Source organism: Passer domesticus, chromosome 3, assembly GCF_036417665.1.
Source record: "Passer domesticus isolate bPasDom1 chromosome 3, bPasDom1.hap1, whole genome shotgun sequence".
Classification (NCBI taxonomy): domain Eukaryota; kingdom Metazoa; phylum Chordata; class Aves; order Passeriformes; family Passeridae; genus Passer; species Passer domesticus.
This window is the reverse complement of record NC_087476.1, coordinates 109,336,220-109,539,364: the sequence shown is the minus strand read 5'-3', so window position 1 is coordinate 109,539,364 and position 203,145 is coordinate 109,336,220. Positions and strand designations below refer to the sequence as shown.

Genomic DNA, 203,145 nt, shown 5'->3' with positions numbered 1-203,145 from the left:
TTTTATTATTCTAATTATATTGCTATTTTTATAGCCATTTTATTATTATTAAACTTTTAAAAATGTAAAAGCAAATGATTGGCATGTTTCATACTGTGAGCTTTTTTGTGTGGCGAAACCATTTATCCTGTGTTGGGAGTTAGTGCTGTCACAGGAATGCCACACAACGTTGTCCCTCAATCTGCCATTTAAATTAAAGGACTATTTTCTGCTTATTCCTGCCCTGCAGATCTAGCTGTGGTTATAAGTAATTTGTGACATTCCACTGGGTGTTGTAGGCAAAAGTAATGTTAATATCAGATGCTGAGGTCTCTATGTTAGTGTTGCCAGCCTCAAGGAAAGAAATGTAGAGGGAAGCATGCAATAAAAAGAAATTGTAGCTGAAAGCACTCATTTTTAAGTGAAAAAGAAAGAGGAATTTCTCTGGGTGAGGAGCAGGGAGGGTTGGTGCAGAGTGATTTCCTTGTTAAACACAGATGTGAATTACTCTAATTACAAACCCTTGGTATTTAGGAAAACATTAGGAGCCATCACTTCTCCAGGTGTATTCACTACTGAGGGAGGAAAGAGGATAAAGAAACTTTAGAGAAAAGAGCATTTAGAAAAGCAATTGTCTTCTTGTTTTCCCTGTCTTAAAGATTTATTAGTTCAAGGAGTTTGTGGTAAAGCAGGGATAGAATTGAACATTTTCAATCATGGTTTGGTGTGTTAAACTTTCCAAAATTTTATGTCATGCCAGAAATATTATAAAATTGTACCATTTTTTTTTTTGTTAAAAACTAGGAACGTAACACTCGGTTTCATTCAGCCCTAGAGTTCATGTAAAAAGAAAAAGGACTTTTTGTCAAGCTAATATTGCATTTCATTCCCTAATTCACTGTAGCTAAAAATTACAATTTAGTCCCTTAATGGACTCAATAAATACTCATGTGTTCATTTTATTAAAGATGTGCATCAGTGTGGAGCAAGTAAGAAAAGGGTGGGATGGAAAATACTGTTTGATGTTGACTTAAGAAAAGTCTACATTTAATTAAAACTTGCCAGCACACTTTCTTTTTTCCACCCTAAGGAGTTGCTTCAATATGGTTGGGTCAGATAAACTCACACTTTGCCATGATGCAGCAGACAGGTCTCAGCCACTCTTTAAGAGAATATAAAACTGTGCAGCAATTAGAGCACGTGGATCAGTTTATAGAACTCTTATTAAGTGTCTGTTTAAAAATTAAGGTTGATGATATGCTTTCCTTTTTTATGTAGAAAAAGAATAAACAAGAGAAATGGGGTTTTAATTATAAAATCCTTATTGAATTGAGGTGCTGCTTGCAAAAGCCCCAAAGAGATCCAGAAATACAAGGTTACCAGATGTGTTTCCAGTGCCCAAACACAAATATTTAAACCCTGTGTGCACCTGTTGGAAAACAGGTTTTCATATTTAATAAAAATTTAACAAGGTGAATGAGAATAATGCGTGACCAGAGGGTAAAATGTTCTGTCTTTCTTCTGTCATGAAGTCCCTGAGCAGGAGTGAAAGAGCCAAAGGAAGATGCTGAAGGTTCGTGGGGAATCTGCCCTCTCACTGTTCCCTGCCATGACAACGTGGAATGGAGTTGTGTGCTGTAGGTGGAATATCAAAGCAGCCTTGAGGCTGCACTGGCTGGGATGTGGAGCCCAATGGGACTGCAATGATTTTTATAAATAATGAGACAAATACTTGCCCAAGTGTGGGAAATAAGTGGTTGAGGCCGATGTTTACAATGCACTGGCAAACCTGTACCAAAAAGGCACTAGGAAAGGCCTTCAGGGGTTTGTGTCTGTTTCTGTAGCCAATGGAATATTTTCTTCAGCTGCCAGAATTATAGATTCAACCTATAATCAAGCTTCATTGATACTACAAGTAGCTGTAAAGATTGTGAACATCAAATTACAGCTGTGCTTCCTCTTCCACAGCCTGCACTGAGTCCCAGTGATCTGGTTTTACTGACACCAGTGCTCACAGCTGATGAAAGCTGCACATACAGATTAATTTCACTCCTCATTTTACTGCACTTCATCTTTCTGCAGTTGTTCTGGGTCTGGTGGGTAATTGTGAATAAAAACAGCTGGTAAAACTGTGCAAATGAAGGCACAGCATTAGGCATGCAGGGTCAAATTGATGTTCTTTGGTCTTTTGTAGAATCACTTATAGCTGAAAATACACTTCTGACCTTTTCTCTGGCACTGAGAATATTGCTGTATCACTACCTAATGGGAAATCTGGACAGATTATAGGCACTAAAGAAAAGTGGTGCTAAGGGATTTGAAAAAATAGCAATAAAGAACCATGCTGTCAGCATGGCAAAAGCCTCTCAGTCTCATGGAGAAGGATAAGAAAGGAATATTAGAAAAAATGCTCCTTGTGCAATGGCATTTTTTTTTCTGTAATATTTACTGTAGTACAGAATAATGTATTTTTCTCTGTGGACAAGTCAGCAGTTTGTCATCAAAAGCAGGGTGGCCAGCAGGCTGAGGGAGGTGACGCTGCCCCTCTGCTCTGGTGGCACCCTACCTGCAGTGCTGTAGCCAGCTCTGGGGTCCCCAAAGGAAAAGGTGAAGTTCCTGTTGGAACAAGTCCAGAGAAGCCTTGAAGATGCTCAGAGGACTGGAGCACCTCTGCTGTGGAGACAGGATAAGGGAGCTGGAGCTACTCAGCCTGGAGAAAAGAAGGTTCCAAGGAGATTCTGGAGTCCCTTTCAGTCCTTTAGGGACTTCAGAGCCTCAAAAGAGGCTACAAGGATAGCTGGAGAGGGGTTTTTACAAGGGCCTTTTGTGATGGTGGAATGGTTTGAAACTGAAAGAGCGGAGATTCAGATTAAATGTTGGGAGGGAATGCTGTACCTGGAGGTTAGCAAGACACTGGATGCTGGGGGAAGTTGTGGGTGCCCTGTCCCTGGAAGGCTCATGGCCAAAACCATTCTATGACTGGGATATTGCTTTATGGATTGTTTAGGGGCTTTTCCCCCAGTTTTGAGTCTTCTTCTCTACCCTCTCTCTCATCCTCCCAGTCCCAATTTCTAAGTGGAAAGGAAGGCTAAGCCATTCTTCAGTGAGAATTAATGCTTTTGTCATACTCTCTAGAGCTTTGCAAGGTGGGCAATGAGAGAATCGCTAAAAATAAAGTAACAAAGTATCAAGTATAAAGTATCATAAATATAAAATGAAACCCTCTTATGGATACTATGAGCAATAATCAAATTTACATCAGGAAAGAGAAGAGTTTCTCTTTCTTCTATCAAAAATTCAGTCACTTTCAAACACTGTTAATTATTATGTATAATTTGGCACCAGTGATAGACAATGTTACAACAAATATTTTCCAAAAAAAAACCCCTACAAAATCCCAAGTGCCAATAGAATATTGCAGGCATTAAATTTTCATTTGAAATGAGACGAGCTATAATTTAGTTTTGAGGGTTCCAGCATTATTTGCTTCTTGATCTGAGCTGGTTTATAGTTTCTGAAATGAAACATATATAATTTGGGGGGTTTTGGTTTTGTGAATTTTTTTTTGTTTGATGTTGGATCTTTTTTGTTTGGTTGGTTTTGGTGGTGGTGGGTTTGTTTGTTTGTAAAACACTTGAAAGACTCAAGTACCACACAGTCACAGCACCACATTTAAACTGGCCAAAGTCAATTGCAAATGGGAAACTTTTTAGGTTTTAATACAACCAGAATAAATTCTATTCTCAAGGTCTTTGTATATAAGTATAAAACTGAGGCTATATCCTTAATAATAATACAAATATTTACATTAATTTGTAAATGTGATTGTCTATGTGGTTTCTGTGAACTCCTAGTTCTGTTTACGTGCCAATTACAAGCTGTTCTCTTGTGTTCTTCCACAAAATCCTCTTGTGTTACTATCTCCATCTTGTTATCTCTGGAATTGTACTCCTATGCTAGTTTTCCCAGCAGTACCCATTTTACTATGTAAGAAACAATTAAAATGGTCATAAAATGAAGAGCAGTTATGGAATATGGCACAGATAATGTTTTTGTTTATTCCTTTTTTTCTTTAATCACAAGAACGGGGAAGAAAACCTTAAGATAAGGAGAGACAGAGCTTCCTATGACAGCAGGAAAGTTTGACTCTGCTGTCATTTAAAATCCCATTCCAAAGGTCATGTTTGTGTTTTAAATGAAATGTGAGGCTGACCTTTATGCTCTGCCAGATAACAGTAGTAGTGATGTAAGTGCTTCCTTTGAATTCTGCAGGTAAGGAGTAACTGCAGCGTGGGGTTTGTGGTGTGGTGGTGCCCAGTGCTTGCCAGGGGAGAAGGACAATGGTGTTCTCAGTGACCTGTGTGAACACCAAAGACCCAACAGAGCCTGAAATTTGCTACTTTTTGTCCATTGGATCTCTGTACTTCCAGACTTAACATTTCTTGAAGTGTGCCTCTATTGAATGTACCAATATGGAGAAAGTAAATGGGACAAATCTAATTGGGGGAAAATGTTAGCTTTTCCTGTCCCCCATCTGCCACACATATGGCCTCATTTATTGACATGAAAGTCCTTAAAAGTAGACTGAAATGTCATCTTCCTTTTTATGGTTATTAAAGAGTATCAATTCCCATGTTTACTGCAACACCCAAGGTTACTGTGCTGTTGTTCCTGCAGCCACATCACAGAAACAGTTTCTTTCTTGGAAGCAAAGTTCAGCCTGAGGAGAAGTTGAGGGTGTCCCTGCCTTAAGCTGGCCCAACATCTGGCTGCAGCATTTTGGGTCTGCTACACCTCCTCCTGCACTCCTACCTGTCCTTTGTACTCTCCCTTGTCTAACCTGTCACTGAGCTAGGACAGTTCTCAGTCAGAAAGGGGGGGGTTTGCTTAGGGTTCTGTTCTGATGCAGGTTTTTAATGAGGTTAGCTCTGTGTTGAGCCAGTGGGCTGAAACAATTCAAATTCATGTTGGATGAATGTTTGAGCTGCCTTGGTTTAAGTGGGGACATCAGCGGGCAGAAGCTGAGTTGCCCTTAGTTTTTAGGGAACTGCTTGTGACAAAGAGCAGCTCAAGCAGATTTATCAATTTATGTTTAAAGGTGCTTACCAATTTTGTTAGCAATTGCCTTGGGCTCAGACTGTGTTGCAGAGAGAGGCTGCTCCAAAACAGCATCCACCTACTCCCAAGGTGAAATAGTATTTGTCTTTAAATTCTGATAGTATTGAATTATGGCCAGTTAGGCACTATATAAAAGGGTGAGCCACCTCAAAGTGGAATTCTGAGGGGAAATGTGAGTACATGTCACTTACTTTATGCTTACTCTGTACTCTTAGCTCTCTCTGTTGTGCTCAGCCAGTAACTCTTGTAAACAAAACATTCCTATTCTGCCCACAGCTTTGGAAATATCAAAAAACTAACCTTTTTTTTTAATTTTTAATAAGGTTAATAAAATACAAGCCAAGAAAACTTTTTGAATAATTCTGACTCTTATTTTCCTTGCTGAGAAGAACAAAGAACTCTCATTTTCAAACTTGAGGATAGATATGGGTATATGTAACTTAAAAGATGTCAGCATCCTTTGCTGAGTCTGACAGTTCTCCAGGTGAAGCTGTTCACAAGTTTGCCATTTACCTTTTAGTCAAAGCTTTAACAGTTAAGAGCAATCCCCAAGAAAATGCAAGATAAGTGATAAAAGACACATTGTAGAGCTGAACAATGCATAGCATTTGTGCGACAGCAAAAACTGGTTTATCAGGTTCACTGCAGACAAGTATAGATAAACTCTGGAAACACTGCAAAATCTATTGGAGTGTTCAATGGATATTCTCAAAAAAAAAAAAAGTACTAGGACCAAAAGCAGCAAAATAAGAGCTGCAAGGCCTAGGCTGTAACTGGTGTGAGGTAGTGAGAACTCAAAGGCAGCCTGTTGGTTGATGTGAACACTCTTTTATGTGGAAAAAAAGCCTCACAGAAAAGCACTGAAAATCCTGCCCAGCTGCTCTCAGCCATGGGAGCAAAAGACATCCAAGTGTGCTGGAGTACTGGCCTGGTCCCAAGCCTGTGTGCATGGGCAGCACAGATAAGGCACAGACAGGCCCCAGACAGATAAATGACTGATTAACTGAAGTGTGTGAGCCTCTGTCCTGGAGCTGCTGGCAGCCCTGCCAGTGAGATTGCAGCTGCAAAGCTCAGCTGCTGCTCACAGTCCAGGGAAACTCGTTTTCACTGGAAAAACTGCAGAAGGGCAAAACCTCTGTGCTGTATTGCAGCTCTTCCTCCAGGGACCTGACCCTGCTGAGGAGTTGGGTGAAATAATGATTAAAAGAGCCCGTGGGGAAGGCTCCTGGTGAGGAGGAGCAGTGCTGCAGTCCCGGGCTGAGGGGTCATCCTGAACCCAGAGCAGCACAGAGCACAGCAAGTTCCCTGGGGGTGCTACTGGCTGGAGAGACACAGTTTGAGGTGGCAGAGAGTATCTTTTTATTGCACCTTGCAGTTCTCTGGGCTGCAAAAAAAAAACCTTCTCTAGTTTGCAGGGTGGTGATCTGTGGTGCTCACCAGTTTTGTTAGCAATTGCCTTGGGCTCATGTTCTCTGGAGAGAGGCTGCTCCAGAAACAGCACCCACCTACTCCCAAGGTGGAAAAGTATTTGCCTTTAAATTCTGATAGTATTGAACTATGGCCAGTTAGGCACTATACAAAACTTTCACATTCCTAAAGAACAGATGAATGGGTAGCATTGAGGAGTAAAATGAGCACAGAAATGATCTCAGTGTTAATGGTATGCCTGTAGTGTTTTCCTGCTCTCTTCTACAACAGCTGTAATTATTTCTGCTGTTTTCATTCAAAGTATTGATCCACAAATAGTTACAACCCTCAAGAACTGAACCAGTTTTTAACATTATTAAACCAGAATTCCAGTATCCTGTGGGGTCCAAACATAATTTGTGTAAAAGGATAATAAGAAACTCAAAGGACTTTTTTTAGAGACTAAACATTCACCCTTGTTCACCAGAACTAGAATCACAGAATGGTTTGGGTTGGAAGGAAGCTTTAAAGGACACAGAATTATAGCATGGTTTGTATTGGAAAGGGCCTTTGAAGACCATTTTATCCTGCCATGGGCAGGGGCACCTTGCACTAGATCAGGGTTCTCAGAGCTCCATCCAATTTAGCCTTGAACCCTTCCAGGGATGGGGCATCCACAACTTCTCTGGGCAGCTTGCTCCAGTGCCTCACTAATTCTTGATGTCCAATCTACACCCACCCTCCTTCAGCTGAAAACCATTACCCTGTGCCCCGTTATTACAGGCCCTGGTAAAAGGTCTCTCTCCTTGTTTCTCACAAGCCTCCTTCAAGTACTGAAAGGCCACAATAAGGTCTTTCAGGCTAATGAACACTGAGAGTCCAAGAGCAGAAACCTCTTTTTCAGCAGATCTCAGGACTGTGTGCATGCAGCCAAAATCTGTGGAGATTCTTAGATGCTGCCTGAAATGAGGACTCCTCTGGGGAATGGGTGGATGAGATGCCTGGAAAATCCCAGAGATGGAATTACTGGGAGGATTTTGAATGGAGCAGGTTGATTCTGAGGCAGGAGACTGCCCTGCCTCAACAAACTGTTAGGTGAGCTTTCCAATGTCTCTCTCCCATGGATCTTCTGCAAAGGATCCTGAAGCACACCAAAGATCAGGCTGGATCAAATCAAAGTGATTGAAAAGGCAGTCAGTGAACCAGGGTTTGACATATTCTGAAGCGCAGTTTGTGACTTGTGCATAGGCATTGTCACACCCAGTGTGAAGTAGAAATAAAGTTTACTTGTTTTCAAACCCTCTAGAGGACCAAAGGGAATAATTCAATTACAGCAGGAAAGGAAAAAGAGTCACCAAAAAAAAGGCAGAAAGAGAAAATTCCTTGAAAAAAATACACATTGGGAAAGAGTACAACTTAAACCCAAAGCAAGGGGAACTGACCTTAAAATGTTGTGACTACTCGGTCACTTATTTCCTGTTTATTTCTCTTTGCTTTGTTTTGTAACATGCTCCAGACTTTTAGAACTTTCTAATATAAATAAAGAGATATGTTTTTTTGGTCAAATAACTTCCCACACAGCAGATGTTTCTACAAAAATAAGTATTCAGAAAATCCTTTTTGTTTCAACGAGGAAAGTATTTGTCAAACTACTGTAGAAATAAAACAAAGATATCTTGTTTTCCAATTGATGCTCTTGCACAAACGCCTTCACCACTCAGAGGTGGTTTTATATTTATCAACTGAGTTGCAGCACCTTTCACAAAATGTTTTAAAATTAAATATTACAGATTCTGGAGTAGAAAAGTTTTTGTCAGCATCTCTCTCCCACTTGTGTGTTTTAAAGACTAATTTTATGCAGCAGGTTTTCCCCCAGAAGTGGCACATGAGCTCTGCCTCTCTGTCCTGCCTGTGCATCCTCTGCCCAACGTGACCCAGATCCTGCTGTGCACCCCTGGGAGGGTAAGTGGGCGAGATGGTGCATGGCTCTTCCAGATCTCAATAAGAAAACCCCAAGAACAAGGGGCATAATAAAACAGGTATTGTAGTACAGTAGAATGAAAATAGGAATAAAGATGGACAGCAGATCCTGCATCCTTTCAGGTGCTGGGAATCTGGCTTGCAAATGACATGGGACATCTCGTGATGTATTTTCCCATGGCCTTGCCCCTTTGTCAGTATAGTCCAAAACCAGTGTACAGATTCAGAATGTATTGGAAAATAGGAAAATATAAACACATTGGCTAGATAAGTAAACCTTGACTTTTCTCAGAGTACTGGGCAAAAGAAATTAAGCATGTTAAAAACATAAATCAAAATTATCCCTAGCTGAGAGGATAGCAGAGAGAGTGACTTGAACAGAAAACACTGAGCTCCTGTCGAAACTTTATGCCCAGGGTGACATTGTCACCTCCAGTTGCCCAGTCACAGACAGGTCACAGCCTCAGCTTATGGACAGTAGCTATATTTAAAAATGGCACTCTGGCTTTGCACTGAGAACAGTTTTGCTGATAAGCTCAGGAAGAAGTGAAGCTTCGTGACTCATGGCCATTCTGTATTCATTAGGTGCCTATTAGTACACATTAATTAATAGCTTTAATAGCATACTTTGTTTACTCTGCATCTTATCTCAGGGTTTCATCCTGCTGTCCTTAACTGTAATTCCTGTGTTCAGTGGGACTGTTTGCACAATGGAGGATTATCCATGGGAATAAATTATTAGCTGGAAAGCATGTCCACAAGTCCCCTACACTCCACTCAGCTGTCTCCAACCCAATAAGTGATTTTTTATTTGCTAAAGGCCTGATCCAGCATCTGCATCCATCAATGATTTAGTGACTTATCCACTGAATGCCTCTCTAAAGGAGGGCAAGGGTTGAGAACATTGTAGAGACTGGTGTGAGGGAAGGAAAGCAACCAGTCCTCATTGCAGGTCAGCAAAGCCTACAGGGCCAATATAAGTGTGTAACCCTTCAAATTCAGAAGAGTTGAGATCTTAACTCTATTTTCTGATGTTTGGCTGCTTTATATTTCAGCGTGCACAACTACTTTATAAACAATAAACTACTGTGCATTACTTTATGAGCAGTACAAAGCCTCTTTACTGCAATTGGCAGAATTCAAAAGGCAAGAGGAAGTAATTGTCATTGTTTACATCAGACATTACCTTTCAACTGTTGTGTTAAGAGAAAAAAATTCTAGGATAAAGCAGTGTTTTACAAGTCTGCTTTTTCCTTCTGAAGTATGCAATCGTTGTATCTTCTTTATCTCATGGTGAGATTGCATCTTGCACAAACTGCACATAAACTTTAGATAGATGCAGATAAAATCTGGAAGACAAAATTGGAAGACAGGTTAAGAGTTCATGAGAGCTGAGGGTTTGGAAGTAGCCTAATTTGTCTTTTATCATACTCAGATTGCAAAGAATAGGCATGACTCTATTATTTTCCCAGACAAAATACTGCACCATACCTGGCACTTCTAAGAACAGCAGCATCTTGGATAGGGATAGCAAAGGAGCCATGGGGTATGAAGCCTGGCTTGAAAAAAGCTGCCAACAATTTTCCCTACAGAGAAGAAAGAACGTTGGCATTAGGGATTAATTATCAGTGGGAAAGGTTTTGCAAAGACAAAAATATAGGATTTGCTTGCAAGTTTGTGGCACTCAGTCTCAGAGGTGCTGCACAATGGCATATCCCTATGGATACTGCTGGTGTAATGTGAATAACTGAGAAAATTGTGCTTGGCTTTAGGACTAAAAGCTGTATTGCACAAAAACCTGTATTGTCATTGTAAAAGCTGTATTGTCAGCACAAAATGCACGGCTTCAAACACCAGGAGTTTTCTGGTGCAACACAGGCAAGTTCCTTCTGTTGCAGGGAAATTATTCTGGTGGCCAGCTAGGGGAGAACCTCTGTCCTTTTGACCCCTAGTTCAACCTATCTGTTTGCCATGGTCTCTCTGATTTTACTGCCTTGGCAATTATCTTGTTTGATCTCTTCAGCTATTCCTCATACATTCCAAGTATGAAATTGCATTTTTATAGTATAAATTCACCAGTCAGGATATAAGTGACATTTTATTGGCGTTGGATTCTCTTTTTAAAAACTGTGAGCATCAGGACTTTTTTGCCAGTTGAGCAGCACAGACCTATCCCAAAACAGGAATCAGATTCTTGTGTAAATATTGCTGCATCCCACTGCACACAGGCCAGGTGTGATGGATGGGAGTTACCTGATGTGATAATTCCCATCAAGGATAGGCATCTGGGGCACACCTGGGCAGGCACCTGCAGTGGGTGGCCAGCAAAGCTCATGAGAAACCCTGCCTGGCTTTCTGGAGGTTGCTCCAGGAATGGAAAGCCCAGCTGATTGCCAGCATGAAGTCAAACTTTTCCAAGGTCCTTGTAAGGTGCTCAGGGAGCCTGTTTCCAGCAAGAAGGCAGGAAGAAACAGCCTCTATTTTAAGGAGATTATCTTCAACAAAGATTTGTCAAGAGGAAGTACAGCAAAGGCTGAAGCCAAGGCACATGTTCCTGTGACCCAGTTACCTTCCAGAAACCCAGGCAGGACAGAAAGGACTCTGGCTTCTAGCTACAAGAGAGCTGCTGAGCATTAACACATAGTAACCTAATTAATTTGTTCCCCCAGTGGATAATTACTGGCTTTTTCTTTTTCTTGCTGCAAAGTAGCAGCCAAATAATGGTGCTGAGTTTAATTAACTAGCCAATGGGATGCTGGATGGGCTGAGGGGAGATTTCATACAAAAATTAATTAATGCTCTGACCTAGTTTAAAGTGTTGCTGAAGTGGAAATTGGGGGGAAGCTGACATCAATCAGTTATGGATCTTTTCACATCCTCTTTACCGGACAAGTAATGAGTCTTCCCATGTGACCCACAGCACTTCAACTGGCAACCTAAAAGAATTTAGTGAGCATGCCAGAAATAAGAATTCCCAAGCAAACATATATTCTTCTTTATTAACACACCTGAGTTAGAAGAGGAAAAGGTCCCTCTTTGTCAGACCAAGCCCCTGGTTTATTGCTGAGCTCAGCTCAGGGCATGTGATGGGTAACACAAGCTCTGCTGTTTTAACCAAACTGTAACTATCTCTGCGTTTCTTCCTTTTGTCTTCCCAAATTTGTTTTAATCCTACATGTCTCAGATTAATAACTCTCACTTTGTTTTATCTTACCATTACTGAAAATAAGGCACTTCAGGATTTTATTTAATCTTTCTGTTTCTTTGGGAAGTAAAAGATGATTTCACTTACTGATCATCCATAAATTCTTCCTATAAAAGCAGATTTTGCCTCATTTCTAAAAACCAGAGTTCTCTACAATTCTTGCCATGGCCCCACAGCAATTTATAACCACTAAATCCCTTTTGCAAACCGATGCCAAAAAAATGCATGACATTGATTATTGCTTTAGTATTCTTCCTGGGTTGTGCTTTGCTTTGCATTGTCCTCTCTTGAAAAGTTATCATCTGAACAGGCAGCACAACCACATAGGGGAAGAAATGAGGTTTTAGTTCCCTCCACTTTCACAAGCAGGAATACAAGGCATAAGGTCATGAAATTAATTTACCAGGATCACAGTAGTGCAGTCAAACCACCCCGTCCTTTGCCCATTTGTCAGCATTGTGACATCATCCTCTCAGTTGGCAAAGTGCAATTAGGATTATTGCAGTTAGAAGGTCACAGAAAGATACCATTTTTAAATCAGTGTATCAAGTCAACTCCAGTCTTGTAAGAATCTCTTCCTATCCATAAATTACTTCATCAGGGTGGTTGGGAGTCAGGTTCTGCACCCAAATATTGTGAAATGTTGACTCACAAAGCAAGCAGCTCTGTTTAAGTCACTGCAAATCAATGAATCACTGAAGCAAACTCTTATCTTGCAGCTGAGCATCACATCTCTGTTTAGGTACTCAGAGATAAGTCTAGCCTCACAGCCTTTTCTAGGTCACTTCACTAAAACCCCATAAAATTCACCCTCTGCAAATCACAATGTAAAGTTTTGATGGAAGCCTGAGATGTTTTCTGGGAGGCAGGAATTACACACCCTTGGGATCTGACTTCTCCATAAAATGCAACCCAATCCTGCGTGGGGAATATGTTTAAACCTTCCTGAATCCTATTAAAACCTCTTTTTGTCAAGAACACACCAAATACCTATTTTCCCCTTTTTCTGCAGGAACAAGTAAATAAGGATTTAAAGGAACATGAGGGCTGCAAAGGATTAATGAAGTGTGGCCCTGCCTCCAGCATCTGATTTGGGTGGGGAGGCAGTTTGTACATACAGGAGAGGGGAGAGCCAGGTACAGCTGTCATTAGGAACTGATCAGTGTTCATGTGTAGCTTTGGGCTTGGGGGAAGCTTTAGCTTCTTTTGCTGTGATTTTGTCCTAAATGAAGGACCAATGGCTTTCCAAGAGCCTAAAGGTCTTAGGTGCTGGCTTGTAGGGAACCTAGGCTGCCCGCCTTCAGTGATCTATTTTGTTCTTATTTTAAATATTGCTGAGGTTTCCTTTCCCCCTCTGTACTGAAAGTAGAATGTACTGGAATTGAGCTTTGCCACTAAAATTGGACAGCACTGAGTGATGGTGATTGTGCCCACACGGGCACTTCCTGAACACTGGACTGTGATGCTTGTTTGGACTTCGCTCCACAGCAATCTCCTTTGGCATGTCCTTGCACAAGATTTCTATGAATATGGCTGAGCCTTGTCCTGGAAATAAACATCTTTCAGTGATTCTTCTTGTCTTTTTTACATGTTTTGTATTTTTTGTTTACATGGTGGTGCTTGATGAATCTCTGAGCTCAAGGCAATACGATCTCCTGTCCCTCCCCTCCAGGAGGGATGCAGGGGGACTGAAGGAGCAGCTGCTCAGAGATTCCTGGCAGAGAATCTTGCCCTTGGCACTCTGACTCAAGGCACATGATTGTGTAACACACCCACTGGCGTGGATGTTACGTGGCTTGTTTGCAAATACTGGCAACTTCAGCTGAGAGGTGCCGAGAGTGCTCACAACCCTCCAGCAGGGTCCTCTTGGTGACTCCTTTGTGAAGTGTCACATCTTTAGCGCCAGCAACAAAGTACTGGCATGACCAGGAGTTAAATGTGACAGTAGCCACCAGCATCTTGAAGGGCAGCTGAAAAGATGGCAGAGCCAAACTCTCCTTGGTGGTGGGACAAAGATCACAAATTGTGGCTTGGGATGTTAGGAAAAACTTCATCATGGGGAAAATGTGCTCTAGATCATCAGAGGGACTGGGAGAACCTCAATCCTTGAAGGGGGTTCAAGTTTCTGCTGAACAAAACCACAGCAGACCTGATTTAACACTGGCAATCATCCAGGAGTATGGGATCAAGAGTGACTTCCAAAGGTCCCTTCCAGCTAAGTAGTCATGGGATGACAGTCTCCCTGCTGGCATTTGCTGTGGGAAGATTTAGGGCAGAGCCTGTGGATTTGTAACTGCGGGTCTGACCATGCAGTGGGAGGAAGGAAACCCAAATGGCAGCAGATGACCAGCTGGCTCCCAGGCAGCTCTCATGCTGTTCCACCACCAAGTGACCCCTCTGGCCCTTCTCCAGACACAGCTGCAAGGGCAGTTCTGTGGTGTGAAAACACTGCTTGCAGCAGGGGACCCACTAAAGATACAAGCAGACAGACATTTGCCCACTTCTAATGGGGTCATGGGGGGCAGGGGGAGGATGGAGCTGAAGAACCTTGTGGCTAGTGAGCCTGACTTTCTAGCTAGCTCAAAATCAGTGTGAAAGCCCAAGTGTTGATTAAAACCCATACGCCCCCTGTCCATCTCTTACCCAAGTCTGCCCAGAATATTTGCAGATGTACTTGCTTTAAGCTTGTTCACAGGTGTGACAATAAGTTCTACAGCTGCTCAAGGCTGCAGTAACTGAGAAGCTGTATTACTTCCAGAACTGGAATGCCATCCCTAGAGGCATGTAGCACAGTATTTAAGGACTATTTAAAAATGTATTTAAATATGTTTTTAGAAATATCGAATATATCAGCTTGCTGGCCTCTGGCATTCATTGTGATGAATCAGTGATCAGTTATTTCTTGGCAGGGAAGTAAAGATTACTGTCTTGAGAAATATTGAAAGAAAACAGCACGTACAACCTCAAAGCTAAATGAGCAAGAGAATGTGTAAAGAATATCTCAATTTTTTTGTGGGGTGGTGGGGAGCAGGGGAAGTGGAAAAAATTTAGTTTAAAGCGCGCTAGGCCTTTGAGGAAGAAATTGGAGCACTACAGAGACTACATGTGTTACAAGATGGCAGTTTTACTCTAGTCCTTGGTTTGGCAGATTGAACCTTATCTGTAATCTGTAATTGTAAAGGCACACACACACCACAAAAAAAAAAAAAGTGTTTTCAAGGGGATAATTCAGATTAATCCTTCATCTTGGCAACTGGATGGGTAATTGTTATTAGTGCTAATGTAAAAATTCATTGCACTTGACATGATTCAGGGGCACCCAAATGTACCATTAGCACTAAAAAGTGTCAAATTAATGAATCAGTATCCATGCATATCCTGAGTGAGGTAATGCTTTTCCTGCTCAGAGACAGTGACAGACAACAGGAACAAGGAGCAACCTTTGCATGGTGAATTTCTGTCCCCCTGATTGTACCCTAGGTGAAAAGGGCAAATTTGGGCTGCTAGGGGTATCAATGGACAGCCTTCAGTGCAAGGGGGTTGCTGGCAGTCCATCCTTTGCTCCCTTGTGGCCTCTGGAGCAGACACCAGTGCCAGCCTGCAGGAGCAGCTTGCCCTTCTTTGGCCTTGTCTGTGCTGTTTCATCCCGAGCCATTTTAGGGCAGAAGGGGCAGATTTGGCTGTGATCTGTTCCTTGTCCTACCTGTGACAGTTCAGCTCTGGACATCAGATCTAGTCTGGCATTTTTAGCTCAGTGTCTCGTAGGCTCTGGATGCTCTGCTCAGGACAGGATTTCTAAAGGGAATGTTTTCCCACTATCTCTCAGGGAGTTCCCAGTAGGGGTGTTCCAAGGATATTTTGCATTTTTGTGCTGCTTCATGTGTGGTTTGGTTGACTTTCAGTCCTCAGCAGTTCCTCGAGTTTGTGATTACAGTCTCATTTAACATCTTTTGCTATGGAAACTGGTACTAGTGCCAGGGAATTGCTAAGCAAATACCAGTGCAGAGTTTATGAGGGCGAGGGAAGCATCAATAGACACGATGTTTATGAGGGAATGTGGAATTCTTCTCATATAAACCCAAAGGAGGAGAAAATGCAGGAAGGGAAGATGCATCTAGTGCCAGAACAATGGTCTCACAAGGATCACGTAGCCGTTTTAATTTCTGTAACATGGAACATGCTGTACTTGAAAAAGACAAGATTTCATTCCAATCTACTTAGGGAACTTGCTATTTAGTAACTCCGTGTTCCCCATGATAGTAAGAGAGCAGCAGATTAGATCCAGTAATATATCCCACTGAAATATTAAATATACCATTGTTTTATTTTCTGATAAAGGAAGGAAGGAAGGAAGGAAGGAAGGAAGGAAGGAAGGAAGGAAGGAAGGAAGGAAGGAAGGAAGGAAGGAAGGAAGGAAGGAAGGAAGGAAGGAAGGAAGGAAGGAAGGAAGGAAGGAAGGAAGGAAGGAAGGAAGGAAGGAAGGAAGGAAGGAAGGAAGGAAGGAAGGAAGGAAGGAAGGAAGGAAGGAAGGAAGGAAGGAAGGAAGGAAGGAAGGAAGGAAGGAAGGAAGGAAGGAAGGAAGGAAGGAAGGAAGGAAGGAAGGAAGGGGCATGACCTCTAGCAAGAGGAAACAATGGTATGAAAGTAAAAATAGATATTGTATATAAATCATTTCAGTCCTTGTTTTTAGCATTAAAAAGAAAAAAAATCTCTATGCTGTTTACATACAATCTTTGGCAGTGGTTTGGAGGCCAAGTGCAGTTACTGGTTAGATCCTCACTGGTCTTCAAAAATACACTACAAATGTCTTGGCTCACTTGTCTGTACTGATGCTGCTGTTTGGAATGTGCTCCTGGCTTGAATCTTTCAGAGCTGCAGGAAAAATTGCTATGGGCAGCATCTGCTCTGTGATGCTGGGCCCTGAGTGACCTGGGTCAGAGGAACAGGACCAGCTGGAGCTTCTGAGCTATAATCAAACCTTTTCGGTTTTCTCTTTGGTGTAGTTGGGGAATGGGTATTTTTTTACAGAGATTCATTATTGATGCTGTGCTCATGCATCAGAAGCCCTCCTTGTGTACTGTTTTTCCTACAGATGATTAGCCAGAAGCTGCTAAGCTTACCTTTGTTAGGTTGAATATGTATGACTTGTACAGAGAAGTTCATTTACTCTAGTAGCCACTGAAAAGTGATACATTTTCCTCCAAAATGCCTGCATTCCAGGAATTCAATACTTCTTATCAGCTCAGTCATCATGTGACTTGGAAACATTTGACTTCGATCTTCTGGCTTTGGATCTGAAAGCCTTGCAGTGCAAAGCCACAGTGACTGAAAGTGTGGTTTGGTCTCTGTGTAACTTCCAGACAGGGCTGTGGTGCAGAATAGGCAGAAGGCTGCTGCTTTCTCTACTCAAAAGCAGATTTGAATGAATCTGAGCACAGTTGTCTCCATCAGGAGGAAAAATTGGTAGTAACAGCCTGAAAGGGTTTTGTGAGCACATGGATTTCTTTTGCTCAGGTAGCTGAGTAGCAGACAGATGTATCCTACTTCTCAGCTGTTTCTGATGCTTCTGCACACAAATACCCCCAATCCTCTATTTGTTGTTGGAGAGGAGTTGTGGTTTGACAGGTCCTGGACCTGCTATCCCTTGATTTTGAAGGCCTGATCAAAATCAGACACAGGCAGCTCAGGCTCCTCAGATTTCAAGCAATGCTTCATCCACCTCTTTGCTGCATGAGCTCGACCAGGTTGCACAAGAGATGTCCATGCAGAGGCAGGGCTGTGTGGAGCCAGGGAGCTCCTTCCAAGATCTTGTAGAGCCATCCACCTGAGCTGGGAGCAATGGGAATGGCAGTGGTGACAGGAAGGAAAGCCATTTAAGTGGCTTGTTGATGTTGGCACTGGGAGCTGAGGATGCTTGGCTAGTAGGTCATTGCAGTTGGTAGATGTCCATCAGCAAATTCATATTTCTTTTTCTAAGGGAATCAGGGTTCTCTCTGCTCCCCCCTCCCCTGCTTTTTAGGGGGAAAAGTTGAAAGTTTGAAGTCACAACTGAAAATACAAGAGGAGTATCCGTCAGTGTAACAGCCCTGAAATACATTGCCAAATTCTATGTATTACACCCTGGTTTGAAAAGTGCTGAGAGGTCAGGACTTGCAGATTGCATCACCCTTGGAAAAGAGGTCTCCACCCTGAGAATCTGCTGTATTCTCAGCGTAATGTGACCCAGTGACTGAGTCATTGCAGCTTTGATTTTTATTTTCTTTTTTTTTTTCTTTTAGTAACTTGGGTTTTTTAATTAGAGGTCTCTGTTCCCATGCCTGCCAAGGTCAAATTCTGTGATCCAGCCAGTAGATAAATAATTGGTGTGATGCAACTGCAAATAAAACAGCATTCAGTACTGAGAAATGTGAGCATCAAAAACCTCTAAGTAGGCAGTAAGCAATCTCTTAAAAATAGCTAATCTAAAAATAAAAGATTAGGGAGGGAGCACTTGAGAAGAGCAGTTAAGGAGCTTACATTGGAGACTAAGAACAGCTCTCTGTCTGTGAAGTGTCTTTGCCTTTAGGCAGTAAATAAGCCTTAGGCCAGAGGCTGGGTCTCTTCTGTTTCTGCTCACTTCAGGGTTTAAGGCAGTCTTAGTCTGATGCTTTCATCCAGGGAATTCAAGTCTGGCTTCAGCTGACTCAGGAACACAGTGCATGGAATCGTGCTCCAGCAGGGCAGAGGTCTCCTGGGGTTCCCCTGCCTCAGTGCAAGCCCAAGGCTTCTGTTTTCCTTCTCCTGAGCTGTGTGAGCACTGGGAATGGAGAAGCAGTCTGAGCTGTTCTGGAAGCTGCATGGCTCTTCCTGCTCCTAAAGGATGGACTCTCCATAATTGTGGGAGATCATGGATAAATTCAACTAAAAGGATACCAGCAACAACAGCCAAAAGCCAGCAACAAGGCTACAATCTTTTTAAACAAAAAACATTGTTGGTTTAACCTTCCAGTAGGAGTGGGGCTTTTGGAGCTGTGAAGAGTGAAGTGGGAGGCCAGAATTTTGCTGTTTGCTGTTCCTTCTGCGGTGCTCACATAGATTCATTACATAACAGCATGTTCTCAGTGTTGGTGACACTGGATCAGGGCAGCTTATGTGGATACTCAAAATCCAGTTGAAGGCTGACCAGGCTGAGGGGAAGATCAATTTATGCATTAGTACTTCACTCTGCCAAGTTTAGCTTTGCCTCCTTCTTGATCTCCAGCCTGGGGGACAATTTCCATTGTGCTTCTACTCTGCTGACAGCTCAGAAAAGGAAAGCCCAAACCGACTCTCTCACTGCTGATAGCCCCAAGCAGTAATGAGAAGCTTCTTTTTGTTCTGGTATTACTGCCAGGCCCTCCAGAGAAACCAGCAGGACTTTGTGAGCATTTCACAGCTCAGGAAAAAGCCCTGTCTTGCCCTGTCCTGCCCAGCTGTGCCCTGCCCTGCCCTGCCCAGGTGGATTTCTGGAGAACAGCTGGAAGCCAACATCTCCCTGAGCATAATCTCACCACTTTCCATGAGCAGTGTGTCTCTGCAGAGTTACAGCTCAGCAATGTCCCTCCCATGCAGGCACTGACACAAGCCTGACTTTTGGTGGGCTTTAGTCCTTTAGCTGTGACTCACACAGAAGGCAGAGGTTAGAGGTAGACACACCTTGAACAAATCTCACAGAGAGACAGACTTTATCCAGAAATTATAGGAAAATGTGTAACTAATCAAAAAAACCCCAAAATGCCCAACATATCCCCACCACAATATATGGGGCAGGTAGTAAGACTGAAATCAAGAAATCTTGAGTGGCATCAGAACGGAGCCTCCCTTTTAAGTTATAAAGATGCTCTCCTAGGACTGATGGGTGAAATTAACACCAAAGCCATTGTCAAGTCTATGTCCTATGAGTGGAAACTCAATTAAAGTAAAATTATGTGCTCACAACTGCAAAAACTACTCAGAAGTTCCCTGAATCAATAGTGCTGAGCTGTGTCAGAGCAGAGGATGATTTCCCTGGGCACTCTACAATCTCTGCCCTTCAGTTTCACTGTTCATCATCACCCATCTGCAGAACACCAGCCCTTTAGATGACAGACCTGACTCTACTTTGATCTGGCTTCTAGGAAAAACAGGGTCAACGTGGACATTCTTATCTCAGGTTACTTCTGAACTCTTGGATCCAATCTAACAGATTGTTAGGTAATGAGGTCAGAGCTCACCAGCTGGTGTGCTGCTGGTAACAAAAACCTGCTACTGGACAGGGGAGACACCCTAGCAGTGTAGAAAGTCAAAGAAGTGAGCTCAGCTCCTAAACACAGGAGGTCTTCCAGTGGAGAGAAGTGCACAATTACTGCAATTGACACTTCTTGTTGTACCTCCATGCTATATCAGGAGCTGGAAGATCCAGGCAAGCAGCCAGACTGTGACAGTTCTCCTGTGTCTGTTTACTTCAAGTGAAACTGGAAGGATCTTTTGGAAATTCCCTGAAGGCTCAACAGCACGAGAACATGACATATCCCTGATGAGTATTTATGTGTGTCTAGAGGGATGAAGGTCCAGCTGTAACAATTTCCATCCAGATCCCAGGAATACAAGAACTGGAAACTCAGACACATGCTTCCTGCCAGAAATAAAGAGTCCTGTTTCTGGCTGATGTGTACAGCAACTAAGAAGCTGAAGAGACTGTTGATCACTCATTTCAAGAGTGCAAGGGGATAAACAGCAGAGGGTAACCCAAGGGTTAAAGCGAGATTCTGCCCCAAAGGGAGACTGAGACACGAGCTTAGGAACTCCAAATGTTTCTGCTTTGCATGCATTGCATGGGCAGCAGCAGTGCCACAGCCAGGCAGAGCGATTGGGATGAACAGAACTCCTGGGCAGCAGGAATGCAACGATGTGAGTGTGGGGATTTAAACAGGAATGCAGTGCAAGAGGAGAAGTCTGGCAGAAGGAAACAGGATGCTGGTTAAGGGAGACCCACGTTGTGCTCTTCAGCATCATGAGAGATAAGTTACAGTGTGCTTCACGCCTACTCCTGAGTCACCTAATGCTTTTATTTTAGTCAATTGTGATGCAGAAGAGAGGAAATGAGGCCCCACAGAGCCTTACATCAGCATCCACAGATCTAAAATCTTGTACAGAACAAGAATAATGGTGTTAGGTCCTAAAAAGCTATCATTAAAAGTGGGTTCAAGCAGCAGCAGATGCCAAGGAGGTAGCCCAAAAAAGAGGGAAGGTATTATCACTCAGAGCACTGGAAGGTATGGTTCTGCACCCATTCTAGCAGGGGATCTCAAAGGAGAGAGGTGGGGTTTGGCACAGAACTGTATTTAAAAAAAATCCTGCTCCTGCTTGTACTGAAAGATCCCCAACATTCACATTGTCAAACCTTTGCCATAGTAAACTACTTTTTGAAGAGAAAACCATTTTCTCCTGGAATCACAGAATTCTAAGACATAGTATTTATACATAAACTGGCTACCATGATTTCATGTTTCATTTAGAAGTGACACCTTAAAAAGTAAGATACAAGAAAAAGCAGGTCACGGCAACAACAAGAGATTCATTAAAAAAAAAAAAAGTCCATTTACTGGCATGTGGTACAGCAGCAAATAACATTTGGTCTTTGAAACTTCCTGTACCCCAGGGTGTTGACTGCAGCATGCAAAAGGCTTAAACCTCCTGTTACTGAAGGAGGAAACAAAAAGCATTATTTGTCCTATGGCCAGGGAAGAGAAGGCCAAGAATGTTTTTGATTGCCTGGCTGACCCACTTTTTGTAATGCAGATGACTGCTTGCTGCTTATGAACTCCACCTGTCTTGAAGAGAAGTTACCAGAACAGAGTTTATGAGGTTGGGAGATGCCTGCTTGACTGTGGATGAGAAAGACAGGCAGATTAGCTTATAAATTAGAAAAACAGGTAAAATAGCTTACATGTTAACCCTAGAGTTAACCAGGAACCTGAGTCAACAATCAGTTCTCTGTGATAGCTCAGTGGAAACTCTGAAAGGCATGAGCCCTGCAGTTACCACAGCTTGGAGATACTAATGACCAGGAGGGGTATTTCAGTTTAAGTGGAACTGACGCTTCAGAGGGAGGTCTGCTGCTTTGAGTGATTGCCTTTGATGTGGCAGAACATGAAACACACAATGTCTGTTTATGTGGGCCTGAAAACATTGGCAAATTTGGAGGGACTGTAATACTCTTCATCTGATCAAGTAACACATATGGAGAAATCAATGAGTTTTAGGGTAGCCAACCTATTTTTTTTTCCCTGAAAGCAAGGATATTCCCAGAAGTATGCTAACCCTGGTCTGGCCTTGGTAGGAATCAGGATGGATAATAGAGCTGTTAATGTGTTTTGCCTCTGCAGCTGAGCTGCACTCTCAAAGCTGTACTGTGCACACAAAGGCTCTAGGTGAAGGAATGATGATCACGCAAAAAGTGACTTGAGAATGCCAGGTGTCTTACATTTTATGGGATAGTGGACTGGTGGAAAAGAGCTTTTCTTACAGCCTTCCTCTGCTTTTTGCTGCTTGCAGTGTTGTCAGCAAGCCTCACTGGTTTGGAAGGAGTGGAGATGAGCTGCCAGTTACTGTTTCTCATCTCGTGGGTTTGAAGAGCTGTTTCTCACTGACACTGGCCTGAAGCCTATAAACACTCATTCCTGGGGTAACCACAACAGGATTTTTCAGAGCAAAGGCCACTAAAACACTGTCTGCTGTGCTTGGGGAAAGCTCCAGAATGGAAACTGGGATCGAGCCTGATACTCCATCTGTTTTAGTAACAGCGTCTTGAGCTGAGAAGGAAAATGCATGCAATTAATAAATTTAAATATAAATATACTGGTATTTTTTCTTGCTTTTAGTTCTGAGAACAAAGGACTAGTTCATGGTGAGGAGTGAACCCAAAACACTGAAGTATAGGCCAAAAATTTTGGTGAAATAATTTCTCTTAATCAACAGCACAATCTTTTTAAATTCAACTGTGTAGGGATCAATCTTGTTCATGTCTCCTTAGCATCACTCAGCTCACTTCCTGGATTAGCTTCTATTAATCCAGCTCTTGCTCTGCTTTGAGGTACTAAATTAACTTCGAGCTATTGTGTAAGAAAGAAGGAAGTAGGCAGGCTCCCCTGTGGTGTGACAGTGGGAAAGAACTAAAAAGACATGAATGTGCAAGTTCTGCTGTTTGTGAAGACAGACTCTTTTTCTTCATGTTATGTACTAAGTATTTAAGATGGTAAGTTGGCAGGTACACATTATCTTCAATGATATGGATCTGTACAGCTTGTACCATCTGGCCCTGAGACTGTCAGCACTGAAAAATCTCATTGTGACAGAGCTGCAATAGTCAGAAAACGCATTTCCTTTTCCCCAGTTGACTCTCAGTAGTCTGATCTTTGGTAAATGTCAAGTGTGGGGTTTAGTTCTGAGTTTCCTGGCTCTCACGTACCTTCTATTTTAACGAGCTTCAGACATGACTGCTGGTAGAGTTTTATCGTGTGCTAGCAACAAGGCACTGATAAAGGGGAGCGTAGTACACACTCAGAGACTTGCCCTAAATACTACAGGCAAACTTAATCTTTTTGCTGATAATGCAGTTCATAGGGAATAAAGATTACAATGTGTAGACTACGATGGTGGCGGTGCCAGCACTGCAGGAGCTCCTCATTCTGGTGAGGGAGAGGAGGGAAATGAAGTTCAAAGATTTGGCTGCCCACCCAGTATGACAAATAGAAACTGGTAAGCTGTGCATGTTTGTTAATGAGTACTACAGCTTCCTTGGCAGTTCTGTTTGCTGCAGCTCCTTGCTTTTCCAGGAGCCAGTGGTGCTCCCCACTGCCAGAGCTCTCCTAGTGGCAGAGCCCTGGCATGATCCAGTGGGGTGAAATCACAGAGATGGCTGTTTTCTGGATGCTGTACTATTGCATGTGCTTCCAGAGCTACATAAAGCAGATCTGCTGGTGTTTTGAATTCCACAGCTCAGCTCCAATCCCTGCAAGGAAATGAAGGGCTGGGGTGCTGCCTTCCAGGTCACAGAACATCCCCAGAGAGGAAGGGGTAGTTCTTGGGCACGCAGACGACTGGCAAGAGGTAGCCTAGCATTAGGGCAGGGCCCAGGCTTAGCTACAGCTCAGGGTGTAGCTGGGTTTGCATCTCCACTTGGGCAGTGACCTCAAATGCCCAGGCCTGGCTCGAGAGACACTGTAAGGGCGAGGCAGAGTCACTGCTGTGCCTGAAACACAGATCCAAAGGCTCTCCCCGTGGAGACCTTTCCCAGCTCAAACCTGCGAGAAAAACAAAGCCCTCTTGGCAGTCACGGGACTTCAAATTGATTTCCCTCCTTTCAGTGACTTCCTCCTAAACACATCAGTTTGCCCTCAGTAACTCTGATGTCCAAAGGCTCTTGGAAAAAACTCCCAGCTCCTTCCCAGCCTCTCTCACAGCAGTGTGCCAAAGGGCCCAGGCAGCTCTCCCCTGGCAGCACTTCTTCCCGGCCGGCTGCTTTCGTCCCGCTGCCGGCCCAGACGGTGACAGGGCGGATCCCTGACCTCCGCCCCGGGCTGTCTGGCTGTGCGCTGCACTTCGTTCTCTGTGCTGGAGAAATACCCAGCGCTTGTCCGCGACACTCCCTGCTACAGAGACTCGGGATGTCCTTGTCACCACGCCTGTTGCGGCTGTGGCGGCACACACCGATCGCGCCAGGTGCCGAAGCGATGGATGCCCCAAATGAGCCTGGTTTGTATCCCGCTGCTCAGCGGGGTTTGCGAATCTTCCGCCTGCTGAAACTCCTGCCGGGAGCACACGGGCGGCCTCGGCGCACATCTCCGTGAGCTCCGCAGGCCCTCGGAGGAAGGCTGGCAGCTTATGTTCCGCGTGGAATCGCGTTGGTTTTTCCTCGGGCCGCGCTGTGGTGTTTGCACCCTGCAGCCCCGCGCTGCTCAGGGCCCGGCCAGGCTGCAGCGCTGTGCAACGACCGAGTCAGCACCGGTGTGCCAGGCACGGGGCAGCGCCACTGCCGAACCGCGCCAAAACCCCTCCCCCTGAATCCAGAGACATAAACCCGAGCTAAACGCCTTGCCAGGAAAACCTGGCTGGGAGCACTTTGAAATCCGCCCGCCCCTTCCACCCGCAGCCCCGCGGGGGCGGGCCGGGCCCTGCGCAGCCGCTCTGGGCGGCTCAGGGAGCGCCGCTGCCGCCGCTGCCCGGCTCCCCTTCAGCCCTCCTCATCCAAGAACGCCGTGCTCGGGGCCCTCCGGTCACGCCTGCCCCCAGCCGTGAGGCTTCTGCCCGCTTCCCCTCGCCCTCCGGCGGCCTCGGGGCGGGAGGGCCCTCGCTGGCCCGGCCGCAGCGCGGAGGGCCCGAGGCGCGGCTCTGCGAGCGCGGCCCGGCCCGCGGCAGCCGTGCCGCGATTTCACTGTCCCCGTGTTTCCGCTGCCCCCTGCCCCGAGCTCTGGCTGCTCTTGGGTGGCATTTCCCCTCAGGGGGTGGCGCGGCAGCCGTGGCCAGGCCGCGGGGTGCTCCGGGTTTGGCCCACGCCGCTCTCCTGGCTCGCACCGTGCCCTGTGTCACTCTTGGGCGCTTCACTGCCAAGGGAGTGGTTTGTGAAATAACGCGCGAATATTGCCTGGAGGAAAAGGGGAAAGAAAGGAGGCCGGGAGGAGGAGGAGAACCCCCTCACCTGCTGAGCAGGGCAGCTGGTAAGGGCAGTGCTTCACATCCTCCCGTATCCATCACATTCTGCAGCAATGCTGCCAGCCAGGCAAGCCTGTGCAGGACAATCCTTCGGGATGTTCCTGGTACCTGTGCAGTGCCACCGGGTGAGGGTGGCCCAGAAAACATCCAGTTTCTGCCTGAAAGTATGCCTGTCCTGGTAGCTCACTGAAAATAATCGAGGTAATGGCAAAGGAAACAGGATTTGTGTTCCGTAAGCCTTTGCTGGGTGGGTTTTGTGGCCCTCTTAAAACACCTTTCCTGGTTCAGGTTTGACAGAAAAGGTTGTTGACTTCAAGACGCCCCTAGATAAACCTGTTGGGGAAATACCTGCTTTCCACAGGAGGGAGGGAAGGTTGCCAGCTATTACTTGCTTCTTTGCTTGATGGGTTTTGAACAAACAGCCTATCTGGCAGCTTCTTGTAAGGTAAATCTTATCTTTACTTCTAGGATGTACCAGCCCCTTTCTGGATGTACCAGACTCATGGAGGTCTCCACTGCTGTCAAAATGTTCAAGGGCAAAACTAGATGTGCTCTCTCTGATTCCTAGAAGAAACTTTTCCTCTGTACCAGACCCAACAAACAGTGGCATATGTGATGACTGGCTGTTGACATTGGCTAGCATATGCACTTTGAAAGGTCACCCTGTCCCTCTGCCAAGATCAGCTGGCCCAAAGCATCTGACTGACCTGTTTGTTTCATTCCAGCAGTCTGGGGCTGACAAACCATGAAGGAAGAATAAGGGAGTCCTGAAGCAGCAACAGACTCTTTGCTCCTGGGCTTTGTCCAAAGGGACTGTTTGCACATCAGTGCTCTCTCTTACCAGGTATGGCACAGAGGAAATAGGGAGTCTCTTTCATTTGTCTGAAAGCCCAGGGCTGAGCCTTTTCCCACAGACACCACGAGTTGTGGTCTCACCATCAGCTTTGGGGGTAGGACTACAGGGAGCTAATCCAGAGGAAAGCAATTTGTTTTAAAGCTGGTTTGTTTTATCTAAGCCTGATCAAAACATGGTTGCACATGTTGTTAGTCCTGTTGTGGCAAGACAGAGAAGGGGAGCAGCACAGGCAGCTGGCAGAGACATCCAGGGCCACTGCAGCTGCCATCAGTGACAGCCTTTAGCTGCTGTGGTATCACACCAGCAGCTCCTATTGCTGTAATTTGCCATTTGCCCTTGGAGGGGTAGAATTCATTTGGCTTGTGGTGTGTGTTTTTGGGGATTTTCCAGACTAGTAAAGGGTATAGGGAGTTTAGTTCTTTAAAATGCCATTCTACTTTAAAGTAGCACACAACATAAACACAATATTTGAGGAAAGTTTTTCTTTCTCTGTATTCCTTATGTACGGATCATTTATATTTTGGTGCCTTAAGAGCAGTAGAGGAGAAGTTTCCTTCTGTTGGGGAAGATGGTGTACTTTGTTTTGTTTTAAACCCTCCACTGCCTTTTTCCTGGAATTCCTGTTTCTGTGAGTGCACAGACCTTTTCCCTCCAAGGCAAGGCAGCTGTTCTTCTCTGGTATCACAGCCATCACCTCCCCTCTCTTCATTACAGAGCTGGCCAGCATTTTGCAAAGGTCAGAGGTGTATCTCAGATAAAAGTCTACTCAGCACAGAAGCACCTAAGGAATTATGTTTTTTTTTTTTTAATCTGCCACTAATGCATTCTGGGGATTTCCTTTCCCACTGTGGCTGTCACATTCTTTACTGGTAATACCGCCAAAACCAGAATTTGTTGTCTTAATTTTGTAGAAAAGAAGATAAATGTAAGCCTGCAGGGCTACAGACCATTGCCTGACCACCAGATCTGGATCCTCTATCTTGTCACTCTTACCTCACCAAGTTTTACTTCACTGCTCTTCTGCCCCAGACTGTGACTGTGCTTGGAGCTGCTGGACTGGAATACTTTAGATCCATCCTCTCCAAAGGAGTTTCCCATTCACTGTCACCCTTGGTGTGGAGCTGGTGGCACCAGCCCTGTCTTGCTGTGTGTTCTTTCCCTCTGTGCTGGTGGACTGGTTGAGGAAGCTTGATAACAAGGTGTTGGGATGAGCTTCAACCAAAGCTTTCCAAAATGTTGAGCACTGATTATATAACACAGCTGCCCTGGTGTCTCCCTGCCAGGAAGTCTTTGCCATCCCTGTAAGATTGAGGCTGCCAAGTTGTAAGATGATTTTTCTTTCTGCTAGTGAACATAAGCCAGGAGGGATGGGTTTAACCTGAGACTTGTAGCAGCATCTGTGGAAAGGGGCCCTGTAGAACGTGTTTCCTTTTAAATGGCACACAGAGGATACCCTGAAGGGCATATGCTCCATGGCTTCCTAGTTTTGGGGCCTGAGGCTGTACTTCTGGGAAGCCTGTAGGAAAGCCAGATTTATTGTGGTCTCCTAGTTATCCAGCTTAAGGCTGAGGGCTGTTATCTATGGGGCTTGCTGTTGTTTCTTCTTTACATCTTTAAATTTGTTTTTATTTTCTTAATTGAGGTATGATTATACTAGAACAGCTCCTGTCATCTCATAAAGCAGTACAAAAATGCCAGATTATTTGTGTTGACTTCTGCTTAGATTCTCATGCTCCAAAAACCCAGCTGAGTCTCATTTCTGTCTGCAGTGGGACCATGGAAGAAGAGGAGACGTCACCGAGTCACACCTCAGAGAGCAGCATGGACCTTCCCTCTGTTTGTGACCTAGCAGAGCACTTTCTGCCCCCACACAGCTCTGAAAACAGCCAGGAGCTTTATCCTTCTGGGGATGTTTTTCCCTCTCCACCCACAGGTAACAGCTTCTCCTTCTCCACATGCTCTTTCTTTAGCCAGTGCTTCATCTGTGTAGGCAGTGTGTTGCTTGACTGAGTCACTGCAGTCTGATCTGGTGCACCTGCCTGTCATAAAGCACAATTTTACCAGAACTGCAGTCTGCTCCAGATGGACACCTGTGGGTTGGTGGGACACAGGAGAGGAGCTCAGAGGATGCTGTCAGCTGCTAATGTTCTGCAATACTCTTCATGGTTAATGTCTTCTCACAAGGACAGCTAATATGTCCTTCAGACATCAGGAGTAAACACTGTTAGAAATTGCCACAGGCAGTAGGAAGAGTTTTTAAACTTTTCCCTCTGTTTTTCATGTGCTCATCACATGCTCAGGATGTGGCCTCATTACTCCATTACTTTAATAATAATAATAACTGAGTCTTTGCTTGTGCTAATGACATTAGTGTGGTGAGGACTGCTTCAGTTCAACTCCTCAGTTGAAAGAGGAGTGGCTTCTGCAGAAGTAGCATTTTGGGTCAGCCACTACTCCAGATCTTAGAAGTAATGGTATAAATCATATATCTGGGAAGATAAGGGACAGCTGGCAAGAAATGTGAGATCAAAATGCGCTGGCCCAGTGGCACTTATTGCCATGTATGCATGCTGACTGGAATGAAGGTTCTAGTGATTAATATTGGGGGGAAAAATAAGTCCTGGTCAACAAATAATGTGTGGCAAGACACTTGAGCGGCTGGAATGTCACTGACAACATTTCTGGTTGCTTCAGAATCCTAAGTAGTGTAAAAGTGCTTTTCTTACTCTAAAGTGTTTTTCTGTGGCCTGCTTCCAAGAAATTAGCTTGAAATTCAACAGGTGAATTTCTTGCAGTGGGAATGTCACTGTTTTCGTGCTAGACAGGTAAGCAGTGGGATCTACTAACTGATCTCTCTCAGCTGATGGTGACTGGTTGTCTGTGCAGTTGCCTTCAGCTCTAGGTGTGAGACATCCAGAACTGTAATGGAATCTGCCAACAGTAGAGACCAAGCCTTGCTCTGGTTTTTCACCAGACCAGGAAGTCACATGTCTTATGTTAATAATGATGGGAATCTTCTGCTCTTAACCTCTGCTTTAAACCACAACACGTATCACATTCCATGATCCACGTTGCACTAGAGCAATAGCATGTCTGGTTTGAGGTTTTGCTTTGTTTTTGTGTCTAAGCATAGTGACCAGCACTGCAGGGAATGTCCTGAGCCAGCCTTTTCCACTGTCATGGGAGAGGAGGATGGAGAAACTGCTCTGATAGTGAGACAGGCTGGAAGGCATTTGTCTACTCAGGTTTCACAAGCCCTGTGTGGAAGGTATGAAGCAATCCTGGGAGCTGTGAGGTAGTTCCTGGGATGTGTTGCTCAATCACCATTTAGTGTGGCTCAGGGCAACTGGCCTTGATTGCTGTGTTGAATGGGACACATGGAATAACTGCATGACCACTTGGCAGTCCCAGGAATGTCTGAGGCTTAGTGGGAGCAACACATGCGGAAATGACAGTGCTGAGGAAGTGTTTGTGGGGCCTGTGAGGAGCAGGCAGCTGAAGCTCAACACCAAGGTGTGCTGAGAGGCCACATCCTTCCTGCTGGCTGTCCCCAACACCCCCTGGTGCCAGTGTGGGTTCCAGGTGTGCTGAGGAGGGCAGATGAGGCCCATGTGCCCTGCCCTTCATTGCTTTTTGTAGAGACTGCTCACCACTGAAACCACTTAGCAATAACTGTGGGATGCTCCCTGTGCTCCTAGGGTGAAATAATCCCAGTGTCACAGGATAACCAATTAATGCTCTGACTATCTTGGTTCTTTTCTCCTCACAAAGCAAACCAATACACATACCCACTTAAACTCTATCTTTTGATGCAACTTCAGCATTCCAGCCCATTGAGTTTGGCAGAAGAGACAGGAAGATGGCTTTAGAAACAGTCTGCACATGTCAGATATTCTAGAAAAAGCAAGTTCTGTCAAATGTATCCTGGGAAAGGAAGCTCCTTTGTTTGTTTTGTCAGGAGACATTGAGAACTGCTGCTGTGGCACCTGGTGAGAAGAGTGGGAGTGGCTGTGGGTTGCACCCCCACAGTATGACCAACAGATTGGGACTTGGGCAGGATGGATGAGTGTCTTCCTTAGAGATTCAAAAGCATTTCCAAAAGGCCCATGGGTCTCTGGGAATGTGGCAGCTTCCTTAGGAATGAAACAGACTGACAGGACAGGCTGTGTTTTCTGCCAAGTGTCACATGAACTGGACTGAGACTGGCTGAAGTACCACACCATCCCACTCAGGAGGTGGAAATGGTTTTGGGGTATTCCTACTGCCTGAGGCACCAGTAGCAGGTTTTATTAGTCTACAGAGGCTTCATCACGTCTAATAGCAGAAGACAGTACTCATTAGCCATGAATACAGGGCCTTCTGAAAGCAGGCATCCCCAGGCAAGAAAACAGTAGTCCTGTAGGAGTATTACTAAATCTCTTAAATGGTTTTTAAATTAGTGGTGTTATGATTGGTGTGGAAGTGAGGGTTCTGCTCTTGCAACAGGCATTCATACCTTTAGCTTAGTGTCACAGTGAGTTCAAGTGTCACAGTGCTGATAGAAAACTAAATGGGATCAATAAACATGTCAGTTTTCCTCATCTTTTTTAATCCTATACTGGAAGATAATTTTAAAAAATGTAATTGTTTATCATTTTTTTAATCTGCACCACTCAGTTGCTCAATACACCAGAAAGACCTAACCACTTCCTTTGGATTAAGAAAAGTTGCCAGCAAAAGTTCTTACTTGGCAGGCAGCACTCAAGTGTGTGTGTGGGAAAGCCTTAAATCAGGGCACTGAACCAGAGAGTACCAGGGACAGTGGAAAAATACTATTTACCTGGAAAAATTGCAACCTAAGGAAGTGTTAGAGAATAATCAACAGGTGTGCTCTACAGATTGGTAGAGCACACGGTTCTGGGCTCTATGGTCAGGCAGAACTGGATTTGCCAGTGCAGCCCTGGAAAAATTCTCCTAAATTTGGAATTTTTGAGAGTTCAGCTGTGGAATCATGGCTGGGAGACTTCCTGTGTGAAGCATGGGCAGAGCTCAGGCCCACCTCATTTCATGGCCCTTCCTGGGGCTTGTGATCTTGGGCAGATGGGTCTCCCTGTTTGTCCTGTAGCCTCTGCCTTCGTTGCTTTTTCTCTCTAATGAAAAGCTGTGTTCTAAAATGGATGGGTGGACAGGGTCACCCAGTGGAAGAAAATGGTGTGTCACAGGAACAGAGAAAATAAAAGAACGATGATCTTAGAAGAGCCAGGATGACATAGTTTCCTGTGGGCTTGAAAGGACCTGCAAATATCTAAAAGCTGGCTGGCTTTTTTTAAAAAAGCAAAATTAATTAAAACTATCTTGGGAGGCTAGAGGTGTTCAAGCTTTAGTTTCCTCTCCAAAGGCACTACTTTTGTTCCTCCAGTTTGTTTCAAGTTTGAGGCCTGGCTTACCTTTGGTTATTTTCCATGGGCTTCCCTGACCTCTGTAGTGCAAGGAGAGTCCCAGGCTGCTCCTGGCTGTGCTTATTATTCCTGGTTGATCCTTAGTGTTGGTACACAGTGGGAAGTCAGCTCAGGGAACTGGCCCAGCTTTCTGGGCAGCCATGTGAATATTTGTGTAGATGAAGTGAGAACAGCTCCTCTTCCTGGCAGCAGCACAGGTACAGCCAAGATCCAGTGCTCTGCAACGTGTCCTGGCTTTCACAGGGGTTACAGCCTTCCATGGATGGTGGTTTCTGAAAAATGTGGTGTTGGGCTATGAGTCTCTTCTCCCTTGCAGGTAGCCAGGCTGTAGGTTCTCTCTGATCAGTTGTGGGATGTTGTAGGCTTTCTTCAAACACCAGTCCGTTTGAAACAAGTCATGAGAGCTCGGGGGAAGTGGGACAGAACATTTCACGGGAGACTCTCTGGCTTCAGGCACATCCGTGATCCTGGGCCACGGCACTGCTACTGAACTTGCCACCCAGATCAAGGGGACATCTGGTCACAAGGTTACCCCAGTTAAAAGGTATGGAGTTTGGACTGTTCCAGTTGCTTTCTGGGTTTTCAGGCAACCAAGCAACTATGTTAAAACAAAGCAGGGATTTTCAACCTGTTAACACAGCTGTCAGTTTTACAGGCAATTTGGATTCCTCTGGAAAAAAAATGCTGCCTGTTCCCAGTGAATTTACATGTCCAGTTTGTGGTGGGTTGCTGTGTCTTTTATTAGCAACTGAGGAGTGGTGCTGATATTGGTGTGTGTGTTCTGCCTTGTCCTTAAATGCTCTCTACCTTAAATACTCTCTACCATGTCCTCTGGCCCGTCAGGTGTTACTTAATCTGTTTTGCAGAAGTGGGTTCGTGTTTACTGAAGAAGTCTAGCATGGCTTCTGCTTTTCCTGCCTGGATGTTGTTCACAAGTGTTGATGTAGAGGCTGAAAATGAAAGGAGTGTGTTTTGTCACATCAGCAGCAGTCTTTTAGGGCTGGTTCTTGGTGGGTGCTGGGAGGTTCAGTTCAGCCCAGAACTCAGTGCTCATTACTTGGTGTGGAAATTACAGCTTGGCTGTCTGAGCTGCCACTGCTGCCAAAAGTTGCCAAATTTCCAAAATGGCTTTTTTGTCTGGCTAAAGACTTCTGGCTAAACACTTCTATATATAGTTTCTTCAAGAGGTCTGTGTAACTTCATAAATCCAAAACATGCGTGATGTTTCAAATCACTTTCAGACTGAGCCAAAGCTGAGCTAGAAAGGGCCCATAAGTGCACTCCATGTTAGATACAGAAACTTCTGATAGTCTCCTTTGCCTAAGAGATACAGATCACACTGAGAATATTTTAGTATTTGGTTTGCTTGGAAGGTGAAGGGAGTGTTCACGGTGCTTTGTGATGTGAAGAGTTTTCTTCGACTGCAGGAAGTTAACATGCAAATCCACTTCAGTTTGAGCTGTGGTCCCAAACAACAGAGCTAATTATTATTAACCATAGAAGAATGGAATTTTTTTTTTTTACCAGTGTGTTGGTTCGAAATTGGTTAAGAACAGTGCTTACCTTGGCCGTGATGAAGAACATAGTCCCTGTTTTGGGAACTGGTGGATTTTACCGGTTTTGTTTTGTTTCCTGCTGCCCTCTAGTGCTCAGTGTTACCCATTTCTGATTTCATCAGCCTGGCAGGCTTAAAACTTGAGGGTTTTTAAAGTGATAATTTTAATCAAATGCGTTCTCAAATATGACCAAAATGCTAGATTTTTCTTAGACTCAAGTCTTATCAAAGGAAAAAAAAAGGCAAAATGTTCCAATGATGTTAATTTTGTATAGATGGTGTGGGGCAGTGGGCTTGAAGTTGTGCAGCTCCACTGAAGTTCTGGGCAGGCTCTTCAGTGGGTGACTCCTTGGCTCTGGTGAGTTTGGCATCATGAACCCTCCAGGCGTCTCTTTGTGACCCACTTGTGTTGAGTACTGGATGAAAAGGCAAGGTGGAGTTTATGCCAGCTGACATAAAAGGAATACAGGGAAACTGCACAGCACACAAAAGAAAGCACTGGGAACCACTGGGTCACTGTAGGTTTTAGATCTTGTGTGAATTAATTTTTCAGGGTTGTGCCACATAAAGCATCCAGCCAAAAGTAAATCCTAGTACAGAAAAAAGCTGTTTTATTCTTCACAGTCTGAGGAAGAAAACAGGTCCTTTTTGAGGAGAATTAGAGCACTATGCATACATCAGGGGAAAAACTGAGACATGTGCCTTACCTTTTAGACTTTAATGCTTCAGAGTACCTCTGTGTTCTATGGAAGTGAACAGTTTGTATTAAACCATTAATAATTAGAAATCAACTACGGAGAAAATGCTTCAGTAACAGAGACTGGGAGTTGTACTACTGCACTGAAGCTGTCTGATCAGATTCTGTATTTCTCTGCATGAAGGGGAGCTTGGGAGTTTGTCTCTTGGGAAGGAGAATTTGTTTTGCTTCTTATTACCCTGCTCTGATTTTCATTGGTAATGAATTAATCTAATTTCCCCTAGATGAATCTACCACAATGGTATTCAGTGAGTGAAGTCTCCCTGTCCTTATGTCAACTCATGAACCTTTTGCTGTATTTCTTCACCCCTGTCCAGTTGTGGAGGGAAGTGTGGCTCTGGGGGCATCCAGCCAGGGTCACACCACCACACCATCAGTGCCAGACAGCAGGACCTGTCAGGTGTGTAGAGCTCTGTCTGCCCTCTGGTGGCACTGGGAGCTTTTAATATCACCTTGTTCTGCCAGGGTGTCAGAGTCCCAGTGGGCCATTTCTTCCTTACCTTTATCTAAATTGTCATTCCAGCCTGGACTTTCAGTTCTCTCATCAGAGCTATCAGTGTTTGTCCTTTGCTGTGACCTAATCCAATTCAGACTGCAGTAATGTCATTATGGCAATTGTTCCTAAGGTAGCTGTGAGGCAGCTTTGTACATGTTTGTGCAAATGTTGTTTTATCTTACCAGGCCAGTGCTCTTTTATCTTACCTGTGAGCATTAATCATTTAAATGAGAAGGAATTAAATCCTATAAATAAATGTCAAGAATTTGTTCAATGGGTGAAAAAGGGCAAGAGTTTGTTAAATTCTTTATTAATCATTTTTCATCCTCTGAAGTGCAGATGTGGAGTCCTTTGAGATGGAAATTTATAATTGGGAACAGAAGCTGTTAAAATATGGGTTTTACAGGGAAATAATAAACAAATTCAGCCATCATTTGCAACTACTACAATGCCATTAAAGATTATGGGAACAATGAACAATTTCCAGGCTAGTAAAAGAAGACCTCAGGAGTTCTTCCTGACCAAGACACAGACTGATACCAGGCTGGGATGGGAGTTTTCTTTGGGAAGCCAGATGCTACTGGTTCTGTGAAGCTGCAAAATAACAGTGCAGATGTGTCTGAAAAGCTGCTCCTTGCTTGGGTTCCTCCTTTATGGGTGCTTCCCTGGGCTTCCCCATTCTGCAAATAATTATTTACCACATATGTAGTGCAAAGTTTCTCCTGTGCTTGAAGCTGCTTTTGCAGCCCTGCTCAGGCTTTTCAAAGCAATGATCTCTGTTCCTTGCCCCTGGAAGTCATCAGTGGAGGGGGGTGTATCCTGGAGCAGCTGCATGCTTGATGTTGGCACTCAGCTGAGGCTGCTGGAGGCAGCAGAGTGGTAACTGAATGGTCACCCTGTAAAACAAAGCTCCAGTCAGGCTGGCTGTCTCCACTGCACTGAGCTCCTGTCTGAAACATACTTGCCTGTAAATTGTCTCTAGTTGGGCCCCAGAATTTCCAAGGAAAGACTGTTAGCAGGTCTGTGTGGCATTAGGTGGCCAGCATGGGAGCCATGGCACAGGACAACATTCCAGCAAATGGAAAGCATTCCTTGTTAGTCCCTCAAGAGCTTGACTCCAGAGTGCACTGATGGCTGTGATTGCTGTTTCACACACTGGGCTTGGTGCTCTTCCATTTTTCTGTGTATGGCTGCAGGGGATACACTGAGTGCTGCAAGCCAGGGGGTCTGGCTTATTACAGGCAGGCACATCAGAGATTCTTATTCCCATGGGACAGTTATTGTAGTGCAAAGCTGTAGTGGAAAATCAAGTTTCATTCTTTTCTGAAACAGATAAATGCCTTGTTTAGACTCATGAGTACAATCTTGCCCAGGGACTGCTTTTATCACCTGCTTCTGCTCAGGTGCTGGCCTTGAGCCATTTCCTTCTCACAATCAGATTTGGAAGCACAGGCTGATCTTGTAGAGATCCTCCTGTGCTTCACTGCCCAGCTCAGCTCCCTTTAGCATTATTGTGGCTCCGTGCAAAGGTGCTGAAGTGCCAATAGAAAGGATATGGGCTGAATGAAAGTGCAGGGTTCAACAAAGGGAAAGAGGAAATTAAACTTTCAGGTTGAGGGAGAGATCAGAAATCCTGTGCAGAAGGGGTTACTTTGTTTAATCACTAGGTTTTGGTTAACTCTGTCATTATTTTGAAGCTCAGGAGCCGTGGAACAATGTAACTGTGGGGCTGTAAGGGTATGGGAGGATGGATAGCAGTGACATCTCCATTGATGCAGAGAATATTCTGCATGTGTGTGTGTGTGCTGATTACCCATCACCTTGGGGTGCCATGTTAACTTCAATATAATTCCTCTTTTTCAGGCAAGTGATGGTTTTATATGCTGAATTCCAAGATAACCTTCCATAGATGCTTCTTCCCATTGAGAAGTGACTATTGATAAGTGTATTTCTGTTGTGTTGGGTCCAGGTGTCCATAAAGTATTTCACCAAGCAGTGTGCTGAGTGCTGGGAGAATGTCCCCTGCTTTCCTGCTCTAGTGGTGAATTTGTGTGCACTTGTGTCTAAACAAGGGTGATATGAACTAGATTTCAATATATCTATGAACAGTCAGTGCTCAGTGTTTGAAACATTGGGAGACAAAGTTCATTTTACTACGATGGAGAAAAAGGGTTGGTTTCCTTTTTTTAAAACAAACAAACAAAAACCCTTTAGGATGTGTTTTTAGCTTTAAAACCATGCAAGAAGTTTGCATTACAAGATTGACAGACATAAGAGTTACACAAGGGACAAAGACCACAGAGGAGAATTGGAACACAGGGGTTGGACTGCTCCTGCAGACCTTCGTGTAGGGTGTCCAGGTTAGACTCATCCCATTTTTCTTTCTGCTTTTAGAAAGAGAAGCATATTTTGTATGAAACAATTTCAGTGAAACTCCCAATTTTCCTTAACAGCTGGAGGAAAGAAGCTGCAAAGCAAATCCTGAGGCCTGTAAGCCAAGGTAGTCATTTTTCTAACAAAGTGCTCCAATAATGCAGTAATAGCAGTTGTGAAATATTCTCATGTGTGCATGAATTGTTCTGTTTACTTTGGAGGGCAAGAACTTCTGTACTGCTGAAACACCTCCACAGAATGCTTTATTTTTTCCTAGGGAGAAAGGAAAGTACATGCCATGAATCCTTACTAATTGAAATAATTATGGAAAGTTGCAAAGGGTTGTAGCTGTTCCTGTTACTGGACACATGTTCATAGTATCTTTCTATGAATGTTAAATTTTGTGTGGGGCTCCCAAGATGTTGGCTCCTTTCTTGTATAATAGAGTTGCTCTCTGCAGTTTGGTATTATGGTTTTATTGTAGTGCAGGTGATGCAAGAATGACCCAAGATCATTGGGTGTCAGTGCTGAGCAGCCAGCAAGAGGCAAAACATGGAATGCCTGTGCCAGCATCATTGTGTAAAACCAGCATTGCCCTTCCCTGCTGTCTGCAGGACCTGCCTTGGTGTCTCAGCTCCATCACTTAGCTGTGGGTGGTAAAGATCTGTGAAAGTGCCTTAAAAATAGCAATTTAAATAATGGGGTATGTCAGGCTAGGGCAGAAGAAAAGGGCAAATTGGCTTGGAATGCCATGTGGACGCCAGCCTGTGCCAGCCCTCTGGGATATTTCTTTGGTACACAGTTCTGTGGGGTCACCCACGTTGGCATCAGTACCTGGGGAACAGAAGAACAGTTGCATTGGCCTGAAATGCAGCTGTACTTGAGGCAGAGAGCCCAGGTAAATGATGGTACAGAGCTTCCAACAAACTCAGCTTCACACATTTGTTCACATGCTCTGGGACATCTCACCTCCAGTCCACTTGTGAGTGGTGTTTGTGGTTTAGAGGGCAATGTGATGTTCTGCTTATACACAATGCATAAATAAGAAATATCACTCCTCAAATCTCTTTAAAACCTCTTTTTTTCCTTAACTCTATTAGTAAAATTTCTACTTTTTTTTTTTTTTTTCTGGTCTGATTTTAAGTGTAGGGGGTTTGTCTTGTAATTTATCAGATTCACCTGTCCTGATACACGAAACACCTTGGTGGACCCTAATTTTGGGCACCAGTGATCAAATATGCATGGTCTGACTTTTTCGTGTTTACTTGGAAGCTTTCCTTATGTTTAGCTCTTAGTTATTCAGATGTTTTTTCAGATGTAGCCTGTGACTGTGTGGTAGAAAAATATCTGGAGTTTATTGGACCCAAAAGGCCCTGCACTGGCAGTTGTTAAAATGCAGCAACAGAAAACAAGATACATCTGCCCTGATTGCTGTGGTCCCTTATTGCCTTGGATTTATTCCCTGAATTTGAAGCTTCTTTAGGAGCTGCTGTGAACTGGCAACAGAAAAACACAATTCAGGGAATCCTCTGTGCCTAGTGGCAGGGAGGAGAACAAAAAAAGTTATGCTGATGTTGTTTAAATGAGAAGCTGTGCTCCCAGGATGCTGCTTAGTGCAGAGGGCAGACTTGCTGCCGTGAAAGGATGCAGATTGTTCCTACCCAATTTTGCCATGGCAGGTTTGAGTGAGCTGAGCAGGAGGCTGTGGGCAGGATGCCTCTGTTCCATGTGCTGAGTAGAGCTCAGGGTGGATGCAGTGCCTGGAGTGCTGCAGAGGATGCTCCATAGCTGGGTTGAGGATGTGGGATTTAGCAGTGCTGCCTGCCATTACCCTCTTCTGGCTGCAGGGCCTTTCTCTCTGCAGTGACGTGGCTTGGATTAAAGCCAGGACTGTGGGCGTCATTGTGGTCCATTTTCCCTGGATTTCTGTGTGGTTATTTGGTCCCTGCCTTTACATTCGTGTGCTGCTCTCAGTGTTTCCTGGCTTCCCCTCTGTAACATCTGGCTTGTGCCACACCACATGGATTGAGCCCAGTTGAAGTGTTCCTAAAGCCTCACAGCTCAGACTCCTATCACCACTTACCTGTGGGGCATCTGGCACTGAATTTAAATTACATCTCTGTCTTAATTCAGGCTTCATTTTTCTTCTCTTTCTCTGGTTTACTTCACTGAGCTCACTGGTGTGCAACTGATGAGGCTGCAGCATAAAAAGTAGTGAGTCATAGCCCCTTAGTAGCAGACTGCAAGTATAAAATACAGCACACATCATCATCCACAATATTTTTTTAAACAAAACAACACAGGCCAGTGATTCAGCATCAGTGTGGGTTGCAGTACATGAAGGTTTGTCCTGGAGCCCTCCTGCATCTGATCTCTTCCTTCATTTCATGAGTTTAACAACCCCCCAAGCACTGCCCTCCCTTCTTTGTGTTGTGTGCTGTAGATTCCATATGGGGCCTCAATAGGCATGAACATCTCTGTGCCTGTGAGATCTCCTCCCAGACAGATGGGATGCTGTCAGGATGAGCAGTGCTGCTGCCTTTCCAGCAAGCCTCCATGCTAAGGGTTTCTCTGTGAAGGGTGGCAGGCAGCTGGTTATTTATTGCTGCAATAAGCACTGGCAAGCAAATGACAATATTTTGTGCTGTGTGCTGCTTGCTGTTCTTTTCAGCCTGCCCAGGGATTTTTGGCTATGCTCTGTTGTGTTCACTGTGGGTAGAGGTGAAAGCAGGGGAGGGCTTGAGTTTTGCAAGTTCACTGTGTTTTATAAATGTAGCACTGCCTGTATCAGAGACATTATCTTACTCCAAAAGTTATTTGGGTTTGTGAAGAAGGTAAACCCTTTGCATTCCTACCTTCCATGAGTGCCTGCCTACAGACTGCTTTATACAGCTCTAAGTAATGAAATTATGCATGTCAGTACTAAAGGAGGTCCCAGCTTTGTGCAGGCTGCAGTGCCTGACAGGAATAGTTTTGGGGTTTTATTTGTGTGTTTTTTGTGGTTGTTGGTTTTTTTTTTTTAGTTAGTTTGTTGGGTTTTTTGGTTTCTTAATCTGCAAATAGAAGACAAAAACAACCAGAAATACTAAGCCTAGTTAGACAAGTATACTGTAATGTCTTCTAGATGAATGGAGGCTTTGGTACTCTCAAAGTGGTCTGGTTTTGTGCGTGTATTTCTGTCTCAATGATGCATACATTTTCTTTTTTCTACTTTTAAAATTAAATTTAAACCAGTAATGATCTCAGGAGGAATCTGAATGTTGGTTGCGTCTGTTGGACAAAAAGGAAAGGCAGTAGAATCAAATTCAGTCACTTCTTAAACAGCAGGTAAAATTAGATTTTAAAACTCAGTGCAACAGGAAATCATTGAGGCAAAGAGTTCAGAAGAGAAAGAAGGGGACTATGCAGTGATTTGGGTAAAAACAGCAAGCTCAGTGAGTAGTTCTTGCTGATACAATGTTGCTGAGCTATTGAATGCATCTGATGGTGTTTCAAGGCTTTTTGTTAATCTCTGTCTAATTTCAAGTGTCAGGTCACACCCACAAATCCCCACCACGAAGTTGCCACCTAGAGCAGACCACAAATGGAGAGGACATACCAGACTAGAAACTGATCTGATCCTGCCTGGTACCTCCTTCCTTTCCCCTTTAGAAAAGAGTATTCCTGTTCTGCAGGTGGCAAAGCTGATACCAGTACTGTCATAGGTACAACTTTTGTCTTCACTAGACTGTACCTCTTAAGCACTGTTACCTGAAAATAAATCCTTGGATAAGATGCTCAGAATCAGGAGCAGAAGAGGATTGTTACACTAGAGAAGCAGGCAAGGCAGAGTTGAAGGAGGGGAAAAGTTTTTTTGGGGTCCACAGTGTAGGTTGTATTGTGTATGTATAAATTTTACAGTGGTGTTACTTTATTAATGAATAATCCACAGTAACTTGTAGAGACCTAAGGAATATTCATCCTTAGTATGCTGACCCAAAGCCTAGCCTGAGTCCTGTACTATTCATAATACAAACTTATTTTGAATTCAATTATTTAAGCAGTTATTGTCTACTAAGTTTGCAAATAAATGTATCATCTCTATTTCTGGTCATGGTGCAGCACAGGTGGGATCTGTTTCATGATATCTTGCCATTCAGTAGCAATTTCTTGAAAGGATGAGCATTCTGCTGAAGAGATGAATTGAAGCAGAATCTGATTTACAGAGCTACCATCTGCAATCCCAGCTGAATTTAACATTGTTCTACATTGCTGCTTCTCTAGATGTCTAATGAGGTTATTTCTAGGTTAATTTTTCTCCTGATGCAGTCTCAATTAAAATGTAAAGAAAGCAGCAGAAGTTCCAAAATAAAATAACTTGAGAAGATCTATTTTGTGCTGCACCAGTGCTTTGTGGCAGGATGTTTGTTACAGCTGCTAATTATTATTTTGTATGAGGCACTTGCCCACTAGTGTCTGTGTGTGTGAATCATCTGCAGAGCCTGTGACAGCATTCCAGAAGTGAAGTTAGCTCCAGTGGCTGAGACACTGAGTTTGTGCCAGTGAGTTTCATGCCTGGGTTGGATTGAATGGAAGGAAATATTAGGATTTTTAAGCCCAGAAATTTTGGAATATAAATGGAAATATGTTTGCAATGTTAAGAAATCACCTGTTGCTATTAGGTTTCAACAACCTGCTGCCAGTTAATGGAGAAAGTGATTTATTTCTGATGTAACTCTAGCTGGGATTCTTTTGATTTTGAAGAATCATTCTTTCACAGAAGGTTAAAGGAAAATGAGGTTGATAGTTGGATGTGATATTCAGAATTAAAGCATCATACTCCATAATTGTCAACTGTGAGCTGCAAACCTATCAGGGTGAGTTAGACCGTGTGGTGAAAGAGGGTGATGGTGTGCTCCTGACAAATGAGATTCTTCATGCAGAAAACAAAATGCTGGGTTTGCCCCTGCTATTCCCACACACTGCACAATATAGTCAATCATGTAAGTTCTTCAGGACTTCTCTTTTATTAACAATACCTGACAATGAAATATTTGTAGGTGAACCTTTGATTATGGATTAATTGACTGCTGTCTTTACAGCTGCTGAAGAGTTAGAATGAGGAGATATAAAACCTAGTGGTGTCTTTTAGGCAATAATTTGTCTTTAAAAATTGCATATGACTGGTTTAAATACTTCAGTCTAACAACCTGCTTTGTTACATCATGTGTTTGCCAAAATCTTTCTCCCCCTATCACAGAACAAAGCCACTGTGCTGTTTCTAGATGCCAGTGCCCAACTGGCATCTAGAAATTGTGTGGAAGCCTGTGCTTTCTGGGATCATACTGATGGTTTCCCCTCTCTTGATCCTCCTGTCAAGTAAACAAACAAACCAGTTTAACCACTTCTTAATACGATTTCAGAAGGAAATCCTTCAGAGAGGCTGTGCCAGGAGTCTCTCACCTATTGACTACAGCCAGAATTTGCCTTTCCAAAGTGGTGCTAAACGAAGTTGTAGGGATCAGTCTGAGCCAGATGCTCCTGCAGCAAAGCCATGAAGAGAAACATATAATTTCATGGCTGTACTATTGGAACTAGAGCCAAATTTGGCCTCCTTAGAAATACTGCAATTCTATGTGCCACAAAATCCTGCTCATCTCAGTTCCTGTGGGATCTTGGAACAAGTGTTAAGTCAAGAGTGATCCCAAAACAGTGGGGTGGTCAAATTGGAGGGAAGACAGGAGGCTTTCTTTGTTTTAGCAGCCTCAGCAAAGGCATTTACTTGAACCTTCCAAGCGTTTTGAAGCCCTGCCAGGCAATAGCTGGGCCCTCCCTTTCTCCTCACCTCTCAAACAGACCTCTGTAGCTTTTCTCAGCCAATAAGTTATTGGCTTGCTGCAGCAATCTGGTTCCCTCACTTGATTATTGCATGAGAAAACAATCAAGCTTTGCTGCTGTTTTGGAAGCTGTTACATCTGGTAATGTGTCTGGGGTTTTCCATTTGCAAAGCACTGTTGATTGCCAATTTGAAAACAGTTATTTCTGGGACCAATGTGTTCCTGTGGATTTTGCTTTTCTTCAGGACACCATAGTGTCCCTGATTGCTCTTGCTGTGGTGACAAATGAAGTGACAGAAGGGACTATGCTGATTTAACTCTTGGTTTGTCTTTTTCTATAACACTTTGCCCAAAACCATCCTTGTCCTTCCTCTGTGAGTGTTTGTGTGAACATCTCTGGTCTCATTAATATTCATGTGAGTATTCCCTAAAGCTCAGTGCATTCTTTAAAACATGTCACTGTCCAAGATGTGCTCTGGTGCACCTTAAGTCCTGCTTAAAGGCAAGACACTAAGACAAAGGCAGTGCAGTAAATCACCTGCTCCTCCTGTTACACCTTGTTACAAGGAGCTCTCTTGGGGGGAGCATGTGCATCCAAAGGAGCTGCAGTTTGTATGGCTTCTTACTGTCTGGATAGCTCCTGAAATCCTGCTGCTCAGGGCCCATCCACCTGATGTGGAGGGCATAGTTCATTCAGGGAATTAATTTGAAGAAATAAATCCTAAGGCACTTTTTCTATCTCTACAGAGCTCCAGCCACTAAGTGCCCTGCAGATGAGGGCTGGTGGAGGGGTGTGGGGATGGATGCTTGGAAGAGTTGAAGCCTTGCTCTAGTCAGCAGTGATCTGGGAAACTGCATTGGGAAAGTTAATATGGAGATGTTGGCATCTCTTCCTAAACACTTTTTCAAGTCTTTGGGTTTAGAGTATTTCAGAATATTGTTACCTAGATGTTCTGCTCTGGGAGTAATTTTGAAGAATGAAACAGCACATTAGCTGTAAGAGAGTATTTTATTAAAATACTTCTTAGCTTGTTTCCTGGCAAGAAACTTTTCAAATATTCTCCCTTTCATATGTGCTCAGTAATCTGTTCATCTTTTTTATAATATTTTTAATATTTTTACAAACTGGGCAGTGTTTGGGTTTTTTTTTAAAGGAAATTAAATTCTGTTTTCAGCTAGGGGCTTTTCATTAGACTCAGTCTGTAGCATGTGTCTGTAGCATCAGTTTCAGCCTGATACTGGGCTATAATTGACTTTTGCATTCTGTCTGAGCAGAGTTCACCTCAAAACCTAAGATCTAAGGGAAAAAGTAATTTGTGCAGATGGTCTTCATAAAACAAAGACAGATTAAATCTGGAGCTGTCACAGAATTGCTCTTACAGATGCATCTGCTGCAAAATAATTACCTCTCTTGAGCCCAGTAAGTTAATCAGTGTCTCTTGTTTGTGTCTGCAGTGAAAACAATTAAAAGCTCATTTCCTCGTTTTTAGGTAAACCTACAGATTCTCTGATTTTTAGGGGTAATTAGATTTATTTTGATGTGTATCAGTCCAAAGTGTTCCTGTTGGACAACTAGCTGTCTGTAACACAATTTACTTGTAGCCAGGATGTAATTTCTTTTCAGTTGCTTTTTTTCCTTGGGATGGTTTTTGCTAAAGAGTTCAAAATCCTTTTGTCTCCTCTCATGTAAATTGCACTTTGAAAGCTTAGGGCTCTGTACAATCATAAGAAATGCCATTATTTCTATTTGTTTCAAGCTTCCTTTAAATTAATTTTTTGCAATATGAGGAAAAATACTGTAGCTGAGAAGATAAACACTGATCACTCACAAGCAGTGAGATGTGTGCACCAAGTGCAGGTAGGTAGAGATGGGCAGTGGGTGTTAGAAAGCAGCCTCTGACACTGGCACCTGATTCCTCTCTGCAAGGCAGCAGATGATGCCTTTTTCCCTGTTTTGCACAGTGCCTGCTCCACCAGGACAGATCACTCCTTTGCTGTTTTCAGGTTTGCTCTGCTGCCTGTAATGTCTGTTTTGTTGACCATGAGCAGATTTAAACAACTTTTCTCGTGCCTTCTTTTCCTCACGGCTTGGCAGGAGCATGAAGTGTTGAGCCAAAGGCTGGGGGGAAAAAAAGCTCCAAAACCTCAAGGTGTTTTAAACTCTGTAAGACATGGTGGTGATGGTAGACTTAAAAAGAAGTGACAAGACAACACCCAACGATTAACCTTGCATGCATTTTTTAGGATGGCTTGACTTTGCTCTTTGTGCTCTGCTTGAGACTTAGCACTTGTGATCTAATGCCAAAATCTATGTCTAAAATATACCTTTTGTCTCCACCTCTATGTGAATACCTTAATCTCTGAACTGTGTCAAAGCTGTGCTGCAGCAGACTGGCCTCTATTTTTTTTGTTATAAAGAGTGACAGTAGCTGCAGAGAGGGCACTAAGCCTCTATGCAGGCAGGCAGATATATTTGTTTTATTTTAATTCTCAGTGGACCTTTATTTTATCCTGATTCAGTTGCTTACTCAAGGGCACGAATTTTTTTGTGTGTGTGTGCCCTTAATGCATTAAACATTTTTCCAGCTCAAGGAAGCATCAGATATATTTTCCATTATCTTAAGAGTCACGACTAAACTTCAGCAGTGACCGTGGCCAAGGGGAAGGGGAAGAATGTGGAATTGGGAAGTGGATTTGTGTGTAGAGTGGAGGAAATAAAAAACTCCTGTGCTATAAACATAGAGGTTTTAAAACCTCAAAGCTAAGGGATCTCCTGAATGTCAATTTTATTTTCTGACAGCTGTTCTTGACTTAGTTTAATTAATGGGAAATGCACATAGACACCTTTTTTGTAATTCAATAATGTTCAAGTCTAAATCACTTCTGAATATGAGCTTTTTTGACACACTCTTGTATGTGCAGCTACACCTTCTTTAAGAGGCTCAGGTGTCTATATTCTGTGCAGAAGTGTCCTCTTGCAAAAGTGCTGAGGCTTTCAGATGGCTTGTGAGGAAATGAAAGAGATTAAGGTAGCAGGTTGTCAAGGTAATGGAACACAAATTAACTACTTATGTCCTCACATTGCCCACATATGATCTAAAAAAACCCTTTTAAGTAGCCTTTAAATCCCAAAACTTGAGCTGAAAAGGTTCACTGAAGCCTTTCTTTCAGAATTCAATTTTATTTAGAAATAAAACAATGCATTTGCTACAACCACAGAATCCAATCTGTTTGAATGATTTACTCTTTAGGCCATTTAAAACAAAATTCTTGAGCTGATCATGAGCTTCTTGGGATTTAAAAGAACTTAAATGAAAATTACCCCAAGGTGTGATCTGCTAAATTATGTGGGCTGTCAAATCCCCACCAACCAGTGTCAAATAAGAACAAGAGCTTGTACTGGAACACAGCTGATAGGAGTATCAGTGGTAAATTGCTAAACTTTCCTTTTTGCTTGAGAAATGGAATCTACTTTCACTCTTAAGTATCTATTTTACATCATACACATATCATACTTATACAATTTTATCTTTGAAAAAAATGTTCATTTTCAGGCATACATTACGTTAAATATTTGCTTTTTCATTTGAATAGGTGCATGGCCATATTAATATGGTTAATACTATTAATTATGTTTGTATTGATGTTTACCAGGAGTGCTAATCACTATCATTAATTCACTGACATTTTTAAATGTGTTGCACTTGTGTTTTCATCCAGATGACAGAAGAGCAATGGGAATTGCTAAATGCCCCAATTACATTGGTTGCTTCACATTAAAAAAAAAAAAAGGAGCTGTGCAGTTTTGGGAGTCTGATCAATAAACTGCAAATTCTGAACTTGCTGGTGTTTCCTCATATCTGCTTCTGTAGTCTCTCTAGTCCCTACTCAGAGAACAAATTCTAAACAAACATGAGCATTATTCATCTCCCTGCTCTGTGAAAGTCATACAAAGACTCCCACATCACCTTGAAAAATAGTTACAGAATAGTTATTTACTATTTGTAAATGATCAAAATATTTATACCTGCAAGTATCAGACGGATTAAGTTCTTAAAAGTTTCCTTTCTTTCTCTACCTTGCTACTTGTATGATTATATTGGAATGAAGTTGGTATTTTCAGTTAGGCCATCTTAGGGTGTAAGGTGGGTGAAAAATGTTTCATTTAATTAAGGATCAGTGGAGTTGCCCTAACTTGCTCTGGTTTATCTGTCCTTTTATTCACTTTATTTTGCAGGAATTAATTAGTTTTTCTGTTCACAAGTATTTGATTGCAGTAACTATCACTAACCACAGCTGGTCAGTAGTTCAAGGAGTTGCTGAAAAGCTCTAAGCAAGTGCTTCACACACAGCCCCAGGCTCTTTCCTGATGTGTGTGCAGCCTCCTAGGAGAGCCATCCTGGTGCTGTGTGATAATAATATGGGATGGACAACGTAAGTTTATTTTGTTTGCTTTGTAAACAGGATTTTGGCTTTTACTTGCCTTCATAGTTTACCCAGAGCTGTATCCACAATTAATTCGGGTGAAATGTTTGATTTGGGGCAGAACTGAGAGGTTTGGATGCACCCAGATCTGCTCATGGCTAAGAAGTTTTCACAAAAAGCAGGACTAATAGGCTGTAGAGCCAGGTAAAAGGATGTAAACAAGTCTGGAGTGACTGAAACCTTTTGCTGTTTGCCCTTTGAGGGCCAAGCTGGGAAATGCCTGCACTGCCAAGCCTTCCTCGTGACTGGCTGAGAGGACAGAGTGAGAAGATGGGGATGGAGACTTGCTTGCTCAGGGTTTTTTCTTCTTTATAGCTTTTAAAGTCACGCTTCTTGTCAAGGACCTTCTCCCTCTTGCTCTGTACTCCAGGATTTTTCAGTCCATTCAGAAACACAGAGTTTCAACCATGGCATCACCTAGAAAAAGCTGGGCAGGTGTGTGCAGCCCTGGGGCCTGAGGATTCACTCCCAATATCCTTCTTAAGTTATAGCCATTTCCAATTTCAGTTTTCAGGTGCTTGGTTTATTAGCCACAGACAATTCCTGCAGAAAGCTGGTTGATTAAATGGCAAAACAATTATGTTCAAAGCCCAATTTTGTCTCAAGCTAGTTCTGATGGAAGAGATGTTCTGTAATTCCCAAAACAGCATGTAGGTAATTGAGCAAAAGCCCTGAAGCCTCCAGCATTTGTGAATGGTCTATAAATGTGCCTGTTGCTGTAGTCCAATTTCTGTTCATGACTTGATCTTTAGTAATACTGCAGCAAAACTAGATGGCTCAAATATTTATTTAATATATACCTTTAAAGTAGCAAGCCAGAATGTCACAGACTAGTGATGAGAAAATGTCTCCCAGGTTATTAAACTTGTATGTCTCGTTTGCTTTTCATTGTAGTCTGTACAGTTTGTTTTCTGTCTCTTGAAAATTTCATTGATGACTGTTTGATGTATCTGACACTGATTTTTTCAGTGTCAAGCTATTTAATTTATTAGCCTGTGGAAAGCTGATAGGTGGAGATTGGTATCTTGCTTCCATTCTTATTTTTGAGTCTGTTTTTTTCATTTTAATCGATGTCTGGTGCACAAGCTCCTACTGGCAATGCAGAAGAAGAAAGCCCCAGGCTGTGTGATCTCACAGCCCCCGTGGCTGGAGAGGATGTGGGTCTGCTCTTTTCTGTGCCAAGGCACCGGAGGCTGGCATGTCTCTGCACAGCCTGTTCAGTGCTCACAGCCACATCAGGCCTGCAGGGAAAATGCCTCATTCTGCCTTCAGATTTTCACCAGAATATCAGTAATTTTATTTACCCTTGTACCTGCTATTTTCCTGTGCTTTTTGAGGTAATTTCCTTGGTTTTATTTTTCTATTCCTGCTTCTAAAAGAAGAGCAAGCCTTTCTGTGTTTGTCTGATGTGCAGCATATTTTCAGGAGCGTGGCACAGACAAGAAGCATGGTTTCAAAGCCATCTTATTGCAAGTGAATTCAGGAAGCCATCTCTGCAAATGTTCCTCTGTTGTTCTTTGTGAAAGATCAATCCTGTCTGGAGGTAAAGACCTTTGATCTGAAGAGGTCCAGAGTGCACACATTCAGCTGTTTCACTCCCATCTAGAGGGAATCAGTCCATTTGTAAGCATTTCTTGCAGTATTCCCACATTTGTGCTTCTGGCCTTAGACAAAAATGAAAGATCAGGATCTTGAAATCTCATGACAGCAAGGTACCTTCTTGTTCTTTTGCTGTAGAACTTGCAGTGATTCTGCTCCTGAAGAATTAGTAAAGTTAAAGCTTGGATGGCATTGTTTTCCACAGGGCTAAAATATCTATTGCTTCCTTTAAATTTGGTAAGAGCATCTGTGTATTCAGCACTCCTGACAATCAATGCACCCATCTGAGATCTAAACTTAATTGTAAGTTGGTACAAGCTTGAACAAATTCACACAAGTGCACCTGGGAGACATATAGGTCTGTAGGTAGGAGGGGTAAAAAGTTGAGAGGAATCTGTATTTAACTGAGTTTCACCTTCCTCTGCCTTATTTGACTCAGTGTTCTACCTCTTTTCAATTTTGGAGCATTTTCCTTTCCCCACAGCAGCTGTTTTACAATAGATCATATGTGGTACCCAGGCATCAACTCCACATCAGGATCCAGGTCTCCCAGTGCAGGACTTCCCATGAAGTTTAGTAATGACAGTATTCCAGGTCATAACTCTTTTGTTCTCAAAAGTATTTACAAGTAGTATAATTTCACCTACAAGTCAAGAGGGATGCTTGAAAAAGACCTTGCTTTGAAGGATTTTCAGTCAAGAAACTGCATTTCTGCCTGTGATTCTCAAGTCACTGGTGTCCACAGGTGTGCAGAGCTGGTTGGAAGCAGGGCTGAAATGCCTGTGAGTCTCTTCAGTGTAACTTCTGTGGGTGTTGAGATTAATGAGTTGGACTTTCAAGTGCTATAACAGCAAGGGAGGGCAGAGTACACTGAACAGCCCCTCACCCCATCTCCTTTTCCAAGTTCACACAGTCTGTGAACAAAGCAAATATTTTGCTAAATTTTATATTAACATGTCAGTCTTCTAGTCTGTTCTTATTATTAAAGAGCACTGTCATGGTAAGCTCTTCCCCTTGTATTTTAGCTGTGTGAATAGCATCATTTCCTGTTTTTCCAGCCAAACTGTCCTAAACATCACTCTCCAAGGAGATGCAGAAGGTAGAATTTTTGTAAACTGATGTTGGGACTTGAGCAGTTTATCTCCAGTGAGAGCTGTCTGCTTATTCTTGCCAAAGGCATTAGCTGAAGATTATTGGTCCTCTTGATTGCTGAAAATGTGTAACTGAATGAGAGACCAAGTATTTCATATATAAAGAAAGGATATTGCTTTGGGTTTTCTTCTCAATAATTGCAACTAGAGCTATACTTCCTCAATAATGCTGGTTATCTGGGGCTGTTTCCTGTCATTGCCAGTGGCCATTACTGAATATTTCAGAATAAGTGGCAGTTTTCCTCTTTTTATGTCAGCCCCATCCTCAAAATGGTGTTTACAGCATTCACTGTACTGTCTGTTGGGCCCCATTCTTGCCTCTGTGAAAGGGTCTGTTAAAGCCCAGAAAAATGGGATTTAATAACTTCCAGATGTTGTTTTTGGAGTGGTTTTTTTGTTTGTTTGTTTTTATTTTGTTTTATTTTTTTGCTAGTCTTGTCTATGATCACTGATTCTCATCCAGATAGATTTTCAAGTCCAGTTTTAATTTCAGCTCACAACTTCATCAGTTCTGAATAACCACATCAGCAAAATGTCTAAAAGTTCAGTATCCTTCCTTGTGAGCCTTGCCAGAAATGGGAAGGATTTCTCCCTGCTTGTCTTTTACCTTAGAAACATAGAGAATGTTGTCTTCAGACCCTCTTCCTCTCTAGGATAGGTATCCTTGGATGACTCAGGGACCCAAGGGTCTTTCTCAGTTCTTGGCTGAAGAGGTGGGCATAGAAAATCCTTTTCTGAGTTCTGGAGTTGCATTACTCTTAGTAAAATAGGGTTCCTTAGGAGATGCTTCTTGGGTGAGAAAGCTAACAGTTCAGAAAGAGCTAACTCTACAGAATCAGCTGGGGGGAAAAAAGACAAGACTGGAATTGACAATTTCTAGGCTAGAAAAAATATAAACAGAAATAACTATCATTTGCTTCATCTGTGCAATGTAACTAGAGTGAGAAAGCTTCTTCAGTCACCATAGAACACAGATTTCCTCATAAAATTTTTACGGATCTTAAACAGTGAAAATCAGGTAGGCAGAATTGTTTCTCACCTGCTTCAAGCACCAGATTTTTATTCTGAAATAGGATGAGCTTAAAGACAAATGCGATCTGGGGCTAAATTAGAGCCTTTCATGTATTAGAAAACCAGTACTGCAAGTCACAGATCAAAAGAAGGAAAAAATCCATCATTTTACTAAAAAATCCTCCGGCTGGCAGAAAGACAGAAGTCAAATCTGATTCAAATGGTGAATCTTCCCTGTGGGCAGAGCAGTGCTGTGGTTGTGGTGGAAAAGGACTTGACATGGGTGAACAGCTCTGATTTTCACCATGAGAGAAGGCAGAGGCTTGGCTTGGGGATGCTTGTGTTGGATCCTGTCAGAGCTGGAAAGCCCATGGAGATGTTTGGGTGAGGAGAGGCTGCTCCAGCCCAGCATTGTCTGTGCACAGCTTGCACTCTGCTGTTCTTACAGTCACTTCCCTGAGCTCTCCTAATGCCTGGGTAGAAGCTGAGCAATTAGCTCAAGAAACCTTATCAGAGTTTCCTCTGCGAAATGGGTGCCTTTAGTGTTACACAGGCACGGTGAGTCAGGCTGAGTTCCCAAGACTTTGTATGTAACAGGAAAGCAGCAGATAATTGCAGTTTAATAAAGCCCCTTGATGCCCTTTTCTGCTGGATAATAACTTCAGTTGACAGTTCATGTTTTCAGCCATGTAAATTTTAAAAAATTATTATGTATGTTTCAAAGAAGGTTTACCCTAAATAATAGAATCTTTAACCTTAGATCTTAAGCAGTGCTTGAGACAAATAGGATGCTTTAGGGTTTTTTACTGGCTCAGGAATCATGTAAATTATACCACTCTAAGTATACCTATTTGAAGAGTTCTTAAATTTGCTGTTTGTATTTTTAGAATTATTATGGGCTTCAAGGGAAGATCTTCCTTGTGAAAATAAAATCTCAGGCAGCCCAATGTTATGTTGCTGCCCATCCTTTCAAAGACACCTGTGATCTTTGCAGTGACAGAAGTCCCTCTATGCTGTTGCACTTAGAGCAGCTGTTCACAGACACATCCAAAGCTTGGATGCAAAGTTATATCCAAAGCCCATTGCTCTGGGGCCTGGCTGAGGATGTGTCCTCCTCCTCAGGCTCTAAGTGATGGTGTTTATGAACTGCTTCTGCCCATACCTATTGCCCTGGCCTGTGGGGCCTGGTTGCTTAGGAACAGATCTGTGAGGTGGCAGGGGTGTTTATCTCCTGGCCTTCAGCAGATAAGGAGTGTTAATTTGTAGTTCATATTGTAGCTGACTTTCTCTGTGGTTTATTAAATCCAGTGTGTTTAAGCAGTGAAAGCTTTCATTGAGCTGAGTTTCCCAGCTGTATTAAAAGCTCGGCGCAGCAGGCGTCGGATGTGAGCTCTCAGAGCAGGGCAGGGTTTAATACCAGTGTGACATTTGGAAGAGTGTCTAGGGGAATGCACCGTGCCTGCGTATTGCATTTCAAGAGCACTTTACTATTTGCCAGCCTTTTTATTTTTCTTGAATTTCAGGTTCCTAAGGGGGTTAGACTGAAAGGGAAGAGTTTTTATGCTTCCCTAAAATAACTGCTTGCGTCTCATTCCACGCAAATTGAAGCCCCCCCCCCCCCAGCTTTTCACACCACAAATGTGCAGCAGAAAGAAGAAAAAAAGCAGAGAGCCTGACTCAGTACTGGGCCATACCCAGTGCTATTCCTCTGTCACTGTCACCCTTTCCTGCTTCAGTCCCCAAATTCCTCCCTTTGTGCTGCCTTTTGCCCACCTTCACTTTCTCCAGGTCTCCTGTCAGAGCAGCTGGCATTAGCAGAGTTCTTGGCCAGCACTCAGAGTCTGACACAGCCACATGTGCCACTCCTGTGGGCTGGGGGATGAAGAATATAGCTGGTTATGTCATGTGTAAAGCAGAGTCACAAATCCCATCTTGTGAGCTGCAGCCTACTGCAGATGACAACAGAAGAAAGCTGGTTTGTGTGGCACCAGGGAGACAACAAAGTAGCAAGGCTTATTACATTCTTATTTTCACTTTCAGTTCGCAATTTAAATACCCACAAGGAACAAATTTGCTTTGTCATAACAGTATTTTTGAATGATAATGCCATCAGAAATTGTATTTTCCCTTTGCCCAAGAAGACAACAGTTGTTTTCTGCAAGGCAGAGAAATTGTAATCTCTACAATTATTCAATACTGTACACCAAAGGCTTTAGGATCTGTCATTTACTCAATGTGATAAGTGTTTGTGCAGTATTTAGCAGATTGATACTTATTTTCTTGATACTTTTCTTTTTGGTGCTATTCCAATTTAAATGTGGTAATAAAAATCCTATAGTGCAAATATATTTCAGCTCATGTAAAGGAATGTGATCAGCAGCTCACACATGGGTTTTTAACTGTTGTGATCAGAGGAAATGTTCTTAATGCAAGCAAGGGCAATAGAATTTGATCCTCAAATGTCTAGATTTGCAATTTCTGAGTACTCAAGTGTGTGATTACTGGCAGGCTAAAGTGCTTTGTGAGATTGGAGTAGAAAGAGCTCCTGCCAAATTCTCCTAAAATTTCTTCTTTCTTCCCTGAGCAGAGGGGAATTACACTCCCATGGTGATACATGTACTCCCACTGGAAAGCAGCCAGGTGGAAAGAAAAAAAGAACAAAATATGCTTTTCTATGCATCAAGTGTCTCAAGTGCTCCATACTTGTAGGGAGTTCAGCTGCAGCATGGGACCTGTTCTCACGCTCTGTGCAGATGGATGCATCCCTGAACCCCTGAACTGGCACAGGTTTGGTGTCAGTTAGGAGCTCTGCTCTAATCCAAGTAGTATCACCTCCTCTCCAGCTTTCCCATGCCATATGGGCATGTCTGATGGAGGCACACAAAGGGATTTTCTGAGAGCAGGGTGAGGGCTGGAGAAACTCTCAGGGACAGCATCTGTGTGTACTTTTCTGTTGTTATTACACTACATGGCAACCACAGACCCTTTCTCGTGGATGATTGCAGTCACCCCAGGTAGATCCTGACAGGCTGGTGGGATAAGAGAAATAATGCAATCTGTGGGAACTTCACTGTACTTGAACACAGTTAAACTGAAACTCAAACAGCTACATTTTCTGTAAGTGCAACTAACAATATTGCTGCATTGTTGCCTCACTGAAAGTGGCCCAGGCTCAAAGCAGGATTTGGTTTTGTGCTTCAGGCAGTAGGGTTATGAGCTTGTACAGATGGAGCTTTTAAATTTTCATCAGCAGGTTTATAAACACAAGAGTATCTATCCTTTTGTCTGCCCCCAGCTCTTTTACTAATTAGTTACAAATGCTGAACTTCAATTAGCATGGAGTGGAGGAAGAGATGAAATAATATACATTCTTCCTCATGATTATCCATCATGTGAGAATGAAATAGACATTAATAATGACTGTTTCAGTTTTTCAGGGCTTTTCTATTGGTGCTTCCCCCCCCCCCCTTTAATTCTCAGTAGTATAAATGAGTGAAAATAACTAAAAATAATGAGCCAGATTATCTGGTGATGAAATTCTATTGCAGGTAAAGGGTGAGAGTTTTCAGCCTTGCTCATCTTTGCCTTGATGTAGGTGTACCCTACACCTACACCTTGACCCCTGTAGGTGTTGGGCCAAGCCAACACAAGGGTGTGTGACAGCTTGTTGTTAAGTTTGCCATGGAAGGATTTTACAAAGACATTTATAAAACTACATTTTTCCTGCTGCTGAGAGGTGGCCAGAGATGTCTAGGCTTTGAAGCAACACTGTTGTGTGTTATGAGAGAATCCCAGATTTTCTGAGGGGTGCATGTGCATGGAGAGGCAAAGGGATTGACGAGTTGAATGCTGTCTTTGCATTTAACAGCAGGTTTGCTGGCCTACAACATGTGCTTGTGTGCTCCAGCTGAGAAGCTCTTTCTGGGCCCTGCAGGCATCCTGCTGCTGTGCTTGTTCCCTGTGGTTTATAAATCATTCAGGAGATTTGCACCTTTCAACAGCAGTACCAGCTCTTTAGAGGGTATCAAGGAAGGATCTCTACCTTAACTGATAACTTTGAGGCAGGAAGAGGTTTGAGTGTACTTTCAAACATTGGTCTTGGCACACAGTTTGAGAATGTATTGGAAAATTGTCAGGAAAGCTGAGGAAAGGCAGCACTTTGTGAGGTATAGATTGATTCTGAGAATTCTGCATCCAACTTTTCATGTCACAGAATCATAGAATGCTGAGGGCTTGGAGTGGACCTTGAAATCCATGTAGTCCCAACCCCTGCCATGGATAGGGACACCTCCCTCTAGATCAGGTTGCTCAAGGCCTTATCCCAACCTGGCTTTGAACACTCCAGGGCTGGGGCATCCAACCCTGTTGGCTATCTTATCTTAGGAAGGCTTTGCTACTTTGCTACTTTTCCAATTACTTTGGAAAAGTAATCCACTAGGAGGATAGGGCCTGCTGTTGGGAAATAGAGATGCATAAATCTGAACCAGTAACTGAAAGAAAACTGTTCTCACAATAATAATAATAATAACAATGAAATATGTTCTGACTAATCACACCCCAGAATATAATACCCCTGAGACACTTACTGGTCACTTCTTTGGTGGTTGTACTTCAGCATAAGGATGTCAGCTTTACAGGCCATGCTGACCATGGAATAAAAAGCAGTAGAATCTCTGAAGTTGGAAAAGACCTTTATAATCATTGAGTCCAACCATAAACCTCACACTGCCAAGTCCACCACTGAGCCCTGTCCCCAAGTGCCACATCTACATGTTGTTTAAACACCTCCAGAGATGGTGACTCAGCCACTTCCCTGGGCAGCCTGTTCCAGTGCTTGGCAACCCTTTCTGTGAAGAAATCTTTCCTAATACCCAAACTCAGATGGTAGAAGAAAGGCAAAGCAGCACTGCTGAAGTCTCCCCTGACAACATGAAACCAACAGAATTTTTCTTTTCCCGAGTCACGCAGGCTTGGTGTGTGTAGCTGGAGGCAGCTGCTGCTCTGTCACAAAATGTGGCTCTGAGCAGGAGGTAGCAAAAAGCCAGCACGACCCAGGGGTCTGCAATTGCCACAGGAGTCTGAGTCCAAGTGCCACTTGATTGAATTATCAGAGATGCATGAGGCTTCAGTTCTAACTTACATAGGCTGAGGGGTTATTGAGCAAAAATGAACCCATTCTCTGATCTGCTATTCTGATGCCATAACTCACTGTTAAAAGAAGGCCACCAAGCTTTTCTTTGTACTGCACTGGAAATGGCACATTGCAAGGGGAGGGAAAGTTCTATTTAAAATTGCATAATCAGATGAAGTGCAATTGAGAAGAGAGATCAAAGAGAGGAAGTAGGGACAGGAAAAAAAGAGACGAGGTACAGTGTGTCTGCACAGACAGCTTAATTCCACGTTAATGAACCTCTGCTTAGGAAGGGAAGGGTGGCTCTCTGTACCAGGAGAGAAAAACAGCCTTCTGCCACCACATGAGACTCCCTTTGAACATGGTCTCCTACCAAAATGAAGGACTGCACTCTGCTTCACATTTCACAGAATTAGAAAAGACCAAGCTATTTTCTGACTGCCTGCATCCTGCTTATGTAACTTGCAGATGACGGCTGTGCAACCTCTGGCTGAGCCCTGGAAAATTTCCTTGTTGGTGACTCAGGTGCTTGGCAGACAGTCTGGTGCAGTGGGCTTGGAGATGAGATTGCAGTCAGAGGCACTACCTGGCTACCAGAGCCCAGTTCAAGGTCTCTTTGTGGAACTTCTTCCCCTAGAAGCTTGCTGATCGTCCTGGTCTTGTCACTGCCAAGTGTCCCTGTTGTGCTGTGTTAATTAGTGCAAAGCATCTCTCTTGATTGCTCTGAAGCAAGAGAAAACCACAGCCCTGACTGTTATCCAGAGATGTGGGTCAGCAAGGAAGGAAGAGAAGAGCTGGGCAAGAACAAGTCCTTGGCCTTTGCATTAATTTTATCCATAGAAATTCAGTCAGGGTGTGGAGAAAGCGTTTAGTGCAGCGGGGCTGCAAAAGTGGGATTTCATGGGGAAGCACAGAGTCCCCCTTTGCAGTTCTCATTCTGAAACTCCATGCAGTCCCCAGAGCAGTGTTAGTTTGGGGGCTGTGAATCTGGCTGAAAGCTGGAGGTCAGGAGTGCACATTGTGCTGGAGTAGAGTTGAGAACTATTAAAATTTACGGATTAGACCCAGGGATGAGAGAAAAAACTGAAACAGATGCAGAACTATCTCAGCTGCAAACTAGACTTCCTTGTGGGTCAGCTGTCATCTTCAGGAGCAGCAGATCCCAGTTTCTACCTCTTTGGAAGTGTAACTGAGAGATCTGTACCACCAAGGCTGGGACAAGTGTGAGGTCCCCAAATCAGCCCATCTTACACCAATCTGTGCAGGAGGGCCTGTGGCAGCCCAGCTGTGTTCAGAGCAGCACTTGGTTTGCTCATGCAAAGAACCTGTTTGCCAGAGTGCAGTGGGAGGGGGACAGAAAAAGGCTTTGCCACAGGGAGGACCTGGTGACTAATGAGTTTCATTGATCCTCTGCTTGCAGGAGAGAGCAATCCATCATCTGTGGCTCCTGCGGGCTGTTCTGCTGAAGGCTCTGAGGAAGCAAACGTGAGCTGTTACCCAAAAGCAGGGCTGTGTGAGCCCTCTGAACCTAATGATGCTGTGCTCTCATGGATGTGTGAACGTGATGGTGCAGAAGATCCCAGCATCAGGGACTCTCTGGATGGTTTCTACAAAACGTATTGCAGAAAGCAGCCAGAGAGAAAGGATCCGACCTACGAGGCTGCCTCACAGTGTCTGTCACAAAAGATTTCAGAGCTGGAGCAAAAGGACGGAACAAAATATGTGTCACGTTGTCTGCAAATGGCACAGTTGGTCTTGAACAGAGATGGATGTAATATCTTTCCAAACCACCCCCCTTCTGCTTGCTTTTCAAAGCCAGCTGAAGGAGAAGTCTTGTTGGAAAACAGGAGGAGGACACCTGGGCTCTCAGATGACATCCTGCAGTTCCTCTTAAAACAAACACAGGCAGAACGTAGCCCTGATGTGTCACATGAGAAGTGAGCAAGACACTGCTTTGTTTCTGTCATGGAAGCTTTGCTTTCACCCCAGAAAGAGGTGACTTTGCCAGACAGACATTGTTCTCCAAGCACCACCTTCAGCACCAGATGCTCCATGGAGGGGTTCACCCACACCAGACCTTGCACCTTGCTCTCTGAAGGGCAGCACTGCATAAGGAGCATCTGTGTAACTGCTTGGGCTGTGCTGACTGATTGGGAGGGGTCATGCAGTGTTTGTTGCTGGGACATCAAACATGACCTACCAGGCTTTTGAATTGGCCTGCATCCTTACCTCAGGTTAACAGTGGTCCAGCCCAAATTCAGCCCCTGGGTGGGCATTGCTGTCCAATGCTGGTGGCTAGAACAGAATGTTTGAATGACCTTGGCATGGTGTGCCCCAGCCCTGCAGAGGGAAAGTTAAGATTTTGTTCTGCACGTTTGCCTCCATGAGGTGCCTGTTAGCGCTGTGTTTTTCCTTCAGACATGTAGCTCCACAGTTCATGACTGCAATGCCAGGTGAGTTTTTCTGACAAAAAACGTGGATGTGTGCATGAGAAAGAAAATACAGCTCTGAGTGTGCTCTCTGACAGTGCTTCTGTCCTATTTACCTCCCCACCGTTACCCCCCCCAACAACCTTCAGTTCCTTTCTGACTTTCATGGTGTTGCTAATGAGATCCCTGGGGGAAAGTTCCCTTTAAAATGAAATGGATCTCTCTGAGCCCAAAGAGGCTGATGTCAGTCAGCAACAGAGCAATGAGCCCACACACAGACACTTAAGGTTTCTCTCTCAGAAGCCTCCCAGCTCGGTGGCTTCTTTGTTGCTTTACTGCCTCTGCCAGGCAGATAAATGTCTTTGTGCATGTTTTACACCCACTGGCCTGTGGGCTGAAAGAGCAGTTTGCTGCAGTGATGTTGTTTGCTGACTGGGGAGGCCATTCTCCAACGTGGGTGTGAGCAAGGAAGCACAGAGTGCCAGGGGAAGGGATGTGTTTAAGATGACAGCAGATGGGCAAAGGAGGAAGAAAGAAAGAAAGGGTGGCTGGGGTCTCAAAGGTCAACATCAGTGTGGTTGCTCCAGTACAGCCACAGTGCTCACACCGGTTTTGGTATTTGATGTCCAGTGTTTGCCAGCCAGCTGAAAACCTCTCATCCATTCCCTGTCCACACTGGCCAGATCTCAGAGTGGGTGTTTGTGTTCCTGCATGTCACATTCCCTGCTGCAGTCCCTCATGGGGCTGCTATTCCTGCCTTGCTGCCCCTGGCAGATTGGCACAGCTGCTGTGCTCTGCAGGTGTTTCCAGCAAAGACAATGGAAATTTGGCTGCTGCCTTCAGTCAGAGCAGGAGGGGGCCCAGCTGGCTGCAAGTTATGGCCAAAGTCTTAGGACTTGGTTTAATTTCTCTTTGCAAATAGATTTATATTGGAAGTGCCTGGGTTTAGTTTCCTGTCCTTGAGTCATCATGGAACCAATACATTTGGCTTTGTGGTGGTCCTGCTCTGTGTGTTGCTTGCTTGCTTGCTTTTATGGCAGAGGTGTTGTACATGTGCTGAAGGGCACACAGAATATTGGAGCAGACCTTCAGCTGCTCCCCCAGCATTACTCAAGTTAATGGTACTAAGGGGAAAAGAAGAGGTGAGGATGCAGCATCATTTCTGTAGTAGCAAACAAACCCACAGGTGCTTGTGTATCAAAATCCAGATGAAAGCATCCTGCTGGCAAAAACTATAGAGAATGGTAATATCAGCTAATTTAGCCACAGATACAGCTGGAAAAAGCAAGCATGCTCCTGAGTGTGCTGTCAGTAATTACAGTAACATCACTGGCCCCTCTGGCAGCTCACACTGCTTAACCCCACAGGTCTATCACAGCCACAGGAGCACTGCTATTGACACATGTAGGGAGATACTGCTGAGGATGTACAGGGAAGAAGGAAGGTCTTCATTGTGAATCAGACATTGTTGCTTTTAATCTTTGCCAGTTTATGCTGTTCCACACAGTTAAATTAGCTGCTGTGCAAAACCTCTTAACTGCCATTTTAAGGGAAGCAAACTCCCATGAAGAGAGAGATGGAGAAATCACAGGTCTGCGTCTGAATCCCTTCAGTTGCTGTGTTTGGTTTGTTGTTGAATTGGTCAGTGCTTTAGGTTAGCTTGAAAACCATCTGGTCTCCTACTCAAACTTTAAAAAAAATTACTTTAATTAAAAAAAAAGCCAAAGACGTTCAATTTCCACAAAAAAAGCTTGCAGAAAATAGGGAGTTCCTGCTCCTCAAGAGAGACCTGCTGCTGCTGATGTTTGAGACATCCCTACTGAGTTTTGATGGAAGAGAGAAGAAGCTTGGAATGACAAAACAGAGAAAAGGTGGCTGCTGGAAGACCATGAAGAGAGATACTGGCAGATGAGAGCATGAAACTGTTCAATTTTAAGGACCAACGTAGGCAGAACAGACTGGATGCAGCTGAAAAATTTAGATTATGACTCATATCTACAAATCTTGTCTGGCATCTTGCAGAGGACATGGTAATCTCTGTGCTGCTGAAACATGCAGTCTTTTGAGAAGTTTGCACCCCTCAGAATCAGGAGTACTGCAGCTCTGTGTGCTGCTCACTTCCAGTGGCTCATGGATATGACTATCCATGGCTTGCTCAAGGTCAAATGACAGTCTTTTTGCATGGCAAGTACCAAGAGTGGTATGAAGCCCTCACAGAAATGTCCCTTGTTCTGTCCATTCTCCCCCAGCCTGTGCACTAATCTGAGAAACTGAGTTTATTCCTGAGAGGTGAAGTGTGTTCCTCTCTCCCTGGCTTGCACTTGGCTTAGTTTTGACGCTTGTGTGGTTTCAGCTCACCCTGTCTCCCCAGTGCTGGTGTTTCTCACCTCTGCTGGCAAAGCCAGCTGCTGTCACCTCTCTTCATCCCCCTGTGTGTGGGGGCTGCTTTAGCAAAGGCATTTGTGGGTTTACACTGCAGAACAAATCCAAGGGTTTTTTTTTCCTTCTGTTTGTTCAAGGCTCACAGGCAAGGAACAGCTCTCTGAGCCTAACTTAGAGCAATACCTGAAAACCTACACCACCTTTCAGGGCTCTGCATATACAAGATCCCACAAGATTCTCAGGCAAAGTGTGTAAGTGAAGTAAAAGATGGGGCATCAGTCCCATAAGGTAGGACAAGCAAGGCCACAATTGATCCCCCATTGCCAAGTAGGACTAACACAGGACATGGAGAGGACTTGCCTTGGCCCAGGAGTTTCCCTGCTGCCTAGCCCAGATCCAAATGCCACCCAAGGTCTGTTAGGGCATGTGTACTGTGGGTTTGGCACCCCAGTGTCTCAGCGGGGTGAGGGTGCTGCTGAGCCCCTGCCCTTGCACTCCAGCCACTGGAGTGGCCTCGGGGCTCAGCCTAGGACCAGCTCTGGCAGGCTGAGAGAGCTGCCTCTACTCCCTTCCATAAATGCCTGGTCCAAGCTCTTTTGTCATCCTTGCTGAATCCTGCTGCTGTTCAGTCATTCCCTGGCTGGGAGCTGCTCCAGGATGGTTGGTATCAATGGCCTCTCTGCTGCTTACTCCGACAGCATTTTTATTTTCCCTCCCACACGGCTGCTGGTGGGAGGTGCTGATTCATGCCAGCGACCTACCCAGTCCTGGAGCCCAAAGGCAGCCAGGGAGAGCTGAGCTCCTGCCACAGGTGCTGAAGCAAGCCCTCAATGAAGTGAATGGAGCCAGGGCTGTTTACAGCACGGGGGATTTTTCCCCAGGAGTTTAAGGTATGCCTGGATGTATCAGGACATATGTTGCTAAAACTGCTATATGACAGGCAGTGTACATCCTATATAAATGTGCCTATTTCATTACTGAGCATTGGTGATTTTGTGTGGGGCATATGTTTTCCCACAACACAGAAGTTCATTTTAAAAATATACTGTTCTGTAGGCTTTCCCTAATGACTATTTTTCCCCCACACATCGATTAGGCAACAGCATATGCCAGCGTTTCTTCCTTAAAAGTAAAATCTGGCACAGAGCACACAGAGCATGAAATAATAAGATGTGATTAAAGCAATAGCTGGAGCTAACTAAAGCCAGAAAACTTGTGGCTGAAAGGTCAAACCTTTTTTTAAATTGCCTTTGCAATGTCCTGTTTGTTTGCAGATGCTGGGACTAGGGAGGGAAAATCTTGTAATGAAAGAACAACTCATAGAAAATTTCACCTTCAGTAGAAGCCAAACGAACTTTCATTTGCATTGGAAGGTAGGTTCTTGTAATGGGAAATGTCAGTCAGCCATGGGGCAGGTGTCACTTTCCAGTGTTACCTGCTCTGCTGTGAGAGATGAGCCAGGAATGGTGCTAAATGGGTGCTAAAATCAGCACCTCCCGGCCACAGAAGCAGGGTGATTCTGTAATTAAGGATACTGAGGTGGGGATGCTGTGCCCTGCAACACATTTTCAATGTGACTTCCACCAATTAGTTTTTTCTAAATTGCCAGCAGCTTGTTTTGGGTGTCTGAGAGCTTCAGAGAAAGAGTGAAAGGGCAGGGCATTTACACCCACGTCTCTAACAGCAATTCCTCTCAATCCCCTGCAATTAGAGGTTCAAACAATAATAGAGATTTTGCATCTGGGGTCCAGGCCCCCCTGTTTAAGAAGCAGCTCAGCACTCAGTGTTCTGTGAGGCCAGCTTGGTTTTGTTCCTTGTTTTTGCATCTTCCCCGGGTCTGACTGGTCCCTGGGACAAGTTGAGCACCACATGATAAACGTGTGAGTGCAGACAAGTGTCGTGGCTGGGTTCTGTCTCTGGGAGTGTTAATGCTGCTTATCTGGTGTTCAAAAATAGCCTGGTTGCACGTGAATTAGTAGGGAAAAAAGTTCTTCTGGCATGAGGAGACAGACTGCTGTTTTGAGGGCTGGGGGAGTCTTTCCAAAGGCAGCAGGCTGAAAATGCAGTGGTGTGCTGGATAATCATCAGACTGATGCCTGTGCCACTTCCTCCTATTCCCATGGGGTGCTTCTGCAGCTGATTTTTCCCCAAAAAAATCAGGCTCAGTGTGCTTCACCTGAGTGCTGGCAAAGCCACCCACTGTGGTTTGCTCTTTCTTATATCCAGGGTAGCAGAGTCTCTTTCAAGGTCTCTTTTTCCTGTTTGGATCACCTTCCCACCATCAGGATTAGCAGACAAATTTACACAGATGGAGCATGTTCTTGCTGTTTTCATTTCCCAAGGCTGCCTTTAAGCTTAAGCCTTTTTAAGGTTTTTTGATAAGCACACAGCATTTCGCACAAAGGGCCTAAAAGTCTTTAAAATCGGGTTATGCAAAAGGAAAAGGATATTCTAAGGGGAAAAGATGCTAGCAAAATATCCTCCTGCATTTTGTAGGTTTTGCTCTCTGTTTCCTAGGCTTTTTTTTGCGGTTGGGTTTTGTTCTTTGTGCCAGTGGCTATTCAAAAAAAGGTGATGGAAAATTTCTTGGGTGATTCCTTTGCTGTGTGAATACTGCTGTCATAAAATAGATCTCTCAACACTGTTTTCAGTCTGCAATTATGTGCTAGGACATAATTTGGTTATATTTTTCAGTACATACATTGTTCAGTAATAAAAACTTTATTCTGAAATCATTACAGTCTGTTGCAGAAATCTGTATGTTTTTATGCTACAAAATGGAAATTTGCCTCTGAAATTTCCATGACACTATCAACCACAGAACAGTATTGTTCTTACCAAACAGAACCCTTGCTGAGAGTCAAAGTGCTATAAATATTTAAAGAAATTAATTACTAAATAAGCCAGAGTAGTGCCCCAGTCTTTAAATATTAAATGGAACATGCACAGTTGACAAAAAGGAGGCAGAAACACTGAATGGGGCAATTTAATGGCCTAAATGTAATTATTTGCAGTGCAAAGGCAACTGTTAAAGTAATTTTTGCTTAATGACAAGCAGTACTCAAAATACGAGGGCTTAAGTGTCCGCGTTCTGCTTGCTGAAAGAAATTTCTATCCTGTTTTTTATTCTCCTACAGAGGCCCCAAAGTTCACCAAGGAGGTTAATTAACCACTGTGAGTAAAAAAAGGGTTTTCTTTGGGGCAGCACCTGGGTGTGCAGCTCAGCCGTGCCCAGCCTGCAGGGGGAGATGCTCCAGCAATCTCCAGCTGCTCTCTGGGCATCAGCTGCCTGGGAACTCCAGTCCTGCAGTGATGCTGATCCTCCAAAAGCCAGCCCAGAGAGATGTGGTGGCAGCTTCTGGGCACTGTTCATTGTCCAGGACTCCTGTCTGGTCAGGAGGGAGTTGGGTGCTCTTACTTCCCCCTGGTAGAGGAGGAGGTGCCAGGGCTGTGGAGGTTGTTTCTGTTGTCAGCAAGGCACTTTGGTGACAGCTGAGGCTGGGAGAAGGTTTAGTCATAGCCAAATTTGTAAAGCCATGAGTAATCATGTCAGGACTGCTTGTGCCCCTGCTCAAGATCCAAAAGCTGCATTTTAGCTTGATGGCAAATTTATCTGGAGTGGTCAGTTTTGACTTGGAGTCCAGCAGATCATTTTTGGACAGACAGTCAGGTGAGAAGTGGCAGCTCAGAAAAAATGAAGTCTTGTGACTAAAAATGCCAGTGGTGCCCACATTGTTAGGCAAATTCCAACTTTCTCTTCTAGGAGGAGATGTGCCTGTTGGTTCCCATCAGTATCATCTTTCCCATGGAGACATTTACCAGTGGAATTGCAGGAGCTAACTTGCATTTCCTGCCTGGAGCAAACAATGCCAGCGAGTTGCTACTAGGGAAGGACCTAGGAAGTGGCACTTCATGCTGACTGCAGCATAGAAAAATTGCCTCTAGGCTCCAAAGTATGCTGTTTATTTGTTTGTTTGTTTATCTATTTATTATTTTAAATATGTTTTTATATTGCAGCATAGTGCAGTTTTCTGCCATTTGAGCTAAGAAACTGAGAGAAGGGTGACTGGGGAGGAAGAGAGGTATGTGTGAGCAGTATATGGGAAAGTGTTCTGTTCACCCTGGGATGCTGGATAAATGATTGTGTTTGTACTTGGTCTTCCCTCTCTCACCTCTGTTTTGGGTTTGGCTTTGTTTTGAGTTTGGTGGTGTCTTTTCTTTCGTTCTGCAGCTTGTGAGTGTATCCAGAACCCCTGAGGATTTATATCAGGCAGCACAGGGTTTTTTCCAGAAGACCACAGCAGGGTCTGTGCATGTAGTTTTTATATCATTCAATAGTTATGACATCCCTTATTTTAAACCTCTTTTCAGTTAGGCCATATAATATTTGACCTCATTTCTGTGGAATAGATATATCACTGAAAAACAGGAGCTAGAAGGATCCTGCATGGAAGAAGGTTACAAGTGAAGAAAATTTGTTTTTTTAAGAAGACTGAGAAAGACAGTTTGGGAAGAGTTGGACTGAATTTTAAGATTCTCAAGCAAAAATATGCTGTAAATTCCTTGGATTTTTTAATGAAGAAAGTCTTTTTATGCTAAAGACTGGAAGTCAGTTTCTAGCAGCTGTTTCTGCACTGCCTAAGTGTATGTGGCGTGAATAAAACCCCACAGTGTGAGGTGCTATATAAATACAGAAAAGAAAAAAAATGTATTTTCCCATGCTGCAGAAATCACCCATCTGTACCACTCAGGGTCTCTCAGCTGCAGCTCAGTTTGCTGGGCACTGGTACCATGTGCCAAGGCCACAGGTGGTGACAGTCATGTGTCACTTTCGTGGAAGAAGGACCCAAAAATGTATCAGCTCTGCAGCTCCATCATCCCTTATGTTGCAATGAGTACTGCATATGGCAAGGTTTCTGAAAGGATTTGGTTCTGTTAGTGAAACTGCATAGATGGTGGCCTTCAGGGGCAATTGTCTTTCTCCAGACCCATCCTCTTAGCACCTCCTGAATGAAAGAGATGAGTTTGTTCATGAAATGTCCTGCAGTATTTTAATGCCTGTGCAAACTAATTGGCATGTAAGAATGAAGATAATCCCCACTAGCACACCTAATTAGAAGAGCAGTCCTCATTTTCCTCCTGCAGTCTCCTCTCAATTTAGAAGGAGCTCAGGCACAGAAATGTGCTTGTCATCCTTTGAAGTTCCAGCTTCTAACATGAGCCAAATGTGTGGTTTTTTAAAGCATTTGTATTTGAGAGAATCCCACAGGATAAATACTGGTTATTCATAGAGCAATAGATTGTCACAACATTGTGAGGCGTGGATGTCACTGCAATTGGAGTACTGACACATCTGAGAAAGGAGGTTGGGGTGTGCCACTCACAGCTGATCAAATGAAATGTGCCTTTGCCTGCAGTAATCCTGATTTAGTGCAGCCTCAGCTCTCTCCTGATCTGCAGAGAAACTCACCCCAGCTGATACCTGGCTGTAAAAGTCCATGTGAAATGACACTGCTTTGAAAACAGGATGACTTAATTAACTGTGGGCAAGATGCTTGGATGCTCTGGTTTTCCAGTGCTGACAGAAAAGTCTGTGGGATCCTGTTTTGGAATCCTACCCTGAAGACAAGAGTTGGATATACTCCAGCCAGTTCTGTCCCTACTCTTGTCAGAGGCCTCCTACAACATTTGCAAATCTTCGTAACCTCAAACCTGATCAAATCTGAAGGTGTGAAGATGCTCCCATGCAGACCCTGATGTAACTGATGGCAAAACATGCTATTTATATGCCTGCAGAAGCAGAGAACACATAAAAGGCAAATGTTTCACTTCAAATTCTTTCTGAAGAGGTTGAGGCCAGGCTGAATCACACAGGGGAGGATATGAGGGCCTTGGAGTCAGGGAAATATGTCAGTCTTTTGAAACAGGCTCTTGACTTCCCAAAGCCAAGACTGGAGATTCCCAAAGAAGCACCTGCCTGTGGAGATGGGGCTGGCATAGGCAGTGCAGAACAGCATGCAGGAGGGAGACTGGGAGATGTTGCAGGTGGTTTGTCTTCCATGGTGGCCAGGTGGCTGGCTTCTGTCACTTTGCAGAAATGGTAAACTGAATGCAAGGTGAACAGGGTGTCTGGCTCGGCCTCCTGGTGTCTCCTCTAGGCTGTCTCCTGGAGCAGGCTTCAAATGGAGCTGGAATTCCTGCTTCCTGCTGGTGAGTTGGATTGGAGCACTGTGTTGTGTCCTGTTTTCTGTCTTTAAAGGCTGTGTGTCTGTAGCAGCCTGCCATTGTCAATGGACAATAGAATGGCACACGGAATGATAACAGAGGGAGCTGCCAGCTCGGTGTATAGATCCATTGTGCTCCAGGAACACTGGCAGTCCGAGGGCCATCTGCTCGGCTCTGAAGACAAACAAAAAAGAAAACTGTAAATACACTTAAGATTGGAGATGGCCCTCTGAGGGTTAATGAAAACCAAAAGGAGTTCTGGTCTTTGCCTGGCTCTGAAGAGAACTGAGTGGAACATTCAGACTTCCTTGTTTTAACTTGTCATTTAAGCTTTTTATTCCACTACGGACTAATTGGGACAGCAGGGGCTGTTAAAGGAAACGATGTAAAACCTGATCTCTGTATGCTTCCTCTGGCTCCCTAGAGCATCATCACAGTAAACAAGAGGTTTGCCAGTGGAGAGGGAAGCTGAGAGCGGTGATTTCCCTGGTGGAACTCTTGGGGAATACTGCGTGCCATTCGCTCCCCAGGTGCCATAAGTACTGGGATTACTTCCCAGTCGTTCTCGGGGTCTGGCTGTACTGGATAGGAGGTGGGGGGAGGCCGTGAGAGAGGGAGCAATGAAGGGAGGGGAAGGGACAAAAGCCTCGCAGGAGGAAAAGGCTGCAGCAGCACCTGAAGAGGCTTTGATCGGAAAAGGGTGTGGAAGCGCGGCGGTGATTTCTTGTGGAAGCAGTTTCAGAGGGATGGGTTCCCGCACCTCCTCCCTTCGGTACAGGCTCGGCATCCCCTTCTTGGTGGGAAAGAACAAGGATGCTACCGCATCCTCTGGGCTGGAGAAAGAGCAGGGAAGCCTCGCGGGGCGGGAGGATGTACAGGGCTCTTGGAAGTGTTAGTCGGGGACGGGAAGGGCGGCTGCGGTAGTTGCCGAGGAAGGGGAGACGGGGGCTTGCCCAGCCTGCGAGGAGAAAGTTGCGCTGCCCGGGAGGGGAGGGAGGGAGGGGGCGGCGGGGCCGGCGCCGCCCCCGGGGGCTCGCAGTGACGCAGCTCCGCGGGCCCCCCGCCCCTCCGCCCCCGCTCCCCTTAAACCGCGCCGGAGCCGCCGAGCGCAGCCCAGCCCAGCCCAGCCCGGCCGAGATGGGGCCGCCGGCGCTGCTCGCCCTCCTGGCGGCCGCCGCCCTGGCAGGTGAGCGGGGCGAGGGCGCATCCCGCCGGGAAAGGCGGGGAACGGCCCGGGAGCAGCCCCAGCGGGCGCGGGGAGCGGTGGAGGGATGGACGGGCTCGCTCCGGGGTGGCGGCGGTGGGTGCGGGACCCGCAGCCCGGGGTCGCCCCTCGGGAGGGGCGGTGGGGATGGCGCTGGGCGAGAGCTCCCCGGCTGCTCCGCCTTTATTTTTATCCCAGCGCAGCGTCTTTGCACAAAGACTTCTCGGTGCCGCTTCGGTACAGCGGTGCTGCTGGGTGTTCGCCAGCCGGTGCTGGATGCTGGGAGGTGGTGGCAAAGTAGCGGCTCTGCGGGTTTAACTATCAAGATGTTTAATTTTTTTGCACGCGGCATTAAATACTAAAACCCCACGGTTTTAGTATTGAAATGAACCTTAAACACAATAGAATGAGGTGGTGGCTTGGCTCTATAGTGTTTTATGCATACTTACATCACTGGTTGAAAGACTCGGTGTCATTCTGGGTTGAGTATTTTGGCTTTAGGTCTGTTAGAAGTCTCCACGCTTCTGGGACTTGTACAGAGACTGTGAGGAAGTTGACTGCCTTCAAGTGCCTTTATTGAATTCAAAGAGGGAGGGTGGAATATGGAGGGGAAGAGACCCCACCAACACAGCGAAGCTCACCACACTTATACATAGATTCTATGGGGGTTTATTACCAAATATTTTTTTCTGTTTATGCCATCAAATAGATCAGGTACTTCTTTACATCCTTTGCATCCTTTGTGGCTGTCGTGCTTTCAAATGTTGAACTGGTTAAACATTAACTTCAAGAACTTTCTAGTTCTCCTGCAAATCAATATGCCTAAATTTCAGTGATCCTGCCTAGGAAGACACTGTGACATTTTGATGAGGAATGACACTGCACTGAGTCATCTGCGCTGATGAAACAAAGCCATGTGGGGATTTCATCAGGGACCCACCTGAAGATCTGTTCTAATCTTGGAGATGCAAGCAAAAACAGTGTGAATTTGTCCTGCATTTATCATTTCTTATGATATTCATCAACTCTCAGCACTTAGGCAAAATAAAATAATCTGATAGCGACTGCCTGGGCAGACTTGGTTCTGGAGGGCAAAGCAGAGCCAGGGCTCAGCTTTGCTTAGTGGGGCTGTGGTTTGTTTCTGGCTGTGTGTTCAGGTGCAAGGTTTCCATGCTGGCACGTGCTCTGGAACCCTGCCGTGCTCCCGTCTGCTGTGCTCCTGCAGGGCCATGGCTGGGTGCCCTGCTGCCTGAGCCTGCTGTCCTGTCAGGGTGATGGCCTCACCCCCCTGAGCACACGTGGAGAGGGAGGCAGCCGTGCTGGCCAGCACCTGCAGGTGGCAGGTGCCCCAAGGGAGCTCTTGCCAGCTGGCGTGGGCTGGCACTGCCAGCACCTGGGTAAAGTGGGGCATTGCTGGCTCCCCACTGCCTTCCTGGCTCAGCCCTGGCAGAGCAGCTGCCTCAGTGTGTTATTTCAGGCTCTGGCATGGATTGGAGGCTCATCCTGTTTCTCCAGACAGGTTAATATGACATTTGTCCAATACCATTTGGTTCTCCTGACATTGTTATGATGCTCCCTCTTTGTTCATGCTGACTTTCACTGTTAACCAAGCTCTTGGGAGCTTTTGAATGGCAGCAAAGACAGTGGGTACAACCTGACTTTGTCTTTTTGTGCCACTGACAGTGCTCAGGGGATGGCCTGAAGTGGGAAAAGATGCCCAGGAGTTTGTCTGCTCTGTACTTTATCCCATCACCTGGTGTCACTCATAGAGATGTGCTGTGGCTGCATCACTCAAAGGACAAAATCAGATGTTTGCCCTGGAGCCTGTCAGGTTTTCACAGGGGCTGGAGGAGCAGAGGAGCCTCCCCAAAAAGAGCCCGTGAAGGGGCTCATACTTTCAAGTGAGTGGAGCCTGGGAGCAGCTCCTGCTGCAAGAACAACATCCCCAACACCTGTGGGATCGAGCGAATGTCTTTTTAAGAATAACACTTGTTTTAGTGGGAGGGGCTTTGTCTCCTACCCCGCTTTATGTGCCTGCTGCTCCTCCTGCCTGCAGCAGCCTGGAAATCTGCTACAATCATTTACATACTGGGTTAGTCAAGGAGCCCGGGGCTGCCTCAGCCAGCTCTGAACGCCAGCGATGGGGGAGAGGGTTGGCTCTGAGCAGCACCATCTCCCCTCACACACCACCTGGCACTCCGGGGGAGGGATGCAGTGCTATTTTAGGGGAATCCCTTCTGTGCTCTCCTTGTGTGGGTTCCCTTCTCTGATGGCACTTGTATACGCAGGGAAGGGATGGGGGCTGGAGAAGCACATCCCTGCATATGTGTTTGGGGGAGAGCACAGAAATATCAGGAGTTATTAGTGTATGATGCTCAGCTATTACACTCTGAGTCAGTGCTCCAGGGGATGTCTGCTTCCTCTGCCAGCACAGAGAATAAAAAGGTTGTGTTGCTTTAAATAGTGTCAAGCAACGTGCTCCTGTCTTCCTTGGGGCAGTGCTCATTCTCCTGATGTTGAGAGGTAAAACTGACCTCCTTTATCTCCATGATGTGCTCATCTATTGTGCTTTATCTTCATGTGTGTTCATCTGTTTCAGGAGGTCTCTCACTGACCCAGCCAGAGAGGGTTCCCAGTTGTATTTAGGACCTTTGTAAGGACTTCAGAGCTGCACCTTTTAAGTGTGTGTGTGTGCTGTGATTCTGCCCCGTGTGGGAGGCTGCACAGCCAGGATTCACAGGCCCTGCTTCCACACACTGCTGTGGGCTGGCAGAGGTGCTTAACCTCACTCCTGGAAATCTCCAGGTGCATGGGAATTGACACAGTTTATTAACAACACACAGCAGCCAAGCTCATTAACCAGCTGGAGATATTGCAGCAGTGATGCAAAATCAGGCAGCACAGAGGTTTTATTGGCAGCACTTCTTTCCAAAAGCAAATTCCTTGGCCCAGGTACATTAGAACTGGTGTAAGGAGGTGTGAGTTATCCCACGTCCCCCGGGCAGAGAGAGTGAGGGATGGGTTGTACTGCTTCCTTCCAGAGTAGCTTTCCACTGAGGGGGATTTTCTTATTTCTTGGAATGATAATGGACCACTCGGTGAATGGAAATTTTTCTGTCTCTTCTGGCTCTGTCCATCCTTGCAGGAGCCACCTCCAAGTGAGACAACATTTCTCTAGCAGGACTGGGACAGTAGCTGCTTTAAAGTCTTAAAGAATGGTCTGCTGTTGGCAAGGGGTACACCTAGAGCTTTCCCAAGAAGCCAAAAGATTCTTGGTGTACAAACAGGCCTTGCTTGTTGGGTTTGATTTACTTTTTAACCATCACACAGGTGCAACTACATAAGGACTTGGTTTGAAATAAAGTTCCATTTTGGAATTTAAACGTGGCTTTCTTTGGTGTTGCATTTTTTGTGGGTGGGATTATTCTTGGTGTATATTGTTTTAGTGCTACAAGTGTTACCATGCCTCTTCTCTCCTGCTATGCCTCAATTTTACATGGCTTTTCCATCCAAATAACGAAAGATTTAACGTGGAATGGTTTAGCTGACTGCCAGCCCAAAACCCAAGCTGCCTCATCAGACCAATGTGACTGAGGACTTCTGTCAGTGATGCTTGTGTTAATTAATCTCTAATAATTGGTTTTTCTTCCAGGTGCCAGCACAGTTCCAGTGGAAAAAGACCGTACTGAAGAAATGGTGAGTAGCTGCTTGTCAAAACAACCTCAGAAAATACCAGTCAGATGTTCTCCATTTCTTTAAACTCTCAGGACAATGCTTCATTTTTTTTCCTAAGGGTAAATTTTCAGAAAGCTGATGGCTGGTGTGGAACTCAGAGTGCCTTCAGGTGTCAGGAGATGCCTGCCTGCACCTCAGTGTGTTTGGTGGAAATGGGAGCTGGCTCTTGTGTCAGTACTTGTGAAGCTCTGCATTGTACAGCTGCTTGAAAAGTGATCTGAAATATTGCACAGTACATGTTATTGTGCTGACAGCTTAGGGGAAAGATGAAATATCTACAGGTACCAACTGTGTAACAGACTTACTGATGTAGTCCTTCCTCTCCTCCTTTGGGAAGATATTTTACCCAGTGTGATTAAATAAATGCCATCAGCTGCTCCCAGAGCTGACACCAGACCCCCTGCACTGGTTGTTGCTGTGATCATTTAGATCAGCAAACACCTGGTAATAATCAGAAATAGTTAAAAGACAAATGCTTCTGTAAATGTTTCATTGTCTCCTCCCAGTCATCCCCACAGATTGTCAGCCTGGGGTTCTTGTACCCCCAGCAAACAGGAGCACTTGTTCTCACCATCGACTTCAGCACCTGAAAATCATTTTACACAGAGGAGATACTTTGGTAGTGCTTAGAATCAGAGCACATTGTGTGACTTTCCTAAATCAATCCATTTTCTCTGCTTCCAGACAACCCAGTTGAATGCTCAGTACTAAAAACCAGGCAGGACTCAAAGCACAGACACATGAAAAGGTGTGAAGTGTGTCCCTTACCGAGGACATGGAGCTCTTTTAGGTATTGCCAGTCCAAACTGCCTTTGCAGTATCCTCATTTGGACAGATCCTGCAGGATAATCCTCATCCTTTGAGTGTGTGTTGTGTCTGTTTATTTTATAGGGTGTGTTACCACATGTTGTTTGACTTTCCTTTGTACTGAGTAGGGTATTTAATATTTTTAAAGGTACAAAAGAAGCGCCTTATCTCTGCAAACAAAAGGGGAGATAAAAAGACCTGTCTGTTCTCTTCCTGTTGGTACAGGAGTGAGGGGCAGAGCCCAAATGTACAGGATTACTCAGAACTCATTAATAATAGCCTGAACTCTAATCTCCAACAGGCTTTTCTACCAGCTGGGTCAGAAGTAAAATTCCATTTTTGCCATGAGGATTTCCTCTCCTGTTTTGTCCCTTCCAGGTAACCCGGTGCATTGTGGAGGTTCTGTCCAACGCTCTCTCTAAGCCAAATGCACCCCCCATTAATCCTGAATGCAAAGAAATCCTGAAGAAGGGTAAGTACAACATTTTCTGAAGTTAGGAAAGGAATTTGGTGCATGGTTTCTCTCTGGTGTTGGAGCTGGTGAACTGTTACTTCAGCCTGTGTGAAACTGGTGCCTCCAAATTTCAGTGCCAGGATTCTGGTTTCCTTCTCTTCAGTGTGTCTCGCTTAGGGAACAAACAGCCTGACCTGGGAATTCTCAGGGATTCTTGCCTGACACTTGTGGCTCCCTTCTTGAGCCACCTGGACAGTCTGAGGACTTGACAAAGTCTTTAGGTAGCCTAAGAAGATGAAGCATAAATATTGCAAGGCATCAGATTTATTTGATTGGTTTTTTTCAGTCAATTAAAAAAAAAAAAACTTTTAAAATTTTCTAAAAAGAATCCCTGGTGGGTTTGGGTAGTTTGGAATAAATGGTTGTCTTTTTATTGTGAATAAGCATCTGTGATGGGCCTGGTCTGGCATTCAAAGAACTCAACACAGCTCCAGATCCTATTGATTTTTAATGGGAATGAGAGCTAGCTTGATTCAGTACTAAAAACGTGATCACAAAAAAGCCAAAGAAGGAAATCTATTCTGGAAATTCCAGGGGAACTTGTAAAATGCCTAATTAAGTGGAGTTAATTAGTTAGTTAATCCTTTTCCAGGCAAGCATACAAAACAGTGGCAAACTAATGATTTTTGAAAGCAGAATTAAGAAATCAGTTCTGTCCTAATTTCCTTGGTACTTTGGGAAGCCAGTCATCTCTTTGAAATAACACTTCAGTGGAGGGTTGGATTACTCCATGATGTTGCTTTTGTTATTGTAGGTGATAAAAATGACAGAGAGAGAAGCGAAAACGAACAGCCTGAAGTGAGGCATCCCAAAGACCCAGCAGAGGCTGAAAAACATCCTACTGGGAGCATGGAGAAAGAACAAAGGCAGGCAGAAGAGGAATCTAAAAAGTACATGGAAGGAGGTGATGAGGAGAAACTTGCTCATGAGGAAGGTAAAAGCAAGGAGGAGGAGGAGGCTGGACACCACACTCCTGCTCAGGATGAGACACTTCACACGGAAGAAAAAAAGCACTACCAGGAAATTGGGAGAGAGGAGGAGAGGAATTACCACAGTGAAGAGGAAAGCAAAGAGGGCAAGTGTTGTGAGAATGTAGAGGCTGCTGTTCTCACCAAGAAGTCCCACTCTGAGAGCATGAGCATGGATGAGTTCCATGGTGGGAATGATCAGAGCCCCAGGGGCCACTGGCACCTGGAGGAGGGAATGCAGAGCCCTTCCAAACAAATTCGGGAAGATGAAGAGGAAGAAAGGAGTGAGAAATTCCACCATGAGTCTCAGGAACGTGGTTTCTCCCACCAGCAGGAGCGTGAAGAATCTGAGGAGAGTGAAGAAAGGGAGGAGGGAAAGGAATCCTTCAAAGGCAAAGGTTACCATGGGAAGCACAGGGCGGGTGACTCCTATGAAGAGAAGAGGGGCCATGGTGGGGAGAGGGGGGAGCCAGCAGGGGGATCACACCAAGGGGAGGCCAATCTCTGGGAGCAGTGGAAGCACCGACAGAAACATCAGGAAGAGTCTGAGGAGAAGGGTGGCTCTCCTGGGAGGCATGGGCCCGAGGAGCTGCAGGGGGAGAGGCCTGCAGAGCAGGGCAGTGAGGAGCACAGGGACAGCTGGCAGCAGAGCCAGGAGAGCAGGGAAGAGGAGAACAAGAGGCACCACCACAGTGAGGAGAGCAGTGAGAAGTGGCATGAGGAGAGGAGGCAGCACGATGGATCCCGCCGTCCTGGGGGGAGGATGTACCTTGGTGATGGAAACGAGGAGGAGCTGGCCAGGTACGTCAGCGAGGAGAAGCAGCGCCGTGTGGGAGGGAGAGCCCGCGTGGGGAACAGGGAACAGGAGGGGTCCCAGAAGGCTCGAGAGCACAAGGGACAGGCCAGCAGGCACTACAGCACTGAGGACAGCCTGGAGGAGGAGGAGGAGGTGGAAAAGAAGCATCACAGCAGTGACCAGGTGGAAAACGAAGAGGAGGAAAGGTTTGCAGAGAGAGAAGAGTACAGAGGCCATCTCCCCGCCGAGAAAGAGAAGAGAACTGCAGCATCCTACAGGCCTTTCTACCCACTGCTGTGGTGGAAAAGCCGGCACTTGGACAAAAGGGACGGTGCAGGGGAGCAGCTTCTGGAGGGCAGGGAGGAAGGCAGGCCTGCCCTGAGTGAGAAGAGCCTTTTCCCTGAATACAATGACTACGAGTGGTGGTCAGAAAAGCAGATCCAGAATGCTCTGAAGCACAGGCGCAGCGAGAAGAGGAACCCTGGCAAAACGAACAGATACGATGTGGAAAGGCAGTACAAGAAGATGGATCAACTCGCACAACTTCTGAACTACAGGAAGAAGTCGGCTGAACTGCCAGGGCTGTACAGCTCTGGGGAAGACCTGAAGAAGCGTCACGTGGCTGGGAATGACAGAAGGAGCCTAAGCCAGAGGCCCCTGACGGAAGAGGAGGTAAGTGCTCAGCAGTTTGTCTGAAAAGGAAACACACTTCCCAATCCATTCCCAAGGCAGCTGGGAAACTGCATGGAAAAACACAAGACTAAGTCACAGTTAAGGTGTGAGTAGATCTTCAGTGATTTAAAAATCTGCTTTCTTTGAACAGTGGAACTTTGAGTTTGCTGAACTACCCCAGGGCACAGTTTGTGCCGTAAAGACACAGCTCCTGTCTGCTGCAAGGCAGGAAGGGAAAGATTTTGTTCCTCTTGGGTCCTGCCTCTCCCTTGAGGCTCTACGAACTGACACAGCAAAGGTTTTGCTGCCCCATTGCAGCAGGGGCAGAGAGGAAACTGGCAAGCACCACTTGGGCTGGTGGGTTGTTCAAAATACCAAGCTGAAAAGTGAGTTGGGTGTTCAGAGGGAAATCAGCTGCCCGTGACTTCCCAGGTGGAATTGCAGAGCGGAACCTGCATTGCACCTCTAAGTCCCGTTCCTGTGTGTAGTTCATACATAGTGAGTCCTCTTCTTTTTGCTGGACTTTGTTCTGCTCCAGGATCCAGGAAAACTGAGCCTACAGCCATCAGGTAGCTCCCACCAGCCAGGTCCTCCTGGTGTGTGTCTCTGTCTGTGCACTGCACAGAGCTGTGCTGGGAGCAGGGGAGGCTGGACACTGATTTATACAGCTGTTAATTGGTGTTTACAAGTCATCCTGGTACGGGCTTGGCTGGAAAGCCTCTCCTGCTCTCTGTGCCTGTGGAGCTGTGTCCTCACTGCACCCTCTGCTGGCTGTGGGACTCCCCAGGGACAGCACCTGCAGCTGTGACATGGCAGGAGGCCACCCAATGGAGGGTAATAACGGTGCTTTAAATATACAAAAATGAGGCTGTAATTATGGCCAGCTCTCACAATTAAAATTTTGATGCTTTCCCCAGCCTACGTTTGGTCCCAAGCAGGGAATTTCACCAATCTCCCAAGTCTTTGCTGTACTGCTGTTAACACCCACTCTGCTCAGGGACTGGGAAGTGGCAGGACAGAATCTGCCTCAGAAATGGCCTTTCCTCTCCCTTCCATGGAATAAAACATTTCCCAGAGTTAACAACGATGTGTGAAACGCTCTCTGTTTTCACAGGAAAAGCAGCTGGAAAACTTGGCCACCATGGATCTGGAGCTGCAGAACATAGCAGAGAAGATCAACAGCCTCAGGAGAGGCTGAAGGTGTCCTGTGGTAAAGTCACTGCCACTGGATTGTTGTTTGCCCTAAACCCAGGAGATTCTATTCACTGTCCACTCTTGTGTAGTGATTTACACAGCTGAAAGTGTCTTTAATTTGCTGTTATGCTCCTAAGACCTGAATGGCATGAATTTCAGTAACATAACCTATCATGTGGGCAGGTATTTTTAATATGCTTTTGGAGATAATTGTGTTAGTGTTCTTCAGGAATATATTTGTCTGAGTTTGCAATAATAAAAACCATTGATCTTGGACCAAACCTTCTCCTTGTTCATGTGGCTGAGGGGGTGATCGGAGTGAGCTGGATCAGGTGTAGATTGTGCACAGAACAGTGGTGCTGCACCACTCTCTTAAAAGTTACAAGGAGCCAATCTGTGCATTTTGTTTGCCACTTTGCATGAGCATGAGAGGGAAGAAGGAATCTGAAATCTCAATAGTCATTTATTTCTTGCTTCCTTCCTCATTTTCACGGCATTTTACAAGGATTTTGGCACATTTGAAAACTGGGCTTTGGTGTTGAGACTGTGTCAGTGTCACTGCTGGTGAAATGCAGCCAGTTTGGCTTTGATCCAAATTCACTCCTCATGTGTTCCAACATTGTTTATTTCTCAAACTGATCTATTATGCAAATATGTTTTTCCCATGTTATTGTTTTTTATTGTCACAGTATCTAATATAAGCAGCCATCTAGAATGAAGAGATGGTGAAATCTGCATCCTCTCCTTGTATGGGTTGTTCACATAGGGAGGAGAAGAAAAGAGAGAACTTCCCAAAAAGTAGAAAAACACTGGGAAGTTTATAAAAGTCAAATGTAGATAAAACCTGAAGATGTAGTGTACCTGTTCTCCCAAGAGGAAACTTAAAACTGCTTCTTTCCATGAAATACAACCCCTGTTTCCAGCTAAGGCTGCCCTAAAAGAGCATTACTCTCCTCAAAATACTGAATTTTACAGCTCTATCAAGTCTCAGCACTTGATCCCAAAGCTCCAGGTTCTGTCCAGTCAGTCCAGACACTGATGAGGGAGTTCCAGAGTGGAGGCCAAGCCCTCCAGGCCATACGAGCTCCCACTGAGTATTGTCCTCCTAAAGCCTATGCTGGACCTTTTTATTTCCAAAAAGAGGAAAAGGTAAGAAAAAAGATAAATCTCTTTAGGGAAAACACCCTGTAGTTTAATTGAAATGGCAAATGCAAAGTTAAAAAAAATAATAAAAAAAGCCCGACATCTGAAAGATCTAACAGTAGAATAAATAAATATACATACAGCAGTTTTCAAAATAGGAATATCTTAAAAACATACAGCAACTCTCAGAAAATGTCTTGGAAAATGACAGGCAATATTAATAGAGACATTGTTTAAATATTTAGTATTTTAATTTAAGAACATGCACTTTCTCCTCTGTATGTTTTTCAGAAAAATGTGGAGTCATGCTGTAAGCATGGGGTTGTCTCTATTATTAGATTTCTCTTTTTATTGTTCCTTTGGAAAACAAAAAGTATGATTTTTCCTGTTTGTTCTACTTTGTTAAATCACTGAACAGAGCTGAGCTCTGTGTCCAAGTGGGAGCAGATCACCACATGGAATCCTGAGGAGAAGCCTCTGGTGCCTTCTGGGAGAATGGAAAGCTAAGCTGGATGTGTTGATTCCAACTCAACCTTTTTAAAAACTACCTCATACTCAGATTTGGCAGCAAACAAACAGAATGCTTGCTCTGAGGCTTTGTCTTTTCTTGATCTTCTCTCCCTCTTGAAGTTGCTGTGAGTTCAGTGGGATGTTTGCTCCCAAGGGTTTTCCTTGACATTCAGATGATGTGAACTGCTCAGGAGCATGTGAGTCCTCCCTCTCCTGCAGTTCTGCTGCTTTCTCTGACAGATGCACGACAGGCACAGCCCTGTGCTGCCAACAGCACAGAAAGGACTTGTTATTTCACTAAAATCCTGAGATCTAAACCATGAGTCACTCTCCAAATGTTAACAAGGAAGGTCTTGAAGTTTGCATCTTTTAGATGACGGCTCTTCCATCTTCAGTGCTTCTGAGTTACTGGAATCAGATTTGCCCTTCTCCAAGACAACAGTGATGCCAGACAGGAGGTACCCTCCACCCCCACTCATGGTCAGCTTGGGATGGCTGCGATCTGGTAAAACCTTTAAAACAAACAAACAACAACAAATCACACCCCACAACCAGCACCTGTAAAAATCCACTCTGTGTGTGCACATCATGTTGAGTAATTTCAGCTTACAGGACAGGATCTAAATTTTTTTCCCAGTCACAACAACAAACAGGCATTTGGGAAGTGTATTTATCTTTAAAGTAGCTGCAGAGGAGAATCCAGTTGTAGAAATCCATAATAATAAACTGCTGCCTCACCCCTTACTTCTTCCTGGCATTGCCAGCAAAAAAAGATCTATATATAATAAATATCTATAGAAATAAATATAAATATATATTATAAAGCAAGGTTTGAGGACCATGACAGTGCCATGATGTGCTCAGAAGTGAGGTACTCTGCAAGAAGCTACAGCTGCTGCACAGAGCAGCCTGAAGGGATTCTGTGATTTCCAGTTCTGTCCCTGTCACCTTCCTGCAGCCACAGCACACCTTTGTGTAAGGACTGTGCCTCCTCCTTGCCTGACTGTCACTGCAGGTCTCAGAGGTTTTACCTGTGGCCAGGACACTGCACCTGCACACAGGACCCCTGGTCAGGCCCACCTTGTGTGGACATCTAGGAATTATTAACCCTGCCACTCTCCTACAAATATTTCAGCAAACGTTTAATAAAATGCAAGAAAGTAAAGTCTTTCCATTGGAAACGGTGACAGTGAAGCATTAAAGCTCTGCAGAACACTCTAGGGTAGAGCAAATGCCTGAGCTGAGACATTGTTTCAGTCAGTCCCACCTCCCCCCTGTTTTCAGGGAAGGTTCTGCTCCCCAGAATTCCCATGGTTTTGGCAGCTCCTACTGCCATCCTTACCTGGTAGTTCCGTAGCCATGTTTCAGACAGTTTCAGGTTGATGACTCCACCTCTTTCTCTCAGCTTGGTGTAACATTCTAATAATGGCTTAGAAAAACCAAAGAGGAGGTTACACAGCAGAATGGCACCAAGCTTGAACTGTAACAGCTGAAGTAACATCCCCATTTACCTCTTTATATTGGCAGTAGACAACAAAAGGCCTCGAAGGAGCAACAAATTCCAATAAAGAAAGTAGCAAGGGTGTGGGATGAAACTTGCTGGCTACAATTAAGCTGCAAAAAAAGTTTCATGCACATTAGTTTTCTGCTTCTGAAACCTGCTCACCTAGTGACATTTCCTCCTACTTAGCACAGCAATCAATTACAGCTTAGAAGTGTCTCATCAGCATGTTTTCATTGCTCTGACAACTCCCCAAATGTAAAAACAGATCATTACTTCCTACTGGTGTAATTAAAAGGCTGAAGCACTGCTCCCCAAAGTGCTGAATATTAAATGCATTGCAGGAGCACTCACTTCAGCTGTGTCGGGCTCCACAATAATTCTTACAGTCTAAGAAATTTCATGTTGCTTGCTCTGCCCCAAGACCATTTTCCAAATACAATTTCAGTTTTGTGACTGCCAGATGTTGCTTAGAATGTAACCTCAGTCGTGACTCTTTAGACTAAGTAGTCTTCTTTTAATAGTTTTATATAAAAACAATATGTAAAGCGAGAACAAATCCTTAAAAGGCACGACTAAAAACCTTTTAAAAAGGAACTATGTCCTTGACAATCTAAAGCCTTCATATTTTACTCTCCGTCTTCATTTTAACATCACACAATAACTTGGATCTACAAATGGTGGAGATTCTCTACCACTATCTCCAGTTTTAATCCAGAAAGTCACTGCTGAACTACACTGCAAGAAATGGTTGATAATAAGTTAATTAGCTATCAAGTTGTGCTTGTGCAGAAAGAAGGGGCTAATTAAACTCCTTCACAGTGTACAGAGACTGCTGAGATGCCCCATCAATAAACATTTGTTCTCCAGTGGAATGTGCAGCTCTGGAGCAGAGTTAAACTTGCCTGGCAAAAGGGAGGTAAGAACTGATGTTCAATTTTTTAAATACAACAGAGATAAGGAGATGAGACAATTCTTTTTCAATTGTTCCCACTTTGGTTGTTTGCCAGCCATGGCCTTGCAGACCATTTACTTCTAATGCAAACCTCAAAGGAATTGTGCTCCATCATGAACCAAGCAGACCACAAAGGCAAGACTCATCCTGTGCCGTGGAATGCTGCACTGGCACTGCCAGGGGCTCTGCCAGACTCCAGGAAGGGAGGTGAGGGCTGAGAGACAGGGCAAAATCAAATGCTGCTCTTTCATATGGCAGCACAGACTGGTGCCAGCAGGGAGCCTGGCCAGGCACAAAATGGATGCAGTGGGTGAGGGGGGAGCAGGAAGGGGCAGAGGGAGGGAGATGGTCTAATTCCAAACATTTGGCATGCCTATGAACAAATTTCTGCTTCCACGGTGTCAGGAAAATGGAATAGTCTATCTCTAAAGTCTTCTTTAAAAGAATTCCAAATACCCAATGAACATCTTCCTTTTTCCCCTCAGTGGCCTAACATCAGACCTGAACTCTCATCAAAGGAATTGAACCAACAGATCCAGGACAAACAGTGTTTGACCACACAGCAGCACAGAAGGTAGAAATTTAACTGGAATGGTGTCTTCTACATTCAGTAAAAAATACTGTTAAATTCAGATACCTGAATTTGGTACCCACCTTCATCTAATGAACAGCTTTTCTCTACTCTGCCAGAAAGACTGGGACTTTCTTCCCACCTCCAATGTTAAGCACCTTTTTCCCTATCCTTTCCCTGTTTCTCTCCTGCAAAAAATCCCTGAACCCTTATTCTCCCTGTCTGTTTCTAGTCTTTAATTTGAAGCATTTCCTTATTCCATGCCAAGTTTTCTGTGGTTCCTGAAAAGGCAGATGACTGAGGAAGGGGGATCAGCCCTCTGGGACAGTGCTCTCAGGCACCATAAATTCTGTTTACCCCCATCCTGCTGGAGCCTTCCTACAGCCAGGAATCACTCATCCCTTCAGGAATGTCATTTGTTACAGCTTTCATGCATTTCAGAGGACAAGAGGAGGATAAAAGTGATGGAAAACAAATAAACAAGAGACAAATACTAAATGGGCCTCCTTGAACTCAATCAGCAACTGAATGTGCTGTTTTACACGGAAGGAAATGACAAGTGAAGTCAAACATTAATTTTGCCTTTGCCAGATCATGCACAGACATTAATTACAGTGATGGTGCAGCACACAGCAGTGAAACCAGACCCAAACACTGCCACTATTCAGGCAGCTCAGTGGTCACAGGCACTGCCAGACAGACATGCAGAGCTTTTTACAACCCTCCTTGAGCACTTTACTGCTTCAAAGAACACAGAATTACCTGGTTCTGCATGTTTATAAATTCTACCACTTAAATATGCTACATGAGGTATATGAATGAGCATTAGTTAAAACATTTCATAGTAGTAAAACCCAAAAATTATATACAAGCATTGAAAAATAATCAGTAAATGTGCAGTAAAATTTATTCAAGCAGAACAGCTTCATTTCCAGTGAACCAATATTCTTTGGAGGAAAACAAATTAATATGTTATTAAATTAACTCAATTAATGTTACCTGGTTAACTTGAATCACTTCAGCATTTGCTAAGAGCACGGTGAAAAAGTCACAACCACCAAATGCTCTTACACTATTTTGGAGCTCAATTTCTAGGAATAGATTGTATTTGTTTTAAATTTATAATATTACATCTTTGTGCTAATTTGTTCCTCGGGAATAACTGATCCTGGCTAAAGCAGGTAAAATAAAGTTATGTTTTTTCCTGTGTAAAAAGGAAATTAGTTTCTAAAAACAAACTAACAAAAAAAAAAAAAAAAAACAGAACAACAAATTTAGTTCCACTTTAATGAACTTAAAAGCTCAGGTTCTACTTTGCCAATTAGAATCCTTTATGTTTTTGGTAGTAATTTTGAATTAGATTCTACCTGGGTTCTGGTTTTCTTTGGACACATTTTTTTCATTTTTAATATTTGCTCATATTCAGTTGTCTTTTAGATAATTTCAAGCCATTTAAATGAAAGAAAAAATCTCCACCGGTGCCTTTTGTGCCCCCAGTTCTCTGCTCCATCCCACAGCCCCCATGGTCCGGGATGTTTCAGTGGGAGCACTAAACTGGGAACACCATTCCCAAACTATGACAGCCCCAAGCAGACTCACCCATCAGCATTCTTCTCTCTCAGCAAAGCAGCAGCTTCTTTCAGCTTTTTCCTTCTCTCCCACTGTTTTATTTGCTTTTCCCGAACCTTTGAACAACAAAACAAACAGTTGGCACTTTAACTGGTAATTATTTATCAAATCATTATTGCCTAGACTGCATTTTGGGTTTTTGAATCTTAATGTAAGACAAAAGACAACCAGAGTTCCACCTAAACACCTGACTAAGCTGCATTTCAGCAGGGCTGAATCAGACAGCAGAATTTTATGTCCACAGATGTTGTGAAACCTGAACAGCCACAATAAATATTCTTACGTTTTCTTTATTTTCTTTTTCTTTGTTCTCTTTAAACTCTGCATCTTCAGCATTAATGTCCATTGTGTCTTGCTCTTCTGTTGGATTGATCTCCATAGGTGCTTCAGTAGCAGGTTCCTCCTCTGTTTCCTGCAGGGAAGTCTGTTTCTCCTCACTCAAGCCATTGCTTTCCTCTTCCACCAGTGCATTCTCCTCAGGCTCTGCAGGCAGAGTCTCTGTACTGAATGTCCCAGACAGGAGACTCTGCACCTTGCTGAGAGGAAATTCATGAAGATTATCAAAAAAAGGTTTGGGAAATCCAAAACAACTGGTGGCAGCTCTAACAGGTCCCCCTCCTGGGTACATCTGAATGATGGATCCATAGCCTGTGGGAGGGAAAGAATCAAAACACATTGGAAAGCCAGAATTCTTACAAATCTAAAATTCTTTCTAAAAAGTTTAAATGAAGGGTCCATTTAAGAAACAGGAAGTAAATTGCTTCTCTTAATCAAACCATCAAATTTAACAAGCTGTGGAAATATGCCTCAAGGTAGAAGACCTTTATTGAAAGCACAGTTACTGAAATGCAAAAGGACAAGGTAACTCATGGAATATTTGTGTATTAAACATGTACTTAGGATTAGCTCAGAAGCTAACATTAGCTGCTTTCTTCTAATATATGAGCCATTAGCTCACATAAGCAGTGACAAATTGCTAGAAAAAGCTAATTTAATAAATAATTAAAAGGCAAAATTGTACAGTTTCAGTTACTTCTTTATGGAGTTGCTTGGATAAAACCCAAAAGTTAATTTAAAGAGCCTCAAAGAATTTCTTCAGACCCTAAAGGGCCCAAAGAATATCCAGGCCCTAAAGGAAGAGCTGTGAGATGTTAAACACACAAAAAAGAACTTCTCAACTGTTAACTGAAATTGTATCTAATTTACTTCAAGAAGTAGTCCTATGGCCAAAAAACCAATCTGCCTGTGTGCTTCCCAGACAAAGACAGCACATCTGTGTGCACATCACATCACCTCCTGCCTTTCCAGGCTTCTGGAATATAACTGTCACCTCTACCTGGTGCTTAGAATAATGAAACTGGTAACTGAGTTTCAAAGACAAATCAGGAGTCAAACTTCTCCTAGAATATGCTGAAGGAAATGTCACACACTTTCAAAACACACACTAAATCTGATGCAGTGAACAAGAGGAGCTGCAGCATTTCCAGTGCTGTCAGAATTCCAGTGGCACTATTCCTGTTTTCTGCCATTCACTTTTCTGGACTTCCAGGTGTCTGGGAAGAATCTCTGTACAAGCTCTTTACAGCTTTTTCTGATCTATAATGCTAAGAGAGGAACTAAAACAAATCTACATACAAGGCTATAAATTTAATAAAAATTAAGTATATAAACAATTATATAAAATCTAATTCTCTTTTTAAAAATGTTTTTAAGTACTGAAAAAAAAATCCAACTGATGCAAAAACTTTCCCCACTGGAAAAACAAATTTTTCCTTGAATCCTGGTGGTGGTAAGACTAAATTTCCAAAGCTGAGGAAGCACTTGGGAGTGCTGCTCTCAGCAGTGTCCCACAGGTGTGTATTTCCATCCCTTGGTGCAGCTCACCCCCCATTCTCTCCATCACAGCCCCCAGCACCAGGCCTGCACACGTCTCCATGACAATCATCTTGTTGCCAGCGTGGATGTTTCCCAAGGTCAGCATCTGAGCCAGGGTGTCGTATCTCAGGTGGCTGGAAGACAAGAGGCATTTCACAAACATCAGTTTGCTCACAGATGCTGCCTACTAGCCCAGGAGCCTGCCAAAAATTTGGATTACAGGTAGATTCAAAAAAAGCATCAGTGATCTTCAGAGTCACCACACAAGAACTTTTAATTACACATCTGATAATGAAGAACTACAACTGGAGCCAACAAGAAATCAGCCAGGAAAAACAAAAGCAGGATATGCAGTGGGCTGCCCATAGCAAAGTGGACATCTTGTGCTGTGCCAGCCAGAGAAAATATTTTTTCAACCTTTTGTTTGTTTTTTTCTCTGGCATGTCAGCTTTGTAAAGAACAAACGGTATGGATGCATTTCCTGATCCAATAATGAATCCCTTGTGGTTTTCACCTGTTTTGCAGGAGCCAGCATCACCTGGAACCCAGGATCAAAACCCAGCACGTGCACTGAAGAGTGACAGCTACACAAATTACAACTAATCTTCAACGGAACAAAGCAGCCAAGTGCAGAAGTGTTGGAAGGAGAAGGAAAAAGGTTTGAGAAGCCTTAAATAACATGTATTCCAAGATTTTCAATCCCAGCATCTTAGATGTACTATTCCTTCATTTAAAAATGTATCAGTCCACTGTTACATTGTCACAGACAGTATCTCTTGAGTGAGGTGAGTGAAAATCAAACAGAGCCAGATCCCTGCAGTCATGGCCCCATCTGACTCTGACCCCAGTGCTACCCACAGGTTTTTAAACTCTGGAGATTTGAGGATTTTGAGTCCCTGACACGTTAAAGACAACAATTCTTGCCTGTGGTAAGTGGCTGGTTGTCTTGTTACTGAGCCAGAAAACTGAGATGTGTGGCCACCAGCCAAAGCAGGTAAAAGGTACCTTAGAAAATCAAGGAACTTCTGTCTGTGTGGGCAATTAGCAAGGTGGTGTTGACAGGGAAATGGTGAATTCTGGCTCTGCATGCAAAAGAGCTCTCCTGTTTGCTGCCATATTGATTCACTTTTGGTATCACATTATCTTTCATTAAGTCACAATCTTCATGTTCAAGGGAAAGAGAAGAAAGGTGAGTACTGCATACTTTGGTATAGTGCAGGTATTTGAAAAGTATTGAAGTATCTTTCTGTTGTCATTTGAAAAAAGAAACAAAATGAAAACTCACTTAATTTTTCCAGGTTCCCTTGCATAATACATGGTTGAAAGGATGCGAGTGGATGGTTTCACAATTGTAATAACTGCCTCATATCTGTAAAAAAAACATAGTAATGGTCTTATTTTAATCTCAACAATTTGGGGAATTACCAAGTATTTTTCACATTTTAAAATTCACTTACTTTTTTTTCTTCTTCTTTATGTATTTATCTTGAGCAAATTCTGTTTTGTCTCTGAATGTTGTACTGTTCTCTATTAACTGCTGAACTATTTCCTTGGAAGAGACAATTCATTTTTGTTATGGCTAGCATTTATTTCTCATTCATTTCATAGACAGTATTTTTTTAAACAAGCACTGAAAATATTTTCTTCCAGTAGAGGCATCTATATCATGAATATCTCCTGGCACTAATGGCAAAGTCAGTCTCTGTTAACCAACAGGATTACACTATGTGTAGGAATTTAATCACATAGTTTTGCATAAAAATCACAGAAATGAAAATGTTTATCCAGAATATTCAGTAATATTTCATTTAATCCAACTCCCTCTTTGGGTCTCTCTGATTCCAGTATCTCTGAGGGTACCTTTTTTCCCTGTTCCATGTAGTTCCTCCCCTCTGCTCTGGTTAATCATCAGACATGTCCCTCACTCCAATAATTTCTGCAGTCTCACAAATTTTGCCACACTACTGTACCAACTCCTTGCACAATGTCCAACTCCTTAGCATTTATTACTTCCTGCAATACTCCTCCTCATTTTTTTCCTTCTCTAGCTTGCAGGTCTACCCAGAATTCCAGTTTTTGGTTTCTTGGTCTCCCTGTTTTAATCCCCACCCTTTGCCAACCCAACTCTTTCTCATGCTTTCAGATTCCAGCTGGAGGGATCACTCCAGCAAAACCAAACCAATCCAACAGGACTCCCCTTGCTTGGCGTTTGTCTCCATGACAGCAACACAAGAACAAAAATGCTGCTATTTTGGGTTCTGTGATCCAAGTAGTTTAACTGCTAAAATTATGGGTTCTATGAAACATGGAGGGGACAAATGAAAAAAAAAAGGAGTATTTTCAATTTGGACACTGCAGCTCCCCTTGTGCTTTAAAAACCTGCTCAAATAACAGAGTGGTGCAAGTATTCCTCACTTCCTATTGTGCTTTTCAGGCCATTATTCCTTCAAACACTTAACATGTGTGATTAATTATTTGAAACAGAATCTCTTTGTTTTTTTGCTTTATTCTAGGAAAAAAATAAATTCAGTGCCTGGTTTATGTTGTTTTGTAGGGTTTTTTTTTATGTTCCAGTAAAATTTACAGTGAGGAAACAGGGAAGTGTCCTGCATCACCAAGACACACCGTTCACAAACAGGAATTCAGATTTTAACAGACATTTAGGGAGGAATAACATCTATTGCTGCTAATGCAGCTTAAAATGAATATTCAGTGACAGTCCAGAAAGCAGAGTTAATAAAAGCACAGGAGATGCATGGCACAGGCTTGCTGAGGACACACAGGAAAGTCAGAGGGATCTTCTGCCATGGATGGTGAAAACAAAAACCATCAAAGCTGTCAGCCTGATTAGCACTTTCTTCTCCAACAGATAACACAACCAGCAGCACAACCATGGAAACAGAAGAACCATTCCAAACTCCTTGGACCCAGCAGGCAAAAGCAGAAAAACTGCTCCAAGGAGCCAGATACAAACAGGAGATGAATTTGAGGTAAGCATGAGCAATTTCCAGCTTTTACTGGAAAGGATAAACCAAAGACCAGAGAGGATTGTGCCTGACAGCCTCTGCAGAACAGAGCTGGCTGCAATGCCTTAGTAACAATTTAAAACAGCTTAGAGATCCCCTACTTTATGAAAGGTGCAGGCTTAAATAGCAACCCCTTTTCTAACAGAGCAGAACTGATCTCTTGGGAACACTCTGAGTTCCCCAGGTACAGATAAAGCAGCAGCATCACCCCTGTGTGGCAGGCACTGCCTACAGCCACACTGGTGGTACATTTGTTACGCAGTGTTATTTGATAAAGCTTTATTGCTTGGCCATAATCTTTTCCTACACCTTTGACAATTTAATTATTGTACAATTTTAATATCTCTGTAATACAGAAATAGTGTTTTGAACCTTTTACACAAGCAAAACTAAATGGTGATTATGTGAGCTGTACTTTTTTATGTTATGACTTCTGATGCCACAAAAATTTACTCTTTACTTTCCTCTGACAAAGTTGCCAACCTTACATAAAGTTCTCTCTGAAAACAGCTTTAGCATTTTTGTAGAACCAAAAAAAAGAGACTTGACCAGATGAACAAAGAAAAAGCACTGAAATCTATGCACAGATAAAAAGAATACCCTTTTCCAGAAACTAAAATATAACCATCAAGGTAGCACAGAAATGACACCAAAACCTTATTTTTACCTGTCCTTTAATACCCTTGTCCTTCAAAGCCTTTATGTCATCATGAGTCAGTTTTTGAGACTTCCCATCGTCAACTATGTTACGATTATCTGTCCCTGCTTCCTTTGTTTCTAAAGGAAAAGGATATAGATTTGTAAAATCTAGCTCCAATAATGGGAGAAACACATGATTTTAGTGTCACAGAAAGCAGATTTCTCGTGGTTAAACACACATTTTCATGGCCTTGCAAAGTACAGCCTAAGCAAAGAAATGTCATATGTGAGGTAAAACTGAATGTCAATAAAATCACCCAGACTCAGGTTCAAACTTTCTCCCACATTAAAAAGATTATTTGTTACAGGACGAGTGAAACCACTGATCAAGACAAAACCATGCACTTTTATGACAGAAAGAATGTAGTTAACAAATGATTAATAGAAAGCTTTCCCAATTTCTTTGGTATCATCAAAGAAACAAATTCATTTGAACTAGTTTTCCAGCTATCAATCCTCTGGGATACCTGTGGTAGTCTCTTCCACCTCTTGCTTTGGCTGGAGGTTTCCACCACTGGTTACTTCAAACGTAGTTCCATAAATATGTCCAATGGCATTATCCAGGTAGAACCACTGCTTCTCAAAAATTATCTTTCTGAAATAACAGAAAAGTGAGTAATACTTAAAGCATTATTTTTGTTGTATCTGAAACCCACTATACTTGAGCCTAAACTATAGCTTTATATAAGACATTTTTTATCTGTATCCCAGAAAAAAAGCAGGACAAGCACAAAAAGTGAAATTAACCACAAAGCCCACATTAAACTGAAACTGGTCAGGGAAAGAACAAAGAACTTAAACAGACCATATAGGAATAACTTTTTCTTTCCACTTCAAAAGAATTTTCAAATGACAGATACAATAAGGCTATGGCACTTGACAGCATCATTTTTAAAAAGTCAGAAATGTATTAAATCCAAGCTGGGTCATGCAGAGTAGTAGCAAAAAGATGAGCATGGTCCTGTGTTTTGCAAAGCTCCTCTGAAATAACATTTGCCAAAAGACTATGAAGAAAACAGACAGCAATCCTGGAAATGTTTCATTTAAAAAATTAAATTTTTCATTCCTTTCATTTTGGTTGCACCAAGGCAGGTGTGCATTTTATCTTCCTTCACTAAAAATGGGATCCACAAAGCTTTCAGGCTGACCAACAAATGCTGCCTTGCTATCCCTGGGAATACCAATCCTGGCAAATGAAACAGGTATCAGGATCTATGCCAGGCTCACATTCAAATCAAAACTTGCCAATACGAACCGTAATGATGCAAATTATACTCATCACTAACAGTCCCGTTCAAGCCTAGCACCTTTTAAATCTCCACCCTACCGAATCAGCCAGCCGGCCCCATTGCCCACAAGGCTGCCGGGGGAGAGCCCGGGCTGTGCCCAGCGCCTTCAGCATTCCCTGCCGGGCTGCAGGCGCTCTCTTGCTGCGCCTGGGAGAAATTCGGGAGCCCCCTCCTGGCACCCCCTCCAAACCGCAGCTGGCCAGCATCCTGCTGCACAGCAAGGCGGCTGAGCACGCTCGGGGCAATTAACACTGCTCATTAGCGCTTCACGGAGCCGCGAGCCGCGGCGAGCACCCCGAGCTGCTCGGGCTCCGCTGGGACAGCGGCACGGCCAGAGCCCCCGAACCTCTCCCGGAGTCTCACCGGCAGTGCGGCCAGGAGATCTTCCGGCCTTAAGGGGGATTTTTGCCATAGGGACCGAGACAACATTACAAGCTTTCCCGCCGCCTGTCACACGAGCCTCGCGGGGCCGCTACTCCAGCCTGGCGCGGCGGGACCGGCGCCGGGACCCCCTTCGCCCCGCCGGGGCCCGCCACAGCCGCGCCGAGAGCGGCGGGGGCGGAAGGCGCGGAGCGCGGCCGAGGCGCGGAGCGGCCCCGGGAGCCGGGGCGCGGCGCTCACCTGCGGCGCAGCACCGACACCGCCTTGAAGACCTCGTCCCGCTTGAGCACGGCGCAGTCGCCCTCACGGATGCGCGCGCCCGGACCGCCCTCCATGGCCGCCGCCGCCGCTCGCGCCGCGCCCCCGCGCAGGCGCAGAACCCGCGCGGGCGGGGCCCCGCGGGGCGCGCATGCGCAGTGCGGCGGCGCGGGAGGCGGGAGCCGGCGCTGAGGGCGGCGAGCGCCGGGCGGGCCCCGGGGCCGCTCCGCGCCTTCCCCGGCGCTGTGAGGGGAGAAGGGCTCTGCCTCCCGCGGGGCCCGCTCTGCAAAACAGCACTGGTGTCAATTAAGCGTCTTCTGGTAACATTTGTCTCCTCAGCTCGGCTTGTCGGAGTGGCGCCGGCAGCGGGAGATGAGCAGGGACCTCAGGGGCCGGGGATGCGCCCGGGGCAGAGGCTTCCAGGGATGGCGAGGAGGATGGCGAGGAGGAGGAGGAGGATGGCGAGGAGGAGGATGGCGAGGCAGAGGACAGAGGGGAGAGCCCAAAAGGATGCCCGAACCTGGTGAGCCAGCCCCTGTGCTTCTGCTTTCTGAAGCCATAATGCTTTTCTTCTGACGCACTGTGCGAGGCGATTACAGCTGTCTGTCTCCTGTGGTCACAAGAATCACTGAGAATAAAACCTGCAAAATTTCACTGTCCGTATTCTTTCAATCCGCATTATTTTTTTTTTCTTCCCCCAGCAAAATCTCGACTAGTCCAATCAACGATGGACCAATTTATTCCCTATAAGGGCTGGAAACTTTATTTCTCTGAAGGTATTTTTGGACCAAAATTACATGTAGCAAGTATTTAAGTTAATTTTTTTCGAGAATTGATTACATGTAGTGTTAGTAGCGTTATAAGCTCAATAAAGAACAACCAACATTTCATATATAAAAACATAAATACAATAAAGACTTCACTCTTATCATATACTGTAACCTTTGTGGATGCTGTGGAGATTTATTATCTTCCTTAGTTTTGCAGTGCAGAAAAACAATAGAAGAAAAATTACCTGTTTATGTATTTTGTGAAGTGGAAAGAATTATTTCTGTCACTAAAGTGGTGTGTTTCTTTTTAGTTTACAATGACAAGTCTCCTTTTGTCCAGAAGACCCAAGCCTTTGAAAAGTTTTTCATGCAGCGCATTGAGCTTTATGACAAGGTAAAAAACAAAGCCAAACATATCCCACCCCAACAACCTGTTGTTGATACAAGAACACTACAGATTTTTAGTGGTTTTTTCCCATCAAAAGTAGCCTCCATCAGAGACCTGAAAAATTTAGGACATAATTTGAGTGTTTTGCTTCTAATTTGAAGTGTATTTTATCATTTATGATGTTTCCCAGGATGAAATAGAAAGAAAAGGAAGCATTCTCGTGGATTATAAGGAGCTAATCCAGGACAGAGAGCTGACTAAATCAATACCAAATATATCTGCTGAACTAAGGGACATGCCTCAGAAAATACTGCAGTGTATGGGTCTGGCAATTCATCAGGTAAACACGGGGTTCTCATGCATGGAAGCAGAACCCTCACAACAAAAAATAATCAGTGACACTTAGAGGCAATTATGTTATAAACCCCACATCTCTGTGCTTTTCTTTCTTTCAAATTACAGTTTGTTTAAAACTCAGATCCTTTAATCTCTCCTCTTCCTGTACGACCCACAAAATCACATTTTGAAGTTGCTTTGGTCTTGGTGCATTTTTCTTATTCATCATTGGAGCAGCTGACTAAAACTAAATGTAGTTCTGACACCCGTGTCTCTCCCTGTTGGGAGCTCTAATTTCTGTGGGCATCTGTGTTCCCTTCCTGTGTCTCTCCCTGTTGGGAGCTCTAATTCATCTGTGTTCCCTTGCTGTTGCTGGCAGGTGCTCACCAAGGACCTGGAGAGGCACGCGGCAGCGCTGCAGGTGCAGGAGGGATTGCCCCTGCATGGGGACCCTGTCATAAACGTGCCTCTCATCCATGCCAGGTAAGGGCTGCTGGGCTCTTCTCCTTTCCCAAGGAAGAGCTGTTGGCCTCCTGGCTAATCCTTGCCACTGTCCATGCATGGCTCATGTGTTTGTGGGAAAACTGGGCTCTGTGAAGCTTTTTCCAGAACACTATATTCTGCTTTTTCTCTTCACTGTGACTTCATGACTTTGTGAAAAAAAAAGTGAAATGAAACCCTCTTATAAGCTGAACAAACAGCTTGAACTAGAAAAGTTTGTAAGTAGAGAAGTGGCTTATAAGTAGAATAACTATTGTATAAATAGAATTCTATTGACTAAAAGCACAATTATTTAGATTTCTGTTGACTGGAGAAGTTTTTAATGAAACATGTCTTTAGAACTTTCTTTATCAGAAGTAATGGCATCTCACACTTCAAGGGTCTGAGGGAACTAGGTGTGTAAGCTCTATTGGAGTTTGTTATCTTTTAAATTTTATTTTCTTTTTTATTATTGTTTTTAATTCCCTGCTGGTGGCAACAAAGCCATAATAAAACTTTGGTCCTTCTGTGTCACAAGTCTAAATTCCAGGCTTTATCTGAACCTATGGGAAGATACAGTTATGGATGATCTTAAAGTAATGTATTGCTAGGCCAGAGGTGTCACTGGATAAACAAACTGTACTGTTGGAGGCTGTTGAGGTTGATTCCTGTGAGAATATTGAATGTTCTGCTGCTTTCTAGAGCAAGAATCAAAGACTGTACCATGGATCTGCCGAAAAAATACTTCTAAGCATTTTTTCTGGATTTTACCCTTTTTAATTGGGAGTAGCATTTTTTGTCTGTGTTTGGATGAGTTTGGGGGTTATTTTTGTCCTCATTTTCTGTGTGCTAATGCAGGGTGTACAACTATGAGCCTCTAACCCAGCTGAAAAACGTGAGGGCCAACTGCTACGGCAAGTACATCGCCCTGCGTGGCACCGTGGTGAGGGTGAGCAACATCAAACCCCTGTGCACCAACCTGGCCTTCGTCTGTGCTGCCTGTGGGGATGTGCAGGGTGTTCCTCTCCCTGATGGCAAGTACACCCTTCCCACCAAGGTGAGCCAAAACCACTGAACTTCATGCTTTTTGTTGTGTTTTGACAAAAAGCAGCACCACCAGTGTTAAAAGGGAAAAAAAAGTCTTTAAAGCTGGGTTAAATAACTGACGCATTGAAAAATAATTAAGCATACCATGCAACTTTTCTTACTTCAGACCCTTGTTACTTGTAAAAAATGTATGCTGCTGGAACAGGATATGTAACAAAAAATACATAGAAACTCCCTGAAATCTGGAAAAAATATTATCTCTTTTAATTTCCATTTCACCAGTTGTGCTTAAAAAGACCCTTCCACCTTGATGTGGTGGTTTTCTATGCTTACATTGTTTGTTTTTTTGTTTAGAATTTCTATTTTAATTTTACTTTTATTATCTGGACTTAAGAAGTCATTGGACATAGGACACTGCCTGGTTATTCTCAGACCAGTTCACTGAGGGGATCACACAGTGCTGCTGTGTTTGCTCTAACAGCTGTGAGTCAGAGTTCAGGTGTCTGTGCTTGATAGATCCTCATTAATTATGTACATCCTAATTTGTAGCCCTAATTTAATTGTCTTTTTTCCTGGAATGATGCTGAATTTTATTGCTTTGCTTTCCTTATTTAATTAAAAAAAAAAAAGACAATTTCACCCTAGGACATTAAAAAGGCTGGGAATGAGTCAGAATTCCTGTTGTTGCAGTGCCTTGTTCCCGAGTGCCGGGGCCGGTCCTTCACAGCTGACAGGAGCTCTCCTCTGACCACCACAGTGGACTGGCAGTCTGTCAAGTAAGCACAAAAATGTGATGTGACAGGACACTCCAAAAGTGACAGGATGGCTCAACCCATGTTACACTGTGTGACTTTAACAATCATTCTCTTTTCCAGCAAGCACTCTCCAACATTTGTATCACAAAGCAGTTGTTTTACCCAAGTGCTGGTATACTTTGTAACCCACCCTGTAACAGTCTTGTGGAAATTCCTTCTGCCCTTACAGAGCTCTTGGAGAGATGCTCAGTTTGTTCTCTTTGCTGCATTTCTCAATAATTTCTAATTGCATGTATGATTTAATTATTCCCTTTAACGAGCTGTAAGTCAGCTAGAAAAACCCTTTAGGTTACATTGGTCAGCTGTGCCACTTGGCCTGAATGAGCTGGAAGTGAACTGGAGGGTTAAAAGTCATAGTTTGAAGTTATATTCATGCAAAAACTCGTGTGGTCTTAGCAGCTCCAGAGGGCGCTGTTCATCACAGCTTCTTCGGTAGAGCTTGGCTTGGCTTCCAGGGAATCTCCGAGCTCCAGGTGCAGAGCCAGAGCTGGAACTCTCACAGCCAGAGAGTCAGCTACTCTTCTTGTTATAGTCTGAGAAATTCCTTGCACTTTTCCAGAGTTGCAATATCTATTAAGAATTCCTGGGGGCTATAATGTCTGAGCTCTTCATTTTTTTATGAGTCCCTTTTACTTTATGTCCTGTACTTATTTCTACATGAACATGCTCATCAGTTTTAGAAAATCTGAATTTCAACTCGGAGTTCACAGTTCCTGCATTCCTGGGCTTTCTGCATGGTTTATACCCATGCAGTGAGGCGTGACCTGCAGCAGAGGCCCAGAGCTGCAGGAGCTGTGTGCTGCAGTTGCACTGGCAGGTGCAGTGTGGTGCCCAGCTGCCCTGGTGTGTTGCAGGGTGCAGGAGCTCATGTCAGACGACCAGCGGGAAGCAGGACGGATCCCGCGCACCATCGAGTGTGAGCTGGTCCAGGATCTCGTGGACAGCTGTGTCCCAGGGGACATGGTCACAGTCACAGGCATAGTGAAGGTGGCAAGCACTGAGGAAGGTGAAGTGCAGCATCTGAGAACTCCTTTTTTCTACAGTGGGGGTTTTTGGTAGTGCTTACACAAGAACAAGTCACTCCCCTTAACTGGAGCTCTCGGACCATAAGTCCATAAAGTGTCAATTTCTTTGGGAGCTACCAAACTTTTACAATGAAGAGTTATTTTAGGGCATTATTTGCTTAAATTTTTCTCTTTAGTATCTCCTTCAGGCATTAAGAGAACTGTCACACTGTTGTGAAGGAGAGTTATCTCAGCCTCCCTAGAGAAATTTTTCAACTCTTTTTTTCCTTTTCTTTCCCCAAGTGAAGAAATATATTGTGCACTGCTCTGAAAGAATATACTGCAGATAACTGCAACTGTTTTACTCTGAGACTTCATTCTCTATTCAGTAATCAGTCTACATAGAAAATGATTCATTCTTAATTGATAATTACTCCACTATGTGTTTAATGCTTCCACACCATGCATCTTTTTTTCCCCCCAAAATATTGAGTGGAAACGTTTGATATTCAACTTTTCTTTGACAACAACAATATAATTTAAAATCCCTGGAAAGATTTATTTATTCTGGGACAAAATTCTCTCTAGACACGTATATTCCAAGTCAAGAAAATATGTATTGTGTACATAAGGGAACTTAAAAGCACAAATGTACCTAGAAACGTATTTTTGCACCAATTTTACCAAGTGCAGATGTTCAGTACTTAAATATGAACATGGCTGTACATGATGTTTCTGAATTACTCTATGCCACTTGTAGATAAGATAGTAGATAAGTAGTACTTATTAATAGAAAAAATGCTTCATCATCCTTTCTCAATTTTTCTAACAGGAGCTTCTAAAAATAAGAACGACAAGTGCATGTTCTTACTGTACATTGAGGCAAATTCTGTCAGCAACAGTAAAGGACAAAAACTGAAGAATTTTGATGATGAGACCTTTCAGAGATCGTTCATGGAGTTTTCTCTTAAAGACCTCTATGCTATCCAAGAAATTCAAGCTGAGGAAAATCTGTTCAGGCTCATTGTGAAGTAAGTTATATCAGACCTAGACTGGATCTAGGGTTAGTCATGAATGAGTGTGGCCACCTTCAGACAAATGTTCTCCTCAAGCTGTGAAATGTCTGAGTCTGGTGCAATAGAAACCACAGAGATGTAAGAAACTGCAGTGAGCAAGGGACTTAGGAGGGAGGTATTGCAGTGGGAATGTTGGGACTTTGGGAGCAGTTTAGAAATTCAAGAAGTTTCCTATGTTCTAGTTTAACCTTAGAAAGCTCTGGGTAGAAAAACAATTAGTTAATTTTGTTCCTCACCGTGTAAATTCAACTTACAAGTACCATTTTGTCCTCCAGTTTTCTACAGTAGAGGAAAGAGGTGCAAGGACTGAGCAGAGGTGTGAAAGGCCCTCAGTTCAGACTGAAAAGCACTCTTCTACCTGGGATGTCCCTCAGGTCCTCCCAGGGAGTCAAGGAACACAAACCCAGCACTTTAAAAGGAGGGTTACAGGTAGTTACTTGATTAAGACAAGAACAGGCACAGATACCACTGGGAAGCTGCTCTCCTTTGTCTTTGTGGGGGACTCAAGTGAAAAGCTTTTCTTGTTTCAGTCATTTCTGCTTATGCAAAAATTTCAAGAAATTTGATGCTGCTGATTTCTGATGGAAATTCAGCAACAGCTATCCAAAAAAAATTATGTTTATTGAGGTGTTCTGTGATGAGAGAGAGGACAAGTGATTATTTCTAGTAATACATTATTTGTCTTCCACTTATGTTACCTTGTGCTTTGTTTTTCAGCTCTCTTTGTCCTGCAATCTATGGCCATGAGGTAAGTCATCTAAAAACTCTACTTGTAATTCCAGTTTGAAATGTTTATGCCACATTCAACGGTTAAAGGATTCACAAAGCTTATCTGGGACAGGGGCAGGGGGCAGGGACTGTTTTTACAGGTGACTGTGGCTCACAGTCTCTTGGTGTCAGGGCAGTGGCAGCCTTATACCCCGAAGTTCAGTGATCCTGAAGGAAAGGTTGTTGCAGCCAGTTCTAGGGGGCTGTCAGTGCTGGCCACCACGGTGGAATGCTTACCAGTGTTGGCCTCTACCACAACAGATTGTGAAGGCAGGGTTGGCCCTGGCCTTGTTTGGAGGATGTCAGAAGTTTGTGGATGACAAGAACAGAATCCCAGTGCGAGGAGATCCACATGTTCTGGTTGTTGGAGATCCAGGATTAGGAAAAAGTCAAATGTTGCAAGTATGGTTTCCTTTATTACTGTTTTCTGTTTTCCTCTATTTCCTTGTTATCTTGACTTGCAGCCATGGTAGGATAACTGTGCTGAGACCAAAGGGTTGACTGAGCCTTGCTGGAGCTATCTTTCCATGTGGGATGCCTCAGGTATAGGAGAGTATCCAAAGGGCTCTCCTGCCATCCAGGGAGCCTGTTGAAACACCACAGCAGGTGTCCTTGGTCAGGCCCATGGGCTTTCAAGGACAGGCTTACAGGCTTGCTGTCCTGCCCTTCTACAGTTCTTGTCACCAACCCTTTTCCTCAGTGAGCAGTTTCACTCCTTCCTGTCTTTATTTAGCTGGTCCATTGTGACATAAAGTAATTTATCTTTGAATAAATGCAACTTCAGATACCCTGTGACTCTCCTCCTGTGAGGTTTACTTCCATTCCTTACCCTATTTCTATGTTGCTAGCACAGATCTTTTTGGGAAAGGGACCTGATCCTGTGTTTGGGTTTTAATCTCAATAAGCATTTCTGCATGACTATGACAATTAGTAATAGATTTTTTTTTTCCTTAAATGGAATGATTTTAAAATTCCATGTCTCTTTCCATGGTTACTGTGAAGTAAAAGAGTGACAGTATTCACCTAGACCTTCTTTAAAAAGTCTTTCTAATGTGGACCTGTTGCATTATGATATGATTTGCACTTAGCCAAAGTAATGGATTTGCATGCAAGCATCTTAACAAACAAAATTTTTAAATTTATTTTCATTTTGTTGAATGAGGACTCACAGCATAGAGTAACATTTTTCAAGTAACAATGTTTTTTCACATTGTTACTTGAAAAAGAATACCATCCAAGAAAAGCTACTCCTACTGCTTTGCAGAAGTATGTGTCTTGGAGCTGCAAGGAGTTAGAGCTTTACTGTTGGGCCATGTTCAGTAGAAAGAAACAAATCTGGGGTTGCTTTTAATTGTTTCTCTAGAATGAGGCTTATGAAATTCTTCACTTTGGGGAAGGCAAAAGTATTTGTTTCTCTTCTAGGCCGTGTGTAACATCGCTCCTCGAGGTGTGTATGTTTGTGGTAATACTTCCACCAGCTCTGGCCTGACTGTTACACTCTCCAGAGATGGCACTTCTGGAGATTTTGCCTTGGAAGCTGGTGCCTTAGTGCTCGGAGATCAAGGTAATCCATGGAATGCCACAGGTTCTGCATAGCCATATGTAAGGGACAGGAGAGTGTGTGCTGCTGAATCTCAGCTAAGCCAAAGTGCTCATCTAACTGTGGACTAAAAATGTTTATATGAAGTATGATACTGGGCTTCCACACCATGGGAAGCTCTGAGCTTCTCCAGTGGCTTCTCTGGGGGTAATTCCTGCTTTCCTAGAGTGTAGGGAAACTTCAGTTCTCCAGTTCATATACCAGACTTCTGTGTCAAAGAACTAGGATTTTTTTTGTTCAGAGGTCTGACTTTATGCCAGCTCTGTACTTTTACTGGTTTTGAAAAAGGATTTGCTTTTGAGATATGTTGTCTATTTTAAAAAGCTTGTTTCATCATCTTAACAAATCCCCAAAATGCTGCATCCCCAAGTCAGGCTGAGTTCGTAGTGGTTTGGTTGCATTACCATGGAATGCAAACAAAGCTGGCTGAAATGGAGATTTTCCAATGTCTCCTGCAGCCCCTAGGGTTCTAAGCTGGACTTCTGATGTAGCACTAGATTATAGGACACAGCTGTCCTTCAGTTAATGTGTTGTCTGATAAATTTTGTCCTGTTTTAATTGCTTCCAGGAATTTGTGGAATAGATGAATTTGATAAGATGGGAAACCAGCACCAGGCTTTGTTGGAAGCCATGGAACAGCAGAGCATCAGCCTGGCCAAGGCTGGCATTGTTTGCAGTCTGCCAGCTCGGACATCCATTGTTGCTGCAGCAAACCCCGTTGGAGGACATTACAACAAAGCCAAAACAGTGTCTGAGAACCTAAAGTGAGCCCTTTCTGAAATGCTGCTTTTATAATTCACATTCAGGAGTAGATGCTTCTGGCAGTCTTGTAGCTGGTGTACAATCGCTTTCTAGAATTTTGGAGTGTGAACACAAACTTTAATAATCTTTAGTGGCTTTTGAGACAGAAATTGCTGTTGTACTTTTTTCTGAACGAGCAGGACAGGATCTTTTACCTGTGTTTGAAGTGGAACAGAGTTGCTATAATTTTTCCACTTCTCCAAGCACTCCAAGTTCTTTGTCTTTCCTCCAGAATGGGGAGTGCTCTGCTGTCAAGATTTGATCTGGTTTTCATCCTGCTGGACACACCAAACGAGGACCATGACCACCTGCTGTCCGAGCACGTGATGGCCATGCGGGCCGGCCGGCGCGCCGCCTGCAGCAGCGCCCTGGTGACCCGCGCCAGCTCCCAGGAGCACTCTGTCCTCCAGGCCACCTCCCACCGACCCCTGCTCGACAGGCTGAAGGTGGGACTGCTCCTGGGGCTGCTGCGTGAGCTGCTCTGAGCAAATATCTGTGTTGGGTTGCAGTAAGGAGATACACTCGTGGGCTGGGTGTAATGATTTGGTATAACATGATCTGTGATGGAGTGCTGAATCCAAATAAAGCAGTGTGGAAGCAAATCCTTGGGCATCTGCAGCTCCGTGGATTTGGGAAGTATAGGAGAGGAAGCATGTTTCTCATTAGACTTCAGTGATGGCTTTGAGAGCTGATGTTGTCAAATGCCAGGTCTTGGGAGAAATACTCCTACTGGAAGTAAACCCATGCACTTTTGGAAACAGGATATCAGCAGTGACGGTTTAATCTTCTATGGAGCTGTGGGAATTGGGATTTTCTCTTTTTGAGAGGTGATTTAACTTTATAACAAATTTTATTGGGCACTTCCTATCATTGCAGATGAGAACCCTTGGCTGCTTTTTCTGAAATGGCCAAGTGTGTGTGTTTACATATCTGAGCATAGTGTGGGGATTTGAAGTGCACCTTTCATATACAAAGCACCAAAGCCCTTATAATGATGACTTCACCAGATAAAGCATAAAGATGATGTTTGGTATTAAATTTTTTATTGTTTAGAATTCTGACAGAAATTTAACTCTTTGTAATGGTGCTAGATCTCAACAGGAGAAAACTTTGATGCCATTCCCCATCAGCTGCTGAGGAAGTACGTCGGATACGCTCGGCAGTACGTGCACCCAAGCTTATCTCCAGAGGCTGCACAAGTCCTCCAGGAGTTCTACCTTGAGCTCCGGAAGCAGAACCAAGGAGCAGACAGCACCCCCATCACCACGAGGCAGCTGGAGTCCCTGATTCGACTGACAGAGGTAAATGCAAGCTGGAATGCTTAAGGGATTGAAAGCAAAGAGGTTATTCCTGAGATACTGCCCAAATCCTATAATTTTTTTACAGCTTATTCACCACTATGCTTTTTCTGTTTTGTTTAAAAAAAAAAAAAAGTGAGAATGCATCAGGCTTAGAAGTGCTTAAGAGCTGCTGTTCCTTAAAACTTCTTATAAAGCAAAACACCCTTGAGGAGATGGAAATAGAATCTATCACATTCCCCAAAAGGAGAAAAAGTTGTTGCAGGCAGGAACAACTGCTGCCCACCTTGAACTTAGATTGCTTCTGTTTTCCCTAACACTGCCTTAACAACACTATTTGTGATCTGCTACTTCACAAGGCTGCACTGCTAAAAAGCAAATGAACTCTATGCCACAGCCTAAAAGTGCAAGTATGCAGGAGAACACATTGACACACTAACAAAAACCAGAAAAATATTCCTCTAATCCTGTAGGCTTAGGTTCTATCTCTGCTCCTGAAATTTGTTCTTGTAGCTCTTGTGGAGTGATTGTAGCCCTTTTTCACATCAGTTATGATATATCTTAAACCTTTGTGAGATACTTTTTCTGTTTTAAGGCACGATCAAGGCTGGAATTAAGAGAGAAGTCTACCAAGGAAGATGCTGAGGATGTAATAGAGATAATGAAATACAGGTAATAGAAAATACTGCTTTAAAAAGAAAAAAAGCATCACAGTGCTGTTTATTTGAAACTTCTTTTCTTTACATATTCAAACACAGTGAAGGAATCACTTCATCAAGCCTAGGCCCATGATATTGCTATTTGGATTTGTTAGCTGCTCTTTAAAAGCTGCCAGCAGCCCTAAGTCAAATACAACTGCTCAGGCTTGTGAGTGGTGTGGTCACAGTGGTTCTGGGAGTCACAGTAATGCACATATGAGGTTATGCTGAAAGGTTTTTTCTCCCCTGTGAGTACTCTCTGGTGCAGGTGAACAATTGAAGTTCAAAAGTGATTTGGATGAATGCTTAGTCTAAGTTCCCTAGAGAGTGCCCTGATAGGGGCTGGTTTTCTACGTGGTTTCTGAAAGTTCTCTCGAGCAGTCACATTTCAGGAATCAAATCCATGTCTGTTTGCTTTTATCTCCTGGTGAGGCTTTGATCTCTTTGTGCAACCTGTTTGCAGCATGCTGGGCACCTACTCGGATGAGTTTGGGAAGCTGGACTTCGAGCGCTCCCAGCACGGCTCTGGCATGAGCAATCGCTCGCAGGCCAAGCGCTTCGTGTCTGCCCTGAGCAGCGTGGCTGAGAGCACCTACAACAACCTCTTCGACCTGCAGCAGCTGCGCCACATCGCCAGGGAGCTGCAGCTCAGGGTGAGCCCCCCTCAGCAGCTGCCAGGCCACCCACAGCTCTCACTGCCAAAGAGAGGGGCAAAGGTACCTCTCTGTGTCACTTAGCAAAGGTAGAAATAACCTTTCTGCTGTTGGGCTGAGCTGAGCTCCTGAAGTGTCTCTGTGAGCTTCACTGACCCCACAGCTGTCTGCAACAGCAGCTCCTTGCACTGCCAAGGGCTGACTCGACTGATGGGGCTGGTTCTGAGCAAGATCCTGGGTTGATCTGTGAAAGGCAATGGTGGTTTCAGTGCTGCACTCCTGCCTCCCCAGAGGACACACCTATTTTTGTTCCCAAGTTCAGACTTGTGGTGTCTGTGCTCTATTTCAGCAGTGCAATGATGTTTCTGCATCACCTCCTCTGGATTAAATATGCCTTTCAGGTTTTCATTCCTGCTTCAGACATCCTGAAGTTGTATGTTGAAAGGAACATCCTCTAAGACACATGGCCACAAATGTCTTCTGCCCTGTAATTGATTTGCATTCTGTACTTGTGGGGGCTTCAGCCAAACAGAACTATTGATAGCTAACTCTAATTTTTGCTCCATCAACTACTTATTGAAGATAATTTAATTAACTCTAATTCTCCCTTCATAATTTATTTAACTCTAATTCTCCCTTCATATATAGACTATTTTTGCCCATTCAAAGTTTTATACCTGGAAATCAGGGAGAGTTGTAGAAATCTTGCTTTTCTGTTTCAGCACTGGAATTTACACATATATAGCTTCAACTTTTCTTCATGTCATAAGGGAGAGAGTGCTGCTTCTGTGTAACACTGCAGTAAAAACAGTGTGTAACTAAAGCAGAAAGCAGGGGGCTGATGGTGTGAGACCTCCTGGTAGGTGAAGAGTTTGCTAAGGAAACTGAGCTGTTCTTAGCCCACTTTATTTCACTAAGTTCTTTCAAATGGTTACATCAGGTGTTATTCTCCAATTTGATATTTTTGACTTTATCTTCCCAGGTAACTGATTTTGAAAGCTTTATTGGATCCCTAAATGATCAGGGTTATCTTTTGAAGAAAGGTTCAAGAGTTTATCAGCTCCAGACCATGTGAGAAGAGTCACTGTGATAACTCCCTTGGACTGATTGTCCCCCTGGAGTGCTGGACCTGCAGCACATCCTGAGCTGAGCTCCTGCCACAGCACTGGGGTTTGCTGGGCTGGAGATTCCCCTGCAGAAAATTAAACTGGAAAGCTGCAACAGGACAAACTGGCACTTGGCATTGCTGCCTGGCTCATCCCACAGCTCTCTGTTCCAAATGGGACCTCACCATCCTGCAGGAGTGGAAGGTGTGGTTTTGTGCTGCTACAGTGCCATAAGGGGCTTTGCTTCTGAATGAGATGCTGGACCCAGAAGTCTTTCCTGAGAGGATGGTACCAGCTGTACCTCCAGCACTGTAGTTCATTTCAAGTCTAGAAGTGTTTCCAGAAGGTTCTGACAACACTGTCGTACAGCTGTTACCAAATGACACTTTTCTGAAACTGACTCGATTTTCTGCTTTGAAACATGGTCTTTGAAGCCAAGGTTTATTTGAGATCCAAGTGTGATTTAAGAAAATATCCTTATTACAATACTTAATTTGTAAAGCAGGGATGGGATTTTGACTTCCATTAAACTTTATATATGAGAAATATGATTTGTTCAAGGCTGTTTAATGGCCATTACAGGATCTGTAACACCAACAGGTTCTGTTTGTTCCTGTGTAACTGTTCCTGACACAGAACCACGGGTGAAGTGCTGAATGCTTCCTGACTTTGAAATCAGAACCAAGGTCTGGTGCAATGAAATAGCAGCTGGCAAGCTTTCAGTGTGAGAATTAAAAAACCACAAACACCAACATGCCCTCCCTATGAAAAATATACTTTAAAAATCAGGACTGCAGTGCTGGTTCTTGTTTCCCCTCTTTCAATTCTTATGTAAGATACGATAGATGAAAAAGAAAGCAGAAATACTGAAACTTAGTGCCTCAGTTTCTATTTAAAGGAGATCAAGGACCAAATATACTTGGAACTGAAAACTGGTCAGCCAGATGAAATGCTTTAAGTACAAAATTATAGTTCTGTATTGGAGCTCTTAAGGGGCAAGATGTGCTCTACCAGCTAAAGGGAAAAGGTGTTAGAGACGGATTTTGGCTTGGCACAGGGCTGGGGACAGGAACGCGCCTCAGGAGCAGACAACACTGCCCCTGGAACAGTGAACTCATTCCCGTTTCTCCTTCAGCCCAAGTAAACGCGGGCAAGCGGGGGCCAGAGGCAAGTACGGAGCACCGGAGAGCACCCGCGCTCTGAGGAGCTCCTTGGGGCAAAGCAAACTTCCCCTTCCTCCCTCAAGGGCTGCCCGACAACGGCGCGGCCCCGCCGTGAGCAGGAGCGGCATCAGCCGGGCAGCCGCCCACCGGGCCGCCACGGCCATGGCCATCGCCGTCCGCGCCCGGGGGCCGGCGGGGCAGAGCCTGGGCCGGGAATGCGGCGGGAAAGCACCGGGACAGCACCGGGCAGCGCTTCCCCGGCCTCCCAACCCGGCCGCCTGCCGTAAAGCGCGCGGCCCGGCCGAGGGGCGGGGCCGCCGCAAGGCGCCGCGAAAGGTCGCGCGTCCCCGGCAGCGCTGGCGGCACACGCGCCGCGCGCGGCTCGCGCGCCGGACCTGGCCCCGCGGGGCGGGTGGCGCGAGGCCGCGCGCTCCCGCGGGCAGCGCCCGTCGCGCGCCGCTCCTCCCGCCCCGCGTCTCCCGCGCGCCGCCGCGCCATGCTGGCCGCCGCCTGGCTGGGCAGGGGCGCCTGCGGGCTCCTCCGCGGCGCGGCGCGGGGGCGGCCGGGCGGCGGAGCGAGGCCTCTGGGCGGCCGGCCCGGTGCGGCGGTGACTGGGGCGCGGCGCGGCGGCGGCGGCGGCGTGTGGTGCCTGCCCGCGCGCGCGGGGCCCCCGCGGCTGCTGCGCGCGCCCGCCGCCGCCTGGCGCCCCCTCAGCGGCGGGGCCGGCCCGCCCGAGCCCCGGCGGGAGCGCGGCGCGGCGGGGCCCTACGCCGAGCTGGTACGTGAGGGACGGCGGGGACGGCGGGCGAGCAGGTGTCGCAGCCGGGGCGGGCCCGCCATGGGGGCCCTCGCTGCGGGCGGGGCGTTCTCCTGTCGAGGTTAATGTTTAGCGGGTCGAGGCCGTGTGCCTTGCGAAAGCAGCGGGCTGCTTCCCAGAACTTTCCAGGCTTTCTGGCTAGTTAAGCGGAAAAAGTATTTGTCGCGGTTAAAGCTGTGTTACGTGCCAAGGTGGGGTTTTGAGTTCCTGCCCTGAAGGGTTTTTATTTCTTCTCTTTACAGTATGAAAACCCCTGGACCATCCCAAATATCCTGTCCATGGCGAGAATGGGTCTGGCGCCGGTTTTAGGCTATTTGATTGTTGAAGAGAATTTCAACGTCGCACTCGGTGTCTTTGTCCTGGCTGGCGTGACAGACCTGGTATGTCTGCATGGGCTTGGAAAGGCTTTGGGAACGCTGGGCTCACGGGGATGCCGTGGGCATGCACTGAAACAGACTCCGGGGTAGAGTGGAAACGGACAAAACACTTGTTTTTAGATTAGTTGGTTTCTAGGAATGCTGTATGTATCCTTTGTGGTGCTGCAAAGGGAATTTGCAGGTGCCTGAAGGGGACTTAATGCTAATGGAGGAAAGGGGAATGTCAGGGCTCCCTGACCAGCCCCGGGTGGGCATTGGCCACTCAGTGCTTGTGCACTGTTAAATGATACAAGCTCATTTTATCCTAGTTAAACTCTTCATTAAATACCTCTCTAAAATAGCATGTACAGGCTATTTTGGTTCATACTCTTCTAACAGACAGCTACTGAATTTTGGTTTTCCTAGTTGGACGGATTTATTGCACGGAACTGGGCTAATCAGAAATCAGCACTGGGAAGTGCTCTCGATCCCCTGGCGGATAAAATCCTCATCAGCGTGCTCTACGTGAGCCTAACTTGTGCAAATCTTATCCCAGGTGAGGAAATGTCAGTTGTGTGCTCTAGATTAGGCAAAGAAGGTCAGTTTATGTGTAGCAATGTTTCTTGTGTTTCTAAGAAGGAAAACTGTATCTCTTGGAACTCTTGCTTTGCGGGTTGCCCTTTGCTCCCAATAAACACTTCCCAAGGGACCCCACAGAAAGCAAGTGCTGCCACATACAAAATGGCATGGACTGCCCTTTTTAGGTGCTCATTCTTTAAAGCAGTAATAGCAGCTCTGTCAAGTTGTTTTTCATGGACTGGATTGTTTAAAGACTTCAGCTTAAACCCTTTCAGGAGTTGTGTTAAACATCCTCAGTAATGCATAGAACTCGTTCAAGAGAATTTGAGTGTAGCTGTTTTGTCTCACTTCTAATTTTCTGCTCTTTTGGTTGTGTTTTACCTTTAATCATGGGCACAGTTTCTCACTGGCTGGTGTTGCCTTGGTCTTGCAGTTCCCCTGACTTCCATGATTATCCTGCGGGATGCGGCGCTCATTGCCGCCGTTTTTTACGTGCGATACAAAACTCTTTCTCCACCGGTGAGTGCGCGGCATTAAAAACGTGTCATCATAACAAAAAATACATTAATAAGCTTAATTAATGGCAAAGTTGTGACCAAGAGATTTGTCATCTTGAGACTCGATGGTTACAAGATGTAATGCTTGTTCTTTTGCTAAATAGATTTCTGAGCAGAGCAGTGTTTTAATAAAATGCGGTTTGTAAAGATAAGTCAGAGCTACTGATAACTTTTTTCCTGTGTGTGATGTGTAATAATCAATCTTACAAAGAGCAGTGTAATTCTTCAGTGCTACAGTTGACTTTTCTTTATCATGTGAACAGGTAAATCAGACTGAATGTACAAGAGCTGTAATTTTTTTCCTCTTTTCTCTCCCAACAGAGAACACTGAGTAGGTATTTTAACCCCTGTTATGCTACTGCACAATTAAAACCAACATTCATCAGCAAGGTAAGAGCAATAACTTGTTACAAAAGATAACTCCTGGGTACTTGGAGCATTGTGTGGTTTGGAGGGTGGGGATAATTTACCACAGCTGCTGAGTACACTTTCAAAATACTGCCAACTATACCTAGATCCTGAAAGGTTTTCAGCTGTACTCTGTCAGAGCACATGCTGATTTAGAGAAAGTAAGATGCTTTATTTTAAGAAGGTTTCTAAATAAATTTTCTTTATGTAAACTAATCCTTAAAGCAGTAATAAAAGTGTATGTTGGTATTCCTTGTACTTCTTCATGTTGCTCACAGTTGCTGTTTTGCTTTTCTCAGATGAACACAGCAGTTCAGCTGATTTTGGTGGCGGCTTCTTTAGCAGCACCTGTTTTCAATTATGTGGACAGCATATATCTGCAGACACTATGGTAACTAATATCTTACTTTTTTTTTTCCCCAGATAATTTAATGTGCTCCTAAAGAAACTGGTAATCAAGATTAATTTGTGTGGAACAAATAATCTTCTGTGCCCAGGAGATGCAATAAGCCCATATGCCTGAATTTTTACACCTTTAGTCTTAAATTTGACAGCAGAAAACTAGATATTTACTGGTACTTAATGAAACTAGTTAAGATCCAGGAATAATAGCTTAGAAACAAGTCTTTGGGGTAGGCATGGTGTATACAGGCAAAACATAAATTCAGATGAGTGGAGAAAAAAGGAGGAAGAAAGGCTGCATGGATTCCTCATTTATTCATGCCAGAAGTGTCCTTGAACAAGCAACCTTGGGATCAGTAATGATAGCCATTCTTATTTTTGCTTTATACTGTGCCTGCTCTCTCGAAATCCAGGTTTCTGCAGCCTGTTTGAAAAGCACATGGAGAAATGGTGATTCCTGCTAGAGTTTGGGAAGGGAGGAGAGGAATGGGATGAGAACAGGCATAAAGGAGCTTCCCTCCTTAAGAAATGCTGTTCCTTCTGCTGTCACTGGAGCTCTGAGCTGAGTCTGAACTGCAGCTGGCTGCAGCTGTTATGAGTGCAGTTATTTTTCCTGAGCTGTTTGGCAAGAGTTCAGAACAAAGAGTTCTGAACAGCAGATGTCAGAATTACTTAGTAACTTAAAGTAGTGCAAAATCCAGTGTTACTTGTCTTCTAGGAAAATAAAAAAACCAACCAAACCAAAGAAACCAAAACCACCAACCCAATCCATGAAGTGTTTAAGGAACTATGAATGAACCTTGATCTTAACAGTCTGTGGTTTTTTATCCTGGTGGTAAGACAAAATCTAGAGTTGCCTCTGGGTGTAATTTGCCAGGCTGTTCTGTGGATACTCTCAGAAACTCCCTGGCAGAGTGCTCAGAGCAGCAGGGAGCAGAGGCACAGGCAGGGCTGCAGCAGGCACTCCCACCTCGGGGGTGGTGTCAGCCTTCCAGCCAGAGGAGCACTGCTCATTTGGGGATGTCTGTGGTCTGGGAGGGAAACAAAAGAGGCTGAAGCAGGAACTTGTTCTTTAGCTTTGGGACTTGGTGAAAATGGTAAGTTTGAGTCTTGAGTGGTTTCAGTGTTCCCTGCTCACACTGCCGAGGAATAGTTTCTCACATCTGTCAGTTCTGAAGCTGGTAGAAGTGATGTAGGCTGCAAATGCTGAATCTTTTATTTTCCCTTCTCTAAAGCAAGTGCTGGTGTGGTGATAATTTGTCCTGGTGTGCAGTTACACTGAAGCATGCTGCTTACCCCTGGATGGCAGAGTCTTTGTTTATCTAATCCTCCCCGTAGCACTGAATTTCAGCTTGTAAACTGCAGCTGCATTTTTGTGGAGCATAGTTCCTGACTGTGTAGTTAACAACAGATGCTAAAAAAAGAAAAAAAAGGCACTTTTTATGTTGTCCAGAGACCCCCATGACTTAGAGGAACTCTTTTCCCCAAAGGTGCATCACAGCTTTCACAACGGTGACATCTGCCTACAGCTATTACCACTACGGCAGGAAAACTGTGCAGGTGATCAAGAACAAGTGAAGTGGTCTGGGTGATAAAAGGGGAAGTGTTCCTGGAAAGGCAGGAAGGTGCTGTGTCCCCAGAGGTGGTGGTATTGCAGCTGAGGTTTGGATCAAAGCACTCTTTGCTTTTCTGCTTAAACCATGGCATCACAATGAAGTGAAATTTGAACATGTACTGTGTATATATGTAGAGACAGACTTTTTGATGTATTTTTAATTTCTTTAAAAATGAGGTTGTTTACAAAAACAAATAAATAATTCTTAAAAACACGGGTTACTTGCTGCTGCCATGTGCATTCTGAGTAATTTTATGCTGGTTTTGAAGTCAAGACACGCACTTGGCACCAGATTTGTTTTGCCATATTCATACAAGGCACTGAGTACCCTGGGATCTGAGAAGAAAAAGCAATTACAAGAGCAAGTTTGCACCTCAGCCCAAGTCAGTAAACCAGCACTGCTCATGAGCACCTAAAGACTCACCTCAGGCTGCAGCAGAAGGAAGCATGTCATCGAGGGATGGTATCTTCAGAAATTCAAAGCAGAGAGAAATTTTGCTTTATATTCCATGGGTGATACTGATAAGCCATGAAGAGTTCCTACCCTGCTCCCTTTTCTTTTTCAAGATGAACGATGATGAACTGTACTCAGGGTTTTTGAGAGAGGTCAGCGGTGCTGTGAGGAGTCTGTACCCAAATGGAGTTCAGTTTCTCATCCTATATATTCATTTCTAGTGATTGAAAGAAATTCCTTTAAAGTTTTTAAAGATGTTTAATACCAATACCACTGGCTGAAGAGGACATTTAAAATACTGTCCAAATGAGTGGAGACAGCAGAAGAAATGTTAGATGTGTTTGCTGTTACTTCTTCCTGTACCTCCAGCTTCCAGATGTGCTCTGTGCTCCCCTCATGCAAGGACTTGTTCTTTGCCTGTTCTCTACCTACAAAACTGAAGAAAGAGCAAGGCAGAACAGGTCAAGTTGATCATAAACTCGTATTTTCTGTCTGTGAGCAATATGATTTTTCTTTTATGTCATAAGAAAGTGCAACTATGAAGGGTTTCAATGACTGAAATCAGGAGGTAAATAATACCACTGTATTATTGTTGTATTAGCAAAGAAAACTTTATGTAGGAGAGCACACAGTCTCTTTTGTGACAGTGTGTTTGTATAGACAAAACATTTTAATGCTTTCTTTATATTGAAACTTGTATAAAATTGTGCACAGAGAAAACACTTGCTCTTTATTAGTACCTTTGTTTTAACGGGCCCCGTCTTTAATGGTCAACCCTGCATCTTTCAGCAAAGGATAGAGGGCAAAGCCTCTGGACGTTTCCTTAAAATACATGAGTAGAGGAGTATTTTCCGTGAAAAAACCAGCTCAGAAAGCAGATATTTCTTGTACCCGCCCAGCTGCTTGCTGTTGGGGTCTGGTGAATGTCATTGGCGCTTGGGTGGGGAGCGTTTCTGGCCCCGCGCGGCCGCCGTACCGCGGACGCGCCCTGCCCGCCATGGCGGCGCCCGAGCCGCCGCCGCCGCCCGAGGGCTGCAGGCCGCTGAGCGCGCTGCTGAGCGGCATCGCCCAGGCCGCCTTCCACGGCACCGCGGGCATCACCGAGGAGCTGCTGCGTGCCCAGCTCTACCCCGACGCGCCGCCGGAGGAGTTCCGCGCTCTGCGCGCCAAGATGGGCGGCCTCCTGCAGGTACCGGCGGCGCGGGGGGAAGGGACCGCGGTCTGGGGAAAGCCGCTCCGTCGGCCGCACTCCCGCCGGTGCCCGGCATCCCCCTGCTCCGGGGGCACTGCCCTGACAGCCCGCGCTGACAGCTCCGGCTCCGTCCCCGAGCGGGCACAGCACCCGAGGGAGCGGCCTGAAGCTGTGCCGGGGAGGGGTGGCTGGGTGTCAGCGAAAGGTCCTTCCCCCGAGCGGGGCTGGGCGCTGGGCTCTGGCAGAGCTCAAGGAGCGCTCGGACAATTCTCTCCAGAGCAAGGTGTGGCTCCTGGGGATGGGGCTGTGCGGGGCCGGGGCCCCTCGGGAGCCGGGGCCCCTGGGGAGCCGGGGCCCCTCGGGAGCCGGGGCCCCTCCGGCCCGCGCTGTGCAGGGGAAGGGCGGCACATCTGCGGTCTGTGCTCGTGGGAACACGAACCTGTTCCTTTCTGAGGAGAACTGCAGTTTTCTTGTAAGGAAAAGAAAAGCCGCACCAATTATGAGGCAAGCCAGTTTACTGAGTCAACAGAGTTTGCTTTTTGTGCAAGAGAGAAGGTATTTTTCCCCGTAACAGAGCCTTTTGGTCTCTGTTCAAAGTGAAGAGGATTGTATGTGGCTCCGGGAGCCTCCAGGTGCAAATCCTTGCATGGCCACTGCCACCTTGTGGGTGAATGCACGCTTGGATTGGCCAGATTTATAAACGTAGTCGGTAGTTTTAAATGGAATCGGGAGATTTGGAATTTGATGAGGATGGTGTCACTCGCTTTCTGCCTTTACGAAGATTCTGTCGTTTATTTAATGATCAGATTCATGTGGTGCCCTGAGAAGCCTGCAGTGAGTGGCATTGCCCAGGGCTCTGAATCCTAAAGAATTCTGCTCCTGAATCCTAAAAACTGATTCCTTCAGGGCTTTGTGGGTAACTTAAAAGGAAGTGACACCTAAGTTCTAAGAATCCTTGTAGGATCTGTGCTCTAAAACATCCTAAAAGAGCCCCTTGGCCTTCTGGTCGCTCTTTCCTTCACACCTGCCAGTTTTGGGGGGAAGGTTGATCCTGGGACTGTGCTTTGGAAGTAGGAAGGCTTAAACTTACCTTCCTCTTTTGGTATCTCCCTGACTTGAAACCTGGAGGGTTTTTGTGTAGCACTGTATTTAGTGATTGCAGCAAACTCCCAAAGTGATCCTCTGTGCTTACAACATCTTGGTCTTTGGATGCACCTCTTGGGTGCTGGTGTCCCCTCAGCACCTGAAGAAGCAAAACTTACTGCAAGATCTGCCTTTTCCCTTCCTTGTCAAGTGCCATGTGAATTTCTGAGCTTATTTATTCCAGTTTTGATACTTGATGGTGAAAATTACGAATTTGTGGGAAAAAAATCTTTGTTACCTTTTTGTGGTTTTCTTTTTTCCTTCTTCCCCTGGGTGGTGGAGGAAGGGGAGCAAACGGCAGGATGACAAAGTCTAGAAGCAGAGAGACTGATTGCCCCGTGACTTAATTGGTGTAGTAATTGGTGTCTTCTAAGCAGTAAACATGGATCTGGACCATAAATCCACCTCTTGCTTTCACTGGATCTGAGCTTAAACAAGGTGAAGGACTTCCCAGTGCCGTTCTGCATTCCGCCTGTGCAAAGCATGGGGATGAATAAAAAATCTGTCATATTTACTGTAGCAGTAAAAAAAAATGAGATTTTTCTCCCCCTGGATTATACAGAGTAGTGCTGGGTTTATGGTTATAAAAGATGTCGTTATGATCTACTTCTTCCACCTGTTTCCTTTGCTGCCCATCCATCTGCTGAATATGCATGAAGCAGCTGACCTCTTCCTAAAATGCTACATTTATTTTGTAGTGAAATCATGTGTCTTTATTAAATGTACTTTTTAAAAATCTAATTTCTTGTGTGGAGTATCCTGGAAGGCAGGACAAAGCCCTAGGAAGGCTGGCCCTGGAGAGCCGTATGATTTCAGTGTTCTGTTAACAGTTTTCTGCCCTCTGCCTTCATCCTTCCCAGCCTCTTGTCCCTTAAGGCTGCAAAGCATTGAGAAGCTGGGCGAGAGCAGCTTTTGTGAATTCTCACCCCCAGCTTTTTTGGGTTTTTCAGAGGTTATTTCATCCTGATTAAAACACTAAATTTGTCTGCTTCTTACATAAGTTTAATTTACTTATGTAAATTAAATTCACCGGTTATTAGTCCACCGGTGATAGTTCCTTCCCATGTGGAGTAATCCCACTGTTTTCCTTTTGGTGGCAGTAACCTCTTGCGTTTATTGAATGGGATTCTTTGCTCTTGGGTTTAAAGTGTCCTCCTTCACTCTTCTGCTGTGGAACAAACTTTACATAGGCTAAATAATAATAAACATTACAGCATGAGGAGTAGAAATATTTTATGGTATTTGATTTATAAGTTGTTTTGTTTCTTTGGGGTTTTTTTTGACAAATACTGAGAAAGTTATCTGTAATAAATATCCTGGTATGTGAATGGTATATAGACTGTATAAATAATACTGTGTAATGTTATATATTATATACAATATTAAATATTGTATAATATTATATATAATACTATATATTCTATAATAATATATAATATATAGGCATATATAATATTGTTAAATATATTTCTAAATAATATTGTATTAATAACAATAAGAGCTTGATATCCAGCATGTAAATGTGTTGTCCCTCAAGATTGTCACCCTCCTGCTAGGGACTGCAGCCCTGTCCCTATGAAGCTGCTGTTGTGACCTCAGGAGGGGTTTCCAAAGCATTTTTACCCCTGTTTGACAAGGAAGAGACAACTCGAGCTTCATAACAGGGACCTGCCCCTATGGGAAAAGTCAGAGCAGAAAAACACTTGAAAGATTCCCTCAGCTGTGGAGGATAAAGGCCTTTGCTTCTTCAGCAAGGATTTCTGCTAACAGAAATATTTCTGCCAGCAATTTCTGCTAACTGGTGGAAAATAAATGACTTCTTGCATTTTTTAATAAGGGGAAAGAGTTGCCATTCTTCCCTCTCCTTGGATACCTTGTGAGTCCTCAAATGTGTGGGCTGGGTCATGAACTCCAGAGCACTTTGCAGTTGTCCAAACTTCTGGAAGGCTGAGATGGAGAGCCAGTGTCTGGTGTTGCAGCATACATTTTCTTGTATAAACTCTAATCCCACAGTTATTCTTTTTCCCCCCTTTTCAGCATTGTTTTAGGAGGGTGGGAAATGTAATGTTTACTGGAGCTAGCACCTGCTGAATTGCAGTGATGAAAATGTGCATGGGCACTGTCCCAAAGCACTCTTACTGCTTTTGATGTGAGTTATTTTAGCTTCTGGGTCCGTGTACGTGTGGTCACTTCACAAGGGAACTGGCCCAGCTGGCAGGCCACATAAAGTGGAGGGGGAGAATACTTGAAAACAATGAAGGGGAGAGGAAGGTTGGGTGCAGAACCAGCAGTGCCAGGAGTGATAAGATCAGTGCTCCACTGCCTGCAGCAGCAATTTGCTGCTTAGGTATGTCAGCTAGAAAGAACAGCGTGCCTGCATCATTAGGGATTTTTTTCATGACTTTTTTGTGATTTCTCAAGTTGCAAAAGTTGAGATTAGTGTTGTTGGAGCCTCTCACATTTGCAGTGTTGTTTCTCTGGTGCTGTGATTCCTGAGGAGATGTGTAGGAGGTGGTGTTATTGCTGGTGGCTGTGGGATTTGGAGGTGATGGTGTTCTGCACCACGAGCATTGTTTTAAACAGCAGGCTGTGAAAAAGGAGCCTGTACATTACAAACCTCAGCTACATCTGCAAAACATCCAGGCAGACAGAAACAGAAGGGCTCCCACAATAATGACAATGTCCATTTAATGAGTGGTATTTTCTATAACTAACTGAGACAGAAAGGCTCATTTCATCTGGATTGTGAAGTGCTGATATTCTGTGACTGTGCCACCTCAGTGACAATGGCTCACCTGAAGTTTAATGCTTTACCTGACCTTTTGCAGTGCTTTCTTTTTTTTTTTTTAAGGTTAGCTACAGAAAAGTGGTAGATTAAAGAAACGTCATCAGATCTGCGTCACTGATCTATAACAGGTGTGGTAGGCTCTGTATTGTCCAAACAAGAAACAAATCTCTCCCTCTCTCTCTCTCTCTCCCTCCCTCCCCTAATTACAGTGTTGATTACATCTCTGCGAGCAGAGATCTGGTTGCTTTGCCCCAGTTGTGGAGGTTGGTGCTGCCTGTGTGTTTCCAGAGCAGGCAGGTCAGTACTGGCTCTTCTCATGTCTAATGCCTCTGCACTACCTCTGAGTTTTAGAATGCCCTCCTGAATCTTTAATCTGCTAATTGCCAGGTAATGGACTTCCAGAACAGCATGCTGCTGAGGGAGTTGGGTTCCCTGGTGGTGGCAGTGCTTCATGTCCTGCTGATTCCCACTTTCCCATCCAAATGTATAGTTTCATTTGTTGCATTTGTAGAACTTGTGCAAGAATGTAGCATTTTCATCATTAATGACACAATTTCTCAAAAAAACCTCAAAAACCAAAACCCAAACACTACAGGTGTGATGTCATAAAGTTACACACACATATGTGTGTGTCTGTGAGCAGCATATTCTGTGTTTATAGAGGGGTGTGTGCCCACAAACACTCCCATGCACAGAAAGGGAGATATATTGGTTATGCTGAAATTCATTATTCCAACCTGATCCCCATGGTGTTTCTCTTGACCTGAACAAGAGTCTACTCTGATTGAAGAACAGGGAGTCAGATCTTGCCTTTGAAGATCATTATTCCAAATTAAATGCTTTTACTATGCTTAATTAGTATTCATCAAACACATGCTGTATGGAATATATTTGAAAAGCAAGAAGGACTCTCTTAGGCTTCAGATGTAGTTTCATGCCTTTATTTCAGTACCACTAAGGCTCCATTCCCTACTCCCCAAAGTGTGTGGGAAATGATGAAGAGGGTAATGAAGCTCAGTGCCATCAGCTCACAGCACTGGTGATTTTCTACACTACTTTGAGTTGTCTTTCCTCTTTAAATGTGGGACTATGAAAAGGGGACAACTTGAGCTGTCTCCTCTTCAATTTGATGCATAAAGAGAGACTAAAAGGAAAGGAAGGGCTCGGTGCTGAAATTTTGTTCTTTATTAAACAATACTCTAAAAATGGTGTCTCTTAAAACTGGTGTGAGGGAAGATTAGTTCTTGCTTGCTCTAGGAGCCAGCTGATGGTGTCAAGGAAGTAAAAACATTCATTTCAACCTCACTGGTCTCATGTGCAGCTGCCACACAGCTGAGCAGAAAACAGACCTTTCTTTCTTCCTTTCTTGCTTTCTTTCTTCAGAAAGAGTGGTTAACACATTGAATAGCACTTTATCAAAGATGCAGGAGCTGTGGTCTGCACTTGAGTGAAGTTCACAGCTAGTATATAAAGGAAATTTGGATGACACAACTCAAGCTTTTTACAAGCTGAACATCTGAAATTGTTAATTCCTTTTAACACTTAGCTACAATCTTGGCATGATGTAATTTAGATTTTTGACTGTGCTAGTGTATAGCAACTGGGTGCACTATATCCAACAACTTATTAAAAAGAAAAAAATGCAGACAATACTAAAAATTTTGTATGGTATGGCTAGAATTTGCCTGTATGGCTAGAATTATTGCAGTTTGAAGCTTGTACTCTGAATTTCTTCCAGTCTGGTGACCAAATATGATGAAGCCTGACTTCTTCAACATTTGGATGACATTTGTTTTTTCAATAGTTTATTTAATTAAAAAAAAAAAAAAAAAAGCTTTAGTGGCACAAAATACCAGGCACTGCAAATGTTACATGAAGTCCTTTTTCATTGATGTTTTAGTCCCAAAACCCAATGGGACAGAAATTGTCAGGCAAGAACATCTGACAGCTTGAGCTGCTGAGGGGCTCCTGTGTGTTTCCCCAGGAGCCTCCCTGGGCAGTTGCACTATGAATTTTAAGGAAAGGATTTAATTTATGGAGTGAGAAAGAATGAGTGGAACATTGATGGCCTCCATTGTGAAGGATTAAGGATTCATTATTGGGAAAACCAAACTGGCTTGGTTGGTTTGTTTTGTGTGGTTGTTTTTGTTGGGTTTGTTTTGGTTTGGCAGTTTGTTTGTTTGTTTTGAGGGGAAGGCATTTTTGTTTTCTATTCTCAATATCTGAAGCTTAAGCTTAGTAGTTTTCCATATTTTTTTACCATTGTATTTACCAGTCATAAACAAGGAAACCAAATCTTCCTTTACTTATTTTAGCCACCCAACTTTTTAAAAATTGGAGTGTTTGAACAAAGTAAGTTGGACTTGCCTTTTGCTTTGTTTACAGTGCATGAGCACCTGGTTCTGGTAGATAGCCAAGATCTAATTCAGAGTATTCTATCTTTTATAAAGTTGGTAGTTTTAGAATTGTGTAACAAGCCTGGGACTCCCTCCTCGTTCTCAGTTCCCAGTGGAGTTCAGTATCTGTTTATCTACTGTGCTTGAGGACTGCAAGTTGGAATTTTAAAGGTGACAGTGATCTTGGAATGCATTTTTTTATTCCTCTAATTCTTTGGCATATTCTATATTTACTTCTTTACAATACTGGTTTATATGTGATTTCATCTAAGTAAAAATAGACTGCAACAATTTCATGAAAACAAGACATAAAATATACTATTCAAAGAAAATGTGAAATTACAGCCAACTTGTCCAAACAGTTTATAGCCTTAAGTGTTTTTCTAACTATTTTTAAAATATTTTTGTCATTGTGTCATGTCATTGTGCATATGTTAATACATTTCTGAAAACATGTTTTTTCACATCTCTCTCTCTTTCCTAACAGTAAAAAGTGGCAATACAAATATAGTTTGAGCAAAATCTGTGGGTTTTTTTTCCAAATAAGGTTAGATTTTTTTTTGGTTGAGATGTTTTGGGATCTTTGCCAAAAGATTTCTACCTCAGCTTGGTGGGTAGTTTTTCCTTTCCTTTCTTTGCAGTCTCTGTGAACTGTGATGCCAGGATTATGAAATGTGTTTTGAAGATACACGCAGGCACTGAAGTAGTATCTGTGTGAAAGGCAAGTAATCAACAGACATTCTTACTCCTTGTCTGACATTTACACATGGCTTTGTTGTCTCTCTTCAGACTGTCACATCAGATGTGCTGTTCTCTCAGACTCTTTTTGCCATTTCTGGTTCAAGAGTAGTTTTTATTCTCTTCTGACAAGCTGTTTGTGTAAGTACCTTTTAGTTTTACACAGTCACACATGGCAGAAATATTTTGTGTATTTGGATTGGTTGTGATTCCTTTTTTATTTTTTCATTTAGCTCAATTTTTTAACATTTTTGAAGCGGGAAAAATGCTTGTAAGTCCCTTTTTCTGTCAAAGAAAAAAATGGTACATTTATGATTTACATTTGCTTGGCAAGGAAAGTGGGTTTGTTCATTTTATGACATGTCAGGAAATCTATAAAAAGTCTCATAATGAACAGAAAGCTCTAATGAAGTTGTCTAGTTCATGTGGACAAATGGCAGGGAGTTTACTGAATAGGAGTAACCCCCAATTTGACTAGAAGACAAAATCCACAGGAAAAATTAATTGAATTCTTTTTGATGCCAAGGGTTGCAGTGTCTTGGAGCAATTGATTGCTGAAGTTCCTAGCAGTTGAGGCCTAAAAATGCGAAATCTAAAAGCAGATTTTTCAGCACCAAGCAGTTTCCACTGGTGGTGTCCCTGCAAGTTCTGCCAGCCACAGCAGTGAGTGTGCAGCAGGGCTGGGGTGGCACAGGGCTGGGGAGGGATTCCTACAAGCTTGGGAAAACCTGATGGCTTGGCCAGCTCTACTGATGGATGATTCCAGCAGCCCAGCCTGATAGAGACAGAGAGCCACCCCCTGTGGGGTAATCAGAGCAGTCATTAATGTTTCATGGCATGCTGTTGGAGAGGGCTTTGGTTGATGTCTTAGCTGTTTCATCGCCTCTTTAGCTTTTCCTTTACCCAAAATGTTAATTATATTTAGTGCTGAGGTAATTTTTGATACAGAAAATGGCAACTAGGTCTTTATGGGAAAGTGAGAGATGGTTTCTTCCAAGCTCCCTGCTTTGGCCTTTGCTCCTGATCAGGTGATGTTTTCCAACAGCAGGGATGGAGAGGAGGATTTACAGTTGGGATTCCTGTGCTGAGGAGTTTGACCTGCTGCTCCTTTCTCCTCATAAAGGCTCTCGGCTGTTTGCAGCCACCCTGGCTGCTGCTGGTTTGGGGAACGTGTTTTATGTTTCACTGAGCTGACAGGAGGGAAAACCATTTTCCCTGTGCTGAAAGGAAGCCCTGGTGGCTGGGATCCTGAGAATGGAAGCTTCCCTCTCACCTGTCAGCATGCAACATGAGTTGTTAAAATAGGTGGTGAAGGAGCAGCTGGCAGAGCACTGTTGCTTGCTTCCTGTGAAGCAGTGTAGTCTGTAAGCTTGCCTCCTTTCCTGGCTGATCTCTTTGCTGATCTGAAACACAGGGTCTGCAGGGCTATGGCTAAGGCAGGGATGTGTTCCCAGCCTGGGCTGGGAGTGCAGAAATCCTTCTTCTTCCAGGTAGGAAATGGAACTCCAGCTGCTGCTCAGAGTGGCAATAACAGGTAATGCACAATTGTGCTGGAAACGAAGGAAAGCAGAGATTGGAGTCAGAATTTGCCACTAAAAGGGAGTATATTGCAACAGTGGAGGGATGAGACTTATGTAGCTCATGTTTTTCACTGCTAGAGCATCTCTGCTTTATGTCCAAATGCAAGCCAAGGGACAGATTAGCTGAGTTAACCATTAACTTTTAAGATGCAGACAATCAAGGTACTCTGAGTAAAAGTGGAAATTTAATTCATGATACTAATTCTGTTTCTGTGCTTGGTTCATAATAAAGCAAGTTTCTGCTGATTTCACTGACAGGATCACTGCTTGCAAAGCTCCAAGCAGCTCTGCTAATGTCTGCACCATTACTGCACTCAGGGTAGGGCTACAACCTTTTTTTCCATGTCTTCAAAATGTGAAGTGCTCCAACTTCTATTTTTAACTCTTCTAAGTGAAATGAGATTAGACATGAAGCAGTAGTCCGCAGCAGCAAGTAATTTTCCCAGAGTGATTGTAGAAAGCTGATAAACACAGACCTCCTTTATTGTAAGAGAGCAGAGGGGGAGAAGAAAAGGCTGAGCACATGGTCTCCTAAGGGAATGACAGGTCTTGTCACCAGTTCCAGGACTGTCACTGTTTCTGTCTCTCTTTTCCTGCTTTTACTCCCTCCCTTGAATTTTTCTTTTTTAATTTACTCTCTGGTATTTTCTGTCCTAGCTAGATTTCTTCTGCCTTTTATTTACCTCTCTGTCTTTGGCAGTAGTCCATTAAATGGTTTTCATGTGATGAGGGTTCTTGCTTCTGAATACAACTCCTTCAGGACTGAAGAAGAATCCATTTTAGACTGAATAATGTAATCTCTCAAGATCTGTCTGTTCTCCAAGAAAACAGCTCCCTTCTGCTGAAGCAGAGTTCAGGGAGCACATGTGTGTGCACATTCATTTTGAAAGAGGTTGAACCTCTCAAACTTCTCTGTAGTACGGTTGCATCTTTAAGAACTACTGGAAATGTGACATTTCTTTCCTTCCACCCCAAGTGGCAAAATGCTTTCTAAACCACAGCAAAAAATTGAGCTTGAGTGGGGAGAAAGCTATTGACAAAGTCTGGGATTTTTTTTTTTCTTTGCTGTAATTCAGTAGAGTACAGGTCAGGTTGGACAATTTATATTTGTATTTTTAATTTCAGTATGTTTATATTTTTAATCCTGTTTATATTTTTAATCCTAATTAAACACCTTTGTTGTTGCAAGTATATTAATAGAACTTTTGTTTTGTTCCATGTTTTATCTCCCTCCAGCCGGTCCAACCTATTTGTGCTCTCTGAGAAGCACTTTCCATTGCCTTTTTTCTTGTATAACTCTTCCTCTTTCTATTTTAAATAATACAAGTGTTTTGAAAACTTACTCAGGAAGGAAGGGCTTGTGCTTTTTTTAATGTTTATTGCTTAAAACCCAAGCTTTTAGTGTCTACTCATAATCTGAGTCTGCAGGCATCGTTTGGATATCTATCTATGAGTGATGTTATCCATGGGTGGGCTTGTTCTGTTTTTTGTTATTATTGTTTGTTCTTGTTTTATAAGTGCTGTAAGGACTAGACAGAGTAGGTCCAGCCTGAGTAATCCCGATGATTCTGTTTTCCTTCAGCTAAAGATGTTTTCTGGAGTGGGGGAGCCACTTGAGGTTTCCAGGAAGCGCGATGTGGCCGCAGGAACACGGCTCAGGTTGCGGCTCCTCTGCCTGTTTTCATCAGCCTTTCACCCTCCTTTGTCATCAAATGCATCTTCACACCACAGTAAAATGACACCTGCAAATAAATTTAGGAAGTGGTGTTTTATGGTGTTGTGAGTTCAAACAGGGCATTTCTAACAGCTGCACAGACTCCTGGCAGGGGCAGGCTGGAGAAAACGTGTTGTGGTCGCTTCACATGCTTTTAAAAACGAATGCTATGGTCTCTTTTGTGCTCAGTTGTAAACTAGCTCAAAAATAGCCGAGTATTCACTCCCCTGTGATTGAACTTCAAAGCAAAAAAAAGTAGTTTTAACTGAGAACATGGTTTGGTGAGCTTGTATGCAAAATAAATAGGTTGGTGTTTAGGGGATTTCTGCTTGGTGGGAGCCTGGGAATTGTGGGGGTGAAGATGGAGGAGTCAGTGAAGAAGCATGGAAGTGACCCATTGAGAAGAGTTTTTTCCTTTCATGTGCACAGTTGAAAAGTCTGTGTGGAATCAAGCTTAATAAGATCAGGAACACAGGAAGGATGTAATTTTGCCTGAAACTTGATCATCCACACACACGTTTTTCCCATCTGCAGTAGCAGTTCCATAATTTTTGTGTTGGTGTGTGTTGCGAGTTTTCCCATCCAAGAAGAAAGCTTAATGAAAATCAGAAGTCAAATTTAAAAATATTAACAAGTCTGCTGAACCTCTCTTGACCTGGTGAGTGCCTCCTTGGCAACGAAACAAAAGGTTGGAATAAAAATAGTTGTTGCAGAAGACCTGTTACATACTAGGAAAAAAGTAAGCTACAGGGTTTAAATAAAGGTATTTGTTAACCTCTTAATGGTTCACAGGTTCAGTGGTTCTTTTCTCTTAGCAAACTAGTTTATTTCACTTTTAGCTCTGTAAGAGGTAAATAAAAGTAATATTGAGACATGGTATGGAATGTGAATAAAAGAATTTGTGTGATCTCCCATGGATTCAATGAAGACTTAAAGATGAGTTAAAATCTTTCTACTTTGTGGTAGAAATACTTAATGTATTAAGGTCACTTGTGATTTCTGACTTAGAAATTTGTGGGGGGTGTAGAAGCCTTTAGTTTTGGGAGTTTTTTCCCAAAAGATGGATCACCATTTCCAAGTGCAGACAGGCTGCAGGCTGTTGTATCTAATTTTATCTTAATTCTGATTCTCAGGAGAGCTCTTGGACTGTAATAAACAGTGTTTGGGAGGCACAACCCACCAACTAGCTGAAAACCTCCACTATCTCCAGAAACGTGGGAAAGTCTTCTGGATTTATATCCAGGGACCATCTGTGGGAGCAGCTCATTTATTACAGGGCTGGATATCTCAGCAGCCCTCGGGAGAGTCAGGCTCGTACATACAAAGGAAGACCCAGAAACCACGGGGTTGGGAAGATGTTGGATGCCTCCTGTCAGAAGCTGCTCTTTGCAGGGGAACATGCTGAGCTGACTCTGACAGATAGCACAGTGTCAACAGCACTCTTCTGAGTGCTCTTCTGAGCTGCTTCTCTTCCCCTGCAGGCAGCTGCTGCTTGCCCCCAAATCCCGGAAATGTTTTCTTCTGAGGCTGATAAGTGGAAGAGCTGCACGTTGGTGTTACCCAGAATGGGCTTTGTGTGGTGGAGATGTTCGGCTGAGCACGGTTCCTTGGCGTGTTCCTCCTGTCTGCAGCTGCTTCCACATCTCCCTGCATGCATTCCTGGGGTCTGAGAAATGGCTTGCAGGGTTCTATTTCTAAAAGCACGTGAATGAGAGGGGCTGTGGTGCAGGAATAACCTTTCATCCCACCTCCCAAAAGCCTGAGGAGGCGAGTTCGGTAGCACGCTCCATGGCACTGAATTGTTTGTTGCCTTGAGCTTGGGATTTCTTTGTGCTGCAGGCTGGCAGCAGCCTGCAGTTCTGGGGGTCAGCTGGAGGAAATGCCTCCACCTGCTGCTATATCCAGCTCTTAGAGCTCTTCTGTGATGGTTGACAAGTAATGCTTTTCTTCTGAAAATGAACTGTGTTCTTTTTTTCCCAGTGGGTTTTACCAGTTGTTGTTTCTCACTAGTACTGCATGCTTGTCAGGCTTTATTTCTCAGAAGAGATAATGAATTTAAGTCTGTTTTCCTGTTCTGTGTTCCAGGGCACATGTCTGATGGATCTAATTAGGCTAATACAAAACTCTCCAGATTACCAAATATTGTTTCATTAAGGAAATGGTATTTGAAGTCTTATTTTTATTGGCTGAATTGTATTTGAAGACACAGTGGGTTTGTGTTGAAGGAGAACACAAGGAGAATTCAGTATGACTAAAACCTTTTCTTGCTGTTCAAAAGCATCTGCCTAGCCTCTGAAAAGGAAAGTATTGCCAATCACCAAGGGCAGGATTTGTGTGCTTGTAATGTGAGGGAAAAAAATATGCTTTATCAAATCACAAAATACATAATGTGAGGACATTTTTTTGTATCTAATGGTGTTGTCTTACAGACTCCAGTTTTGAAATAGACATTTCTTACTTTTCTTACTTGGACATTTAAATGAACAGTCACAGTAAAGTTAATTTACATTTGGCACTGGTATAGAACAGCTGTGATTCTATACATTCTTAAGAGAACTTTTCTGGTTTTTGTTAGTTAAAGATTTTTATGTTGAAATGGTAAATTACATGTGATTACCAACAAAAGCTGAAATTACCTGACAGTATAAAGTCTCTAACATAATGATGTGTCACTAACTGTGCAGTGACTGAAGATGTGGCAATTATTCTGCACTTTAAGGTCTGTCTGGGCTAAGGAAATTGGCATTAATAAGATGTTTCACGTTTAGAACCAATGCTGACAGTGATTCAGCTCCAACAGCAGATGGATAAAACAGGTTTTGATACCTTTAAGTTCTGAGAATTTTCCAGTTAGGATGCTAAAGTGTGCATGTGTTGTTTATTCCAGCAGTGAAACAATCCTCACCATGGCAGTTGGAGTTGAACAACAGCTGGTCATTGTCCTGGGGCTGATAAATGCTCATCTGAAGCTCCTGGGGTTTAATAGCATGAGAGGGAGACTTATAATCAGATATATTTCATCTGTCTCTAGTTATAAACACAGAAGAACTACTCGTGTTCTAACTTAAATCAATCCTTAGAAATACCAGTCAGATGTATCCACTATAATTGGATATTCTGTGTAATAAACGAGCATTGATAAAAGTAATCAAAAGAACTCTTTGTAATGCTATGTAGAATCTGATTTGAAATATAATTTTTTTGCCAAGTTAAAATAAAACATTTCCCAAGCTTAAAAAAATTCTGAACTGAGGCCCTTCATATAAGCAATGGAGTAGAGCTACATTTGTTTAAAGAATAGCTTGTGTAAGTGTTCATGCAACAAGAGACCAAAAAGATCAGCAAAGACTTTAAATAGTCTTTCATTTTTTGTCCACAGTGAAATGTTTCCAAGTTAAGATGAAAAAGAATACTAAAATAAGTTACTGTTCTTATGTGACTTGAAAACCATTATAGCCAGTGGGATTTGTTTAGGAATTTCAAAGAAAACATGTCTCCATTAATTAAAGTCTTCTTGCAGCTGTACCAAAATATAACTCATTGATTGTTTGTATCCATTTTCAGTTAGTTTTTTAAAAGGAATTTTTAAGTAGCAGTCATATTTCCAAGAAGAGAGAGATTCTAGTCTGAATAATGGATTACAAGGCTGTGTTATTTAAGGTGTGCATTATCTGATAAATACTCCACCAAAATACAGTATGATGGTTACCTTTTGGGTTCTTGGCTGTGTGCAGTAAGTTTATTTTTTGTGTAGAGTATAAAACTATGCCTATTGTGTGTACATGTGCACATGTGTTTATGAGGGAGGTATAAATGGTGGCTAATTATGATACATGGTTTCCTTCCTCTGGTTTTATGTGGCACTCTTTTGGTAGCAAACTATATCAGGGTGTTTATAATACATAAAGGTGCAGAGTTTTTAAATGTAGCTCACACCACACCTGAACTAGTTGTCAATCTCTTGATGATCTTTACCAGATAGCCAGGTTGAACTGTCCTGTATATGCTCTAGTAATACTGTTTTGTGTTCCTTATGCTTAAAATTTCAAGTTTGGTCATAAGCTTCCTTGTCTGGATACACTTCCAAGTCAGATTTATATCATGTGTCAAGCACAATAAGGAACTTTGTGTGTCTGCAGTTTTTTACCAGCTTAGAAGGGCACTGCCAGAAATCTTGCTGCATCTTGCAAAAAGGGTTGTTGTGATGAGAGTGAGGTTAAAAAAAAAATCCAGAGGATTGCAAATGTGAAATGCTTGATGGTTATGAAATCAAGCCTAGAAAAGGGGTGCCTGGTATCGCCATGAGCCTGCATTAGGTTCACATTTAACACAGATGAGCTGTACTGCCATGACACCTTTGCTTCAGTCAGTGCAGAGGACACAGTTTGTGTTCCTGGTTTCTGCACAGGAATAAAACAGAAGGCAATTTTCTGCACAGCTGAATTGGGAAGAAAGTCTGCATCTGAACTTGATCTTGACGGGGCTTGCTTGAGGTGCTGGGGTCTGTGCTTGTTGATTCACCTGCCCTCCTCCCCACATTCACATAAACCAGCACAGGAGGAGTGCACGAGCAGTACTGGTGTCACACAGCACACAAACACAGGTGCAGTGATGTGAAAAATATTAAAGCAGAAAATACTCCACGCTGCTGTTAGTAGACAGTATAAGATGTGGCTGTAGGAGAGGACTGTAAGTCTGAATAGCTTTTCTTCTGGAAATGAAAAGTGCTGGTTTCACTTGCAGCATAAGGAGTTAATACAGGATAATTACCTCTTAAGTTAAATATTTCTGATATAAAGCAAGCAGTATGTACCAATATGTCAAATACCCTATAGAAAAGCCAGAATGGTGCACTAGGCAGCTCAGATTTTATAATGAAGTCACAGATGCTCCTATTAAGCTGGAGCCTTAATACAGCAGAGGGTTTACTCCTAGTGTTGATTGCCATTTCTTTTCTCAATCACATAACAGATGGCAGCTGATCTATTGTGAAAGCAAGGCAAGGCAGCTCATCCCTTGTAAAAAAAACACTACAAACACCTCCATTTTTAGATCAGCACTGCCCAGTTTGCAGACAGGCAGTGTGGGGTGCACGGTGTGTGTGTCCAGCCCAAAGCCACACGATGTCACACCCCTGGCTGAAGGAATGAGGCTGCGGGTTCCCTGTGTCTGGAATGCAGCTGTAGCAGTACCACGGCAGGGAAGATTAAATCGAGGCAAATCCCAAGGACTGGCTGCACTTCACCTTGCTGTGCTCCGTGTCAGCATGTGCTTGGAGATGTTGTGTTCATTTTGGAGAAGTTGCATCCATTTTGTGTGAAAATGAAGCAAAAGCATCTGCTTGAAATGACGATGGGGAAACTTAACCATGGTTTCCTCTTTCTACCTCCCATCCTTCCTTTCTGGCCATATATAGCAGCAACTATTGCCACTGAGGCAATGCAAGTACAAGGCTGTGGGTTTATCAGTTTTGAAATTATAGATGGAAAGACTGGATATCTATATAAAAAGGGGTTTTTAGGAATAATAATAATAATAATAATTTTAATAATTTCTCTTGCTGCACAGGGATGAGGAGTAAATTACCCCTTCCATTCTGTTGCAAAATACAGATAAAGCCTGACAAAGTCCACCAGTGCTCTAAAAGAAGCTGCAGGTGCATTGTTAAGGCTTTTTGGGCCTTATGGATAGAATAATACAGATGAAAAAAAGCAGTTGCATTTTGCATTTTGACTTTCCCTTGGAAGGCTCATGTTCTTGCTGCTGCAGGCCCTGCTTTGCTGGTGCAGCACTTACCAGTTTTGCTTCCTTGTTTGTGGTGTGGAGGTGGCAGATGAAACTGTGGATGTTGCAATGAGCTGGGCTGTCCCTTCACTTGCTCCAGCCCACAAGCCACCTGCTTTGTCCCAGCCTTCCTGCTTCCTGGCCCAGCAGAGCAGCAGTGCAGTGCCAGACCTGACACAGTGTTCGTAGCATTGTCCATTTGGGAATGTCCATGGCACAGTGGGGAAAGGGCCAGGAGACAGGGAGAAGCCTCCTTGCTATCCCATACCAGTGCTGAATTCCCAGAGGTGCTCTCAGCCCATTGCTCGAGCCAACCCACTCCCCTCCAGCTGCTGGGGCAGGAATCTGGGATAAGTAGTAGACACTTGCAAATTGAGTTTTAATGAAAGGTGTCAGGTTATTTGCATAACCTGGTTTGTTTGTGCAACCCCTTTAAGATCCAGTATCTGTCAAACCCTAAAGATGTGTCCTTTAAGTCCTCACTTAAGCATCCTTTTTACTCCCTTTATTTTCCTACAGTCAATTGCTTCAGCAGACATGGATTTGAATCAGCTGGAAGCTTTCCTCACTGCCCAAACCAAAAAACAAGGTGGCATCACATCAGATCAGGCTGCAGTCATTGCAAAATTTTGGAAGAACCACCGGACTCAAATCCACGAGAGCCTGATCAATCAGAGCCGCTGGGATAATGTCCTGAAAAACATGAACTGGAGAGTGGACCTGAAGTCACAGCTGAGGCACATTGATCAGATAAACACTCCTGTTGCAATAGTTGAAATGGAGCTGGGAAAAAATGGGCAGGTAAGCTTCCTTTTGCAAAATACACAGACCTGATGTAGCTACCCATGCACTGAGGTTATTACCCATTGCTGAATTCACTGCATCCCATTCAAACCAGTTGGTTCATCACCACTGGCCCTTTAATGGACTTGAAATTGGGGGTCCATCTTTGGATACAAAGAAACATTCTGGGTGGTGAATGCAATTTTTGCTTTTTTTCATATCTTCATATAAAGAAGGTATGACATATATATATGACATATATATATGACATATATATTGACAGCTCTCTTTACATTAAGCTTGAAAAATCAGAGGATGTAGAAATCAAACATGATGTTATAATTGTGTTTATATACCGTGCACTGCAAATTCAATTAGTCTTCTTTTAATTCAACACTAAAATTAGTTAAAATATGCAAAGTAGGAGCTGAAAAAGAGTAAAGTTCACAAATCACATTTTAGAACAAGTGAAGGGAAAGACACCTTTTTATTTTACATAACACCCATTCTTATGTTACTTATTACCTGTCACATTATGCAATCTGGCCTTGTCTACCTGAAAGATATCTATATATATATATAGCTCTATCAGTGCTGAACATTGCCTTCCTTTTTTATCTTTATAGTCCCTAGGAATGTACAGCTGAAGTCACAGCTTCCCATCTTCACATTTGCTGTTGTTTTCTAACAGGCAATGTGTTTCAGTTTGGTATCTTTTCTCTCTGTGATGTTTTAGTAAATTTCAAAACCTCATTTCTTAGCAGTGGCTACTGCAAATAATTCCATGAGCTGATTTGGGAATTCTGATGTTAATGGTTAACATTTAGCAAAGTTCCTTGTATTTCGTAGTATTGTAATAGCAAGAGTGCCTGAATTAGGAATACCTCAATCCATACACCTGGAATATACATGTGCATAGGAATGATTGAATTCCAGCTGTGTGGCTAAGCCAAGACCAGGATGGAGGTACGTGTAATCTGAGGTCCTACAGAAAACAGAAGGTATTGCTGGAGTCATTCTGTTAGTTCACTTTTCTTTGCAGTCAGTGGAAGCTGATCCTCCCTGAGCCTTCCACTCATGGCTCTCTGCAGTGACCAGTACAATAATGGTGTGTGTCTTCAGGTTTTTTCCTAACCTCAGAGAAGTGGAGTTTTCTGCTCAGGATCTTGAGATTGAAAATGATTGTGTTCTATTAGCAGCAAATGGGAAAAAAGGTTGCTTTGAATAAAAAGGTTACAAGGGAGCACATTATAATGAGTACATTGAGTACATTAGTGAGCAAATGGGAGAAATACCTACATTCATTAAAAAATGCATCCTTAACTCAAAATCACTGCTGTGTTTCACAAGGGGATTATGTAGTTAGTGACTCCTGTTTTGAAACTGTTTTTTCCCCCAGTAATGGATTTTACAGTAACATCAAGCAGCAAGGACATTTATATTTCTTTCATCCTCTGCAGAGAGAGTCAGGGGATGGAGGAGGAATACACATTTCTGAGACATTGTAATGTCTCTTACCAAAGACCCCCGGAACAAAATCAAAATGAGTTATTTTAGCAATGCTTCTTCATGCTGCAAAGGGAAATGGTTGTGTAAATGCATTTTTGGAGCTGCCATCAAACACAATTTTGCCTCCTTCCCTGAGGATACCAGTGAGCTGTGGCAAGCCTGACACTTGGTGAGAGTTAAACTGGTCCTTACTGAAACAACCATGGAGTAATTAGCATTGTCACCTCTTGAGTCAATGTACATTTATTCTAAGGAGCTTTGGTTTCACATAGCCCTTGGCTGTGGATTAAATAAGTTCTCTGCTGTAAATCTTTGGGTTGAGGCACTCTGCATCAGGCTGTATGCTCCTGTGATGGGATGAGGTTTGGGAAACCACAGGGCTTTGGGGACCTCCTGGAAAGATCGGTCACAGAGACTCCTACTGGAGCTTGAACAAGTTGCACACTGGATCCAGCCCACTAACTTGAAACTGTCATGTTTTATAGTTATTTTTCTTTATTGTTAGCACATCTCTTCTAAATAGCAAGTTTTGTAGCACATCAAATACACATATACTGGTACCTTTCTTAAGATTAGCAGAGAACATGTTTTCTAAACAGTTGTCAGCCATAGATGGGATTTGATGAATAATGAAGATCTGGCTTTGAAGAAGAAAACTGGCTGATGATTCAGCAGTAAATTATTCACAACAGACTGTTTTCATTTGGACACATGATAACAGGGGAATATACAAATGCATTGATATGTAATGAATTGACATGAATATTTCATGGTTCAACAGAAGCAAAGAAATGCTCTGTAGAAAATGTACCTTTCCAGAAGTCACTTTGATTCTTCTCAGAGCCTCTGGGTTGGATTTAGGTCTCTGCCCAGCAGAAGGCCAGGCTGCTTGGGGGAGCATCTGCTCCTTCTGCTTCAATAAATAACTTTGCTTCCTGCTTGCCTTCTCTGAATTTTAGTCACCTCTTTCATGAGGGGAAGACTCTGTATGTGAAACCTGATGTGGTTGGGAATGGGGAATTAATTGGAAGCGACTGGTTCATAAATGCCACTGGACTGAGTTTACATGAATTTTGCTAAATTTTGTAGTGTTTTCTGGCTGGAGAGAGATGCTTTTGGGTTTGAGAATCCATCACAACTTGCGTGCATTAATTCTTGCTAGGCTTGCCATTACTGATAAGAGAAAAAAATGAACCCTTTTCCCTAAGTGCTCTTGAAAACACTTCTAATGAGGAACATTTGAAAATACCATGCTCTGAACTTTGAAAAATATGATTCAAGATCTGTAAATTGGAGTTTGAACTCTACTTCAGTAAAGATTTTACAGCAACATCAAAAGTTTCCTTTATGCTGGTGTTGTAGTCTTTATAGATCCTAGCAGATCTATATAAAGATTAAAGGCAGATGAGCATGCTAACCATCAGCTTTGAAAGCCCATTTTCTTTAACAATATAACTAAAAATAAAATTATAAAGCAGTTGCACTTTAGCCTGCATTTGCCTTCATCATGTGGTATTTAGTGCTCATCACTACTGGTTCATTTTTTCCATTTGAACAGCCCATCTTTTCTTTGGCACAATGGTTTTATCCTCTTGGGTTTTTTATCTACCTTGCTGGCTTTCTCTTAAAACATCTGTAGCTACCTGTCCCCTTCTTTACGTCCTTTTTAATCTTGCTCTCCCTCTCTGAGCATGTCTGTAAAGCTCTTTTGGCATGAAATTTCAGGCAGACATGAATCTGCTCAGAGGGATGGGAGAGTGAGCTGGGGCATCCTCCTTCTCATGCCCTTCCTGCCCCTCTGCACCAGCACTGCTCCCCATGGTGGGCAGCACTGTTGTGCAATGTTGGCTTTCCTGCACATTTCAGTCCCAGATTTATACCTGACCTTGCCACTGACACAAAATTAATGCATTGCTTTTGCACTGTGGCGTGGCACTAAAATTATATTTAAACTTGTTTTCTGGACTTTGTCATGTTATTTTCCTTGTGAGATCTGCCTCTTCTCTGGGGCTGTGTTCTTCCTCATTGGCTCAGTTGCCAATAAATTTTACTTTCTTTATATAAATATATAGCATTATATATTTTGCAGTTTAATGTCTGAGACTGATCAGATATTACAGATTAGCTGAGAATTTGTTTTTGACTTTTTTGCTTTAGCTTATTTACAGAATGGGTATTTCCACATACATTTCTTTTCAGTGTTTAAGATACCAGTAATCCATGTAATATCACTTCTCTTGAGGCTTTGTTGGATCTTAAAGCATGTTTTATGATCAAAGAGTATTTTTTGCCCTGGTTTAACATGAAGCTGGGATTCTCCTGCAGGATTCTTGCTGGAAAGACCTGAGATAATCACATCAGGATTATGGATTAAAGGGTTTTTTTCCCAAAATACTGTATCTCTCTTCTCTTTCCTTTTCTAAAATCCTCTACCTGACAGAGGGGTCCTAACAGTTAATGATATACAATAAATAAATACCACGATGTAGCAAATACTAGAGGCTACATACAGGGTAAGAAATTAGCATTGTTTCTTTCAAAGTTGAGGGCAAACAGCAGCCTTTCATTCCATATACTTTCTCTGGTCTGAAAACACCAGGGATGTGTATCTTCACAAAAAACAAATGTTTTTCTTTAAAGAACAGGCAAGCATTAGTAACAGCCTTTTCAGTGAAAGTCTATATTCAATTATGATTATATTTTGATTGTCACTTTAAACTCTCTCCAGTGAGATAAAATACTTTCTGATGAATGTCACTTGCTAGGTGAAGTGCACATTTACCAGTGCAACAACTTACTTGATGCTGAAGAAGTAGGAGCTCTCAGCTGGCAGTTGGCCTACTGTCTGCTGGTGGCTGGGTCTAGACCCTGGTAATTTAGAGAAAATAGTACTACTAATAATAATTCAGGTAATAATTCTATTAGTTCATGTGTGGAAAGAGTTCATAAGGAGTATAGACAATTGTCATGTGCTATATGTTGAAGATAAAATGCTACCAGTATTTTGAAGGTCTGGAGCTTGATATTTCATCAAGTTCTAGTTGCAATGATTATAAAGATTTAATTAATGTTTTGAGAAGGGGTAAAGTAGGTCTCAAAGTAAACTTCTGGGAGATTAATTTTTTTTCTGACTTCTTAATTAAGTCCATGCTACACAAATCTAGGCTGAAATTTCTATCATCTGTGCTATAAACAAATTATATTTATTTTTAGCGTTCACACATGAGCATGCATTCACGATGTAAGAAAAAAATCTTAGCATTTATCTTCTGTAAAAACTCATTCCCTTACTGGGAATACATACTGAATGCTGCTGAGGATGTGGTGGTGTTTTGTGCATTCTTCTGAGCCATTTTTCTCTTGGCTTTTGTCAGCTACAGTTATCCCCAGCCTTAGCTGTCACTGCAGGGAGGTCAGACCAAGAGAACATCAGGAGTACGCTCATGCCATAGGGAGGAAGGATTATGGCTGTGCCTGTTTTTGCCTCTGTGTGACTCCAGGTCAGGCTGCTTCAGAGATATGGCTGAAAATAGCCCCAGATAATGGATCTCCAGTCTTTTTCATGTAGGAACTGTTTGAAAAGGCAGATTGCTTTTTGTAGGATATCGGTGTGGGCAAAGCGATGCGTGGGGAGAGGAAAAGCAGCTCCAGGTACCCAAACCAAAATAACTCCAGCCAGGCCTGCAGAGAGGAAGGAAAAGCAACCACTAAACCATTTTTCCTTTCCAGCCATAATCTATCTTAGTCTTTGTAGCTATTAACATCATCAAAAATTATGTTCCCATCAAAAATGGGAAAAGCGTGGGCATTTAGAAGACAAATTAATCAACTTAACTCCAATGGGTTTAATATTTTTATATTATTAAAATGATGTAATCTGGTAAGTAGAAGTCAGTTGGGAAAAAAATCACCTTAGTGGCCAAGCCGAATGTAATCATTTGAGCTTTTGTTCACCTTGGAAATTTATGAGCTGGAGGGAACAGTTACATAAGGGCAGTAGAGTGCAAAAGCAAATAAAAAATAGAGAGGGCAGCGGGTCACTCTGCAGAGAGGAAACGAACACAGTTGACTGACTTGGCTCAGTTATTTACTTAATGCTCTGCATGGCACTCTCTGTAGTCCTTTGCTTTGACAGGTCGGTTTTTGTCACCTTCTTGGAGTGGAGAGAAACTTGGGGAACAAGAAGAGAATTTTGTTATTTGTGGTTCTTGGGACGTGGAAGTGTAATAAGTATGTTAAGTAGATAAGAGCATTAAATGGAGGTATTAAACAACTGTCTGACTCAAAGTGCCACTTTTCCACTGAGTATATTTGGCAGTATTTTTTACCTCATGTATACATCCTATACAAAGCAAGGATATTCTGTAATCAGTAGTGCTGACAGTTTCCACACTGATTTATTTGTGCCCTGAATATGTGGATGTGCAAGTACACACATACTCATACACATATATTCCCTGTCTTTACTCTGGAACTGGATTTGCTGAAGTAATTAAGTAGAATAAGTTAACTGAGATATAAGTATTTTTGATTGTAGCTGAGCTCAGGGTATTACAGGGGAAATTCTGCATTAATTGAAGGTGAGCTGTATGAAGACAGCAGTGATGCCTGGCTTTACTGCCTTTCATCTGCCTAAATTCAGATTCAGTCCTGGACCCTTGAATTTTTTACCTTCTCAGGTCCTGTACATTATGACAGAGGACTTGCAATCTGTTAAGTATATAATAGTATATAATAGATATAAGATATATAGTATATAATAGATAAATAGATATCAACAAATATTTTGCAATCTAACATCAATCTGGCATTCACAAACAGCAATAAAATGTGGGATAGCTTTGATGAAATGTCCTCCAGAGCATCTCTTGCAGCCTTGAGAAACAGATTGCAACAAGGCTGGGACAGGGACAGCTGGGGTCAACAGACCTGGCTGTGGAAAATTGTCTCAGCAAAAGTGTTTCATCACATACCTTTGCTTGGGGTTGGGGCCCTAAATTGCATCTCCCCCATCACCAAAGGAATTGTTCTGTTTGAGGCAGGTTGGCAGAGCAGTTTCTGTGTGACACTTGCTCTATTGTTGTGTAAATAATCACAGGCAGTCCCACTGTCTGTGCAATTCCCATCACCACGGACTTGGGGCTGTGTGGAGAGTGTGTGCAAACATGCAAATTAAAGCACTGCATTTGCACAGAATGCCAGACTGGCACCATTTGGCTGCATGACCCTGCAGCAAAGCCAGTCTGTAACTGAGGTGAAATGCAATTGAAGGACCAAAATTTGTAATCTTCACTAGCATCTTTCTAACAGAAGTTAAAAGTTTTGCGTGATTCTTGAAAAGGTGGAAATTTCTTTGCTGGAGAGCCTGTATACAGCAAATCAAAGCCTCTTTGCGTCTTAGCTCTGGTGGTGTTGTCCATCTGTGTTCTTCAGAGGACTTGGATATCAACATAAGCAAGTAATTTGTTCTTTGGAAACTCAGGAAAAAAAGGAGTTGTTATGAACATAAATGCCCACTGCATTGGCTAACAAGGCGTCTTGTTTTTACAGGCCTAGCTTGGCCAAATACATTTAAAATTGTTGTTTTGCCAGTTGGCCAGCCTTGCCCCTCTTGACACTATGCCGTGTTGCTGCTGGGAAGTCCTTTGGAGATCCTTTCAGGTTTGTCGTGATCTCTTTTGAGATCTCTGAGTATTGGTATTTGGGGTGCAAGTAAGATCAAACAGGTTCTTTATTTTATTTGGGAGAGCTACTGCAGGAGAAGGTGCTAGAAGATACAAAAGGAGAAAGCTAGCACATAACTGGGGAGAAACACTTATAGAACATGACTCTTTTTGCTGCTTAATCTTTTGGATTCTCTTTATTCTATCTTAAATATATGTGTGTATCTATATATATTTGTATACTTTTCATAAAAGATGGACCCCAGTTTTTGCTGTACAAGAATTGATGCAACAGAAGTGGCAAAACAAAATCCCTTCAGTTCATGGCTAATTCTCAGTGTAATCTTTTCATGGAGCAGGTATTTCCATTCTAGTTTCTGCAAACTAGGGCTTTTCATCCCTTATGAGCTTCTATTCATCCTGGTTAAAAATGAAAAAAATATGAACTTTTTTTTTTCTTTTCTTCGTATCATTCTGTTTACAAAACCTCTGACAGAGTGATTCCACAGGTAGCTGGCTGGAATCCCTTGGTGTGCAAAGCTGTCCCTGGCAGTTGGTAGCTGAGCATTAATGCTGAGGTGCTGTGAGCTCCCTGCACAGAAATGCAGTTAATCAGCATGTGAAAGGCTTGGAATACTGGCACCCTGTTTGGATAAATGCAGGCTCTCCCTCCTGTTGCAGTTGCTCTTGCTGTTACAAACCACTAGCAGTGCTGCGTAGGGACGTCTAGAGGCCAGCAGAGGAGTTTTGGGAGAGGCTTGTGCCTTTTCCCAAGGGAGTGAATGGAGACTGTAGGAAACAAAGCCTTTTTATTGCAGGTTCACTTACATCTATATTAAATGGATTTGTCTGCTCCTTGGTATGCTGGCTTCATCTTGTCAAAGTGTAGACTGAAGGAAAGGCAGTAAATGGAACTGCCACAGAAGATCACCAGTGGGTTTGAGAGGGTGGTTTTGGTGTCAGGTTTTTTCCTTGCTGCCAGGTGGACTTGAAAAGTTGCTGACTTTTGCTGCGTGTCCTCAGCCTTGTGCTGCCCCAGCAGTGACATGTTCATGGAGCTGAAAGTGGCTGAGTGAGTCCAAATGAAATTTGTTTTGTTCCCTCCCCACCCTTTTTTTTTTCCATCCACATTACTTTTAGTGTGGATCTGTTTGTTGAAGGGACAGGTTGAGGGCAAAATTGAGCAAAAGAAATTGAGAGCTCTCTCTTTCCTTGAAAAAAATGTTCATTTAAGCATACATGTTGAAAGAGCCACCATTTTAAATTCTAACTAGTGATCTCTTGAACAGAAATGAAGCAGCTCTCATTGAATGCTGAGGATAACTTCTCTGAAGTGCCAATTTTTCTTCCAAGAATGGAGGAGGAATAGAAAATGAGAGGCACGGCTGTTGGATGAGTTTTGAATTGTAGAGTTCATCTGGAGAGGGGTGGAAAAGGTATGTGATATGGAGATGATCTAAAAGAGATCTGGAGGTGGCAATCTGTGCAGATTGCAGGGATGGGGGAATCTTGATGCTTTCACAGCGTTGATATTCTTTGTTTCTAGAAAGTTTCTCAGCTACATGGATTTGTGACAGCAGTAATGAGAAGCGTGATTGAAATACTTATCCTATTCCTTGCCTGCTTATTTTGTCTAGTGTTAGTGGGAAATGTGGTGAGCTGAGCCACAGCTTGGCTGAGTTGCCTGAAGTGATCCTGTAAGTCTGGGAACAGCTACAGTCCTGACTTACTCACAGCTTTAACAAATAAACTCATTTATTGTTCAGGGATTTTTTTTTAATTATTCAATAGTTAGTGATTGAATAAAATAAAATAAACTTACAAGAAGTTGGGTGGTGTTGACAATTTCGTCCTCAAAATAGCTTTCTCTGTTTCCTTGCATGTACCTGGTCCAGTTTTGGTTGTTTGTTTTTTTTTTTTAATACTTACAGAGGCAGTGGGGTGAAGCAGAAGTTTCCCTGCTGTTCTCTGAAAGGAGATGGTTGGGAGGAGATCACTGGCAAGTGCTTTTGGTTAAGACATCATTGTCCTATATACTACTTGAGGAAATTACTACTTTGAACATAGTTCCTGGAGCAAATCCTCTTCATTTAAAAAGAGATTCTAACTTACAAAAGGTACAAGACAATCCTTTGATTAAGAAACTTCTTGCAGCTGTAATTTTGCATAGACCTTGACACAAGGGGTTTTTTCCTGTCCTCCTTTCAAATTATCAGTTGCAAAACTCCACAGAGATAATCAGACATGCAAATCTTCAATATATTTTTAGTTCAACTCACTGATGTAGATTCATTAATATGTTAATATGACAAGGAAAGCATAATTTAAATTGCATATGCCTAATTTGGTTAATAAATGCTTGAAATACAGTCCCAATTTTAGAAATAGCCATACTCAATACAAATTTTTCATGGGTTTTTTTCCCCTTTTAAATCACAAGGAGAGTACAAAACCTCTTGTTTTATGTACAGAAGTAACTCTGTGGTGCTTTTTACCCTTACTATGCCCAACCAAAGGACCTTTGTGCTGGGAATCCGTGTTCCTTGTACACACTGTCACATTCCTAATGATTGAATTGTAATAAATTGCGTCAGTGGAGACCTAGTGAGGATTGTGGTATTGTAATTTGAGTTCCCAGACTGCATTAGGTGGAGTTGGACAAGCAGATAGTAGATGAAAAGAGAAAAGGTTCCTCGTGTTCGAATATGGCCAAGCTCCACCAATGCAAATCAGGGATGTGCTTGCCCTGTATTTAATTTGCAGTGGCCTAACTAAATGAGATACAAATTACTACTGGAATTAGAATTCGACAGCTTCTGAATCTTGGTTGAACATGCAAAGCTGCTATAATATCCAGATTTTTTTTAAACCCCTGAAGTGGTATTTGAATGCTTACAGGCAAGAAACTTTTCAGTCAATTGATTCCATTTCTGTTGAATCACCCTCAAAAATGAAGCTGTACTTAAGGACTATTAAAAAATTTCATTCCATTTAACCTGTAAATACGCCACAGGACTTGAGAAAATGAGTTTGATAATTGCTTTTTTTTGGAAGACTTCAGTCTGGAAGGCAGCATCTTAAAAGGACTCAGCATTGAGGAGAGTCTCTAACATATCCAGTTAGAGCCAGTTACTCTGGCCTGACTTCCTTGGTCTGAAGTAATGAGGTGTGACAGATCAGGAGTGCAGTGCATCATGGTCAGGACCAATAACCCCTTTCAGAAAAATTACATTTCTGCTCTAAGCAAACGTTTTGAGTTGTCTGCAGCTAATTGTAAACCACCTGCTTTTATAGAGAGGGAAATCTCATGTTTCCCAGTAAATATCACCATGATGCTCTGAGACAGCTATGAAGTGCAACTGTCTGGGAGAAAGCTCAAGTCTGATCAAATTTAATTAGACTGGAACCTGTTCCTGCCTACAAATATCTTGATTATACAAAGAGACACGCCACTTGACAGAATTGGCTTTTGTGATAGCTACTGCTGTGAGAATGTGAAAGAGAGGTGTGGATTCACATACTCCTTCTCACTGGAGACTGAGCTGAGCAATGAGGTGTGTCTGCATCCTGCTGGTCACCCAGAGCTCACCAGAGAGGAGCTGGAGAAACCCAGGCTGCTTGAGGGAATGATAAATCTCTCTGCCTTTGACTATTCCCTCAAATAATATGGACTCCAAAGGAAAGCAGGCATTACTAGGTCAGCTGTAGGAGCCTCAGGTTTGCTGAGATAGATTCCAGCCTGTCTGAACTGCCTAGTGATTAATGTAGCTTGACAGCTCCTCTCAAGTGAGTGGTATGGATAAAACCTCGTCACTTTGTTCAGCTCAGGGCAGTGGAGGCAAACTGCCCCAGCCTTCATTTTTTTAGGAAGCAAAAGCAGAAAATAAATGCAGCACCTCCCATTACACTGTGGGAAGTGTAGTTGAGTGAATGTCATTAAACTGTCAGCCAAAGAAGTGCAGGCTGCTGGGTGAGAGACCCGTATTTGCATTTAATCAAAACTCTTGGGCTAAAAATTAATGCAAGTTATAAATTAAATTATAAAGAAAACCTCTTTAAATGTGAGTTTATTTTTAAAAGTCATATTGAACAAGCACTGAGTTTACTGAGCAGAAGTACTTGTAGGTTTAAGCACACCAAATGCTTTGCATGACAATTAACAGCATGGATAAGCTGTGATCCAGGAGCACTGAGATATGTCATGGTCTGGATATGAGGTGTGACTGGGCCACTTTGTTCCCCAACACTTTCCTCTGCAAGCACACCAAGTCAAGCTGGGTGGGTGCTAAGGGAGAAGAAAGACAATGCCTGCAGCTGAGAGCAAGGGTTTGGAAGGTGATGGACAAATGGATCGGTTTCAAGGCCTTGGAGCTGCTCTCTGGGGAAGGAGGCAGTAAAGAAAAGAAAAGAAAAAAGAGGCTTGTTTTTCCAGGCACGGAGCTTGGAGATCAACAGGACTTGCTCACCTTTGAAGGGGATTGTTCTCCAGAGCTGCTGGAGGAGAACTTAGTTTGAGGGACTTGGGTGTTAGGTGATGCTGTCACATCCCAGTGGCCTTTGGGTTATCTGAGAGATTTTGGCTTGCCATGATCTTTGTGCAGAAGCTACCTGGTTAGAAAACTGTGTTCAGCAAATCTTAGTGTTTTATTCTAAAGCACTGGCTTTTGCTCTGAGCAGGCAAGTACATTCTTTCAAAGAGATATTGCTGTTCTCTGGCTTTGCTTTTTGGAAGAGGATTTTTGGAAGGGGCTGTGAGAGGTGAGGTGTTGTGCTCCAAGCCTGGTCCTTCCTTCTACCCCTTTTGGTGCATTTGCATGACACCGTGTGCAGAGCTCTGCACGAACTCTTCTGGCTGCCAGGAGAGTTTTCAGCTCCTGCCTTTCCCTGGGGCAGCACACCGAGCTCCTGGCCAGAGGGCTGAGGATGGCCAGTGCTTCTATGTGCAAACAGGGAACATGAGATTTGCTGCCAGCCAGGAATTTACACTGACTTCAGATACTTGTTGTGCTCAGGTCAGCCTGGCTGTGTCCCATCCTAGGAAGTGACAGCAGTGTCCAGCAGCCCTGTGTCCTGTCAGAGGGCAGGGCTTTCTCCTGAAGACAGGGAGTTGTCAGCAGGCCTCTCCTCTGCTGCCTCAGCACCCTCCCCATCTGGCAGCATTCCCCGCCTGAGCGCGGCTCCTCCGCGCCCTCCTTTCTTCTGTGCCCTTTGCTTGGCTCTGCTTGTGTGTTTGTTTTCTCTCCCACACTGACTCCGTTTCATTCACTGCCCAGAATAATAAGAGGTTTGTTGAAAGGGTGCTGCTAAGTAATTTGTCTTCTTCATTCATTCTCTCTTTGTTTAATGTTTGTTTTTGCTGTGCTTTGAATACAAAATTATTAATTTCATTGTAGTTTATTGCAATAGTATTTATTATTGTGGAGGCTCCCACACAGCCCCTCTTACTGCTGTAAAAAACTCATAAATGAGTACTTATAATCAGTTATGATGGTATTTTAATTCCCATTTCAAGGATACAATCTGAAGGTGGAGAACATAAACAAAAGGATTTCCATTCATTCTGGTGGCTGGTGTGAAAAACCCTCAACCCAAGTTCCCAGAGTGCAGAGTCTTTGTGGTATTGCCAGGGTACATCTCAGACAGTGCAGCCATGGCATTGATGGACATCAGTCCTGCAAACCAGCCCCCAGGAGCCTTTGGCTAAGCCTGGAAAGAACGTGGAACACACAGTGACTTATCACCTGGACAAATGTTGGCTTGGGCCTCCTGTATGCACACAAGAGCATTTACCTGTGGGCAAAGAAGTTTATTTAATGGCTCCATGCATTATAATGGCAAAACACTCATCTGTAAGCTACTGGAGAAAATATTAGTGGGATTTTTTTTTTTCAGACAGAGAATATGTGAAATGGAGGTATATTGGAGCAGATTATTAATATCCCCCAAATCCAAAATCTGAGAAATGGCTTTTAGTGCTTCTCTTTCCTTTCCCCGTTGTTAGAATCTACGTCAAATGCTGCCTTTTATCTGAAGTGGTTTCCCCAGAGACCTGTGCTCCATGCCACTTCCAGGTATTATTCATCCTCTATCCTTCTCTGAACATCCTCCTTTTTCCAAATGTTCAAGTGTGAAGCAATAACTTTTTGCACTTAGTAAAATGTAGTAATTTGCTTATATTGATTGCATACTCTCCAATAAAGTCACTCTCAGGCTTTGCTAAAGGAGAAAGCAATCATGCAGTGGGCTCAGAGTCCAGCAGGTCCTGAGCTTCAGGTGTCTCCCCTTGGCAGCAGCACAACCTGCCTTGCTGTGTGTGAGGCCCCATTTTTCTCTTCTCTTTCTCTGCTGGTTCTGCTTTCATTTCTTCTGCCTCTCCTGTTTTCTTTCCTGTCTTTCTCTGCTGGTTCTGCTTTCATTTCTTCTGCCTCTCCTCTTTTCTTTCCTGTCTTTCTCTGCTGGTTCTGCTTTCCTTTCTTCTGCCTCTCCTCTTTTCCCTTCTGCCCCTCAGGGTGCTGTTTTGCCTCTTTCCTCCATCTTTTTGTTCCCTGGGTTTCCTCCTCACTCCCAAACTTGGTTCCTTGTTTTGTATCAGCAGAGCTACCGGGTTTTTTTCCTTTACTGGAGTTGTGCAACACAGCAAAAGACCACAAAGTATCCTAGGTTAAAGCTGCCCATGGGCACATCAAGGCACAGAGGCTGTCCTGGGGAAGGTTCAGGTTTGCAGAGTGTCTCCCTGTGCTGTTGCTTTACATCATCCCACTGAGCCCCAGTGCTGTGTTATGGAAACAGCGTGTGGTTCTTGCTCTGCAGCACAGCTGATTTTTCTGGGAAGCTGTGAATAGATTGTATTCTTATGGTTATGTGTGGTTTGGTGTTTAGGTTTTTTTTAAAGCAGTGTATGAAATTTTCACTTGAAATTTTTAGTGAAAATCCTTGTCTAAAATTCTGTGGATTTAGTGAACAGAGCTTTAAAAACAAGGGTGGAATACAGAAGAATTACTTGGCACCTGCCTCTTCTAATATATTTGAAGTAATGAGCTCTGTGTGGTACATTTGTGTAGCTAAGCTGTAAAATTTTGTTCATAGTGATGATTATGCTAAGAACCAGCTTTGCTAGCTGAGGTACATGTGAACTCAAACAAGGCTTATTACCTTGGAGACCTGATTAGAATTGGGCAGAGGGCAGTTGAAAGTAAGCAGCCTGTTTGCATTTAAGTGAGCTGTAGCTGCAATGAAGACGTGCTCACCCTGTCAGTTGGAATTGTCCCTCGGTCTGGAGCAGTGGAACCTCTCACTGGTGACAGGACGTGTGGCTGCAGGGTGCATGAGGACACTGCTCCTTCCTTCTGATGGCTTTTCCCCTTTGGAGCAGTGAATCATGTGGCAATCCCATCTTCAAACAGGATGCTGTCAAGGGGTTTAATGGATTTACTGAGAGAATCGATTGTGCACGGGCTGGATGAAGTCTTCAGATGCCTCATTGAACATCAGCAAACCAAAGGGTCATTATCCCTTCCCCTCTCCCCCCTCACCTCATCTGTCATCTATTTGCAGCCTGCACTAATCTCCCTCTTCAGACCTTTATTGTGAGTTGGCCTTACTTGAAAATAGATATTGAGAACTGAATATGAACAAATGGGTCCATTGCACATGGAAATAAGTATGTTTTCTTTTTCTCTCCTCAGTGGTAAACATGCTTCACAGTGTGAGCACTGTTAATGCAAATGCCAGCATCCTTTTGAACCTCAGTGGTATTTTTGATGAAGGCAGGTGTTGGGTCAAAGTGGATGGAACATGACTTTTTGTACTGAAAATGAGAACGTGGAGATCTCTTTCAATCTCACTTGAAATTATAAGCACGTCTTTTGTCCATGGTTTCACACTCCTCTGTACACGCAAACCTTTATCTCAGGCTTGTCTTTAGTCTTTAGACTTGGCTGGTATTAATTACAGACAAATCAGGTGAAAAACAATGAGTCAGATGCTGACAAAAAGATGTGGGCTTTTTTCTGTGGAAGCAAAGTGCTTTACCTGTACAATCCAGATTTGTGGTTAAGCAGGAGGAGATTTTCATGTCCTACCAGGGTATGTTTGAGTATTAAAGTAATAGGATAAGAACCTAAGCAGAACAAAACCAGGTTTTATGATCATGGGTATGTTACACCACTAAAGAAGTTGCATCTTACAGTTACCATTGTAAGTTCTGTGTGGTATTCATGGGCTAAAAATCTCATACTTTACAAAGCTAATGGCACATCTTCATGCCTCTGATACATTCTCAGTGTATTTGGTTTCATGTGCAGCCTTCCATTTGCACAAACAGCTGGCTAAAACAAGCTGTTCTGGCTTTTTCTGCTCTTCACTTTGTCTCCTCTTCTTCTTATCTTCCTTCCTATCTTATTTTCCCATTTGAGTCACTGCAATGTGTTAGCTACTCGTGTAGCTCACCCCCTCACAAACATACAAGCCCATGGGCTTTTTTGGAAACTTGTGTTCAAACTCACAAGGCTGCACCCCTGCCAAGTTGCTGTGTGTGGGTGTGCCAGGAGCAAATTATCAATTACTGACAACGAGAGAAATCTCCAGGGTGGAGGAGGCCCTGGAGATACCCAGAGCTTGTTTCTTCTGAGGTTCTTGCAAGGACAGAGAGCTGGTTATTTCAGTGGGTTACGCTGCATGGGGTGACATCAGGCTGGCAACCTGTCACCAGTGGGGTTTCACTCAGGCCCAGAGCTCTTCAGCATCTCCATAAACGCCTCGGATGCAGGTGTTAAGGGATACTAAGGAAGTTTGTTGATGGAACTAAATTGGGAGGAGCTGTTGACTTTCTTTCCACGGTATTTTCTGGAATTTTTAGAAGGAATTTCTTCACAGAAAAGGTGATGAAGCTTTGGAGTGGGCTGCCCAGGGAGGTGGTGGAGTCACTGTCCCTGGAGGCGTTTCAGGGAAGACTGGAGCTGGCACTCAGTGCCATGGTCTGACTGACACCGTGGTGTTGGCTTATGGGTTGGACTCAATGATCCCAGAGGTCTTTCCCAACCTAATCCATTCTGTGATTCTATGGCTTAATCCCATATGTGATGCTTATGAAGGATAGGCCCAATCCTAACCTTACAAAGATGCTCTTTTGTACTGTATTTGTGTATCTTCAAAGATATTGCTTCTCCTTTAGCATTTAATTTCCAATGATTCCTATGTTAAGAAGATGTTTTAAGGGGGAGAGGGGGAGTATGTGCTGCTTTTAAATCTCTGAATTGCTTATTAGTGTAAGCTGCATCACCCTGGAATTATTTCTAGCCCCCAGGGACTCAACACAATCATCATCACATCTTTTTTTTTTTTTTTTGTGCACTTGCCTCTCCTTTCTTTCCCCACCCAAGGAAATCAGAATCTAAAAGCGAACCTTGGAGCTTGTCTTGTTTGAAAAACCTCCAGATTTCTGGCTTGCTGTCACTGTCATCATTGAACAGCACTGCAGTCAGGTACCATGGTGATCTTAAACACTGTCACACTGCCTGCATGTACTTGTCAAATCATTTTTGTAAGATGTTTTTTATTGCTTTGATTCCAAGGTGCTGAAAAAAGAGGCATATCTAATCCCCACTACAATGTCAGTGCTATTTACCTGAGAATAAACTCATTTTTAATTATTTGTTCAGTGCTTATCAGCTCCTTACTCCTTTGTACTACTGTACTGCACGAGAGCAGTTTCTGACATGGGAATCTGCCTGTGTAGAAGGGCTGATCACTGAAATACAAATGGAGCTCTGCTTCTGCACATGGGTTTCAAGTGAACACTGGTAAGGAACTCTCTGAAAGTAGAAATACAGAACAATATTCTCCTAACTTCCCTGGCCTTTAACTTGTTCAGGAAGCAATTCTTACCAGTCTTGTTCTGGGCTTGAAATGATTTTCTAAAATGTGGAAAATGCATTGCACACAGACCTCAAGGCCATGGCCCCAGGTGGAAGAGCAGAACCAACTCAGAATCATGCTTAGACATCCCTTGTGGCACCAGGGCTCTGCATTTCCCATCCTGTGATCCCAGAACATGGCAAAGCCTCCTGTGATTCCAGAACCATATTGGAGTCCCAGGTAGAACAGGATCCTCCTCCTTGGGGTATGAGAGTGGTTAGTACCATGATCCAGCTGATGTTATCCTGTGAGGGATGGTGCTGGCAAGGGTTTGTGCTGTCTCGAACCCAGTGAGGTTGGATTCCTAGTTCTTCCTAACCTGAAGCATATCTTGTTTTCAGCAATTAAAAAAGCTTTCTTTTGAGGGGTTGTGAAGTTTGAGAAAGCAAACAAACAAGTTAATGACAAACTATAAGCATGCCATAATTGTTTCTTTTTTCTCCTAATTCATGGCTCATGTAAGGATCAATTGGCCAAAAGCACCAGAAACTAACTTACTGGGAAACTGGGGCAGGGGCTGGAAATAAATCTTTGAGTGGGAGAGCTTTTACAAATATAAATATCGAAACACAGAAAATCTGGTTCTGTAATATCTAAATAGCTGTGTTGGCTTGACAAAGGCTAATTTTCAGCATCTGAAATAAAAGGGGACGTCTACTGATTTTTGAAAGGTTATTCATTGTTAATCTCAGAGATTCAAAATAGTTTATTTTTTATCTCCTACTTCAAAAAGAAGGCCACACGCTCTTCCTGGGGCTGATCCCTGCAACACGTACCTGAGGTCAAGCTTCCTGGGCAAATCCCTGGGGTTTTGTGTTCATTCAGCTAAAGTTCTGTCTCTAAAGCTGGCCTTGTTTTTTGTAAAAGAGTCCAGAGAGCAAGATAAGGCTGGAGGTGCTGAATTACTGTTGTACTAATGGCTTGTGTTTCACTGAGGATGTAGCTGAAATGGAGCAATATTACTGCCTCAAAGAGGTGTTGTTACAGCAGGATTTCTGAAAATATTGCAGGGGTTTATTTACTTCCATGAGGAATTGAATTCCAGCTTTTCTATGTGATGCTCATCTTCCCCAGTGTAGCCTCCATACACTGGGCTGCCTGTTTCCCTGCTGCACAGGGGCTTGGGATGGGGTCAGAAAATGTGAATTACAGGGAAAGGAGTGGAATTACTCAGGGTTTGGCTTGTTCCCCCTCCCTCCAGCAGCTGAAGGAGAGGATTTGTTTCCCGAGTTCAGTGCCAGCACATCAGTGAAATTCCTGACAGATGCTGTTCTCCTGAGACATGGCAGAACTTCATTCTTTTGCAGCTTGGCTGGACCCACCGAGTCTCCATCTGCAAGCAGGGTTTTTTCCCCCTCTGCTATGGATTCTGATACACCCCTTGGGGCTATTTCTTCAAGTTTGTTGGTAGTGGCAACAGTTCCCTGGAGCTTGTATCCAAGGTGCCAGAGGTATCCTTTGGAAGAGATCTTTTCCCTAGGAGGATACAAAATTAATGTGACCTGATGGGCAGTTGGAATAAAAACAGCGAAGAAAACAAAACAATACAAAACACAAAATTGAAATGGCTGCCTCCAAGAAGTACAAGGTGTCACTCCAAGGTGACATCTGGGAAGATTTATTCCCCACCTAAATTTTGGCAGTCAGAATTGCTTCTGAATGGGCTGTGTTGAGTCTTGTCTCTGTAGGTTCCTTGTGTGGTCAGTGGAGGGAGAGGCTTCTCCAGGGAGTGGCTCGGGTGGTTCAGAGGGCAGATTCAGCCTGACAAAGAGTGCCTTAAGCACTGCAGCTAACGGGGCTTGGGGTGAATACTCCTCTGTGTGGTTTGTTGCACAAATATTTGTAAAAGCCTGTTGGTTGCTCAGCCAGCACCTCCATAGCCACCTTCCAAGTTCAGTGATGCAGCAAAGAGAAGTTTGTCTGTGGTACCCCTGCTGTCCATCCTCGGTGAACACGACTGTTCATCATCTTTTCCTGTGCTGCCCCTTGATCCCTCCGAAGCCACACACACCGATGCTTTGGGTGGCAGCCTTCTCCTGCCTCTTTCGGGAGGTCACACTATTTAAAGGTTTTGTCGCCTGTGGTGAGAAGGGGTGAAGAGGAAGGGTTTGCTGTGAAAGGGATTTTTAGTGAGGTATTTGTCTCCTGTGAACTCGGTGACATTATAACAGCTGTGCCTGTAACATTATCCTTTAGTAAAAGCTGAGAGTTTGCTGATTGTTCCTCTCCAGAGCGGGAGTGGTGTCCTGTTCCCTCCTGTGTCTTTTATACTTCGACTTCTCAGTGTTTAAAACAAGAAGGAAATTCAAGGTGAGTGTAATTTTTGGTGAAGATTGTACATATATAAAAGTTGTTATACAAATAATGGAAAAATACTTTTATATAGGTTAAAAAAGGGGGAGTTTGTTTCTGTAATGCTGTAAATGAAACAAAATCTTCATCCACCAATTGATCATCTGTTGTCCACAGAAATATTTCTGAGTGGCTCCGAGTAGTTTTCTAGACTTGGACTCAAAGATGTGAACACTTCTGAAAAAACAATTAAACCTCTTTAATTCTGCTTTCCTTTCTCTTTCTTTTGCCTGAGACTGTTTTGCCTTTATTAGTCTTTGGTGGTTTTTTTAACAAGTGGTTCTTTTATATCTTAAAAACATGGAATAATTTAATATTAAATTGAATAAGTGGAATAAATGTAACATAATATCAATATTTTTGCAGTGAATACTCATTACAGTATAAAAGGTTTATCATAGGGTTAATAAAATTACCTAGATATTCTGTCTTAAAAAACTGTAGGAAACTGTTATGTATCCAGTTGCTGACTGTGTGGTCTTTGGAGCAGGAGGGACTGGATTTGACAGCATGACTGTGAAGACAGCCAGAATTAAACCCAGGTTGTTTTATCTTTTCATTGGAAAATGTCAGTGTGTTCTAAAAACCAACAATTTATTCAACGTTGAAGCATCACCTACAATGGCAACATGAATTCCTTTCTGTCTGAGCAGGAAGCAGCCAGCACTATCTATGGAGTTTTTTCACCAGGGATAAATCCACAGGAATGCCTGCTGACCTCTGTGTCTTGAACTTCTAGCTTAACTTAGCCTGCTTTCCCTGTTGATCCTGTGCACTCCTTGGGTGAGGGAGTTTCATGCCAGGGAACAGCCCTGCTGATACTCAGAATTCAGAAACTGCCTGAAAAAAATGTACCAGGAAATACATGGTCAAAAAGAGAGGCATTTTAGTTAAGGTTTTATTGGTAATATTTTTAATATTCCTTTACAGGAATATTTGTTGTACTTGTAAACCAGCAAGAGTTGTGTGCCTTTGCTTCTTAGAAAATTTGTAAATATTTCTCTTTGAAATTACCTATCAGGTAATTCATGGCTGAGGGAAAACCTCTGTATTTCATTGTGTGGCTTTCTGTGGAAGGAGTTGTCTGGCCAAATCCTGCACTATGGCTGATACCAACTTAAAAAAACTTCCCACATCCTCATATTTTGATGTTATTAGCTGTCTGTGTCATCATAATGTTGCGTGTATTGACATGGACCAATAAAAAGAGCAGAAGACAATGTTGAAGTGCTGAGCTGTAGCTGTTGGGTGCAGCCTGGTGAGGATGAGCAAAGTGTTTGGCTTTTGAACAGCAGAGCTCAGCCCACAGCAGCCAGATTTTAAAGTTATGGTTTTGTTTCTGTTCTTCTCAGCATGAGGAAAGCTTTGTTTTTGTAGTGTTTCTGGAGAACAAGGTTAAATTCTTTCAGGACAAGTTCATTGTATCTGACCTGGAAAGAGAAAAAAATGTCTTTTATGCTTATCTCTGAAGTGTGTTTGAAATGAAAATGAAAGAAAAACAGTAAACAATGATGGAGACTGGGCTATTTCTGGCATGATATTCTGCCTTCTGTCCCCTGTGCACACAGTATAATTCATTGAAGCATTTGTGCCTGCATGAGGTGAGTTCCACACCAGGATTAAAACATGTATGAGCTACTTCTGCAAAAGGAGAAACCCTTTTGCCTTGTGTTGTGGCAGCTGGGGGTCAGAGGAGTCTCTCCTCATTCTAGCAGGGAAGATGTTTCCCTACAAATCCAGCTTCTGTCATGGTGGCTGGCTCCATGCCTGGTGGAAGAGTAGTGGGGGAGACACTCACAGAGAGGGAGCACCACAGCATCTCCTTTTTTATCAGAGTTTCAATTTAGCATCTTCAGGCTTTTCTCCATGAAACCATGGCTAAAGCTTAGCTTACCTTACGCTTTATTTCTTCGTTTTCACGTGGGAAGGATCAAGTCTCCTGTTGTTTTCTGGGCACTGAATTGCAGTCCTTGTTGCAGTGCCTGGTTGTGAAGTCACATCTGCCAGGAGAGGCGTGTTTGTCTGGTGAGGTGCTGGTGGTGAGTCCCGCTGTCTGCCCAGCTGGGCAGCACTTGGATCGTCTCAGCTTTGCTGCTGGGCTGGGCTGGGTCTGATGGAGGACATTAGCTATCAAGATGCTGATCTGTTTACAAACGGGTCCTTGAAGAAGGTTTTGGAGCAGGGTATGTTTTCCCAGGGACAGGGCTTGTTTTCCCAAGGTGTTGCCCGCCGTCCTGTTGCACCAGAGCTCTGGCAGCTGTCGGTAGCCACCCACGGCACCTCCCGGTGTCAGAATGCCCCGTGGTTCCCCAACCACGGCATATCCAGGTCACCTGAAAAGCTTTAGGGGAATTTTGTGACCTGTAGTCACGCTCAGGGTGTGAACCCAGCCCCTCACCCCATCAGGGCCCCGGGCACGTTGGCTGTGTTCACCGCTGAGGGTGGAAGGTTTACATCAGCTGCTGTTCAAATAAACTTAATTGGTTTGGACTTTGTTTTTTGGACAATACACATCAATTGTGAGCAAGGCTTTTATCAGCAATTACATGTTTGCTTTTCCCTCATAAAGTGACTTATGCACCAACAGTCCTTTGATTTAAGACACCAGTTTATTGGGCAGACACATCTATCTCCTAAAGTTGCTACCCCTGTGAGATGTCCATCGCACATCCCTGAGCTGCTAAGCTTCATTTTCTGAGGGGATTTTAATGAATTTATGTTTTATTCTAAATGAAAGTGCCTATTCCTAAGAATACTGTTTGTTACTTTAGTGCTACATCTTATAAATATAAAAATACTTAATTATTACTGTTGTTCAGGAAATCTGGAATTCATTGTATATTTAGAAAAATACTCTGATATTTCATGCTTAGTTGATGACTAAGCTTTGCTTCAGAAGCAATTGGTAATTCTTCAAATAATACTTGTTCTTAGAATTAGGTAAGAGTGGGTAGTCGTTGTCCTAAAGGAGGGAGAAACTGATAGTGTTCAATATTTGTCCAGCTGTCTTCCCACTCCTCCCATAAGTACTTAAACCATACGTAAATAATCACTTAAAGTCCATTTTACATTGTTTTAATTAAAGCCATTTCTGCTTCCTCTGTAATTTCTCTTAGAAAAAACACCTATAACAAAAGTTTATGTGACATATTTGGCATGAACAAACCATCAGGTTTTACTAACCCTTTAAACCTTTTTGTTTAACTTTTAAAAACACTTGGGAGTTTAAAAACAGATTGTTCAAGAAAGGATGGTTTAAGGAAAAGCCTCGTTAAGGTCATGGTCTTTTCCTACGTTCACTTTGTATTTTTCATAGTCATCTGTTACTTAAAATATCTTCAGGTTTGGGGTTGTTCTGGAGTTTATTTGGAATGCCTAATGACAAGCTTCAGAGGGAATATTTGTAATCCTGTGCCTTGGGGAGAGTGTCAGCAATGATAATCCAGGAGCAGGAGTTCAGGTGGAGCCTGGGGAGTTGCTGACTGTAATACATCCTGCACTTTCACCTACCTGAAGAGCTGAATAACCATTTTATTATTCTGTCTTTCTTTCCCCATACTGCACAGCTGAGGCTGCTGCACTCCTCTGCACTGGAGATCTCTCAGAAGCCTGTGGGTTTGGTAGTTCTGAGGAAAATAGAGAATAAACCCACGAATTTTGTTTCTAATTCCTTTGGCATGCATAACGTTCAGAGGATAAGGAGGGAATGATGCCTTTTAAACTGGATCATTTGTTTTGGTCTTAGGGCAACAAGCTATTTTTAGAGCTTTATCTGTGGTGTGAGTTAACAGAGGTGTTTTGAAGTTCAGTCCAACAGGAATATGAATTGTTTTACTAGCAAATGTGAACAACTTTGTTTTGTAAGTTGAAATCAGTGTTTAGTTACTCTGTCCCCGGTTTTTTTTGTGGACCACAGTTGTGAGAAGATTCAGGACATAGATAGTGAGTGAGGCTGCTGAAACAAGTGCACCCAGGGAGCAAAATTGAAAGGGCTTTGGAGACGCATTTTGCTTTTTCACATGGATTGCTGAAAATAATTTTGCTTTTCATGTTGCAGAATATGGATTGCTTTACATAACTTGCTGATGAGCTCATCAGTGTTCAACAGCATAAATGAATAAACCCAACCCAGATGCAGCATCAGCCTCAATTAAACCTTTCATTAGCAGATCCCATAGACCTCTCAATTTCCTACATTTTTTAGGACAAACTTGTTAAGAGGTATCAATAAACAAAGTTATAAAAGGCAAATGCTGAAGCTTTCTGGTGATCCTAAGCTAATTTCATATGTGCAGAGGGGTACTCCTTGGCTGGGAGCAGGGGGATCAGTTGGCTGCAGCCCAAGTGCTCTCCTCAGATGAAATCAGGAGATTCTTTCTTCTCTCCTCTTCCTCTTCCTCTTCCTCTTCCTCTTCCTCTTCCTCTTCCTCTTCCTCTTCCTCTTCCTCTTCCTCTTCCTCTTCCTCTTCCTCTTCCTCTTCCTCTTCCTCTTCCTCTTCCTCTTCCTCTTCTCCATCCACATCTTAACCCATGCACTGAGATTCCCAGATGATACTTTATGGATAAATTTACTGCCAGCCCTTTGAAAGTTAGCACACTGAGTGCTGTATTGATTAGGGTCTTGAGTGCTTTGCTCTGTCCACCTTTAACCCATTAGATTTATCAATATGTGCAAATAAAGGCCTAAGAAAAGCAAGTAATTATTGCTAATTAAACCTCCAGTTGGGAGTAACGTTCAGCTGAGGGAGGTGCTTGGACATCAGCACAGGGCATTACACTCACCCTTGCTCTACTGAGAATATTCAAGCCTTGAATTAATCAAGGTTGCTGGATGTAATAGCAGAAGTTGGCAGTCTTGGTTTTGATTTGGATCAAAATTTGGACTGTACTTTGGCCTTTGGTGCATGTGGAAGGAACTCTGATTAGAGCTTTGATTTCAAAAGCACACACTATAGAACACTGAAAACCAGGAGAAAAGCCTTTGTCAGGCGAGATGCTTTCCTCAGTTCTGTGGATGCCTGGATGGCATCCCTTTAAAAAAAAATATTAAAATTAAAAATTTCTTCAGGAATTCATTCTTCCAGGAATAATGTCTGGAGTTGCGGATGGGAGCCAGTCCCATTGCTTTTAGTTCTGCCTGGTGTTTCCTCTGGTCATTAATGATCAGCCCTCTCCCAGCATAGGGAGCTTCAAAGGTCTTCAAAAGACACTGGCTCTTTCCTTATTTTGGATGAAAGGAGGGGTAGGTAGGACTGCTTACTGCCAGACTTCAGTTTCTAAGGTGGCAAGTCTCAAATGCAGGGGTTTTTTTTCTGTGAATTTGAGGATCTGAAAGAATCGTTGGTCATAATCTTGGGTCTTTCACATCCTCTCACCTTCCTGTGAATTTTAGGGTACAAAGCCTATCTTGCAGGTTTGAAAAAATCATCCAACCTTGAGTTTGGCTGCTTGTATTGATCTCTTGCTCACCAATGACTTAAAAACAAGTTCATTTACTTAAAAACAAGTCCAGTTGTTGTCATCTGACAGAGGCAATTGATTTGTGTGGGAGGCAATTGATTTGTGAGCTTCTTCCCTGCTTCTTTAAAATCCTTTTTTTCTTTCAAAGGAAAACGGGCTGGATTAATGGGTAATGAAAGGTAAATACATTTAGAATTCATGTAAAACTCACTTTGAAGGATAAAAAGCAAGTGCCACATGAGCATTTATGCAAACATTAAAGCATCACCAATATAAACATTCATAGGTAGCATTATCTCATCTCAAACCTATTTAGGGTCTTTTTTATTTCAAGAAGGAACTATAATGATATTTTTGGAAACTGGATTATAGACTAGACACATTGAGCAAGATGAAATCCACATACAACCTGGTTCTCTGTAAAGCTTATGCAACAGGTTTGCAGCCTTCCACAAACTGTTCCCATGCTGAATGTGATACAGCTTTGTATAACAGGAGTCTTATGTCATCTCTGCAATTTTTAAAGCAGAACTGGGTAATCCATGAACAGCACAGAAAGGGCATTAGAGCCTAAATGGGAGGCTAATGACTACTGATGGATTACTGAATGTCAGGTTTTGAAGCTCTCAGCATGGTCGCTTGCCCTGTGAACTGGCATCTCTTTCAAATAACCAGCTCAGCTCAGGAATTAAAGGAAAAGCTGTGCAAGAACTTCCTTGCTGCAACGGGATTCACATTATTGAATTGGGCATGTTTTCTTTCTTGTGCAGACCACTCAGATACTGCAGAACATAAAATTCTGGTAATAAACCCAGTCCTTGATTAGATATTTAAAATACATGGTTGTCTTACTGTTCTCCCCTTAGGAGTGGGGTGCTTTGTACAAGCCTTCCTGACTGTGCTTTTCCTAAGTGCTTCAAGCACATGACAAGGTAATTTAAAAAACCTTTTGGGTTGAGGAAGAGGAAACTTCCAAGAAGCAGATGAGAAGGATCTCAAGCAGAGTAATTAATTGTTGTGGCTCTCCTCATGCAGTCAGAAGTGGCAGCTTTCTGGTGGCCCTTTCTCAAGAAGGGGAATCCAGAAGGAGCCCTCTGCTCTCCAGCCAGACATGGTGTTTTACCATGGGGAGCCAAACACCTGAAAGGTCTGATTGTGATTCAGGCTTTTTCTGATAAAAAACCTTCAAAATCATGCTAAGGTATTGAAGCTTATTTCTGAGACAGATTTTGTTAAAAGGCTGCTTCAGATTTTACTTTCCCATCCTAAGTTGTGTTGTCCTTCACAGGAAGTGTCAGAGTGCTCAGTTATGTGCCTTGTCATATTTGATTGTTTGCTAAAAGGAAAGAGAAGAAAATACATGCTAATTCTGATGTCTTCAGTCAGAAGCCTTTGGTGTGTGTTGGGTAATTATGTCTGTTGTAAAGGTTGTGAAGGGGTTTCTTCTCCCTCAGCAAGAAACATTTCTGTATTCACTCAAAGACTGCTGGCCTTTTGTGTCACCTATGAAAGCATTTGTACTGATGTCTTCTCCCCAAAGTGAAACTGTACCTCCTTCCTTTACTGTGAGCTGCTACACTTGGTACCTCCAAGGGTGGACCATTCCTCCATTCTTCAACTTCTACACCATATTTTTCCCCAACAACCCTTTTCCTACTATTGTTTTCTTTTTGCTACATCTGTTCCTCTTTCCCACTTCATGCAAAAGCACATTAATCATTTAACATTTGTACCTGTGGCTGAAAAATGGCCTTTTCAAAGCTGCTTTTAGCTGAGCTGTAAATATTGAGCAGCACATCCACTGGTACCTGTGGGACACCACTTGTGAAATACTGCTGCTATTAAGTGCCCCAGGTTTACATTTTGGGGGGTAGTGGTGTGTTGCTGCTCACTTTGGGATGCTCAGCCCATGGATAATGGGCCCAAGAAATGAACAGCAGAATTAGGGAGAGAGGAGACATGATTCAAAATGCGTGTAGCACATGCTGGTATTAAGCCCCCTTCTATTTAATACAGCCTTGGGACAGTGCCTGTAGCATGGGATCATCTTTTTGGAGTTATGAAACCTGAAATATTTTGCTGTAAGTGATGGACACTTTGGCTGTGTCACACACAGGTGACTCCAAAGGAAAAATTTTGGTTTGTGGTTTTGGGGGTTTGTTAAGGGAGAAAAACAACCAACAACTCTGTTTTGTCCTTCATAGCTGAAAACTAAGAGGACAGTGATTAGAGCTTTTACCTAAGACAAAAAATTAGGAAAGCTGCTTTTCTGGCCATTTTATCTCATAGCAATAAATCTCATTGAGCTGAGTGCATCTGCCCATATGGATGTGGCTATTCTGAGACTAAAAACCTTTACACAGTGCTATTGGTGCTTCAGACCTAGGTGCCAGGCTCTTTTTGCTCCTGCAAAAAGTAGTTACATTCTGGTGGGTGAATCTGTAGACATCAAATAAAACATCAAATGCCAGCCCCTCATTATAGTTAGATAAATGGGTGTTAGCTGGGAGAAAGTATGGCCATTCTTTTTTTAATGAAAAGAAAATGTCTTCAAATATTCTGTTTCTGGAAATACAGACTCTATTCAACGTGTTGTCTTTTGAAAATCTAATTCCAATTCTAACCAGTGTGGGTTTTGTTATTTGAACTTAGACTCTTGTTTAAAAATAAAAAGTAGGTAGCTTGGAGTTTAATGCAGCCTGGCCAGTAAATAAGAATAATTTTTCAGCACTTCTATCTCTCCATCCTCCCCATCCACAGCTCCTGAAAGTGATCTCTTATTTTTATTGTCCCTTACAGATGAGCTTATCTCAAGTTATTATACTCATTTCAAGGGGGTGAGGGGATGGTCCAGGCAGCTGTTACAATCTTCATCCTGTTCATGAAAGATCCAAAGAACAGTATCCCATTCCTGGAAGCTCTAGAGCTTCGTTTTTCATTTTGACTAATTGTTTTGTGGAAATAATGAGCAGCAGTGACTTCACAAATCATGGTCTCCTGGCACCCAGATCATTAATGACTCACTGTATCTTTAGCAGCAGTTAAAAATATGCTTTTCCACACTTTGAACAAGTCCTGGTAGTTTTGCTCACAAAGGAAGTGTAATGTGTGGTGGGAGTGAGTGGAGATATATTTCCTTATCATTTTCTATTCATGACCATTCTGAGGCACGGAATCCAAGGCAACCATAAACTAGCAAGAAACGAGGGGTTGCATTAGAGGTCTGGTCCAGATGAAAAATATTGTCTGGTGTGGGTTTTTTTTGACATGGATAGTGACCTTCTTGCCTCCTCCTTAATTCCTCTGCAGAGATGCAGTGCAAGGACCACTTCGTGTTTTTGAGGCTCATCTGCAGTTCTTCATCTGGAGAACTAAAATTAGTCCCCTGTTCTGGAAGACTCTGGCTTTCTTGGAGAATTCGTGGTGGAAATTTCATCAGACACGTTCTTGAAGAGCAGTGCTGGTGGACAGTGGAGGGAGGGGAGAGCATTATCCCACCTGAGATAACCTGGGAGGGGTTTCCAGCAAGGGAAATCCCTCAGGACTCCTCTCAAGTGGTTCACAGGCAGCTCCATTCTCATCCCTGCTTGTTTTTTCTTGTGAGGGCAGGGCCCCTCACTGTCTGAACTGCGGGTGCATCCCTGAAGTTGCTGCTGGGGATTGACCCCTGACTCTTTCCAGCCCGAGCTCTGTGACTGCACTCCCCTTGGATCAGCTCTTGGGAAGATTGTGTGATAGGAAAAATACACTGAGGTTAAGAACAGAAATCCACATCTGATGTTGTCTGTCCCTATTTTATTGTTTAAAATTCAGCCTGAAAATTGTCGTAATCCCTTTGCAGTAGCACGGGATTCCGAGAGTGGATTCAGTGTTCCTTCTGGAAAGCACCTCTGGGATGTTCTTCAGCCAGGGTGTGTTGTTCTGGTTTTATAGCACACCCAAAATGTATTAGATTTCTTTGTGTGGCTGCCTGACTTTCTTAAAAAGTATAGTGGAAGTTACTGTTTTGAAAGTTATTCTTTTTCTGTTGCTTTTTAGGTGCAGGGGATGCTCGTGGTGCCTCCCCTGCTCTGCTGCCACACAACCACAAAAAACCCAAACCACAACCAAACACTGCCACTGCATTGGTTTGAAATGAGGAGCTGAGGTCTGTAATGTCAATTGAAGGTATTTTATCAGCATTTAATTACAGTCCTTTGTTAAGTGGCTGCATACAGAAGTAGCACAAACCCATAAAATGGTAATGCTGAGTTCTCTTAAAGAACTTGTTTGTTGGGACTCCAATCAAAGGAGATCAGAAATGCCAGATTCTCTCCCTGGTTATTTCAGGAGCACCATGGTACCAATACCTTTTTCTTAACTCAGGCTGATATTTTAGAAATATCTTTACATGTCTGCAGCTTGTTTCCAGAAATGTTAATAGGGCTTGTGGGATGAAAGGCCATTCCAAATGTAAAGCTGCTTCCCAGCACTCTTTATCTCAGGACAATCCTTTTCTCCAAGGAAATTAAGGCACAATTTATAATATCCACTATATTACCAAGCCTACAGCAGAGCAGAGTGAATGCAGGGAACCCAGCATGCCACCTTTTTTCTTAGAACCTTATAACTGTTTATCAAACTTCATTTTCAATTTCTAAGCAGATTTACCCTTCTGAAAATGAAACTCCACTTCTGGCTTTGCCTCAGGCACGGAGCAGGCAGGTCCTGAGGGTGTTGTGCCTGCACAGTGTCCTGGGCTCTGCTCTCCCTGCAGATGCTGTGGCAAGCTCTGGGAATTTAATCCCAACAGTTCTCTGGTGGTTACAGACAACAGCTAACATGACTTGAGCACAGCTTTGCTAATTAATGTATGATTTTCTAAAAAAATCTCCAGAAGGGAGATGAAATGATGCTTTTGGAGAAGCAGTCATTTGGGTTTTGTAAATCCCACTGAGTTCCATGTGTGTTGTAAAGGTTTGAGAAGGAAGGGAAAAGCAGGAGTGCCAAGGTTGGCTTGTCAGTGAAAATCCCTGTTAGGCATTCAGCAGGGGGTCAAATAAAAGCAAGCTTAAAGAATGGGAGGAAGTAAACCTGAGAACTGAATTATTTATTGCTGCTGCAAAATACTAACTCCTGTCTCCTAACCTTAAAGAAAGATGTAATAGGCATGGAAAGGTGTAATAGGCATTAGCAGGCTTAGCAGAGACCTGAAAATCCTGCAGGCAGACAGGGAAGGCAAACAGACATTCCGTGTTCTCACTGGCATTTTTGCCTTTATATGCAGACCCCTTTCTTCCTACTAGCCCTCAATATAATCCAAATCTTTCCATACAGTTTCCATTACCTCCCAACCCTTTCACAGGTAAGGGCTTAGCTTCCCAGGAGACAGGGGGTTTGAAAAGCAAGATATTTAAACCAAAACCAGCTATTTTTATCACAATGCTGCACAGTTGTCCTGGCTTTGTTAGCACCTTTTGGTCAAGAGGGCAGCAGGAGGAACAGCCATCAGTACAAACCCCTAGGCTTGGCAGGATTAAAAATCCTATGCAGTGTTTTGATACTTGAAAAGAGAAGAAGCGCATGCATTTTAGAGACAGTGGTCCACTCACAGATTTTACTATAAATCCACTTGAGGACAGCTGTCTAAAACCAGGCAACAGCATTTGGCACTGCACATCATCCTCCCCTTCCCTGCTTCTTTAGGAGGGGTGGCTCTGGGTTATGTAATGCTGTTCTCCATCTCATCTCCCTGCCTGAAATCACAGCAGCATTCTGTTTTCTTTTATCTGCGAGCTGCTACGTGACTTCTTCTCCCACTCAAGAGCTGCAGTGAGAAGGCAGGGGGTGGTGGTGAAGACAGGAGTGGTGTCCCTGTGCCCTCGTGGCCACCGTGGGCCAGGCCAGCATGAGGCCCACGAGGCAAAATCCTTGATGCTTAGATTGGTCTCCCAGGAGGAAATCTTTAGCCTGATCCCAGGAACAGGGAGGAGGTGAAATACATTCTATTTCTCACAGTCCTACAGCAAGAGCAGTGACCTTACATCTGCCAAGGGATGTCACAAATGGGACATTTTCCTGATGCAGGAAAAGCAGGCTGTGGCATTGCAGATTTACCACGAGCAGACACGTGTCCACTCTGCTGAAGGCTGGTGTCCAATCTCTGGGTGCAGGCCCAAAAAAGAGGTGGAGAATAAAAAAAAATGCACAATAGAATAAAACTGCTGTTGTGGAGAATAAAAAAACAAGAGACTTCTCCTCTACTTCAAAGGCACAGAAAGCTAAATGAGCCATTCACATCATCTCCATTTTCCTCAGGAGAAGTGGTTAAGGTCTTTTATTGCCTTCTTCTCCCCTTGTTCACGATGAGAAAAAGAGACAACTAATTAAATATCTGATGTGGAAGAGCTGAAGCCTTTCTTTGTGCAGAAAGGTTCTCATGTGTTTATTTTCCTATTCAGTTTTCATATGCTGAGTGGATTGCTTATTAATTGTTAAATGACTGCTGTGCAGCTCAGTTATGGAAATGATTTCTACTTCAGCACCACTTGCCCTTGAATTGAGAATGGGAGGTCAACCAAAATTAGATAACTTCTCTTCAAACCCTTTATCTTTCTGGAAAAAAATATGGTTCAAACATGATGCCTGTCAAGAGGACTATGAAGTTCCAGCCTTAAAACAATCCTTGTGGCCAAGCTGGTTTGGGGATCATATTGAGAATTGGTGTCCTGCTCTGTCCTGATGAGACCTTTAAACAGATTAATCCAGGTGTGGCGTTGAGTGTAGTGCAGAGCAGGTATTTTATAAGCCCACATTCATTTCTAGAATGAATTGTGAAATCACAGATTGAATAAAACAAAGTTGTATTTTAACTGAGGCAAGGAGAGCTGTGTGGGCAGAGCAGGCAGTCCCTTGGCTGCAGTGAGATTCTGCTCAGACAGAAATGTCCTCCCACGCTCGTCCCTTCAGGGTTGCACCTCCAGCTTCAGCTTTCACTGTGAGCCTTTGCTTTTCACCTTACACAAGAAAAGAGGCTGAAAAAAAGAAAAAGGTGTTATGTATTATGCAGCAAATAATACCAAGGACATATTCTGTGGTTTGAAAAAAAAAGGCAAAGGAAAATGCAAATCTGGAACTTTTCCTTTATTTTCAGAAGAGAACTGTATTCCTCTGGTGTCTCCCTGCTGGCACATAATGCTGATATTTCTGTGCATTTGATCTGAAGGTCACTGAGGTCAGTGCAGAGATTCTCAGTATCTTCAGCAGACTGCACCACACTGAGCAGGAGCTGCTGTTTTGCTGATAAATCTGGGTGTGATGCCTGTCCCCAGGCTTTGGAACAGCAAGAGCAGCAGTGTTGGAGGGGCTGTAAACCAGGCTGGACTCTGAACACGTGGCTGCCCCCTTTGCTGTGGAAGGTTTCTCATGGTGAATTGAAAGACAGCAGTTTGCGTTCTGAAAGTAATGAGGAAAAAATACCTAAAATTATTTAGACTGGGTTGGTTTTTTTTTTAATTTGGCTTTTTTGTCCCCTTGTAAATTTACACACTCAAATTGCAGAAAAGAAACAAATATAGTTATTTTGGTCCCACTGAGGAGACGTGTTTGCAGTGGCCACATAACTCTGAGTAGATTCTCTAGTCCTGATAAGTTCTGTTTTCAGATCATCAGAAAGGTTGTGGATAAATGCCATAAAAGCAGCAAAAATAAAAAGCCTGTTTGGTCTGACTGCTTTGTATTGTTACATATTTTAAGAAGGAAAGCCCAGCTGAATGCATGCTGGACTACAGGCATATTTTCAAGCCTTTGGTACCCTGTTTATGTATTTTTAGATGAGCAGTTCTGTCGAAATGCCAGTGACTTTTCACCATCCATTTCAAGGTGTATTTGCTTGTAATTCCAGATGTGTGGGCTCAGTGTGCCAGGGACAGAGGGTTAATGTTTCTGGAGAAGATGGGGATGCTGCTGGTGGTGTGTGCCTGTCTGTTGTGCCAGCCTTGTCTCTCCCTTCTCTGATGGTGAAATGCCCTGCAGCAGGCAGATGCCTGGCATTGCTGCTTGCTGAACATGGCCAGGAGAGCAGGGCTCAAACAGCTGCCCTTCAAAAATTATGTCTGAAAAATGCCATTTTGTGGGCACAAAACATATTTGCTGTAGCTGGGTCATGCTGATCCCAGAGCTTAGGTGAAGAACACAGGGACTTTTGAAATGGGGCTTTTTGAGGGCATTACCTGTTGCCATTAAGACACATAAATCAGCAGAGGGTTTGCATGGCCTTTACTCACTACTGCAAAACTTGCAGCAACCAAAATAAACACCTTTGTACTTTCAGTTCAGCTCTGGGTGTTGAAGTATTTCAGCAACAGGACCCACCTACCCCTCATGTGCTCTTGTTTCAGGCAGTCCAGGTGCTTTTCAGGCCACAGGGCAAATGTGCAGGGTTCAGAAAGGAGGGTTTTCTACACATCTTACTCCAAAATGCTGTTTCAGAGTCATTCTAATCTTTGGTCTCTTTGAGAAAACCAGGTATGGCCTTGACTGAAACTGATTGGAGAGGAAAAGCCAAGATCTTTTGGCCTTTGCCATCAACAGGAGCCAGCATTGTCGGCTCTCATGGAAAATAAATTGTTTTAGGGTTACAGTATCAGCAATGAAGAGACAGGGCCTTGGTGTGATGGTCAAAGAATCCAAATTTATTGTGAAGTACAAATGCTTATATACTATTTTAGGAAGGCTAGCAATGTTTTACTACCATTGGGTTAATCATCACATAAACAAACTTATAATTTTAAACATCTCTTGCTTGCAGAAGTCTTGATGTCATTTTCTTTTTCCGGTAAGTCAGTTTGATTGAATCTTCTTGCAATCTTTATTTAATCCTCAAAGTTCTGTTTGCCATTGTCAAGGCATCCTGTTATCAAAACTCTTATGCTAACCAGGTGCAAAGTCCATCATGTGTCTTGTGTCCCAATAGCCCAATATTACAGAACCATATAATAATTTGGGTTGGAAGAAGATATTCATTTTTACCCAGCTTTTATATTTGGGCAGGACATTAATGGATTCCTGAGTCATTTATGTAACACATAAACATAAAGGAGCTGTGGAGAAGCAAGAATGATCTCTGTTACTCTGTTTTGGGGCTGCAAACCAAATTATTCAGCCTGCAAGCCAGCAGTACTCACAGGCAGAATAAGCCAGAATCCCAAGTCACACAGCTTCCTAAGGTCAGGAATTCTCTGCTCAGGTTTTAGTGCATTCTTTAACTCTGGGATTATTTCTAAATGCAGATTACTTTAACTGTGTTGATTGGTTTGCTGTAAAAGTAATTCTTACCCCCCGAGTTCATTCCTGTTTTCCTGGTATTGTTTATTGCAGTAACAGAGACGAATGTGGTTGACACTGATTTAATTAAATGAAAAGTTACATTAAAAGCACAGAAATTTCATTGTGTCTTTAGGAGTTAACCAAGTTCCTGGTCTTGGGGATACCCTGTTACAAAAACATGCCCCAGTGGCAGGGAGGGTTTGAAGTAGTGTACTTCCTGAAACATTTAAGAAAATGGTAAATACTAACATAAAGTAGGTGAAACTTTATTCTGAGAAAGAGTGGGGGGGGGTATGATAATGAGTGATGTTTGATTTTAATTTTTTTTGCCATGCCAAATGATTCCCATGTTAGGTAATAGGTAGATGTAAATGTAATGAAAATTAATTCCAGATCTAAGGAATGTTCTCACTAGAAAAGCTGGATTTAGTGTAAAAGCAGAAGATGCATCAGTAAGGACTCTTTCTTAGACTAATTTCACAATTAAGAGAAGACTGAAAAAAAAGGGCTAGCCTAGTTATAGTGACATGAAACATGTCACAGTATGTGACATGAGCAGCCATGGCACAAGAAAACAAGGACAGCTGTCAAACAAGGTAGAAAAATGCAGATCACAAGTGAGGAAGGGCATTTACCCTCTAAGGTCCCCTGCAGAGGAGTCTGAGAGGAGAGCACCTCACCTTGCAGTGGTTCCACTGAGAGACTCTGTTAGTGGAGAGCTGACACAGCAGGCAGGGCTTGAATAAGTGATGATGGAGCTTTCTCATCGCTGGTACCCTTGTGAGAGAGCCTGATGCCCTGCCAGAAATGGAGCTTTTAAATAGTTTTTATGTAGTTTTCAGTGTAGTATATATAATTGTATAAACTACATATGTATATATTCTTATAGAGTTATATATAGGGGTTTTTTTATGTAATTTGGATTTTTTATACATGTTTTGTTTCAAATCTCACAGTCATACAAAGGTAATTTAATATTTTTTATGCTGGCTTTATGTGCTTCTGTGTACAGTTTGATGAAGCTTGCAGATATCACTGGTTTGTTGTTTTTCCTTTTAAAACCTCTTCATGCATTTGTTAGTTAATGATTTTAGCTCTGTTTACACCTTTGTTTAAATAGCAACTGGCTCAAGACTCAACCAGAGTTGCATACCGGGTCTCCAAGACAGTGTCATTAGCCTAAGCAGGTTAATTGATTTATTTGGTATGCCATCACACCTATTTACCTCAAGCCAGTCGAGCAGCAGAGGAAAAATGTTAAAGATTAAACATTCCACACTCACTGTTTTAGGGTTTGAAAGAGCTGGAGCTCAGCTGTGCTTTCAAATATGCTGGAATTAAAATGGAAACATTTGGTGTGCCTACTTTGACAAAACAGTGTCTGTAGGGGCAGAGAGGGGGTCAGAAGAGTCTGTGCTTTTGCATTATTTTTTAGAAACAGTTCAGATACAGAGAGGTTTCACTTTTCATTCCTGCAGCAGGAGTTAGATCACAACACTTTCTGTTCCCTTGTCTCAATTCCATTCCTATCTCAGAAGGCAGAAGTTCTGGCAGTGCCTTTGTCTGGGATTACCCAGCCCTGTATTTAGTGGCCTTCACTATGACCTGCTTACATGGTCAGTATTTCCCATGCCAGGCTGGATCCTCCCCCAGACTGCTTTGCCCATATCCAAGATCAAGACTATGAGGGAAAAAATTACTTTGGAGGTTTCTCCTTAAATACTTTTTTTTAATAGGAAGTGCTGTAATGCAGGAGGGGGTGTTGAGGGAAAAAAACAAAGCTCAAGGTGACTGCAAGGTCAGAAAGGTGCTTCTTGATGCCCTTATGAAAAAGAACTGCCTTAAAAATTTAGGATACTCTGAACACCTCAAGGAAGAGTTTTTGTCCAACAGCCCAGTTCCAAGAGGATTTAGCCTAAACTGAGCATGTTCCAGAATGCAGATGCAGCATTATAGAGTCAAACATCCACCAATCCACCACTCTTCAGTGAGGGAGAGCCATAAAGGGTTTTCTGTTCTGTGAAGCTCCCATGACTGCAGCAGGCTTTGTGGGGTAGCCTGAGCCTCAGGTAGCTGAAGATGTTGTGAAAAGGTGTTGGAGGAACCAGGTGAGCAGGCTTAGCAAACAGCAATCGATCAGGGGAGGCCACACAAAAAGTCACAGGCATGACCTTGCAAAGAGTCATCCATAAATGAGAATGAAATCTGCATTTTGTCAGCATAAACAGGTCCTTTTTTCTGCATTGTGTTGGTGGCTTTTATAACCTTTCCTTTCTGACCACAGCAATCTGCCCTCAGCACTGGAATGTTTGCCTCCCCTGACCAGCCAAGGGTCTGAGGGACATCCACAGTGGAGGAGCAGTGTCCTCACAGCATCAGGGAGCCGTGCTTAGCACTGAGTGGACAGAAATCAGGGATCACTAATCCCAAACCTGGGCTGCACATCCAGCACTCGAGTGTTCATTGCCAGCCTCTGTTTGCACACTGTGGTGGAAGGGTTTTTGGGGGAACAGTGGGTAAGAAACCCCTGGAGTGGTGAGTCTGTGCAGGGGCAGCTCACAGGGCAGGGCACTCGGGTGGCATGTGGGGGATGCATAGGGTGAGAAGCCAGAAACAGTGTGAACCAGTGTGATTCTTTAAATAAAATCAAAAAGAGAGAAATTGGAAGGTTTACAGGAACCAATGAAAGTTAATACCGCCAGAGCCATATAAGAAGAGGCTTTCATAAAAGTATTGTCCTTTTTTCGTGTTAATTATTAAGAATCATGTTATTCTTGTTGGCTCTTTAATGTGAAATGTATAAAAGCTATAGAGTATGCTACCTTCTAATTAGTTATACTGCTTAAATTATGGTTTGGCTTTGTTTTTCTTCAACACTTCCTGAAAAGAAAGCTGCACTTCCAAAAGGCACAGGGAGCAGCAGGTTAAAGCTGCATCCATAAATGCTCATTTTTCATGTAGGATATAAAATATGAGGTAGACTATTTTCAGGAGGCTGATAACGTAAAAGGAATGACATTACATTTGCTATGCAGTATCAGGGATCTACTTTTATCCTTTGGAATTGTTCCATTTTCTGCAATCTTTAATCTGCTTAATCTGTGATATTACAGGCTTGATGTTACATTAAAAGTATAAAAAATCTGCAATCGAGTTAACTTTTTTTTTAAGGGGATGTAATAATAATTTGTCTAAGAGGTTCCTGGTTCATGTAATACCAAAATAATGGAGAATTAAAAGGCACTCTCAGTTACAAATATTTGTGCTTTATTTTATACAGTATTATGGAAATGAATTGCACTTTACATTAGAGTTTTTGAGGGGCATGATTGTAGATATCGAGCAGCAATAGCTCTAAATTGAATTAAAAATAATGAACTTAGTATTGTCAGAAATGTGGGAGTGTGAAATCAATGGACTGCAATCTGTTGCAATTTTTGTGGAATTATCTAGATTTTGCTGTCATTATCATATGCCCCAGTATATCTTGCTGAATATTAATGAATATAAAAATAACTCCAGAAGTTTGCAGTGGGATCACAATTGATGCAATGTGAAAGAAGAATCAATGCATCCTCTCACACTTTCATCACTCTGCATTGGTTTGGGGCAACTTTTGTGGTTTTATTTTCTTTTTACCACTTATCAGATGTTCCTAAGACGAGAATCTAAATGGCAAAAATAAATTGCTCTCATAAACATCTGACATGAAATATTTGTACCCAGTGGAACTACCCAGTTTAATGTCCTATTACTGTGATTTTTGAAGAAGGAAATACAAGCTAAAATCCAAGGTTTTTCTTCCTTTTGGATCATTCATGCAAGGTGTATGTTGTGTATTGTGACATTCCTGCAGCAAATGTTTTCCTGGAAGAGAGGATGGGAGAGAGCTCTGCTCATGTGACAGGACAGGTCCCTCTGACCAGGCAGCCCTGGGGAGGCACCTGGGAATGGTGAGCACCAGGGGTCAGGGAGAGGCCACCCAAAGAAAGGTTTGGAAGCAAGTTTATAGTGAGGGGTGAATTTATCAGGGTTTTATTTTCTGACATTGGGCAGCACAGTACCGAATTCCCACAGTAATGAGTAAGGATAGTCTGCAGTGAAGGAAGGCTTCTGTGATAGAGCTTGGCAGCATCATTGCAAAAATTACTTCTGGATGTGCCTTTTCCAGGGAGAATGTGTCCTTGCACTGTTAAAAAGTGTCTAATTTCCATTTTGAATTTCTGGTTATGTTGAGATTTTGGGGGCCAGGGGGTGTAGTGTTTATTTTTTTTTTCTTTTTTTCTTGTTTTTTTTTTTTTTTAATTAAGATTTGCATTTGTGTACCATGCAAGCCTGTGAGCAGGTACTGGCTCAGGCAAAAGCTGCTGTGGTGCTGAGCCATGAGGATGGAGGCTCACAGTTGACCATTACTGACCAGTGAACCTCACGGACCTGCTGGGATGAGTCCAGAGGAGAGTGATGAAGATGTTGGAGCACCTCAGCCAGGCTGAGACAGTTTGGGTTGTTCAGCATGGACAAGACTCTGGAGAGACCTTAGAGCCCCTTCCAGTACCTAAAGGGGGCTCCAAGAGAGCTGGAGAGGGACTTTGGACACGGTCATGGAGTGACAGGACAAGGGGAATGGCTTTAAACTAAAAGAGAGATGGTTCAGAATAAATATTGGGAAGAAATTCTTGACTGTGAGGGTGGTGAGGCACAGTTTCCCCAGAGAAGTTGTGGATGCCCCATCCCTGGAAGTGTTCAAAGCCAGGTTGGATGGGGCTTGGAGCAACCTGGTCTAGTGGAAGGTGTCCCTGGCCTGGGATGAGCCTTAAGGTCCCTTCCAACCCAAGCCATCCTGTGATTCTGTGATTGATTCTCCTGCTGAAATACAATTACACTTATGACCTGGGATAATATTTACAGGATAGTCCCTGCAGGTGTTTAATTGGAATAGTATTTACATGGAATTAGCAAATTTGGAGGAAGTAGGAGAGTTGACCGCCAGACTTTTGGCAACAGCAGGTTATACCTAAGCCCCTGCAGGTGTTTTCTTTTACTCCTGAGAAGCAATCTCTTAACACTTGTTTGCAAAATCTGACCAAAAAATATCAGCAGTGGATTTATTCTGAAACTAGTATTTTGTCTTTTGTGTTTAATTAATGCCTTGGAACCAAAATGACATTTGTTTGTGCCCGTGGGTGTTGCTGGGGGAGCTGATGTGCTGTGAATTCCCGGGCACGTTTGCTGCGTGCTGGCTCCAGTCCTGGCTCAGTGATGTCTTGGGGACCAGCTCCTTCTTTTATTTATCCCCCACCAGCTTTGGTGTTTCAGCCTAATTTGCTGGTAATGGGAACAGTCAGATATTCATCTGTGCTAAACATCTCTGCTTTAACCAGAGCCCTGTGCTTCGGTACGAGCCAAGCCCAAAATGTCCAAAAAGGCAGCACTTCTGAACTCTCCTACTTTTTGATTGGAATTCTGACTCTTTTTTGGCTCTGTTTATTGGGAAAAAAAAAATTTAAAAATTGGGGAGGCTGAAAATGAATGTGGGTTCTTAATCACAATGAAAGGTACTGTTCTGAAGGCAAGTTTGGTGACATTACAGATTAGGTTTTTACATTTGCAAGGAGAAGCTAAAACTTTAACACATCCTACTCTAAGGCAAAACGTAAAATAACAGAAGAGAATAAAATCTCTTCCGGAGCAGTGCGATTGCCCTGACTGGCAGGCTGTGCAGAGCACTGCCTGTTCCAAAGGGATCGGACGTGAACCCCTGCAGCCCTCCCACTCTCGGGGAGCAGCCGCGTGGGTGCACAGGCCAGAAGCATCGGCTGGCTGTGTTTGCTCACCGGCACCCCAGTGATGCTTCCGCGCTGTCTGAAGAGCGCTTTCCTGGTAATTCAAGCTGGGATAATTCCTTTACAAAGAACCGCTAATGATCTTACAAGCACCGCATCGAGTTGAGACGGCTTCTAAGAGAGGGTCTGGCGCCTTGGCTGGTGGCTTTGAAATGCTGGATGTTGTTGTAGGATCCTCCAGATCAAGGGGAAATGAATATGAATGCAATGACATGGAAATTCTGAGGGGTCCTTTCTGTTCTTCCGATGTAGTGGCTAAAACTTAGAAATACAACGTGTATCAAAGTTGATAGAAAGCATTTTAAGTAGCTGGCCAAACTGATACAATAGAGAACAATCGTAATTTTTTTAAGTTTTCAGTTTGTGGGGGTTGATTTTCTAAAAATACATGGGGTTTTTAAGTATAGTTACTGAGACAGAAAAAGTCGTGCTTCTTTTAGTCTCTCATATAAATATTTTTGCAGCACTCTGTTGTTGCAGCTCCTAGAAAACCCGATTCAAGGCTGGGGGCAGTTTGTGTTTCTTGGATGTTTTGTTTTGCAGCTCCTTTTTATAGCCCGGGCTCGGGAGTGAAAGGGGAGGAGGGGTGGGAAAGTGTGGAGAGACAAAACCAAGGCGGCCGCAGGAAATGGGGGTCCTTTCCCACACCTTCCTCTGCGCATCGAGCTCGGCTTCCCAGGATGAAGCTGAAGCCCAGGTTCCAGCCCGGGCAGCAGCAGTGCTGGGCTTGTCTGTGACTGGTTTTGGTTTTTCTTAACTCCAAGGGGGCTGAATTATTTTTTAGCAGTAGGAAGGAGCATAAGGGATGCCTTGTTTCCTGCTGAGGATGAGCAGGGATACCATTTGTCCTGCTCCTGGAGGATGCCTTAGGGAAGGAATAAGGATCTCTGTATTTCATGGCTCCATCTTATTTTTTGTTCCGTTTTTCATGAGGGAGATAAACTAACAAAGCATTAAATAAAACTGAAGCTCAGTTCTGAGCAGCCTGATTTTACAGCCCTCTTGGGTCAGGTTTTAGGTTGGTGCACTTGAGAGTGGATAACCACACACCGTCCAGCCCACATGGGAGAGTTTTAGCTGCTTTATAGCTAAAAGAATGTTCCGTGAGTGCACTTCCACTTGTATGAAGGGGCAGTGTCTTTGTGTAATCAAAGAGTTATGTGTAATCAAAGAGTTTTGTTTTGATCAACTTACATTCCTTTTGGCTGACAAAACCCGAAGTGGGGAACAAAAAAAAAAAAAAAAAGGAATCAGCTTCAGCAGATCTCAAAGGTTACACGGCCAGCCCTGGCCTGATTAAATCTGTCGATGGGCTCATATGACTCGGGGTGCAGAGTTGTGGCTGGAAAGCCTGAGAGGTCACCAGGAGCTTGGCCTTGGAGGTCATCCCATGGAGGACCAGGTCCCTGCACAGCACGGCACTGCCACTCCCTCCCCGAAGGTCAGGACAGAAACCAGCCCCTGGCTGGAACACGTGGAGCAATGAGCGGTCAGGTTACAGAGAGCTCTTGTGGGATGTGTCTGTGAAAGGAGACTTGAAATGGATTACAGATACTGGGACTATTTTGGGGGGGGAGAAAAGCTGCTCCTCCGGCAGGAGCTGTTGTGTGAAAGCCTGCTCTGGACTTTTCTAGTCAGGTCTGGAAAAGCAAGGATGCTGAAACTGGGGAGATCCAGCAGGAGCTGAAGAGGCACTGGCTCTGCAGTCCCAGTTTGCAGCGGTTGCTCAGGGCAGGCTGACACTGTCCGGGTCTGCTGGTGTCCACAGAGAATGGTTCACTCTGCCACGGTCTGGGTCTGTCTTCTGCATGGTGCTCCTCAAAGCTTCAGGGGTCGACTCATGGATTGCTTGAGAGCTTACTTTTCCAGTGCTTCCTAATCAAGGAATGCTGTGAGACATACTCCAGGATTTTGTTCAAACTTTCTTATGCAGTCTCCTGCAAACACATCTGCCTCAGGCAGATCCCACCTGGATTTTTATCATTGATACAAATTAGTGCTCCTAATCAGACAGGAAAATGCAAGAAAGTCCATTGACAAATGGAGTTAAGCTGTCAAATTCCTGTCAAACACCAAACTTCTGCACAGGGATCAAACATAATTGTTTTTCTCAAATATTGTTCTCTCTTCTTTTGTAGGAATCGGAGTTTCTCTGCCTGGAGTTTGATGAGGCCAAGGTGAGCCAGATGCTGAAGAAACTGTCAGAAATAGAGGAGAGTATGACTTTGTTGACTCAGACTACTTAATCAAATAAAGAGATTGCAACTTACAAAAAAATGACCCTTGGTACGTTTTCATAAATCCTATTTCAGCACATAAGTAGGGGGTGCTGGTTAAATCCAGATTATAACCCCAATGGGCTAAATCACACTGTGAAGCTTTCTCATCCCCTCCTCCCATCCTGTTTTCCAAGGCAGCAGCAACACTGTTTCCACAAAGCTTTACTTAATCAGGCCTTGGGGTGTAGCACAGCTTTTCTCTTTACCTCCTCAGTCACTTCTGGAGTGCTCCAGATGCTGTGAGTGCTGGGCTGGATGAACAGCAAAGGTAATTGGCCAGTTGTGGCAGAGGAGAAATGAGCAGAAGAAACAGGCAGATTAGGGGGAACTCATGTTTATGCTTCCAAACCATGGACTTTATAGGACAAATCCACCTCTGTGAGCTCTGTCTGCTTAGAGCTAAAGCCCAGGAAAGCAGATGAAGTGCAGGGAGTTCAGGGAGCAGAGGCACAAACACACCTCTCTGTACCTGTGAGCTCCATGCTGCCGAGGATTCCAAGGGCTGGCCAGCCTGGATGCAGAAGCCAGGGGACAATCAGGGAAACATCTCCTGGGAATTTGGACATGCTGGTTTTCCAAAAGGAGCAGTCCTGCATGTGCAGAGCACCTGATGCAGCTGTTTGCTGGATGGTGCCTTCAAAGGCACCTCTGATCTGCTTCCTCAAAGACCATCCAGCCTCATCCCCTTCTGCCCTTGGGCTGTAGTGGTGCAGCCCTGGCACGGAGCTGCACGCTGTGTTTGAGGGGCCAGTGCTTTGTCAGAGCACAGCTGAACTTGGCTGCTCTTAGTCCTGTTTTTCATGGCTTGGTTTGACCTGAGAAAGCCCCAGATGGAACCCAAGGTTTCTAAGTGTGTACAGGCTCAGCTCGGAATGTGGGTAAAGGAAAGTGCCCTTGGCAGCCCGTCAGCCTGAGGCCTTATCAGTAAAACCCTTGTGTGAGTGAAGAAATCTGCCGGAGGCAGGTCAGGGGCACAGGATCTGAGCTGCCTGGATGGCTCCTGGCTGTTGCAGTGCCCACATCTGTGCTGGAACACCCAGCTGCAGAGCAGCTGCTGCCCCCGTGCTGACACAGGCTCCCAGAAGGGTTTCCAGCTCCCTGTGTTTCCCTTCAGGGCTGTGACCTTGCCAGCCTGGTCACAGCAGGGTGTCCCACCACACTGAACTGGCTCAGCAGGAGCTGAGCCTGAGCAGGCCAGCACTTGGACAGAGCAGGATGGAAGGATCTCCTTCCAGCAGAGCTGGCTGGTGGTCCTTAAAAAGGTGACAGTCCTGGCTCCTGGTTTGCTCTGTCCCTTGATTGGAAGGCGTGTACACACATTTGGTTGGAGGCTACATTGCTTCTTGCCATTTTATATTTGCTTTATAAGCAACCTCCTCCTGAGCTAAAATTACATTGAGGGCTTGTACCAATATAGAGATGACAACATAAAATGTTCTCGTGCCATAGCTAAAGCGCTCCTCATCGCTTCTCCTTGAGAATTTATTGCTTGTGGAGTTGCCAGATTGCACTTGGACACAAAATCTTTTCAGAGCAAGGGAAGGGCACCTTTCCCCATCTGCCTGGTCAGAAGGGGAAACATCCCTCCAGCCAATTTGAGTCCCTGCACAGGGAATTAACATTTCCTTTGCCATGCCTGTCCCACTGCTGCCTTTTCTCTTACAGCCTCCTGGTTCTGCCCTCTCATCTCATGGAGCCCCCAGCACCTCTGTTTCCCCAGCTGCCTTTGGCTGATTCCTGTCAGAGAGGAACTGGGCTGTACCCACAAACTGCTCCTCGTGCTGCTCCCTGAGTCACTGGCTGCAGCAGCGCTGTGACATGAGTGCTTTGTGATTCTCTGAGCTTTCTGTTGCCTTTTTCAACTAAGTTCATTCAAGTGCTTTCTGTGTTTTAGGACATATTTTAAAAAAAATCAAGGTCAGGGAAGGATCATGATCTTAAGTAGCTTGCACTGTGTCAAACATACTTATTGTTTTATTTTAACATGGTCAGAGGATAGGAAAATGTGCTATAAATGGAAATTAAAGAGAAACAAACTGGGAACAGATGTCAGGAAGTATTATTTCATGCAAAGAATAATAAATATGTGGAATGGCTAACAAGGCGAGGAGGCTGAAGCAAAAAAGTCTAGGGGATATTTAAGAATTAATTGGATACTTTCTTAGTTGAGGTCTGAAGTGGTATGTTTTTATGGGTGGATGCTTCTCTCTCTTCCTAATCTTCCCTCCCCTAACTATCTCAGGATACCTAACTGTCCCCATTTTCTTCTTGGTGGATCTTTCTAAACTACTGTGCAAAACAAAATAAGAAAAAAGGAAAAAAAAAAAGAAACCACTGTGTTGAGGACCACACTGCTCAGTCCTTGGTAGTCACTGGGCAGCAAAATTGTTCCTGCTTCACCAGGTCTGATGTGGCAGGGAAGGGGATGCTGTAATCCTCAGCTGCTGCTGGGACACGAGGCCAGGCCAGCTCCTTGGCAGGGCTGTGCCTTCCTGCTGGGGTGGTTTCTGTGTGTGCATCCACCTGCCCCTGCCTGCGGTGTTCTGAGCCTGAACCTGCAGGGAACGAGGCCTCCGGTGCCACTCTGCTTTGCTTCCTTGGGTGAAGGGCACAAGCACCCATGGCTTCTGTTGGGATGTCACTTGCTGTCTGTGGTCCTACTAAATATCTCTGTGGTGCTGGCACATGGCAGCTCCTGTTCAGGAGAGACTTCACAAATCCTCCCCCAAAGCCCAGATGTAAACCAGACTCATCCTGAATGCATGGCCAGGCCACTCCTGCAGTGGCTGCTGGAATCCTGCATGGATCCCAGCACAGCCCTGGGGCCTCATCCAGCTTTGGAGACCACTGTTTTTCCTGCCATGGCCCCAGCTCCTGTGCCCGTGTGCTAAGCCAGGCCAGCAGTGTGGCACCAGGGCCATCACCTTCTCCTCCTCCTCTTCCTCCTCCTTCCTTCAGAGAAGCAGGCAGGCGCCACTTCACAGCAAGGGAACGAGCAGCCCAGCACGGCCAGAGGGGGAAAGGGAGGGAGAAGCAGCGGGAAGAAAGGCTGAAGGAGGGAATCCCACCTGAGGGAGGCTTTCCTGCCAGGGAAGGAGCGAGGACACAGCTCCTGCCAGCTCAGTGTCCTTAGGCTCAGGAAGCTCTGAGGGGCTGGGGCAGGCTTGGCTCCACCGGGGGCTGGGGTTTGGTCCAGCCTGGGCCGGGCCGGGGGCTGCGGCTGAGGCAGGGACAGCGGCCCCGGCACGCCGGGCCCCGGTGACTGAGCCCACGGAGCTTCTGCTGCAGCCTTCAGCTTCCTTCCCGTGTCCCTTTCGCTCTGCTGAAGTGCCCTGCAGGTTATTCCTGCCGGAGCTCCCTGAAATGCCCGAGTGCTGCCTCAATCACACATTGTGCCGCTGGCAGGCCCCGCACGCGCTCTCTGCTTGGCAAGACCATTGCTCTTAGTGCAATTTTCTCTTTTCTTGGGCTGCATATGCCCAGAACTGCTAAGATTTTAAAGTTCTTCTAGGATATCTGTATTTGAAAAAAACAAAAAGCTTAGGCACACCATGTTTTTCCAAGTCTAAGCCAAGCAAATGTTGGTTTTCGTAATGTTTTGGGCCAAGGAAAGCAGCAGATGATGATATACTTATTTTATGTTGGTGTTGATTTACTTTCAGATTATTCAGGTTGCTTAGTCTCTTTTTTTTAATTTTTTTTTTTACTTACGGGTCCTTTTGCAAGTGTAAATAATAGTGTGTATGCTCTCATTGTGTTTCACACAATGGGAAGGATTTCGCAGGAGCCCGTAATCTCCACATCTCACTGTGCTTGGACTTTTTAAATAAAGTGATTGATGTTTTGAGATATTTTGTTTTCTCTGTGTCAATTCTTTGCTACCTGTTGATAAAACAAATTGCTCACCATTTTCTGAGGAGATTTCCCGATTTAAGAATTCACTGACCATTTGTAGGTGTGCAAGTATCTGAGAAGTTTTACCCCAAGGCTCACACTGGCCATAGATTGCTCACAGAAATGTTTTCTTCCCTTTCTGGGGATTTTCAACAGTTTATTCATTCATTCCAAATATTTATGAAGAGGTCCTCAGTGCTGGGGACAGAGGGAGCCTTTTGAATAAGGGGAATGCAGTGGTCCTGTAGCAGCAGCCACTGATGACTTTTTAATGTGTTATGTTTCATGTGGCTTGAGACTGGAAAAACAGACGAGGGCTCTTTGCCTTGAAGCTGGGCCTGTTAAAATCCTCCTCAAAATTATTCCCAAATCCCAGGGAAGTGTGGCTGGGAGTGTCATTTAATCCAGTGTGGAGGCTAGAGCTGCACTCCTGGGTCTCCCTCACTGTGCTGGGTGGGGGTAAAGATGCCAGCACAGGGGGACAGGCAGCCGTCACCATCAGTGCACCTCCCCTCAGTGCACCAAAATCCAGCTGTTTCCACCCATCCAGGTCACACTGCTTCAGCCAATCTTTGCCAAAGTTGTGGAAGAGGCCCACTCTCCTCAAAAAGGACACACAACACCAAAGGTGCCTTTTCCCAGTGGCATGAATCCAGTGGGTGATTCCCCAGGGCCACAGAAGTCCCAGAGCACACGGTGTGCCACCCCCCATGGAAAGGTGGCAAGAGGGACACAGCTGCAGCCTCACCTCTGAACTGCCAGTGCCACTTGGGAAGTGTTATTTTGGGATATCACCTGAGCTTGTTGTCCAAGCACAAAATTGTGGGTGGTGCTGTGGAGCTTCCCTCCAGGTGTGATGGGGCTGAGCAACCCCAAGCTCAAGTCCCCAGATGCTTTCCTCTTCCTCCTTCCTTTTAGTGGTAGGAAGGCAGATCTTGCAGTGCAAGAATTTGCAGGAAAACAGGTTTGAAGGCATGTCAGGGGTGGAGATCCCACCTGGGGGTTTTGACCCTGCTGCATTTGCAGGGTTATTGCAGCAACCAGAGGTCCCTGAAATGCGGAGCTGTCAGAGGGCATCTGTCAGCAAGGAGGTACAAGAGAGAGTTCCCCAAAGATGTTTTCCTGATTGTTATTTTCTCTGCACACAGGTGACTTGGTACTTGCATTTTAATTGCCTTAGTGGCCAGCAGCACTGGAACTCCAGCACTCAGCCATTAGCTCTTGTGGTATTGGAGAATACATAAAAACAGGTAATTGCATAAATGGTATTTTTGGATGCCTGCAAGTTCCTCAGACCCCTCGAGGAGTGACATTTTACAGGAGTGGATGGGAGAAAAACAGCAATCGCAGCACAAACCCCAAATCCATAGTGTTTCTGAGTGGAGCCTGGGAGGCAACAATAATTTCCTGAGTTTTCTGGCAGCTCTGGCTGAACACAGCACTGCCAGGAAACTATATAGTGCATTATAGTGCATTTCAGTAATTAGTGGCACTTTTCCTGCCTGGCAAACCAAACCTCGAGGGCATTAGAGCCTTCATGGCGTCTCTGCTCTTGGCAGCAAAAGGGACAAATAAGCAAAGCCACCTCAGGAGTGGATGAGTGGCCCAGGTAGAGAGAGAGGGGGGTCTCTGCTTGATCCCAGCCACCTGCATGTGCTCAGGGCTCTCCCTGCACTCACAGAATGCAGCAGCCACCCCACCACCCTCTGAAAAACGTGTGGTGGCCTCCTCCAGGCATGTCCCTGAAATAAACTCACTCCTGCAGGACTTCAGAACAAATCTGCATTTTTCTGTGGCCGAGGAACGAGGTGTGTAGAGTTAATCTCCTGCTCCAAGATCCTGTGAGGCAATGGCATGCAGAAGTACAAGGTTAAAAAAATGCCTCCAGAACCAGTGGCTGGGAACTGTAAATACCTTCCAGGCAGTCCTTAGGCACATCAGGAGATGAGCAAGCAAAGCAACTGGAATTTATAAACTTGCATAATTAATTATTCTTTGCAAGGAGAACAAACATTCCTATGTTCCAGCTCTCTTAGGGCCTTTGACAACTGGGCTCCTTTCTGTAAATAATGTTATGTAAGTTTATACATTTCAGTTAGTGCTTGTTCTAGCCTCTTCACAGCCCAAGGATGTTTTCACTCCAGTTTATTATTTCAGCTGTGGACAGATTATTTTGCCCTGGTGCATCTATAATGGGATTTAAATTAAGATGCTTGCAAGCAGTGTAACAGTAGTGAAATAGTGTCTGGAAAACATTGGTGCATACCCAGGGAGAATGAAAGAAAGAACTTAGCTTTACATTGCAGCACTGGGCAAAGTGTCTGCTCCCTTCCCCACCCGGCAGGACAGGATTCCTCTGTCTGAAGAAAAAACCTGTGAAGGACCAGTGCTGTACTCGGGCTGCATTGCAGGGCTGCTGGAGACATTGTGTAATGGCCATGGATGCTTTTATTCCAGAGCACGGGAGCGCCTTTGAGTCATCCAACAGCCCTGTAACTGCAGCGTGCTGCAATCAGAGCTGCCTGAAATGCTTAACCCCAATGGCTTAATCTCCAGCCATTCCAAATTAGTACAGCTCCATTAACTCCAGAGGACTATTTACATGGGGGAGGTTAAATGTGTACAGGATCAGGCACAAAACCTGCAGTGATTCCATACTTGGGGCAGTGGTTTACTGATTTACAAAGCTAGCTCTCATCTCTGCTCGTTTCTGAAGTTTTATTTATTTACAGTGAGCACATCCATGTCAGGGGAATTTCTCCATCAAGCAGCATAGGGAAAACCCTTCATCAGCTCCAATTATGCTGCTGATCCCAGTCCCTGATGCAGGAGATATCTTCCCTCCATTCCCCCTTCAGTAACCTGTAGCTATGAGGCTGGATGTTAAAACTTGCTGTGTGGGTTATTTAATTTCCCTTTGTTCTGTTTTTTATTTCTGAATTAATATTTATTATATTATCTATTATCTGCAGATCCTACAATAGCAGGAGAAAACCTTTGTGGTCTCCTCCTTTGATCTATGGTAATTCTGATGCACCAGGGGCCTTCACCCCGATGGGCTGGGCAGTAAGGAGTGTGTCTAAGTCAGCACTGAGGCATGGTAGATAGCCCATGGCCTCTGGGGTGGCTTTTAGGAGCACAAATCCACCTGAAATGGTTCCAGGAGAACAATGGCAGGTCTTGGGGGAAACCAGGTGAGTCATGAGCTCCTGGTGGTAGAAACCATGGGCAGCAGCGGGATGGTGCAGGACAGGGAGCTGGGAGTGAGGCCCCACAGTGCCACCATATCAATGAGCCCAAGCACTCTCTTCACCCTGCTGTTGGTGACCCTTCTGCTCCTGCCACCCCAAGAAGGAGCCCTCAGCCAGGAGCACCAGCCCCAGGCCTGGTGGCAAAACACTCAGTGCCTCTGCCACTGGTGTGCAGCTCCCGTGGGCTGAGCAGGATTTCACTGTGGCAGCAGCTGTGCCCAAAGCTGAGAGCTTTGCCCAGGCTTGGGAGTGTCTTGGAAAACCTCCCAGTGGTGTTGGCACAGCTTCCTTTGCCACCCAGAATCAGCCAGCCTGGAAGCCAGCACCCTCCCAGGACTGATTTTAACTGGAGTTACCCAAGCTGGCACTGTGACAGTCCAAGGGAGCCTCATCCAGGAGGTGCCTGAAATCAAGATGGCTTGGAAAAATCTAAGTGACATGTGAGGACTGGCAGTTTTCCCTTATCTGGGATTTTGCTGGTGCTTAAAACTGCATCTGCTAAAAAGTAAAAGCCAAGCAGAAGGGGTTTAGCTGAAGTGGGTCCAGTACACTTTTTCCTAGGTGTAAACAAAGGAGAAAAGTGATTTTGGCTCTTCACCCGCAGCTTCTTCAGTTCTGCAGCTCTTCAGGTCCTGCTGCAAAATGCAGTGGGATGCCCCTGAACAGAGGTAAGGAGAGGTGCAAGGAGCTCATGTTTCCAGGACACAAAAAAAGATGGTTTCTATAGAGCAGGTCCCTTTTTGGTTTTTTGCAAAATAATTATTGACCAGTTTCTGCTACTACAGAAACTGAATTTCAAGTGGATTCTTCTCCATCCTCTCTGCACTCTGCATCCTGCACTGCTGTGCCTGCCTTGTGTCTGCAAGGAAAAGGAGCCCCACATGGAGGCAGAGAGCGTTAGTTACTGCAGCCTGTGTCTGAAAAAGGCAGGTACGTCCTTCCAGAGCAGGGAAACTGATCTGAATCCAAGCAGCTCAGGAGTAATTATTCTTGGCAAACATGAATCAATACCAGCACAGTGCAGCTCTGCCCACAGCTTGCAAATGGCAGCACACAGCACAACAGGGGCAACTTCCTTTCCACAGTCTCTGTCCTGTCCTGCTGTGCCTGCAAGAGCAAAGCTGCAATGCTCCAGAGGAAAAAAAGTGGTGTTCTGAAGCACGTGTGCCAATCTATTCGACTTGAGTGGTTTTGCCAAAGCTGAACCTGCCAGCCACAGCTCCCCCATCTCAGCAAGGTACAAAAGCCAAGGGAAGTGGAGCAGAGCTCTGCAGCACTTGCTGTGCTGGCTGCCCTGCGTGTGGCAGGGGCAGGAGGTGAGGAGATGACTGTGAGGAGACCACTGAAATGCTGGGCTCGTGTTGCTGGCAAGCCTTGCTGACAGACCCTGCCCAGCCTGGGAAAGGCTCTTTCATTGTGTGAATTCCAGGATCAAACATTTGGGTGGGAAAAAACAGGTTCATTCCTGGAGAAACTGAGATGCTCCAGCTCGAGTTGCATGTCACCTTTGCTTTTTAATTTTTTTCTTGCTGCCGCTGAAGTGCTTGCATGCCACAGGAGAAATCCTTGGTCTTTAGTCATTATTTAAGTTTTAGCCTCTTATCTCCTGTTCTTGTTCTCTTTGGTCACAGGAGCATGCTTGGGTTTGTCCTGTGCTCTCCAAGTGTCCTCTAGCCACACCAATCTGTCCACAAATATCAGGCAGATCGGTATCCTGGATAAGCTCTGGTCCAGCTCAGAAAATTAATTCCAGTTGTCCTGGCCTTATGGAAGGGTTTTGACTCAGGAGAGCCAAGAGTGTTCACAGGAGGTGTTTCAGTACCTGTGTGCCTGCAGCGTTTTCAGCACGTGGTGGGGGGTGGGAGCACATTTTGGAGCAAGGGCTGAGAGATGAGGGTGCACGTTCTGGACAGTGTGAGGGCTCTGGGAAGCACTTCCATAATGCCAGCGGCTGCCAGCCGTGCCAGACTCAGGGAAAGCAGCTGCTCCGTGTTTCTGCCCGGCTGGGCGCTGCAGTGGGGGGCGGCCAGCCGCGTTCCCAAGGGTGGCTGCAGGCAGGTTCCCGGGAATCCCGCAGCAGACAGGGAAATTCCCGGGGCTGCTGCTCTCCCGTCGCTGTGGAGGACGTGCCGGCAGCTCCGGGAGCGCTGGGATGTGGCTCCCCGGGAATGCAGCACATGGCTCCTGGGGCGAGTGGCCCACAGCCCGTCCCCCTCTCTCAGCACCCTGGCTCTGTCCCGCCCCTCTGGCTCTCGCTTTGCTGCAGGGACAGCGAGATAACCTTGAAGATTTTATAACCTGAATCCCATTCCTACCTCTCCTTTGCTCCTGGCAATGTACCAATTATTAATTAACAGGCAAATGCTAGAGAAAAGGCCAATGTACATAACCCGTTTCCATTGATGTAAAAGCAGCAGTCCCCAGGTCAGCTTTTATTACAGTGAACCCAAATACTGTGAATAAGTAGCCGGGGGGAGAAAGAAAAAAACCACAACGAAAAATCCCCCCCAAAAAAAACCAACAACAACAAAAAAACAAACCCAAAACCAAACCAAACCAAAATCCTCAGAAACTATTTTGAGCTTGATAAAAAATAAGAGCTGAATGTTTTTAAAGATCCTCTTTTCTGGCTGTCTGGAGCATGCCATGCTACCTGTGGAAAAACACGGGCAACAAGAATTTGTGTCACCAAGTGATGTGACACTCATGCCCTGAAACTTCCCAGTTTTCAGCTCCTGGGAAGTGTTTGGTGCTCTGCAGCTCTCTGACAAGGGCTGTACACTGCATCTCATCACTTGCATCATGATGCTGAGTGAAGGTGGTGCTTTTGAACACGGAGGCAAAAATGTTATTCCAGATTCAGACCAAACTAAAGCTGCTGCAGTCAAAAGGATTTGCTCTCTTTCTCAGGAGGAAAAAAAAAAAAGCCAAAAAACAACAACAACAAAAAAAAAAAAAAACACCAAACCAAACCAAAAAAAAAAAAAACCAAAAGGTGCAATGATTTACTGCTGTGTCTATCACAGAACTTGGCTTTACAGACCTGAAACATGAAAACCCTGCTTCTTTTTCCATGGAAGCAAACTGCACAACAACTTTAACCACACATCTTCCAGGCCTCCCTTGCTTTCACCCCAGCACAAGCAGCCATGCAGGAGAGGTTGCACATCTGTGCTGAGATGTGGTCCCTGCTGTCCTGCCCCAGCCAGCACCTGCAAATTGGCAGCACCAGGTAAGAAACATCCCGGGGTTAGGACTTTGCCTGGTGTGATGCATGGATTTGGATCCAGGGAAGGCTGAGTGGCCTCCTTGGGAGAGCAGGGCTGCAAAATGAGTCCCCACCTCAGCTCCCCTGGGGATTTTAGGGCACAGCTGCTCTGAGCACAGCAGGGGCATCCCAGTCAGGCATTGCTGTGGGCAATGCCAGTGCTGGTTCTAGGTATTCTCCTGCTTTTGGACAACTGTTGAGGCCTGGCTGCTGAGTGGATCAAGGAACATATTTGGATTAAAACACCTCCCCCTGTGAAGGTCTCCAAAGGCCAGCTCTGATTACAGAGGAGCAGGCAGGGCCTGGGTGTGGGACTGGGAGGAGGGAAATGTCTTTCCCCCAAAGGCAGCAGACCATTTCAGCATTGAATTTTAGCTTCAGCCTGTTTTTCCAGGCTCCTTAGCACCCAGTGTCATGGGATACACTGCTGTAGGTGATTTTGTTTTCATTTTTTTTTTACAGTTGATCTCAAAACATATCATTATGAAATCTCCTGTGCAGTGGAGCCAAGCTCCTGGCTGCCAGACACTCAATTCTCCTTTCAAAGCCTTGTGTTACTTAATAGACAATGATGTTTGCCAATTTAGGGTAATTCCTCCCCTTGCTGTAATCTTCCTGCTCTGATGAAAAGGACAGCTTTACTCGAACGTGAAGTACATATATAAATATTTGAAGAGGGATGAAATGTGCAACGTCTCTACCAAAGCACTGTGAATGGGGATGTTTCTTCCAGACTCCCGAGTGAAGATTTTAGAGCAGCTCCAAGAGACTTGCAGCAGGTTTCCTATTGGCTTGCCATATTTAACACACAGAGTATGGGGAGCTGGGGATCTGCAGGGGGTACTGATGCTGTTTCCCAAACTGGTTGTGTTTAGGGCTGTGCACACCAGCTGCTGAATTCTGGTGAAAATGAGTGCTGTACAATGGAAGTGAATAACCTGTGTTTTCATGGATCACAGGGACATACTTACCCCTCCCTTTGCAATGAAAACAATTTTTAAGTGTTTCTGCCAGGTGACATTGAGACAATTCCTTTGGTCGGGCCTCTCCTTATACTGGATTGAGAATGCAGGTGCTAAAAATAGGAACAAATGGCATGTGCTCACTTTCACCCAGTGTAGGACGAAAAACTGAGAGGTTCACAGTCCATGGGAGCTGTAAATCTGTCTGCTGGTTGCTATTGATCTGTCCACGACAAGATGTGCCCTCTTTGCTGCAGCAGCACACATTTCTGTGTTTTATTCCAGTACCACCCTGGGTTCCTGAGAGTTTCCTTCGGTTTGTTTCCACAGGGATGTCTGGCTAGCACTGGTAGGCTCATCAACCTAGCAAGTAAGCAAACAACAACAAGAAAAGAGGTTACTAATGAAATGAGTCATGCACGATTTAGTAGCACTGGGAGGCGGATTTCCAAAATGTGAAATTCTCACGAACTTCTTTACTAAGGGAAGCCTTGACAACCTAAAAGACCCCTTTGCTTCTCCCTCCTGGACTCGTTAACAAAAGTTTGGAGACTACCAAAAAAGCCGAGCCAGGTGCAAGGAGCAACGTTTCTTTCAAAGAAGAAACAGTAAAAAGTGACGTGGCACGGCTGGGCGGTTTTCCCCTTTTGCTTGAGGAAAAAAAACACGAGGGAAAACTGTCCTAAGGGAATGGCCGGCGACCCGCGGCGCCCACAGAGGGACACCAGAGCTGGCTCAGGGGCCAGGTGCCACCGGGGCTGAGTAGCCAGGTGGCAACAGCCCTCAGGGGCCAGGTGCCACCGGGGCTCAGGGGACAGGTGCCACCGTGGCCACGGCCGTGAGGAGGGTGCCCGGTGTGGGGCCGTGCCCACAGGGAGGGAGCAGCAGCTGGCCGGGCTGGAAGGCGGACAGGGCGCTGTCTGCCCCCTTCCCCTCGCTCCTCCGACAGCACGGACACCTTTTCTGTGGTAAATACCTCCCAGTTCTGCAGCCGGGGCTCGGAGGCGGTGCCGGGGCCGGCGGGAGAGCACCGCGTCCTGCCGGGGCCGGACCGCGCCAGGCCTCCCGCCCGCCCGCGCGGTCTCCTCAGGGGCGCGGCTCCGCCAACCGCAGGGACGGCCCCGGCGCGCGCGGGGACCCGCGCGGGGACCCCTGCGGGGCGCGCGCCGCGCGCTCCGCCAACCAGCGGCGCCGGCGGCCGGGCGGGGGGGCGGGGCCGGGGGCGGCGCGCGCCGCTCGGCGCCTCGCCCCCTCCCGCCTCGGCCTCGCCCCCGCCCCCCCTGCGGCGCCGGGCGGGGCTCCGCCACCGGGCAACAAGTGAGAGGCGCTCCCGGCCGCGCCCCCGCCCCGGCTCCGCCGCCCCCGCCTCCTCGCCGCAGCCCCGGCCCCGCTCCCGCTCCGCCCGCCGCCGCGGGCGCGCACCTCAGGCGCGGCCGGCCCTGAGGACGCAGCGGCGGGGTGCGCGCCGTCCCGCGGGGACGGGGGACGAGCCCTTCCGCGGCCGCCTCGGCGCCGCCCCGGCATCGCCCTCAGGTGCGGGGTCCCCGCCTGCTGCGCGGGCCGGCGGAGCGGAGCCGCGAGGGCCGCGGTGGGGCGGCAGGCCGGGGCCGGGCGGGCGGGAGCCCGCGGCGAGGGCAGCCCGCGGCCGGACGCAGCATGGTGGATGCGGAGGCGGCGGCAGCGAGAACCCCGGCGGAGCCCCGCGGCTGCCCGGCAAGGTACGGGCGCGGGGGCTCGGCGCCGCCCCCGCCAGCGCTGCCTGCGCGGAGTGGCTGAGGAGGGACGGCGGGTGGAAAAGCCCCGCTTGAGGTTTTCCTTCCCCGTCGCCTCTGGCTGGTTTGCGTGGTGACCGCGGTGAGCTGGCGGCGCGGGGGGCGAGCGGCCGGAGGCGTAAAGCCGGGGGTGTTTTGGGGCTGGGCTTCCCTTGCCCCGGCCGGGAGGTGACGGGCGCGGCAGGGTGCGGTCCAGCGCGGAGTGCCGGCAGCGCGGGCAGCCGGCACATGTTGCGGCCAGAGCGGCGGGAGAGAGGCGCAGTCTGCTGGGCAGGGATGAAAGTCAGGCCAGCTCAGCCCACCGTATGTTTGTCCTCGCTTTTTTAATTTTTTCCTTTTTTTTTTTTTTTTTTTTTTAGATTTTATTTTAGTTTGTTGGTTTGACCGTGGGGAGGCGGCGTTGGTGCTGCCGGAGCCGTGAGGTTTTTCCGGAGAAAGCCCGGGCCGTGGGGCTGCGGCAGTGCCGGGAGCCGCTGCGGTCCGCTCCTTGGCTGGAGGGGAGGGACGCGGGGCGGCGGAGCGGGGACACTCGCAGCGCTCCTGGGCTCACCTCGTTAGCCCGCTGCGAGCCACCAGGTTAATTATTAACATCCGCGTCGGGATTCTAGACAGTGCAGTGCTGAGGCAGTGGCGCTGAAGTATGGGCTTTGGTGGCTCTGAAAGGGGAGAAAGTGGTATTTTTGCTGGAGTTCGCCTGAATATGTGTGCTCCTTCATGAGGTGATGCTTTTTCCGTCAAAGTTCCTGACACATCCTGTCCCCCGTCAGGAGGGGACTTCAGGTTACTCGCGGGGATTGTGGCTAAACTGCAGCTCGCGACTCATTAGTCATCCTGCAAAAATTTGCGGTGAAAGTTACTTGAGTAACCCTTTAATCCGACTTCCCAAAATGCTCAGTGCTATTGGGGTTGATTATTAAATACTCATGGTTAGTTTTAACTATGCAAAATAAGAGCTTACGTGGTTTGGTTGTTGGGTTTTTTTTTTCCTTGTGGAGTTTTCTCCTTCCCTCCCGCCTCCTTTTTTTTTTTTTTTTTTTAAATTTTAATATATTTTGGACAGAAAGATTCGGTTTGGGCACAGAAGAAGTTTAGTCTGGCCGTGGAAAGATGCGTGCACAAAATTACATGCTGGACATGTCATCTGCGAGTTACTGAGGAAACATGATTATAGCGTTGTCCTTTGAGGAAATTTCTGGTAAATTATTGCTCACCGTCTCAAAGAGAGAGACAGCCCGGCATCCAGCTCTCTTCCCAAGCTGCTCAGAGCCCTTTCGTGTTCTTCTTGCAGTTCCGCTTTGGCGGCAGGCTCGGGTGCTGGCACCGCGGGCGGGGGCGGCAGATGACACCGGGCTGGGTGGCACGCTCGGGGCTCGGCTCGGCTCGGCTCGGCTCGGCTGGAGAGCCCAGGCTGCTGGCAGAGGCTGCCCGGGGGGGGAACCGGCCCTGATGCCTGATAAACCACCGGAGGAGTTGAATGAGCGCTGAGTTGTTACGAAATGCGTGGAGGAAACGAAACGGAGAATCAGCTTTTCTCATTCGGCAGATTTAATTTGTAATGGTTTGAGTTGGGTTATTTTTTTTTTCCCCTTCTTCCTGGGGCTGTAAACAACTTGAGAAGATAGATATCTTTAAAAAACAATACTGCCGTGGAGATGGATTAAAATACAGAATCTTTGTCTTGTACTTAAAAATGTAGTATTGTCAGATAGAGTCACAATATTTTGGCTTAAAAGAAACCCTGGTTTTGCTGCTTGCTTTGAACGTGTGACTTTCTACAGGAGATGTGCAGTACTGAGCTGTATGGCTGTAGGGAACCTACAGATAGAGCATAAAAAATAGAATGTATTTAAAGTAATTCTGTCACCTTGTTACTTGTATAGGGGTTTTGCTTGTGTTTGTGCTCCTTTATTTTCCCTGCGATGAGGAAAATGCAGCAAGGTAGCACTGCTGAAGGGACTTGTTTGTGAAGGTCATGGCTGGGAGTGCTAGCTGGCTGTCTGCTGCCCTGTTTCATAATAGGTAATGCTCACTAATCTCCCCAGAGATTGTTCCTAACGAACACAGTATCACTGGTAGTCAAAAAAAAAATTATTATTATTGCCTGGAAGCTGATACTGATTTTTTTTAAATACTTCTGGATAATGAAGATGCTGCTGAGGAGATCAGTGGAGCAGTGGTGTTTGCTCAGAGAGAAAGCAGTGTTTGATGAGAAATGAGAGTGGATAAAGTGGTGTCATTCTGTGCTGGCAAATCTGGGCAGTTGTCTGTATGAATAAGTCACAGAGTATATAGAGGGCGGGAGGGAAAGGAGGATATGAGTCTTCAACTTCTTGCCTACCCTGGCAAAGATTGCTTGGAGAACCAAGTCTTTCAGAGGAGTGCTGCTCCATGGCGACTTGTGAGTGCTGAGACCCTGAGGAATTGTCATTTTGCTGCCACCTGGTGCAGCTACATTCACAGTGGATCCAGCTCTGACAGTGATTTTTCCGGTTGGCTGTGTAAATCCACTTGAAGGAGGGAAAAATGGTGGTGACAAAAGGCTGTGTCAGTGCTGATCATGTCTGAAACATGGGATGTGATCGTGTCTCCCAGCACAGCCAATATTGTCACTATCACAGCAGCCACGAGGCAGGGCTGGCTTGTCACTGATCCGTGCACTTGACCAAAACCTGTATGGTCATATTGCTCCAAATTAACCAGGGGACAGGGAAAAGATTGAGCAGTATCAATTCAAATCCTCAACCAAGCTCTTTGGTAACTTGTTCTTTCTCCACAGATCACTGAATTTTTGACTGACGTGTCAGATGATCTTGCAAAATCTTGACTTCAGGCAGGTTGCGACACTTCTCAGAGCTGGTTCCTTGGTGGACTTTTCCTGTGTGCTGTCACACTTGTGCCTTGTGCTGCCAAGTGACTAAAGCAGCCCTGTGGGAAATGCACCAGGTTGACATCCCAGTTCTTTGTCTTTTATGGATTTGGTTACATTTCCTGCAGTAATAAAACCGTAAATTGCTTCTTTTTGAAGAATTTGCAGTCTGCATAGTAGAGGCTGGGAGGTTTCTGGTAGGTACAGCTTAAAGTGTGCAATTCTCCAACTTGCCAAGAATAGGCCAAAGGGAGGGTGGATGGAACATATTGGCAAGAGTGAACTTATTATGGCAAGAAGTTTTCAGTAAAAAGGACAGAATATAGGAAAAACACATATTTCATCAAAATAATGAGAATTTTAACTTCTGGTGTTCATGTTTCTTGAAGGCCATTAGGATTGATTGCTTTCCAAAAGCTTGAAACCACTTTCTCCCATTCACAGGTTGTTGGTTTGGGATTTTTTCTTCGTATATCTCTTTATTACATTTTCTATTACTCTATGGTAGAAATGCAGCAGTGATTTTGAAGTAAATGGGCATGAATTTACTTTTTAAATTCAAACTTTAAATTTTTTTTTCAGATATATGTAATATTAGTCCCTAATACACTTTTAACCAGAATGTTAACAGTTAATTTAGGAAGAAGGTTGGGTGGTTGGGTGCATGGGCAGTCATGGGGTTAGTGTTTGATGTTTCTGGTGTGTCATGGGCTGTGTTCATGTGAGTGCTTATTATGGAATCATAGTTGGAACAGGGATCCCCACAGGGATCATTGGAGTCCAACTGCTGGCCCTGCACGAGACAGTGTTTCATGTGGTGTGGAAAAGAATTTGTGCCTGTGAGTGTGGGTTCACAAAAATTCCTAATGTGTTATCCCTGTTCTGCCATGTTCTGACCCCACAGAGATATATTTAGATGTTTTTATCAGTTCACTGTTGTATCCCTTTATGTAAGCAAGCACCCTCCATGTGCTTAAAAAACAGCAACAAAGAAAGAAAGGATGATGATGATGATGGTAGAATGAACTACAGGCTCTTCCTGTCATTTTAGCATAGAGTGAAGATGTCACCGACCAAAAGTTGTGGAATAAATGTCAGACCTGTCCAGTGACACTTTGCTTTTACATAGGAAGCACTGACAGGTTCTTCCTATGTAAAAGGTGCCTGGGACTCGATCCTGCTCTTTGCCTGTATCTTCCTCACTGATTTCCTTGAGCCTTTTAGGATTTCAAAAGTGCCTCAGTATAAACCTCCCCCAGTTTCCAGATCGTGTAAAACCCAGTGAAAAGGCTGGAACATTAAACTGTCTTGTGATGAACTGTGCAGAAGAATGATTGAATTGGTGCCTCGTGAGAGGCAATTAGCATTTAAGGAAGGAAAGGAATCCCTGTGTGTGATGGGTGCGGTGCTGAGGGTTTTCATGGGAGAATTGATGGAACACTTTCCATCAGCAGTGGGTTAAGAAAGCTTTGTTGTTTGGGAGAAATACAACAGTAACAATTGAAAAGCATTTAATTTGGAGACAGTTTTGTTCGTCTTTGTAAATAACTTCTGAAATTTAGCAGCTGCTTCATCTTAAGCACGCTCAGAAGAGTTAGTCTTGAGAGCGAATTGACCAAATCCCTTCAATTGCAAGCCAGCTATCTGGATCAAATGAGCAAGAAATCTTGACTTGTGGCTGGGAATGACTAATTTTCCCATAAAAGGGTAATTCCCCGAGGCTCAGTGGTTTATGAGCCGGCACACAGGTATGGGATTTACAGGAGAGTTTACGGTGTGGCTGAAGGTTTGCGTGCCCCACCGAGGTGTGCGTGCTGTGGGATGCGCAGGCTCCTGCCCGCGTTTGCTGCCCGGAGCATCCTGCTCCATCCCGGGGCAGTTCGGAGGCTGAAGCGGTGTCTGTGCTCCCCCCTTGTGCTGGTGTAGCTGTTTGTGCAGCTGGGTCGTGAAGTGAATTGAGGAACTAAGCGAGTTGAGAAATAACCTTCTCTGTTTGCTTGTCTTCAGGGTTATACATAATGTAACACGCGCAAATATGGGAATTTGTGGCCTGGGAAAGAGTGGAATTCTTTTAACTGAGTTTAAGGGGAGCTGCTGCTGAATGCCCGACTGTATCCTGAATGTAGTGCTGGTTTATCTTGAGCAATTATATTTTTTAATCTGGTATTTGAAAGTTAGAAACTGCTAATGGGAAGCTGTCTTTGGGATTGAAATTGTTGTTGCAAACTTATTGTTGGTCTGCTTTTGAATAAAAACTAGTAAACCCCATGCAGATCAGCCTTCGGCTGATTACTCAAACCACTCTCAAGCTTTGTGGATGCTCACTTTGGTGTGCAGGTAACCCGTACAGAAGGTGCTATCGGATTTAGAAGTTTCTAATGGGTTTAGATGCTTATCTGCTGTTAACAAATCCGGGAGCTAGTTGCCCAGCCGGCTTAAAGATCCTTTACAAAATCCTCCTGATACTTATATGCATCTTCAGCTGCCTAAAGCTGCTGGAGAAATTGTTCCCTTTTCCATAAACTTGGTAGGCTGGAACGAGATCTGTATCTTAGGTTTTACAGCTTTGAAGGAGGACAGTGAACTTCTCTGCTTACAACTCCACTGATTTTTCTGAACTTTAAATGAATTATTCAGAAAGATGAAGAACTTTTCCTGTAAATGTTAATTACACCTGAAACCAAAACCACTTGAAGGCAGAAGTATTTTTCATGTATTTGCATTTTAAAATGTAGGTTTTGCATTCTTCAACGTGTGTTTAGCTCAGTACTGTAGGTTCAGAGGCAGATCCCAGAATTCTGACATGAATATTCTCGGTTTGAATTGACTTCTGAGTAACCACGTAGCACTGGCAGGGAATGTGGCTGGGAATTTTACCCTCCCAGTTGTGTATCCCATCACACAAAGGCAGCAGCTTGGGGAAGTCAAATTGAAAACCAGCGTTTATTTTTAACCCAAAAGTGGTAACAGTGGTAACCAAGGGTGGGTGTTGACTTCGTGAGGCGTTCTAAGTTACACTGTTCTTGTTTTTGAAACATAGTTTTTAGTAGTGTTTTGTGTCTAAGGTGGGCAAGAAGGCAAAGCAGAGGTAGAATTTTGAGGGCCTGAGGCGTGGTGCTTGAAGGATGGTTTTGTTAGTTGACTAAATAATGATTGCTCTCTGTGCAGACACAAAGGTGGTTGGAATATAGTTAAGGCAGGATTAATTACTGGTTTTAAGATAAAACTGGAAGAGATCAGGAGCAGATGAGTTGTTTTGTTTGTGGAAATTATGATTATCTGCATTTTGCGTTGGTTTTCTAAATCATGAGTTGTATTTCAAATACAGCACAAAAGTAAGAAGAGAGTATCCTGCAGATTTTCTCTCTTCAAATGTCCGCTGAAAGCAGCAGTCAGATTTGCAGTGTGTTATACCCATTCTTTCTCAGCAGAACTAGCATTGATCCAAGCACGAGGTGTCTGGCAGGAAAGTCCTTCCTTAACACTTCCTTGGCTTTCTAGTAACTACGGGCAGATAAGAGCAGCTGGAAGGAGCCCCACAGCAAACAGCAGACACGGTGGGTCATGCTGGGCCCGTCACTGCCCCCTCACCTGGGTACAGAAAGTGCCAGAGAAATTCGGGCCCGGGGAGTGCCTTGTAGAGGAATAGGTGTCCCGGGCTCTTTGTGCCTCTGGTGGAGCAGTGCTGGTTGTGCCTGGCCCTGCCCGAGGGAGCTCCGGGTGAAGGTGGCAAGCAGCAGCAGCAGTGGCTGCTACAGGAAAGCTGAGGCTGGTGACAGATGGGCTCTGCTGTGGCCTGGGCTGTGCGAGCCTTCCCTCTTCTCCGGCACCATTCCTGGTGTTTGTGCAGCACATCACCGGGTGATGGGGGCTGGCTGAAAGCTAATTGCTGCTTTGTTGTCGGCTCTTTGTCGTCCTCCAGCTAACTGAAATGATTCACCACAATCAAATCAGTGCAAAGGTAGATGAGACTGTGCAGCTTATGCAGGGGAAGGAATAAATTACACGAATGAGTCAGCTATGACTGAAACTGTTTTAAACTGCCATGGAACTGTGCTCCCCAACTTCTAATTGATGTGATGAATGACAATTAATTTTGTTCCAAGAAATATTTCTCTGCTGACACTTTGTTAAACCCCTTCTCTTGAGTGTTTGCAATTTACTGTTCGTTCAAGCTGATGCCTGTCAAGTGAAAATTAAAATTCTTCTTAAATCAGAAGCTGGCAGCTCCAGGTTATTCCTAACAAATCTACAACGTCATCATTCTGAAGTTTGAACTGACCTTAGAATGACATGGGAATTTTCTGCAATATTTTCCCAATAACGAATTGGGAAAAACAGTCACATCTGCTACCACAGGCCCTCAACTACTGGTACATTAAACTTTAATATTAATTTTTATAGTGAGTTGAGATCTTACACTTGGTTGTCAGTGTGAAATCTCAGTTACTGGGAAAAAAAAAAAGACCAACAACCCAAACTATTTTTACTGTCAAACAAAGAAACCAAACCTTTTTCATCATAAGTTTTTTGCTGGTGTGGGTTTGTTTGTTTTTTTTTCATGAGCAGTTAGTAACACCTTCAGAGGTGTCTAGTGTGGCTGCAGGCATGCCAGTGCAGAATGGTAATGTTTGCATGATGCACTAATTTATCGAGACACTGCCATTGTTTAAATTGACTTATGGAGGTGTGGTGTACATTGCAGCTTGTTCATGCCTGTGGAAAACCATGACCAAACTCAAGTAGTCTATCCCAGTGGAAAAATTGGAACATCCATTAAACCCGGGATTGAGTTTACAGAGTAATTGAGTTTACATTATTTTTCATAATGGCCTTTTCTTGCATATGCCTTGATCTTCTATAGAAACAAGAATTCAAATATGCGACTGAACACTTTTTCAGCCAATCCAAGGATTTAATTTTAACAGGTTAAAGGAAAATATTTAGGTCTAACTTGTAGTGAATTCAGTAGGTGCACCATATTTAAATATTTTCTCAATCAAACTCAGAGCTTTTGTCAGAGACACCTGCAAATAAGTTAAAATACAGACAGGGCTGGGATAATCTGATTATTTACTGGTAGCTGATTTATTTTAAAATGGCTGAAAAAATAGATTGCTCTGGTTTGGGGATTTCAGCAGTTTGGTTTGGGGTTGGAAGTGTTCAGTTAGAGACAGTGGTGAGCTGATGGTATCTCTTCCTTCTCTTAAGCATTCTGTCAAGCAGGAATTTCACACAGGGTGGTTTTAAAGAAGTTTAAAGTAAGTTTTTACTGTTGAATAACTTGATGCAAAGATAACTCGGTGCAGGCTCTGTGGGTGTTGCTGCAGTATTTCTAAGCACCAATATAAAGTCAAGAAAACTTCTGCTTCATAGATGTTATTTTAAATAGCACACCTTAAAAGGCAATGTTCTGGTAGCTTCTCTTTTCTGCTGAAGGAGCTAGAGGTAGGGGAAGACCTGAAATTAGACCAGATGGTGGCAGGAAACATAGTAAAATTACTGTGAAGATTCTGGAATTCTGCTCCTCAGAACTTAGCATTCAGCAGTAAATGAAAGAACTGTTTAGTGTTTTAATAGCACAGTTGAAAGCTGCCATCAGTAGTTTGAGGCACAATCAAGTAGGTATTAGAGACTGAAGCTTTCACAAGCTTGAATGCAGTAGGGATTTCCCCACCGGTTTGTGGCAGCTTTTGACAAGTTAACTTCTGGAGTTTCACCGGAATGTGACTGCTGTGAGCAATGTGAGTTATCTGATTGCTTGGAGAAGCAAGACTGCAGCCAACAAAACCCTGGTGCCGCGCAGGTGGTAGCAGGGAGAGAGATTTAAAGGCAGTGCTCCCAGATCGCACAGATGGCTCAGGGGCTGTCTGGCTGCTCCTGCAGCAGCTGCTTCAGCGAGCATCTGCTGCCAGGACTGTCGGATGATGCTCTCACCTAATGAAGGCTGGCTCGGCTCGGCCCGCTGCAGGAATGTGGTCACTTGTGGCTGGTGCTGGAGAAGTGCCCTGCTGGAACATGTTTCCTCTGCTCGGTTGTGGTTGTGACTTGGGTGAGGTCAGAGAGCCTGCAAGTGGAGTCTTGCTTTGCTCTTGCACTCCAGAGCCATCCCTTGTGTGGGGTGCACGATGACTTCATGGTCTTTGTGCAGAACACACTGCTTTGGTATGAGGCTTACACCTCATACCAAAATCCACTGGTATATAACTCCAAAAAAAAAAAAAAAAACAAACAAACAAAAAAAACCCCACCAAAACCAAAAAAAAACCTCCCTTACTTTGTAAAATGAATTAAAGTACTAAATTATTTCTTTTTGTTCTTGTTACTTTTGTATTAAAAATGATCAGATAGAAGGCTGACTGATGAGAGTCTTTCATGTAGCTTGTATGGCAAATGTATATAGAGAAAATAATGTCATATATTTTTAATTAATAATTAGTGTTTTCTGAGGGTTCCCCTCTTGTGTGATAATAGAATAGTGAGTCATTACAAGTTCTTGGTGTGGGAAAAAATTGAGGAACCAGGATAATTCACAGAAGCTGAAAATATAGAGAGTTTGAAAAAATGGTTGGACAAAGTAAGACTAGGTTCAATTACATAAGTAAACATTGCTCACATGCAAGTCTGGTCCTCTAAAACCTTATTACAGAAAACCAGAGGAGCACTACTAGACAAATGCCTCACTACCATTGGTTCTCTTAGATGTGTGTGGGGGGTTTGGTGGGCTTGTTGGTTTCTTTGGTGTTGCTTTTGAGGGGTTTTTGAGCAAAAATATGCTGAAGATAACTAGTGGGAGACAGAACGTGAAGTTACTTTGGCCTTTATTCAACTCTTTTTAGTTCTTTATGCCTTGGGCTGTGTTTTAGGAAAACATATGCACATCCTTCCCTAGTTTTGCTATATTTACTTGGATCTTGAAATTCCATGCCTGAGTTTCACTGGTGTCCTTTGGTATTAAAATACTGGAAGATTAGAATTTCTCCCAAAGCTAAATAATATGCTCAAAGATGTCTCAAAGCAGGTATATGCAAATAATTAAAAGTAATGTTAAAACAAACATCGGTTGCTCTGAATTTCAGTGCAGCTGTTCCTGCTTTGAGCAGCGTGTTGCTGTCGTGGTTACTTTCCTGCAGCTGGAACATTGTTTCAGGCTGTCTTGGTTGGAGAGCACAGAAAACCTTGACTGTTTCCAGTGGTAACCACTGTGTGAGGCAGGCTTCTGCAGAAGGACAACACGGATATCTGTTCAATATTCTCCTGTTCTTAAGGTTTTCTTAATTACTGTCATATGAAAGGGGATTTGTGTAAAATTCTCAGGAGGGAAAAGAGATTTGACGGTGTGCAGTTAGAAAATAAACAGCGTTCAAGTTCTTTAAAGCTGGAAATAGCGCGGTGTTGTTACAACTGCCCGGGGCTCTCAACATCATCTCGCTCCAAAACTGCTGTTGCTCAGTCCAGAAATCTCTTGAGTCACTGAACAGAGCTGAGCTATTAGACAACTGATTCATCTCACAGGGGCTTAGAAGGACTCCATATGGCTTGTGATGTGTTAAGTCGCTAAACCAGTTCATTTCAGAAGCAGCAGTGTCACTACTGCACGTGGTGCTGCATGTACAGCTGCTGTAAGGGATATCAGGCCCTAAACTGAAGTTATAGGGGAACATCCAAGCCTGCCCTAGCACCAGTTACAGTCTCTGCAAAGACAGAAGGGTGGTGATGTCTGTAAGATACCTGATTGCAGCTTGGCTTTGCCAGATTTCTGATAGTTTAGTCCTGGACCAGTAGGGTAGTAGGTGTGATACCTGCAGGTCACAGGGATTATCTGATCTTTTGTCAGCCCCAGTAAGTAAATGAGCTTGTAATGCTTGGGTTTGGCAGTCAGATAATGTAGATGTGGTACTCAGCCCACTTAGAAAATACAGCCTAACTCATGCCCTCAGAAAGATATTTACAGTGAAAGGCCATGGCTTCTGTCAGACTCCAAGGAGGTGGAAAAGTTGGGTCTTTTACCTTGGGCTTTTACATCAGATGATTAGATTGGTTCAGCTGCTTGTGGATCCACAGCCTGGCACAGGACAGGGGCTGTGAGTATTTGCTTGTGGTGGTGATACCATTTACTGTGCTTTGTGAGATGGAACCACTGTCACCTCACCAGACTTGTACATTTTCTGCTGAAAAGCTCTACCAAGTCCAACAGTAAAGAGGGATTTTTCTGCTCAGGATCTCTGTCTCGTTTGCTCCAGGGGATTGCAGTCATAGTGGGCTGAAGGATTTTGTTAAGTGTTTGAAATAAAGTCTTTGCAAACGGTGTCACATTGTGTCAGAAGAGTCTCAGGTCAAGTATCCAGATGCCTTAGAGGTGTTGAATACTCTCAGCTTGGTGAGCTGGGGGCTGTGAAGAATCAGCTGTGTGGTGCTGCATATCCTGAAAAATCAAGCTTTGATTGAGCTCTTGACAATCCCGTGTTTGTTGGCTGTTCCTAGGAGGGAGCAGTCACCCTGTTGTCTCTGGGGTCCCGGGATCATAGGTCAGATACCACCTCATTTGTTGCTTAGTGGGAAGTGCTGTTGAGGACAGGGCAGGTAAGCCCTGATGTTCATGCCGGGCTCTGTGGAACAGCACAAAACAGGGGACTGCTCCTTCTCCAGTATTTTTGTGTCTAGTGAAAGATAAAAGTAGAAAACCAGAGTATTTATCTGTTTTTAGTGGCAGTGAAAGAGGAGGATAAAATTTCTTAGAAGTCTATGTGACCAAACCCAGTGCTTTCTGAACAGTTCAGCTGTTTATCTTAAATGATGGCACTGACCACAAGCATGGTTTTGTCTTTGAGGCATAGAAGAAAACTACTTTAAAATTAGAACATAAACTTCATAGCTGACTGAGAGTAGAATATGAAATAAAGTAGATCTGGCCTGAGCCTATACACAGATACATATGCAGATGGTAGTTGAGGAAGCACAGGCATTTTTCTGAGAGGCCGTGTTTTCTAGGGGTGGCTTTGGATTTCAGTTCCAGAAAAACACCCACACACCCCCCCCCCTTTGGATTTAATAATGGTTATGGATCAAGTAAGAGAAAAAAGATTGATGATTATTTAGTTGCTGCTTTCTTCTTATATTTTGGAATTTTAGTGTTTAACTTGTTGAGGAGTAAAACAAAGTAAGAGTGATGAAACCATAAGAGACCAAGGGTCAGTGTAGCTCAGGTGTCTGGGGATGGCTGAAAAAAAGAAAACAGCAGCAAGTACAAGGTGTACTTCTCAGTCTGCCTCCCTGTCTGCTGCTGTTCTGTAACCTCAGGACCTGAGGCAGTGCTCACAGCTGGGCTTCCAACAGTCAGTACAAATTCTTTATTACATTAAGTTTTTCTGATCTTCCAATAACCATTTATATTCCTGGCACATGAAAATGTCTTTGGCAGTGAGTTCTGTATGTGACTTCAGCATAGTCTTTGTAACCATCTTATTAATTCTGAATTATTTGTGGAGCTTGTACATTGATATACCCCAGGGCTAGTTTGGTAAGCACTGCTCTAGAGGAACACACTGTTTTCATGTTGCTCCTTGTACTGTATACCTTGTAGCTGCATTCTGCCAGCTGTGGAAGAAAGGAATTTATCCGTTTTCTCCCCTAATAAAAACTGAAGATGGATCGTGGAACCTTTTGTATGACAAAAGTGTACAGATACTGTTCCAAGTCTTGCATATATGGGAGACCTCTCCTTTTTAAATTTCTTTTCAGGTCTTTTCCTTCCTAGTAATAATTACACTTCTACTTTCATTTACTGTTTGAATTCCTTTTTTTCCAGTTGGAAGGGGAAAAAAATTCCAAGTTCTTGTTCTCTTCTGTCTGAATATCAGCAATGCAGCTGGCAAGTTTTGTTAGCCTTTCTTCCAAGGAACAGCCAAGTGAAATTGTCAGAAACTGATTGTGTGCTTTAAAACTTGGCTCTGCCTGTTACGTAGTTGGGAGGTGTGAGAGTGCAAGTATAAAAGCTTGAAACCTAATTTAAAAATAACTGACCTTATCATATAGCAATTTATTCTATACCCTTCAGCTCACCTTACTAGCAGGAAAAAAAACGTTTCTCAGTCTGCCTTTGCCAAGCTGAGGGCTCAGATTCTAATTATTATACAGTCAAGTGTTTAAAGGGGATCTAAATGAGAAGCAGAAACTGCTGGCTAATTTAGACTCACCATGAAAAGCTGTGTAACTTTCCTAAGCTGCAGATGGAAACTTCACATTTGTACCAGCTTGGTGATAAAACCCCAAACCATATGTGTGTGTGTTAGAGACAGATTAGCTTTTGCTTCTTTGGGGGTGTAGGTAACTTTGGTTTTTGGGCTACTAACTTGCATTTGAAAGTAGTTTGCATTTTTAATGATATCAAGAATTTGCTGTGAAGAAAGCTAAAAATCTTTTTTTAATATTTATTTCTAGATATGAGAAATGAGTGTTGGACGCAGAAGATTAAAGCTGCTGGGAATTCTGATGATGGTAAACATTTTTATTTATGTGATTGTGGAAGTCTCCAAGAGCGGCAGCCAAGACAAGAATGCAAAAGGCCGTGTTGTTATACCACGTAGCAAATTCTGGAGGAAATACACTCCTCACAAAGCTTATTGGAACAAACAGCAACAGAAGCTTGAGCTGCTGTACAACCCTATTCTGTCCTTGCTTTCCAATATGACTGTGGAAGAGAACTTGGTTTCTAACCTGAGTGCCCTCAGTTCCTGTGACCCTGACCCCTTGGTGCACTCAGAGGTTAGTGACTTTGCAAACTTGCCAGACAGATTCAAGGACTTCCTCCTCTATTTGAGGTGTAGAAATTACACATTGCTAATGGATCAGCCAAACAAGTGTGAACAGAAACCTTTCCTGCTGCTGGCTATTAAGTCACTTATACCCCATTTTGATAGAAGACAAGCAATTAGGGAATCCTGGGGCAAGGAAATAGAATCAGGGGATGTGATAGTCAGAAGGGTCTTCTTACTTGGGCAGACCCCACCAGAGGATCATTTTCCTGACCTTTCACACATGATTAAATTTGAGAGTGACACCCACGGAGACATTCTCCTCTGGAACTACAGAGACACTTTCTTCAATCTGACTCTGAAAGAGGTGCTGTTTCTGAAGTGGGTCAGCAGTAGCTGCGCAAATGTCCAGTTTATTTTTAAGGGTGATGATGATGTTTTTGTGAATACCAATCAGATCCTGGATTACTTGAAGAGCTTATCAAAGGAAAAAGCCAAAGACTTATTTATAGGTGATGTGATCAAAGATGCTGGACCTCACAGAGAGAAAAAATTGAAGTACTACATCCCAGAAAGCGTGTATGAAGGTTCGTATCCCCCGTACGCAGGAGGCGGTGGGTTCCTGTACTCTGGTGATCTGGCACTAAGACTGAACAATGCATCTGACCAGGTACTCCTCTACCCTATTGATGATGTTTATACTGGAATGTGCCTTCAGAAGCTTGGGCTTGCTCCGGAAAAACACAAAGGTTTCAAAACATTTGATATCGAAGAGAAATACAGAAATAACATCTGTTCCTACACAAACTTAATGTTAGTGCATAGTAGAAAACCTCAAGAAATGATTAAGATTTGGACACGCTTGCAAGACCCACATTTAAATTGTTAAAGTAATGTGCATAAGTGTCTTAAGTCCAAAATACTTTGCAAGTCTGGATCACTGAAGCTCTGTTTAATAGTTGAATTTTTGCTGTAAACTTTTTCCTGTACTTCTGAAATCAAGAGTAATACTAAAATTTGAAGGGATGGCTTGAAGACTCGGTCCTGACTTGTCCACTGGTGGTCCTGGTGGTTGTTGTTTCAATATTGGTCTTAATTTTAAAAGACTTTGAGGCTATAACTAGCTGTCAGTGACTGGTTAGCTGTACTGGAAACAGGGATTGCCTACCACAATGCATCTTGCATCAATTGTGATGGTGGAAAATAATTTTCCCTTGAGTGGTGTTTGTGTGTGGAAACCACTGTAAATTGAAAATACACAAATTGGGGGAATATAGTTTTACTTCTAGGTATGATACAGTTACAAGACTTTAAATTTCGGTTTTTTTAAATTTTATTTACAGTTTTCAGTTCTTTTGCACCCTGGAACAGTATTTTTTTCCCTTCACTTACAGTCCTTTGTGCAAAATGTATGTGTCTGAAGGATTTACCCTTTTATTAGATGAAGTATTTTTTTTTAAAAAAGCATAATTCTGCTTGAAATGCCCCCTAAGAGCTCAGTGTGTAAGGAAAAAGATGAGGGTTTTTTTGGGGCTGGGCAGGTAGGGCTGCCCCTGCCTCAAGCTTACATACTGGAGCTGACCTGTTGCTCCTGATATTTGTGTGGGAAGCTATTCTGGTCAATCCTTGTTTTCTGTTTGGGCACTAAATGTGATCAGGTAGCTTGATTTGCTGGAAATGACTGAAATTGCACATTGCTTCTTGAGAGCACGGTTTGGGTCTGCTGGAAAGCGCCGGCGAATCCAGAATTGTGCACATCCCAAGAGTTTCGAATTCCGAACCAAACTTGGAAGTTTGCATGAAGCCTCATGTAGAGTTACATGTGTCCTCGAAACTCAGACCTTCTCTATTTCCACATCTTGCTTATAAGAATTGCTCTAAATAGTGGTTGCTTTCTTTGTATATGTAGAAGTGCCTGTCTATTTATTGTTCAGACTGAAGACCAAAACATTTTCTTAAATATATTTTGTGTAACATTTTATTTGTATAGTGTTGTCACTCGGATATTTAAATAGAGCATGATATTTTAAATCTGAGATGTGTAACGTGGTAAATAAAGCTAATTGTTATTTTTGAATTTGAAAAATAAAATGTGATTTAAATATTTCTGGTAGTGCTTCATGTTGACTTGTAGAGCAGTTGCACTCTACATTTCAGAGGTTCAGAAACAAAAGGTTTTATTTGACAGATTTCTGTAGGCTTGTGTAACAGGCTATCAAGAAAATGTCACAGCTGTACCTGTATTTATTAGATGCTGGAATAGATGGACAACTCTGGTGAAAGCAAAGGCGACATTAAGTGCCTTAGGACAAACAGTATGTACAGAAATAATTATCTGTACGATACCATTGGTGGTGCAATTGAAAGGAGTCAAGGAGTGGATTGAATGGCTGGCACTTGAATTTTTGATTGAAACAACTTGGCAGCAGCAGCTCTTTTTTGCTTTTTCACCTGCATTCTTTTCCTTCATTTACCTGGAACAGATGGGGTGCTTTATTTGGCCAGAGAGAGGTGAGGTGTTCTGGTCTTCCACCTCTTTGATCTGTAGATGATCATGTTAACCCCAGCATGGATAAAAGACAGGCTGAGCATCTGGTGTTGTGCTGTGAGGTTTGACCCTTGTGCTTTGTCATTCCTCATGGGAAGTGACACCTTTCTGAAAGAGCTGCAGGATTTACATGGGTTGCTTCCTACCCTGTTTCTTTAAATATTCATGGGATTTTCCTCAAGATTTGGGCCAAGTGAAAGAAAATAAGTTATGCTGATGGTGAGAGATGCAAGGAGAGATGTAGTGTTGAGACTCTTGGTGTGGGGGAAGGAAGAACAGGGAGAGAGAAAAGGTGAGGCTGAGATGAAAAGGAGAGTAGAGAGGCAGAGACAAGTGAGCACGGAACAAACTGCTGAGGTCTATGGGAGGATCAAACACAAACAGGAGGATTGCAGCAAAAAGAGGGACAGGAAAAGAGCCCAAGAATTAAATCGTGTGAGTAAGATAGGGTGGAGTGCACATGTGATGTTAAGTGAAACGGGTGTGATTGGTGGAGTGCCAGCATTAATTATTTAATTTATACCTTTCCTGGCAACCATGAGGTAAAAACCAGGTCTCTTGCGTGGGACACACCTGATAATAAGGAAAAACAGGCTGAGTGGCACCTGGGGAGGAGAAATGCTGTGAGAAAGCATTTCCCCACCCTCTGAAGGGACAGGAGAAAGGGCACAGGACAAGGCTGAGGGGTGATTCTGGGGGGCCAAATATACAAAAGGTGCTGGGGGAGAAATCTGACAGACCACTTCTGTTTACTCCAGGTGTGGAGGAGCACTGGTGGCTGTACCTGGTCCACTCCCATGGAGAAAGAATTGTCTTGGCAAGTAATTGGGAGTGTGTGAAGAGTAAGGGAAATAAATAATAGAGATAGAAGAACAGAATGCATCTGAAAGCACGATGGGAATGAGATCTGGGGACAGCTGGGACCCAGAAGGTGAAAAGTCTTTAAAAAGTATGTGCAACAACCTGTAACTGCTGCATTCTACTATATTTTTCTTAAATGCTGTTAAATACTTAAATTTCTGTTGTATTTTTTCTTAAATTAAAGGGAAGGAGTCTACTAAGATGAAGGCATGAGAAAATTTGACTACAATAGAAGGAATGGAATTAGGAAACTGAAAGAAGATGTGTTTGGTTGAGACAGCTGAATGTGGATGCAGTCTTTGTTCTTTTTTCTTCCCCAATACAGCAGGGAAAATGAAGTGCTGCTGTGATTAAAAAACGCTGCATCAGGGTGAGCCATTAGAATCCATTAGCTTGTTTGTATAAAGGCTCAGGCCTTTGCTTCAAAATCCAACTGGGAGGAGAAAATACAGGATAAGGAAGGTAAATGAGCTGTAATTAATGCACAAATTATAAGGTTTATCTTCCAGAGGATGGAGTCCCTGTTTTCTGCCACTTGGTTCCTTGGTCCTACTGCATTTTACACTTGGATCCCTTCTCTTCCTCCCCTACCCAGTTTTGTTATGTAGGCTTGAGTGAAATGTAGCACTTGAGAGGGCTGGTGATAAGAGAATTCCTGGCAGCCCTTTTCTGCTTTTCAATGTTGGGAGCACTGAAAGCCAAACTTCAAAAAGGGTTTTGGCTGGCAAGTACAAGAAAGAGGCCTATTAGAATTCACTGGAAGGTTTGCATTGGGTATGCAAGTCAGCAAGGATCCTCATGCAGGTAATGCTGAATTTGGGGCTTTGTCATGCAAAGTGAGCAATCCAGCTCTTATCTGGTGCTGCTGTTCTCATCTAGCCCACAGTCAGCATTCACCCCCTGAAATTTGGCCTCCTTTCCTTTCTGCCTTACTGCACCTCATATGTGTAAGATTTCCACTCGAGTTGCGTTTGCTTGAGGGCACCAATCCAAATGAGTTCATGTCTGCACTGAACTATTTCCTTCTCAGAATAGTCATGAAACCAACTTAGCAAGCAAATAGGGCAGGGAGAGCTGCTTAATGGATCCCTTTCATCAGCAGAAATCATGGAGGTGGTTCTGAATGGAGCAATGTCTGTCAATCAGCCCGAGCACAAACACTTCAAATTCTCTCCTTTCTCTTCCTCTAACTTTTTAAAGCTGTTGTCCCCCTCCTTGCTGGATGAAGGTGAGAACAGGAGTGGGAGTGAGAATTAAAGTAAACTGCAGTTCTGGAAGCAAATTTTCAAAATGTCAGGAATGATGAAATACTGAGCAGGTCAGTTTTTCTGTTGTGCTCAGAGCAGGTATTTGATTGCTAATCACAATTTATATTTGTATTGGCCCGGCCTGTTCTAAGTAGTGTTCAAACACTACTTAGAAATCCAGCTCTGGCTGGATTCTGCTGAGGGGTGGCTGAGCAGCACCTTGTGGGCTTTGCAGGCCAGCCTTTTCAAAAGATAGAGTCCATTTCCATTTGTCAGTGAAAACATTTGTACCCTGCCTAATAACACCTGACTGAACCAGGTGAGCTGGGCTTAAGTTGGTCTTGGGGTGTCAGTCATCACTTCAGGCTCTGTTAACATCTGTGTAGGTATGGAACAAATCTCTGTGACCTCAAATTTTGCTCCATTTTCTGTAATTTCATGTTATTGCAGTTATTTATATATATATTTTTAAGTTGCCTTCAAGCCTAAAGACTTCAGACATGAAGCTATGTGCTTTAGATGAATGCACAGTGAGTTTCCTGTCAGAAATGCATTGAGACACATATGACAATTTCAAATTTTATATGGAGAGAATTCCAATCAGTCTCCTAGCTTCTGGGCTCCTTGATTTACCTCTGTGTGTTCAACCCGTGTCATCTCCAGTCTTTCCTGCAAAGCTCTCCATCTAAATGAATCCATCTTTCCTGCCTTGTCATATGTTTTTGTTCCCTCTGTCCCCTCATCTCTCTCATCTCTCGGTGGACACTGTGCTTGTCTCTCCAGTAAACCTCAAGTTTTTCTGAGAAAGTTACGAAAAATTTACAAAATCACTTCTATCAGAACCTGATTTCAAACTGTTTCAAACAGGGGAGTAAATGGAGAAAAAATGCTGGGCTGCTAAACAAGCTGTAAACTTTCTGATTTTGCACTTGGCTTTTCTACTCCCACTGCCATTGTAATTTCTTTAAACAAAACTGCTCTGGACAGATTTGGAGAGAGTTTCTACAGGGATTAGAAATAATCCCCAGACATTCCCTGTTAGATTTTTAAGACCAGAGCTGCAGCTTAGTATTTGCTGTGGCTGTATTTTTGTGTCCTTTTCCCCTCTTCCTCCATCCCTCAGGATAAATTTTGGCTGAATTCTGCGAAGATGATTCATTTGTGTTTCCTCATTTGTCCTAAATGTGTCATGTTTTTTCCCCACTACTCCTATCACTGATACTCCCCCTCTTCCAGAAAAGTCAATGTTTTGTGAC

The 203,145-nt window shown here is 43.9% G+C and overlaps 7 protein-coding genes and 2 long non-coding RNA genes across 20 annotated transcripts; 6 read left to right on the top strand and 3 right to left on the bottom strand.

Annotated features, from left to right (window-relative positions):
- Positions 1 to 5,518: 5,518 nt before the first annotated feature.
- Positions 5,519 to 24,516, bottom strand: LOC135297459 (uncharacterized). Of its 3 annotated transcripts, none has more exons than XR_010359464.1 (4): positions 16,810 to 24,516; positions 11,290 to 11,420; positions 9,976 to 10,070; positions 5,519 to 9,833 (listed from the first exon to the last, which is right to left on the bottom strand). It is a non-coding gene; the product is annotated as an uncharacterized LOC135297459 (long non-coding RNA). The 3 variants fall into 3 exon arrangements; XR_010359463.1 differs by lacking the exon at positions 11,290 to 11,420 and having other exon boundaries at positions 5,519 to 7,667; positions 9,671 to 9,833; XR_010359462.1 differs by lacking the exon at positions 11,290 to 11,420 and having other exon boundaries at positions 16,810 to 24,515.
- Positions 24,517 to 24,865: 349 nt separating this feature from the next.
- On the top strand, positions 24,866 to 64,858 carry SHLD1 (shieldin complex subunit 1). Its single transcript, XM_064415036.1, has 6 exons — positions 24,866 to 25,404; positions 26,125 to 26,243; positions 28,025 to 28,188; positions 57,488 to 58,520; positions 62,153 to 62,251; positions 64,642 to 64,858. The coding sequence occupies exons 3-4, from the start codon at positions 28,032 to 28,034 to the stop codon at positions 58,006 to 58,008; spliced, it is 678 nt and encodes a 225-aa protein (XP_064271106.1). The 5' UTR covers positions 24,866 to 25,404; positions 26,125 to 26,243; positions 28,025 to 28,031; the 3' UTR covers positions 58,009 to 58,520; positions 62,153 to 62,251; positions 64,642 to 64,858.
- A 3,303-nt stretch (positions 64,859 to 68,161) lies between these two features.
- On the top strand, positions 68,162 to 77,274 carry CHGB (chromogranin B). 3 transcript variants are annotated; one of them, XM_064415030.1, is made up of 6 exons: positions 70,194 to 70,399; positions 70,772 to 70,830; positions 71,960 to 72,003; positions 73,228 to 73,321; positions 74,118 to 75,799; positions 76,914 to 77,274. In XM_064415030.1, the coding sequence occupies exons 2-6, from the start codon at positions 70,821 to 70,823 to the stop codon at positions 76,995 to 76,997; spliced, it is 1,914 nt and encodes a 637-aa protein (XP_064271100.1). In that variant the 5' UTR covers positions 70,194 to 70,399; positions 70,772 to 70,820; the 3' UTR covers positions 76,998 to 77,274. The 3 variants fall into 3 exon arrangements, with proteins under 3 accessions (XP_064271099.1, XP_064271100.1, XP_064271098.1); XM_064415029.1 differs by lacking the exons at positions 70,194 to 70,399; positions 70,772 to 70,830 and adding an exon at positions 68,162 to 68,289; XM_064415028.1 differs by lacking the exon at positions 70,772 to 70,830 and having other exon boundaries at positions 70,321 to 70,399.
- Positions 77,275 to 78,159: 885 nt separating this feature from the next.
- TRMT6 (tRNA methyltransferase 6 non-catalytic subunit) lies at positions 78,160 to 90,958 on the bottom strand. Of its 4 annotated transcripts, none has more exons than XM_064415031.1 (11): positions 90,813 to 90,958; positions 89,370 to 89,497; positions 88,871 to 88,980; positions 86,635 to 86,726; positions 86,463 to 86,546; positions 85,187 to 85,311; positions 83,586 to 83,950; positions 83,273 to 83,358; positions 80,158 to 80,260; positions 79,989 to 80,075; positions 78,160 to 79,158 (listed from the first exon to the last, which is right to left on the bottom strand). In XM_064415031.1, the coding sequence occupies exons 1-11, from the start codon at positions 90,905 to 90,907 to the stop codon at positions 78,985 to 78,987; spliced, it is 1,449 nt and encodes a 482-aa protein (XP_064271101.1). In that variant the 5' UTR covers positions 90,908 to 90,958; the 3' UTR covers positions 78,160 to 78,984. The 4 variants fall into 4 exon arrangements, with proteins under 4 accessions (XP_064271101.1, XP_064271103.1, XP_064271104.1 ...); XM_064415033.1 differs by lacking the exon at positions 90,813 to 90,958 and adding an exon at positions 90,555 to 90,667; XM_064415034.1 differs by lacking the exons at positions 88,871 to 88,980; positions 90,813 to 90,958 and adding an exon at positions 90,555 to 90,667.
- A 32-nt stretch (positions 90,959 to 90,990) lies between these two features.
- MCM8 (minichromosome maintenance 8 homologous recombination repair factor) lies at positions 90,991 to 104,218 on the top strand. Its single transcript, XM_064415018.1, has 18 exons — positions 90,991 to 91,353; positions 91,532 to 91,606; positions 91,912 to 91,994; positions 92,179 to 92,328; positions 92,704 to 92,807; positions 93,663 to 93,861; positions 94,542 to 94,627; positions 95,521 to 95,672; positions 96,503 to 96,701; positions 97,464 to 97,494; positions 97,776 to 97,916; positions 98,937 to 99,078; positions 99,683 to 99,878; positions 100,148 to 100,361; positions 101,007 to 101,216; positions 101,809 to 101,885; positions 102,375 to 102,564; positions 103,547 to 104,218. Exons 1-18 carry the CDS (start codon positions 91,203 to 91,205, stop codon positions 103,637 to 103,639), a joined length of 2,493 nt encoding a protein of 830 aa, XP_064271088.1. The 5' UTR covers positions 90,991 to 91,202; the 3' UTR covers positions 103,640 to 104,218.
- A 1,060-nt stretch (positions 104,219 to 105,278) lies between these two features.
- On the top strand, positions 105,279 to 110,743 carry CRLS1 (cardiolipin synthase 1). The gene is made up of 7 exons (XM_064415024.1): positions 105,279 to 105,611; positions 105,893 to 106,030; positions 106,433 to 106,562; positions 107,019 to 107,104; positions 107,464 to 107,532; positions 107,850 to 107,941; positions 109,443 to 110,743. Exons 1-7 carry the CDS (start codon positions 105,330 to 105,332, stop codon positions 109,528 to 109,530), a joined length of 885 nt encoding a protein of 294 aa, XP_064271094.1. The 5' UTR covers positions 105,279 to 105,329; the 3' UTR covers positions 109,531 to 110,743.
- A 230-nt stretch (positions 110,744 to 110,973) lies between these two features.
- On the top strand, positions 110,974 to 174,315 carry COMMD1 (copper metabolism domain containing 1). Of its 2 annotated transcripts, none has more exons than XM_064415026.1 (4): positions 110,974 to 111,210; positions 127,876 to 128,157; positions 170,326 to 170,364; positions 172,132 to 174,315. In XM_064415026.1, exons 1-4 carry the CDS (start codon positions 111,019 to 111,021, stop codon positions 172,198 to 172,200), a joined length of 582 nt encoding a protein of 193 aa, XP_064271096.1. In that variant the 5' UTR covers positions 110,974 to 111,018; the 3' UTR covers positions 172,201 to 174,315. The 2 variants fall into 2 exon arrangements, with proteins under 2 accessions (XP_064271096.1, XP_064271095.1); XM_064415025.1 differs by having other exon boundaries at positions 110,976 to 111,210; positions 170,326 to 170,473.
- Positions 174,151 to 182,946, bottom strand: LOC135297451 (uncharacterized). The gene is made up of 2 exons (XR_010359457.1): positions 182,818 to 182,946; positions 174,151 to 182,204 (listed from the first exon to the last, which is right to left on the bottom strand). It is a non-coding gene; the product is annotated as an uncharacterized LOC135297451 (long non-coding RNA).
- A 207-nt stretch (positions 182,947 to 183,153) lies between these two features.
- On the top strand, positions 183,154 to 199,339 carry B3GNT2 (UDP-GlcNAc:betaGal beta-1,3-N-acetylglucosaminyltransferase 2). 4 transcript variants are annotated; one of them, XM_064415023.1, is made up of 2 exons: positions 183,154 to 183,374; positions 196,920 to 199,339. In XM_064415023.1, the coding sequence occupies exon 2, from the start codon at positions 196,929 to 196,931 to the stop codon at positions 198,120 to 198,122; it is 1,194 nt and encodes a 397-aa protein (XP_064271093.1). In that variant the 5' UTR covers positions 183,154 to 183,374; positions 196,920 to 196,928; the 3' UTR covers positions 198,123 to 199,339. The 4 variants fall into 4 exon arrangements, with proteins under 4 accessions (XP_064271093.1, XP_064271089.1, XP_064271090.1 ...); XM_064415019.1 differs by having other exon boundaries at positions 183,155 to 183,559; XM_064415020.1 differs by lacking the exon at positions 183,154 to 183,374 and adding an exon at positions 183,575 to 183,695.
- The last annotated feature ends 3,806 nt before the right edge of the window (positions 199,340 to 203,145 follow it).

What these genes read in the sequence shown, in the direction of transcription:
- SHLD1 (XM_064415036.1), top strand. Translation starts at nt 28,032, where the DNA reads ATGGAAGAAGAGGAGACGTCACCGAGTCACACCTCAGAGAGCAGCATG. An exon ending in TTTTCCCTCTCCACCCACAG is followed by an intron (nt 28,189 to 57,487) that starts GTAACAGCTTCT and finishes CTCTGCTTGCAG; the next exon opens with GAGAGAGCAATCCATCATCT.
- CHGB (XM_064415028.1), top strand. Translation starts at nt 70,336, where the DNA reads ATGTGCCTGCTGCTCCTCCTGCCTGCAGCAGCCTGGAAATCTGCTACA. An exon ending in AAGACCGTACTGAAGAAATG is followed by an intron (nt 72,004 to 73,227) that starts GTGAGTAGCTGC and finishes TGTCCCTTCCAG; the next exon opens with GTAACCCGGTGCATTGTGGA. An exon ending in CAAAGAAATCCTGAAGAAGG is followed by an intron (nt 73,322 to 74,117) that starts GTAAGTACAACA and finishes TTGTTATTGTAG; the next exon opens with GTGATAAAAATGACAGAGAG.
- TRMT6 (XM_064415031.1), bottom strand. Translation starts at nt 90,907, where the DNA reads ATGGAGGGCGGTCCGGGCGCGCGCATCCGTGAGGGCGACTGCGCCGTG. An exon ending in AGGGAACCTGGAAAAATTAA is followed by an intron (nt 85,312 to 86,462) that starts GTGAGTTTTCAT and finishes CTTGTCTTCCAG; the next exon opens with CCACCTGAGATACGACACCC. An exon ending in CATGGCTACGGAACTACCAG is followed by an intron (nt 79,159 to 79,988) that starts GTAAGGATGGCA and finishes TTTGTTTTAAAG; the next exon opens with GTTTTACCAGATCGCAGCCA.
- MCM8 (XM_064415018.1), top strand. Translation starts at nt 91,203, where the DNA reads ATGAGCAGGGACCTCAGGGGCCGGGGATGCGCCCGGGGCAGAGGCTTC. An exon ending in GAAACTTTATTTCTCTGAAG is followed by an intron (nt 91,607 to 91,911) that starts GTATTTTTGGAC and finishes GTTTCTTTTTAG; the next exon opens with TTTACAATGACAAGTCTCCT. An exon ending in AGTACACCCTTCCCACCAAG is followed by an intron (nt 93,862 to 94,541) that starts GTGAGCCAAAAC and finishes CTGTTGTTGCAG; the next exon opens with TGCCTTGTTCCCGAGTGCCG.
- CRLS1 (XM_064415024.1), top strand. Translation starts at nt 105,330, where the DNA reads ATGCTGGCCGCCGCCTGGCTGGGCAGGGGCGCCTGCGGGCTCCTCCGC. An exon ending in TTGTGCAAATCTTATCCCAG is followed by an intron (nt 106,563 to 107,018) that starts GTGAGGAAATGT and finishes TTGGTCTTGCAG; the next exon opens with TTCCCCTGACTTCCATGATT. An exon ending in ACAAAACTCTTTCTCCACCG is followed by an intron (nt 107,105 to 107,463) that starts GTGAGTGCGCGG and finishes CTCTCCCAACAG; the next exon opens with AGAACACTGAGTAGGTATTT.
- COMMD1 (XM_064415026.1), top strand. Translation starts at nt 111,019, where the DNA reads ATGGCGGCGCCCGAGCCGCCGCCGCCGCCCGAGGGCTGCAGGCCGCTG. An exon ending in AGATGGGCGGCCTCCTGCAG is followed by an intron (nt 111,211 to 127,875) that starts GTACCGGCGGCG and finishes ATTTTCCTACAG; the next exon opens with TCAATTGCTTCAGCAGACAT. An exon ending in TGGAGTTTGATGAGGCCAAG is followed by an intron (nt 170,365 to 172,131) that starts GTGAGCCAGATG and finishes TTTCTCTTACAG; the next exon opens with CCTCCTGGTTCTGCCCTCTC.
- B3GNT2 (XM_064415023.1), top strand. Translation starts at nt 196,929, where the DNA reads ATGAGTGTTGGACGCAGAAGATTAAAGCTGCTGGGAATTCTGATGATG.